Source organism: Orcinus orca, chromosome 3 (assembly GCF_937001465.1).
Source record: "Orcinus orca chromosome 3, mOrcOrc1.1, whole genome shotgun sequence".
Lineage (NCBI taxonomy): Eukaryota > Metazoa > Chordata > Mammalia > Artiodactyla > Delphinidae > Orcinus > Orcinus orca.
The window spans coordinates 128,838,500-129,126,857 of NC_064561.1; the positions used below are offsets into that span (position 1 = coordinate 128,838,500).

At 42.1% G+C, this 288,358-nt stretch overlaps 3 protein-coding genes and 1 long non-coding RNA gene across 9 annotated transcripts; 2 read left to right on the forward strand and 2 right to left on the reverse strand.

The window, feature by feature from the left end:
• Positions 1-6,927: 6,927 nt before the first annotated feature.
• PTCD2 (pentatricopeptide repeat domain 2) lies at positions 6,928-35,309 on the reverse strand. 2 transcript variants are annotated; one of them, XM_033429986.2, is made up of 10 exons: positions 35,152-35,309; positions 33,773-33,865; positions 30,010-30,139; positions 25,735-25,852; positions 22,992-23,058; positions 22,480-22,571; positions 19,898-20,011; positions 18,165-18,239; positions 11,458-11,571; positions 6,928-7,886 (listed from the first exon to the last, which is right to left on the reverse strand). In XM_033429986.2, exons 1-10 carry the CDS (start codon positions 35,264-35,266, stop codon positions 7,662-7,664), a joined length of 1,143 nt encoding a protein of 380 aa, XP_033285877.2. In that variant the 5' UTR covers positions 35,267-35,309; the 3' UTR covers positions 6,928-7,661. The 2 variants fall into 2 exon arrangements, with proteins under 2 accessions (XP_033285877.2, XP_033285878.2); XM_033429987.2 differs by lacking the exon at positions 18,165-18,239 and having other exon boundaries at positions 22,980-23,058.
• Positions 35,310-35,343: 34 nt separating this feature from the next.
• On the forward strand, positions 35,344-126,257 carry MRPS27 (mitochondrial ribosomal protein S27). Of its 4 annotated transcripts, none has more exons than XM_033429983.2 (11): positions 35,344-35,451; positions 41,915-41,992; positions 53,947-54,017; positions 56,052-56,110; positions 106,771-106,885; positions 110,586-110,664; positions 113,692-113,807; positions 117,501-117,603; positions 119,934-120,076; positions 122,087-122,260; positions 125,015-126,257. In XM_033429983.2, exons 1-11 carry the CDS (start codon positions 35,379-35,381, stop codon positions 125,252-125,254), a joined length of 1,251 nt encoding a protein of 416 aa, XP_033285874.1. In that variant the 5' UTR covers positions 35,344-35,378; the 3' UTR covers positions 125,255-126,257. The 4 variants fall into 4 exon arrangements, with proteins under 4 accessions (XP_033285874.1, XP_033285875.1, XP_004270842.1 ...); XM_033429984.2 differs by lacking the exon at positions 35,344-35,451 and adding an exon at positions 35,487-35,610; XM_004270794.4 differs by lacking the exon at positions 35,344-35,451 and adding an exon at positions 37,722-37,811.
• A 9,555-nt stretch (positions 126,258-135,812) lies between these two features.
• On the reverse strand, positions 135,813-229,261 carry MAP1B (microtubule associated protein 1B). 2 transcript variants are annotated; one of them, XM_004270793.3, is made up of 7 exons: positions 228,740-229,261; positions 219,945-220,046; positions 159,611-159,693; positions 157,078-157,218; positions 143,612-150,131; positions 140,460-140,698; positions 135,813-139,337 (listed from the first exon to the last, which is right to left on the reverse strand). In XM_004270793.3, exons 1-7 carry the CDS (start codon positions 228,921-228,923, stop codon positions 139,182-139,184), a joined length of 7,425 nt encoding a protein of 2,474 aa, XP_004270841.1. In that variant the 5' UTR covers positions 228,924-229,261; the 3' UTR covers positions 135,813-139,181. The 2 variants fall into 2 exon arrangements, with proteins under 2 accessions (XP_004270841.1, XP_033285873.1); XM_033429982.2 differs by lacking the exons at positions 219,945-220,046; positions 228,740-229,261 and adding an exon at positions 162,680-163,550.
• On the forward strand, positions 143,744-154,587 carry LOC125963919 (uncharacterized). The gene is made up of 2 exons (XR_007476363.1): positions 143,744-143,857; positions 150,218-154,587. It is a non-coding gene; the product is annotated as an uncharacterized LOC125963919 (long non-coding RNA).
• Positions 229,262-288,358: the final 59,097 nt, after the last annotated feature.

Consider the following 288,358-nt stretch of genomic DNA (forward strand, 5'->3'; position numbering starts at 1 on the left):
TCCTTTTCGCTTCTCTCTCATAACCATGTGATTTTAGTAAATAAAGCAAACAGTTCATTGTTTTTCTTCTTAATATAGGAGGAAACTTTCCCAAGTGAGGCAAGGACCATCTTTTTTCCTTCATAAGGAGCTGAGTTGTATATTTTCTCATGAAACATCTAGTTGATGCAACACACACTTGCATTGGTATATTATCTGCAGAGGATCATCCTCTCTGTTTTCTTTCTTCTAAAAACATCCTTTCTACACTGGATAATTCTCAATCTGAGTGAAGGCTGTATCTTCTCTGAAGTCTATCTACAGCTACCTTTCCTGTCTAGCCTGCAGTGTGGACCTCTGTTCTCTCTGAATTCCAGAAATGGAAGATGCTTCTAAAAACTTGCACCTTTAAAAATAGTGACTCTGGGCGCCCTCTGCTGGCTACTCTAAGTTCTTCAGCTGCGTCCTGGCGACAGAGCAAAGCTTGAAGCTGGCCGGGGATCAACTGAAAAAGACTCAGACATACACACACACATTTATGTACGCGTGTGTGTGTGTGTGTGTGTGTAATATACGCATATATAACATGCATATCTATGTATATGTGTGTAAGCATGTATATTTAACCTTTTTTGCTCAGAGGCCCCTTTGAGGTTTTGCCGAATCAACACTGCAAACCGCTTCGCCTGAAAAGGGCACATATGCGCATGTGCGAATACAGGCGCGCGCACGTGTACGTACAGCCGCCCTGAGAACTGGAGTACAGAGACGGAGTTGAAAACGTGAGGTCTGGTGCCAGACTACGTGAGCTCAACCACTCCCTACTCTTATATCCATGGGCAGGTACTTAACCCCTCTGAGCTTCCGTTTTCTCATCTGAGAAGTGGGGTAATAGTCCCACGTGGAGTTTTCCTGACGATTAAATAAGATACTGTATACAAAGTGCTTTAAACAGGATCTGACAAACGGTAAGTCTTACGTGTTAGAGTTTTTCTTTTATTTCTTGTATTTTATGAAGTTTAGCATACAAAGCATATGTTGTTGTTGTTGAATTCCCTGTCACCGGAGCAGCAAACTGTCAAAGAAGCGATTATGCTAATCTAAATTGGAAATGACATTTTCTCTGCTCTCTATTGTTTTATATGGGGGGGACAAACCCTATGGCCCAAAAGCCTCATGTTGAGTTGCCTGGTTCTCTCCTGGCTTCTCAGCGAGTGGCACTCGTGTTGAATTATCTTTGGATGTGCATGTGGCCATCCTGCCACCTGCTACAACCAGAACATACTCCTTAAACTACCTGATATTAATCCAGTAATTTTCAGCTATGAAAGTGAAGGTCACTTTAATCCTCCTGAACCCTAAGGGCTACATAATATGTCCCCCTGGGGGTGAGTAGGACACACCATGAGGTTCTGCTGCTTGGTGGCCAGGCATGTGACTTGCATTCGTGAACTCAAACCAGATCCAGTTGTAGAGCAGTCAGTTGGTGGGGGGTTGTGCCTTCCTTCTTTGTGATGTCACTTGTAATTTGACAGGATGATCTTGCTGCCTGGGAGTGAGGGAGGTTGGGGGATTAAGTGATGTGGTGATGCTGGGCTGTTGTGGGTGAGCAACTTGCCTGATTTGGGGTAGGAAAAAGGAATCAGCGAAGATGGTGGGTGTAAGCATCATTAGTCTGGGCAGGCATTGCCCAGGCAGGCCTGCAGGTGACACACAGGAAACCCTGATGCCTTCTAGGCCCACTCGGGCTACTGGTGCATTTTCCTCTCAGAGCCTAATTAAATGAGGCCTTCTCCCGTCCCAGTTCACCCAGCTTTGGAGGTTTCAGCTGCAGGGCAGTGATTAGCAGCCAAGCGTGGGCTTTTTTCCCTCTGAGCCTTCTTTCCCCAACCCCACCTTTGATCACGGTGCTAACAGTGCCTCTGAGGCCCTTGGAGGGCCCAACCCTCAGAAGAAGGGTCACCTGAGCGAGGCGGGCAGCTGGATGGATGCGTGGTCACTTCTGTCTCAGATTAGCTGAGGGCTGGGCAACAAGGCGGGGGAGGGGTGGGAATCCATGCGTCAGAGCCGGAAGGTAGAGGGGCTCGGCCAGTCTGTTAATGCACTGGTCGGCCCACGCGCCCTTCTCTGGGTCTGGGGTCTGTCATCAATAAAACTGGGATAGAAAGAGTGACCGGTTTGTGAGAAAGTCGCGAAATACTTAAAGCATATTGTGGCAGATGGTCCATATTAACTAAAACCTGCCATTAATTAGTTTATTCTTTCAAAAAACATTAAGGCCCCATTGTATGTACAGTATTATGCTACATAGGCACTTTGGGGTCATATAAGACAAATGTAGAATACTTCGTCCTTCAGGAGACACTTGATATATGATAAGGTTCTGTAACAATACACGGCAACATACCTTCTGTGTCAAAATGAATGCCATAGACAACTGGTGCTATGCAAGACCAGAAAAGGTCCTCCTCTTATGTGTGTGTGTGTGTGTGTGTGTGTGTGTGTGTGTGTGTGTACACACACCACTTACTCTCTACGCCCCCAGGCTAATCATTTATCCCAATTGTGATCATGGGGTCATTTGCACTGTCATCCGTTTAATGTCTGTTCCTCCTGTAGAATGCAAGCTCCATGAGAACAGAGGGCATTTTTAATCCCCTTGTTCTTAACCCCCTGTTAATGAATAAAAAATATTTCAATCAGAATTACACCAATATCATTCAGTTTTTGTTCAGAAGATATTTTTGAGGTAATGCCATTTAAGCCAACTTAATTCTGTGATCCATTTTCTATGCAGTAGAGTCAAACCATTTCCTTTGTAAAAATCTTTTGATTTTTACTTTTCTGAACTATTTCCACTGAGATCCATTCACAGTGATTTGGTTCACCACACACTTTTTATGCATAATGCATATCAAATTTTACTAATCATAGCTTCTTCCATTGTGATTTTTTAAATGGCTACTTTATCTACTGAGTTTAATTTCCCCAAGTCAAATTTGTAGATAGAAGTGTTATAATGTAACCTGAATCTTGGGTTAGTTTTGTCAAGCCCTGTACTATTTTGCCATCTGTTTATATGGATATGTGAATCTGAAAACACTAAATAGATACACTTTTCACTGATCTTAAATCATAGTGCCCTGGGACTCCTGATTCATTGAGTCCAGTGGAGGGGTTGGGGTTGGTTGACATCAGAGGGAGGGTCCTTATGAGTAGAGGCAAATGGCAGCGGCACAGAGCTCAGAAGTGGGTGCAAGCAGATACTGGCTCAGGAGTCCAGGGACAAGGCCATGCTTCCCTGCTCTTCCCTCCTCACAGCAGAGACCAGAGAGGACCCAGAGATTGCCTCTGAAGCCTGAGCTTCCCATGCACATGAAGAAGCACAGGCTTCCTCTCACACAGTGGTGAAAAGCACAGTCTCCAGACTAGCAACAGCAGCAGCTGAGAATGTACTAGAAATGCATTCTTGGGCCCTACCCCATATCTACGGATTCAGAAACTCTGGAGCTGGGGCCCAGCCTTCTGGGTTTGAACAAGCTCTCCAGCTGACTCTCGTGCTTGCTAAAGTTTGACAACCACAGCTTTATCCCCAGCTGTCCTCGTGGCTATGAAAATGGGTAAGAGGAAGATATCCAGAAAGATCAATCATTTATCTAAAACAAAGCTTAAAAATATCCTTCAAGCAAGATCAAGTCTCCCATGAATTCCTCTCTTGGGTTCTCAATATAACCAGAAAATGAATAAGAAATTTTTGTTCACTTGCAAAGAAATAGAGGAATCTACAGTTTTGCCTACCTGAATTGTAGCAGATAAATCTTTACCACCCCATTATAATTTCCCAGTGATATTCATTATGAATTAGTTCAAATTTGTATTAATTTCTTGGGTCATCATCAACAAAACTGTTAGCAAAAATGGCCCAGGGTTGGTCTATTTCACTACCGAGTCTATTTTTGGTAGGATTTTGATCAATCTGTAATGAGTACTATCTACAGAAGCTAAGAGCAAATGACTAGGCCAAAAGGTCCTTAAGTTCATGGCAGGATAGAAATATCCTGCTTTGGGAAAGGAATATGGTCAGTCTTTACCCTGTGGCAACTTAAGGGCCTTTCATAGCGCCTCGTCCTTTGTAGATGCTCAATATGGAGTTGGTAAATGAATGAATGGAGAATCCATATGGGTTCTACAGCTTGAGAAAGGCCTATGGAAGAGGTGACACGCGTTGGGTAGAAAAGGGTGGGCAGAGAAAGAGTGAGGGCATTTTAGGTGGGAGGAGACAAGGATACATAGTGGGCTGAGCAGAAGCGTGGAGTGGGGTCTAAATGAGAAGTGTCTGGGACTGAGCGGATGGCATTGGAGAAGAAACGCTATTCCCAGGGGGATCATGATGACAGCCATTGTCATTACATAATGTAAATGAGGTCGTAGTTAAATGAGTACTCATCCTCTGATACGTTCCCTACCGCGCTAGGTACAGGGCACACAGTGGAGAACAAGACAGAGGTGGCACCTGAATCTAGTAAAAAAGTGAAAACAGGCAACGACGGGAGTATGATAAGTGTGTTGATGAGTGAATTACAGGGAAGGCGGTAGCTCCCCTAACCTGGCTGGGATCCGGTGGATCCAGAAGTCTTCCCAGATGAAAAGATGTCTAAGTTACGACCCAAAAGACGTGTAGGAGGGAAGAAGAGGTGTGCAGTAGGATGGGGCTGGATGGGCAAACCGAGGGCCAGATTCGGAAAGGCCTTCTAAGCCATGGTAGAGTCTGAGCTCTACCCAGAGGGATGTGAGGAGGTTTTAAACAGGGCAGAGGACAAATTTCTTTTGGAAACCTCACTCTGGCTTCAGTAGAGAGAAGAGCTGAAAGACAGATGATTGATGGATGATGGTGACTTTAATTAGGGAAGTAACAATGAACGGGAAAGGACAAGTTTAAAGAGCTTGCTGGAAAAAATGATCTGTGGTGGCTTAAAACATGTCCATAAATTCTTTGACGTCACCACCACCAAGAGGTGGAATGTATGCTCCCTCCCTTGAATCTGGATGGGCCTGTGACTTGAGTGGAAGTGATGCTATGCAACTTCTGAGAATAGGTCATGAAAGGTGACAAAGCTTCTGCCTGTCTGGGGACACTCACTCCCTAGTACCAGGTACTGTGCTGTCAGGGAGCCACATGTGGATGTGCAGGCCCCAGCCTCAGCTGAGGTCCTAGAATCCAGTGCCAGAAGCATTAAGGGAAGAAGTCGTTGAGGTGACTGCCTGGCTGAGCCCAGTCTAATGAAATGATTGGTCTTGTTTTAAGCCACTAATTTCTGGAGTATTTTTGACACAGCAATAGATAACCAGACCACTACCCTTATATCACCCAATTAAGGAGATATCTTTTTGTCTGTTTTTCATACTGTGCTGTACTCACCATAATTTTTGGCTTCTGTAGCAACATTTACACTAAATGAAAACAATCTACAAAGGCACATAGAGTTGGGGAGTAAGATGTTCCGTCTGTCAAATATTCTCATTAACAGAGTAAGTACACGCTTTAGGCAAATTACCGTAGAGTACATAGATGCTTTAGGCAAATTATGGATCGCAGAGAAACACCATTTTTCAAAGAAACTGCCCAGTTTTAAAGAATGAAATGGTCACTATATACTGAGCATACTTTTTCTTTGATGGCTTTTTCTTTGCCTTTAGAATCGTCTGTTATTTTGAGGTGGACGTTATGCACATTCATTACCTCATGACTAAGTTGCCCCTCAGTAAGACTTCTGGGAACAGGTCAAAGAGCCCGGTTTTGCAGTCCGCAGAGAAGCACAGCCGGCAGCTGCTCGGAGCAGCAGGGCTTGGGAAGGTCATGGCTGCTATTTATTGCTCACGATCTTTTTTTTTTTGCTAATGAATAGTTGTTAGCTAACAACCAAGGCCACATTCACCCAGGGCATAATAGCTGTTTGAATGCTCTCTGTGAATGCTGGAGAAGATAAAAGATAAGTTGAGGGACAGGAAGCATGCCCTATTATTCCCTAAGACTTTGAAGGTAGAGAAATTTAAATCCTTTTTTTTTTTCTTTTGCAAAACACCAGACACACATAAGATGTAATTAAGATTCTATGAGGCAGAGAATTTTCTTTAAATGAAGCTTATGCTTCACAGAACATAGGCTAAAGAAATTCTTTTGATATTTCTGAACAGGAGGAAGAACTCATTTGTTTATGTAATTCTTCAACTAGGTGCGAACACTCTGAATGCTACTGACAGTAGTAACAAGAGTTAATGTTTATATAGCATTTTCTTTGTGCCAGGTAGTGTTCAGCTTGCTTTGCATTTATTACCTCATTCTGTCCACAGTAAGTCCACGAGGTGGTATTACTATTATCCCTGTTTAACAGATGAGGAGATTGAGGGGAGCCCATGGCCACACAGTAAGTCAAGGAGCTCTTAGTGCTCTATCTCTGAAGAGAATCTCCTGTTTCTTCTCTGAGGAGACATCGTGTGGTGCCGTGGGAAGGGAATGAGACTAGGAATCTGGATTTTAATCTCAGCTCCACCAATTTGGACAGGACATTTTCCCTGACCTGAGGAGGAGACTTAGAAGATTCCTCCTACTCTAGAACTTCTGGTTCTATGAATAACAGTAAAGTTAGCGTTATCTCCGGGTTTTGAAACAGCACTGGATAAGGAGTCTGCAGCACTGCAGGCAGACAGCTGGGAGGCTTCACCATCATGTGGGCCCTCAGAAAGAAAAGGCAAAACGAACCCCCCCAGGTGCTGGCCTTCAAACCATCAAGAGGCAGATCCTTACGAGGAAGCTCTGACCTGCTGTCATGACATATTTATTTATAAAAGATAAAACATCCAAAGAGAGAAAAGAGAAAATCATTAACAAACGAGACGAACTATAGGACCAAATATTTATGACCTATATAGAAAACTAAGGAATACAGAGAGCGTTATGTGGTTTTTATTGGCATTTACTTTGAAAAGCACGTGGGTTGCCCATGACCAAAGTGGTAACCATTTACATTTTGGTTTATTATCAGTTCTGAGAGTTAAATTCTGGTTTTGTTTGTTCTGCTGAGAAAACAACAAGTTTTCTCAGGAACCTTTTAATTTCTCTGATTTTTGAGAAAACTTGACCCTACTGAACGTTGAATGAAAATTTCAAATCAATATGGAGATTCACACAGGCACTATTATTTTACAGATGAAAAACTGAGGGCTCGAGTATCTTGTCTAGGGTCACAGGTAAATGATGACAGAAGCAGTGAGAAAATCCTGGGCTATTTCCCAGCATGGTAGAGTAGGGTTTCAGACCACGATTCCCCTGAAAATTAGCTGGAGGTGGCCACTTATAGTGAAATTCCCTCCTGTTAGTGCTTATTGGGTTCCCCTGGAGACCGTGACTGTGTTCCTTCAAGCATCCTCAGCCCTTCACAAGGGGAAGCCTCCTTCCCGCGGGAGCCCGAGCTTTCTGCTTGCCTGTATCTAGATCTTCCTGGTGGCACAACATATGAACGTCTCAAGGCAGCACGCCAGTGCTCAATGATTTTGGAAATTTAAGGAGACCAAGTGTTAGTATACTGTACACTGGAGTACGATGCCCGATTTCTTAGGAAGCCAATAATTCGCTAGAAGCAGGCCCCCTCCAACTCAGACCCACGGATGGTTTGAACTCAGGGTTACTCAGCCCACAGGGACTGGCTGAGCGGCTGGAAGGTCCGACGGCTGACTGTCCTCTTGTTTAATAGCACCGTGTGGGATTTCCTGTCACTGGGGGTGTGGCAGAGCAGAGCATCCAAAGTGTAAGTGGTGACCTGGCCATTTATGTGCAGTTTCCCATACAGCTCATCAAATGTGGCCAGAAGAGCGGGCACATCCTTCACTTTTTCCCTCACTTTGACCAGCTGAAAAAAAAGCAAGAAGAGTAGATTGTTATATCTCTGCAAGATTTCTTCCTTGTTCTTTTTATCCTCCAAGAAGCAGAGATATAAATGCAAAAAAAAAAAAAAGAGTGTGCACCTAAAGTGGTAAAAAGCAGGGTGCGGGGGCACACAGAGGTATAACTAACTATAAAGGATTCCATAAGCTATAAACAACATTCAGGATTAGTACTTAAAAATCACCCCTGGTATTTTATAAAAGGGGGGTTCAAGTGGCCCATACTATACGATGAAACATACCAGGGAAAGGAGATCAAACAGCATGGAATCAAGTGTGTCCAATTTAACGATCAGAGCAGGAGGCAGGGTCAAATGATGTAGGGCTTTCTAGCTCATGGTAAGTTTTCTGGAATTTATTCTAAAAGCCATCAGAAGGTCCAAACTGGGACATGATCTGATTTCGATTTAAAAAGCTGTGTGGAGAACTGGAGGGTACAAGAATGTGGAGACTAATCTAGGGGCCCCCATCATAGGCCAGATGAGAGCAGGTGATGGTTTAGACTGGGAAAGGTATAGAAAAGATGGAGAAGTAGATATATATGAAGTATATTTTGGAGATTAAACTGAAAGGATTTATTGTTGAAGGGGAGAGGAAAAGGGAGGCATCAAAGACATCTTCGCAATTTGGGCTTTAGTAACCTGGAGATGGGGGGTGTCATTAACTGAGATGGGGAAGATGGCAGGATGAGATTTGGAGAGGGAAAATCAAGAGTTCTGTTTTGGACAAGATTGAGATGTCTGTGAAACATCTAGGCAGACATGTCCAGAGATTATTGGCTACACAATTATGAGGCATGGGGGCGAGGTCTAGACCAGAGGTATAAATATTAGCATCACAAGTGTATGAATGGTATTTAATTCTACAAAAGTGAGTGAGCTCAAAATTAGAATGTGAATGTGAGTCTATCACATATACACAGGTTGTGTAATATAACACAAACCTGCACACCTTCTTTTCAAACAAGGGCTCCCCACTGAACCTTCAGGTAAAGTTTAAACACTTCTAACATTCTTAAAAAGAATAGCTTGTTTAGTCCTCATGTTCAGGGTGAGATACAGCAGCATATGGCTTTCAAAAGAAGCAAAGCAGGTGAGCCAAGCTGGAGGTAACCTTGCTCTCACTGCAGATACTACCTCAGTTCTTTTTTTTCTTTTTTCTTTCTTTCTTTTTTTTAACTACCTCAGTTCTCTTAAATCACTACAAAAATAAATATTAAATGGTATCACTAGGACCATCCTACAATTGAAGCAGAAAACAGTTGGTACGACATTGTTTGTTAATTAAGTTTTAAAAAAGAAGTCAATAAGGAAACAGTTCATGTTGGAGTGGTTTCCGTCACGGTGCTGCAGAAAAGTCCGCAATTCTTTTCACCATTCCTCTAGGGGCACAACAGCACCTTCTCACCACACATTAAACATGTCCAGTAACTGGTGGCATAAACACTAAATAGAGCATTTGTAAAATGCAGAGTTTTACAACATAAGACTCCACACTGCAATCTCACAAAGATATTCAGAACTAGCTCAAAAGCTGCTGGGGTTTTAGGGATCAGTTCACTTCTCAACAAGCAGTTCCCTGGGTAGCCTCACAGCAACCAGGGGATACACTGAACTAGAGGGTGAGCTTTCTAAGTAAATCAGCCTTATAGGCTTTGGCAGGGGGGAGAATCAGATAAAAACAATGAGTATTTCTCAGTGTGAAGTTTGGATGCTTTAGTCGCATAATTCAGGCAACACATTGATGGGCCAGGTCTAAGGAAGGATTAACATCAGTGCTAGTGAGAAAGCAGAAGTTGTGTCAGTGCTGCGCACACATGCACATGATCGTGTGCTTTCAAACCAGTTTACATTTCTAGTTCCCCTACTTTTCTGAACACACTCCCAAAAGGTTCAGGTCGGTCACAACCTACACAGAGCTAAGACCTCAAATAGAAAGAAGCTTTAAATTTAATCATAACCTGTTAGTTTCCCGACAAGTTCCCTTTACACAGGCTTCAGGTAGGAGCGAGGAGTGGGACTGGGCTGGGAAGGCCACAGTGCGGCAGAGGCGGGGAGCTGCCACCTGCCCTCTGCTGCCAACCTGCCATCTCAGGTGCTAGCCGGAACCCAGCTGGGACCGTGCTACCAAAGGCCAGGGAAGAGGGAGAAAAGCTGGGGGAGGACCGACAACCAGGCCCCTTGGTTAGTCAAAATGACTATACCAGTATCATTACTAACAATATGATCACTGCCAATAATTTATGATTTCCTCACAGTCTTTTTTCCCTGTAGGTTATATATGACTAGCGATGTACAAATTACTAAATTTCGAATGACTTACAATAATTCCTCTTTATGTGCTTAAGCCATCAGTATGGCACAAGGTTCATTTGTTTCATTTTACTTTCAAGTTTTAGAAATTGCTTCTTTCTCTTCATTTTTATTTAACTTTATTTTATAATTTTGCAAAGCATTTATATGGTTCCATTAGTTGGTCTATTCAGGAGCTAAAACCACAGTTCTAATTAGAAAAGCTTTAATGTGGTTTCATATCTGGCAGGTCTAGCACCTCTTCTTTCACAGAGTCTTCCCAGCTATTCTTGCTAGTTTGCTCTTTCTACTAAACCTTAACTACAGAAAAAAACCTAATGGTATTTTTATTGAAATGTTACATTATCACATTAACTTGGGCAGAACTGACTTTATGAGGTTGAGTCTTCCTCTCTAAACACCCAGTAGGTCTTTCTTTTTCACATCTTTATTGCAGTATAATTGCTTTACAATGATGTGTTAGTTTCTGCATTATAACAAAGTGAATCGGCTATACATATACATATGTCCCCATATCTCCTCCCTCTTGCGCCTCCCTCCCACCCTCCCTATCCCACCCCTCTAGGCCAGTATGTCTTTTTACTTGTTTAGGTAGGGGAGATTTTCTTTTTGTTAAGATGAGAGATACTATAGCCTACTGTTTGCCTATGGGGATGATCCACAGGGAAGGTGAGCAATAGTGATGATGTTCAAAAGAAGGTGACTGCAACTTCTGGGCTGATGCCCTGGGCTGGCTGGGGGTGGGGATGGGCTCCCAGGCTCTAGAGAGGTGCCTACAGTCACCACGGCTTCAGGAGGGAAGGCTGAGCAGAGAGAGAGGGGGGCAAGGAGGCTGTTGGTGCGGCAGCGGTCCTCCTCTAATCGCTTCTGTTTCCTCTGTGAAACAGGAAGCAAGGTCATCAACTGAGAGGAGTGGGGAGAAGGAATTGGATGCTTAAGGAGAAAGGAAAAAGGAAAAGAAGAGGGCCGACACCCATGAAGACAGTGTGGGGAAAAGAACCATGTAAAAGGAACAAGTTTTCCTAGAATTTCAGAGGAAATTCTCTTGTGTTAGAGGAACAAAGTCTGCACCCACACATAGAAATCTAGCCACAGGAACCACAGAGAGGTTGCCGGATCGGACAGTCTCTTTAAAGAGGTGGCCTACAGGATGAAGGTATCATGTGGACAGTTTCAAGGGTGTTCTTGCACCTTTACAGGATTTCTGTGGAAGCCGCCTACTCACCACTTCTTCTGAGAACACAGGTTTTTTCACAAATCTTGACAGATTCCCCTCTGTAGCATCCTTTAGTGTGTCTATTAGGCTTTTCAGCATGTTTGACTGGATGTGGAGCATAAGCTGAAGAAAAAGAAGAAACAAGAAAAACAAGATTGAGCTAGTGATCAACACTGAGACATGTACCCCGTGAGGTAAGCCTACATTTATAGGCATCGACCCTGCTTTCATGCCATTTCCTAATTCATTTGCTTGCTCAAGTTCAAAGGTGCTTTGAATGAATGGCCACCAACCAAAACTTGTTTTCCAATAGCTAATCAAAACACCACCACTTCAAAGCTTGCTAAAAGGCAGAAATGGAGAGAACATGGATTTTGGAGTCTGACATACTTGGGTCAGAGTCTTGGCACTGGCAATTACAGCCAAGTGACTCTGGCCAGGTATTTAATCTCTTTCAGTATCTTTATTTGTGAAATGAGGAAAATACCTTTACATCTCACATTTTGAATTACTGTGAACATTAAATGAAATATCAGCACGCAGGAGGTCCTCAACAAACATTACTATTAGATTCTTCCCTATTTCCTCTAGATTCAGAGGATATGACGATCAGACAATCTCATAAGACTGGCTCTGGGTCAAAAGATACCTTTATCTTTTAATTTTTTTGGTTAGGAAATTGCAGGCATACAGATTGTTCAAGTATAAAGTGGAAGCCGATTAAGGTCTTAATGAGGCACTCCTATCTATACTGTAGCTATCAAAACGGGGTGCTTGTACTTGGCTTTCAAAATGATACCACTAACTACCTTCCATCAGATACAATTAACATAAGGAAAAAAAGAACACATTTCCCCCGCACCCCAATTACCAATGTTCACTAGTCTCATTTGAAAAATACAGCAAAGTTTAAAGAAAATGAGAATAACTCAGAATTCACCAACTAATGTTAACCATTGTTTCCAATCTCATGTATTATCTTCCAAATATATGAATCCCCCCCACCCCCCAATTTGATTCTGCTTTTTGGTCAATTATTATAAAGTGAACATTTTCTCATAGCATCAAGAAGTTTTAGGAAAAAATAAAACCTCATTTTTAATGATGAATGCATAGCAATCCATCATATAAATCAAATAAAGCAATACCATACTTTATTCTATCAATAAATGTCATACATTTTAAAAAATTGTTACTTTCTTAGACTTGATTCCCAGAAGTGAAATTACAAAATCGAAGGGTGTAAACATTTTTAAGCCTCTTGATCTTTAGAAAGGATAGTTTTTCTGGGAGAGATATTCCTTTCTTATACCAAAGCAATTAAGTTCTCTTAATAGTCCATTTTATAACATTGTATGTTTGCTGAGCAGGTGATCGGGATGAGGGGTTATCTTTGGTCCTGAAGAACAGAATGAAATGGCCCCAAGTAGCCTAACTCCAAAAGCCCTGATCTAAGTTGAGTTCTAGAGCACAGGCAAAACCCTTTGTAGGGAGAGAACATTCCGTGGGTCTCTCACAGTCAGGCAGAAGCACTGACTGTCTTTAGTCCCGACTGTATTTTCAAGGATGTTTGTGCCGCCAGCAGCCTGGGAAGACAGACAGTGTCTCATCCAAAGCAGAAGGCAGGTATGCTTACTGTCCAATTTAAGAGATTTGGGTTCCCCAAGTTCACAGCTCCTCTCTTAAAATATAATCCCCTGTGTGTGCAAGAAGCATATAGCCCTCTTCATGTCGCTCTGTGGGAACTGGGCTCAAGAAACTGCTGCAAAAATGCTAATCCGCTGGCTACTGCTATTGCTGTGAGTAATAAACTGTCCTTCTTCTCTCGGTGTCTTGTGTTCTCCACCAGCATCCACAAAACTGTGGCAGGTTAACTCGTTAGCTCAGAAGTGGGGTAAAATCTCCAAGTCTTAATAGTTCTTAACAGTTTTGTTAGTAAAAACCAATCCCAATTTGGTCGGCAGTGGTCGGTCCTATCAAGGGCAAGGAGAAGTCTACCTTGTTGATGCCACATCTGCAGTGCCTGGCACCGCGTAGACCCTCAACAATGAGAAATGAGAAAGGGAGTGTAGGTCCCCTAGCAATTTACAGGGATAAACCTCCTGGACCTCATGCTAGAAACTATTAATGATGTGCTTCTGAAAGATTTCAACTTTTCTTCCTAATTTTTCCCAGTTTCTCTCCTGCCTCCAGCAACTAACCCTGATTCAGTGGGGATTTCAAGAGTAAGGTTCAATACCTGGAACTATACTGCTGAAGGGCAACATAGATGAGGCAGTTACCGATGAAAGGCAAAGAAAAAATTTAAAGCTAGGAGCTTGTCTCAAACTGAAGTCTCAGGGTACAATTAAGAAAGCTAAATCAGGGTACAGTGCATGGCTTCAATCTTACAGACTTCAAACAAAAGGCTAGGAAAATTGAATTAGCAAGGAGCAGGGGGACTTTTCGTTAAAAAAAACTAGTCAAAGAACACATACTTCCCACCCTTCTGATTTTCTGAGACCTCAAGAAATGTGTCACTGGACACCTTTGACCAAAAAAGGGAACAGAAGCCCTGAACATGCAGACATCTCTGCATTTCTTTTCTTTCCAAGTTTGCTATATTTGAAGTAGAATAGCACAGTGTGGTAGAGACTGCTAATTTTCTAACCAATATCCACATTTCCCTTCTTTGTTTTGATAACAGAGCTCCTAACTTTAACTGATGCTGTCATGTACGGAACTCAGAAACTGTATTTCTCAGGTCTGTCTGCAGCTAGATGTGGTCATGGGATTAAGCTCTCGCCATTAACGTGTAAGTACAAGTTGTTTGGGAAAGCATTCTTAAAAGGGACCAACTTCTTTGTCCTCCTGCATTCTCCTACTTCTTGCTGGAATAGATGTAATGGGTAGAAGTCACGTGCTTAGGATAGTGGTATGGAAATACAAGAGGCCAGGTCCCTGATGACATCACGGAATGTCATACCAGACTTAGACCGACCACCTCTGGTTTTCTACTTGGAAGAAAAAGAAATCCTCTAATTTGTATAGACTCTTATATTTTTACAGTCTGCATTGCTTCCAGCCAAATGCAATTCTTAAACATATAGGTGAGATGCTGCCACAAAGGGATTTATGAGAAATAATAAGTCCTGTCTCCTTTCCTACCGGTGTGGCCTAGGACTGCCCAGCATGAGCTAGAACTTTAGGGTGGCCTTAGTGAGTAGGAGAAACAAACATTAAAACATTTACCTGTGTTAACAAATAAATGATAAAAAAGCAGTGAAACTCACCACTTGTCAATTCCCCTGTAAGGTAATTCAATTCCAGAATGGGTCTAGATTTCTAGAGAAATGATTAGAATTCAATGAGATCATGTGCTCAACCAGTTCGGTGTGGAGCGAGCATGAGCTGGGAAATGGGGAGCCAGGCCCTCTGGGTCGTATCAGCAGCAGGAGCAATTTCAATGAAAAGAAAATTAAGTTGAGGGGAAAAATTAGGTAAGTTCATATTCCAACTGGCAGCAAGAAAAGATTTTAGTGTAAGGCATTAATTTTTAAAGCGGATCTGAAAAAAACTTCATTTATTTCTGCTGATACTGACTGAAGAGACTCTATTCAGGCTATTTGTTAGGTTTCCATTTCTGAATAATTAACAAATTGCCCTTAAGGATTCTAAGCAGATGACTCAGCCTTGGAGAAGCTAGGGCCCGGAATTAAATTATTTTTTAAAAACCTGCTCTAATAACAGAGACCCAGAATCTGAAAGATTATTAAACCTGAGAATGGCAACCAGCTCTTTTCCACCATTCCCAAGGAAGGAAGAAGAAACAGGCTTGTATTGAAATAGGAGAAGTTTAGATTGGAAATTTGCAAGAATTGCCTGAGTGAAAATTTTTAAACAATCTTTAAGTTTCTGGACAATGGATAATTCTGCGACCCAGTTCATGGAGGGAATGGTTCATATTCAAGATCAACTCAAGGATCCTTACAGAGCGCTTGCCAGAAACATGCCCATTCATTCGACCATGTTGATCGGCCGTCTCCCCGCCCCCCAACCCAGCTCTCCCAGGAGGAGCTGTTCCTGCTGCCACGACTGAATAGCCGAGGAATCTAAATTCAAGGACATGGAGTATGTGCACTAACAGCAGGTTCGTTTTTTGACATCCTGTGTTCCTTTCACCATTCCGGAGAAGCAGTTAGCTCCAGTCCTAGATAAAAGACGCACAACGCTAATCTCTGTAGGTCTGGAGTGGTGGGGAAACCCTAGGCTTTGTATGTAGTCAAACAGAGTTGATTGTGTTAAAACTTTGACTCTGCTATTTAATTAGCTGTGAGAACCTGGGTAGTTTACTTACCCTTTGAATCTTCATTTTCCACATGTATAATATGGAGAAATACTGTTCTGACAGTGTTGTATAAAATAAACCGACAAATGTAAGTATCTAGCGTGGAACCTTAGCTAAAATAAACCGAAACCCTGCCGATCTCACTCTCTTCCGTTTCTTATCAACCCTTATTGATCCCCCCATGCCCATTGCAACTCTAGGAAAAGCGACTAACGACCCACATAAAACTTCTCTCACACAGTCTCCTGTGTTTCTTTCCCCGCTGATGCTATGAACCGCCTGGAATCCTAGCAATTCTACTGCTATCCAATCATGAAATGAGTGCATCTGCAGGCCACTCTCTCAGAAGCAGATAAATATATTAATACTTGGAGATGCTGAGCCGTCCACATCCAGTAGGAAGCTGAGAAGAAGAAAAAATAACATATGCATCTGCTGGAAGACCAGGATTCCTAGTCTGTTTGGCTTACTGGCTCACATGACCTGGACTTCTGGACTCCGGACCTTTGCCACCTTGGCCTCCATCAGCTGAGAGCTTTTCAGGCTGACCTGTAGTTTCTGTTCAGGTGCCCAGTCTTGGGCCAGGGGCTGCCTGCAGGAGGCCATGGCACGTAGGGCTATCAGCTCTCTTGGGTTTCGATCCACTGGTGTGATTCCTCCCCTGTCTTTTTCTGTTGCTTCCTCTGCCTCACCATTAATGCCGTAAAAACTCATTTCTGGGACCTCTTACCTCCCTTTTTTGTGGCATTAATCAGTTTATAGCAGATCCATTACCAGGTTTTACAGATAAGTTCTTAACTGACAGCTCTGACACTCATCCCCACTCCAGGCTCCTGCCCTTTGCCAACTACAACATCTCTTTTTGCGTATTTTTCTTATATTTAGTCTCTTCCCTTCCAAACCCACCTCTTTCCCTTTTTTCCTCCCAGGTTCTCTACTATCACTGTCTCCATCTTTCTGGTTCCCTAGGCTCATCTTTCCCTCCTGTGTAGGCATTTTGAAAAGTAAATATGAGGTCAAATATAAGGTATTCTTATCTCAGACTTCTTGGTGGAACTTGTTGCCCAGAATTTACCATAAAGGCTTATCTAGTCCTTCTCTTGAAAGTCATCTGGGCACTGGTCTGGGGGTGACATTTGAGGATAATTATGGGCAGAACTGAAAACCACGGGAGCTTGCAGTTATGCGCAATTCCTGTTCACGGGTTCTAGGATTTGTTAGAAATAAATAATCCTTTTATTTAACATATTTCATTTTAAACAAATACTACTGGTATTAGCAAGCATCACTGAACACTGATTACATGCCAGGCACCAACTGTTTTGTGTTAACTAACTACTTTATATGCATTATTCTTTCAATTCTCCTAATGAAAGAATGGTACTATTACTACTGCTACTTCAGATAGAAGGAAAATGGGTGGTAGAGGTTAAGTAACTTTGCCTAAGGACTCAAAACTAGGAAGAGAACCAGCAAACTAACTGGCAAACTAGAACCCTCAGCAAAACGAATCTCCCAACAGAGAACGCCCTTTCACCTCCATGCCTCCAGTCCCACAGCCCTGTCCTCCTTCAGAACACTGCTCAACAATATTCTTCTCCCCAGTTCTCCTCCGTTAGCTCCTGCTGGCCAGCCCTTTGCTCCCCAGCCTGGAATACCGCACTGGCTATGACCCGCTATCCCAGTTCATGTCATGCTGGTGTTTACCCATTTCGGTTCATCTTGACCCCTTGATGTTTCAGGAGACTGTAAGTTCCTGGACGCTAGGGGCTTTCTTTTCAACTCCCCACAACACACGTACTCAGCATACAAGCAGGGCCTCAGCAGGGCCTAGCTGACTGGGGGCTGTGATGTCGTTAATGACAGGAGAGTCTCTTAGTCTTTTCATTGCCCCAAGGAGGCGCAGACGACTCACTGCTCACTGAAAAGGTGGCAACGAAGTAAGAATGAAAATGGCTCGCATTTATTGAGCGCTTACCAGGTTAGATGCCACCTTATGCCGTAGGCGTACTGACTCCGTGAGTCAGGTACCATGGATAGGATGTAATCAGCATGCAGGCTCTTCCTAAGTCTCAGTGGAGAGACTGCAGAGTCCATCTCCCTTCTCTCTAAATTGACAGCCTTTCTGTAGTCATGTGTTACACCTGCAGCATTTAGCCACCTCTTATATCTGAGCATATCTGCGTTTCCCACCTATTTATACACTCCTGGAAGAACGTATTGACTCCTCTCATAGGGCTCCATTATAACTTTCACACAGTGATCAATAAATGAACATGATGGATGACCTTGGGAGATCAAAAGTCATTTGTTGTACACAGACAAAAAAATCTAGACTTCGTTTTATTACACTTCAAGCCTTACTTTAAACCATAAAGAAGTCACTTACATTTAAATTAGTGCAGATTATGCTTTCTGGCTTCATGATTTGAGAAAAAATTGATATAGCTTTTGCCAGCTGGTTCTAGAAGGAAGAAAAACAAGTCATACCCCCAAGGCATATAAACATTACTCTGCTATCATAAAGATCATTTAAGATGTCAGGATAGTCCTATTCATGGTGCCCCAGGGTTTTGAAGTACACAAAGAAAAAAAGTTTTCTGGTAATCAAAAATGGACATTCTATAAAGTGTTTCCTACAGTGGCATATTACTGAATGTTTTTTTTTTGTTTTTTTTTACTGAATGTTTTAACAACCTGCCTGAGTTCCACGTTCTAAGATGGGGGCATAAAGTTGGCATTTCCCCTTCTCTCACTGGAATGAGCTTTCAAAAAAAAACAAGGTTGAGAAATAGAAATGCACACCCATCTTTGACATAATTAGAACATAGCAGAAACCTCAAACCACAGAAGAAATCTGCATTGCCAAAAACACTGGAGATGGAGCATACGCGAGTTCCAGACAAAGCAGTAAGAGGAGGACATTGCTGCATATCTCGGAAGGAGTGCACAAAGTAGTTCTCAAAGGTGAGGGCACAGCCTGAAGTACTAAATTCCTGTTTACAACGATGATAATAGAGTTTAGAACTAGTAATGAGGTCTTTGGATCCTTTTGGTGGCAGAGGTGAGGCTAATCAAGAATTTGCACAGATCAGCCATACTTGCAGGAAACAATATGTCACTTATAGCAGCGTCAGAGAAGAGACTTTTCATTGAAAATCACCTACGTGCCTACTCCCATTGGCCAGGAAGAAATAGAGCCAATGCATATTTGTAGACAAAACTCAGATATAAAGAAAATTCCTGCTAGCCTAGAACGTGGCAACACGGCGCTATTCTCTTCTGACATGAATCTTCTGCAAGTGGCTGGTCTAAGCATCTTTCAATGATGAATAACCAAAAAAGAACCAGCATGTAAACTATATAAAGACATTATGAGGAAAAAAGAAAAAAAGGATTACAGCAAGGAAAAAAAAAAAAAAAAGAAAAGAAAAGAACTGGCTGATGAAGAACTCCCAAAGGAAAAATGTTTCCATGGATATAAGGGACAGAAAAGAGAAAAACTAACAAGATCAAGTCACTCAGAAGTGGGAAAAAAAAAAAAAATTCAGGCAGGCCTCAGATTTCACCATAGCAACATTCCATACTAGAAGACAGAAAAACGATGCCAAAGAAAACCTCAAGTAAAGCAAATATCACCTCACAATTTTATATCTGGCCAAACTGTAGTTTAGAAAAAAAAAAAAGGGCAAATAATTTTAAATACCAAGAACTCAAGGAGTACTGTTCCCCTGAGGAATTTACTAGAACACACTTTGGAGAGCCTTAAATTAAAACCATTCCCTGAGCACGTTACTTGGTAAACGAATCATTTGAAATTTCCACTTTTATTATTTGAGAAATTTCTCTGAGTACAGCCTCCCTCATTGATTTTCCATAGGATCCTGGCCAGCCCCGTGTAAACAGCAGTGCATGTTAGGCCCTCAACTGTAAATGAAAACATTCTTTGGAGGCAGAGGTATAGATGTAGGTTGCCATGGCACCAAAGGCATTGGTCTCTTTATGGGGACTTTTTCTTTATGACAGAGTCAGAGGAAAAAAGATAAAATAAAAGCAAGAACAAATGAAAGTAGTAAAGTCTTGCCTACTCCTAATTCACTTATGTGCACCCCAAAGCCTTACCTGGTTCAGAGCTAATGCCACTGCAAAACAGGATGCTCTCCTGCAGAGGATTTCTCCCTTGATGAGGGCTTCTTCCCTTAACGTGGTACAGATTGTAAAAGATTCAGGGCTATTCTGGGGGAAGACAGGATTGCTCAATAAATAAATGTCACAAACCTTTAGGTTAATAAGATGATTAATGGTGCCCAGTGTTTCAGATTTCCTTTTGGAAGAATTTCCTGGAGCCTATCTCAAGCCGCTTAAAAGATTAAGTTCCATATAGAGACTATTTGCAAATAGACTCAGTTATCTATATATTAGCAGCTCAAATCTTAAATGAACATTATTTTTAGCTCTTTGTCGGTTTTCTGACCTGGGGCAGCTTTACCCACAAACATACAGGTCTCTTTTCATCCAGGCAGGCTGGTTTCAAGACATAGGTACCATAACATACACGTGTGAAGAGTCAGTGTGCTACTACCGTGTATTAAATGATAAGAGTAAAGCTTAGCAACACCACAGAACTTTTCCTTAGGGGGTTTCCAATCTGAAAATATCTGTGTTAAGTCAAATGTTTGAAAACATGAAAACATACCTGAATGGAAATCATGAAAGAATCCCATAAAACCAGATACCTTAAAACAAAAACCAACAAAAAACCACACACACCAGGAAGATGAGTGATATACAAAGTAGCAGACAGCAGCGGTAAGACAGAATTCTCTTCCTTTATCTATGTTGTAGGTGGGTTAGGTTTACGAGAGCAGCATTAGTTCTGTATCTGTCTGTCACAGCGTGATTCGTTACTCAAATCCTAAAGGAAAATCTGAATTTAATGAGAGGGGATGGTTCCCAGAATTGGCTTGCAATTTGTAACAGCTGACCAGTTCAATTTTTCAACTCCAGTCTCCACTGAGTGAAACAAATTATTCTTGAACACAATATAGGGCAGCGGTCCCCACCCTTTTTGGCACCAGGGACAGGTTTCGTGGAATACAGCTGTTCCACGGAGCTGGGGTTGGGGGTGGGGATGGGTCAGGAGGTAATGCGAGCAATGGGGAGCGGCAGGTGAAGCTTTGCTTGTTTGCCCACCGCTCACCTCCTGCTGTGCGGCCCGGTTCCTAACAGGCTGCGGACTGCCACCAGTCCGCAGCCTGGGGGTTGGGGACCCCTGATATAGGGGAGAAAAGTCCTCTGGCCCTTTGTAAGTAGTAGAGTTAAATTCTCTCCACTTCAGTATACGCTCAGGGAGACATCTCTAAGAAGGCCAGGAAACTGTGTATCACAGTGCTGAAGAACCAATGCTCAAGCGTGTGTCATGTTGGCTTCTGTTCACAGAATCATAAAGTGGCAGGATTGGAAAGGATCATCTAGTAATCCAGCCGTCAGCAAACTACGACCCTGGGGCCAAAGCCAGCCTCTGGCTAAAAATGGTTCTTAGATTTTTAAAGATTTGTAAAAAGAAAGAAGATGTGCCTAGGACCGTAAGTGACCCCCAAAGCCTAAAATATTAACTATCTGGCCTTTTATAGAGAAAGCTTGCTGGCTCCTGAATCCAAATGCTTCATTTCACAAATGAGGTAAGTGACCACTTCAAAGCCAGTTCATGTTAAAGTTGAGACTAGACTCCACATTTCTCAATTTCCAAGTTGGTTTCTTCCCCCTGTAACCCAACTGCCCCTCTTGTTTTGGAAAATTGGTATCGCTATGCTTTTCAGGGAAATTTTTCAATAGCCACGTTCTACCTTACTTAGTGTTCCTTCATTTTCAGTATAAAAAGGTTTTGTTAAGTTTCCGGTGTTAAAACGGCATGAATGTGTACAGTAATGCATGGAATCTTGGTCACTGTACTATTTCAGTTAACATTTATGCATTCAATAAGTAATAAAGGAACAGTCTATGTGCAAGAAACAATCCTGATAGAGTAATAAGACAGGGATTTATAAGTCATGCTCTCTATTCTCAAAGAACTCATTTTAATGTCACATACATTTATTAAAGATCGCTTGTGAACCAGGCACTGTTAGGTGCTGGCAAATAAAGAGGCCTCAAGGAGTTTACCCTCTAGTGGGGAGGATGGAATGTGCATCCACTTAGCAGATCAGGCAGTGCTATAAGTGCCATGTCTGTGAACACAAATAGATCACAATCAAGGGATACTGAAGGACACAGGGAACACTTCCAACTTAGGTGATCACAGAAAAATTCACAGATGAGGACAGAGTAGCCCTTGAGTTCACCAGTGAAGGATGCTAAGACTTTCATGGGAGAGGGCCACAGAGAAGACTGGTCTGGTGAGGTCCAGCAAGAGAAAGAGGCCTCTGAAGCAGAGTTTGAACCCAGCATGCTGTTTCTTGTTCTCATTATCTACACAAATGCCAGAAAAGATGGAAAGATGATAAAATTGCTTTTCCCATGATAAAACTGTCTGACATGGCTAACTTGGGTTTTCTAAAAATGAACATATTTAAAATGGAAATATCTGCACCAGATGGAAAACAGACTTCAGGGGAACTGAACTTTATTTGTAGAGAAAAAAAATAATAAATCCTCTCTCAAACATTACCCAAAATGCTCTAAAAGTTTAGGGAAGACAGTCTTACCAGTTTGTAGCAAACTGCAAAAGCAAGGATGTAAGTATCTTTGTTGAACTTCACATCTTGGTTTTTCATCTCAATCAGTACTTCCAATGCACCTGTCAAAAGCCAGGAGTGGGTCGGCAGTGTTAAATGCATTCAAGTGAGTTCAGAGTCCTCTACTATTGATTCCCAGAGTTCAATCTGTTTAGCTCCATCTACTGAAAAGTACACTTCAGCACAATAAAAACTTTTGAAGTCATTTATCAATTAACTAAATTTCAAAATAAACTAGCAGGTCATACAGGAAGAACTAGTATTTTAAAACCTCTTATAACTGCAGCATAAGTAAAATCTGGGGTGTTTAAGTCATGATGTGATGCAATAATGTTTTCACACTTCAAGAATGGGGTCTCCATAATTCAGCCACTCATCAGGAATATAAAGATCATTTTTACATAGTCCATTGTTTTTCCTAATTTTACATAGTCCATTGTTTTTCAGCAAACATAAATTGTGATACTTACTTTCATATTTACCTTTGATAAACAACATATCCATCAAAATATTGAATGATGTGGAGTCTGAGAAGAAACCTCGTAAATGCTAATGAAGAAAAACAATATAGTTTGGTTAAAAGGTAAAACTATTAAGGGAGTACTTATACTGCATCTTCTCTGTCTAGGACTGTCTACATATTTTATTCATTTAGCAAAAAACTTTAAATGGTGCCCACTCTTTTGGGGTCATGCCTTTAGCAACGGGCACAGTGAACAAGAGGCAAAAGATACGGCAAGAGATCTCTACGTTTCAGAAATCCAGTGAAGGACGTCTTTATGCAATGGGCTCTGCTAAGCTTAGAAGAAAGAAGCAAGCCGGTTAGCCCTCCTGGGGGTTGTCTTGGAACCTGGGTGCAGAATATTAACACGAAGTGGCAGCTATAAGTATGCTTGAGGGCTAAGGTGGGAGAGGCTTACACAACTATGATCCTCTTTTGGCAAACGAATAATAGTTGATTATTCACTTTTTGAAATAACTCACTACAACAGTGGTTCTCATCATTTTTAATGGGATGATAATGTGACACATGCTATTCAAATACACCATTAAATGTCTTGTGCAAGTCTGTTATTATTTTTGAGACCCTATTAGGCAGACCCTATTCTAGGTGTTAAGAATAAAGAAATGATGAACAAGGCAATGGCCCTGCCCTAAACTCTAGTAGGGCTTATAATCTAGGGGAGCTTAAATTCTAGCAGAGGAGACAATGAACAAGTGAATAAAACAAGCAGAAAAAATAAAAATATAATTTCAAGTATCAATCAGGGCTATGAAGAACAGTGAAACAGGATAAAGGGAACAGAGAAGATGATGGAAGGTGGTCAGGGAAGGCTCTCTGAGAAGAGGAGACCTCAATGAAGTGATGCAGATGTAGAGCACTGAGGCCACGGGCCTGGCTGTCTGAGAGAAAACCAGAAGGTCCAGAGTGGAGTAAGTGAGAGAGAGAGTGGCAGGACATGAAGTACCTCAACGGGACCTTGAGGGCATGGTCAGGGGTCTGAGTTCTATGCGAAGTGGGACGGGAAGCCACCAGAGCAGCCCCGTCCATAGGGAGAGATTGCAAGCCTCAAGTGTGAGCCACGTATGTGACTCTAAATTTTCAAGTAGTTTAATTTAAAAAAGTAAAAAGAAAGATGTGAAATCAGTTTTAATAATATGTTACTTAACCCACGAAATCCAAAATTTCAACATGTAATCAATATAAAACATTATTAATAAGATACTTTACATTCTCCTTTTTATGCCAGGTATTTAAAATCCATCATGTATTTTACACTACAGCCCATGTAAATCTGAACTAGCCGCAGTCCAAGGCCTCCAAGGGTACGTGGGGGTAGTGGCTACCATACTGGCAGCACTGAATTCAGGGTTCTGGGCAGGGGACACGACAAGGTAAGGTGGAAGCAGGATTAGGCTTTATGGTATTTGACTCTAATTCAGTTTATTCTACAACTCCAGGAAACATATACATACATGAATGCTTCATGCTTAGGTAGGTTAAGAAAAACCAAAAAACGAAAACCTTTACCCTCATTTTCTTTCTTTTTGTTTATCATTATACTCATGGCTATGATTTATTACAATGAAACATTTGTTTTCTTTTAATTACAACATTAACATATGCTTATTACAAAATAGTCAAACAATACTCAAACAATACAAAAGTATATACAGTAAAAAGTGAGGATTTCCTCTAATTCTACCCCCTGAAGATAAGCAGTAGTTTAGTGTATATCCTTCTAGATTTTTAAAACATATATGCTATAATGTAAATATGTATGTATATTTCTTCTTTTAGGGAAAAATAGGCTCAAACTAATCCATACTGTTCTGAAACCACCTTTTCTCTGCTTACTAATATATTATGGTCATCTTTCTAATACCCAGGGTCCTTAAAAGAGGGGCAAGGTGAGAGTTAACAGTTCCTCCATGGATACAACACTTTATATGAAAAAAAGTAAGAGGCAAAAGGACAACTTAGTTACGGAGATTCTTAAAAATATTAAAATGTCCCAGGGGGCCAGCCCTGGCCCCCAAATTTAATAAATGTTTCTGACCATGGATGAATTTATAATGTCTCTGAGTCCCCGTTTCCTCATCTGTAAAATGGAAATAATAATAGTACCTACCTCGCCAGGGCTATTGTGGGAAACAAATGAAATGAAACATGTATAATGCTTAAGCATGATGCTGCAAACTTGGTAAATATTCAATGAATAATTACAAAACTAATTATTGTTACTTTTGCTTTTAGGAAAATAAAATCAGAATATGTGAAAAGCAGAGATTCTGAAAACAGAAAAGCACTTTACAACATAGCCTTCAACCAGAAGTAAAAATACGAAAACTGGAGAGAGGCACAGGTGAAGAATAGGAAAGGCAGCCTGCCTCAAACTAGCCCCCACTAAAAGCTCCTCAAAAGAGAAGATGTCAGTCCCAGATGGACACACATCCAAGGTAGGTAGATACCTTGTAATCTGTACTTACACCTCTTCCACACCTCTGTATAAAGAGGCCTACGCCTCTTCATAGGCAGTGACTCCAAGGAAACCTTAAAAATCCAGGGAAGAGCTCATTCCCTCAACCCAGCAGCCTTTCTCTGAAAATCGAACCCAGGAATAATGTGTATAGAAGAGCTGCCCTTCCTAACATCACTGAAAACATCCCGTCCTCAGCGCAAGGAAGTCACCATGGCAGGGAAGGCAATTGGGAGACAGTAACCTGGTCTTTGATGAGCTCCACTGCAGATTCCTCGAGATCCAACTCGTAGCACAACCTCATGAAAAGTGGTCCAAACTTGTACTCCCCCAAAGTGATATTCCTGTTCTCTGCATGGTACCTGGTAAGCAAAATAATTCAATGAGCCAAACAGTGGGACCTGAGGAAAGACAGACCGTGGCATGCACTCTACTAGGTGCTGGGGACACAGCAAAGAATGAGGTCCTCTCATAGTCTGGAGGGGAAAGTGCAGAATTAAAGATGACCAGAAGAACCCTGGCAAGCAGAAGTATGCTAGGCATTTAAATAAACAAACAAGGTCGTTAGAGGCCCACATACTCTGTAATAAAAGAAAGTAAAAACGCAGATTGTAATCATCTCAATTTACCAACAACCTGCTAGGACTGAATATGAGCATATGTCAGGGAATAGCAGGGGTCTTGTATCTGTAAGCCCAGCAGAATTGACTGTCTCCTTCCATGCTCCTGGAGAAGAGCAAGGAAAGGAGTGGGGTGATGCTGTGTCCCCCTCAAGTCTGGCTGTATCCCCATATGGGATGGCAAACGACCAATAGGTGCATTTTACAATTAAACCAATTTCTCTGTTTTTCTTGGCTAAGGGAAAAGTATATGTGAACTACAATCACCTAGCCGAACAAATTAAATGCAGCTTTGAAATGTTAGTTCTAGAAAAAGGCTAGTTTCAAAGACAGCGATGTTTTATATGTATGTGGCTTGGGATTTCTACAAGCAGCCAGTCTGCCAGTTAGAACTGCAGAACTGAAAACTGTGCCCATAAATTTCCTTTCAACAACCAACTCCTCCTGCTTTAGACACCAAGAAGACAATCTGGTGACAAAACAAGTACCTCATGACTGCGTGTAAATCAGATTTTAGGAAGCTCTGATTTTAAAGAACAGAATATTCTTTTACCTTCTGCTAAAATCAGTGAGGAAAGTCATAATAGCATATGGATAGTCTATTTTAAACATATGTACTGCCAAAAAGAATGAGTGTACTTTTAAAGATACATTTCATAATCCAGTTATAAAAGTTACAAAAAATATTCATTGCTTCATTTACAACAGTTATGAATTAACTTATTATATCAAAATATCAAGTTGTATACCTTAAAGATATACAACTTTGATTTGTTAATTATACCTCAATAAAGCTGGAGGAAAGAAAAATAATTAAGTTATTAAAAGGCAAATATAGTGTCGTGATTAAGGATTTTTAGACTCTGATTCCAAAATGACAGTTCAAATCCCAGCTGTTTTACTTACTAACTGTGTAACCATGAGCAAATTAATGACTCTGTACCTCAGTTTCCTCATCTGTAAAATGGAGATAAGAAAAGAACTCAACTCAGAGTTTTTGTGAGGATCAAATGAGATGATATGCCTGGCACACAGTAAGCCTTAGACATAGGCTCCCTCTTATACAATGTAAGGCAAGTTGAGGAGAACATCTTTAAAAATCAAAGTATTTCAGGGCTTCCCTGGTGGCGCAGTGGTTGAGAGTCCGCCTGCCGATGCAGGGGACACGGGTTCATGCCCCGGTCCGGGACAATCCCGCATGCCATAGAGCAGCTGGGCCCGTGCGCCATGGCTGCTGAGCCTGCGCATCCGGAGCCTGTGCTCCACAACGGGAGAGGCCACAACAGTGAGAGGGCTGCATACTGCAAAAAAAAAAAAAAAAAAAAAAAAAAAAAAAAAAATCAAAGTATTTCAGTAAATAATCTCAAGAGAAATGTGTGCCAGATTAAAAACAAAAATGAAAATTTTCCTAACTTAAATGACACACTAATAAAAGTGCTAGAAAGTCACAGAGATAGTTAATATCACCTCTTCTTGACAAGAAACATTCAAGTTAGAGGATCTAAAACCCTTCTATAAACCAAACAACAGCATGTGGTCCAGACTATGAGGAGATTCAGTTGTTCCCCATTTTTGGCTCAATAAAGAGCTTATGTTCTGGCTCGTTGCTCTTTTTCCCCAACAGGGGGTCGCCTGTCTCAGGAAGAGAGAGAATAGGTTGGTTAGGCCGAGGATCGACCGCCCCCCGCAGCTTGTCCAGCTGTCCACAAGTAGAGGGAAAGGACAGCAACCAGGCAGAAAGTATTAGCATCAATAAACGGATTATGAGTCATACTTTGAATGTTTATGACAAAAATAAGAGTGGAAGGAGCATTTAGAATGTTATCCTGTTTTGTTACTCTTGTAAACATCTGATAGCTTTGGGTAGTAAAAAGAAAACTGAGAGTAAAACGAGCCAGAGGGTCTCAAATGATTCAACTGTATGAAACTGAAATAGCAGGTTTAGGTTTGCAGATATAGTGTGACTGTGAACTAGCATAATCCCTTTTGGAAAATAATCTGGCAGTCTGTATTGACAAGCTTTAAAAGGTGCATGCCCTCCGATCCCCAAAAGGAAATAAAGAATAAATTTTATGCATAGAGTTTGCTCATCATGGCATTATTTATCCTGGTGAAAAATTAGAAATAATTTAGATGTTCAACAATAGGGGCACAGTTAATTAAAATACCTAACCTATAATCAAACAGTGTATAGCCATTAAAATGTGATTCCTAGAGTATTAACAGGCAAAAACATTTATGCTACAATGCTAATAGGAAAACAAGAAAATATCATTTTATATACACAGTAATAAATACAACTATGTAAAATAAACCCTACCTAAACCTCAAAATCTTTGCATGAAAAAGAATCAGTGAGAAAATGTATCAAAATATTAACAGTGGTTTCTTGGATGTGGTAGACAGGCCCCAAAGTTGGCCGCCATCATTCCTCCCTGTATGTGTATGCAGCTCCGTCCTTCCAGAGGTGGAATCCTTTCCCCTCCCCATGGATCGGGGCTGGCCGCTAACTTGCCCTGACCAAGAGAATGGGACGGGAGTGAAGACGTGCCAATCCTCGGCAGCTCCACAAGGCCTGCAGCTTCCACGTGTACTGTGCGCTAGTGCAGCTCAGGCTGGACTCGTGAGCAGTGAGACTCTACCAGCGGGGGGAGGGGCTGCATGCAGGGGCACTGAGGCTTCAGAAACGCAAGCGAAGCCTTCTCGGACCTCCCGGCTCAGCCTACCAAGCTGACTGCAGGTGTGCAGGTGACTTCAGCTGATAACGATAAGAACTGCCCAGCTGAGACCGGCCTCAGTTCCTGACCAACAGAGTTATGAGAAATAATAATCAGTCGTCATTTTAAGTCATTAAGTTCTGGTGTGGTTTGTTATGCAGCAAGAGACAATCGAAACAGCAAACTGTGTGATGTATGCAGTATTTCTTCTTTCTACTTTTTCGTGTTTTTCAAAGTTTCAATGAAATTTGCATAATTCTGTTTTTCTTTTCCTTTTTAAAAATAACATTAATTTTTTCACATTATAAAATTAATAATGTCCCTTATAGACAAGTTTGAGAAATCAAAAAAGTACACATTTAGACGAACAAAAAATATAATGTTTCAAAGAACCATGGTTAACTTACGGTATGTATTCTTCCAGTATTCCATATATGAATACCTTGTATTTTTCTTGTAAATGTACAGTATAAATGCAGCTTCATGTATAGAAATGTATCTTTAAAGAATGGTGAAAGGAAGCTGTTGATTTGGTGCCATCCTGCTCCCAAGTGACACCTTTGCTCGGTTTCCTAACAGCAGACTGTGATTACATATGAGTTCCTGCTGGCATGGGGAAGTCTGATAAGGGATCAGAGACAGTGAACGTAACAGGCATAAGCCTGTAGGGGGGAGGCTAGTTCGGAGTCCACTGAAGTGATCCAAGTGAGAGGCGTGAGGCCTGAGCTAAGACACTGGTAATGGGGACAGAGAGAGGAAGGCTAGGGATGAGAAACACCGCGGAGCAGACGCAGGAGGAGGGCAAATGAGATCGGGGGAAAGAATGACTGACTGGTCAGTGTGACAGCAAACACAGCAAGAGGAAGAAATCTGTGTAGGTTGAATGTGAAGACCGTGGGAACATGTAAGTGGACTTGGTGAAGAGGCTGGTGATCTCCTGGGGCATGAATTATCTGTTTTGCTATCTTCGGCACCTGGCATGTAGTAGGAACCCAATAAGTGTTCGCTGAATGAATGAATGAATATAAATGGTGGCGCTCAGGGCAGGCATCTGGACAAGAGATTGGGAAGTCACCAGTTTAGAGGTGAGAGCTGAAATCTTGGAGGTAGATGAGATTGCTCAGGAAAAAGGAGAGAGTAGGAAAAGACAAAGGCTGGCAGGATTTTAAGGAAATGCCTCACCTGTAAATGACATTTTTAGCCAGCTCCACATCGTCCCAGGACTCACACAAATGAAGTAAGGTTCTCAACTCCTCTTTCAAGATGAGCTTATTCTGGGTCAGTTTCTCTTCCAAGTTTCTCAAATAGGTTTCTGGAAGAAAGCACAGTGTGGTGGCCATCACTTAGGCTGTCTCAGACCGTCAGGAGGCTGACCTCAAGGAGAAGGGGAGGCTAGAACCTGGCACAATGCAAAGAGCCACTGAGGGGGGCTCACGGCCATGCAGCTCCCGTCACTGGCTGGTCTCGAGAGCAGAGTGTCAGACGTGGTGTATGAAGCAGCGAATCTGTCACAGGGCGCAGGTCCAGACCTCACTCCAGACTTCCCAACACAGAATCTCTGGGAGGAGGAGCACAAGAATGTGCATTTTTGATTACCTGGGTGATGCTTATGCACCGTAAAGTTGGAGAACTAACGTCCCAGAGGCTTAGCCCAAAGAACCGTATCTACAGGTGACGCATGAGAAAAAAAAACTAACCAAGATATCCAAACCATCAGTTGGCAGGGCACCTAGCAGGAAAACTGAAAGGAAAATGTCGTCAACCCACAACGGATGACTCACATGATCCAGGAATACTTCAAGTCTTTTTCACTTGATTCAGTTTTACCACTTTTTCATTCCTCCTGGTCCCTCTCTACTCAGTTGTTAGAAAGCATGCCACAGTACTGCATAAGGCACAGGGGGTAAAAGAGTCCTCCCAACAGCAGCAAACCCGCTTTTAGTAATAGAATCATTTCAAGGTGATCACGCTCTATGTCCCTTGTCTTGTATCTGATCAACTGTGGAGACAATCAAACACCAACAGGAAACACTGCTTCTTGGCATTAGGAAGGGACTGTATTTTTGGCAGAATGTAGGGTGAGATGCAAGGCAGCCACCAAGCAAACATCTGCTTTCCAGAAGACAGGGCTGTTCTCAGTATCAGAAGCTGCGAAAGTCTACAGGATTTGTTCCAAGGCCCAGAGCTCCGAAGGAATGCTGCTTAAAGGGATGGCACAATATACATTAAAAACACAAGATCGGGAAGCTGAGGCAGACACTGCTCTTGATTTACAAGAAAAGAAGGTCCATTAGGTTTGAATTAATGCAACGGACCCTCCAATCTCTATTTGCAGAATCGTGTAATGGTTAAAGGTTTTAGAGTTGGGAAGACATGAGCTGAAATCTGGGCTCTGCCACTTGAATGCTATGGGGAGATCTGGGGAGGCCTGTCTCTGAGACAAGATTCATGTGTGAAGTGAGGGCCATGATACCTACCTCGTGGGGTCATCCTGAGATAATGTACGTAAAGCACTTAGCACAGGGCCCAGCATGTAGTAACTGCTAGGAGATCACAGACATATTGTTCTTATTTTCATTCCTCTGTCACGAGGATTTATTCTATTAAATATTTCTAAACAATTTCCAAGCTAAAAGACTTTAATGGGACGTCTTTACATCTTGTACTTCTTAATACTTAATAAGTCCAAAATTTCAACAGATGTAATTTGTATTTTAAAACAAATCCATCAAAATTAAGTGCTTATCGTATATTATAGTCAGAGGTATCCTTCTTTGTGTGAGAGACACAAGGAAGGATAAGGTATGGTTCCTACCCTGAAAGAGCTTAGAGTCTATTTGAGAAGACAAGATATATCTATATAAAACTACCTGAAAATAATGACAGAGTAGGTGACATGTGACAGTATAAACATAACAGGAGAGAAGAGAGAAATCAGGGCAGCAGAAACAGACCAGGTCTGGTGGAAGTGGAGAGGTACCAGAGAGGAAGGAAGGGGCTGAGTAGGGTTGGCAAAGCTGAGGGGGTGGGGAACTGTCGGTATGGGAATCAGCATGAGAAAAAGCACAGAACTGGGGGAAAAGGTGGTGAGGGGAGACCGTGACTAGATTAACAGGAAATCACACTGGTTCTAGAAAGGGTGAGATCCACTGTGGAAGAGCTAGGAAGCTGGAGGGAAGGGGCAAGTTTGTACATGATGTGGTATATAACAGAGTACCATTGTGGGTTCTTATAATGATGAAATGTGGACAGGATTTTATAAATACCTGACAGTGGAGTAGATTGGCACTCATTATATTAATTGCCTTTTAGAACACATGCACGACTGTCACAGCCTTAGAAAGACTATGACAACTGGAATAACAACTAGATAGTGACACGAAGCCCTAACTGCAAACTTTACAGAGCTCCAGACGACCTGGGGTAAGAAGAAAAGACTGAAGTAAAATCTAGATTGAGTCTACAAAAGTGAAGATTAATCTATTTTCCGTCACTCTTATCTTCTTGTTCTGTAGGTGGTTTTGTACAACAGCATGATAGCGGACCAGTGAAGGAAGACTGCTTTCTGGAGAGATGAGAAGCAAGGAGTGTTCATTAGGTGCTCACAAACATCTGACAGTGAGAAGGAGGAAAGCTGGAAAAGTAAGTAGGACAAACAAAAGAGTTGTTATTAAAAAAGAGGAGAGGGCTTCCCTGGTGGTGCAGTGGTTGAGAGTCCACCTGCCGATGCAGGGGACACGGGTTCGTGCCCCGGTCCGGGAGGATCCCACATGCCGCAGAGCGGCTGGGCCTGTGAGCCATGGCCGCTGAGCCTGCGCGTCCGGAGCCTGTGCTCCGCAACGGGAGAGGCCACGACAGTGAGAGGCCCGCGTACCGCAAAAAAAACAAAACAAACAAACAAAAAAAAACAAAAAAAGAGGAGAGACTTGCTGTGTTTATAAAGGAATCTGAAGTACTGGGAAAAACTCAACGTGCAGGAGAAGTGGGAATGAATGCAACAAGATTTCTCAGATGCTGAAAGGGAATAGGACGTAGGGTGGTGGTGACGTGTTTTTAGCTTTTTACAATAAAAATTTTCAAACATACCTAAAATTAGAGATGGGCACCTCCCATGTGCCCATCACCCAGCCTCAACAGTTATCAATGTTTTGCTGGTTTTTTAAAGAAACCTTTGTTTTAGTCTACTGATTCTTCCAGCACACAGTAGAAAATATGAAAATGCATCATCATACATTTTTTGTTTCATTTTATCTCATTTATCTATAGACATATATATGTATACTGGAGATGCAATGCAAATTGTATTTTTTACTGAGGGTGGCATCAAGAAGTCTGAAAGCCAGTCATGTGGAGCAGTTCTTCTCAGACTTTATTTTTTATTATTATTTTTTTTTGCGGTACGCGGGCCTCTCACTGTTGTGGCCTCTCCCGTTGCGGAGCACAGGCTCCGGACGCGCAGGCTCAGCAGCCATGGCTCATGGGCCCAGCCACTCCGCGGCATGTGGGATCTTCCCGGAACGGGGCACGAACCCGTGTCCCCTGCATCAGCAGGCGGACTCTCAACCACTGCGCCACCAGGGAACCCTCAGACTTTATTTTGCAGACAAATTGTCTGGGGCCCGAGATTTGGCATTTCTATCCACCTCTCACCTGCTGCTAATCCTTGAACCTCACTTTGAGTGGCACTGATCTAGAGAACTGGTTGCAGCACTAGTTTTAGTATTTCTCTGGGGTCCTGGGAGAAGGGACAAGAGAAGAGCGGTAGACTCTGCAATAACAGAGTGAGGTGAAAGGGGCATGCAAGGTCAGACTAAGAAACTAAGAATAAATCATCTCAGTTTCTTCTGTGAGATAAGGTCATTGAAGAAGAGACTGAACAGGGATAAAGACAGAGGGAAGTTTAACGACAGGTCAATGAAAGAAGTAATGAAATAGATTTGATTACCTTTGGTGCCAGGAAGATTACATGCAACAGCCACCTTCTTATGCTGAAAGTCCTTTAATTTCACAATATTATCTGTAAGTAGATATCTTTTAGCTAAAAATCAGAGAAAAGAAAGTAAAATCATTTTGACTGTTTTATACTTAGCAAATAACGTGTAGAGCTTGACTGTCTCTTTCTAATAACTGATCTTATCTTCAGTTAGTATAAATAACCCACCTAGACAGGTACAAATAGAATAGTCACCCTGGTGGGGAAAAAAATGTCCAAAGTACGAAAGAATGCAAATCCTCCACAAGACAAGTTTTGTCTGTGTGTGTGTGTGAAAGGAGCTAGTGATTAACTGGGTATGGGGATGGGTAGACAGGAATTTGGGATCTGAAAGACAGACAGCAAAACAGGTCTATCTAGATTTGGTTTAAACAGGTAGAAGCATATAGGGTAGGGGAAAAAGCTATAGTGTGACCATTGGAATTTCCAGGACTGTCGACAGTTTGTGAAATGAGGTGTTATGGCCTCTCAGATTTGGACTCTTGGTATCCTCTAGATACATCAGGAATCACTGACGACAACTTAGCAGAAATGATCAGTTGAGGAAACATCATTTCTTTAGGATGCTCGGCTGTGCATGAACTGGAGCTTGGCCAAAGAACCGTCCACTACAAGAGCTCTGTGTACTACAGTAACAATGTAACAACAAAAATTGCTGATTTCTAGAGAGGCAGTCCAGAGAAGGGGTTACAGTAGGACTGCCTGTGTTCAAACCCTTCCTCTACCAGTTCCCTCTGACCTTGGGCAAATTACTTAGCTTTGCGGTTTCCTCCTCTGTAAATGAAGAATAGTACCTCTCTCACTGGGTGATGTGAGGAGAAAAGGAATGAATGTATGTAAAATGTATTACAGGAAAGCCTGACACGAAGTGTTAAATATTATCACTCACCAGCATCTTCAAATTTAATCATTTTCAAAAAGATATTAAGGGATAATTTTACAAATAAAGAAACCTGCTCAGAGTCTTTCAGACTGTTCGCTACAGAGCTGGACTCCAAACTCATAGTCTTTGACCTCCCCTCCCAAACTCTGCAGGACAGTACACCCAAGCGGGAGGAGGTGTTCCCGGGGCGCAGCACAGCTCCATCCGAGGGAATACTACAGTCCCCAGGTCAAGAGCCCAGCCCATCTGTCCTTTAATTCCCAGGCACACGGGCGTCCACGACATCCAGAGGCCACCACTGTACCCACGTGCAGAGAGCAAGTGCATGCTCGATTGCTCTAGGCCCCTGAGTGAGGCGCCGTTATTTCTCCAAAGAGATGCCCGCTGAGGTGTAAAGCTCCCTTCTGTCCCATCCCTCCCCTCCTTCACGGCCCGAGGCCTAGGATACCTCCGAGAGGGCAGCGGCTGCAGGTGGAGCCCAAGCCTCCCAACCCTGGATGCACCAAACTCCGCAGCGCCTGCAGCGGTAAGACTTGCTTCGGAGGCAGAAAGGCGGCCGCCATACTGTCCCGGGCTGTACCAACTGCGGGAGCCGGGGGGGGGAGCGTGGACTGTTGGCTAGCCCTTCCTCCGCCCGCAGTCCCCCTACCGGTCATTCCTTTGGTATGCTCCAAGATGGCGTTCCACGTGGTGCGGCGCGGGATCCTCTGGGCGCGGAAAGTGTCGCTGCCTCAGCTCTCCCTGACAGGTTGGTGGCTGCTACCTTCGTGGGGCTGCTTCATTAGGCCCCTGAGAACTCTGTTCCTTGAGTAGAGGGAGCAGTGGGCTTTTAAGGGGAGAGGAAATGCTTCTGGGATCTAGTTGCTGGAGAAACCCATGGAGGTGTTTGGTAGCACAGAGAGGGGAGGTAAGGCCTATGACCCATCTCCTTCCCTAAAATAATAGTGTCTGCCTATCCAAAGGTGTGAAAAGCAGAGGAAGTCCGGGCATGAGAGCTTTTGCGTATGATTTGCCGGGTTTGTGTGTGAGGGTGGTCATCTCTTTGCTGCCCGTGAAAAGCCCAAATGTGTCCCCCCTGGGGCTATGAAATTTCTCTCCCTGTTGAATTTCCTTAGAGGGGCGTCATAAACGTTCTCCTCAACACCTGACGTGTGGCCAGACCCTTGGTTTTCACTTGGTGAAGGAATTTCTTACTAATCTCAGTTTACCTGATGACCTTGGGCGCAACTTTTGATTGACTTTTCTTTGCCCAAGTTTTCCGTTCAGACAATAAATGCTAATAGTTACTTTTAAAGTACTTTGATATCCGAATGAATGACGGCTCACTCAAAGCCTGTTTACAGGACCTGCTGATGAAGACATTGGGAAAAACTTTTTTAATTCACAGAAGCTAAATCCTGACAGATGTATCTGATTATATGATTAAAATACAGTAATCACAATTGATTTTTCCAATGCCTATTATCTCCTCTTTCCAACATACCTCCTCTAGCCCCTGTTAAAAAGCAACACATACAGTTTTGCCCACACGCCTTTAAATATCAACGTGAAACCTTATAGCTGGCCACCAGAAGTTTTCTGAGAATTAACTGATTGACCTAGCTAATGAAAATGTTTCATGCCACACATTAGGTAAAGTGGTCTGCACAGTACTTGGCACCTCTGTAAGAATTAACTGTTGTAGCTATTTACTAGCTTGTTTACTTACGTTGTTAGTAAATGCTTTTCAATTTAAACAAGACCTTGGATTGTCTATCAGGGAAAGTATCATAGTTGCTTAGGATATTCGGGGGCAGTCATACTAACAGGGGAATGGAAATTAGATAAAGGTGAATTGAGAGAATTTCCAGTGAGCATTTTGATGGTAGTTTGAAATGGTGTGCTCATGATAGGTTACACCTGTGCTGTTCCATTGACTTAGCCGGGAGCTACACATGGCTATTTAAATTAGTTTAAATTTAAAAATTCTGTTCTTTAGTCACATTAGCTACATTTTAAGTGCTCAGTAGACACCTGTGGCTAGTGGCTGCTGTATTGAATAGTTCAGAATTGAACATCTCCTTCATTACAGAAAGTTATATTGCACAAGCAGGGGGTTAGACCACAGATGAAAGGAGTCTTGAAATCAGGAACTGAAGTGTATAAGGCGAGTGATATAAGTATGTAGGATAGTACATTATGGACCACTGGGGGTTTGATAAGGAGCTTTAAGTCATCAAAACATCTTGAACCATTACCAGATAAAAGAAGAAAAAATTTGTACAAACTGAGGACCAATCAGTATTTGGAATACTTCAGTGCTTCCACTGATTCTCCCTACAACATAATGGATAAGGGCAACTAAAGTGATCAAGAGGATGAGAGAAAGGTTTATTGAGATGAACTGAAAAAGTGACTTCAGTATATGAAGAGGCTAGAGAGGGAAACTTTTTGGGCACTTACTACATAGTGGACATTAGGCTAGGTACTTAATATATGCCCTTATTTAAATTATGATACAGTATTTCCCTGTTTTACATATGAAGAAAGAGGCTCAGAGACCTGGTGTAACTTGCCCACATTTTTATAAAATTTTTTATAGCAAAGCTAGGATTTACACTTAGACTTTGTGACTCTAAAGCCTATCTGTGTTCACAATCACACTGCTTCCCTTTGGATGGAGAACATGTTTGGAGACATTTTACCAAAGGCCAAATTAACTATAAAATAAGTAAGTTTTTAATAAATAAGTATTTACTAAACTTTGAAATTCTGGTCCATGGAGGTATCTTTTCAGAATTAAGCAGGGGAGATATTTGCTTTTTAGTGGAGAGTTATCTTAGAATATTGTTGCTCTTAAAGTTGACTGGCTGAAGGGTTAGCAGGTTCAAGAAGGGTATATATATGCTCTTGGGTGGCATATACAGAGTGGGATTAAACGGACTCAGAGATCTAAACTTGTGAGGCTGATAACATCCTATTCCCTCGTTATTTCAATGTTATCTGAGGGTCAACATCGTCATCATTACCTGGGAACTTTTAGAAATGCAGAATCTCTGTTCCCACCCCAGACCTACTGATCAGAATCTGCATTTTATCAAGATTCATATGGACATTAGGTTTGAGAAGGTGATCTAGATTTTCCATTTTGCCATTGTCCACTTAATGTCCTGTCTGGCTTCATAGAAATTCTTTGGTTTTAACGTTAATATACAAACCCCTCAACTACCATACAGAGATGGGAAAAACTTTAAATGATGTCATTTAAAAGTATCTCAGCAAGATGAATACCCTACTTTAAAAGGTTTACAGATAATGAAATGTCTGTCTATCTGAAGGTGTAGTAATTTCCTGTTGCTGCTGTAACAAACTACCAGAAATTTGGTGGCTTAAAGCAACGTAGATTTATTACCTTACTATTCTGTAGGTCAGAAGTCTGATAGAGTCTTTTTGTGCTAAAATCAAGGTGTTGAAAGGGGTGTATTCCCTTTAGGAATCTCTAGGGGTGAATCTGTTTCCCTAGTCTTTTCCATCTTCTGGAGACCACCTGCATTCTTTGGCTCATCGTCCCTTTCTCAGACATCTTCAAAGCGAGCAGTGGCAAGTCAGGTGCTTCTTATATACCTCTGTCTTTCATGCCTCACACTAACAACCTGTCTCCCTCTTCCACTTTTTAAGGACCTGTGATTACATTGAGCCCACCTGGACTTCCCTGGCAGTCCAGTCATTAAGACTCTGCGCTTCCAGTGCAGGGGGCTCGGGTTTGATCCCTGGTTTGATCCCTGGTTTGATCCCACATGCTGTGCAGTGTGGCCAAACAAACAAACCCTGAGCCCACCTGGACAACCCAGGACAGTCTTCTCATTTTAAGGTCAGCTGATGTGCTAATCTTAGTTCCATCTGTCACCTTAATCCCCCTTTCTCATGTACCCTAATATTCACAGGTTCTGGGGACTAGGACATGGACATCTTTTGGGGGGGGACATTATTCTGCCTACCCCACTTGGTAACTCATTCCTATGTTTGTCATTGGTTTCTATTAGGAAGATTTTCCACTTGCCAAATTTAAATTCTTTATCCTTATACCTATTTCCTTTCACTGTATCCTCAATGGAGGTGGAAAATGATTACTGGTTACTTTTTTTTTTTTTTTCCCCGGTACGCGGGCCTCTCACTGTTGTGGCCTCTCCCGTTGCGGAGCACAGGCTCCGGACGCGCAGGCTCAGCGGCCATGGCTCACGGGCCCAGCCTCTCCGCGGCATGTGGGATCCTCCCGGACCGGGACACAAACCCGTGTCCCCTGCATCGGCAGGTGGACTCTCAACCACTGCGCCACCAGGGAAACCCTGGTTACTTTCTTATAAAGCAAACATTTAAAAGTTCATATATATATGAAAGTTACTGGGCTTATCTTTTGTAAATTTACTAGTTCTAATTTTGTTTTCGGTCATGTGATCTCCTTGAACAACTGCACACAGCATTCTGGCACTCCTGTCTTTCCCCACCATCACCTCCTCTGCTTTTTGTCTCCCAGTTCAAAACTCATGAACATAATTCTAGATAATTGTCTTTTCTGACTTTAGAACAAGGAGGGCTGATTTCTTATGCTAGAATAAAACATATGCTAGGAGAAGAAATAGAGAATAAGTAAGAGAATGTAATAACAACGAATAGAGAATATTTAAGTCACTGGTATCCTGGAGTATATAGGTTAACAGCCCTCTCCTGAGCTCATGCTCACGTAGAAAAGGGCTGCCCTTGTTTCCCACAGAAAGGAGAGATCTACCTGGTTTTAGAAATTGGAATTCAGTTTGCATAGAAATGCTACAGTAAATTATGAATGGGTTATCTGAACTGATTGTTTTGGTTCTATGTCAGACTGTTGGAGCATGCAGAGACCTTAAATATCACCCGGCCAGTTCCTTCACTTACAACTGCACGGTCTGAAGTTTTCTACCAGCTGGTAAAACTCAAACTAAATCTCAGGTCTGCTCACTCCTGACCTAGTGTGCAGCTACACACCTAATGTCATGCCATCAATGCCGTTACATTTTGTTCATCCTTCTTGACAGATCTAGGAATGTAACTGACAATTTATAACATCATTTGTATGAAAAATGTATTCTAAGTTCCAAACATCTAATCATTAAAAAAAAAATCCATTTGAAATGTAGGCACTTTTTAATAGTTACTATTTTTAAGAAATATCTTAGTTCCCCTTTGAGGCAGTCTTTGACAGCTTTTAATATTATTGCTTCATTGCTTAAACTTTAGACTTCAAATTTAGACATACTATTCTAGTAAAGGTCTGACCCAACCTCTGCTGAAGGCAAGGGAGGGACTGGTCTTGTGTATAAACACACAGACGTGTTTATATTTGTTTTAGTTGGGAGACGGATAGAGAATAACAATAGCATGCAAATACTGTGCTTAATCGGCTCCCATGCCTTCTAGTTGTGTTTGGTTTATGGTCTGCTATGACCTTCAGGTAATAGTCTGCCATTCATTCCTTTTCAGTTTTTTTAAACAGCTTTATTTAGATTTAGTTCACATACAATTCACCCATTTAAAGTAGTCAATTTAATGTTGAATGTATTTTTGTATATACACAGGGTTGTACAGCAGCCATCACCACAATCAATTTAGGACATTTTCATCACTTCAAAAAAAATCCATACTCATTAGCAGTCACTCCCCATTTCCACCTAGGTTTTTCTGCCTGTCTACCCTCCAGATCTAGGCAACCAATAAGCTGCTTTCTGTCTCTAGATTTGCCGATTGTGGACATTTCATATAAATGGAATGACATAATACGTAGTCTTTTGTGACTGGCTTCTTTTTCCTTAGCGTAATATTTTCAAGGTTCATCCATGTTGTAGCATGTATCAGTACTTAATTTCTTTTTATTGCTGAATAATATTCCTTTATAAGAATATACTATTTTGTTTAGCCATTCATAAATTGATGGATATTTGCATTTTTCCTTTTTGGCCATTATGAATAATATTGCTACAAACATTTATGTACAGTTTTTTAGGTGGACATGATTTCATTTCTCTTGGGTATATACCTAGGAGTGGAATTGCTGGGTTACCTGGTAACTCCATGTTAACATTTTGCAGAACTGCTGAACTTTTCCAATGTGGCTGCACCATTTTACATTCTCACCAGCAATACATGAGGTTTCTAGTTTCTCTACATCCTTATCAACAGCTGTTATTATCTGCCTTTTTGATTATACCCATCCTAAGTGGGTGTGAAGTTGTATTTAAATATATTTTGCATCTCCTTAATGGGAAATGATATTAAACATCTTTCCATGCACTTGTTGGCCGTGTGTGTGTGTGTGTGTGTGTGTGTGTGTGTGTGTGTGTATTTATGTGTATGTATGTATCTGTGTGTTTTCTTTTTTTTTAGAAATGTCTGTTAAATCCTTTGCCCATTTTTCTGCTGGGTTGTCTTTTTAAATTTTGAGTTGTAAGAGTTATTTATATATTCTGGGTACAAGTCCCTGATCAGATAAATGGTTTGGAAATATTTCCTCCCATTCTGAGTTATTCTTTCACTTTCTTGATGGTGTCTTTGAAGCTCAAAAGGTTTTAATTTTAGGTTGCCATTCATTCTTTCTCATTAATTCCTTGAGCTCATGTTTATTGAGCATTGCTGTATGCCAGTCATTGTGACAGGTGTCATCTTGTGGGTTACACCAGATTTGGCTTATTAGGTTTCTGTTATTTACCACTAGGGTGCTGTGTTACCGGGTAAGATATTACTCTTTGCTTTATGTGAAATAAGGGTAAATATGCTGATCCAAGTCAGATGGAAATTTTTTAGGACTAATAATGATAAAGCAGTCTTTTAATGAGTTAAACAGCTGTTCAGCAAATATTTTAGGTTCTAAGAAGGAGTTTTAAGGCTCATCTAGGCTCTGCATTAGTGGAAACAAATGGCTACTAGTCCTAAAGTAATAGGAACAGAATTAGCAACATTTTTGCTCATAACGTTATGGTAGAAATTTTAACAGGCTTTCTGCATCTTCTGCTTGTTAGAGGTTGAATGCATGTTGTCATGAACTGAATTGTAAACTGTGTAATGTTGGTTACAGTTTCATAATAGATCTTTAAATAATCTAGTAAATGGAAAATATGGCAAAGATATGTTTAATAAAACAGGTATATAAACTGAACCTGTTGTGAAACTATGCCTGTTGAAAAAATTGTCTTTTTCCTCAGGTAAAAGATGCCTACTTTCTGCAGCATATGTGGACAGCCACAAATGGGAAGCAAGAGAAAAAGAAGATTGTCACCTTGGTAGGTACTTATCGGGCTATTATGTGGGTCATTTCTAGTCACTCCATGTTTGTCATCATATATTCGTATGAGATATATGTGAAATGATGCTTTTATGATAATCCAATTCAGATAAGCACATTTTTAAGCCTTAAAAAGAATTAGACTGTTGTTTCACATGTGGCAAAATCATTTTTTCTTTCCTGCAAATTTCTATTTCATTTTGCCTTCACAGTCTCCCTGAATTATGTAAACAATTATTTTCTTTCTTGTTTTTTGTTCATTTTTATCATATAGTTAGTTACCATGCAGCCTGTTTTATCTGCAAAATCAATCTTTACTATGATGGTTGCAAAATGATGGTTTTCCAAATTCGTTAATACCTCCACATTTACTAATTATTACTCAGTATTTACTGTAAGCAAGAACCCTTTTTCTCCCATTTCTTTCTCTATTTATTATCAATATGATCTTATGGATTCCTCTTTTTTTTTCCCTTTAATGATTCATTACCATCCTTAGTTATTTTGGTAGTCCAGTTCTCTGAAATTTGGCTAGTAGAAGCATTTCAAGCTGTCTCCCAGTGTTCCATCTTGTACCTTTCTTGCTCTAGCCCTGAAATCAATTACAGTTAGCCCTTAAACAATGGGGGTTAAAGGAGCCCACCCTCAATGCAGTCAAAAATCCACATATAATGTAAAGTTGGTCCTCCGTATATGTGGTTTCTTCCTAGCCAAGTTTCTGCCCACGGATTCAACCAGCTGCAGATCATGCATGTAATCCTGTAGTACGCATTTAGTGAAAGAAATTCATGTGTAAATAGACCTGCACAGTTCAAGCCTGTTTTGTTCAAGGGTCAGCTGTATTTCTCCAAGGAGCACTGGTTCCTTTTACTAGGGAGTGGTATTAGAAACCAAGATCTGTGCACTAGGTGTCCCCCTTGCTACTATGGAATTTTTGCTTCTTTGCCCATTCAGTGGACAGAGCTAGGAAAAACATGTATACATGTACACATAAACATACATATGTGCACATACATGCATATAAGCTTATATGTACATAGTTTACAAATTATGAAAAAATCATTCTGAAACCTGCAATTCCAGTTCATCTCTACAGAGTTCTTCGTTGCCTTCCTCTAGTCCATGTTTGTATCTCCCTTCCATACTGAAAACACTGGCTCCCAACAGGGACAGTGTTTTGATGTGTCCATCAGTCTAGGGATTGCAAGTTATGTAATTTTCCTGTCTTCTACCCAGTAAGTGCCAGTAATGGCCTGCAGTCATTTAGACAGTCAAAAAGATACCCCTATATATTCTAAAATGCCCTTGAGGGCCTTTTGGTACTTCTTTTGGGAACCACTGTTCTAGTGATGAAAGCACAATGGGCTCAGTTAATTATATTGCAGAGCTCGTTCTGATGTGCCATATGTGAATTATAAGAAAAGTGCTATGGAAGTGCAGAAACGAGAATGAAGAATTTCATATAAGCTATTGTTAACACTTTCCTGGGTATGAAGGGAAAATTAGGAAACAAGACCATTATATTTGGTGCCTTGGTATGGGTCATCTCTGTTATTCGGAGACAAACCTAGGGAAAACTGTCATGGATTCCTGAGTGAGCAGATGCTTTTTGCCAAAGAATGAGCATAATCTGCAATGAATAAGTATCACATGGAGGTAACTGTCTCCTCTCTGTTAAGATTAATGTACTTAGAAAAGCAGTATGTACCAGCTACCATTTACTGAATACCACCCTGCTAATAATCCTCTCTGTACATCCTGAGTCCCTGTCGAGTCAGTTGATTTTTTCCTCATCCTATATTCTTACAGCACTTTGTACCTTCATTATGCAGTGTGATGTGGTGAAGAGTCTGCACTTGGAGGGGAAGACGGCTGGCTGTGAACCCCAGCTCTGCCAGCTTTCAGAAACTGTCCCTTAACTCGGTTCCTATATCTATAAATTAGGGATGATAATGCCCGCCCCAGGTAATACCCTGACATATAGTAGGTGCTCCAGAAATATGTGAAAGGAACAAGTCCCTAGGCCCCTTGATTTTACTCATATATAAAACATTAGATTGTGAGGTGAGATGAGGTTTTGAAATTCAAACTGCTTGGAAGAAAAAGAGGCTGTTAGAGACAATATTTTTTTTCTTCTGTGTAAGAGAATGTAATTAAAACGCGTTCATACGTGATATTACTGATGTTTTCCCTAATTCTTATTTGAGCCTTTGGGCTGGGGTATGGGCCCAGAGAATCAGGTAGTACGCCTGGGGCTACATACGGATGATCGGGCAGTAGATGGCAGTGTGGCCTCTGCGGAGACGCGCGCAGCCGGTGGAGCCCGGCGTTTGGGCGCTGGCCTTGGGAAGCCTCTCCATGCGCGCTTGCGCGGAGGGCTGCCCTCAGCATGTGGAGCAATGTGATTGGGCGCTGTGATCTGGTGCGGGCTTGCTGATTGGGGGAGGGAGGAGGGGGCGATATGAGGCTTTTATTCCGCGCGTCCCCATTGGAGGGCGTGGAGTGGGGTGGAGTGGATCGCGGCTCGGGAGGGACTGTGCCTGGATGTGGGTGAGGGCGTGGGCGTGGGCTTCCCTGGTCTGAAGCGGTTTTTGCCTCCATGCAGAATACAGCGGAGGAGACCTGCTGGGTTCTCTCGGATGGTCGTGCTGCTGTGGTGCCTCCTCTGTTCAGTCTCATTAGTGGTTTTCTGTTAGAGCCTTGGCGGAGGGCTGATGGGTATCTACCCAGCTCCCCGTCTGAGAGTAATTTATTACTGCGGAGGTCTAGATTAATACCACGAGTGCCGTATACGTATGCTGCAGTCTAGAGGGCAAGCAGGCCATGAATGCAGGCTGGGTCCTCTGACATAAAAGTCAAAAGGCAGATTTTGTTCACTGCTAGATGTGTGCCCCGGGTCTGTGCTAAGCACTTTCACACACACTGTTACGTTTAATGCTCCACAACAGCGGCCGAGGCAGCTCCTATTTCCCTTAAGAGATGGGAAAAATGAGACCAGATCCAGCATTTGCTTAGGGCCATACTGTATCCTCTTGCCTTTCTGCTCACTAAACTTTCTTAGTGATTGCTGTAGTACCTGTAATTCTACCTTAGTGTCTTCTCTTGCATTGAAGTAGTGGATCTCTTGCTTTTAAAAAATATTTTTTGATTGAAGTATAATATACTGAAAAGTGCACAAATCATAATGTGCAGATTGATGAATTATCACAAAGTAAACAAGCCTGTGTAATAGAAGGTTCCTACCACTCCAGAAGCCCTTATTGTGGCTCCCATTACCCTCTTCAAAGGTAACCATTATTCTGACTTCTAGCACTGTAGTGTTTTTTTAAAATGTTTTATAATGGAAAATGTACAACATACAAAAGTAGAGTGAATGGTATAAGGAATCTTCTTTACCCATCACCTGGCTTCAACAGTTATCAGCTCCTGGCCAATTTTCATTTCTACTTCTACCTATTTCCCCATCCTGATCCTTTGGATGATTTTGAGGCAGATCACAGACAGTATATCATTTTACCCATAAATATTTCAGTATATACCTCTAAAAGATAAGGATATTTTTAATACCATTTCACATCTAAAATATTAATAATCATTTAAATATGAAATATCAAGTCAGTGTTCAAATTTCCCTGATACTCTGGTAAATTTTTTTTAATGGTTATGCACATAAGGTCCATACAGTGCAGTTGGTTATGTTCCCTTCTTATCTTGCCTCTTTTTAAATCTTTTTTTATGGAAACATACAAAGGTAGAGAGAATAGTATAATGAACCCCCATGGTCTGTCACCCAGCTTCAATGGTTATCAATTCTGTGCCAGTGTTGTTTCATCAAACCCTACCAGGTTACATTTTAACAAATTCTTGTTATCTGATCATTTTATATATATTTTGATACGTATCTCTATAGATAAGGATTTTTTTAAAAACATAACTACAATACCATTCTCATATCTAAAAATTAGTAATTCCTTAACATCATTAAATATTTCCTCAATGTTCACATTTCCTCAGATGTCTTATAAATTTCTTTTTAATTTACAGTTTGTTGAAATGGGATCCAGATAAAGTCCATACATTGTAATATGTTGAGATGACTTTAATCTATAGGTTTCTCTTTCTGTCTTGGCAGTCTATTTGTTGAAGAAAACAGGTCTCTTTTGTAGTTTCCCACATTCTAGATTTGCTGTTTTCATCCTTATGGTGGTGTTTAACATGTTCCTCTACCTTCCATATGTCCTATAAAACTGGCAGTTAGAGAGGAAGCCTTGATCAGATTCAGCGGGGTATTTTGTTTTTTCTTTTGGCATGAGTACTTCATAGGAAGTGTTGTTTACGGTTGTCAAGAGGCACAGAGCATTTGGTTGTCACTGTGATGTTAAAGGCCATTCGTGATCATTGCTTAGATCCATTTTTTCATTAGGAGCTGCAAAATGTTGCTATCTTAATTATATCATTTCTCTCATTAATTACCCAGAAAATTTTTGTGAAAGAATTTCCTTTCATCAGCGGTTCAGTTATCCTGAGTTATAGTTTGTATGGAAGAGGCAGCTTCGAAAATAATAAATTGACCTCCTACCATCCTCCAAAGGTTATCAGTGAGGGTTTTAATTTTTTTTTCTAATATTATGAACTCATGGACTTAACTATTCCAGACATTTTAATTCATTGCAGTTGATATTTTATTGAAAGAGCCGTAGTTCTCCAGCTAGGCTTTGTAGAGCCCTGGGAATTCTTGAGCTTTCCAACTCAAATCAGAAGCTTTCAATTTTAGACTGTTTCTGTACTGGGCTTCCCTTTGGTTAAAATAAACACTGAATTAAAGCATTGTCTCTGAAATTCCTGCATTAGCCATGCAGATCTACTGGAGAGATACAGGGTGAAAGTTCGCAGCATTAGCCAGTTAGCAGCTGTTACAGATTAGGGCCCACAGTGAATAGGATTCAGGAGAAAACCATTCTGGGGAACTGGGTAGGGTGCTGGTAGGAAGGCAGGCCTCATGGGGGAAGTTCCCTGTGTTCCATGAGAAGTTTGCTTGGGTTACCCTGCCAGGGGCAAGGGACTAGGTGACTTGAACTAAATTAGTTCCTGAGCCCTACTGAATTAAATATTCTATTTCTGATTTTTCATTTTATAAATAATCATAAAGTAAGAGATACCTTTCAGTTTTAGTTACTGCTTTTTTGTTTCTTTTTTTGCATTGAGGTTGAAGCTGAGCACTGTGGTCATCTTTCATTAGCTGGACACTTATTAGCTGAGGTTTAGTTTTACTGTGTCATTTCAGCTGTGGAGGCCTTTGGCTTGTTGCAGTAGTTTTTCAAATCCTGCTCTTGAAGCTTGATGGAGATTTTCTGAGGCCTGCTTTCCTATTTGCATGTCTGTGACATGTATTCATTCACTAGGCTTCGTATTTACTGTCTGCTGGCAGTTCTAGAGATGGGTCTGGCCTGTGCACATCATCCTTCTTTAATCTTAGTATATATGTATATGAAGCTTGCCTTCACATTTTTTTATTATTTTAAAGCTTCTGGTGACAGAAAGGCAAATAGAAGGAAAGCTAAATATCTATATTCAAATGGTTCTTAGGTTAATTTTTCCTAATTCCTTCTATTATTTCCATACATGTTATAGGTCATCTATCCCTGAAACAAAAACAGAGTTTTAGCCTGTGTTTTCCAGATCACTTCTTCTAGGAAGTACAGTAATAACTTGTATCTAGTCCTTAAAGAATTACATAAATTAGGTGAGGTACGCACATGCCCAGAAAGAACTTAGTGTTGACTGAATGGGTAACAGTGATGTACAGTTACATAGAAATCATGAAAAACTGAAACCATCTAATAATTTCTCACCTAAAGCTCCCAGGGTTCAACAGAGGATCCATCGTTCCTTCAGAGAACTTCCTCATCATAACTTTGACCCAGAGACCACCCTACTTTATAAGAGGCTTCTTTCCTAGCACATCTCTACTATAGATTTTGTGATCATTGAGGGGATTATCATTTTCTTTCTCAGAATTTTATATACTTTGAAGCTGTGTTACTTTGGTGCACACCAATTATCTTCCTGGGAAAATGAATTTTTGGTCATTATGTAATGACCCACCTAATCTGAAAAATGAATTCTTTTTGCTTTAAATCTATTGTGTCTGATATTAATATAGCTATACCAGCTTTCTTTAGGCTACTTTTTGCTTAGTACATTTTTCATACAGTTATTTTCAACTCTTCATGTGTTCATATGATTTATATAGCTGGATTATGTATTTTTAAAACCAATCTGGCAGTCTTTGTCTTTGTAACTGGAAAGTTTATTTAGTGTCATATTATGATTGTTGATTTATTTGGATTTGTTTCTACCATAGTTAGTGATTTGTCCCATCTTTCTTTATTCTTTCTTTTGTATCTTCTTTTGGATGGTTGTGGTGTTTTTGTTTTTTTACATTTCTTCCCCCTCTAGAAATTGTATCCTCTATTTCTACTCTTTCAGAATGGTGGGTTTTACCATTCTAAATCTACATCTTTTAGATGGTTGCTGCATAACTTCTAGCCTGCATATTTACCTTAAATTCTAGTGTTATTCACACTCTGCTGTCCTTTAGTCCAGTCACATAACCCCCAACCATGTGTTATTGTCTAACATTAAAGTTTTATCCTTTAAAACACACGTACACACATAAGACATTATTAGTTTAAACAACTTCCCCCCAAATTAAATTAATTTTATTTACTTACCATTCTTTCTAGCATTTCAAGTCTTCTTTAAAGGATCATCTTCCTTCTTCCAAAAACACGTCTTCTAAAAAACACAACTTGTAAAAAGTTCCTTTAGTGAGTATTTGTTGCTAATAAATTCTTTCAGTTTTTAAGTGTCTTTATTTTTCCGTTAATCTTAAAAGATAATTTTGCTAGATACGTAATTCTATTTTGATTGTATTTACTCCCAACATGTTATTCTACTGTTTTCTGTTGTTTCTAGTGAGAAAACACCTGTTGGTATAGTTGTTTTTCCTTTGTAAGTAATCTGTACTTTCTGGCTACTTTTAAAGTCCTCTTATTCTTCAGTTTAAGTGTAATGTATCATGGTGTGGGCTTAATTTTACTTAATTGACGAGATTTTTTGTGTTTCCTGAATCTGAAAATGGATATTTTTTATCAGTTCTAAAAAATGCTTAGCAATTAGCTCATCATCTATTACCTCTCCCCATTCTCTTTATTAACTTCTTTGGGAGATTCAATTAAATGTATTTTAGACCTTACTATTCTATTTTCTATATCTCTTAACTCCTTTTTTATACTTTCATTTTTATCTATCTTTGCTGCAGAGTCTTCTAGTTTCTTGTAATTTCCTTTAGATCTTTCAGGTTGCTAATTCTCACCTCACCTGTGTCTTACCTGCTCTTTAACTTACTCATCGAATTTCTTTTTTTACAGCTTTCTTGATGTATTATTTACATAGAATATACTGCACATATTTAAAGTGTACAATTTGACAAGTCTTGACATATGTACCTGTGTATATGTCCATGAAATCATTACTACAATCAAGATAATAAGCATATCTGTCACCCACCCCCCACATGTTCTCCTACTTCTTTGTAGTCCTTTCCTCTTCTTCCTGCCCACCTTCCACATTCCCAGGAAACCTCTGATATTTTCTGTCATCATAGATTAGTATGTATTTTCTACAATTTTATATAGTAAAATCAACTCTTTAAACCACTTAAAACATAGTTCTCAAGTTGGTGTATCTTGTATGACATAGGAAGTATAATTAGGGCCTCAGAGGTGTGAAGGCTGACTTTGTGGTTTAGAATCCTCAGGGGACGATGTCCTTGCTGTTTTCCCTTTGCAGGGTGCATTACTTTCTAGTTCACCTTCACTGCAGGTGTAGCCTTAGGCAGCTCTGGCTTTACCTAGGATCTCTGAAACAGCTTCCTATCTTACAGAGGCCTTGGTTCTATCCTCCGTTCCCTGTAAGTCATTAAAACCACAGCTCTGTTTCCCTGCGGACCTGCGGATGCTCTCAGGTGACTGCTACCCTTAGTAGTCCCTTAAAACACTTAAGGTTTGTGCTCCCACCCTGCCTTTAGCCGCTGACAATTACATCTATCTTCTTGAAAGCTCAGTCATATATTTGAAATTTTTTTTTAACATTTTATTTAGGTGTTTTGTTTTTATAGTAGGGGGAATTTTTTAAAGGCTATTTAGTCCACCTTATTGCTGAGGTGGAATTCAGTTTAATATCATCTTCGAACTTAGGAGCAACATCCTTTTTGTGTTCCCTCTGGTAGTTCTCAAACTAACTCACTCGAGTGCTTGCCAGGCTACATCACAATCTCCTGGGGCTTTTGTTTAAAAATTTGTGTTTCTGTGGTCTCACTTCAAACCTATGGAATTAGAATCGCCCTCTGGGTGTGAAGCCTAGGAATCTGACGTTTTAAAGTCTTAAAGCCTCTTAGGGGTTCAGATCCTTAACCAGGATTACACTCCTATACTTCGAATAGTGCAGAGTCCTCAGGAAAATCCTTTATGTCCTTAGATTATCAATGGTATTGTTTTCTTCAAACAAAAACATTTTTATACTAGTATACATTTCATTTTCTGGACATACTTCCACATTGTCTATACAGCTTTAAGTTTTGTTAATGAAGAATTCAATGAGGAATTCAAATTTCAGACCCATTTTCCTTTATAGTCTTTGTTGACCACAACCATCCGCTGCAATGTATATTCCTGAGGAGCTGAGTGACAGGCAAGAAAGCATCTTCTTTGGCACATCCCTTTGAATAAAACCTGGGCATCTGCCTGCCCCTCACTGAAACACGAAGAGTGATTTTGACTGTTGAAACCATGGTCCAGAAGCCTGTGGCACTGGCCCTCTGCAGGCTGCAGCTGCCCCAGCTTTCACGGCCATCCCTGCTCCGTGCAGTTTTCTGCCTCATTCATCACACTAGTGCTGTCATGTGAGGTGATTGGTTGCATATTATATTTAGCAGCAAACCTTTCTCTGACTTATAATATGCAAATATTATTCATCAGATGCTGGCTGTGCAGCTGTTGCCTTTTTTGAGGCCCCAGCCGATTTTACTTGACTGAGGATATCTTGGTGTAGAAGATTAAAATGGAATCTTGACTTATCACACTACAGAAGCCCGCTCAATCCATTGTTTTGTTATATGCTGTGTACTATATGAAACCCATGAGGAAATGGAGGTCATTTTAATTAGGCCAGTAGATCCTGATCCTGCATTTTTTAGTTAAAATTTAAATTTTGAGTAAAGAGTTAGTTGATTCTTTATATTGCCTGTCATCTCAACACAAGAGCCTCTATTATGAAGAGATCATAAAGATTTGGTATCATGGGAATGCTGTTTAATATCATTCTGTGAGCAGTTAGATTTAACAATATTAATTTGCCTTAGTATAAAGAGGTTTTAGGGACTTCTTTGTATATGTGTATTTGTGTTTTAAAATTTTTAACTCACATGGTACCAACCCCTTTAAGGGGTTGTCATAAGAAAAGATAGTCATAAGATAGTCATAAGAAAAGTAATTACTTTTACATCATATCAGGTTTTAGTGGTTTTGCAAAGTTCCTTTCCGCTGGTAGCTACTGAGTCATTGAGAGCATTATCCCAGGGAAAGAAAAGAGAAAAATATCGGTTAAGTGCACAGCAATAGGTCTTTAACAAATACTTGTCAATTGATTACCTGTTGCCGTTTTGCTTAATACTAATTTCTTCCACCAGGGAGTAAAAAAAAACTTGGAACTGCAGTTAGAGTTGACCCATGAACAATATGGATTTGAACTTTGCGGGTCTACTTATATGTGGATTGTTTTCCACACAGCACTACATGATGCAGTTGGTTGAATCCGCAGATGCGGAGAGCCAGCTATGGAACTTGAGCATCTGTGGATTTTGGTATCCACAGTGGGTCCTGGAACCAATCCCATGTGGACACCAAGAGATAACTGCATTTCTTTTTCCTTCCTCCCTCTCTTTCTCCCCTCTCTCTCTCCCTCCCTTGCTTTATTCCTTTTATTTATTTCTTTAGATATTTATTGAGTGCCTTTTATAGAACTTTTCTAGGAACTGAGAATATATCAGTGAATTAAGTCCTTGCCTTCATGGTTTTTACTTCTAAGTGTAAAAGAGAAAAAACAAAAAACCAAACACAGACCAGCGTATATAGGCAATTATAGATCATAGAAAATATTTTGGATTTTATTCCAAGTGTGATAGGTAGCTATTGGCTGGTTGAGAAAAGAAAATGACAGGATCTGATTTATTTATATATATATATTTTCAGATCTAGAGTGTATATGATTTGCTGACATATGGTTACAGAGAGTGAGAAAGAATGGGATCAGGGATGACACCTTAGTTTTTGGCCTGAGTAAGCCAGTTAACGTAGGGGCCATTTACTGAGCTGGGAAAGGTTTGGAGAAAAGCAGGTTTGGAGTGGAAGGTTGGAGAATTAAGAGGACATGTAACGTTATGTTAAGAGACCTATTAGACACCCACATAGAGATGTCACCCATGTAGTTGGAAATACAAGTTTGGAGTCACAAGAAGTCAGGGTAGGCATATATGTGTGGAGTCAGTAGTCTGTAGATGATGATTAAAGCTATGGGAGGGAGAGAATGAGACACCCAGAGACCGAGCAGATGGTGAAGAGTCTGCTCCTCAGACTTAGGGCACGTCAACATCAAGAAGTCAAGAAGAGGAGATCCTACAAAGGAACCCAAGAAAGAGAGAAAAGAGCATTTCATGAAGAACGGAATGCTCAACTATATTAATTGTTAGTGACAGGTGAGGTAAGATGAGGATGAAGAATTAACTACTGGATTTAACAAAGTAGAGGTGGTCTTTGGTGTCAGTAGAGTGATGGAAACCAAAATGTGATTTGAGTCAGTTCAAGGGAGGATGGAACTAAAGAAGTGGTGACAGTTGTATTGGGGATGACTCTGTTGTGGCGTCTCGCTGCTGACGGGAGCAGAGCAAAGGAGAAGTAGCTGGAGAGCGATAGGAGGTCAAAGGAAATTTTTGTCATTTTTGTTTTTTGTTTGTTTAATAAAGTTCATCCTTTGTTTAAAAAAAATAGGAGGCAGGGTATATGGATACAGATGCTGGTAGCCTGGTAGACCTGATGGTAGGAGGATAAAGTTCCCATGATTGCTTCTGTTTTATGCTTAGGGAGATAAGACACAAAATCATGAGCTGAGAGTGAGAGTGAGCGGAGAAGGGGAAAGACACACATTTTAAGTTCTAGAAGCAATGAGAAGGTATGAAATAATTATTTTGAAGAGTATGTTGCCTGTTATTCCAGGTCTTTTTAGACTCTGAGATGGCAGTGTAATCTCAGGAATACCAAGTATTTGTATGGATGTTCTGGTAAAAGGAATCAGAATAGGAATATTTCAGGCTGAAAATCATTAATTATAAGCAGAATGCCTGGCCCCTGTGATTCGTTCAGGGAATGTATAAAAGTAATTTAATAAGTTCCAACTTAAAACATTTTTGAACAGCTAATATATTTACCTGGTTCAAAATGCAGAAGGAGTAAATGTGTAAGCAATGAAGAGTTTCCTTTTCTTGCCCCCCTACCATCTTGGCCCTCCTTTGCCTGGAGTCTGTCAATAATAACACTTTCTTGTATCTCCTTCCAGAGATATTTTACTGATCCATTTTTTTAAAGCTAAATCTATGCTAGGACTTTAAAAATAATTCTTTCTTCAATCAAGTAAATACTTAAAAAATTATACTAATATTTCTCTATCCTCTTTAATTTATATAAAAATAATTTCAAAAAAGAGCAAGAAAGAGCATCTGTTTTAATACTGACTTCATAATGTTGACAGCCATCTGGCAGGAGTTGTATCTGTTAGATTTTTCTTAAGAAATAACATATATTTAACAAGGTTCTTTTTTCTTCTTTGTCTTCACAGCTAATCTGGCATCTTTAATGGATAAAACATATGAGAGAAAGCTGCCTGTTAGTTCTTTAACAATATCACGGGTAAGAAAACTTAAATATAAAGAAAGAGAAAGAAGGCAAGAAAGCCACTTTATATACATGAGGCTCTGTAAATAAAGTCTATCTTTCATAGGATATATTTTCCCAGAGTATGGTATGTTTTTGTAGTTGCTAATAGATATTTTATGATGAAGTAGCAAATTTCTTTGACTAAAATAAAAGGTAATAAATTTATCAGACTCCAGTGTCAGTGATTACTGTTGTGTATCTGGTTTATTTTAATTTTTCCAGGATTTGGTATCATGATTTTTTTTTAAGTTGATATACCCTTCAAAGTGATAGTATTTACTTGTTAATATTGGAAGTAATTTTGGTAGTTGAGAAAGTCTATAAAAGAATGGATATTAATGTTAAACTGCTACAGAGCAATGGATGGGAGAATAATATTAGGCTAGGAGTCAGGAATTGGACTTGAGAGTAACCATTACTGATCACCTTCTATGCCAGCTGTTGTACTAGTTTCTTAACTTACATTATCTTGCTCTTCTCATAGCGGCCGTATGAGGTAAGCATTGTTATCTCCATTTTGCATGTAAGACTCAGAAAGCTTGATGACTTTTCCAAGTTCACACAGTTCATAGGTGGAAAAATTGGGCTTCAAACCCAGATCTCTGTGACATTGAAGTTCTTTTCTGTTGCCTCCCTTAAATAGATCTTATCTTGTCTTAATGAATTTGCTTTATGACATTGGGCAAGTGGACCCCTCTCAATTTCCTCATATTCAGTATGGGGACAGTAGTATTTTCCTCATAGGGCTGATGTGACACTAAATTGAGATCTTAGATGTGAAAACTCTTTGTAGAAATTAATGGCACCATAAAATTCAAGAGACTTAAATCTAGGAGAAGAAAAGTAGAGAAACCATCATCCTTTTTAGTCTTGAGTCCTTTCTTTCTGCTCCTTGATATTTTCCTTTTAGTAGGGGAACCGTTTAGCTAGGTTATAACCTAAATTTTATAGACTTATCATTTTCATATTGGAGGGGAACTGAAAGACCACTGGTTCATCCCTTACATGATGTATAAAATCTCTGTATGCCATAATGCCTGGTGTTTGTTTAGGCAGCGCTTCAGAGTTTAAAGAGCTTTCATGTGCACTTTCTTGTTGGAGCCTCGTCCTCTTCAGTGCAGGTGCCTTTATTCTGTTTATGCAGATGGAGCAACTAAGTTCCAGAGGGGCTGTGCCGTCTGTTTATGCCACACAGCATGCAGTCAGGAGAGCTAGTTCTCAACTTCAGGTCCTGTGTTGGAACCATATTTTATCTGCCCCTTAATGAGATTTCTAAATCAAGTCCGTAAGTCCTAAAAAGGGGGAGATCCATTAAGTCTCCCCCTCTTTACTTTTCTCTCCTCCTTCCCGAGGTTTTACTACATCCATTATCTCCTACTTCACCCTTTTTCCTCTGAGTCTTTACTTTAGAGTAGAATTCCTCCTTAGAAGAGTCTTTTCTGTTTGTTTCTCTGGTTTAGAGTTGAGCACACTGAAGGAGTTTGTGGTTCGAGGGGAGACTTTGCTGGTAGAAGAATCACAGGTTGACTGGTCTGTAGCAGAACCAAATCAGATAGGAAAAATGGTTATAAGACTGAGTTCTCTAAATTTAGACTTTTCCTCTCTTGGGCCATGTTTTTTCAGCCATTAGAGTCTTCATCCTTTCAACTATGTGTTCCCATGTATTTGGAGTTTGGAACATAGAGAAAATATCAGGGTTTAAAGTTAATGGGAAATACCAGTGACTAATTATAAATACACTAAGAGGAGCTCTCTCTTGTTCTGAGCAAGGTTAACGTTTAGTTTTTAAACAGTTTTTCTAACCAAGGTTGTTCTACATATAGAAAAAGAGAGACCGTTGTAGATTATTTGTTGGCATTAACATAGAGTGGTTTTGAGGATGGAGCCACACTACATGAACACTGTTCTAATAAAATGTGTGTTTTATTTTTAAGGTCAGTGTGTGACTTAGGCTCAATATATGGCATAATTTATATTCAACCAAAGGTTTCTTTTTTTGTCTTTTAGTTTGTGGACAACATTTCATCTCGAGAAGAGATAGACCATGCAGAGTATTACCTGTACAAGTAAGTTTTCCATTTCATTTGACTATATATTCTCGTTTCACATCCTTTTTTAACACAAAAGGTGGTAAGTACTGTATATAATGTTCAGCTCCTTGCTTTTTTTTTTTTTTGCGGTACGCGGGCCTCTCACTGTTGTGGCCTCTCCCGTTGCGGAGCACAGGCTCCGGACGCGCAGGCTCAGCGGCCATGGCTCACAGGCCCAGCCGCTCCGCGGCATGTGGGATCTTCCTGGACTGGGGCATGAGCCCGTGCCCCTGCATCGGCAGGCGGACTCTCAACCACTGCACCACCAGGGAAGCCCCCAACTCCTTGCTTTTTAACTTTGTGCTTTGGAGATCTTTCCATATCAGTGTATAGAGAGATTAGACATTTTTTATAACTGTCACATTCCATACTATGAATATATTATTTAAACCAGTTCCCTATTGTAGGGCCTTTAGGTTGTTTGTGCTCTCTTTTTGTATGATGCACAATGCAATAATTAATAACCTTTTACATAGGTAATTTTGCACATAGTTCTCATAAGTATGTATATTTAATACATATGTAAATGTAATAATACACATGTGTATATATATATATACATATTTAATTTCAATAGCTGTTGCCAAATCGCTTTCCATTGGGGTCTTACCAATTTACATTCCCACCAGCAGTGTATGAAAGAGGTCTGTTTCTACAGCTTGGCCAACAGGTATTTTCACACTTCTGGATTTTTGTTAGTCTGATAGGAGAAAAAAATATATGTCTGTTTATCTTTTTCCTCCCTTTTTTATTTAGGTGGAAATGCACTCTTTAAGTACTATTCAGCTCCTATTTTCAATTAACACTTTTTCTACATTACTACCTTTACTTCATTCTTTCTCACAACTGGGAACAATCCCACTGACCTACAGCTACACTCTCCCCTGTGTACAAAGAAGTATGTTCAGTACAGCACCGTCTATAGCAGTAAAAACTGGAATAACCTAAAGTTCATTAAATAAAGGATTGATCAAATAAATTATGATTTATTGTTATAGTTGACCTGTCAAAATGATACCTTACAACTAACTTTTTTTTTTACAACTAACTTTTTATTGTGATTTTAAAAATCAGATTTATGATTTGTTCCAATTTCTAGGCTGCAAAAAAAGACTCAGGCTGAAATTTAAAATGTTTCCAGTAAACATTGTATTAGAATTTCCCATTCGATCTTTGGTTTTTTAAAAAATATTTATTTATTTAGTTAGTTGCGGCAGGTGAGCTCCTTAGTTGTGGCTGGTGGACTCCTTAATTGCGGCTTGCCAGCTCCTTAGCTGCTGCAGGCAGGCTCTTTAGTTGTGACTCACCAGCTCCTTAGTTGTGCACGTGAGCTCCTTAGTTGCGGCATGCGAACTCTTAGTTGCGGCATGCATGTGGGATCTAGTTCCCTGACCAGGGATCGAACCTGGGCCCCCTGCCCTGGGAGCGTGGAGTCTTATCCACTGCGCCACTAGGGAAGTCCCTTAACTTTGTTTTGATCAAGAGAGTTTTCAGTTATTTACATCTGGGTATATTTTTTTTTTTAAAGCTTTCTTTATATTAGGGAAAACATATCCAATTTTCTTGCATGTGATATTGCAAGCTAGTAATAAGGCTTCTTTTTTTTCTTCCTGAATTGGGTAGATTCTACCACCGTTTTGGTGTTTTCTGTTTAAATACAAATCTCAAGTAGATAAGATTCCAAACCTTAAAAAAAAAAAAATTTTAAATCTAAGATTGTCTTTAACAGTGTCTGAAGTTTAAATTCTAGGTGCTGAAATCATAATTGCAAGTGCCCTCCTACCCTTCATTAAGATAAACATAAACGGATTCCTTGATGGGAGCAAGCCCTGCCTTCCTTTAGTGGTTCTTCGACACTGTAAGGCTCCTTTGGTAGTTATTTTTGCCAGTGGAGAAAGGTGTATTTGGGCTGGCACCTTTGTTTGCTTTGTTCATGGGAAAATGCAGAAAATAGTTCCAGTTTATAAATAGGAACTATTTTTTAGAATTCCATCCTGTAGGACACAGTGCTATAGTCTTAGAAGAAATATGTCCCAAATTTACTTGTACCTCTGTAGCATATAATTGATTTCAGCAATTCAATATTCAGCATGTATTTACTGAGCACCCATTGTGTGCCCAGAATTTGTCCAAGGTGCTGGGCATATAGTGGTGAATAAGTTAGACACTCTCCCTGTCTTCACGCATTGAAGTTTAACTGAGAAATTTTAAGTCCTACAGAAAGACATTCTGTGATTAATTCTTCATATCATGTCCAGTTTTGTGAGGCCTGGAGTCTTATTGAAAGCTTCATAAAATCTCCCTGTTTTTATATACGTCATATAGAAGACTCTTGTCCATCTTAAATCTGAGGCGTTGTTTAATTTGACATTCCCCATCGTTTGCTTAATCAAAACTAGTGTTCTAACCGTGACTTATCACTGTTTTATTTCCGTTCTTTCTCCTCCCATTGCCAAGAAAATTAGCTCTCTTTTTCTGAGATTTTTTTTTTTTTTAAGAAAGAAATGTTTTTATGACTTCATGAGATTACTGTTGTATGTGTGTGAGACCAAATACAGCACAGTAAAGCTGCATCAGGTGTAGATGATGGAGGCTGGCCAGTATTCGTGCATCAGCTAAGCATCAACTCCTGCTTTCCAGCCTTAGAGGATATACAAAACATAGTAATGCCTCAGCAGAATTGCAGGTTAAGTTATGAACTCTTGGGGTTTCCCTGCTTTAATTGAAATCAAGAATGTTAATCCTGAGGACACCGAGGGCCTCTGGGATTTCCACCAGTTAGGTCTTCAGCGTTCATGGTTGCCATGCCTAACATTTCCACATGGGATGACTTTAGATATCTCAGGGTAAACTTAACAATCACAGGTGTAAGATACGGAAATATAGGAGCAATTCATTAATCCTGCAACTAATAGCTTCTTCCTGGCCTGCCTGGAGAATTTCTCATTCCCCAGGCAGTACTGTTTTTGAGGGGAAGGCCCACAACAGGACTTTGGCTGCCACCTCTGTCAGTGGCACAGATCTTTCCCTGCCTCAGTCTGTAGAGACCAGGCTCTGCAAGCAGAATGTAATCACTGCATCCTCTCATCTTCTAGTGATCAGATCTCCCCAGTGATTATGTAAAGGCTGTTAGAGCCAAAGAAGTTTGGAAACCTGGGGTGATCAGTGGAGAGCTAATTGAGCACCTGCCGTTGAGTCAGGTGAACAAGTAAGCAGTTCAGGGTGCTTCTGGCACGTGCCAGTGTGTTATCCTCCTCTCATTCCAGGAAAGACTCTCAGCCTTTGAATCTCCTGAAGTACACAGGTTTAAAAGTTTGCGGGCATCAACATTAAAGAGTCCCAGGGATGTTTTAAGGAGAGTTAAAGAGAGGCTGCCATTTAGATAGCAGGAGGGAGAAAAAATGCTCAACCATGCCTCTTTGGGCTCTGGGCTCCTCTCTGGGGGCCCACAACCTTTTGATCAACTTCTGCCCTGCCACTTACAAATAAAAAATGGAAACACCAAGGAAAGGGAAATGATGCTTTAAACAAAAGAATAATGTGAACTAAAGATGATTAAGTCAGTTAATACCAGGAACGATATAGGTTGACAATAAAGAAATGTTTTTAAAAAACCTGATAATACTCTACAACAAACCAAGAGTAAAAGTGATTACAACAGTAAAAAGGCTAAATTGAAGTAAAATAAACAAAATATGAAAGCTAAGAAATAAGAGAGCAAAGCCTGCTAAGAACTGTTGGGCTGTAACAAAATAAAACATTAAAATAAGAGAATAAAAGAAACAAATAAAAAATAAGTAAAGCAAGATAAGAAGGACGTGAGCCAGGGACTTCATAAACTGTGTATAGATATGGCTGGGAGGTTAGGAAAATAGGCACAGGCATGCTCTTGCAGGGATACTCTCAGCAGGCTGACTAATAAATCGCTTTATGAGTGGTTTGCAAACTGTCTTCCAAGAAGCCCTCGAGCTGGTTCCTCACAGGGGCCTCCGCTGCGTGGCTTGGGGAGGAATACGATGTGAGGGAGAGGCCAGACAGTCCTGCCACCAGCCCCCTGCTTCTGCTTCAGCCAGAAAAGCTGTGCCTCCAGCTTCTTTATATATCGGGGTGGTGGAGAGAATTCAGGGGGTTCTGGGAACTTAGATGAGAATAAAATTACATTTTTATTTTCACTCACCTCTCAGTATTTAGCATTGCCTTCAATTGTGAATATAGGCAACAGATCACAGTACTGTTAGCAGCATCTGTGTCTTTCTCACCAATAAAAATCATTGATTTTTTTAATATATCATTACATTTGTTGCAGCTATCTTGACAAATTATGCTCATCACTGCTTAGAAATTACATTTATAATTAAACTACTGCTGGCTAGTTTTGTTTCGTACGTTAATGGAGAAGCACATGTGACCATATCGCAAGGATTTTTTGATGTTTGCATTTAAAACATTATTCGAGAAGGTGCCATTAGACTGCCCACGAGTTCATGCCACAAAAAAATGTGATAAACCTCACTGTGAAGGCCTTTTGCTTAGGCTTATTCCTGCTTCTTACCCCAGGCTTTTTTGAAGTTTTCTAGTTCTTTGTTTTTCTTCTTACAAAGAAGGCTTTCTTTTATTTTAGGTTAGACCTTATAGAGTAAGACAGGCATATGGTTGATATGTGTTCTGTTATCCAAATGAGAACTTAGATACAGCCAGTCTCTTGTCTCCCTACTGGAGCAGGAAGAGGTTTGGTGAAAAGTGAGATTTGGACAGGCCCTGAGATGCTGTGCATCAGGAGACTAGCGCTGGGAGGGTGTTGGGTGGGAACACCGCTGCTCGATTTTGGTATCATCACCCCCCTCCGCACTCCAGCCCCGGGTTGGCAAGGGGAGAAGCCACGGTGTTCCCCCTGCAGTAGCAGCAGAGGTTTGGTGGCACAGAAGATAAAGGTAAGAGCACAGCACAGCTAATGGCAGCTAAGAGGAAGAGGCTGCTCAGTGACTGGTGAGCATGAGAAGTTGACTGCTGATTCATGCTTAACATTTGTTAAAAAGAGTTTTATACATCCCACTTTAGTTTTAAAAGGAATTGAGCAACCAATTTTTTTTTCCTTGCCAAAGGATTGATTTCTGCTTCTTACCCACATGCCCTCTCATTGGCTTTTGAAGAAAAAAGATTTCTTACCTTTGCCTTACTATCAATTTATAGTGTTGCTAAGAATCCAGTTTGCATCTTGATCTTACTGACACAGAGACTAAGGCGTGGAGATTAACTGAGCAGACCCAACATGGAGTGTGTGTGTGTAAGCCACTGCCTGTCCTGCGCTGAGAAAGGAAGTCATGAGGGTGAATGTGAACAGTGGAACAGTACTAGAAAGACCAAGAGAGTGCTTTCCCAGTGCAAGGTAATGCCGATAAGGATTTCAGATGGGGCTACAATTTATTTTTAAGAAAATTGAGGCAGAAGGAATTCCATGGAAAGTACAGTCTAGAGTGTGGTAAAGCAGGAGGAAATTAAAATTAAGGGATAATGGGGCTTCCCTGGTGGCGCAATGAGAGTCCGCCTGCCGATGCAGGGGATGCGGGTTCGTGCCCCGGTCTGGGAAGATCCCACATGCCGCGGAGTGGCTGGGCCCGTGAGCCATGGCCGCTGGGCCTGCGCGTCCGGAGCTGGTGCTCCGCAACGGGAGAGGCCGCGACAGTGAGAGGCCCGCGTACCGCAAAAAAAAAAAAAAAAATGAAAAAAATAATAAATTAAATTAAGGGATAAGAGGAAATCCCTTATATTTCTCATAGTCTGTGGGTTGTTGTTGTTTGTATCCTAAGAACCATGATCTTAGCTTTTTCTCCATAATAGATCTCTTTTTGTGATCTGTCCACTTGAGGTCAATGTTATTGTATAGTGAGTTTATCTAGAATTTTCATTTTTTATTTTTTGGAGAGCGTGTCTTTTCTGGACCACCTAGTCAGTAGTTCTGAGCTCAGGACTCTGCAGATTGATGTGTGCTGCCCACGTGCAGACACATGAGCCCTGAGGCAGGCTCTGTGTCTCCCTTTGAGATAAAACTGCATGTCATCAGTGAAATTGTGGCATCAGTAAAAGCTGTTATTTTCATGGTTTATAACAAGCTTTAACAGTGGCTGTATTAGTATTTGATTACTGCATTAATAGAATGCAAACCCAAGCCATAAAAATTCCTTCTTCACTGAGGATGTTTGCAAATTGCATTTTTAAAGGCTTATTTAGACTTTCAAATAACTTTGGGACCGTGGCAGTTAAGAGATGCATGAAATTAAACTTTCCTTTTACTGTTAGAGCGTCAATAATTTGAACTGATAATTTAATCTGCAACCTAAATGGTCATTCCTAAGGATAAGTGATAGACATTTCTAATGTCTATATAACATATTCTCTCTATTTTAAGAATGTACATTCTTTAAAAGGTAGCCTTTTGGTTGTTAACAAAAATGTGGGGAATGCTGAATTACTTGTCACACAATAAGAAAAAATTGTTGCAGAGCTCCATGAGAAGGTCTGTTTTTCTTGGAATACAGCTCTCTGTGTTGCCATGGAGAGTGGCGTGCCACCCACTAATGAGAGGAAGTTAAGGATGTGTGGCAGGCTGTGTGTTGCCAACAGAGTCATCCACACTGTACCTTGGCCTCAGGCATCTTTCATCCGTGGTTTAACCGACCTGGCAGATCCCAAGTGTCCCTGGTTGGAGACGGATGGCGGGTCAGGAACAGCTGGGGCGAGGCAGATGGCAGCCTGCACGTCTCCAGGTCCCGGGTTGGCAGCCAGCCTTAAAAAGGAAGGACCAAAATAGCTTCATTTTTCAATAAGCAAAAATAACCACATGGTTCCTTAGAAGGTGAGTGCATTACCCCAGGCCTATGTTATAAGAATCCATTTCTGCCTGTAGGAAGAGGGGCAAGTGGGAGTTTACTAGGAGGGAACACTATTCATGAGTTTAAGCAGTGATCATTTTTCTTTGAGGGCATAGAGATTGTGTTTTACAGCACTAAAATGAAATTAAAAATTTTTCTGTTAGCATACTGCCAAGTCTCATTATGTTTGAACTTTATTAAGGAAAGAGCAAAGAGCCCAAGAGGGGCGGTAAATGAGTCTTAAAGCATTTTTTAGAAAAACACTTTCATACTTTAATATTGCCAAGTGCTTTATTTAGTTCTTATTTGCTAATCCTTACCACAGGCCTGGGAGAGGGGTACTGTTAATGGCTCTGCATGAGAGGATAGCAGATTGTCACGAACATCGTCCACGCCTTGCCAAAGACCCATGGAGCCTCCACTCCTTCTGACTTTGCACTTCTCTCCCGCTGGTCTTGTTATTTCAACCTGGAGCCTGGTCATAGGAGGAGTGTAGGGGTAACATTCAAGGGTGTTTTCTTGGCTATGGTTCTAACATTCCACCCAACTTGCCCAGAGTGATCTCACACCTTAGATACTCTCGTATTCCTCTGGCATAATGAATGGGTCCCTGAAGGCCCTTATCCTCGGAGGCCAAAGCAGTTCATGCTGCTACAGACATCTATTTATAAGTCTTCGTAGAGGCGTAAGCTTTCATTTCTTCGGGGTAAATATCTAGCAGTGGAATGGCTGGAACATATAGTAGGTATACATTCCAGAGTGGTTATACTCACTGTGTTTTTAATTTGTATTTGCCTAATAATTAATGATGTTGAGCAACTTTTCATGTGCTTATTTTCCAGCCATATAACTCCTTGGTAAAGTATCTGCTTAAATCTTCTGCCCTTTTTTCTTTTATTGAGTTGCTTGTTTTCTTATTATTGAGTTTTGAGAACTTTTTCTCTCATAATCTTTATTTTTATTCACTTAACAGTGTTTTTCAAAGAGCAGTTTTTATTTTTGATGGAAGTCCAGTTTGTTAATTTTTTCTTTTATGAATCATGCCTTTGGTGTCAACTGAGAAATCTTTGCTTAACCCGACACCACAAAGATTTTTCTCCTATGTTTTGTTTCAGAAGTTTTATAGTTTTAGGTTTCACAGTTAGGTCTATGATCCATTTTAAGTTATTTTTTTTAATATGGTATGAGGTAAGGGTCCAAGTTAAATTTCTGGTGTTAAGAATACCTAGTCGTGTCAGCACCATTTGTTGAAAAGACTTTTCTTTCTGCACTGAATTACCTTTGAATCTTTGTTGGAAACCAGTTGTTTATAGACAAGTGAGTCTCTTTCTGAACTGTTTTGTTCCATTGATCTCTGTTCCATTGCCTCTCTTGATGCCAGTACTACACTATCTTTATGGCTGTAGTTTTATAATAAATCTTAAAATTAGGTAGTGTGAGTCTTCCAACTTTGTTGTTCTTTTCCAAAGTCGTTTTACCTAGTCTGGGTCCTTTGCGTTCCATATCAATTTTAGAATCACTTTGTGTGTATGTACACACATACATGCATACATATATTATTAATAATAGAGAAAGTAGGAGCAAGATCAATTCCAGAAATATGTATTGAGTATCTAGTATATATTTAGAAATAAGATGGTAAGAAGGATCTTATAGGATATGAAGGGATATTGATTATTTGAAAGTCAGTAATCATTCTTTTTCCATTGAAGACAAATTTAAACTGTCCTGACAGAATTTCAGATTTCAAGTCTGTAAGACAAATGATTCTCAGTTCTGTGTAAAAGGGAATTTCCAAAGCCAATAGCTGGTTTAAGAGAAGTATTTTTTAATTTACCAGAACTGTGGTGTGTTCAAAGGAAGGATATGAATCACTACAATCAAAAAGATTATAGGGCTTCCCTGGTGGCGCAGTGGTTGAGAGTCCGCCTGCCGATGCAGGGGACACGGATTCATGCCCCGGTCCGGGAAGATCCCACATGCCGCGGAGCGGCTGGGCCCGTGAGCCATGGCCGCTGAGCCTGCGCGTCCGGAGCCTGTGCTCCGCAACGGGAGAGGCCGCAACAGTGAGAGGCCCGCGTACCGCAAAAAAAAAAAAAAAAAAAAAAAGATTGTAAATTGGCTGGGGATAACTAGATATGTGAAACAATTCAACATCAACAGAAATCTTCGATATAATAAATAGATAAATTGATGATATGTAACAAAATGTGTGTGTCTGAGAAAACATGCTTTGGGCAGGCTGGAAGAGGGGTTGATGTCATGATCAGCAAACATTCATAAAAGAGGCAGAACTTGAGACAGCCTTGAAGATTGGATGAGTAGAAGAAATGGGAGTGAGTGTTCAAGATGCAGCAAGCAGTATAGGGGGGGTTAATAGAGTGAGGTGAGATCTGACCTTATGGGGATTGACGGGCCTACCAGGGAGTCGTGGGAAATAAGGTGGGCAGATTATAGAGGGAATAGAAAGCTGGCCGCATCATGCGTTGCTAGTAGATATATATATATATATAGTGGTACAACTTCTGTAGAGAGAACTTTGGCAACATCTATCAAAATTATGAATGCATATACCCTTTGACCCAATAATTTCACCTCTAGGAACTTCTGACGCACAGCATACATATGAAATAATATCCATTACAAAAAGATTATGTCCGTCAAGGCCTGCAGATATTAGTTATTAAAAAAATATTTTTAAAGATCCTTAAGATTGTTAGTCATCAGTAGATTCTTGAGAAAGGTATATCATAAACCTATTACAGGAAGGTTAATAGAGTAAGTTTTGGATTGAAAGAGGTAAGTGTGGGAGGGAAATTTATTATCTGTACTTAAGGTGATAAAAGGCCCGTCCTGTGGTGGAAATGAAGAAAGGAATATTTTGCACATAGGAAGGAAAAATCAATCAACAGGATTAGTGACAGGTTGAATATAAAGCTAGAAAACAAGGAAGGTCAAAAATGAACTGAAAATTGAACCTCAGTTAATGAGGCTGGTCTACTTTAATAGAAGTATTGAATTGGAAGCAGATTTAGAAGACAGCAAGGCAGTGTGTTTTTCTTGCCTTTTCATTGTACGTATACATATTTCTAAGTTTGCTGCATCACGTCTTATGCCTACAGACCACATTTGGATTGTTTGAGAGGAACTGGCCACAGAGCTTTGGAGAAAGAACAACTGCCAAAACATACTTACATTAGGGTCTACCCGGTATCCTGGTACAAGTTGGGAACTTTTAAACTAGGTGATCTCTGAAGCCCTGAAGTCCTGCTAACTTTCAGAATCTGAAATTAAGACCTAGGAAGACTAAGCAATTTCCATGTGACAAGTCCAAGCTCTAGTTGTGGATGAAGGCCTGACTTGAAGTTCAGAGGGTCATCAGCTAGACCAGTGTGTCTCTTTGTGCCAGTTCTTTTTTCTGAGGCAGTCTAGGTAGTAAACCAGCATACTCAGTGAATATTTAAATACCTCCTAACAAAGTGACATCAAATTAATTAAACCTAGAAAAACCTAGCATATACAGAGGTTCACCAGTTAAAAATACATAGTCATGGGGGAAAAAAAAAGAGCCGAAAAGACTCTGAAGGAATCAGGATGGGAGGAAAGAGTCAGGTGACCTGTGTTTTCAGGACCGGTTTAGTTCCCACTTTGATCTGTAAATTGGAACCAGTTAATGAACTATCTGGACATCAGCTTCCTAGACAAGCAGCTGATCTTGGATGCCTCTCAAGGCACCTTACATATCTGAAATCTGTTTCTCAGTCTCACTGATACAGAAGCTAGACTTTATCACCAGGAGCTTCAGACTTTGAAAGCATGAGGTTCTGGTCTTTGTTTAGTTTCTCACTCAGAGCCTTATTTATTTAAATAGTAGAATTGAAGTTCAGCCACCTTAACCATGAATATCAAAAGAACAACTAGCAGATGTAAAATTAAACAACAGAAAGAATAGGGGATCACTCATTCTCTTCTGGATTTGAGGGGCAGGCTTCTTCATTTACTGTCTTACTTATAAGTACCTTTAGCAAATTTCTTGGTATGAGAGTAGGGTATTCACTCTTGTTTTCCAGAGAACTAATTTCTGTACCATATATATTTGACGTTTACCTATGATCTTTATCTGAAAGGCCCACAAAACATATATTTTTGATGCCTTGCATGTACATGGGATTTAGAAGGAGAGGGCCAAAGTTGATCTATTCTAATAGCTGCAGAACCCTTTGTGGATTAAACCTAAAAACTCCAATAGTTCCTATAAAAAGATATATCCCAAGTTGTTTTTTCCACAGTATAGAGTCCTTTGATCCAAAACTCTTTTTACTGGTTATTTTCATAACTGTGAAGTCATAACCATGGTACAAGGAATTATAGCTATAGGGCAGAGAGAAAGTATAACTGAATATATTATATTTATTAAAGAGACTTTGGTAGGGTTTTGTATTGAGGAGGTTTGATTTGAAGGTAATTAAGAGATCTTTTCAGGAGCTGGTACAATATTTAAGGGAGAGATGAGTAGATAAACAAAAGCTTCAGGAAGAGATTTGTGGGAACAGAGGTTTCAGTTGATTGCATCATGACTTTTGAGGCCAGTGGCAAATAAATTCCTGAGTATTTCCAGATGTCATGGGTCTAGGCAAGAGGACATTTGAGGAGCTAGAAGTATTTGATGTGAATTCTCTTTAGTGGTCTTGGCTGCTGTCATTTCCATGCCAGATTTCCTGTTATGTTTGTTTGTTGTTGTTTTTTTGAACCAGGCAAGAGTTTGTATTTTGAAATCTGTTCTGTTCTTCTTTTTAATATCAGTGCTGATACTAAGACAAATGTTATCACCAGTTTCATAGCTAATGATGGGCAAGGCTGGGACTTAAAACCAGGTGTTCCAACTCTAGGCCATTACAGTACATGAACACTGTATTTATTACACACGGACTGTTTCATGGCTCAGTGATGGATGCTACCAGGAGGGGAACTCAAATCGGTCATTAGTCCGTATTGATAAAAGCCCAGGCAGAGTTTTGATAGGAAGGACACTGAAATTATTCATTAAAACGAGAACTTTGTGTATCTTGTACGTATAGATTATTATAATCCTCCATTTACTGACTTAATAGCAGGTGGAAACAGTTAACGTGTATGGGACATTTACACAGTGCTTTTAGACTCCAGCCAAAATGGACTGTTGCTCTCTGAATGTGCCCTGTACTGTACTGTCTTTGCCTCTGTTCTTCCCTCCATTCCCCATCTCCTTCTATAATAAGAGTACAACCCGTCTTTTAAGGCCTGTCCCAAATTCTATTACATCCATAAACTTGCTCTGATTTTCATGATTTGATTGCGATTTCTCTGACCCCTTGTATAGATTTTTCTTTTATCTAGTCAGGGGTGCTTATTTAGTTTGTTTTGTCTTTTGACTAATCAAAAATATGTGCTTCTTATTTTTCTTTACTTGAGAAACAGTATAATGTATTAGATAAGAGCATGGCCTCTGGAGCCAATCTGTCTAGATTTGAATACAGCTATCTATTAACTGCATGATTTAGTTACTTATATTCTCTGTCCCTCAGTTTCCTCATCCACAAAATGGGGATTAAAATAGTGCCTGTGATTTAGAATAGGTATATGAGACTTAAAGAAATGAATATATTATAATAAGGTCCTTAGAACAATCTTAGGACAGAGAAGGTTAGTGTTCAGTAAATTTGGCCTTAGTGTTGGTTTTGCTAGATTGTAACATCTTGAAGGACAGGGACTGTTTCTTCACCATACTTCTCTCCTTAGGAAAAATGTATTTTGACTCCAGTTTACCTTTCTAAGACTAATAGTTCCCATACATCTTCACCACTCCCACCCCAAGGGCATCAAGGTGCAAAGATTATCATGGCTCAGAGATAGGGAGAAATAGATGCTTATGAACACTAGTAGTTAAACACCCAGATGGAAAGGACATCACATTTTTTGGAAAGCTGTCTGACATTAAAAAGGAAGGGCTCAATGTATATACCCTTTTTTTTTTTTAACATCTTTATTGGAGTATAATTGCTTTACAATGGTGCGTTAGTTTCTGCTTTATAACAAAGTGAATCAGCTATACATATACATGTATCCCCATATCTCTTCCCTCTTGCGTCTCCCTCCCTCTCACCCTCCCTATCCCACCCCTCTAGGTGGTCACAAAGCACCGAGCTGATCTCTCTGAGCTGATCTCCCTGTGCTATGCGGCTGCTTCCCACTAGCTATCGATTTTACGTTTGGTAGTGTATATATGTGCATGCCACTCTCTCACTTTTTCCCAGCTCACCCTTCCCCCTCCCCATGTCCTCAAGTCCATTTTCTGGTAGGTCTGCGTCTTTATTCCCGTCCTGCCTCTAGTTTCTTCATAACCTTTTTTTTTTTTTTTAGATTCCATATGTATGTGTTAGCATACGGTATTTGTTTTTCTCTTTCTTACTTCATTCTGTATGACAGACTCTGTGTCCATCCACCTCACTACAAATAACTCAGTTTCGTTTCTTTTTATGGCTGAGTAATATTCCATTGTATATATGTGCCACATCTTCTTTATCCATTCATCTGTCGATGGACACTTAGGTTGCCTCCATGTCCTGGCTATTGTAAATAGAGCTGCAGTGAACATTGTGGTACATGACTTTTTGAATTATGGTTTTCTCAGGGTATATGCCCAGTAGTGGGATTGCTAGTATGGTAGTTCTAGTTTTAGTTTTTTAAGGAACCTCCATACTGTTCTCCATAGTGGCTGTATCAATTTACATTCCCAGCAACAGTGCAACAGGGTTCCCTTTTCTCCACACCCTCTCCAGCATTTATTGTTTGTAGATTTTTTACTTTTTTTTTTTTTTTCTCCCGTTGCGGAGCACAGGCTCTGGACGCGCAGGCTTAGCGGCCATGGCTCACAGGCCCAGCCGCTCCACGGCATGTGGGATCTTCCCAGACCAGGGCACGAACCTGCGTCCCCTGCATCAGCAGGCGGACTCTCAACCACTGTGCCACCAGGGAAGCCCTGTTTGTAGATTTTTTGATGATGGCCATTCTGGCTGGTGTGAGGTGATACCTCATTGTAGTTTTGATTTGCATTTCTCTAATGATTAGTGATGTTGAGCATCCTTTCATGTGTTTGTTGGCAATCTGTATATCTTCTTTGGAGAAATGTCTGTTTAGGTCTTCTGCCCATTTTTGGATTGGGTTGTTTGTTTTTTTGATATTGAGCTGCATGAGCTGCTTGTAAATTTTGGAGATTAATCCTTTGTCAGTTGATTCATTTGCAAATATTTTCTCCCATTCTGAGGGTTGTATATACCCATATTGCTTAAGCTTTACCGCAGTCAGAAACCAGAAGGGGGCAGCAGAAAGTTACCTGCTTCCCATCTGTGGAGACAGGGAGAAGCCTAAAGAAGGTGATTTCCCATTAGGAACAACCTGCACCAAAACTGATCTCCGATAAGATGTTATTGAATAACCAATCAAAATGCAGATTAGACACAAAAAGAGAAGTCTGTTCTGAGGGCTGGGAGCATGACAGGAAAACATTTAAACAGTTGAAATAGAAACTGAGCGACTGCTTCCAGTGATTTTTAGCTCTGATACCTGTAGTGCACAAGAGCAGCTCAGAATAGATAAGGATGCTTAATGTTGTCAGCATTCCCCATTCTTTATTTTATTTTATTGGGTTTTTTCCCCCTGCTATAGAAACTTAGTAAGAGTTTCTATTTGTGTAGCCTATTGTTATATGGAAAACCAGGCTGACTGCTGTGGCCCTGCAGGATAGGTTAGAACATATAAATTTTTCCATATTTTTAAACTTACGTTTTGCTTATGAAAAAACATAGTGACATACTTCTTTTCCAATTTGTACAGGAGAAATCAGTCGCTTATTATTGTTTCCTGCCAGGCTTTTTACTACACCTTTGCATTTTATTTGTTTTAAACTATTTAACTCTCAGATTTCATCTATAAATTCAGTGTAATTCCATTCAAAGTCTCAGCAAAATTTTTTGTGGAACCTGAGATCATGACCCTAAAATTGAATGAAAGAGTAAAGGGCCAAAAATACTAAGACACTTTTAAGAAGACTAAGATAAAATGATTGATCTACAAGATAGATAACAAGAATTAGTAAGAAACTACAATAAATAAAAATAAGATATTGCATTAGACTTAGGCAAACATACTAGTGCAACAGAATAGAGAGAGCCCAGAAATTTATTTGTACTCATGGAAACTTGAGATGTTTTATATATCACAGGAGTAAGAATGGACTAGTTGATAAATGGTGTTTGGACAATTGATTATATGGGAAAAAAATTCCTACCTCAGAATGCAAGTGCACACACATTTTTTTAAGTTAGATTAAAACTTAAATGGAAAAAGCAAAGTATAAAATTTTATAAAGAAATATAGGAGCATATTAATATTTGTGTGACTTTCTGAAAGATTTTTGAATAAGACAAAACTGATAAAAGATTGATAAATTTTGATGAATTAAAATTTTAAAGTTCTATATCACAAGAGATATCATTAGCAAATTAAAAGACAAGTCAAAGACAAGGGAAAGATTTGCAATGCATGTAACTGGCAAACATTAGACTACATCTATAGATCAATAAGATAAGAAGATGATTCAATAGAGAACGGGGTAGAGGATATGAACCAGCAATTCACAGAATAAAAAATCAGAGTGGTTATAAATATATGAAAAGATGCTCACTCATTAGTAACATTTAAGTTGCAGATTAAAATGCTATATACTTTCACAATCATCAGATGTGAAAACAAAGAGTTATAACAGTAATAATTGTGGCAAAGTAGAGGAGGTACAGGAACTGATGCTAGTGAGAGTTGAAAGTTGTATAGCATCTTAAAGAGCAGTTTGGCAATATGAGGTAAAAGTGAGGATGGGCATGGTCTTCTACTCAGCATTTTACTCCTAGGTATATACTTCAAAGAAACTCTGGCATGCACAAGGATTAACTTCTAAGATTATTCATTGTAGCATTGTCCCTAATAGTAAAAATCTGGAAGCAACTTCAATGTTCATCAACAGGAAAGTAGACAAAGTGGAATAGCATATAGCAGTTAGAAAGAAGGAGCTAAAGCATGGTTCTTTTTTTTTTTTTAAAGCATGGTTCTCTTAAAAACATAATGAGTTAAAAATAGCATGGTGAAGAATCATACATACAATATGATACCAGTTATGTCGTTTGAAAACATGTAAAGCAATGCCATAGCTTATGTGTGTATATGGATACCTATATGAAGTGTAAGAGTGTAAAAAAGTGCCCAAGAATGATAAACAAAAAATTCAGGATGTTATTTACCTGTGAAGAAGGACAGTGGGGTAGAAATAAGATCAGGAGATGTATATAGGGGAGCTTCCACTGTATTTATAATACTCTGTTTTGTAAAAAAGAAAAAAGTCTGAAGTAAGTGTGACAAGATTTTAGAATTTGATGAAGGTAGGTAGTCAGGTACATGAATGTTATATGCTCTATACTTTTCTGAATGTTTAAAATACTTCATAATGTTTTAATATCTTCTCCCACCACACAGAAAAAAAAATCTTTTCACATTTGTTAGAATACACATTTGAACAGATTTGAGGCTAATTCCTTCTCAGAAAAATCTTGAGGTAGGGCTGGCCCCACTTGGGTCAGAGTTCACTTTGGCAGGACGGGGTAATAATATGTTTGGGCCAGCTTGGGCCAGATAACTACCCTCTTTCTAAGAATAACAGTCTCAGGCCTGATATGGCTCTTTTCTATATACAACCACTTTAAAATATAAAAACTAATTTTAGTTCATGCGTGTACAGCAACAGGCTGAGGGTTGGATGTGGCCCATAGGCCCTAGTTTGCCAACCCTTGATCTCCACTCTCACCTACTTCCCTGTCCTTAAGATTTTCAGAGGGAAACATCCTGTTGTATCATTTCATCCATTCTTACTGTTTTGTTTTGTTTTGTTTTGAGGGGAAAAAGTAGAGACTATAGCTGAAACTAACTCCTAAGCTGTCTGATTTTGCAATGGAGCGCGAGGAGAAGCAATCAGTTGGGTGGCTGTTTTGTATCCAGGGTGAGCACAGATATAATTATCATCAGTCCTGTGACAAATGCTGGATAACAGCAGGTGGCTGGCATGTGCTCCTTTTTCACACAGGTTCCAGAAGAAGAAAGATGACCTTGTTAACTGATAGATACCAACTCACATGAATATTGATATTGATTACTTGACCTTTTATTTAAGCATTTCTCTTCCATAACCACTATACAATGATTGAAATCAGAACATTTAACAGTAATACAATAGTATGATCTGATATACAGTCCATATTCAGATTTTGTCAGTTGCCTCCTTAATGTTGTGTATGGATATATATTTTTTTCCTTATCCAGGATCCAAACCAGGATCATACAGTATATTTAGTTGCCATATCTCTTTAGTCTCCTTTAATTTGAAACAGTTCCTCAGCCTTTGGAGGGGTGTGTGTATGTGTGTGTGCGTGTACATGTGTTTCTTGACCTTGACATTTTTTAAGAGCATAGGCCTGTTATTCTGTAGAATGTCCTTCAGTTCTACCAAAAATTTCTGGTATTTCCATGGAAGGGAGGAGTTTGTGAATGGGAGTACCACGGAAGTGATGTTGTGTTCTTCTCAGTGCATCTTTATGAGGAGATGCATATTGATGGTTCATTCCTATACTGGTGATGTTAATTTTGATCACTTTATTAAGGCGGTATCTGCCAGATATGGCCACTATAAATTCATTGTTTTTCCCTTTGTAATTAGTAAGTAATGTGTGGGGAGATACTTGAGATTATGAAATATCCTGTTCCTCATTAAACTTTCACCCACTAATATTGATTTTCTAGTTGCATCATTCTGTCTAAATTTTAATTAGCATTCTATTGTAGGAAAGAACTTGTCCTTTCCCTTCATTTATTTATTCATCTATTTCTGTTATAAGGACTCTTGATTTTATTTTATTCAGTTAGTTCTGATCTACTACTTGTTTTGATGCTCAGCGTATGCCAGATTCTTTCAGTAGGAGACCATCTCTCTTGCATTGTTCTATCTCCATCATTCTTTGAGCATTTTCTTATTTACTAGTATAAGAAGATATTTTAGTTTTATTTTATACTTTCCCTGCCCTAGTCCTGGAATTAGCCAATTTGCCGAAGAGCCCTGGTTCTTTTTAGAGGAGAAAGGTATTCTGAAGTCAAAATCTGGATGTCAGGTGTGCTCATTGCTACTGGAGTGTCATTGTTCCCAGGCTTTCTTAGTGGTCAGAGCTAGAAAATCAATCTATCCATTCATCTGCCTGTCATCTGTATATGTATATTTAAACCATCTTCTTGGTGGTGCCTGCAATTCCAGTCTAACACTTCAGGTTTCATTTTAATCTTACCCTTTACCTTATTTTGTAATTCCCTTCTGACAGTAAGAAATCCTGTTCTCATTATTCTTTGTCATAGATGTTTTGCAGATATTTTCTCCTAATGTAAGCTTTTCTCTTTAGTTTCTTAAAGGCGTGTTTTGATGAGCAGAAGTTTTTAATTTTGATGAAATCTAATTTAGCAATCTTTTATGGTTATTGTTTTCTGTGTCCTAAGTAGTTATTGCCTATCCCTTGGTCATAGATATTCTTCTGTTTTCTTCTTTAAAACATTATAATTTTAAATTGTAGTTTCAATTTAATTTTAGATCTCTAATTCTTTGTATGGTGTAAGATAAGTGTTAACATTCATTTCTTCAGTATGAATGTTTCTGTTTTCTGTCTTCTTTTCCATTGATCTGTCTATCCAGATGCTAATGCCACACTCTTAATTAACTGTGTTCTAAAGCCAGATGCTGGAGTCTTTCAGCTTTGTTCTTTTTCAATATTATTATGGTTATTTAGGTTCTTTACCTTTCCATATACTAGAACTAGATTGTCAGTTTCTGTTACACAGGCCCGCTGGGATTCTGTTTGGGATTTTGTTAAATCTATAGATCATTTTAAGAAGAATTGACCTCTTAATTAGGTCTTAATATGATGTCATAAAATACTGAGTTCCATTCTAAAAATGTGGTTTCTCCCACTGCCCGCCCCTCCTGCCCTTTTTAGGTCGTTTTTTGCTTTTAGCAGTGTTTTATAAATTTCATTGTAGGTATCTTGTAAATCTTGTGTTAAATTTATTTCAAAGTGCTTTATGGGTTTTGATGTTATTTTTCTAAATTTTATTTTCCAGTTGTTTGCTACTGTATATAAATGCAATTGATTTTTGTATCTTGACCCTTGTATCTCAAGAACTTGATAAATTCACTTATTAGCTCTAGTAGTTGTTTGGATATGTAGAAAACACTAAGGAATCTACAGTCATGTTGTCTGTGAATAGAAATACATTTATGTCTTTCTTTCCAAATTATAGACCTTTTAATTTTTTTCTTGCCTTACTGCACTAAGACCTCCAATACAATGTTGAATAAAAGTAGTGGAAGCAGATATCCTTGCTTTTGTTTCAAATCTTGGCAGAAAGTGTTTAATATTTCACCATTAAGACTGATGTTAACTGTAGATTTTTCATAAGTGCCCTTTTATCCAGGGGAATTCACTTTTATTCCTAGTTTCTTGACTTTTTTATCATGAATGGATGCTAAATTGTGTTAAACACTTTTTCTACAAATATAGAGGCTATCATATGGGTTTTCTCCTCCATTCTGTTATGATACTGAATTACTTTGATTGGTTTTCAAATGTTAATCCAGCCTCGCATTCTTGGGGTAAACTCCCAAGAATGTACTGTCTGGATATATTCTTAGTTTGTTAATATTTATTAGACATATTTGTGTCTGTGTTGTTAGTAATACTGGTCTCTAAATTTCTTTGCTTGTAACATCCTTGTGTGGTTTTGGCGTCAGGATTATATGATGTCATAAAGTGTATTGGAAAGTGTTCTTTCCTTTTATTATCTGAAATTTTTGTATAAGATTTATATTATTTCTTCCATATTTGATAGCATTCACCAGTGAAGTCATGTGGGCCTGGAGTTTTCTTCTTAAGATTTTAAATTTCAAATTGATATTTTGAACAGATATATGGCTTCTCAATGTAGTTTTATTTTGCATCTTTTTTTTATTATTGGTGAAGTTGACATGTTCTTACATGCTGAAGTGTCTTTCATATTTCTGTGAACTTTCTTATCTTTTATCCTTTCTGCGGAGTTGTTAGTCTTTCATTGATTTGTACGACCTCTCACTGTTAGGGAATAACCTTGGATTGATGAATATTTTTCTTATTCCTTTTTGGTTTTGTTTTTTAATTACTTTTATGATAGTTTTTGCTATGTAAACGTTTAAATTTTTTATGTAATTGAATTTATTTCTTCTATGGCTTTTGCATCAGACTAAGAGTGACACTCTATTCCAAGAAATTTTTCCATATTTTCCATCAGTGAATGTGTGCTTTTGTTTTTAATGTGTAAATATACAATTTGTCTGGAGTTTATTTTGGTTTACTTATGTGAGGTACAGAGTCATACATACACATACCCCCACCCATGCCTAAAGCAAATGGCTAACCAGTTATCCTAATGCCATTTATTGAATAACCCATGTTTTGCCTACTGATATAAAATGCTGCCTTATCATGTACTAATTTCTTGTTTAAGTTAGGGCCTGTTTCTAAACCTTCTTTGTTGTTCCACTGATCTGCCTTTTCATCCATTAGAGTCACGTTTGCTTTAATTATTGTGGCTTCTTACTCTGTTTTAATATCTGAGGAAAAAGTCCACAGTTTTGTCCACCTCTTTGCTCAGCCTCCATTATTCCCCTTTCTCCTGTGTTTAACAACCTTATTAATGGAAATATTTTCCAAGTACCTTATTGAATATACATTCCATCTTTCCTCTCCCTAGTGGGGAGACTCAAGTGATGGTTGAAAGTCTCAGGTATGTGACCAGAACCTCAAAGAGCATTTAGGGCATCTTTGTGCAAATAAGAAAAAGATTACTTCTTCTAGACAGATAGATTAGAGAAAAAGCACCTTTTTCTGAAAGAGGCAACCTTGTACTTGATTACGTAGTTGCTAGGACTGATTTTAGCCCCTGTTCCTAACTTTGGGCCACTTTACAAAGCAAACCTGTACATAACAGTCTTGAATTGCACTGCACCATACAAATAATGTAGTCAATGAAAGAATTAGCAAGAAAGCCAGATGCATATTCCTTCCCTTGCCTTCTCCTTCCCATCTGAGCTGCTGGCTCCAGAGCTGGCTAGTTACATCATTCAGTAATGTGCTTCCTTAAGTGGGAGTACAAGTGACTGATCACACTGACTCCCTGCCTTTGGGAATGCTCAGTCAGATTGGGATGAGAGTGAACAAACCTCTCAAAAGTCCATTTAGCCTCCTGTCAATTGGAGTGACATTGTGGATCATCAAAATAAAGGTCAAATAGTAATTACTTTTATCTCTACAAAAGTACATTGTCATCTCATTTTTGTTTATCATCCTAATATAAGAGCCTGCAAAACAGAAAGGGCAGATATTGTTTTTGCCCTTCTTTTGTAGATAAAGGATGTAAACCAGGGGAGAAACTTTTCCGAAGTCAAACGGCTAGTGAGTGACAGCAGAGGACCTTGATCCTAGATCTTTTGAAGTTCTGGTTCTTCCTCTAAGCCTGAAAGAACACTTATTTCCCATATCACCTAATCTCATAAAAACATTATTTGTCAGCTCCGCAAACATCCAGACAAGTTAAATTTAAATTATCGTGAAATCGTGGTGGTATGTTTCATCCTCCTGAAAGTACACTCTCATATTTCTGGCTAGGTGTTCATATCACCTTCCCTAGTGGTGCCAAAACACTCTTCTTCCTACTCAGAAACACTCATGGGGTAAAGAGAATAATAAAATCTTTTTAAGGACAAAGGCAAAAGTTGCCTGGTATTTGTTTTGATTCGCTAGTAGATGTGTCTGTAAGCCGCTGGGCTTTTAGAAGATTGAAAGAAAGAATGATTTTAAGAGTAAGGTTATATTCTGATACAGTCCAATGATAAATTGTCATGTTTATGATTCCAAAATTTTATTACATTTTAAGGAGCTGACTTTAAGATCTTTTTTAGGAAGATCTTTCCCCACCGTAGAAGGAACTTTTAACTCTGAATAGAATACAGGTTTGAAACCAAGTCGGGAGACTCCTGAGGCTAGTTTTGGTGTCCATGTTTGTTGAGGTTGGAGTCAGTGTGAAAGTAGTTATAAATGCCTTTATGTAATTTTTTTCCTTCTCTCTTTTTTCATTTCTAAGTATTTTCTTTGTAGAGTGTAATCATTTGGGCTCTGCTGTTAGAATTTTTTGGCCAAGTGCTTGGTAGTGATTCACATAGTTCATTTCATCTGGATATGTATTTGGAAAGCAGTATCTGAGCACACATTTTTTTTTTTTTTAAGATCCTGATATCTTATTACAGCAAGGTAGTACGGATTCTTTTTGTTTTGATATCTGCATCTTTGGCAGCAGTAAATTTGATTTTGACTGCTGACATTTTTGACTTTAGACAAAATGTGCTTCTGGAGAACAACCAATCTAAGGTGAACTTTTTAAGGATAATGATTCTATCTTATTTGATTTTGTATTCCCAGCAGTTACATGTGCCTGGAACATAGTTGAGCCTCAATAAATATTTGTTGAATGAAGTCCAAAAGCAAATTAATGTCATTTAAAACCCTGACCACGTACACTTTCTCTTCCTCTGTTTGAACCCATTGTTTGAGCAAGTAAGGACAAATATTTAGGCAATTTCAAATAAGTTTCACCGTGAAACAGAATATCAGTCTAGGGACGTGGTGTGGGCTGACAGTAAGCCCTGGACTGCGAGTTCCATGTAGTTCCACCAAAATGGTTTTTATAGTCTGATCCTTGTCAGGTCACTTAGCCTTGCTGACCTCAGTCTTCTCATCTTTAAAATAAAGATAGAAGGTCATGTAGGAATGCTTTGGAAACGTTACGTATTCTATAGGGGCTCCAGTGTCTAGATGGCTTTCCCTAGAGCTCTGTGACCCACGTTGGGAAGGTTTGGGGACTCTTTGCCTTAAACTTCAGCATGTTTTCTAACGTGAGGAAAGGTTCATGAACCTAAAGGTAACACATAGCACATTTCTGGCTCCTTCTGTATTGCTGTAGGAGTTCCTTCTCCTGCAGTTCAATAACATTTTGTCATTTCTCTTCCTATAGCTAGGAACTGAGTCGGCAGCAGATACATAGAACATGAAAAAGCACATGGTGCCACTTTGGGAACTTGACTTTTGTTCAAATTCAGGCCACGGGAAGTTGCTGTTCAACTTCTTTACCTGGGTTAGGAGTTGGGGCAGTCGTGTATACTACATCTAGCGATTCTCGAGGGAAGCTGATATAGATAGATACACACATCTTATCACATTAGGAGTTGGTCAGAAAAGGAAGAAGTGGGTCTTAGAAGTAGGAGGAGGAGGCAAAGTGGATATCTAATTTCCTAGCCTCAATGTCTTTTCAGCTCCATGATAATAATATCCTAGCATCTGTGGTTCACTTTTTATCATCTTCACTGAGGCCTCTGACTTCTCCCTTCACGTTCTTGTGTCTTCCCTTCTCTGTTCTATGGAATATCATCCTAGGTCAAGCTCTAACCTGTTTTCTATTTTTATTTCAAGTGTCTATATTCAAATTTTGTTCATAGCAAACCTTCAAAGAAGAGAAAATATCATTAACGAATTTCAAATCAGAATCCTGCTTTCACTTTAGTAGTCTGATCTTTAGTTTCAAATAAGATATTTGACTTTAGTTAATGTCATAGTCTACTTGAAGTCATATTCTTGGTTTTTATAACAGAATCAGCCTCCTTTTTCAATTAAGACACTAGATATTGCTGTGTTTTACAAGTTATATTCGTGGCTCCTTAGATTTACAATTCCCATTTGTAAAATAGAGATGTGAACATCATCATTCACTTATTTTATGACTCTATGAGGCATCTGTCCAAGTAAACTATTGTAAGGTGATAAAACTTTGTGACTCATATGTTCTCACTATCATCAGTAGGTCCACTATCATATACTAGATTCAAAGTTAGAAGAATAAAATGATTACCCAAGCCTTTCCATCCCCTAAGGGTCATTCCTGATCCTGATGCCACATATTTCAAATATAGCCCAGACTGTTTATAGAATTTGGTGCCAGCCTAATTTTCCAGCCAGATATCACTAATCCCTAACATAAACCCTACATTTATGGAATTATCTTTCCTGTCATTCAGTTTTGCTTAATGAGTATTAATTGTATTTGATCTGTAAATTGGTCCCTGCTCTTGCCCTGGGGATTAATTCCTTTCCTTTTAAAAGTCTGCCAGATCTTAAGTGGCCAGACTCCATGATGCCATTTCAGATCACTCCAGCCAGCAGTAACCCCTGACTTGCCCACTGGTAGAACTTAGCTTGCATTACTCAGGTTACACTGATCACATGTGACCCAGCTTTGTGAGATTGTCTGCATTTTGAGTAAACCTTATCTAATAAAACTTGATAATTAGCAAAGGGCCTTAAAAATTATTCTGCATGCAATAAATGTTCAGTAATTGCCTGTTAAATAAATAAATGAGTATCTGCAACTCTTCTTTCTTGAAATTGTACCACCATCTTAAGCTGCAAGATCAGAATCATTTTTTTCCAGTTCTCCCCATAGAAGTACCCTGAACCTCATGTCTGAGCTCTCCTCACAGTCTAGTTGCTATTCCATCTTATAATTATTTCCTTCTCGAAGCCTACCACCTACCTTGTTTTTTCCTTTATAACTAGTTTCATAGGGCTGCTGTAACAAATTACAACAAACTAGGTGGCTTAAAACAATGGAAATCGATTCTCTCACAATTCTTGTTGGAAATGCGAAATCAAGGTGTCAGTAGGTATCATACTCTCTCTAAAGGTTCTAAGAGAGAATCTGTTCCATACCCTCCTCTTGGCTTCTGGTGTTGCGAGCAATCTTTGGTGTTTCTTGGCTTGTAGATATATTGCTCTAGTCTCTGCCTTTGTCATCACATGGCATTCTCCTTTGTGTGTGTGTGTGTGTGTGTGTGTGTGTGTGTGTGTGTCTTGTCCTCTTCTTCTAAGGACACCAGTTGTCCTTAGAAGGGCCTCCCCTAATGACCTCATCTTAACTTGATTACATCTGCAAAGACCTTTTTCCAAATAAGGTCACATTCACAGGTACTGGAGGTTAGGACTTCAACATATCTTTTGCGGGGAGGGGACACAATTCAACCCATCATACTCATTCTCTCTTTCTCTCTTTTTTTTTTTAATGAAATTCACATAAAAGAAAATATACCATTTTCACTGTAAAGTGAACAGTTCAGTGGCATTGAGTTTGTTCACAGTGTTGTACAGTAACCACCTTTATCTGGTTCCAGAACATTTTTGTCACCCCAAAAGGGTTAAGCTATTATTCCTCATTACACCCTCCCTCTAGCCCATGGCAACCATACTCTACTTTCTGTTTCTATGGATTTATCTGTTCTGGACTATTCATGTAAATAGAATCATACAATATGTGACCTTTTGTGTCTGGTTTCTTTTGCTTAGAATAATGTTTTCAAAGTTCATCCATTTGTATCATGTATCAATACTTCATTCCTTTTTATGGCTGAAAATACTCCACTATATGTACTTCATACAGTGAAGTGAAAAAAAAAGGATTTCAACAGATTGAATGAGACCCATGTACATTGGAGAAGCAATTTGTTTTTCTCAGTCTACTGATTCAAGTGTTAATCGCATCCAGAAACACTCTTTTACACACCAGAATAATATTTAACCAAATATCTGGGTATCCTGTGGCCTCATCAAGTTGACATATAAAATTCACCATCACACAGGCATAAAGAACTGTCACTTTGTTTCTTGGAGAATTCCTATGAAATGGAATTCCATCATTCTCCCTTCCATCAAGAAGATGGAACTCTCTTCTCCTTTTCTTCCATCTACTTGCTTTTGTCACCCCATTCATTATGGAGAATTGGTTCAATACTGTTGTTCATGACTAGTATAGAGGTTTTCTTTTTATATATATGTAACTTTATCAGAGTATAAATTTACACTGATTTACAGTGTTGTATTAGCTTCAGGTGTACAGCAAAGTGATTCAATTATACATATACATATATTCATTCTTTTTTCAGTTTCTTTTCTCATGTAGGTTATTTCACAGAATACTGAGTAGAATTCCCTGTGCTATACGATAGGTCCTTGTTGGTTACCTATCTTATATATGGTAGTGTGTGTATGTTAGTCCCAGGCTCCTGACTTATCCCTCCCCTCCATGTTTCCCCTTTGGTAACCATAAGTTGGTTTTTGACATCTATAAGTCTGTTTCATAAATGAGTTTATTTTTATCATTTTTAAAAATCAGATTCCACATATGAGTGATATTATATGATACTTGTCTTTCTCTATCTGACTTACTTCACTTAATATAAGAATCTCTAGGTCCATCCATGTTGCTGCAAATGGCATTATTTCATTTTTTAATGGCTGAGTAATATTCCATTGTATATATGTACCACGTCTTCTTTATCCATTCCTGTCATTGGGCATTTAGGTTGCTTCCATGTCTTGGCTGTTGTAAATAGTGCTTCAGTGCACATTGGGGTGCATGTATCTTTTCGAATTATGGGTTTCTCCAGATATATGCCCAGGAGTGGGATTGCTGGATCATATGGTAGTTCTACTTTCAGTTTTTTAGGGAACCTCCATACTGTTCTCCATAGTGGCTGTACCAATTTACATTCCCACAACAGTGAAGGAGGGTTCCCTTTTCTTCACACCCTCTCCAGCATTTATTTTTTGTAGACTTTTTGATGATGGCCATTCTGACCATGTGTGAGGTGTGAGGTGATACCTCATTGTAGTTTTGATTTGCATTTCTCTGAAAATTGGTGATGTTGAGCATCTTTTCATGTGCTTTTTGGCCATCTGTCATCTTTGGAGAAAGGACTATTTGGACCTTCTGCCCATTTTTTGTTTGGGTTGTTTTTTTTTTTGTTATAGAGCTGCATGAGGTGTTTGTATATTTTGGAGATTAATCCCTTGTTGGTCACTTCGTTTGCAAAGATTTTCTCCCACTCTGTGGGTTGTCTTTTCGTTTTGTTGATGGTTTCCTTTGCTGTGCAGAAGCTTTTAAGTTTAATTAGGTCCCATTTGTTTATTTTTTATTTTCATTATTCTAGGAGGTGGATCAAAAAAGATAATACTGCGATTTAAATCAAAGATGTTTTCCTCTAAGAGTTTTATAGTGTCCAGCCTTACATTTAGGCCTTTGATCCACTTCGAGTTTATTTTGGTGTATCGTGTTAGAGAATGTTCTAAATTCATTCTTTTACATGTAGCTGTCCAGTTTCCCTTAGGCCTTTGATCCATTTCGAGTTTATTTTGGTGCATGGTGTTAGAGAATGTTCTAAATTCATTCTTTTACATGTAGCTGTCCAGTTTCCCCAGCACCACTTATTGTAGAGACTGTCTTTTCTCCATTGTATATTTTTGCTTCCTTTGTTGTAGATTCATTGACCATAGGTGTGTGGGTTTATTTCTGGGCTTTGTATCCTGTTCCATTGATCTGTATTTCTGTTTTTGTGTCAGTACCATACTGTTTTGATTACTGTAGCTTTGTAGTATAGTCTGAAGTCAGGGAGTCTGATTCCTCCAGCTCTGCTTTTCATTCTCCAGATTGCTTTGGCTATTTAGGGTATTTTGTGTTTCCATATAAATTTAAAAATTTTTTGCTCTAGTTCTGTGAAAAATGCCATTGGTAATTTGATAAGGATTACATTGAATCTGTAGATTGCCTTGGGTAGTATAGTCATTTTGACAATATTGATTCTTCCAGTCCAAGAACATGGTATATCCTTCCATCTGTTTGTGTTGTCTTTGATTTCTTTCATCAGTGTCTTTTAATTTTTAGAGTAAAGGTCTTTTGTCTCCTTAGGTAGGTTTATTCCTAGGTATTTTATTCTTTTTGATGTGATGGTAAATGGGATTGTTTCCTTAATTTCTCTTTCTGATCTTTCACAGTTAGTGTGTAGGAATGCAAGTGATATCTGTGTATTAATTTTGTATCCTGCAACTTTACCGAACTGATGAGCTCTAGTAGTTTTCTGGTAGCATCTACAGGATTTTCTATGTAGAGTATCATGTCATCTGCAAACAATGACAGTTTTACTTTTTCCAATTTGAATTTCTTTTCTTTTTATTCTTTGATTGCTATGACTATGACTTTCAAAACCATGTTGAATAAAAGTGGCAAGAGTGGACATCCTTGTCTTGTTTCTGATCTCAGAGGGAATGCTTTCAGCTTTTCACCATTGAGAATGATGTTTGCTGTGCGTTTGTCATAGATGGCCTTTCTTGTGTTGAGGTAGGTTCTCTGTCTTCCCACTTTCTGGAGAGCTTTTATCATAAATGGGTGTTGAATTTTGTCAAAAGCTTTTTCTGCATCTATTGAGATGATCCTATGGTTTTTATTGTTCAGTTTGTTAATGTGGTGTATCACATGATTGATTTGGGGATATTGAAGAATCCTTGCATTCCTGGGATAAACCCAACTTGATCATGGTGTATGATCCTTTTAATGTATTGTTGGAGTCAGTTTGCTGGTATTTTGTTGAGGATTTTTGCATCTATGTTCATCATTGATATTGGCCTGTAATTTTCTTTTTCTGTGGTATCTTTGTCTGGTTTTGGTATCAGGGTGATGGTGGCCTCATAGAATGAGCTTGGGAGTGTTCTTTCCTCTGCAATTGTTTGGAATAGTTTCAGAAGGATAGGTGTTAACTCTTCTCTAAATGTTTGAAAGAATTCGCCTGTGAAGCCATCTGGTCCTGGACTTTTGTTTGGAGTTTTTTAATCACTGTTTCAATTTTTGTGCTTGTGATTGGTCTGTTCATATTTTCTATTTCTTCCTGATTCAGTCTTGGGAGGTTGTATGTTTATAAGAATTTGTCCATTTCTTCTAGGTTGTACATTTTATTGGCATATAGTTGTTTGTAGTAGTATTTTATGATCCATCGTATTTCTGTGGTGTCAGTTGTAACTTCTCCTTTTTCATTTCTAATTTTATTGATTTGAGCCATCTCCCTCGTAGTGAGTCTGGCCAGTGGTTTATCAACTTTGTTTATCTTCTCAAAGAACCAGCTTTTAGTTTCATTGATCTTTTCTACTTTTTTTTTGTTTCTATTTCATTTATCTCTGCTCTGATCTTTATGATTTCTTTCCTTCTACTAACTTTGGGTTTGGTTTGTTCTTTAGTTGCTGTAGGTATAAGGTTAGGTTGTTTATCGGAGATTTTTTTTGTTTCCTTAGGTAAGCTTATATTGCTATGAATTTCCCTCTTAGAACTGCTTTTGCTGTGTCTCATAGGTTTTGGATTGTCATGCTTTCATTTTCAATTCTCTACAGGTATTTTTTGATTTCCTCTTTGATTTCTTCAGTGATCCATTGGTTGTTTAGTAGCATATTGTTTAGCCTTCACGTGTTTGTGTTTTTTACAGTGTTTTACTTGTAGTTGATTTCTAATCTCATAGCATTGTGGTCGGAAAAGATGCTTGATATGATTTCAGTTTTCTTAAATTTACTGACGCTTGCTTTGTGGCCCAGCATGTGATCAATCCCAGAGAATGTTCCATGTACACTTGAGAAGAATGTGTATTCTGCTGCTTTTGGATGGAATGCTCTATAAATATCAATTAAGTCCATTTCTCCCATTCTGTGGGTTGTCTTTTGGTTTTGTTTATGGTTTCCTTTGCTGTGCAAAAGCTTTTAAGTTTAATTATGTCCCATCTGTTTATTTTTGCTTTTATTTCCATTACTCTAGGAGACAGTTCCAAAAATATATTGCTGTGATTTATGTCAAAGAGTGTTCTGCCTATGTTTTCAGCTAAGCTTTTTTATTACCTACATACTCACCTGAGGTATTTAGTTGTTGAAATCATGATGACGAAATGGTTCATATTCAGCTGAGATCAAAGAAAGCATGAAATCTCTTGTTTCCTTTTGCTTTTTAAGCCTCTAAAAATGAGAAAACATGGTAGGCTTCTTTATATCACACAGTAGACATAAGTGCATTTCGGAACAGTAGCTCCATTCACTTAGATACATGGGCTTTCCTTGTAGCTTCTCTGGTCAGAGTTCTTTGGTTTTTTGGGAGAGGTTTGGGGTTTTTTTGGTTTTCTGTTGTTTTAAAATTTTATTTGAGTATAGTTGATTTACAGTGTTGTGTACTTTCTGCTGTACAGCAAAGTGAATCAGTTATACATACATCCACTCTTTTTTAGATTCTTTTCCCATATAGGTCATTACAGAGTATTGAGTAGAGTTCCCTGTGCTATACAGTATGTCCTTATTAGTTACCTATTTTATATATAGTAGGTCAGAGTTCTTTGATGTCATCTCCCTTTGTCGAGGACTTTTGATCTTCGAAGTGCTATGGTAACAGGGACTCTCCAAGTCTTTGACCTTCTTGTAGACCAACTCCTTGGGTGGATAAGCAGTACATGCTGCTACTCTAAATAATCACAAAATCCCATCTTAACTGAGACAGCCAATTCTAAAATGTCTTCTCTTTACCACCACCACGCCAATCCACACTGAATAAATAATAACAATGGTGAAACCCTACTACTGCTGTTTGGAGTGTCACAAAAATCCAATTCTTATTCTTCCCACCATAGCCTGGGATATGAAATTTTGGTCTTCTGAAACAGGCTACCCATAAAATGAATGCACATGAATCTACATGGGAGCAATGGAGCTATAATTCAGTTGACTCAGTGGATTCAATTGATTCAGGATTGTGGGTGAAAGTAGCAGGCATAGTGGTCAGCTCCTCCCTAGCAGCCCATAGTGACAGAAGAGAAAGACTTACTAGCCATGGGGGGAAAAGTCTATATTCATTTTAGTGTAGGGAGAATAGTCTAAGCGTTTGTGGACCTTCAAAGACAGTGTTATATTATAGATTCGTAGTCTATTTGGAATGTTCAAGATAATCTAATTTACAGAGCTAGAAACTATGTCAAAAGGAATAAAAGACTTTTCCAAAGGTATATAGCTATTTGTAATAGAGTATAGTTATATGAAAATTCCACCAAAAATCATTACAGTTATAAGTAGACTGGTGTGGGAGATAGAGAATCAAAGCTGAAGCTTTAGGAACGGCTTTGGATACCTTGTGGGTTACCTGTGGGTGAGTCTCCTTCCTGTCAATGGTATATAAATAACACATAATTGCACATATACTGTATTTATTCTTACATTTATATTTCTTTTGGAAATTATCTTAGGGACTGCCTTAAATCCTAAGCTTATCAAGGATGGCATGTCTGGTTGTTCTGTACAGGAACACACCATAGCATCTTATAAGAATAATAATGTCCTCTAATGCATTAGTCTTTAAGGAGTCTCATGTTTTCATTTTATTCTTGAGATCTGATAATACAGCATGAATCAGCATGGAGGCACTGAGTACAGAACTGGTAGAGGTTTTATGGGAAAATGAGCATTATAATAGACTCATTGTTTTGAAGATCACTTAGGCAAATGCCTAAAATCATAGCACATGGAATAATTTCCTCTCCTCTGAGAGGCTTCTTTCTGAACTGCTTCCACTCTGCCTCACCCTTATATTTCTGCAGTTCTACTCACTACAGTGCCAAATGACTTAGCATTGGGATTGCTGAGAGAAAAGAAAGAGGGCAGTACATTAAGGCTAGTTAATATAATTTACAAAATAAAATTGTCAAAGAGCTCTTGGCCAAGTTTACATGATCGTTCCAACCTCACTTTGTAGTGAAGAAAGTGAAAGGATTGACTGGCTACTTTGAAGAGTTCCTTTCCAGCTCTCCATTATTCTTATAATAGGATGCCTTGCCACTGAGTCAGCACGGGTCCTTTCTCCTACCTACCACCCTCCCAACTTAAGTTTCATTCTTTCATTTATTCTTTTAGGTATTTAAATTTTTGGAATGGCTGTAGCTCTGCTTCTTAGCTATAAAATGCGTATTATTCCATTTGATAGCATTTTCTTATGTGTGAATATATGGATAAACCTGTAAGGAAATAAAACATATAATTCCACTATACATGGACTATATCAGATACACACAGATACACGTGTCTGTGATATCATTAGATGCATATAGTCATTGGCAGGATATAATAGCAGATAGTGACACTTGATTGTCATTAGTGAATAACAGTGGAAATGCTAGGGTTGAGAGGTTGCTGAACATCTATATATAATGTTGTGTTCCAGGATCAGGAGAAAAATGAGAATGGCTTTCATTCAGTACAATTCAAACCAAATGATTTTATCTCTAACTTCTGAAATGGTAAGTCAGAGTTTTCTAGCCAAATCCTCCTCCTTCTAGAGGGAAATCTTAATTAGAATAGACCTCCTGTTCTGTTGCTGATACTCTGACTGGAGCATTAAGAAGCCCCAATTACTGGTAGAAAGTTAATAGAGACTTTACCCCTAAAATCACCTAATTATGGTACCAGGCAGTATGCTTAGTTGTCAAGAGCTCTGGAGTCAGACTCTCTGGGTTTAAATCCTCGTCTTGTTTCATATTAACTGTGCGACCTTGGAGAAGTTATTTAACCCTTTGGTGTTCAGGTTCTTCATCTGTAAAAAGGGGATAATAACATACTTACCTTATATAGAGTCATTCTAATACGTAAGTGAAATAATCTTTCGAAAGCGATTAGCAAGCACAGTGACTGGAACAACATAAGAGTTCAGAAAATGTTGGGTACTGATTTTATTTTATTTTTTATTGGCCGCACCACGAGGCTTGTAGGATTTTAGTTCCCCAACCAGGGATTGAACCCAGGCCCTCGGCAGTGAGAGCTCAGAGTCCTAACCACTGGACCGCCAGGGAATTCCCATGTCTGCTATTCTTATTTCAGATGTATATGTGTATATTGATGTATATCGACAAAAGTATTACATTTAGATGCGAAAGACAAGCTCTTCTCTGTACAGCTACTAAATCCTGCAGATTTCTTTGATTCAGTGAATAAAAGTGACATTCACATTTCTTGGCAGCAGGTTCTTTGCTGAAGAAAAGAATAGGGTAGCCAGAAAGCAGAAGATCATTAAGCATATCAAACAACAGTCCTGACTTTTGAATGACCTGAATTCACTAAAGTCGAATTTTTAACTGAACCCTTTGAGTCTTTGTTATCCCTTAAATTGGTAGAAAATAAAATGTACCTAAAGACATGGCTTGTGTGTAATGTCACATCCCATGTGGCATTTACAAGGAATGAAAAGTTTTGTCATATTTACTAGAGGAAGAGGTGGCATTATATGCGATATTGTGCTGTAATACAAATGGTTCTCCACAGTGTACAAAGGAAGAGATTCTTGTTCCCTGTTCTTATGTGGTGCTGAATTCACTAAATTCTGACATTTTTCTATCTCTGTTAGACTGTAGCTGTCTCTCCATGTAAAGCAATAGGGTCCGTGTATAGAGTTTCAGGAAGGGGGAAATGGTGTTAGCATTGTGTCAACCCTAAGAATAAGTGAGGGTGGATATTGTATTTCCCAGGAAGCAAGGTTGTGGTGTGATGTATGTTCTCAGTTTCCCAGGCTTTGTGCAAACCTGCTACAGGACGTCGCCACATAAGTACCTTGATGCTCTGCTGGGCTTCAACCTAGGTTAGATATTCCTGTTATATTGGTTTCATAATCTTGTGGGATCCGTTCCTCTAGCTTCTTGACCCTTAAGATGTAAATAAAGTGTTTCATTTTTTAAAAATCAGAGCAGACAAGGTACTATGAATATGGCTGAAGTTTTAGCATTTAAGAAATTATTGCAATATTACATAATGTCCTACTTTCTTAAGAAGGAACTAGCCAAGCTTGATTTACCTGTCTTTCATTGCTCAGAGTAATCCTGAATAATGTTGTTAACATGATTATCCTTTTTTTCCCTAGGAAAAAAAAAAAAGGAGGTAATATTTAGGGATTGTGTCTTAACAATGCTCTTTTTAAATTTTTATTTTTTTTTTTAATTTTTGGCTGCATTGGGTTTTCGTTGCTGTGCACAGGCTTTCTTTAGTTGTGGCGAGCGAGGGCTACTCTTCGTCACAGTGCACGAGCTTCTCATTGCGGTGGCTTCTCTTGTTGCGGAGCACGGGCTCTAGGTACATGGGCTTCAGTAGTTGTGGCTCGCGGGCTCTAGAGCACAGGCTCAGTAGTTGTGGTGCACGGGCTTAGTTGCTCTGCAGCATGTGGGATCTTCCCGGACCAGGGCTCGAACCTGTGTCCCCTGCATTGACAGGCGGATTCTTAACCACTGAGCCACCAGAGAAGCCCTGTCTTAACCGTACTCTTAACACTTAGCATACCATCCATGTACTAGGGTCTTAATATGTGTACACAAATGTTTTCAGTAAAATGGTTTAGATTGAACAAATAATTCAAAATGTAGTACTGTGATTTCTTTTTGACCTTCGTTGAAGGGTATTAGAGTTGAAAGGGTTATTGAGAGACTTTTTTAGCCTCTTGTTTCATAATTTATTAAAATTGAAATCCAGAGAGGTTAAGTGTCTTACTCAAGATGTTTCCTTCTTTTTTAACAGAGGATATTACTGCTGAAATAGTACATTTTCTTTATCATCATTACTTCTAACGTTATATATCCATTGACCAACCATAGAGAGATCAAAGAGCCTGTAGACGTCTTCTGATTAAATGTGACAGATTGAACATATGTGCTTAACCCCATTTCCTACCAAAATCTCCACAAATATGTCAATAGAGGGTAAAAAAGATAAAAACCTACAGAATAAAGAGAACAAGAGAGGAGGCAACAAAATTTTGGAAGCTAGAAGACAGATGGACAGGAGGTAACAAACTTCTTAGCAGAAAGAGAAAGCTGCAACTTAAACTGGCGGGAGAGGAAATCTGGAAGCAAGGTGGTTCATACCAGAGGACCCTAGAAAGGCTCATAAATAAAAAGCAGTAGGTAATTCCCAAAGAAGAGATGTGGGTGGAACTGAGGCAGATTAATTAGAGGTTTTCATAAGAAGTAATGAAATGCACAGATTGTTTCTCTCCAACCCTAGCAGAAGACTGGTAGTTTTCTTTCTGGAGAGTTGAGGCAGAAAGGCTCTGGACCTGAGGATACAAGCCTTATTATGCCTCTCAGGGAGGAGACTGGGGGAGTCCTCTCTGAGCAAACTGACCAATGCAAGAGAAAAGACCTATGCATTCCTTGGGAGCCCCCCAACAAAATAACGCTGCCAGGCTACCCTCGCAAAAGCATGAGATGGAAGATAAGAACGTGTTGTTTTCATTTCTGCATTCCTGCCACGCTGAATTCAAGTTTAGTGCTCAGAGTGACACATTTTTTATAAAGAAGCTGTCTAAATGCAAGCTAACTACGTCTGATGCTTAACAACAACCAGCAATCTGTTTCAAACACTATGGGGAAAACCACCTGTGTTGGATTCATTACAACCTCTTAGACGAGATATTTATCCTCTGCAGTTCCAATTTCCTACTCTGTAAAAAGGAAAAAGTGTATATAAAGTACTTAGGATAACGCCTAGTACATGATGAGTGTTCAGTACTTTTTAATTAATAATACTGTTATTCATTATCATCTTCTCATCATTAATCTCAGTAATAAAGATTTTGCACAAACTGATCCAGGAAGAGGAAGCTTTCTCTCAGTTTGATTTTTTTTTTTAAAAAAAAGATCTAAATACTCAAAACAAGCAAGTGCTTTAGTATGTTGTACTCTTTTATAAGCATTTATTTCTAGAAATATATTGGGTTGGCCAAAGGGTTCATTCTTTTTTTTTTCTGTAAGATGGCTCTAGTAGCACTTAGCTGTCTTTAACTTCATTCGAAACAATTTTGTTAGATTGTATGTGACAGCTGTCATATCAGCATGCATTTAAAAAAAGACATCAAAATTGGTGAATTTTTGTGTAGCCATTTTACATTGAAGATGGAAGGAAAAAAGCAACATTGTCAGCCCATTATGCTTTATTATTTCAAGAAAGGTAAAAATGCAACTGAAACACAAAGATTTGTGCAGTGTGTGGAGAAGGTGCTGTGATTGATCAGACACGTCAAAAGTGGTTTGCGAAGTTTCGTGCTGGAGATCTCTCGCTGGATGATGCTCCGTGGGCGGGTGGGCCAGTTGGAGTTGATAGCGATCAAATCGAGACATTAGGGCTTCCCTGGTGGCGCAGTGGTTGAGAGTCCACCTGCCGATGCAGGGTACACGGGTTCGTGCCCCGGTCCGGGAAGATCCCACATGCCTCGGAGCGGCTGGGTCCTTGAGCCATGGCCGCTGAGCCTGTGCGTCCGGAGCCTGCGCTCCACAACGGGAGAGGCCACAACAGTGAGAGGCCCGCGTATCGCAAAACAAAAACAAAAACAAAAACAAATCGAGACATTAATTGAGAACAGTCAACGTTATACCACTCGGAAGATAGCCGACATGCTCAAAATAAACAAATCAAGCGCGGAAAATCATTTGCACCAGCTTGGTTATGTGAATCGCTTTGATGTTCGGGTTCCACATAAGTTAAGTGGAAAAAAAACCTTCTTGACCATATTTCTGCATGCAATTCTGTACTTAAACATAATGAAAACATGTCAGTTTTAAAACAAATTGTGACGGGCGATGAAAAGTGGATGCTGTACAATAATGTGGAACGGAAGAGATGGTGGGGCAAGTGACATGAACCACCACCAATCACACCAAAGGCTGGTGGTCTTCATCCAAAGAAGGTGATGTTGTGTATATGGTGGGATTGGAAGGGAGTCCTCTATTATGAGCTCCTTCTGGAAAACGAAACGATTAATTCCGACAAGTACTGCTCCCAATTAGACCAGCTGAAAGCAGCACTCAACAAAAAGCGTCTACAGAAACAGAAAACAGAAAACGCGTAGTGAACAGAAAATGCATAATCTTCCATCTGGATACAAGACCACATGTTTCTTTGATGACCAGGCAGAAACTGTTACAGCTTGGCTGGGAAGTTCTGATTGATCCGCGGTATTCACCAGACATTGCACCTTCGAATTTCCATTTATTTTGGTCTTTACAAAATTCTCTTAATGGAAAAAATTTCAATTCCCTGGAAGACTGTGAAAGGCATCTGTTCTTAAAAAATTTGGGGAAGATGGAATTATGAAGTTGCCTGAAAAAATGGCAGAAGGTAGTGGAACAAAAGGGTCAATATGGTTGTTAAATAAAGTTCTTGGTGAAAATGAAAAATGTGTTTTTAATTATTACTTAAAAACTGAAGGCACTTTTTGGCCAACCAAATACTTCAGGTATTGCTAATAAATTAGACTTTCCTAAGGTTGCATGGGATTATGGAAAAATCCTAGAAATGATCAAATTCTGTGGTCACTATAGCAACAGCTTACCCTGTCTTTCTCTCCTTTTTGGAGCCTATCTTAACACAGACACAAGTTAATAGTGGTTAGTTGTACGTATCCACACTTTTTCTTTTCAACATGAGAAAAACTATTGTGTTTTTCGTAGATATCCCATTGACTCGGTGGCCCTTTACTGTCATGTGGCTGTCGTCAGCTGCCTTGTCCAAGTTGTCTGAAGGGGCTGATGGCACCATTGGGTTGGGGGCAGGAATGGGAGCTTTCAGCCTTACACTCTTTCTTGGGTGCCCGATGGTAGAAAAGTGATGGAAAAGAGGGTTCTTGGCCCCTTGTGGGGTGGGAGCAGGCAAAGGTTGCAGGTTGGGCAGTGGTTTGTTTAGTGGCAAATGGGTTGCCTTGTTGCTCTTTTCCTTATTTGGTAGGCTTAGATGGGTGGCATGTCCTATGTAGATACTCTTTCCTTCCTCTGAGATTCTACCCCACACGCAGATCTGAGCCATAAGCGTACTTGGCAGCTCTTTTCGGAGTGGTCTGGTGTATCTTCAGTAGGTGTCTGTACTCCTTAGTTGTTGGCTCCAGCCACAGGCTGCTGGACAGTGAGTGGACAGAGGACTCAAAGCATAAACTCTACTGTGCTGTAACCCTGCGTCACCAAGCTTGTGAAAACCAGTCCAAGGGCCCAAGAGCACTAATGGGTAAATTAACTCCTCGTTAGGTCACCTCCCAACTCCCTTCTTTGGGAGAAGGGAGCCTGAACCTTTTCCTCTGATAAATAAAATCAGAAACCCTGCTACCAGTCATCAGACTGACTGGCACACCCTGTACTGGCTGGCTTTGAGCCTTTGGGATTGTGAAAAGCCTCTCTGTTCTCTCCTCTGGTTCACCTTCCAGTGCCTCCTTTGAAACCGCCTCTAGAGGAGTGAGGGGTAGGGAACTCTTCGCTTTCTTACTGAGACCGTCCTTCCCCTTCTGTTCCATCCCTGTTGGCTAGTGGCAGTCAGGTGTTTGTTGCACAGGTGCCCAGCACCGTGCAAGTCACATCCTTTGTGGAGAAAAGTAGTCCTAAGAGCTCACATTTAACTCAGCGGCCCTCAGCATGTGGTGAGGCAGCATGTGGCAACCCTGTCCAGGTTGCCTGAAAGCGCCGTTGCAGCCATTGCACTGAGCACATCACATGTCTTCTCTCTCCAGCCTGAATTTCAATCCAGGGGTGTACAACACAAGTGGGAACAACTTTTACCCACATTCTACAAATTAGGATCCTGAGGTTTTAGAGTCGGTTTCCTGGGGATATAACACAGAAGTGAGGTCCATCTGCTGCCAGATCTTGTCTCTACTTCTCTACTACCAAAAGCAGTTCTGCCCCAGGCCTTAGCCTCAGGAAGGACACACTTGAGGCAGCGAGTAAGCAGTACCAGACAGAATGCCATCAAGTGCTATATCAAGTAGGCCATAACAATAATGTTTCTTGTTTGTGTGCACATTTCTACTCTGCTTGGTTCCAAAAAGGCTTAAAAGTTGTCAAAATACTTAACCCAATTCTCCTTTGATTTTCATAGTAACCCAGTGATAAAGGCATTATCACCTTTATTTTACAGGTGACAAAACTGATTCTCAGGTCGATTTAACCAGTCAGTAAGTGAGTCAGGGCTGGGCTCCAGTCAGATGCAGAGCAGCAATCACCTTGTCAGGGATGTTCATTGTCAGGGTGACAATGCTGATTAGTTTCCACAGGAAAAGTAGCATCCTAGCCTCCCTCATCTCTCAGGTAGCAGAAATTTTGTTGTTTCTGTCCCTACCCTTCTACCCCTGGAGAAGCACACATTACTATGGTTTGGCTCAGTTCTCTATCAGACAGGCCCTTGAATACAGAGTTAAAAGGCATATGTACCCTAAAGTACTCAACACAGGACACATCCCTAGGTAATAAAGGTATAAAAACATGCCTGAGAGTGATGGCCACCAACTTTCCTCCTCTGGAAAGTGAGAGGAGGAAGGTACAACTTTATATCTGTAATATTTTGTCTTTAAAATATATTCAAAGAAAACAAAAAAGATTATTGGGAAGAGGAGAGAAACATTGAATTTACTTTTCTACTGAGAGCTGATTTTTAGAAAATTGAGTACCAGAGTGTTATGAAATAATCAGTGTTGTATAAATGAGGAATTGTATTATAATCCTTTTGAATTACCCTTCTATGCTTGTTTTAGGTGCTCACAAAATACTTGGTTTTTGATAATCCCAATCGAACCTCATTGAAGGCAAGAAGTATATTTGCTTATCTTTGTCACTTAGTGTCCAGCAGAATATCCTGGTTCATAGTAGGCTGATGAATGATCACATGCAGAAGAGAGCAGCTTTGTCCTCACCACATGCTCCATTCTGTTGGAATAAGTGATTCCATATAGGTACAGTAGCAGAACTATTCTCTCTAGTTTAACATTCAACTTTTCCTTAATTGTTCTCTGTTTAAAAAAAAATTTTTTTTTTAACTAGCTCCCTTGCTTTTTTGCCTAAAGTTAGTGAAGGAAAAATTGTGCCTGTTCACTGAAGGCTGCATGCATTGTAGGAGCCGGGTACATGTGGATAGCCTACAGCTACTGCAGGTGAAATTGCACTTGATGTGTATTCATAAAGGACGGGCTCCCACTCCTTCCAGCTCACTGTAATTGTTCAGCAGATGAGCTAATGGCATTTAGGAAGCTAGGGAAGCAAAGGTATTTTCATAGCTTGTTTCTCTCTCCTCTCCCACAAAACATGGCCACGATCTGACACACGATCAAAGGGCGCAGCCCTTTTTAGGATGCAGGAGATGCTTCCCTGTGTCTGTGGCTCACAATGGCAAACAATAGAGACTTCTGCGATGATATTTTGCCTCCCTGGTGTTCAAACTTCTTCAGTTAAGCCTGTCTGGAATCTATTTAAATGTTATCCATCAAAGCTTTTCTTTTTTTTTTTTTTAATAAAAGGGGGAGTGAACGTGGAACCAGAGGAAAGACTGTATCTTTGCCAAGATGCTCTCTCCTCTCCTTGTGACTCATCCTTAGAAAAGCAGAGGGACTTTGGAAAGCTGCCTGCAGTCACACTGAGACAGCTCTCCTGGCACTTTCAGACATTTTAAAAATTTTCTTAAGCAATAAAAGATGTTTTTCAAATTGTTCATTCCCTCCTTCTGGGCCAGCCTAACAGCTTTTGTTTAGCTGTAGCATGGTGGTTGTATGGAAGTCTTGCCAGCTAGAACAGACGAACCCAGGCCTTTGTTTTTGGAGTATTACTAAGGAATCAGCTCTTCCCTGTTTAAAATTGGTAATCATTCTTTCTTAAATGATTGTTATCATGTTGCATTTGGTCATTCTTAAGAATTTTCTTAATATATTGTGATGTACAATTTCAAATATTCAGCTATTAAAAAGTTTGGTTTTAGGGCTTTCCTGGTGGCGCAGTGGTTGAGAGTCCGCCTGCTGATGCAGGGGACACGGGTTCATGCCCTGGTCCGGGAAGATCCCACGTGCCGCGGAGCGACTGGGCCCGTGAGCCATGGCCGCTGGGCCTGCGCATCCGGAGCCTGTGCTCTGCAACGGGAGAGGCCACAACAGTGAGAGGCCCGCGTACCGCAAAAAAAAAAAAAAAAAGTTTGGTTTTAGTATGGGGGTGCTAGCTTGAGCTAAATAGAGGAGCTGCTTATTAAATGTAGGCAGTCTGGTTTTTACCATTTGGCAGCACAGGAAAGAAAAGACATCTTAACTCTCTTACCTTCATATATAAATAAGGATGTTTTAGTAATTGGTAAATTAAAGCTTGCAGAAAACCAGTTAGACTAACAAATCTAATCGTCAGTTTTCAAATTTCTTTCCCTTTTAGCTACAAAAAATGATTATGTCCTTTTATGGTTCCAGAAACTGGCAAGTAATTTCTTAATATCCCTGTGGCCACTCCCATATCACTCCCCCAGTTTTGAAGGGTTCAACCATCTCTGCTCTAAGAATTGCCACTTAACAGGGGTTTGATACCAAAAATAAGTAAGTTATGGTGGTGAACTATTTGGATGTTTATGCCTGCTTAGCAATAATTTAAGGAGTAAAAGAAAGTAGCAACATACAGAAACAATTTGTGTTTTATAGGAAAGTTACTTTGGGTGGCTGACTCTTAGATATAAATTGAATACAATGAAGTATTCATTTGAGTAGAAAATCCTTTACTTAGGGAGGGATCAGTTGCTGAAATTTTTATTATCTTGCAAAACTTGATCTCCAATTAAAATCTACTTTTAAGGACCTTGAATTTAATTTAGTGATTGTATCATTTCATCTTGAAATTTTAGATGCCAGTTTGTGAGGTCTGCTGTCCCCATAATAGTCTATGTAGACTGCCCAAGCTGGGTGAAATGATATTCACCTGACTGGGGAATGAGGCTAGTGGAATAGAGTAGAATCAGATGTGGACTGAATGGTAGCTTTTGTCTTTGAGTCTCTGTTCTCTTATTTGTATCACTACCATTTTTCTAGTTCAACAGAGGTGTGTAAATGTATGATGTTTTAATGAATGGATTAGGCTTATTATTCTTCAGTCATTAAACATGGGAGCTGGAAGGCGTTTCAGGGGTCTGGTCTAGTTGAGTTCCAGTGTATTTTGTTTGACCCATACAATATGGTTTCAAAAACAGTATAACTAGGCAGCTACTTTGCTTGATAATAATACAAGTAGCTTTGTACCTATTGTCTTACATGATTCTTCATGCATTTTTTTTTTTTTTTTTTTTTTGCGGTACGCGGGCCTCTCACCGTTGTGGCCTCTCCCGTTGCGAAGCACAGGTTCCAGACGCGCAGGCCCAACGGCCATGGCTCACGGGCCCAGCCGCTCTGCGGCATGTGGGATCCTCCCGGACCGGGGCATGAACCCACGTCCCCTGCATCAGCAGGCGGACTCTCAACCACTGCGCCACCAGGGAAGCCCCCTCTTCGTGCATTTATATTAACTGACTGGCCCCTGCAGACATTTGAGTGTATGATCTAGATAATCCTACCTTTTCATTCTACAGTTGTAGGAACTGAAACCCCAAGGATCGAGTGACTACAATGTCAAACGGCTAATTCAGGGCAATTCTAAAACTGTTTTACTGCCTGAGTTTTTTTTTCTTTGTTTGTTTCTTTGTTTTTAGTAGGTTAGAGATCTTTGTCAAACTGCAGAGATGTTTCTTAAAGATGTCTTACAAATAAAAGAATTGAAAGGCAGTGGTGGAATAGTAAGAGTAAACAGTCTAGTTTATAGTTTAGGTCCTGGAGTTATCTTGCTTATCTTGGATAAATCATTTCATCTCATTGGACACCAAGATTCCTCATCCATAAAGTAAAGGAATTAGACTAGACGATTTCACATCACCCAGTACAGGGCTTGGTAAGTAGTGACTTCTCAATAAATAGTTTAATGAACAGTGGTTATTGAAGGCCCCTACCAGCACTAAACTATAGATTCTCTAATTCTATATGAACTTTTCTTCCTTCCCCATCCCCAATTTACTTGGCCTAGATGGCTTTCAGAGTCTCTTCCAACCTTGAGAGGAGTCTAAGATTTTTGATTTAGAACTTGTTAGGGGAGGTCTTTGAACCCATGTGCTCTATTGTCTATCCTCCTGTTTTTGGTTTCACTCTCCCATCAGCTTGTCTGTTCCCTGAACTCACTGCACTGCAGAATCCATGTATCCTTTTATGTATGATGGGAAGGAGGCAGCAGGGGGCAGAAGTGAGGAGTAGGTGGCTTTCCAGAATGACCACATATTATTTCACATTCTCTGCTGTCTCTGATCTCCTCCTGCCTTGCACAAAAAAGGTAGCATTTCCTCCTGGCTTCGTCTGTTTATAGGCAGGATAATACTTCAAAACCAGAAGTGGATTATCGTTTCAAATATAAATAATACTCATGAGTTTCAACATACATTATTGGTATTTATACAGTCTTAGCAGGCCTAGGCACTATTGCCAAATCATCAGACACCTACTGTTGTAGGTCACGAAAAGATAGAAAATTTGTCCCCTGCCTTTTAAGAGCTTAAAGCCTTAATAATGAAGTCAGTAGAGTTACAGAAATAGAAACTAGCTATGAACTTGGGTTGTATAACTGGAAGTAAATCCAATCTTACCTTTTGCTGTAAACAGAATCCTTTGAGGTTCAACTTTTCCATGTGTTAGAGAATCAAAATGTTTAAAACACTGTGATGCTTTTCTTCTTTATTTAAAAAAAAAGATCTGATTCTTAAGAAATCCAGATTAGTGCTGAGCTTCTCTTCCATCAAAAATACCCCAAAAGAGATCCATAATCTCACACACAAAAACACATATAAATCCGCTCAACACCAGCTTAACTCTTCCGTGCTTTTATGCTGGTGTGCTTCGTCCCCTGGGCCAGTCCTCTGCCTGCTCATTTCTTTTGTGGCAGACTTAATCCCGACAACTTCACTAAGGCTAGAATACTCCAGAAATCCGAAATGCTATTCCTTTGTCTTCCTCCTTTTTCTTTCACACCTCCCCCTTCCTCAGAACTCTTCAGATGTATAGTCTACCCCTGGTTAATTAATATATGTGATTTTCCTGCCTTAGTCATCGTATTATTTATGATTTTGCAGAAATTATGTCTGAATTTCCTAGCCAAAACTTTAGAAGACATCAGGAAATGTTGGCGTCTTTTTAAAACTGGCTCATTTATGGCTCATAGATTTCCTACTGAAAACCAAAAATATTTCCCTTATCTTTGCCCGACCCAAGCCAGTTCCCACAACTCTACGTGTTTTTATAAATAGGACTGGTTCCAAAATCCAGTTTTTCTCAGCTTCCAGCTGTCCTGAGCTGAAGGCCTCTTCCTTTAGCCTCACCTTGCCCTCCACCATCTCTCAGGCATGAAGCTAACCTGTGTATCCACCTTGCAAGTGGCTGGAGAAGCCCCACCAGGCACTTCTGGGTACAGTTTCACTGACAGATCGGTTGTTGACTACAAAGACAGACGTTATATGCTTTTAGGACCATCGCCAGGAGGGCACCTCAGCAATCACTGTAAATACTTTTTTCTTCTCCAGTTCTCCCCACAAATAATCCTTCCCTGTTATCCACATGCATCACCTTTTGGAGGCTGACAAAAATAGTAGGTTTCAGACAAAGAACAATTGGCTTCATCTGACTGGGGAGGAGCAGCAGAGCATAGAGTCAGTCTATAGGTTTTTTTCTTTCTGTATCTGAAGGGAGAGATGTCATCTTTAAGATTGTTTGAAACTAGAGGAAAGTGGGTAGACCAGCAGGGTTAGACTACAGACCATCTGGCACAGGGTAGCTACTTAGTAAGTATTTTCTTAGTGAATGAAAAATGTGTCCCCTATATTGAGAGATGTTGATCTGGCTAAACAATAGCCAGATCAGAGAGAAGACAGATACTTTGGGGATATATGTCCTACTTGTCCTTGCTTGTTTTCTAGTCCATGAATGGATATGGAAAATAGAGTATTTCTGCTAGAGTAGTTTCTTGGATGTGAAATGTTATTTCATTATACCAGGTGAAATGCTGGTGACCTCATTTTTAAGCCCAGGGTATGACAAATTTAGACTTTGACTTTGATATCTAGCAAGTCCCTCTGTTTTCCATCTTCACTTTAAAATGTGTTATTATGCTGCATTTATTTAGCACTTCATATTTGTAAAATTCTATGCCTGTGTTATTCTCTACCAAAAAATCCACTTACTTGTTACCCTTATTAGAAGGCAAACAGGGATACCAAATGTCTCATGGCTGTGTATAGAACTCAGAGAAAACTACTTGTAAACTGGATTTTAATTTTTTCAAGTTCTAATTTGGAAATTGGCAGAATGTAAATTACAATTGAACTGAAATTATAGTTTTATTACCTTATTTGCTTTTCCTCTTATAAAATTAATTAGGTTTAGAAAGAATCTCGAGGAGGTTATCTGTATAAAATTTGCTCAAATTAAGCAGCAAACCCTAGAGAGGTTGATTCTAAAGGAGGCATTAGGAATTTTTAGGGTTGATAGAACTGTTCTTTTAGCTTGACTGTGGTGGTTACACAACTGGATGCATTTGTCAAAATTCACAGACAGATTCACTGAAAAGTGTGAATTTTACTGTTTGTGTATCTTTGTAAACCTGTTTTTTAAAAAAGAAAAAAGCATTAGAACTTGAAAATAAAAAAAAAAAGACATTTTTATCTGCCTAAGAGGTAGATAATGAATTCATTGGAAATGTACAAGCCCAAACTTGGGCATTTGCGAGGGCAATGTTTTGAAAGGAGGGGGTTCTTGCTCTTGGTGCGTCACTTAGTGCACACGCAGGACATATTTGTTGAAAAGTTAAAATTACCTTGGGCTTCCCTGGTGGCGCAGTGGTTAAGAATCTGCCTGCCAACGCAGGGGACATGGGTTCTAGCCCTGGTCCGGGAAGATCCCACATGCCGCGGAGCAACTAAGCCCGTGCGCCGCAACTACTGAGCCTGTGCTCTAGAGCCCGTGCTCCAGCAACAAGAGAAGCCACCGCAATGAGAAGCCCACGCACCCCAATGAAGAGTAGCCCCAGCTCACCACAACTAGAGAAAGCCCGTGCACAGCAACGAAGACCCAACACAGCCAATCAATCAATAAAATAAATAAAATTTTTTAAAAGGTTAAAATGACCTGAAGTTCCCCTATAAAAGTAAGAATCTGGGATCTCAAGCAAGAAAGTGGTTTTAATCTAGAATACTGATGTCTTTATTATCAGTTCCTATATTAGACTCCTATATTAGCCCCCTTTTTCAAACACTTGACAAAGATATAATAGTCATTAGAAAATTATTGCATCAGAACTTGGTTTTATTTGTGGTAGTTGGGGGCAACTAATAATTGATGAAAGCAGAATTTCCAGCAGGATGCAAAAGAAAGTAATTATCCTTGTAGAATAAGAAAGTGCGTAGCCATGACTGAATCAGATTCTGGTTTGAATAATCACATGATACCCTCTTGCTCTTTGGGTTTAGTTCAGGGAAGCGCTCAAACCTTTCAATAAGTGCCCACTTTGCTTCATTGATAAGGCTCCCCGTCCACACTACAGACTCTGAAGCCAGCTGTGTTTTCTTCTTGGCACTCTTCCAGTCCTCCTTTTACCCCAGCCCCTCACCCATCTCCATGTCTACCCAGCTCGGGGCCTGAGGTTTCCATCTGTAAAGCCTGTTGCTACAGGATACAGAATTCACTCGGGAGGAGGGGAAAGCTGCGTGCGTGTGTGTGTTTAAGGATGGTGGCTCTCATAATCAGATAAATGTTGTGGAAAGCTTGCTCATTCATATGGAAGAGCCAGCGCTGCAGCTAAATGGTGGAGCCGCTGAGCTTCAGGCTCTGGCATCTGTGCATTAGCCCTGCTCAGTCAGGAGCGCTTTTATTTGTGATACAGAAATAGCTGAGGAGCATCACCACTTTTGCCTTCAACAATAACCTTTGGTTGAACCCATGGAAAAAAGGTTGTATCGCTTTTTTTTTTTAATGCAATGATGAAATTGGTCACAAATAGGAAATCTCATGTGACTTCTACACACAATGAGGTACCTCCTATGCAATCATAGTAAGTCTCTGGTGTTTTACTTTTCACTCTTGACTTCATTTATATAACTGCTCTTCCCTTCTAAGATATCTCGAAGGTATCAAAGACTTTTTCCCCATGTCATGCATCCTGTGATTCTGCTCTCCTTCCTTCCTGGTGACATCAGTCTTGAATGAACAGTAGTGCTGGTGAATGCCCTGAAAAGCCTGGAATGTAACCTGATTTTTGAGGAGAGGAAGCTTCTCAGTTCCCGCCATTTGACTTGCCTGGGCAAGTTCTGTCTTACACTATGGACAGAGTTATCTTCAGCCATAGGATACCAGCTTTGGGAACTAGTAAAGCCGGAGCTTAAGAACACACTTCATTCTCTCCTTCTCCTTCTTGTGCCCCTCCTTCCTTCCAAGAAAACACTCATATCCTTAGGATTGTTGTCAAGTTTGCTTCTGTTTTATAAGCAGGAAGCTCAGAATGTCTCTTGCCTTCATGAGCACAAGCATTGTTGGGGTTATTTGGGTTGCATTTGTTTATCTTTTCCACACTCACACGGTTTGCCTAGCTTGGCAGCCTGCTGGCCTGGACAATAATAAAGCTTCTGTCGAGGTGAGCAAACAGCTGATGGCATGGGGCACAGAGGGGACTCCTACAGTAGCTGCCTGTAATCTGCTGGGCTGGTGGTCAGAGTAGGCAAGAACAAAAGCCAGTCTGTTTGCAGGCAATTTGGAAAATCAATGTGTTAGTTGTGTTCTTGTCTCTTTGCTTTTCTCTTGGCTAAAAGGGAGAATGCTGGTCCAGCAGTTTGCAGAATCTTTCCAGGCAAGTACCCATTCCAGAGACTTACCTGCCTGTCATATTTCCACTGGCTGTTCTGAAAAGGGCCCGAGTTCTTCTGTCTGAACTGCTTAAAAAGCCACTGACAGAGAATTCTTAAACTCAACATCCAAAGTTGGACCCTACTATTCCAATGTTTTGAGTGGTTTATATTCTAGATAGTTACTCACATAAGTTGTGTGCTAATTTTTTTTAATGCTAATGAGGGCTTCAAAAGGAGTTTATTTGTTGCCTGGCTAGGAAATACAAGAATTGCACTTTGAGCAGCATATTTCATAATATATGTGTGTTTGCCTCTTATTCCTAAATGGATTTAATATTGTCACTTAGTTGAAAATGTCCTAGTCATGGTTGTGTATCTGGATTATTAGGTCTTACAGAGCAGAGATCACACCAAGTAGCCCTGTTCCAGGATGGGAGAGAGAGTGAACTTAGTAAAGACCCATGTGAGTCTGTTGACACATCATTCAAAGGACAGCCGTGCAGATGATTATATTAGTTGTGTGAAGTCTTGAGTTACTTTTCCCTTTAGGCTTCTAAGAAATAAAAGGTGATAAGGAAAGATTTGAGAAGAAAAGACTTTTCTGTTCATCCGTGTGTTAGCAAATGGCTTTAAACAAATTTTCATTTGTGCTTTGAAGGTCTATAACTAGATCCTATCCATCTTTGTTCCTCTTTTTCAAAGCCTAAAAATGGTCTGCTGATTGTGAATAAGAGAAAAGGGTGTTTGGTTGGATGTGGTCATGGTGCTCTTATTTTAAAGTCCATCAAAAAGAAAAGTAATAACTTTAATGGTCATTGGAGACATCCTAAAGCAGAAGATAAGATTTAAATAATCGTGGGTAAAGGAGATAATTGACATTTTTTTGTTTTGTTTTGTTTTGTTTGTTTGTTTTCAAAGGAAAAATAGACTAAACCTAAAAGCCACTACTACCAAAAATACCTCTAGCATCTAGTAGTGCCCTCTGCATTTTTAGTGTTTATCACGCCCCCCGCCCCCGTGTTATTGTTAAACTGGTTTATATACCTTATTTTTGTAATGAGATTATAAATACCCCAAACAGGGAATTTACAATTCTATAATATACCATAGAAGTTAACATAATGATCAATACATTATTGCATTCAATACGTGCTGATTTTTAAAGCTCTTTTTTTATTTGTCAACAACCTATTGTGGGCCACAAATTGTGTCAGGCACTGAGGAACCAGTGTGGAGCAAGGCAGTCACTGCCCCTACTTACTGCCCAGGGAGCCTACAGGCTAGCGAGAAAACATCACCATCTTTAGGCAGTACACCTGGTATTTCACTTGACTTTTTTTTTTTTTTAAATAGAATTAGCTGTTAATTGGCCATTACACTTCAAATCTCAGATTTTTCAGAGTAACAAGGAGTGACGCTCAGGTTGCTCAACTGTTGTCTTTAAAATGTGAGGGAAAGCATGAAATACTAAAAGATATAGTTTGTTTCATTTCTATGCAGAGGATCTCATTAGACCTACTATCTAGGGCACTTATACAATGGCTTTCTCTGGCTAGGTCACTCTCATCTTAAACATAATTTGACATATTTCTATCCTTCTGCTTTTATCAAAAGGGGTTAATTCTGTAAAGAAAGAGTGAGAGAGACATTTTCCAGCCAAATCTAAGGCAGTCAAAAAACTGGACAGAGCTAGATGACTTTAAATCCATAAAACATCTTCAGATCTTATTTTTATCAAATCTCTCACCAGATCACTAATAAATAGCCTAAATTAAATACTACTTCTCACTTGCTCTCTTTTTCTCAGCTTTTACTTTGGCAGAGAACCTGTTCAGCAGGAAACTATCCCAATGCCAGATGGCAGGAAATAGCAGGTGGCATAACCAGCCTTTGAAAAACACCAGTATTAGCCTCTAGCCCCAATTCTCAAATATGGCACAAAATTCTTTCACTTTAAGTTTTTGTCTTGCCTTTTGTTTTTAAGAAAACTGTTTGAATTTTGTGGGGTCCAGGGATTGACTTGCTTCCTCAATGGTCAAAGTGGGGACTTCAGCTGACACGAGATGATGTTTGAGGAACCGTCCCGATCAAAGCAGATAAACAGAGGCAGCCTCACACACTCACACCTCTCACCTGAGTGAGAGGTCTCCCCTCTCACTCAGCCTTGTGGCACAGACCCCCAAGAGCAAGGAGAAGCTGCTCCAACCAGTGTGTGCCAACTCAAGGCAAGAGCAGCATTTGAATTCCTTTCCAAGTTCCATTCTTTTGTCGGAATACTGGTACTATTATACACCTCAGCTTGGACTGCTTAGGCCTTTTAAAACCATGTGGAGAACAGTAGGAAGCAAGAGGAGATAGACCGAAGCACTGGAATAGGGCTGTGAGAAAGCGTGATCACGGATCCTGGAGGGCCTGAATGCTAAATTTTGCTCAAAAAAATTTTTTTTCTTTTTGTTTTCTTTCAGTTCACTGAAGAGTGTCCTAATGTCTCCTAAGTGCCACAAGAAATAGCAATATAACTCAAAGCTGATTTTCCTCTAGAATTGTTATGCTATCCTAGTTTTCATTTTTGCTTCATCTGTTTTATTTTAAACTTCTAAAGTATAAGCTTCCACATGTCTTCTAATGAAATGTGTACTTATGTAACACCATGGTTAGTAGAGCATATTCCTGAAATCATTTTTGTAAATCTTATGTTAAAACAACGTATTGAATTGGGGGTATAAATAAGGAATAAAATCTTTATACTCTTTTTGTTTATTATTATTTTGCCTTCTTTTTCCCATTTCAGACTTTATAGTGAATGAGTTTTACCCTCAAGCTTTTAGCAACTGTTGGTCTTTATGACTTTTATGATCACATTGACTGCACATCAGGACCTGCTGATGGAAGAGGGATTTTGGCATTGACATTTAAGAGTTAACCCCAGTTTTCTCTCTTCTTATACTTTATTTAGATTTCGACACAGCCCCAACTGCTGGTACCTGAGAGATTGGACTATCCACACCTGGATTAGACAGTGTCTAAAATATGGTGCACAAGACAAGGCCTTATATACCCTTGTAAATAAGGTGAGTGGTTTCCTGGCATTTGCAGCTTATTCTCCTGAGTTTAGGTGATTTGGTGTTTGTACCATTACAGAACAGCAGAGAATAGTACAAGAAGTAACTTTTTTTTTTTTTTTTTTTTTTTTTTTTGTGGCACGCGGGCCTCTCACCGTTGTGGCCTCTCCCGTTGCGGAGCACAGGCTCCGGGCGCGCAGGCCCAGCAGCCATGGCTCACGGGCCCAGCCGCTCCGCGGCATGTGGGATCCTCCCGGACCGGGGCACGAACCCGTGTCCCCTGCATCGGCAGGCGGACTCTCAACCACTGCGCCACCAGGGAAGCCCAGAAGTAACTTTTAAATTTATTTGCCCTCAGAAAATCTTTTTAGAATGGAGCTGGTATAAATTAACCAGCCCATTAACAATAAACATTCCGGTAGCTGTGGCTGTTCCAAGCACAGTGACTTAAAAACGGAGTGGTAAAAGCAAAAGGTAATCTAATCACAAGAACTTTGTCGGTGGTCATTTCATTCTTGATCCCGAAGTCTTGGATTTTTTGCCTAGTTCCCTTTGGTGAAGTTTAGAGAAAAAGACGTGACCGTTTTGCTGGAGTGTGATCTCCAGAGCATTCAGATCATCTTACACATTTTTAAGAAGACAGACTTCCTAGGTTATTCAAAACATGTCTTCCTAAGTCCCTGACTCCTCCCCTCAAGCCCCAGAGCCCCTATGATTAGGGTCTTTCTGCATGTTATACTCTACCCAAGGGTTGAGTCTTCATTCCCTTCATAGTATGAAATAAGTACAAAATAAGCAAAAGTTTAGAATGTTATTATTGTGAGTCTCAAGCTACAATCCTAGCTTGACCCTTAACAAGACTTTAACAGTATTTCTGTGGAAATGTATTATTTCTGTAGTGTCACTGGACCTTCTATGGCAGACCTCAAAAAGAAATACTAATTTTGGTTTTGGGAGTTCTTATTCCCATGACTTGGGCCTAATTTAACTTATACATTTCAGATCGTTTGTGTGTGAGATGTTGTATTGGGTATGGCATTGTCCCAAAAAAGGAGCAATGTCCTGTCCCTTCCCTTGGAAAGCTTATAATTTAATAAAGTAGATAAGCAGGTTCACTGATAAATCTAATATTAGGCCCCAGGGGAAGGAATGGATTAAATCTTGCTCTTCACTTCAGACTTTAATGACACAGATCATACTCAAAGAAGAAGATCCCTATGAAAACAAAACAAGAAGTTCTGGAAAGACAAAAAATGTCTGTCTCATTTTCTACTCTTACTAGTCTTTTAGTGGAAAGAACACCAGACAAGGAGTCAGAAGACCCAAGCTTAACCTCATAAATTCTACCAATTGCTCATAACTTCAGGCAAATAGTAATTTTATTCTTCTAGGTCTTAGTTTTTTCAACTCTTAAGTCAAGTGAGTTGTACTAAATCAGTGATTTCCAGCCCTGGCTGCCCGTTAGAATCACACAAGAAGCTTTTAAAAATTATAGATGCTTTTCTCCACCCCCAAGATTCTAATTTAATTTGATCTTTCTGGAGCCCAGCCATTGGTATTTTTTTAATTGTTTTTTTTAAAAATAGATTTTATTTTTTTGGAGCGGTTTTGGGTTCACAATAAAATTGAGCAGAAGGTACAGAGATTTCCCACATGTTCCCTGTCCCCACACGTGCACAGCCTCCCGAGTGAGCCATTTGTTACAACTGATGAACCTACATTGACACATAATCACCCAAAGTCCATAGTTTACATTAGGGTTCACTCTTGATGTTGTACATTCTGTGGGTTTAAACAATGTATAATGACATGTATCTACCATTGTAGTATCATACAGACTAGTTTCACTGCCCTTAAAATCCTCTGTGCTCTGCCTTTTCATACCTCATTGGTGTCTTTTTTAAGCTCCCAAGCTGATTCTCATTTGCAGTCAGTGTTGAGAATCACTGACCAGTTGATTTCTAAGGTTCCTTCTGGCTTTAATGATTTATCATTCTAAGATATTTTGCTTTTACCCTGCCTTAGGGATTAGTGCAGATTTGGTTGACTGCTTTGATGAATTTAAACACTGCTCATGAGCTACAACCTTTAAAGCAATGGATTCTAAACTTTTTTTCCATTTCGGCACATCTGAGGCATTCTGCACAGCGTGCTGGTAATAGTGACTCAGTTCAGCAGTGATTTGCAACTGGGGTTTAGGGTTATCAGAATTTCTAAGGGAATGGGTATAATTGGGAAAAAAAGAATTCCTCAGGTGTTTCTGGTGGTTGACGGGGGGTGGGGGGGATGAGCCTACTGAAGTAAGGATTTAAAACAGACACATGACCACAGCCTAGACCATTAGTAGTCAGACTTGATTGTGCGTGCAAGTCACATGGGAGCCATGGCAACTTCAGGCTTCTTGGGTCTTTAAAAACTAGTCTAAGAGACAAGAGATAACAGATGCTGACAAGAATGTGGCAAAAAGGGATCCCTTGTGCATTGTCGACAGGAATGTAAATTGGTACAGCCAGTATGGGAAACAGTATGAAGGTCCCTCAAGAAATTAAAAATAGAACTACAATTTGATCCAGCAATCCCACTTCTGGGTATAAATCCAAAGGAGATGAAATGACTATCTCAAAGAGATACCTGCACCCCCATGTTCATTGCAGCACTATTCACAATAGCCAAGCCGTGGAAACAACCTAAATGTCCATTTACAGATGAATGGATAAAGAAGATGTGGGGTGTGTGTATATGAACATATACATACAATGGAATAGTTAGCCATAAAAAAGAAGATCCTGCCATTTGAGACTACATGGACAAACCTTGAGGGCACTATGCTAAGTAAAATAAGTCACTCAAAGAAAGACAAATACATCATGATCTCACTTATATGTGAAATCTAAAAAAGCGGAACTCATAGAAACAGTGTAGAATAATGGATGCCAGGGACTGGGAGGACGGGAGAAATAGGGAGAGGTTGGTCAAAGGATACAAACTTCCAGTTGTAAGATGAGTAAGTTCTGAGGATCTAATGTACAACGCAGTGACTGTAGTTAACAGTACTGTATTGTATACTTGAAAGTTGCCAAGAAAATAGATCTTAAATGTTCTCACCACTGCCACCACCAAAAAAATGGTAATTATGTGAGGCAATGAATTTGTTAACTAGCCTTATTGTAATAATCGTTTTGCAATATATATGTGTGTTAAATTATCATGTTGTACACCTTAAAATTACACAATGTTATATGACAATTATATCTTAATAAAGTTGGAGAAAAAGCGCTCTAAGGACCAGAAAATGCTGCATAATGTGTTAATGTGTGCTTTCTCATGGGAGTCCATTTTTGCATTGATATTCATACCTTCTGAAAAGAATCACTGAACGAGTGGAGTATGGTGGTTTTTTATTGTCTTGGTTTGGTTTGGGGTTTTTTTTTTAGTTATGATGAAGTGTTAGAATTGAGCTTTATTTTTCAGACGTCAGTTGTCTTATATCAGACACCCACTCACAACTTTCTCACCCTGACCAACAGTTCCAGTTACCAAACGGCATGAGTCACAGCTTCTGTTTCACCGTCCCAGATGCTGTGAAATGATAGTCAGATATTTTACAGCTAACGGTGCCAAGGTTTTTCCTGAATAATACATAGGCATAAATTATAAACTGAATTAAATGAATATTTTTTCCCTTATCTTACTTTTATTTTCATTACAGGTCCAATATGGTATTTTTCCAGATAACTATACATTCAATTTACTGATGGATCATTTCATAAAGGAAGAAAATTACAAAGGTAAGAAACCAAACCCAGTTCCATGTATAATGGATCTTCAGCTCCCAAAGGGAAGTAAATGTAGGCACTTTTACTTTTTTTATTTCTTAATGACTCTCTACATCACTCTTTCAGTCAGAAATAGGTGCGTAGTTGATTTACCACACCAGTTGGCCAGATAGGAGAACCATATTCAGGTCTTTTTTCCTCTGAGTTTCTGAAGTTTATTTGTTCATGTCTCTTTGGGCAAAGGACAATGAATTTAGTGAAGCAATAAACCTTGCCTGAGCTTCCATGGCTAGTTAAGATTGTATTAATTCAGCTATTAGCTTGACTTTTTTTAGCACCATTTGCTAACTTTCTTTATTTAAATCACAGTTGTTACAGCATGTGAAGTGTGTAAGTATAAAATCTTATATACTGGAGAGAGTAGTACCCTCGCTATGAAGGAAAGTCATTTCACCTCCCTAGGCTTTTGTTCCCCCTTCTCTAAAGTAAGTGCATTGGTGAACTCTGAGATCTCTTTACCCCCAAAATCCTCTGACCCCATGGAATTAATTTAAAGTGGCTCTTACCTTCAGCTACAGTAAGGGAGGCCAAGGAAAGGTGGGGATGTGGCAGACCCTACAGAGCAGTCAGGTGGAGCCCTGCCAGTCTCCAGTGGACAGGGAAGGGTAGTACAGCACGCTTGTGCTTGCAGCTACGCAGACAGTGAAGAAGGAAAGAGGAGGCCATGCCGTTGTGTAAAGACACACACTGGCTTCCCCTTCCACCATTTCATCCTCAGGCTTGGTTCTGAGGAGCCATGCCTGTGTTAGGGTAGTCACTACCTCAGGAATGTGGATGTGGACTGGTGGTCACTTACGCTTTTATGACACCTGTGATTCCTGTCGTTGGGTTACATCCTCTTGTTCCTGCACACCAGCCCCCTCAGCCTTTTCCATTGCGTCACTGCCTGGACTCAGTGATGAGGCTGGGGACCTGGGGACCGAGGACCTCTCTCCTTTCTCTTCTCCGGGCCTCTGCTTTATCTTCTCTCTCATAAGCCTTGCAGTTGTTGACTGCCTAAAAATATTTGCTGTGCATTATTATTATTATTATTATTTTTTTTGCGGTATGCGGGCCTCTCACTGTTGTGGCGTCTCCCGTTGCGGAGCACAGACTCTGGACACGCAGGCTCAGTGGCCATGGCTCACGGGCCCAGCCGCTCTGTGGCACGTGGGATCCTCCCGGACCGGGGCACGAACCCGTGTCCCCTGCATCAGCAGGCGGACTCTCAACCACTGCATCACCAGGGAAGCCCTGTGCATTATTTTTTGAAATGCTCATTATCCCTTATCCATTTTAAACATGGGCTTCCTGAATTCAACTAAAAGATAATTAGCTTTTGCATGTTTCATCGTCTGTTCTCTGTGAACATCAGATTTAAGAATCCTTATTACTCTATCATTGGAAAATTATGTAGTAGCAGTTTTCTCCCCTCTCTCTTTAAAGGTAATGTTGGAAGGGTAAAAGGAGTTTTGGGTTTGGTTTTTTTCTTTTTTTTCCTTCTAAATTCAGAGTAAATAATATTGAGGATTTTTTAAAATAAAGTTTTGATGCAGATTATTATTATTTATGGCAAAAATTTAGAAAATGTTATACTTTTTATTGCTAAAATAGGAAATACCCAAGTATATAAATAATTATGGAGGAAAAGGAAATTACTTATACAGATCAACCTAATTTCACTTCCCAAGCTGACTGAAATGAATATAAATTAGAGATAAAATAAATTTGATTTATTTTTCATGTGTAATTTTGGATTCAGTATTGAACAGTTGGCAAAACAGATTTTTTTTAAACTGATTTGTAACTTTGTGTTCTTTTAAAATGTCGGTTTGTTGGTGAGATGGGAGTGTTGTTTGTTTAATCTCTTCCAGGTTCTTATTTTGCTACTGACTGACTGGGTGACTCCTCCCTGGTCTGCCTGTCTATCTCAGTTTCCCTGTTTGCAAAGAATATATAGAAATTCTTGGCTGTGGCCTCATGTAGAACCATGACAACACACACAAAACCAGCTGGCTAGCAACAGCTGCAAATCAGTGCTGACTCTTATGCAGCCCTATATGCAAAAATCGGTTAACAGAACAGCTCAGTCAGTTATTCAAAAACATTTGTTGTGCCTGTGTTATGTGCAGGCACCGTATTTTAAACCAATATTAACATTCTCTGATTTAACAACAAATACTAAGGGAAAGAAATTGTTTGAATTTGATTTTCTTGCCTTCTGCCTATGTTGTGAAATATTGAGGGACAATAAATTAGACCTTGCTCAAGGTCTGGTCTCCTGTGATCAGCATTCATGTGAAAACAAATATCTTCTATGTTACACTCACGGAATTATAACTTATGAATAAGCATTTCCTTTCCATTCTTTCAATTCTTTTGAATTGAGCCTGATTGTCCTTTTTGTAGTCATCAGTTTTCTGTCTTTGAAATAATACCTGAGATTTAGAATTGTCTCTAGCATTTGTTCTCTTTTGCCCAAACAGGGAGAAAATTCCAGAACATACAGTGGGGCAGTCAGCCAAGCCCCCTCTCTACTTGTCAGGGTGACCTGGAAAATATATTTGCCTCCTTTCTGTATGCCTTAGCTCTTCCAGCTGATGGACATGATGCTTTAAATTTGCTTCACAGTTTATGAGGCATTTTCACATGTATTATTTTGTTGGACTGTCAATAGTCTTGTGATGTATGTGGGACAAATGGTATTTTAACATCATGAAGATGATATTGAGAAATTGAGTGGTTTATTTGACATCCTTGAGGACAGTGATACAATAGCACCTGATTCAGTACACAGTAGTGTGTACAATAGAAGCTGAAAACTTGGGAAAGACCTAGTTTATGGAAGAACTAGGACCAGAGCCCACATTTCTTAACTTCTTAATTCTGTTTATTTTTCCATCATGCCCCACTTTTTAAGAGTGTTTATAGTTAAATACAGGTTTGATGATGTTACCTAAAACTAATTACCTCTCATTTTTACTTTGATCTTCTTTCCAGATGCTCTGTCTGTGGTTTTTGAGATCATGATGCAAGAAGCTTTTGAGGTTCCCTCCACCCAACTCCTTTCCCTCTACGTTTTATACTACTGCCTGGCAAAGAAGACAGACCTCAGTGTAAGTGATCTACCTTAAAGCAGCAGTGAGAGCTTTAGAAGAAGCAAGCAGTGGCTGCTCAGTAGTGATGTGGGCACCAGAGGAAACCTCTGCCCTCAGCATCTGGAAAAAGATGCCTGATGTATAGCGCTGTGGCCCCGTACAACCAGGAATGAGTGTTCATCCTGTACATTTTAGGTACTGGGCTCTAACAAAGTGGAATTGGACATTCTTCCACTCGGAAGAATCTCAAGGGAAAGTCCTTATGTGCATTCTGAGACTTGAGCTAGGCTAAGTGCACCTCACACGTGCAGAAGTAGGTAATCGATGATCAGTGAGAGCTGGACATGGCATACCAACGAAGCAGTGAGGCAGCCAGCTTCGACCACGACCTCAGGTATTAAATACTCACTGTTTAATTTATGTCAGTATTTTCCTAAGGTTGCTCTGGGTCAGTCCAGAAGACTAAGTTTGGTTTCATCTCTTAGGTTAGGATATTTAGTCATTGTTTATTGCTATCCTAAGAATAACAACAGTAACAACAACAATAGCTAATACTTAAATGGCACTTACTTTACACCAGGCTGTGTTCTTGGTGTTTTAGATTTATTAATTCATTTAATCCTCACAACTCCATGCAGATGAGAAGACTGGGGCACAGAGATGTTACATAGTAGCCACCCAGCTAGTAGGTGATGAAGCCACCTGGTGAAGCCAAGCAGCCTGGCCCTACAGTCTGCCCTTAACCTCACATGTAACACCAAAAACTACTACTTTGGGTAGGAACTGAAAAGATCATTTAGTCTAGCCCCCATTCTAAAAAAATTTATTGTGTGTTTTGTTTTTGTAAGATGAATGTCATAGCCTATGGCACACCTCACATTCATTAGTTCATTAAATATATATTGAGCAACTACTACATTCCATACATTTCAAGTGCTCCTTATACAGTGGTGAGCAAAAATTTCCTTCTTACAATCTAAGATGAATATAGGCATTTAAAACAAACGCATGAATATAAAATGATGACTATAATGATCACTACAAAGACGTCTTCTATGAAAAGCCTGTATGGTAGTGAGTTTTTGTTTGTATTTTAAACTTGTTAGGAAAGCCTTCTTCCTTAAGGAAATATTTCCTGAGTTAATATTTGAAGCATGAACAGGAATTAACAGACTGAAGAGAGGAAGAACAATCCGAAAAGAGAAAGTGACATGTGCAAAAGTCCTGTGGCAGAAAGAACATGCTGAGCAGAAAGGGGCTGGAAGAAGCTAGGAAGATAGTGTAGCTGCCACAGAGAGAATTGTAGGGTGAGATGAGATTGCAGAAGGTAGGTCATGCTAAGCTGTTTCATCTACATTCTAAAAATAGTGAGAAGCCACTGAAAAGCTTTAAGCAGAAGGGGTGGCATGATCAGATTTGTGTATCTGGGCTGTAACATGGGTAGGAGGTTGGATCAGGGCCAGGGTGGTTATGGTCAGAGCACGTAGGAGACTGTCGTGGTCGTCTGAGTAAGAGTAATGGTAATGTGGGGACCAGAATGTGGTGGAGTTACAAAGTAGCCGATGACCGTATCTAGGAGGCAAAGAGCATGATGAGGAAGGAAGTAGATGTGGAGGCAGGGAGGTGGGGGTGAAGTCTGACCTCCTCAGTTTCTGCCTGGGGTATCTGGACAAAAGGGTCACCATGTGTTTGCAAAGACTTCTTTTGATGAGGAAGATCGTTAATTTGGCTCTGAATATTGCATTTGAGATACCTTTGAGACAGTCAAGAGATTTCACAAGGGAAATTGGCATCTTAATGGAAAAATCTGGACTGGAGATGTAATTTACAAATCCACGTGTAAGTGTCTGCAGACGAGCCACAGGCCAAAAGGAGAGTCAGGAATGTGTTGGAACAAACACCGTGGGAGGAGGTGGTCTGCATGTAGAACGCTCCTCAGAGGGTAGGTGAGACGAGGACTTTTATGAAATGCATTGAACTTAGTGGTGTGAGGGCCATAGAGTAATGGAGCAGGAAACCAAATTGGAGTGGATTGTGGAGTGAGTCCGAGGTGCAGAAAGGAGACAGTGAGCATCAGCGGTGTTTTGAGATGTCTGGCTGTGAAGGGGAGTGGAGGGAGGAAGGAGAGAAGGAGGGTTTGCTTTGTATTAATGGGAGAAGCTGAAGCATAAAATGAGAAAACCTTGAGGACATTGGTAAAATAGCTCCTGATTTAGTCCATAATAGTACATAGAGTAGAAGGTAAAGGCTTGGAAGAGACCTGATATTTTCTGTTAACACATAACTAGCCTTTCATCTAAGCAGCAGTGGTTGTATTTTTCCCAGTCATCCAAAAAATCTCTAACACATCCATTTGCTTTCATTCATCTTTGTAAAAGTGCTTTTGGAAGAATCACCATTGCAGCACCATCACCACCCCTGCTCAGTTCTAGCACAGCAAGGATGCTGCTCATTTGGCTTTTAGCCCCTGTTGCACCCTGATACTATAGGTCATGTTTTTCCCTAAAGAAAAGAAAAAATGCTTCTAAGCCTCCTTATTAACTTTTCCCTGGGCCCCTTTTCATGCAGTTTTTGTGGGGGAAAATCAAACCTCCAAGGGATTTGCTTTCGCAAGTGAAATGACCTGGTCCTTCATTGCCAACTCTCTTGCTTATGTGTGCTGCAGAAGCCCCTGAGGAGGCTTTGCTTTCCTCCCAAGGTCTTTGCTTGTTTCAAAGGTTTAGAAAAACCTTAAGAAATTGCACTTGCATTGCACGAAGGTCATTCCCAATAAAGAGGTTTGGGTACCCCACTTATATACCTGGCTGCAATTGTAGCTTGCACACTTCGTTCATTCTCTGACCAGCGCAGGGCCACCTGAGCTTTGCGTTCTGTATTTCCAAGCTGGAACAAAGGCTCAGGCCGCTGTGTGCTCCTACTGCACCAGCACCGAGAAGATCACAGCCCTCGTCTGGGGAGTTGCCAACGCTCTCCTCAGGCCTGTCTTTACAGTGAGTCCCCCGTCCCTGCTGTTGCTAGTCTGCAGCAGCCTTAGCAATGCTTGTACTTTGCCCCTTCTTTTCCCGTGTCTCATAAGGCTTCAATTTTATTGAAGTGTAATTTTGCACCCTGGGTTGAAAGAAATGATTGCCAAGTGTTTCTGATTGCCTAATTGATTTTTGAGAGGCGTAAATCTATCTAAAGGCAGCCTAATAGTTATATTTATTTGAACACTGTGAAGTAGAAGGAGTCTTATTGCTGAATTGTTTAAAATTCAAAAAGCTTGCTCTGTCATTTCATAGCAGTGTGAGTACAGGGCTAACAGCATGGGTAATCTTTGTTGATTGTCTCGAGGCAGTGCTGGTCCAGAGTGTACGCTTTATTTTTATTTTGTTTTGCTTTTCTGATAGTAAAAGGAACTCTTACTCACTGCCCCAAATTTGGAAAGTAATGAAAAGTACAAAGAAGAAAACCAAAATTGCTTGTAATTTCACTGCCCAGAAATCTGTTAACATATTGGGCATTTCTGTTCTGTATTTTTCATTAAACATAAATATCTTTTCTTTCCAAAATTAGAATTATAATGTACCTTTAGTTTTGTTATTTTGCTCCTTTTACTTAATGTTATAACATGTTCTTTTTTCCTCTGTGTCATTAAAAATCACATTTTTGCGTACAAAATGCATTTATGCATTGCTTGGCTGCACCGTGATCTGGTGTATTCTGTTGCAGTGGGAAGAGGAGAGGAACTTTGGTGCATCCCTGTTACTCCCAGGCCTAAAGCAGAAGAATTCGGTGGGGTTGAGTTCCCAGTTGTACGGCTATGCGCTTCTTGGTAAGCTGGAGGTCCTTACAAACATTGTTCTTCATGGATAGAACTGATGCATTCTTTTACTTCATAATAAAATTATAATTTGATTTAAATTTGTGAGTGAAATTCCAATACAGCTTTCATTTTTAGACGTAAAACTAGACTTTGATGGCCTTACAGTTATGACCTAAGACAATAAAGCGGGTTCTAAAACCTCCCACCACTGGCAAGGTGAGAATTAGTTCTGATGGCTCTCGATTATATTTAGTGGTGATCAGTGTGAGGAAGGGATAAAGAAAGGAAAGTTCTGACCCTCTTTTGGGAGAACTGGCCAGTAGGATCTTTCCCATTATTAACAAAGATCTTTCTGTCTCTTAAATCTAAAGTCCAGGAGGAAAGAAATTAAGAGTTGGAGTTGAACACATATCCTTGGTATTGTTTTCAGGTGTGAGGGAAGAGAAACTCAGAGAGCACATCCAGCAGCACTTGGGAAAGCAGAGAGGGGCTCACTGGTGCAATGTGGCTGTGCCACACACAGGACAGCTAGCTCTGCTTTAGGCCCCGGATTGCATGAGAATCAGACAGGAGGGCAAAGCCTCCTGAGGAGCAGCCTCGGCACTTGGGTTGTGTGGAATCTGGGCAAATAACATTCACCCTAAATGTGCATAAAATGTGTCCCAATTTACACAGGTTTATTAAATGCATGTTATTTCATTATCCTTGCAGTCTCTCTCCTAAGTAGGTAGGCATTTGAGAAAGTCCCTTCTGATCATACATTGTGTCTGCTTACCTTTGTTTTCTGAAAATCATCTAAGTTATAGCAGTTTGACTGCTTTTGGAGTTGATCTTCACCAATAAAATGTAGTGTGGCATTCTCAGATGCTGATTCTGATAGAAACTGACTCAGAGAGAGGACTTCATCAGGCTGGTGATCAGACTAACAAAAGAGTTGACCACTCTTTTTAAAAATCATTTTCTCTTTACTTACCATCTACTTTTGATATTGATTTACACGTTTTTGGCCTTTGCCTTCAGATGAGCACTCAGGATTGTTACACTGCATGAATTGGCCGGGAAGTTGTCAAGGCTAAGAAAATATACTTTGTTGTTCCTGTTGCTAAGCAGAGGCCCGGGTGTTTTGGGTCTGGGAGCATCAGATCCAAAGCCCTTTGCTCTCACTGTGTCCTGTGCTGCGCAGCCTCATTCACCTCTGACAGAAGCAGCTTCCCAGAACGTGACTGCAGCCAACCCCAAGCATCTTACAGATCTAAAATTAGCTGTCACCTGATGAGCTTTGTCTATTTATGTTCCACTACAGCTTTCCCAAATCCTCCTTCCCGGGAAAGATAAGTGAAGGTAGATTTAAGACCTGGCAGCTCAAGGTGACTTGGGTCATTAGTGCAGAAGTTTCTGTTCCCCAGGAGTCCAGAGACAGCCCCTGTCCTCACTCGGGGACCTTGCTGCCAGCCATGTTTTAAGCTCCAGTTGTGATTGTTTGAGGTACCAAGAGAAACATTCATGTCCTGATACCCAAAAGGATGAATGAGGACTATACGATTTAAGTACTGATGAACCTCAAATAAAGGAAAGGAGAGCAAAGTGAGATTTTTTTTTTTTTCATAAAGAGTGTTTCATGGGGTGTTTTGGAGAATTTTGAAAAATGTCAAACATTTCCTGGCAGGGGAAGTTGTCAGATGTTGACAAGATTTCCACTGGGAAAAAGTTGTGGAATTTCTTTTTCAGAGGAAGATTTTGTTCTTGAAACAAAACTAGTATTTCAGTTGTTTGACTTGTTTTGTCAGGGTAGTTCCACTTAGAGGCAGATATAACAACCTATGTAGGGACTTCCCTGGTGGTCCAGTGGGTAAGACTCCACACTCCCAATGCAAGGGGCCTGGTTTCGATCCCTGGTCAGGGAACTAGATCCCACATGCGTGCCGCAACTAAGAAGTCCGCATGCCGCAACTAAAGATCCCACGTGCCACAACTAAGACCCGGCATAGCCAAATTAAAATAAATAAATAAAAAATAAATAGCAACGTCTGTAAATTTCCCTCAACCCTTTGATTCATATATCCTCATGATAATCTCCAGTAGTCCAAATGAAAAAGAGGAAAGATAAGTTCACATGACTTTATACTGAAAGGTGTATACATAGAATTTTACATTTTTCATCATACATCCAAAGTGTCCCCATTCACTGGGTGGGATGAGGCTCTTGGTATAGGTTTGAAACGATCCTTCTCTATTTCTAGAGCTGCCAGGTAAGTATTCGCTTGTGCCTTCAAGTCCTCCGTCTCAGACATAGTGGGAAGCCACAGCTGAGCCTTCTTCATTGTTCTTTTTGGCCACAGGGAAGGTGGAATTGCAGCAAGGGCTGCGGGCTGTGTACCATAACATGCCCCTGCTGTGGCAGCCAGGGTACCTCAACAGAGCCCTTCAAGTAATGGAGAAGGTGGCCTCCTCCCCAGAAGACGGAAAGCTGTGTAGAGAAGCGGTAAGTTCCCTGTCTAATTCAGTGGGATTTATCATCTCCTGTTACTCATAAGTCAGGCTTTGGATTTGTTTTCCTTGTCTCCCCCATGCCCCACTTTCTTTATCTCTATAGAATCATGTACTTATTCAGGTGAAAAGGAGTGAAAAACCACAAACATTCTCAATGTTACTGACAAAAAGCACTAGAAAATAAGATTGATGTTGATTTTATAGTTCAGTATCTGGGAGGAAGACCATTCCCCTTCCCTAAAATTCAAACTGAATTCTGTAAAATACTGTTTAATTCCGCCCGACCCCTAAAGTAAAACCTCAGTAGGAGCTTGAGAGGTTAAGATTTCATCTTTAATTTTTGGCATTTCTGTCTCCTCATTTAGTCCCTGGAGCCTAACTACCTGTCAGTTTTTTCCATCATACAAGCTCTCAAGAAATGAGTCTAGGAACTAGAGATGGCACTGTCTTTCTTTCCTTCCATTAAACTATTCTGTGGTGAATGCATGATGCTGAGGAGATCTGGACCAAATGTTCCTTTCATAGTTCTAAGGCGTTCACTTTGCCTGGACTAGGACACTGTCCTCCCACCAGCCTCAAAGCTCATCCCTCTTGGTCACCTTGGGCTCTTGACACTACGAAGTTACTAGAGTGAGCTCAGGCTACAGGAAAGCACGCGACGAGCTTACACCCGATAGGGAGCCAACAGTGTTCGCTCCTGCCCAAGCAGCTGTTGTAGCCAGAGTGAGGCATAGAAGGACATCAGTTGTTTCATTAACAGGGTGTAAAAGTTAACTTTGAGCAGCTGCTTATCTGTTTTGCCTTGATGCTGATCACTAGGACTCACCTCATGGCTTCTGCGCAGTCACAGGATGCACAAGTCTGGTCCCTATACTGGCTCCTTATACTGGTGTCTAGTGAGGCCTTATGTTCTCTGCCAGACATTTACCAAGTATACACATTTCTAAATACATTTTCATGTTTTAACCCTGCTGTAGTCAGTGCTGGTGATTGAAAACACAAAATTATACATAAATGCTTTGCCAGGGAAATACTCCTTCCAGTTGGAGACAGATTTGCGTTGTTTGTGTTCTGACTTCATAGGAATGTGATTCAGATGTCAGCAAGAGTGGGATATGTGTCACATATATGTATGTGTATATGTATATATATGTATATCCCACATACACATTTGGGTATAATATATTAGTGGCATTCAAAAGCCTTGGAGTATTTTCTGGATTTTTGTTCTGAAGTGACATGGACAGAATTAATCGTTATCCATGCAGGTGCTAATGCTGGCCTTGAGGTTGTTTCTGTCCCATCTCTGATGATTAGGCCCTTTGAGGGTCGAGGGAGGTTGCCCCAAAATGAAAGTGGTAGGGGAGAGGGGTCAAAACAAAAAGAAGCCTTCCGTTTTATAGTTTATTTACTTTGTAAGCCATAGAAATCACCTGTTACAATAAATTTCATGTATGCCTATCTGGTCTTTGTCAGCAGCTTATATAGATTGACTGATCCCTAATCTCTGGATACCCTATGAGCTAAAATTTTTCTCTGAAGAAGGTCCCTGCCTAGATTCAGAGGTTTTACTGTGCATTCAAAGTGGCCCATTTTGGTTCTGGTCTGTAGTGGTTTTTCTTTCCCTTTCTCCCAATTCCAAAGCAATTGAGGAAGAAAAACATGGAAGGGGTGGTACTTCAGTACCCATCAAGCATGATTCTTGGATTCTTACCTGGGTGATTAAAAGTGAAATCAAAAGCTGCTGTGTTGATTCACTTATACAGATAATTCTGAGCTTGCTTATTGTTCCATTTGTTTTGTACTAAGTGTTCATGCCATGGGACAGGGTGTTTCTAGTGTAAAATTATATAACCATTTCTGTTCCCTATAATTTGATAAGAGAACTCTTCTCGCAATATTTTAGATCCCAGGTTTCCCTTCCTTTCCCTTCTCCAGCCTCCCTCCCAGTGCTTTCAGGGCCACAGGATGTTTAATCTCTGCCCCCCTTTCTGCTCTGCAGCTCGATGTGCTGGACAGAGCGCTGAAGGTGGCTCTGACCGCTCCAGCCCAGGGGTCTTCAGAGGACCAGCCCCAAGAAGGTGAGAAGACCCAGAGGTCAGAAGAACTGGTGGAGCAGCTGGATGTGGAGGAAACTGAACAGTCCAAGCTTCCCCGTTACCTGGAACGATTTGAGGTGAGTTGTAGCAGAATTGAGTCCCTCTCAGCTGTGCATTAAGCATGCTTCTCTGCCATGGTGATAGACCAGCAGTCCTTTCATGCATCAATGTCACACACAAGGGCATTAAAAACTGACATCAAAAATCACATTGTTGGGCTTCCCTGGTGGCGCAGTGGTTGAGAGTCCGCCTGCCGATGCAGGGGACACTGGTTCGTTCCCCAGTCCAGGAAGATCCCACATGCCGTGGAGCGGCTGGGCCCATGAACCATGGCCGCTGAGCCTGTGGCGTCCGAAGCCTGTGCTCCGCAACGGGAGAGGCCACAACAATGAGAGGCCCGCATACAGGAAAAAAAAAAAAAAAAAAAAAATCACATTGTTATTGCTTCACACAGGAAGTGGTCTTAAAAGAAACAAATGGAATTTTTATGCTCCTTTTCATACTTGAGCGAATCGGTCACAGTTTTCCTAAGGCAGCATGTCATTATCCGCTACTCATCCCTGACGTCTGCCTGATGGATGGGTAACAGTTTGCCTTCTCATAGCAAGCACCTGACTTCAGCCCTGGGTGAAGAGGATCTGGTCATTTCTCCATATTACATTGAACCTTCTTGATCACCAGAAACCCAGGTAGAAATCACAAAGCCTCATCTGAATATGATGAAGATGAAAGGCAGGCATCTTCTCTTGCTCGGCTTTGTGGTGTGCACTAGGGCCATTGGAAATGCTCTCTGGACTACATGGATGGTGTAAACAGGTTTCTACAGGTTTCAGGACAGCCCTGAGCACTCAAACTGCCTTTGGTAGCTTTCAACTCTACGTCCCAAAATGCTCTGTGATCAGAGTCAGGGAGGAAGAGCCATGTTCAGATTTTAAGCCCTTGGCCTCTTCCTTGCTGTGTTTCTCATCTATTTAGCAAAAAGCGGGGGGAAAAAAAAATTGCTGCCTGAAGGAGAATTCATTGTGTGAAGCAGAAAACGTTCCCATCCCTCTCAGCTGACCCATTGTGTCCTTTTGGTGCAGAGGGATGTATACTTTGCCAGAGTATTACATTGAAATCTTTGCAGTAATTATATTGAACCAGCTGTGGGAAATCTATTTCCCCTTGTTCTAAGGAGGATCCTAATACCTTTAGTAGCTGTTTTTCCGGGTACTTCTATAAGGTAATTGCTCAACTTCCCCTTTTTATAATTTAGAAACTGAAAAAGGAAGGTTAATCGATGTTTTCAGGGTACACGGAGAATTAGCAGCTAGGTTAAGAATTTACATACCTGTTCTTTCCTCTTAACTTTGCAGATTTAGAAAAGCTAAAAAGCAAAAAATCTGCTTAGCCCCATAGATTATCATTTACCATGTTCTTATTGACCAAGGCTGCCCCACGACTCTTAAAAGTTACCACCTTTTTCTTATTGCTTATATATTTAATCTCGGAGAATAGAAATCTGTGCCAGCATTGAATTCTCAGCCCTCACTCTTCCACAGTGCATTTTTTTTTTTAATTCACACAAAAAAAGACCAATATTTCTTGACTGCTAGTTGTGTGTTAGGCACTACTGCGTTTCCTTTACCCTTACCTGGGTGGTAGATACTGCTCTTCCTGTGTTACATGACACTAAGGTTGAGGGAACCTAGTCCATAAGTGACTGACTTTGGATTTGAACACAAATTTGAACACTTTGGATTTGCTGACTCAGAGTTGAGTCCTTATTCTGGTGTCCCAAGCTGTCTCCTTGGCCTCAAACCAGGTGGGAAGTGATATCAGAAAGAAAGAATTCTCATTTTACGCTTCCTTTTCTTCCTGGTGCCTGATTTTTATTAGTCCCAGGTAATCTTTTGGGGGCTCATTTTTGTGGCTGACCTGTCACACCAGACGTGTGACCACTCCTTGAAGCCCGTGGATCCTTCCCACCTTCCAGCCCCTGCTGTTAGAGCAGGCCTCATCACCTATGCCAGTAGATTGCATTTGTTTTGTGGAACATGGGGTGTGTCATATATGCTAAGTCTGGGGCCATAAGTGGGTCTCTGATGATCTACATCTTGAAGCACTTAAGTAGATTAGTGTTTTTAGTACTTTACTTCTCCAGAAATACAATACTGACCAAATCGAGCTGCCGTTTCAGATGGAGCCATAAGTAGTCAGGATGTCAAGGCTGACCTGCAGTGAAGCACAGCACGTGCAGGCTTATAATAGCGCAGGCACTCATGGGAGCTGTTTAGCATGCCGTTAGTAAGAAAGCGTTGACATGAATTCCATCTGTTGAAAGGAATACTGGTTAGGCAAACATGTATCCCAGTAATTCTAAAGGAAAAGCTATGGATGAACTTGCTCCATTTTATCAGCTGCTTCTGCCATTTTGTTTCCATCTTAGGGTTCTTTGTTCTTGGAGTTTGCTGCTTGGTTTGGTGCAGGTCAGAATGGAAATGAAGGTTTCTTTTCTTGTGCAGTGTTTGTGGTCTAAAACAAGAAATTACACAGGGAGTCACAGCATATGGAGTTCCATTTACCGTTTGTGAGTGAAGGGGAAGAAATGACATGTGGTGCATCTTAGCAGAATTGCTGGGCTGAAATTAAAAAAAAAAGCAAAAGCTAACAGTGCCTGGATGAAAGGCAGCATGACAGGCTCCCAATAAAGTACCTTCTCCTGTGAGCAGAATGTGTGGAGATTTTGTAAGTGACTTAACCTCTTCTCTTTTCCTCTTTGTATTCTTTACCTACCTGCCCCTCCCACATCTTCTTTTTTTTTTTTTTTTTTTTTCCTTTGTTTCCAATAGGCCTTACATTCTAAGCTACACGCTCTGGGCAAAGTTGAGTCAGAAAGCCTTCTGACCCTGACCACCCAGCTTGTCAAGGAACAGCTCCCTACCTGTGAAGCAGAAGACATCGCTGCCTATGAGCAGAAGCTGCAGCAGTGGCATCTGGATTGGGTACATTTGATTCAGAGGGAAAAGGAGCAGAGGGAGAGGGCCAAGCAGGCGCAGGAGGCTCGAAGAGCAGCAGAGGCATCTGCCTAATTAGGCCCCTCAGGGGCCACGGGAACTTCACAAGAGCCCATCTCAGGATCCACAGTGACCATGAGGGCAGCCTCAGTGTCCTGCATCCACCTTCTCCTGTTCTTAAAGCAGACCCCCTAAGGTACAGAAGCCACGCTGTTCACATGTCAAGCCATGTGACCACCCACCCGGATGCCAAGAAGACTGTGGAACCATGAAAGTGGCAAATGGTCAGACTGAAGCCACTAGCTAAATACCTTAAATAAGGGCTCTCGACGCTTATAGTGGAGTTCTTGGGGGACAGGGATCAATTTTGAAGACTGAAAATCCCTGATACCTAGCGATGGTGGTGGGAGAAGCTGTGACTGAAGAATCTGGTCTCAAGCACAAGTTTTTGAATGGTCTCTGTGTCCCCAGCCGAGGCCACCTGCAGGTCCTGAGACCTTGTCCCCTAGTCCCCTCTTGCGTGCAAGCTCTCAGCCTGAGCTGGGTATGGGATGCCCGCACATCCCCACTTTCCCCTCCCAGACCTGAACTGGGAGAAGTTCAGTACAGGAGCAAACACAAGACCTACTGGCTCTCAAATTTCAGGGACCCCCGGTGGCATTTTTAGCATGTCAGGGCTTTTGAGGAGAGAGCTAGCCCTAGCTCTGAAGCTTCCGTGGCTTGACTCCCCATCATGTTGCGGTAACTTTCCTACAAAGCATTGTCTCAGCCCCTCATCAAGTAGGTAAAGTGAGCCTTCTGTGTACACACATGAACACACATACAATTTGTGAACACAAGTTTCAGTTAGCAATTGGAGAAAATGAGAGATGGGATGGGGCTTGCAGTGCGTAGAAGACATGACTGATTGTAAAACTGTCAGGAGGTGGAAATTTTCTCTCTGGGGTTTCTCTGTGGAAGGGGTCAGTGGCCGCTCTTGCTTGCTGTGTAATTTTGCCCTCATGTGTAGTGGTGTACTTTTATGCAGGATTGTGCTTTTGTATCAAGAACCTGTGGAAATAAATGTTCTAGGATCATTTTGGTGTATTCTTCATCTTTGGGGCAAGGGAGGGAGAAGTAGGGAGTTTCATCGTCATTATAGTCACTATGATTTTGAGCAGCATATTTTCAACCCTCCTTCTCCAGTAGACTGTGGCATTTGTAATAATAATAATAATCACCACAACCACTAACTTGTGTTCAGAACTCGCTGAGCTCCAGCAACCCTATGAGTGAGCTACTCTTACCCTATTTTTGAATAAGGAAACTGAAACTAAGTAACTTATGTGGGGTCAGGTTCCCACTGCTTCTCACCCTGCATGTTCCCTCCGTACATACCTGCAATCCGTATCCAACACAGGGCCTGAGTCTTACTTAAGAAGAGGGTTATGACCAAAAGTTGGTTCTGACATTTTGGTTTATCAAGGGCAGGACTTTTTCAGCCCTTATTATATCAAGAGGCAGGTTCAAGATACATCAAAAGACGCCTTTTGCTCAGTAAATTAACAACCATCACACATGAAGCATCTGGTTGATATTTCAGCTCATAGTTTTGCCTGCATTTTCCTCCTTGTCTGTGCCTGTGGCACTTTACTTCCAGGCTTCAAGAGACCACTTCACTGTGCTGCTGCCCAGCAGGAGTTTCCAAGCTCTCCACTCCCGGACTTCTTCCACACATGTGCCCGCATCTCTCTCAGGAACTCTCGAGAGTCTTTCCCCACCATCTACTCCCCTTTCCCCAGGCTCTCCTCCCCTGAGCTATAGGATACCCTACCACCCTCCTAGATGGTGAGAGCTGACCACAGTTGTCCTTGGTCTTTTCACCAATATCACCGTCTGTATTTCTTCCACGTGGATGGAGAAACTACTGTCAGTACCCTGGCCTCTGGGGATGACCTGAACTGTAACAGATGACCTTCCCTCTAGCTGACCTGCCATAGTCACAGTCAGACCTCCAGTCTCGTATCACTAATCCAAGCTCTTACAGCCTGAAGTCGCATTCTCCCAGTCTTCCCTTTCTCTCATCATGTGACTCCCGCTGAACCAGCTCTTCCCTGTACTTTCTGCCTGTAAACCCTTAGCCTTAACCCTGTCACTCAAACCCTCAATCTCCAGAATTCAGACCCTGCTTGCCTGCCTTCCAGTCTGGGCCCCATGGTTGGCCATCCCACTGATGCATCTCTAATTTCTTCTCATTCCCTTTATCCAGGCCCACTTGGCGTCCACAGACCTGTATCCTTGGAGCCACCTGTTATGGGTTGAATGGTGTCCACCCACCACCACCAAGGAAAAAATATGTTGAAGCCCTGACCCCAATGCCTTAGAATCTGACCTTAGCTGGAAATAAGGTCTTTACAAAGATAATCAAATTAAAATCAAATTATAAAAAGGAGAAATTTGGACAAAAGATAGATACGGAAGGAAGACAAGGTGAAGACACACGGGGAGAAGATGGCTACCTGAATGGAGTGGTGCATCCACAAGCCAAGGATTGCAAGCCAACAGCAGAAGCCAGAAGAGACAAGGAAGGATTGTCTCCTGGAGCCACCAAAGAGAGTGTGACCCTGCTGACAACTTGATTTTGAACTTCTAGCCTCCAGTTCTGCTTTTTTAAGCCACTCAGTTTTTGGTACTTTGTTACAGCAGCCCTAGGAGACAAACACACCACCACTTGTTCTCTGTCTCCTTGCTTCTGACCCACTAAGTTTGACATACAAAGTTGTAATGTCAGGCTGATTCCTCTACAGATTTACAGCTGTCCTCCTCAACTTAGTTCTTTCATTTCTCTTACTGACTCTCATTTTTACCTCAATAGCTTCTCTATTGGGTCTGCTTAAGCCCTGGACCCTTGCCCCACCAGAACTGTGAGCAGATGTTCCTGCCTCCTGCTTTATCAAGAAAATTTAGGCCACATAATACAACCTCAGTCTCCCTTGTTTCTGCCTTAACAGCTCTCTCCTTTCCTGTTCTCTCCATCATCCCTTCTACTTCAAAGTGATAGGTGTCCCCGCCCTCCTTTCCAAGGTTAGGCTCTTCACTTGTGACCTGATTCCTCACCTGCCTGCCTGTTCCAGGCCATCTTCTCTTTCCATCTTGCATCGTCTCTACAGATTTCTTCTTCCAAGCCTGCAATCTTATTCAAGACTTCCTTCCCTTTTAGAAACAAAAAAGCCTTTATCCTGCCATCAGTCAAGCTCCTACCCTGTCCCTCCTTCCTTTTGTCTCCAAACTTCTTAAAAGGGTATCTCCACTTACTGGTTCGTTGCTGGTTCATTAGACCCTGAGAATTTGGCTTTCACTCTGCTGCATACCAACTGCAGTGACTCTTTCCCCTCTGCTCTGTTCAGCAGCACTGATCACTCCCTTAGAAGCTTGGTGACTACAGCACACAGGCTGTCTCTGTTCTGGCGCTGCTTTCCTGCGCTCACAGGCCTCTGTGTGGCACATACTGTATGCTGGGCACTGTACTAGGAACTGTTGAGCTTACACAGATGAGTACACGATAGACCCTACCCTCAAATAACTTATATTCTAGGGAGAGAGAGGGGGCAGGCACATATGCACCTATCATGCTTCATGCATGATGGTTAATTTACTGAGCAAAAGGCGCCTTTTGATGTATCTTGAACCTTCCTCTTGATATAATAATGGAGTGGTTGAAAAAGCCCTGCCCTTGATAAACCAAAAAGTATCATTAGAGACACAAAGTGATATGGGTGTTCACAGCAAGAGCACTTCAAGCCCAGAGATGGGAAAGCTCTAATGAAGGGAAATCATCATCACCTGTTTTGTGCTTTAGTCAGTCACATAGGTCTGTCTCAGGCTGTCTTGGGGTAGAGATGGTCCTCTTCTTCCCCATGGAGTCGTGTAAAGTAGGTGTTCAAGAGAAATTAAGTGGCACTGGAATGAACCCACACCCACCCTGCGCGTCCCCCGCTCCCCCACCAAAAAAGGAAGAAGAAATAGAAGAAAAAGGCAGAGTAGTAGAAGAAGAAAAAACAATTATGAGGTACACATACCTTGCTCTCCTCTTCTTGGGGCTGTGTTGCCTTGGCACCAAACTTTGCCTTTTGTTTTCATACCTTCTAGCTGGCTGTGGACATCAGATATGTGTGTGGGAAATTTGTCCATTTTACAAATAGAGGCCTTGAAAACTGGTTTATCAAAGTCGTTTTTTCACTCAATGAAATAACATATTAGTGAGTCCAGGGATGCTGCTAAACCTCTTACAGTGCATAGGGCAGCCCTCATAACAAAGAACTATCTGGTCCAAAATGTCAGTGGTGCCAAGCTTACAAAACCTCGTCTAGGGTATACAAGCCAGGCAGCCACAGGAATTTTTGCAGTGATGTACATTAGTTGTTTCTTGTCTAACTGTATATGAGTATAAAATATGCAGTGATAGAGGGTGGGCCATTATCCTTCCTCAGAAAAGTCCATATGGAAAAGGGTAAATGGTGATTTATATGATTTTTTTCTTTTTTTAAATTGAAGTATAGTTAATTTACAATGTTGTGTTAGTTTCTGGTGTACAGCAAAGTGATGCAGATATCTATATATTTTCCCATTATAGTTTATTACAAGATATTGAATACCGTTCCCTGTACTATACAATGGGACTTTGTTTATCTGTTTTATATGTAGTAGTTTGTATCTGCTAATCCCGAACTCCTACTTTACCCTCCCCATCCCTTTTCCCCTTTGGTAACCGTTAGTTTGTTTCCTATGTCTGTGAGTCTGTTTCTGTTTTGTAAACAAGTCCATTTGTATCATATTTTAGACTCCACATATAAGTGATATCATATTTGTCTTTGTCTGACTTATTCTACTTAGTATGATAATCTCTAGGTCCATCCATGTTGCTGCAAATGGCATTATTTCATTCTTTTTTATGGCTGAGTAGTATTCCATTGTGTGTGTGTGTGTGTGTGTGTGTGTGTGTGTGTACATCACATCTTTATCCATTCATCTGTCAGTGGACACTTAGGTTGCTTCCATGTCTTGTCTGTTGTAAATAGTGCTGCTGTGAACACTGGGGTACATGTATCTTTTCGAATTTGAGTTTTTCCAGATATATGCCTAGGAGTGGGATTGCTGGATCATATGGTAACTCTACTTTTGTTTTTTAAGGGACCTCCATACTGTTCTCCATGGTGGCTGCACCAATTTACATTCCCACCAACAGTGCAAGAGTGTTCCCTTTTCTTCACACTCTCTCCAGCATTTATTGTTTGCAGACTTTTTGATGATGGCCATTCTGACTGGTGTGAGGTGATACCTCATTGCAGTTTTGATTTGCATTTCTATAATAATTAGCGATGTTGAGCATCTTTTCATGTGCTTCTTGGCCATCTGTATGTCTTGTTTGGGGAAATGTCTATTTAGATCTTCTGCCCATTTTTTGATTGGGTTGTTTGTTTTTTTGTTATTGAATTGTGTGAGCTGCTTGTATATTTTGGAAATTAATCCCTTGTCGGTCGCATCATTTGCAAATAGTTTCTCCCAGTCCGTAGGCTGTCTGTGATATATATGATTTGCTACCTGGGGGTATGTAGCTGGAACCAGGAGTCTTGAGTTCCACAATGAAGCTGCTTCCTCCCCTGAGTCAGCGGAACCCGACACCATTGCACCCAGTCGTGTGGCTGAGGAAGGGATGAAGTTTTGGCTTTAGTGAATCAGGGAAAGGAGTACTTTTTAACAAACATAGTTATGTCAGAAAGTTGCCTTTTATTCTAAATAACTTCTTCACTTGAAAATAACCTTTTCTTTCCTCATTGATTTGGCCTTTTCACTGACATTGCATGCTGCCATGAGGATGTTATTACCTGTATGGTAACAAGGAAGTCCAAACAAAGGATGGTGGCAACGCCTCTGAGAGTGTGGCAGTTACCACCAGGATCTTTGTTTAAAACAAAACAGTGAGTGACACTTAGGTTTTGTGTTTATTATACATGAATGTGATGATTCCAGATCTGAGCTGGACATGTTCAGAAAATGGTTTGTTCTTTAAAAAAGAAGTGTCTGAAAATAAATTCCATTATGGGCTTTAAATGCTAGATCAAGGACTTTGGGGAAGGTTTATAAAGGATTTATAAAAGGGACATTATATCCTCCGATATACCCAGTGGTAAGAGAATTTGCTTGCCCTTTTGGTTTCCATGATGCTTCATCTCTGCAGAGTTCAACATTTTAATTCTTAAAATGCCGAGGTTAATATGCCTAAGATAGTATCTGGAATAGACTCTGCAAGAATGCCCGCTAAGTTTCCTCCAGTGACAGTCTGCTGGGCCACTGTTGGGTGTCAGCGTTTTCCCGGATCTGGTTCACAAGCAATCATGTACCCATCTTGATTACACAAATTATATTTAACAACTGCTCTTTGTGAATGCCCATTCCTACGTAATTTAATCCTAATTAAATAAATCCTCTCTAATCCTTACCGCAACCCTTCAGGGCAGGGATTATTACCCTCATTTTGCAGAGGAGAAAACTGAGACTTATGTGAATTGCCTAGGGCCACACAATTAATAAGTGGCAAGGACAGTGCTTGAACCCATGCTTGTCTGATTCCAAAGCCCCTTTCAAACGACAAGCCCCTATAATCACTGTGCTAACCTGGGACTATGTACGTTCATTCATTCGTTCAGTCATTCAACAAATATTTATTGAACATCTAGTGTGTGTCAGGAATGGTTAAAATAGTCACTGAGGATACAGAAGGGAACAAAATAGACTAAGATCCCTTCCCTCGTGGTGTTTCTAGTCTACGGAAGGAGACACATAATAAGTATATAACATGTCACGTGGTGATATGTGATAGAGACAAAGCAAGGAAGAGGGAAAGAGAGTTCTGGTTAAGTGGTGGAGGTTGCAGCCTAACACAGGGCGGTGAGGGAAGGCCTTCCTGAGAAGATGACATTTGAGAAAAGACCCACGCGGATGAGGCTGAGGATCATGGGGTCGGTCGCCTGGGGAAAAGCGTGGCAGACAAAGACACCAGTGCTGAGGCCCTGGAGGGAACTGTGCCTAGCATGTATGAGGAAGGCCCATGTGGCTGGAGCGGACTGCACAAGGCGCAGAGCAGCAGGATTTGAGGCCAGGGAGACGAGGGGTAAAGGAAAGGACAGGTGGTGAAGACTGCCAGCCCATTAGTAAGGACGCTGGCTTTTACTGAGATGAGAACCCATTTGAAGGTTTTGAGCACCGGATGGCATGGTGTAACCTAACATTTTTAGAGGATTATTCTAGTCTAGCTGCTGTGTGCAGATATTTGGAGGGCGAGGACAGGAAACAGGAGACCAGTTAGGGGGCTACTGCAGTTATCCAGGGGAGAAATGACTGGCCTGCACAACAGTATTAACAGCGCACGTGAGGAGAAGGGGTTAGACTGGGTGTGTCTTGAAGGTGGAGCCAGCAGATTTGCTGATGGGCCAAGATTTTTGACCTGAGCAACTGGGATGATGTACCATTTACCGAGGTGGAAAAGCCTAAAAGGAGAAGCAGTCAGGGGAGACCAGGCATTTATTTGAGGGCATGTTAAATTTGATTTGGGATATTTTAAAGGTCCCCACTGCACACCCGAATGGAGCTTTTAATGGACAGCTGAATATATGAGTCTGGAGATCAGAGAAGAGGTACAGACTGGAGACACAAATTGTAAAAGTCATCAGTTGACACATAGCATTTAAATCCATGAGACTGCATTGAAGTAACATGCATTATTGGTTTGAGTCAAGGATAGTCAAATCCATGAACTAGAACTGTGCCTACTTTTTAGAGGTGATTACCCCATGAACGTGGCCTCATAATGATGTTCCATCATCTGTGAAAACATTGCCAGTAACCCCCAGAGAATTAGCCAGAACTGCTCATATTAAAGGAACTGACTGTGACCAAAACTCAATCTGCCTGTATGGCTCCAGTGAATTTCTAAGACGTACAGTATAAGATCAGAGAGGAAATGGTGGGATCCAGGATTATGCAAGAGACCCAAGAATTCATGAGTCAAGTGGGTGTTGAAAGGTCATTGAAGGGACACAGAGAAGCATCTAGAATGAGCAATACATTTATAAAGAGAAAGAAAATGTAGTCATAGTACCTTAACAGAACTTTGTTGATTTGCCTGCAAAATAGGAAAACAGAAACTGAAGAAAAGTTACCTTCAAAGTAGAAAAGGACCAGCTGGAAGGAGATGAACTCGTCACCATCTCCGCCGTGCTCGGTCCGGAGGGAGTGGGATAGAAACACACAGAGGGGTTCAGGTATGGTCAACTCTGGGGCTTCCCGGGGGCTGAGGGGGTCTCCTGGGACACAGGACTTCCCATGCTGAAACCAGGGCAGTCCTGGGCAAAGCAGGATGCGTGGTCACCCTGTGTCCAGTCCAGAAAGACTTCCTGGAACTGAGTAGTTTGGCAGTGGAATAGAAAACAACTTATTTAAATTTAATCTGACAGATGTAATCAAAATCTCTTGGTGATTATTTCCCACCCTGAGTGCTCACATGCTTAACCCTTTAATTTCTGGAGGGATTTCAGAATGCCTTCTGGTACACAGTGACTTCTGATGGGACCGGTCGACCAGCCCCATGGCTTGGAAGCACAGTGTAGGATTAAAAGGAGTGTTTGTGACAGAGGAACATCATTATGACTTCAGACAGGCTGCAGTGGCCTTTTGAGGCCAAAGGACCATCTCTGAGGACAGACAAGACCAGGTACTGGAGGTCTGTTGATCACTCTGTGGGCACGTCTTCTGTGGCGGGAATTGAGGCGCACACACACCACACACACACAGTCTCAGTTTAGACATCATTTCTGGTGCTTTTCCTATGGTCACCTTCACTCATCCTTGCATTTTGGGAGTCCCAGTCACCGCGTTCAGTTAGGGCAGGACTTATGTTTTGCTCACCTTTAAACCCCCATGGTCTTACCCACTGCTGGGTATAGAGTAGAGGTACAATAATCATTGAATGACTGAGGAGAATTCCTCCTTTTTTTCTTTTTTTTTATTATTTATCATCACTTTTCCTAAAAAACTTGTATTTCCTAGGTGTGAATCCAATCCACAGCATATTATGTTATATAGAGCTTACTCTGTAACTGAGCAAGAAACCAAAAAGGAGATAACGTACTGGATATAATGACCGAGTGCGATGACTTTGTAGAGCCCCAGAAAGTCAGCCCTAGGAGGGATCATCCAGTTTGACCATCTTGTCAAATCCTCTCATTTTACAGGTAAGAAAGGGAGTTCCGGATGGATTAAGTGACTGAGGTCACACAGCCAGGTGTGGCAGAGCTAAGATTAAAACCTGGTTTTTGGTTTATATTGTGATTTAGTAGGAAACCCTCCCAATATCCTCCTTCAGATACACTGCTCTGTTGACTTTTTCTTTTTAAGCAGTAATTTTAACTCTTTCTCTGATCTTCCGGTTTCTGTCCTTAGACCCCAAGGTCCTCTAGGGCTTGGCTATAAAGGATAATGAGACAACAGTTGTAGAAATAGTAGCAGGGCCCTCTCAGCGGTTTACCAAAAGCCAGGGAGCCCACTCTGAAAAGAACAAAATCCATCACCCCTTGTGAATGAACCCACCATACACGCCCCAGCCCCCCAACGCACCCAACTCAGTAACACACGACAAAAGACAGCACAGCACACACACCAACTTTTGCCACTTTTGTATTTTATTGTGGAACTGAGGTGTTTTTTTTTCTTTTACATCAAATATCCTCAATGGAAGAGGGGATATTGCACACAAATATCATAAAAGCACTACATATTACTTTCACTGGAAACTAATTTTCTACATTAGATATGACTGGATAGGATAGAAGTGATGCAGGATTATAAGACATAATACCATACACAGCTGCAGACTGACACAAACACCATTCAGAACAAGAGAGAGGAGTGGGAGGTGCTTCTCAGCCAGGCTCAAGACCATGTCCTTCCAGGGTGGAAGGAGAAGGGCTGCATGCAGCGCCATAAGCCTGACTCAGTGCCGCAGGGGCGTTCTGAAAAGGGCAGCCCCGGTCTTGATGCCCCATCTCGATGGCTCCTTTTTTGGGGAGCTCCAAATGAGTGCAGAGAAGCTATTTATTTCTTCCCTTCCTTTTCAGTTGTTGATGCTGCCTTTTAAATTAATAAAGTCACAGATTTTTTTTTTCATAGTAAATAGTTTTAATACCAGGTGAATAACCTAATTGCTTTCAAAGAAATGCTCACCCCCTAGGCTGCTTTTGGTGTGTTGTTCAGTTGGTTAAAAGATAAAAGCTTACAGTTCCTTTCAGATGGAAACAGGGTCTTTTCTTCTAAATCTGAAGCGCAAAAAAAAAGTTATTAATCTAACTCACAATGTCATTACTGAGCAAGAACCTCCTGTGACAGGTGACTAAAGAGGCAAGAAAAGCAATTTTAGAATTGTAGAGCAGCTCCTGAGAGCTGAAATTTGGTAACAGGGAAAATGGGAAGTGATAAAATTTCCATTAGCAAATGATTAAATCTTATTAAATAAGTACTGGAAAGCTCCTAAACTGTGTAAGCTATTGGAGACACTTAAAACATTCATATACACTGGGGAAACCATTCACTATGATATGTAAGGTTAAGAAAAAAAAAAACATTTTTTTTTGGAACACCATGGAAAATGGCATTTAAGGGTTGGGAAGGGAGGGGAGGGTCAGTCACTGTATCCAGCCCCACCACAAGACTGGGAAAGCATGCACAGGGATTGGGTTTTGAGAAAGGGGATAGAATTAGTTAAAATTGAAAATGGAGGATCATCTCTAACGTTTAGTCTCTGTAGAATTTTAAGAATACTACCAAAAAGTTCATGATCATGAGTGCTATCTCGATGGAATCCCATCATTTAAACAGAGTGTAAATTCCTTTCACTCAAATATTCAATCTATACAATTGGATTAAGTAATCAGTATGAATAAAGCTCCTAGAAGTCTGTGTCAATCTTTAGCTCTCACCATGAATGTACATGGTACATTGTGATGGCTGTTACTAAACTAATCGTGTATTTATGAAACTAGCAAAATTAGGTTAGTCACACAGGTAGGAAAGGTGTCTGGAAGGACAGGAGCAACCTGTAATGTAAATATTGGTGTTCCTGTTATATTCAGGCTCTGTGGTCATCACTGAGAACAATGGATGGAGAAAGGTACTGATCTGTTTCATAGGAAAAAGAGCCAGCTGACCAGTGACAGCTTTTGTATTTTTCCATTAAATTCCATAGCAAAAAAGAAAAGAAAAAAAAAAGGAGTGGGATAGAATGGTTATAATTGAAGAGTGGCTATAATTTTCCTAAAATGTTTGGTTTTTTTCTTAAAGCAAAATAATGTACATGTTAAATAAATTTAATTTGGGAAATTGGAAAATAATTCCATCTTCTATCAAAGAAAAATCAACCAGAGGTCTGGATTTGGCAAGAAGGCTGGAAATCTGTTTCTCTTCCAATGCATCATGTGAACCAACTTAACTAATTATTAAATAATCACCTTGAGAGTCTTAGGTTGTCTCTTAAAATACCTTTTAAGTAGGTGAGTTTATACTCACTGAAATCCTTTTTTGTCACAATGTGTTTTCCATCATGTGCTCGTTTTTTTGTACCCTAAATCAATGCGTTGTTCTTAAGGACTTCAAAGAAATAGGGTAATAAATAAAAGCTGCATTTCTAGAGAAGCCTAAAAAAAAATAGAATATTAATTTTTTTAAAAAATTAAACATTTGAAAAATGTAATTCACAGCATTAAGTAGACTGCATTAGGTCCTCGGTGAAGGGACCCGGAAGAAGCATTGTTTAAACCCTCATAGTAGTTAGCAGTGCAAAACACACACTTATCAGACAAAAATAAACTAAAATGTTAATTCTGAAATAAATAACTAACATAGAAAATAAAACGAGGTGATTGTTGACTACTCCATAGATCTTAGAGTCTGCAGGAGACGCAACTCAACAGAGCCCAGCACAGCTGTCACTGAAAAGTTTGCCACATCTGAACACTGGGTGCGCTGATCTGCAACTTGAAACTTAACGTCAGTTTTAATCATGATCTGGCTTCCCAGGTTCATAGTTCAATGATGACAATGATGGAAATGATCTCTGAACTCTACATGATGAACCGTAGGAGTTGGGAATTCATTTGTTTTCAACGTATTTTTCTTTGTTTTTTTTTTCCAAAAAAGAAAATCCCCAAGCAAATTTTTGCTAGGGTTCTTTGAACTTGTCTTGGCTCTTTTACCTCATGGTTGAAGATCTTGAAAGAAGTACGTAGGACACCACTGGGTGATGTACTCGTAAAGGCCTGGAAAAGTAGCCATTCTCCCCCACTCTAAGATAGCACATACTCAGATTTTTGTTATGGGACTCAAGGGGTGGGAGGTATCACTATTCCTGGTAGCGATGGGCTTTTAATAAATATTATTACTGCAATATCAGACTTCAATCTCACCAGAACTTCAAAAAACATTATTCATTTTTTTTGTCTTACGAAACACTAAAAAAAAAGACTGTCACTTGAAAATTTTCTTTGCATTTTCCTGTAAATGAAAACATTTGTTAAAAAGTTCATCTATGAAAAGTTCTCACATATCTAAAAAAAAAAAATTCTTCTGTACACTTGTTCCCATAATTATGCTGAACTTAATGGAAAATTAAAAAAAAAAAAAAACCAATGTAAGACGAGGGAAGCTAAATACTGTACACTTGCTGAGAACCTCTTCCACCATTAAGATTCACTGTTTTCCCAGTTCTGATCATAGAAGCCGTTTCAGTCTTGAACTTGCAGTAGTAAAGAAGCTGTGAAAGGCTCAACTTGCTTGGCTGAGGGGCCTGAGGTGGTATTCAACACGCAATGCTCAGCATCAGACTGTTGCACCAATCAGGTAAGCTCCTAGTACCCCTCCCACGCGCACACACATGCTCCTTTAACTGGAGTATCTATAATCCTACACGGATGTTTTATAAACTCGCTGTCTCACATTAAAAAATAAGTGCATCAAGTATCTTTGTACATTCAAGTCACTTCCTAAGGCAAATTGTCTACCGTATGTACTCCCAACTGCTTTGGTATTTGCTTGTTTATCGGGGTGGACTTGGGTGTCTCCACATGCAGGTTAATTGACTCAGAGTGGACTAACTGGGTGCACAGATGCTGGGAGCATGCCTTAGATCAATCTACTCGTGTGTTTGAAGAGTCTGAGAGTTCTGAATGGGGTTCAAACCACTTGCATGTCCAGTCTACACTCACTACGTTTTGTCAGTGTGCAGCCTTCAAGCTGAAGGAGCTTATTTAATTAAGGCGTGAAAAATCTCACATGCCCTCATTACAAGTTTTGTTCTTTTCCGTTTTCTTCCAGCCAACTTGTTTTAGGAAATTAAGACCGTTTTTGATGACTCAGACTGACACAAGTTGCAAACTTTGCCTGTGCAAACTACAGAATAGACAATGCAGACCTAACTAATGGTTATTTTCTCTTCTCTGCCCCACCCTGCTCTCTCTTTCTCTCTGGTATCTTACCAGCATTCTCTACCATTACATCTCCTCCTCTTGCATTCTTTTTTTCTTTCTCATTTTCTCTCTCTCTCTCTCTGTTCTGCGTTCCCTCTCTTTTGTGCGTGCGCGCTCTCTCTCTCTTTCTCTCTCTAAGACAGATGCCTCTACCTAGCAGAAATCAGTTGGGTTTGCTAGTGCATGGTTTCCAAATGTTCAGCAGAGATGAACTGGGGTAGGTAATTTTGCAGTAACTTGAACCCTAGTGTGGGAAGACTGCTACTTCCCTTAGCAATCAGCAAAAACTGAGAAATATTAGTGACTTGTATCACCATGACACAGTATAGCGTTTGGCAGGTAACAGTTCAGCGACTTATTTAGGTGAATTGACTTTTGTTAGAAAAGGTGGTTTCAAACTGAAGAATTTCTGGAAACAAAGTTCAAACCCTGTGGTGCGGCTGGTCTGGTTGTTACAGTTCAATCTTACATGCAGGGAAGGACTCGTCTTGCATAACCACGGTACTGCTGCTTGCTAAAACCATGATGTTGAGCTCCTGCTGTTTCTCATGGGTCTCCTGGTACCATTCCCTCATCACTTCCGAGTCATGCGTTGGGATCAGGGTCACCTGCAGGGAGAGAAAAAACAGCTGCTGAAGAGCAGAACCGGAAATCGGATGAAAAACAAACAGAACAGCGAGGTATTAGACCATTAGAAAAAGAAGGGCAAAGAGAAAAATCTTCTATTGTCCTTAGGAAATTCAAAGAATTTTTCAACTTAACGTTTTCTAGGAACCAGAATAAAGCTGCTAAAAAATCAGTTTTTCTGGGGGAGCTGAACACTGGAACCAAAAGCACGTCATGACTAGCTAATTAGTTTATCAATGAGTCTTCGGTTTTTCAGTTCTTTAGTGTTAAGAGAAGTGCTTCGGTTAAGGTGGAATTTCTTGTATTTCCTTTAACATAACTGATCCTAAGAACAAACGTTTGTATCTTTAATTTGTGTGTGTGCTTAGGGGCAGAGGAGCTGGGTGGGTAGGCGGGCACTGGCTTGAACAGTAAAAATTCCACCTCGTATTCAGTAAGAGGCCACTGGGTGTTTCTCATTAGATTTCATATGATGAAATAACCAGCATTTCTATTCAATGTTATGCAAGCACAGTTTACTGAATGACTACAAAACCATAAGGAAAACTTAGATAAGCAAAAACCATAGCTGACATAGTATTAAGAGTGGTTCGTGCCTAGTTATGATGCTTGGGAGCCGGGAGTATCCTGCTGGGGACCATTTCCAGCAGTGCCCCTCCTGCAGCATCTCACTGGACAGCCGATTTTCTAAACGGCCATATTCCAAGCTTTGGTCTACTTGTGAAGCACAAAGGAGTAAAGACAAGTCCTTATCCGCATCACATGGAAATATGACCACTTGGTTACACTGGTTAATATTCTTGGTATATTAGGGTGAAGGGCAAGTAATCTTGGTCCCATTTTGCAGATAAATGTATTATGCTTTAGGGTGGTAAAGTGGCTTTCCTCCAAGTCCCTGGTGGCTGGTGGTAACAAGAATACTTTTAGACCGCCTTCTGTGTGTTAAGTCCACTTTGTCCTCAGGACAGTTTATATGTGGCGGACGCCCCAGGGTACCTCAGGTGGATCCACAGTCATAATGGTGCCTCATTAAACATGGTCCCTTCCCTCTGCCTCTGGACACAGCTCCATGTGCAGTGCGGACACTGTCCTGGAGCTCTTACCTGCATGTTGCTGCCCCACTGGGCCTTCCCTTCCAACAAGGCGTCCAGGACAGCCCGGCTGGGCTCCTCAGCAGCGGGGTCATTCCCACTCACCACGTAGTAGGACGACCTCACTCTCTTGAAAAATTCAACATCGACGTTCTTACTATTGCTGTGGTTGGGAATATAGCACAGGTCCAAGTACACAGGGGGGCCTGGAGGCACAGCTGAGGGCTTGGATGTCTTGGTGTTTCCTGGCCCTTCGGTAAATGAACAAAAATAAAGAGAAAGCCGGGGTCACAGGAATGCGAAGAGACCCATCTGTCCAGTACACCTTCCCTACTCCTTCCCAAGAAGGTCCTCTAGGACGTGGGGAGGGGGTACTGGGCATTCCCCTCTCTCACAGAGGGCATTTAACACTGGCAGTTTGAGAAAATATGACCTGGTTGTTTACCATCTCAACAGGAGAACTGAAGAATGGAATGTTTCCCTTTGTGGACAACCCATTAGGAAGAAGAGTTCAGGCCTTCCTCAAAGATGGAACTAGGTAAGTAACACTCCTTCTGAAAGAGCTACTAATGTGCATTTTAATTTGAAAAGTGGTCTAAGAAACAGATTTCTAAAGGACAAAAGAAAATATCTGCATTTGGTAAAACACAGTTAAGCAATCTTTGTAATCCAGTTAAGATCTCATTTGAAAGCAGTTTTGCCCACAGCTGAATATTATACCCTTACATTCGACCTAGCCAGTGGTCAGATCTTAATTAACATCATATGATTTCCAAGACCCTCAGCACCTCAACCTCATTCATAAACTGATGAAACACTGTATTCTCTCCTTAGGACAGTACTCTAAAATGTGAGACGTCTCTCCTTAGACAAGATCGGATACCAAACTTTGGCAAGAGGAAGGGTCAGAAAGACTAGGCTTTCTCTAGCCAATCAGGACATACCAGACTGAGGTCAGGGGCACGTAGCAGCCAAAATTCCCAGTCTAAATCAGAAAGCCCGGGCAAAGTAAAGATTCAGACTAACCCCAAAGTTTCTGGGCACCTTGTCTGGTGAGCTGGCTTTCTGATTTGTTCTAATTAGAAGGTTTAAACTTTTTGAAACATTAATACAACTAGCATTCTAAGGCAGTGATTCTTTCCCTGGCCACATGATTAGAATCACTTAGCATGCTTAATACCAGGCCCCAGGCCCCAGAGTCTGGCTTAACTGGGCTGGGCACCACCATTTTTTAAAAGCACCCCAGCTGATGCTAGTGTGTATCTGGTTTGAGACCACTGCTGTAAAGCCATTTAAAATACTAGCTGGATCCTATATATTTAATCCTCTTGCCTTTCTCCATGGGATGTATAGAGGCTGTCATCCCAGAGTCGAAACCAGCAGTGAATTGGTCTAGTTTTATTTTCAGGGGGGGTAGGGACATGGTGAGAATCAACCAAACTGGTATTTGGATGAACCGACTCATTTTATGAATAGATTAGCCAGCCTCTATAATGAACCTAAGCTAAAAGCCCTCAACATATCCATGTGTAAGTCTCCCCGAGAATTCTGACTTGTAACAGAAGTTTGTGAGTTACATTTCTTCTAATATTTAAAAATGTCTGCGGTTTCCCCTTGCACACTAAATCACTCCCATCAACACCCCTGAACATTGCTCACAGCAGCCCAAGCCAGACGTCGACCCAGGTTTGTTTTAAAATTAATAGTGCAATTTTATCTTTTTAAAAAACTACTGGGGAAGCATCTTCAAAGTAAGTTCAAATTAACTCACTTTGCCTCAAAATTCTCTCTTTAAGTGACCAAAAAAAAAAAAAAAAGTTTAAAAAATAAATCAATTGTGAGGGCTAGAGTGTATGTTCAGCAAGTTTGGTAGCAGATTTCAGTTGGATTTTATCTGTTTGGATGGATTTCATGTTTTCTCCTAAGTGCAGGTCAAGTTGTCAAGTCCTTTAGATCAAGGAGTTAATTATCTGGTGGTTTTCCATTAAGTCTAAGCATGAACAAATTCAGTTTGTTTTCTACATGCAAGTAAAAAGAGGAAACCTGCTAAGACCTGAGTCTTGAAATTGATGCTCCATGCTGCTTAAAAGTAAAAATTTGTACCTGTAACTAATACTTCCTAAAATGTACTGAATTTGAGAGTCCCAAAGGTTCATCTCTCAGATTTTCCATAATAAATCAAGGAAGTGTTGCTTAAATTACTGTTTGATTTACACGTTTGTGTCAATTTATGTTACTTTGTGAACTGTGATCTAAAATCCCTGAATAACTGTGTAAAGCAAATAAAATATATGAATTCAAATCCCTGTAATTGGTTTGAAGCAACAAAATGAAGCTGGGCCATCAGAGACCTGTTCCATCAAAAACCCAGGTCATTGCTGAGACCTTGATAAGTCTAAGAATCTGAAGGCAGGGGTATCTGCTCCTGCCAAGTGGAATTTCAATCTGAAATAGAACGCTGAGTCTCTGTCAGTGAGGCCGTGTGGTCAGAATGGGCTAAGTAGAGCCTTGGATGCTTTTCTGTCTGTTTGTATTGGGTACCCAGTGGTCAACTGAATTCGCTGGTTGATCAAACAAAGCATTGCCTTTAATGGGGATGCATCTCCAGCCTGGTAATTTTTTTCTATTTAAAAACTATAACTTTTAATTTTTAAAATGTTATAACTTTATTTTAAATGTTTTTATTTTTTAAAAATGGGACCTAAATCTTGGACCTATGCTGCTTATTCCAGGCTTGGCTTGGAACTCTGGTTCTCCCTAGGCCTTTGAGAGCTCCTGGCCTGTGTCACCTCAGCTTGATTCTGGGGCCGGCGTGGCCGAAGCCAATGCCAACAGAATCTTCCCGAGGAGCGTGAAACACACATCCTTGGTTCTGAAGATTCAGAACAAGGTTGCGGTTGCTGTGTTGCAAAAGGGAGCAAACCCAGGGGTCGCATCTGGGAAATCAGAGCTGCCCTGGGCCATAGGCTGAGCTACCGCCAGGCCTACAGGCTACACTGGGCTGAGATCTATACCTTTTGGCAGAAGAAAACAGTGAAGGGAAGGGAGAGCACCAAGTTGTGTTCTCTCACCTCCCCAGTGCAAAGTCATATGGAAATGCAGAGGCTGCAGTTACAAGTAGAACTGTCGTGTCCTGTACCAGGATGCCAGCACCTTCCACCTACCTGCAGTCGCCGTCTTTACCGATTTGGATGTGGAGGCATTCGCGGCATTCTTGGTCTCCTTGTCTTTCTCTTCTCCACGTGCGGCTTTGACCTCAGGAGTGGTGGTGGTGGTTTTTGTTGCTTTTTCCACAGATTCCTTCTTCTTAGGAGAAGCCACTCGGGACACCTTATCTGAGGATTCCTTCAAGGCCCCTGGCTTGGGTGAAGCTGCAGAGGGCTTGGACTTCCCATCACCCTTCTTGACAGGTGAGGATGACTTGGTCTTTGTACCTGGCTTTTTGGTTTTGGTCTTCTCCTTCAGGTCCTTCTTCAGAGCTTTGCCCAGGTTCTGCTCGATGGCCAAGGCCTCCGGGTCCATCATGGACACATCAGGGTGGCGTGGAGAAGGGCTGCGGTCCTGCATGGGGGCCGGAGGTGGATCCATGTGTTTGTACGTGACGGTTTTGTCTGTGGGGATGGTTTCTGATTCATCTTCCGAGTCGATATTCGCATCAGCTGTGATGGAGGGGCACTCTTCTGTCTCCGGGGGGACATCAGAGTCAGTCTGGGACGGGGCTGACTCGCTGACTGAGGTGGGAGGGGTTTCATCACATTGTCGGCCCTGGGGCTTTCCTCCAGGAGGTGGTGGGGCTCCCCCTGATTGGGTGAGGGGCTTCTCCGATTCTTCCGTTGGCTCTTCACTGGCAAACCACTCGAGAGGATTGGGATTAATGAAGGAGGGTGAGAGCTCCGTCTTGGGATGCTTGTATTCACAGGAGGACACAAGGCATAAGTCGACATCCTGGCGCGCCTCGGAGGGGGACTTCTTTTCAGCAGTGTAGCGCTGCTCTGAAGTCTCAAAGGCATACGTAGACGCCTGGGGGGTTCTAGCGCTTTTATCGGGGGTCTCATAACAGTATGCGGAGGCAACAGGGGTTCGTGTAGTTGCTGTCGATGTCTCATAGGAGTAACTTTCAGACCCGGGGAAACTGGCAGTTTTCTCAGTGGTCTCATAAGAGTAGCTGGAATCCCCAAGTGTGTGGCCACCCTCTTCAGAGTCGTCATAGCCATTGCTGATGTCATCCAGGAGCCTTTGAGACCGCTCAGTCTTTTCATAGCTGTAAGCACTCACTTCAGGGGTCCTTATTGTCTTCTCACTTATCTCGTATGCGTACCCAGACTCTTCAGGGCTCCGTGTGGGCTTTTCAGTAATTTCATAGACATAGCCACCATCTTCGGGAGTCTTGGTGGTTTTCTCAATGGTCTCATAGGAGTAGCCTCTGTCACATGGGGATTTGGTGGTGCCCTCTGTTTTCTCGTAGTAATAGCCACTCACATCTGGGGTCCGGGTAGTTTTCTCGTAAGCCTCATAGTCGTAACCTTCTTCATCTGGGGACCTGGTTGTCTTCTCAGGTTTCTGATAGGCATAGCTGAAGTCTCCAGGTGTCTTCCCTCCACTGTCCTTCTCCAGGCTGGATGTGGTCAAATCTCTCTTCAAGGCTAGATGGTGTGGCATCGTATCAAATAACATGGAGGCACGGAAGCCATATGGCTCTGCAGATGCTGCACCCATTGGTGGGGGAGAGGCAGTGTGGCAAGCTGCTGTGCTCTCTTTGACTGCAGAGGTAGAGTCTGAAAAACTAGGGGAATACAAAGGAGAGGACTCTCCCGGGGTGAGTGGAGAGATATCAGATTTTGGTGAGAGCTTCTCGCCTTCCAGACTTTGCACTTTTTCAGTGGTGAGCGAGGCATATACGGCTATATCTCTGGGAGGAACAACATCGGATAGAGTATCTTCTTGGAGAGGAGAAGCGATCTGAGAAGGGGTATGTGCGGAGGAGGTGGATGGGGAGGCCTCCACCTGAGAGACTGAGATGAGCTCAGAAAGATCATTATCTTGGGTGTAGGACGGCTCCTCCGTTGGTGGGATCTTGTGTGATAAACTAGAGTCCTGCATGTCAGAAGGACTGTAGTCCACCTCAGTTGGCCCATTTTCAGTGATGTGAAGCATACTTGCACCCACTGTAGGGTGATCTGGAGACTGACGACTGAAGTCCATAGCAAGGGAATGCTCAGGGGATTCCTGGCCAAATTCAATAGACATCGAGGATTGTTCAGATCTGTGATCTTGAACTGGTGTCCTGGACTTGGCTGTTTTAGGGGAGAAGTCTGGTGGAGAAATTGACATTGGTCTTGGGCATTCTTCTTTAGACGGAGACATTTCTGTTTCCTGGAAGGTGGTAGGCGTTTGCACGACAGACACTGAAAGGGAGTCGTCTACTTCAGTGGAATGCGGGGAACCAACCTCAGCATGCAGCGAGGGAGACACGTCATCTGTTGTCGGCTCTGGAAATGAGCTTGTAGCCACAGAAGCTGTGGAGACCGAGGCCACACCCTCCATGTGAGAGTATGTGTCTTCTGCCACACCCTCATCAACAGGGGTAGCTGACTTGTCTGAGATAGTGCCTTCAGAAATGGACATCTTAGTGTCTTCTTTAAAAGATCCAAACTGACCGACATCTATTTGTGTAGGCGAAACATCTCCTCCTAACTTCCTTTCATCTAAAGCCAGTCCTGCTTGAGAACTCATGGCTTCAACATCCTCGGTTTTCTTTTCTTGACCAAAGTCTTCCTTTATCGGTATAAAGTCTGTGCTTTTCCCTTCCTGTTTGTCTGGGGAAAGACCAGTGGAAGTCATGTCAGAAACTGGACTTATTTGGTCTGGAAAGCCTTCTTTTCCATTCTTTCCTTCAAAGGGGCTTTCGGTACATCTCTCAGGAGCCTTGTCATCCGCACTTGGAAAACTTTCATATGCAGACTCAGAACCAATTAGGGGAGGGCTCCGTAAAGGAGACAAAACTTTTTCAATAGGAGACTCCGAGTCAGGCACAGGTTCATCCATGGGGCTTATGGAAGCCCTTTCACTCTCATCTTTGGCATCACTGAATTCAAAGCTCACTGGGACTGCCGCTGGTTTTTCAATGACCTCTGTGGGAAGGTGGCTAGATTTCTCATCAGTGGGAGATTGGTAGTACGGTGTGTGGCCAGCACTGCCAGTCACAGACTGAGATGGAGACACCACTTCCAGGGTCTTATCCTCAGGACTGGCACAGTGTTCTTCCACTACTTCTTGGGTCACCTCCAGAGATGCTGGGACTACTTCTGCCTCTGCTGAGACTTTAATCTCACTGGGCGTCAGAGAAAAGTTCACGCTACGTTCACCCACCGGGGTCTTTTCTATGGGTGATGGTGGAGATGGACTCAGGGACGGGCTCTTGGGTGGGCTAAGTTTTTCATCTGAAACTGCTGAGACGATGTCTTTGATCTCCAGCGTGGCACTAGCTCTCACGTCTTTCTCTTCAGAGCAGTAGGCGTCACGTAGAGCAGACCTGCTGAATTTGTCTTCCTCCATGGACGAGGGTGGTGAGATGGTGGAGGCTGAAGCACTGTAATCCTTGCCATCAGTGGCATCTGTTTTTGACCCTTCAGACAGTCCGTTGAGTGATGTCACAGCAGGTTTGGAGTATTCCTGAGGATACAGTGAAGGCTCGTATTTGGTGACGTTTACAAATTCTTGAGATGGGGACTCGGTCTCTTCATTGTTGGTCTCGTCGCTCATCACATCTCGAGGGGTAGACATCTCGTCCATGGGGGTGGGCTCGCTGGATATCTCAATGGTAGACTGGGTGTAGCCGGAGGTGGCAGTGAATTCTTCAGGCTGGTCTTCCCGGTTCTCCTCGTCGGAGGCAGTGGCCTCACTCTCCGAGCCTCCGGGTAAAGTCTCATCGTGAATTGAAGATGCAGGTTCTTGGACAGGAGACTGGGCTCCCGCTAGCTTGGTGGACGTGGTAAGGAATCCATACTGGTCCTCGGCACCGCTAGCCTCCGCAGCCTTGTCGACCACGGCCATCACGTAATCTTCAGCTTCAGCCTTTTCGGGCTCGTAGTCTTCCTCTCTGGCATCCTCGGCTCTGTCCTCCTCGTCGCCCTCCTCCTCAGATTGTTCAGCTTCTCCCTTCTCCAGTACCTCGTCCCTGTCTTCTTCTGCTCGGTCATCACCACTGGCCACCGACTCCCTCTTCTCCTTGACGTGCCCGTCGGCCTCAGCCTTGGCGCTCTCCTCCTCCGCCGCCAGGCTGTGCTTGGAGGCGCTCACACACACACTCTCCTCTGTGTCCTCTTCTGGCTCCTCGGCCTCCTCGGTTTCCGCCTTCTCTTCATAGTCTCCGGTCTCGGAGGACTCCTCAAAACCCGCTCCTTCGTCTTCAAACTTTTCAGTGTCCTCCACCCCCTGCTTCTCGACGGGCTCCAGCTCCTCGGGGGTTTGCTCGCACTCACCCTCCCCTTCAGTGGTGGTGATTCCCTCATCGGGGGACTCGGCAGGACCTCTGGTAACTTCTGTCTCTTTCTGGATGACATAGGCTTCGACGGGCTCGCTTTCCTTCAGTTTCTCTTCATCTTCGATCAGCTCCAGCTGAGGCTGGATGTCTTTTGCTACGTCGACCTCTTCAGCCTTCAGCTCTTCAAAGTCCTTGGTCAGATCCTCGGGGGATGACATAAGGGACCTCTCGGCTTCGAGTTCTTTGGCGGGGCCAGCGGTCACTATTCCAGCCGCTGCTGCCACAGCCGCCGCAGTGGCCATGGTGCCGGCAGCTGCGGCCACAGCCTCTGCGGCCTTGCCTTCCTTCTTAACGACTTTAATTTTCCCCTTCTCCTTCAGCTGCCCAGCAGCAACAGAATCTTTCTTGACAGTCTCTTCCTTCTTGGGTACTTTTGGTTTTAATGCAGCCGGTTTTTTTGCTTCAGATACGGGAGTAGGTGATTTCTTTGTGTCTTTAGGAAGTTTCTTAATTTCTTTTTTGGGTTCCTTTTCCTCCTTTTTAATTTCCTTCTTTTCCTCCTTCTTAACTTCCTTCTTGGCTTCCTTCAGTGGGGTTTCTTTCTTAACCTCTTTTTTGACTTCTTTTTTCTCTTCTTTCTTGATTTCTTTTTTGACTTCCTTTTTCACCTCTTCCTTTTTTGGTTTTTCCTCCTTCTTGACAGGTGTTTTGTCCTCCTTTTTAGCCACTTCTTTCTTTGGCTTCTCCTTTTCCTTCTCCTCTTTCTTCTCTTCGGGTTTTGCCTTTGTTTCCTTCTTCACAGTCTTCTCCTTGGTGACTTTGGGTTTGGCGTCTGTGCCTTGCTTTTCAGGCCCCTCGGCTTTGGCCGGAGGCAGCTCTTCTTTGCTGGGCGCCTCCTTTTCTGTCACTGGAGGTTTGGTTTCTGTTTTTACTGGTTTGTCTTTTTTCACCGTTACCTTGTCTTTGCTTTCAACTTTGGGTGCCTTCTCCACGTGATTAGCTTTTGTGACTTCAGGGGTTTCTTCTTTTGACTCCTTTCGCCCAGATTTGCTGGGGAGTGGCTTTGCAGCTGGCTTCAGGCTCTCCCGGCTGTCGGCCCTCTGCTTCAGTTTTACTTGTTTCAGAGCAGGGGTGGCCACCTGGCCAGTTAGATCCTTCTGGGTGGCCAGTGGCTGTTTCAGGAAGTCCAAATGTTTGAGCTTTTCCAGTCCTTCCAGGATATTGTATTGGGTGCTGTTGCCAGGAAATAAGACTCGGATGATTTTCTCTGCAGGGTTTGCTGGATGCCACACGATCAAAGACGAGACTGAAGTTAAGTAGGAAATTGGGATGTCTATTTCTTGACCGTTAGGCAGGATTAGTTCAGCCTTGTCTTTGTTGGTGCCAGTCCACTGCTGCATAAAATACTGCATTTCCTTGCTGCTCTTGACTGGGTTAAGCACATACATCTCTAGTTTACCAACTCCCATTTTTTGGAAAAGAATGACAGGCTCAATGGTATTGCCTACACTTCTGAACAGAGGTTCTGGCTTCATGGACAATTTGTTTAGGTACTGGAGAGTGAAGCAAGCTTCTTCTATGCTTCTCTTCATCTTGATGTTTGGCTCTGGGTTTTTCAGATTTTCAGGTACATTGAGAAACACAACTCCTAAGTCGGGGGAGATGAGGTTTTTCATCCAGTCACTATTTGTGGTGGAGCCCTGGGACTGTTCTTCCTCGAGCTCTGCGATTTTCCGCTGGAGCACGCTGTTTATTCCAGGCAAATTGTCATCCCCAATGTGGGTGAGCAGGATGGAGTCCACTCGGTCCAAGTGTCGGATGAGCTTCCAGAAGCAGGATTTTCTTTCTGATCCTCCGTTGATGAGCATATTGAATCCATTCACTGCAAACAATGCAGAATCGCCCCTCCCTCCTGGAAAAATGTAACAGCAAGGCTTGGATAGCTTCAGAAATCCACCTGATGTGGGAGGTTCTAGGATATCAAAGGGAGATGGGACTTCCACGGATTCTGAGAGATACTCGGTAAACTCGGAAAGTCCTTCCATCTCTGGCAATATAGAAGCGGAGTTGAGTTTAATATTGATGAAGTCTTGGAGATTATGTCTGTCAAGATTGGAGTTTTTCCAGTCCCCTTCTTCGGGACAGAAAAGGGTTAAGCTGGCTTTGTTGGCAGGATGGGTGGTACTCAGTAACTCCCCAATCTGGGATTTAAAAAATCATAAGAAACAAAGAAAGAAGAAGTTCAAGTGACTGTCATCACTGATCCATCCTCTCCATCTATTACTAGGTATTACAGGATCACTGGACGCACACAGGGCAAACGTCAGAGACGTTGGCTGGTAAATATTTCCATACTGGTAAGTGAACAGCCTCTGTCCTGACCACTCCTACCATTCCCTTCTCCCTCAACTCCCTACTCCGCTCCCCCCTGCCCCAAGCACCTCCCCCTCAGACCTCGCCACCATCTGTTCTTGCCCAGCAGGGGATCTTCAGAACTCTGCTCCACTTCTAAGACTAGTGACCATCTGGATGATCAGTGCCTGTGTGGTTATGAAATACTCTGGATACAACCCCTGGGTACTTGCCATGCAAAAATGCCCTTTAAAAAGTAACAAACTATCACAGGGGATGGCTCGGTGAGTCATTTCACCACTGATATGAAATGTTTTCTTTTATTCCACTGGGCTGGGCAAAAAGGACTGATGACACATTAAATGAATTTTGATATAGTGCACATGGGGTCAATTTTTAGAATTTGGTAGGTAGAGAAGAAAAAAGTTTGGTGGGGTTTTTTTTGCATCTTGGAGACAGAAAGTTCTAGACTGCACATTACTACAAAAAATTACTGGTTCTGGCATCAGTTCACACTATGTAAAGCATGAGTAGTTCATCCAGCAGATTCTCTGCAAATACAGACACTCTGAAACCAAGACGGTCAGAGCAGTTGGATAATTATGTGAGCAAGGAGCCAAAATTTGTCCCCCATTTGCTCTTGTTTGAATCCAGGGTGAGATCTTCTACTCTATTACAACTCCTGTTCTTTTCAGGGCAAGCTGGGCATGAGTGGCTAACATCAAATCTGGCTGAAAAGTTTTCAACACATTGTTTAGTACTGCAGGATGCGAAATGCAGAAGAGCTAATTGGGACCAAAACAGAGACTGTGACTTAATGAAAATGCTGTTTTCTTTCTCACTCCATATTATGGCCCTATGCCTAGTAGGTAGTGAGGGAGAATCATGCCATAAACTCCAGTCTTCTTCCTTCAGTTAACAGCAAAGCTCGTAAATCGGCTCAGCGTTGCCAGTGAAAAGAGCTCTGTGTCCTTAATGGTAAATGATGAGGGCAAAGCAAAGATTTCATTTGGGCCAGGCATCCCTGAGCCAGTGGGTCTAAACTCTTCCCTTCTAGTATTGGAGTGGTTTTCTCTGTCTCATACAACCTCCTGGATACCAGCGTTCTGAGGCTACTAGTATGAATGTTTAGAAGGGTTATAAAATCTGAATTTTCCAACGTTAGATTGCAGTAGAATAGCCATTTTTGTTTTGTTAGCCTATGTGTCCTACATTTTATGTGAAGGGTCACAAAACAACAAGTCTTTCTTTGACTTTGCTGTTTTCCTCTGACTTGATGATCTTCTATAAAAGGGATAAGAATCAACTATTTTGGAAGCTAAGAAAACTGATAAACAGCAAATGGTAGCCATCCATGGGGAGTCTTTGCTCAAATTATTTGCTGACCAAAGCAAACATCAGCACCAACTATGGTTTCCAATAATTAGCATAGACCCACATCACCATCACTATAGAACAGTTACAATTGTCTCAGTCCTAATTTTCACACAGAGCACATGCAAACTATTCATGTTTTATAACACATTTTTGAGGAGAAATCCAGGATAACTCAAACTGCTGAGGCTTTAGTAGTGAAATGCAAAAATTAAGTTTAGTTCATTTTAATTTTTGAAATTCTACCCTGAGGGGTGTGGCAGGTAAAGGTATGATCCAGCTGCGTGCAGGAGGTATTCAGTCACTAGCTCTTTTTATGTGACGTAGGTAATCATCAACATCAAGGAGAAGGTAAAAGGACTTGTGGAATACCTCCTTACTTTCCATCTTTTCACCTCTACCCAGAGAGTTTCTATGAAACGAAGGAAATGACCCCCTCAAAGGAAACAAAGCTGTGCAGAATTCTGAGGAAGTCAAGGGCCTTGAAAAACAGCAAAGAGGCTGGTGAATGGAAAGCTATGACGTACAAGAGAAAGCAGAAAACAAAAGTCAGCACTGCCAGACAGGTTTTTTTTTTCACAGAGGGAAAATCCGGTTCCTTTGGAGAAGCAACAACGCACTGTGCATGAGACAAGAACACAGTCTCAGGCGGGAGAGAACCCGTCATGAAAGAGACAGATGGAAAGGGTCCGGGAGGAGGAGGAAGAACAAGCGCTGCGGCCTTGGAGCAGCACAGCAGAAACAAAGCCCCGATATCCCCCCAGAACCGGCTTCCAGACCTGTGCCAGCACGTACACTGGAGAGACAGGGCCTCAAGGGCAAAGACCGGGTCTCACAAGTGCCCGCTCAACCAAGGGACAGGCGAGAGCAACAAGGAGGAGCCAACAATGTGAGCAGTGACAAGGGGACCTGTGAGTAGGTCCTAGATTCGGGACCTGAGGCTTCCTCTAAAAGGGTTGGCAAATCATCACCATGATAAATGCTAGCTAGTAGAGCCCGTTATACTAAAAGCTCCTGAATAGGCAGAAACACGTCTTCTCTATCTATCTCTGTTACCTTTGTTTCCCCAGCACATCATCAGGCTCAGTCGATGTTTGTTGAACCTCACTGAACTTGGCCAGTTAAATACGTGCTGTCCTCCTGAAGTGGACACTTGGGAAGTGACCAGAGCCCACTAATACTTCTCAAGCACACTGACTCTGCTACCCTCCCCTTGTTCTTACAAAGACGGGTGGGTGACATGACCAGAAGGAATATTGTTTGGGGCAAAGATAGTCCTTTTTGTTAATTACCTTTTCTAATTAGATGCAGGCATACTGGAAGAGGAAGGAAGATATAGGAAATAAATGACTTTACAGCAGATAATATTAATGAAATAAGATTGCAATTTCTAAACCACAGCCTACTAACTACATTTCCTTTTGTGGTTAGATTACTTGCTTGGCTAATGAGGAAATACAGCAGACAGCGTATCTGGGTTTTAGCAAGATGTTTAACAGGATCTCTGCACGGTGTGACAGTAGAACTGGGTGGTCCTAGCCAGCCATATAAATTCTGCTGCTCCATGTCAACCTGGAGGGAGGTCTGCGATGGGCTCGTTTATGTCCTGTTGGTATTGACGTGAATGAAAATGGTGAAGGCACGCTTATCAAATCTGCGGACAGCATGAAAACAGGAGACCTAGGCATTGTGGGGCGGCAGAATTAAGACATCTAGGAAAGCCATTGACATTGGGATGACGATGACTAAGTCACCTCTAACAGAGGTATGCTAAAGGGATAAATGTAAAGTCCAATAAACCAGCTGGGAAAGCAGGATTGGGAGATGGGGCTTCTCAACAATATCCGTGGAAAAGACTCAGGGATTTTAGTTGACAGTCAAGTGCATTTATCATAAAGCTAAAGAAGTTCAAATTTCCAGGCTCCTCAGTGGCCTGGTCCCCTCCCAAAGTCCTGTACTTAATTGTGTATTAATAACTTTGTTTTCTTTTTCTTAAAGGGAACCGCCCCCCCAAACTGTGTTAATTACAGAGCTTCTCAGAGCCTGCATCCCTTCTTCACTGACATTTAATTGTGGATGGTGATGGTCAAAAGTTAGTTTTAGACTTATTGAATAGAAAATTGTATTGAAAACTGTAGAAGTCACTGACCCTCACACTCCTAACCTGGTCAGTGACCCCTGGAGTATGGTGTCCAGTGTGAGTCATAGCATTTTAGAGAAACTGGACCAAAAACAAACTGAAATTGCTCGCTCCTCCTCCTTGGCCTTAACCTCTAAACGCTAGACCTGGGCCCCCTTCTCTTCTAACACATTCCTCCCTCTAGACTACTTCATCTATTTTCTAATGTACTGATGGCTTCCACATTAATGTCTCTAGCCCACTCTTAGTTCCCCGAGCTCTGGACTCCTAGATCTAATTGTCCGATAACGCCAAGGCACTGAAACATGGCCAAGAATGAGCTCCTGAGTTTCCCCCATCCCCACCCTACCCCCGTTTCCTGCCAATGGACAGTGACCAGAGAATGTAAGGAACTTTTAATATCTTGTTTCATGGAGAACACTGAGTAGATGAAAATGATTAATCTGGAGGGGAAAAAAATTGGCAGCACCGGTGAAGGGTGTTAAGACACTGTCAGGTGGAAAAGGGATCACATTCCTTCCATGAAGATACGATGAGACAAATGAGGAAAAACTTTCTAACAGAGAGAATGAAAAATGTCCCCAGGAGATGGTGATTTCACCATCCTCAGATTTCAGGGAGGGATGGGTTAGCCAGATGACTGTTCTATCTGTAGGCTCTGGTTTTGTCGTTGACCTCCAATGACTCACAAAAGCTGAAGCTCAAAATGCACTGATAATTCTATTTTTCAGTCCATTTATTTTTAGCTCTTCTTGTTAAAAAAAAAAAGTGTCATTTTTGGTTTTGCCAAATTGTGTTTCTGGTTTCTCTGGAGTGACTAGTATGTTTCAAGGACTAAATAAAAGGAGCAAGAGTAGACATCAAACGGCCTTTAAGATCCCTTAGTTACTGAGTCATTCTGTACGCAAAACCTTCTCCCAAGGCAACAGTAGGCAGTCACGGCTCTCAAAGCCTGCTAACCACTGGCCTGCTCCGGTGGTTTCCAACCCACTCTGGCTATGGCATCTTTTCTCCAAAGTCCAGAATGTAAAAGAGGTAAAGGCCCAGGTACTCTGGCTGGGACAAGGGGAAGTGAGTGAATTCTACCCTGTGTCTCCCCCTTTTCTTGTCTTCCCCCAGCACCCCTGACACCACTGATGTAGTCTGTAAGGGAAAGTTCTAGAGATCTTTTAACGTATGTTGAGCTCTACTTCCCCAAAGTATCAGGGTGGGAGTTACGGGGCCGGCAGAGGAGAATATGACAGAGCCTCTGGCCTTTAAAATGCCTGCCTGGTATAATGAAAATGTGTGCCCTTCCGAACACGCCTCAGTGATTAGAATTCAGCCCTTGCACGGAACTCCCATGTTCCAGTTAAAGCTGTTTCTTTTTCTTCTTTTTCCTCTGTAATTAGTGGTAAATTCTGATATATGCAGTCCCTTGTGCTAAAATTCTACTTCTGTGGGCTAGTAAAAATGATTTAAGCAGCAATATTCACAACACTACCTTATTGACACTGCCTCATTTAAAGACAGAGAGAGAGGTATTATTTGGGGTCCAGATGGGTGGATTGTGATACCTCCAGATTTAAAATTCTGGCAATGACAAACCCTTTTGTTTACATATGTCCTCTGTTCTATTTTACTGTTAAAAAAAAGACAAACCAATGACATGGGGGTAGAAACCAACCACTAGAAACTAACTGTGGAACTGCACAGGAATGTAGGCGAGGCACCTGTGTTCACGTAAATGAGCTGAGGGTTCAGGGCTGAACTGAACCTAGAGCAAGCCAGTTAACCGCCCACCCGGTACTGGGCCACGGGGCTGTTTCCAGGCCTCTGCAGCCCTCTCCCTTGCCCAGGCCAAGGTGCTGATAGTGGGTGTGACCTCTGAGCTACCAGACAGATGCCCAGCTGGCCCTGGGCAGAACACGAACCTGGGGACACAATCTTGTGTAAGATTCTGACAATACAGTGATCACACACCCATCTCAGGGCAGCAGGGAGAGTGAGAATTAGAGCTCTGGCTTGGGAATCTCAATGCAATCAAACAAGGTTGTGAGGGAGCCCTGGGCCCTTTCTCACTGTGGGGGGAGCCTGGGCTATCTGCCTCGGGACCCAGATGACATCATAACTTCTGAAAGCTGGAGAAAAATGTTCCTTTTTATTCCTCCCCAGTGAGTGGAGAAACAGTGATGTCATCCGACCAGTCTTTCTACACAAAGCCTCCAGGTGAACCTAATGAAGCTGGGCAGTTTATTTACAGCTCTTGCCAATGATGGAAAGTACACAGAGGCCTCTCTGTGACTCTCGGGGCCAAGGAAGATTAAATGCAGAAAGACAGATGGCCCTTCCCAACATCCACGGGACTAAGACGCCGCCATCTCAGGAAGTTCTCAGGAAGATGGTTTTAAATAGATGTGGCAACTCCTCCTGTCAGCACGTCCCTCAACCTCTCCATGTAGAAACCTGCTATCAGCTACGGGCAGCCCCAAGCTGCTATGGTGACAGCCCTGAATTGTCGCTCTAACTAGGAGACCAGAGGCGTGTTATTTTGCAAAGAGAAGTTTCCCAACCAGATAAATTCGCAAGCAGAAATAACCAAATTCAAATGTTCGATCTGATTTTACCAAATACCACTAGTATCCTATAATTTTCAAAACTTCACATGTATCATCCTTGAATAAGATATATTCGTTAGAAATATTAATGATCACGCTTCAGTCCAGCTATTTTAACCATCCTTCTCCTGGGGCATGGACATGTCCCATAGACACACCCCGTTTTCCTACATGCCTCCCTTTCTTGGGCTATTCAAGCAGCCCAAGTTCAAACACTGGGGCCAGGCATTAAAAGTAAGAGAAATCAGAAATGATTTGACCAGGATAAGTAAGTACATGCACTGAAAGAGATCAGGGCAGTTAAATCCTACCCAAAATCCAAGAGATCTTTGGAGTATTCTTTCAGAAAACAGGAAACCTGGGTTTTCTTTTGGACTCTGTCATTCCAAGTTTCTCCATCACCTCTGCCATCTGTAAAATGCTGACTGTACCAGCCCCCCTCCATCTGTATCTCGGGCACATTCAGAATGGTTCCAATTAATTATAGATGAGTGCTCTAAATTCCTCGGGAGATGAGCCACAGGACTGCAGGGCACTGCACCACGCGGTTTTGCTTATTTCAAAGGCATGCAACACCCCCTCCCCGCAGCCTCCTATCTCCCACCAGCCTTTCAAAGATCAGCCTAAGGCTACAACAATAACCGAGCAACTGTAAAGCTTGGATACTCCCAGACAGGAGCCTACCTCTTGATCGGTGAAAATCTCTATGAAGTTCTGGAAGGAGAAAGAGCCGGACTGGAGAATGAGCTCTCCGGTATTTTCAAAGCACTGCCCCGTCAACACGAGCAGCTTGTGTCGGGCGGCGTCCGTGATCATTAAGCGCACCTGAAACAAAGCACGGGGAGCATGAGCCATGGGGGGCGCTGGAATCCCACCTTCAGGATCAGGCTGGCCCTTGGAGCTCTTGGACAGAGCCAATGACTGTGGTCACCAGCTGCCCATGAATGCCATTTTCCAAATCTGGCCACCACCAAGACAGTAGTAGGAGTTAACTTTCTCCCCTTAGTTTCCTTGTCTTTTTCAAAGCAGTCTCCACAGCTGGCAATCATTTGTTGCACAGCTGTGCCTACTAGCAGCGTGCAGTCCGTGAGACATGAGTATCTCACAGGCTGACTCACCAAGTACAGTCCAGGTCTCCCAACTGCTGCCTCAGGAAACATAGGTTTCCAGCTAGGGTCCCAAGTCAGCCCCTCCCACCCAGGACCCCTTTCCTGCCAAGCCATACACCTACATACAAAGCAGTCTCCAATGGGATCAGCAAGGTGCCTAACGTTGAACTTGAACATAAACAAAAGGCTGCCCTGATTGGGAATCTTTTAAATAGAATTGTAAACGGTTTGCACGAAAGAACTCTCTGTTCTTTAAGTGGCAGGGAGCCAGCCTGTCCTTCAGCAGAAATACCACTCCAAGCACCAAGGTTATTCATTCTGAGCCCAACTCAGTTCAGCACAAAGTGACTGCCAGGCATCATGCTAGGCACTAAGGGAGGGATGCAAAGTAAACAGGACGTGACCCACTGTCCCCACGAACCCCAGGATCCAGGGAAATGCACATGTACCAAAGTAATTGTTCCAGCCCCATCTGCTCCACAGGCAAGCCTGGGTTCCTTAAAGAAATTCCTCATTTTTTCCTTCTTCATTTCTCACAGCTGTTCCAGGCAATCTGCCTGCACATATATTCAACCTCCAGCTTTTTTCAAGTTGTATCTACTTCCTGATCCTGATGGCCAAAGACAGATTGCTAGCCCATCACTTGCCTCACCTTGTACCTTCAGGGATTGTCAGAGAGGTCCTGCTCATCTGGAGCAGATGAAATGGGATCAAAACAGGCTATATAATGAGAGCCACAAAGTGGAAGCAAACCAAATGTCCATCAACTGATGAATGAATAAATAAAAGTGGTATACCCATACACTGGAATACTATTCTGTCATAAAAAGGAATGAGGTACTGATATGGGCTACGATGTGGATGACTCTGGAAAACACTACGTAAAGTGAAATAAGCCAGACACAAAAGGCCACATATCATATGGTTCCACTGTCTGAAATAACGTGCTCAGAACAGGAAAATCCATAGAGGCAGAAAGTAGATTAGTGGTTGCCGGTGGTTTGGGGAATGGGGGTGACTGCTAATGGGCTTGGGGTTTAGGGGGCTGATGGACACATTCAGGAATTAGATACCGATGATAGTTGCACAATACTGTGAATAGACTAAACCCCAATGAACTACATACTTTAAAAGGATGGATTTGATGGCGTGTGAATTATATCTCAATTTTGAAAAACAAGCTACAGTCACAGAGATGCTCAGCGTGGGAGAAGAGATGCTGTGGATGGTGCAGGCCCCTGGGCCTGTGGCTATTCTAACTAACATCCAAGAAGCAACTCAATCTCAAAGGTACCAAACTGCAGTCAAGACAGTGGGAAACGGAGGTGAAACAATTCTTCTACCCTGGGTGAGCAGGGATTCTTGGCATCAGCCTAGTTCCTACCTTACAGTAGGCTCTGAAATACCCACTCTCTCTGGCAACAATTTCATATGGTGGTAATAAAAATATTAATACTGAGAAAAGCCAACATATATGTTTCGGTTGTCATGTGCCATGCTCTGTTCTAAGCACTTGATACTTCTGGACACAAAACTAAATGTCAGTGCTATTATGATCTCCATTTTATAGAGGTGGAATGAGACAAAGAGATGGTCAATGACTTGCCCAAGGCCACCAGCTAATAAGTGGCAGAACCCAGGCAGTCCAGCAGCAGAGGCCGTGCCCCTGGCAGCTGTGCTGCCTGCCTTTCAACAGTGCTAAGGGGGTGGGCAGGATGCTCTGAAGGAGGCTTGCATCTGAGAAGCCATTATTCTCCAAATTTGGGTCATGAAGGTCTCAGCCCGAAGGCTTGCAGTCTACTTCCCCTGCTACCTCCCAGCCAGACTCCATCCCAGCAGCACACCCTCCAGGAATACCCCCACATTCCACACCCGCTTCACCTCTACAAAATACTCCAGTTCTGGCCAGCATCTTCCACTCCGTCCTTACTGAAAGGGGCAGTCTCGGGTGGTACTGATGCAGAGAACCAGCCACTGACTAGGGGTACGGAAGCATCCCTGGACCCAGAACCTGTCTCTCCCTTGTCCCCCTCTTGCCACCTGCCCAGCCCCTCTCATCAGCTGGGTCTCCGTCCACTGTGTGAGGCCCTGCGGAGCCAGATACTTACCTCAGTGCTGACTGCTTCATCTGAGGGGTTGATCAGGACCACTGTTTCTAAAACGTCACTTCTGTGATGAAGGATCTTTTGTCCTGCAGGCACAAAAACACAGACAAAAGAGGAGACCTATAGCTTTTCCGAATTAAAACCGCCCCGCCTGCTTCTGGGACAGCAGAGGCGCTGCCGCCCAGGGCCCCAGGATTCCCCACTGTCCTGGGAAACACAATTGGTGTCACCAAACAAGATGGTCCGGGGCTCCACGGGCTCTCACAACCCTCTAGTTGTCAGGGTTGATCGCCAGGCTGCCTCTGCGCGTTAAGGGCGGTTTTCATCTGAGACAAGGGGTGGATGCCAGTAAAACTCAACAGGGCTCTTGACATTTCCTTTCTCATGGTAATTGAGGATGTTTCTCCGTATCAGCCTTTCTTCTGGTGAGAACGGCGCTGAGATTAACTAGGAGCCTTACTATGAATGACATACCAGAAACCCCAGCTAACAATTAGCCCAACAACCAGAATGTCTGTCTGAGGCAGGCTTACAGTCTGTTGGGGGATTCATTCATTAATTCACTTGCTCATAGAAAAGTGCAGAAACTGTGAGCAAATAAAGATGGGAGAACAACTTTCCCTCTGGAGAGGGTGGCCAAAAAAAAAAAAGACAAGCAAAGTGGATGGAGACCATGAAAGCAAGGGGACGTGAGGATGAAGGAGCCTGTCTGAGGAGGGCTGAAATTCTTCGGGGCTTTTGGCTCCCCGCACCCGAAAGGATTTAGGAACTTCAGGTGGCCAGCATGGTCTACGGATGACCTTCTACAAGCGTCTCCCTCCTCAGACAATGAGATGAAAGTGATCAAGCGGATGTATGGCCAGAGTGGGTGATACATGCTCTGGCAGTGGGTGACGGACAGAGCTGCAGAGGGGTGTCCCTCAGACACACGGCTGGGAGATACGTGCTTGGGATGGTAGAAAAGGAAGGACAATGAAGCACTGGTGACAGGAGGAAATGGAATAGAATCTGAGGGAGACAGACACCAACGGAGAATATACAAGAGAGGATGGCCAGAAAGCAACTGCTTTCCAGGCAAACAGTTCTTCCAAAAGCTAAAACAGAATTTCTCTATGGCCTAGCAATTCCACTTTAGGTGAACTGAAAGTAGGAACTTGAAAAGAGACTTGTAGGTCCATGTTCACTGCAGCATTTTTCACAATAGCCAAAAGGTGGAGCCAACCCAAGTGTCCACCAATGGATGACTGGAAAACAAATTATGGTCTATCCATGCAGTGGAACATAATTCAGCCATAAGAAGGAATGAAGTTCTGATACATGCATCAATACGGACCTTGAAAACACGCCAAGTGAAATAGGCCAGACACTAAAGGACAAATAATTGTATGACTCCATTTACATGAACTATCTAGAGCAGGCTAATTCACAGAGTCAGAGAGCAGATGAGATTTACCAGAGGCTGCAGGGGGAGGGATTGGGGAAGTTACTGCTAAATGGGTACGAGTTTCTCTTTGGGGTGATGAAAAAGTTTTGGGAATAGCAGTGATGTTGCCTAACACTGTGAATGTAATTAATGCCACTGAATTGTACATCTAGTAATGGTTAAAATGGCAAATTTCGTTTTTTATATATATCTTACCAGAAATGAAAAAAAATTATTAACGCAGTGTATCAAAACCATTGAAAAGCACATTTTAAAGGGGCGAATTATATGGTGTGTGAATTGAATCTCAATAAAGAGGTTAAGAAAAAAAAGAAGGTGGCTTTAGCTAGGGCTTTTTTCCTTTATATCATCAAGGAGCAGAAGAACTACAGAAACAGAATATTTTGAAATACTTACCACCATCACATTGACAAGCCCATTTTCCTCCATTGTCTTATCTTTGCTAACAGCTAGTATTTACCAGTAAACCCCCACATTAGAAATGGAAAAAGCCCAAAGTAAATAATCGTTTCAGGCACTGTTCCAAGCCCCTCAAAGTACTAACGCATTTAGTCCGCAGAAGAGCTCTATGACAGAGGTACCATGATTATCCCCTTTTACTGTTGAGGACAGTGAAGCCTATAGAGGAGAACTAACGAGCCCCAAGTCACAGAAGTGGTCACGCTGGGACCTGCACCCAGGCTCCTGAGCCCTCCGCCTCACTGCTCTGTGGATGAGGGTTTGGAAAAACAGACATGGTGCAGACGTCGAATGCCAAAGGGAGAGCTTGGGAAAAATCCAAAGGAATAAAATCAGAGATGTGCTTAAAGAAGCAAGAATTCAGAAAGCATGAGGAGAAGAATATTGGCAAAAAGAAGAAAAAAAAAGCGAAGGTGACAGAACACCCACATAAAAGAGGGTAAAGTTAAGGGAAGGTACAAGATGTTTTACTACAAATGCCTGGAAATGAAGAAACTCCAAAACAGAACAATGTCACACAGTTTGAGCAGGTGAAGGACTAAAGCCTCAGGAAAAATAATCCAACTAAGCCATGGGAAAGAACATTTGTTTACTGTGGACGCTCAAGCCTGTAACTTATTAGACACGGCTTTTTGGCTTAGTTGTTTTTGCTTTTGACAAGCATGTGCATTTCAAGCTAAAGCGAAAGAACATCAAACTGAATTAAGCAAACGATAAAACGACAATCAGCAAAACATAGAAAACCGTCCCTTTTCTAGGTCCTTCCATCAGTGGCCTCCTCGAAACAAAGACTTCAGGAGCTTCAGAGGTGCTTAAGTTGAGATGAAATTACGCGAAAGCTTAAGACTAAGGAAAAGTGAGTGTTCATTTCCTCGATCGTACTTTGGATGTGCCTCCTTCGGGCACCCAAAGCCTCCGGAAGCATAATGCCAAGGTAGGGCTGTGGTCATGGCTATGCTCTGTAGGAACCCACAAAAGTAGATCCAGCGAGGTACATGGAAGCAGCTCCTTCCCCAGGGCTCCTTTCTTTCCTAAGTGATCTACACAATGCCCAGACCCTGCTAGCTGCACCCTCCCAAATGCAAGTCCAAGCACAAAAGCCCAGCACCCCCTCCCCGAGACACGCAGTGAGGACCCTCCTGCCAAGCCCCCTGGAAGGGGGTTCTTACCATCCTCAAGAAGTTCCTTTCCTCTTTGGCTTCATCACTTGCAAACAACACAAACGCCACGTGACAGCTGCCGTTTACCTCTACTCCTTCCAAGTCAGTTTTTGGACCTGTTGGCTCAGGAATTCAACCAAGGATGTTTTCTCTGCCCATCTTTGGAAATACGGACAGCAGTGACACAGACATGCACCAAGATGCCATGGCTGCTCCTTCAACAAAAGCCTTTTTACAGGATGGGATTTGAATGAAGAAGGGGATTTAAAGAGAGAGAGAGAGAAGCTTCAAGCTCTCATCACAGCCGACTGTTGGCCAGATTCTCGCCCCAGACGACCGACAACGTAAGCAGGGGCCGGGCCTTCCTGGCATCTGGCAGACCCAGGGCCTGCACGAGGGGCCCGGGCAAGCCATGCCCGCACTCCCACATCCCAGTGGGGTGCCAGCTCTCCTGGCCACAGGCGGCTCTGGGCTCGGGCTGCTGCGACGCTCACGAAGTTGCATATTTGGGGAATGTTTCACACTGGGAAACAGGCCAGGCATTCTGAAGGAGAGGCCACCACCCTCGCCTGCAGAGGTCTCATTCAGTTGCTTCAGAAAAGAAGTTCCCAGAAGAGAAAGACAACGCGGTTGCAGCCTCTCTCTTTGCCATTATCGCCTGCATTCTCCAGAAACAGCTCACAGGGAAACCATTAGGCAGCCCGGATGAATAGTCAGGTCTCCTCAGCACTGGTCTGGGGGCACCAAAAGCGGGGGCTTGGGATGGACTGACTGTGTCACTTATTGCTGTGATAAGAAAAAAAGGTCCTTGAGGGCTTCCCCACAAAACTCAGGGTCACTGTGAAGGCTCAATCCTGGGCGGCAGGGAGGGCGGGGGGGACTGTTATGTGACAAAAAGGGGTGTGCTGCACCTCGGAATCAAAAGAGGAAGGCCTGGGGACCCCCTGAAGCAGCAGGGCCTCACACACAATGAGACTTTTGTCTGTGGGCTCCCAAAGGCTATGCTTAAAACTCAAATAAGCCTGTATTTCTCAGCTATTATTGGACCCTTTTTTAATTACTGAAATTCTGACAGATTAACTCAATCTATGTGTCTTGTAAGGTTGGGCTGTTTTAGTGGTTTACGTTTTACTATATCCAGGTGACTTTGAAATCTCCGAAAGCAAAACGTCATTGTCTAGGTATTTGATTTTTAGGACGCTTCTAGGGTCTTATCTCCACAGAGTTAATATTCATCTAAAGACACGCAGACACGCACACACACAGGCTCTCTCCTGGTTTCAGAAGAGTCCGACCGTGGCTAAATTAAAAGACACACACTGTTGAGGAACAGCCATAACCCAGCCCCATAAAACTCAGAGCCTTCTCGCCGGCACACAGCTCCCCTTGTCTCCCACACACATCTCACACGTCGGCCCCAGAACACAGTGGCCTAGGAGGCTGTGGCGTCTCCGCTGCCAGGCCAACAGCAGCCACGGTCTCAGCCCAGGCAGGCAGCCGCTTAATGAAAAAGCTGAGCGCGAAGGAGAGAGTGCTGGGCCCAAGCTGCAGGAGCGCTAGGAGATGGGAGAAAATCCTTGATGAAAATAATAACCAGTAACGCTAAAACCTTTTAGATTGTCTTTAAGAGGAATGATAACTGCATATCTTGGGGATGACTATGTAATTTCCATTTCCATTAATGATCGCAATCCAGAACCTTATCCCTACAACTTGCTTTTCCTAAAAAATGAACTCTTGCGAGCATAATGAAGAAACGGATATGAAGAATAAAGATAGCTTCTGTATCCATTCAGTATCGGGGGGCGGTGAGGAGAAGGGTCCTGAACCACTGATAGGGACGGACCGGTAACTGGGACGGGAGAAGAAGAGCCCTCTGCCCGCCAGCCCTGCCCTTTCCTCCGCCAGCTCCCGCCGCTGCCCTGTCTTCACCCACAAGTCCTCCAGCCCCTGGCCCTGGTGAAAATCAGAGTGGACTCTTTTTGGAAAAGGAATTTGATATAATGATTTAGCACTACCAAAAGGTCCAATGTGCAGAAGCAGAAATCTTAGAGAGGGTTAAAGAAGATTCTAGAGTTAGAAAGGGAAATGCGTGGGGTAGAGAAGGGCTGTGATTATTTAACTAAAGGTAAGGTTTGGTAGATCAAGAAAAGCCCACAAGCACAGAAGGGCTTGAGGTTAAAGTCTGTTTTCCTCAGAGGGAAGGGAGGGAGGGAGGAAAGAAAGAGAAAATGACAGCAATGAGAGCTCTCCAACTCTACCTCTTCACCAAAGTGTATTCTCAAAGAGGAAACCTCTCACCTCCAACGTGTCAGTGCAGACCACAGGACACCAGCTGTCAGGGAGACGACACAGATCCCCTCCCCAGGGCAGTAAAACTCCTAATGCTGGAGGGAGTTTGATTCCCCAGGGGCTCTCACACATCAAAATCAACTCCTTATCTTTCTCATCTGTCTGTTCTTGCAGCTTGCAGCCTGGGGCTGGGAAGAGGACCCTTTCCAGGCAGGGTGTCCCAGAGGCAAGGGGGAACAAGGGGGGAAAGACAGCAGAAGCATGACCCAACCCTGCGAGCTGGTTTTCAGGTCACACAGGTGTGGGAGCACCTTCTGTGTGCTTCCCGCTATCCCACCTGGATCAAAAAACACATAAAGGGGCTTCCCTGGTGGTGCAGTGGTTGAGAGTCCGCCTGCCAATGCAGGGGACATGGGTTCGTGCCCCGGTCCGGAAAGATCCCACATGCCGCGGAGCGGCTGGGCCCATGAGCCATGGCCGCTGAGCCTGCGGCGTCCGGAGCCTGTGCTCCGCAATGGAAGAGGCCACAACAGTGAGAGGCCCGCATACTGCAAAAAAAAAAAAAAAAAAACACCTAAAATAGGAGGCAAATGAGTGGAAGTAAGAGCATCCAACTCTTTGCCAGAGAGCCCATCACAAGAACACAGCAGTAAACCCTTCTGCCTGTAGACGGCTTCAGAGTTTCCAAAGCACTTTGTCCTGTGGGTAGTGGTGCCCTGTTTAATCCTCATAACATTCCTGTGAAGTGGTGGGAGCAAATATTCTTTTCCCCTCTTCATGGACCAAATATCTGAGGTCTAATGACTTGCCCAAGGCCTCACAGACACTACGGAGAGCAGAACTAGGGCCCATGTCACACGCCATGCAGCCACTCGTGGCCAAGGCTGTGACGCTATCCTTTTCTCCCCCTTTTCCTGATCCACCTCGTCCAAAATAAAGGTTTTCAAGTTGTGATGCCAAGATTCTCCTTTGTAAGCAGTAAACACGCAGCCTGGGTCAGCCACTGGTCAGCCAATGCCTGCCCACTCACTCACTCACCCTTCCAGCGGGCACACTGGCCTCCCACACACCCCGAGGCCAATTCCCTCTTTGTTTCTGCTGCACAATCGGAGCCCAGTTCTCTCCCACCTTACCCCTGAAATTCCTGGAAATGGTGTTTCTTTTCTACTGGAAATACATTTTTTCTGTTTCTGCATTTGTTTCAACCCCGATGTATGTTCCTGAGTGTCATGTCACTCCCCAAATTTTCAGTGTTTGTTTTTTTTTTAAGAGAATAAGAACTCAAATTCCATTATAAACAAGTTCAGGAGACTTCACAAATAATTTTTTTTTTTTTTTTTTGCGGTACGCGGGCCTCTCACCGTTGCGGCCTCTCCCATTGCGAAGCACAGGCTCCAGACGCGCAGGCTCAGCGGCCATGGCTCACGGGCCCAGCCGCTCCGCGGCATGTGGGATCTTCCCGGACCGGGGCACAAACCCGTGTCCCCCACATCGGCAGGCGGACTCTCAACCACTGCGCCACCAGGGAAGCCCCTCACAAATAATTTTTTAAATTTAAATAAGTTGATCATTGCTTGGGAGGTTTTTTCCAAAAACTTAGAGATATCTTTTGCATTACAGAGAATTTAGTTATAATGGAATTTGAGTCTATACCTATTTTTCTTTACATTTTCTGGACCGAACTATCTTTCTTTTTTGTCATTTGGTTTGGTTTGGTTTTTCATGTACCTGCTGGTCCTTCCACCCCATCATTCTCTTGGGTTCTCTGCCATCTTCTGCTTTATGTTTCCCTGACCTTTAGATGCCCAGATAAGCAAACAACCCAAACTGCCCAGGCTTCCGAGGCTCCCTCATCCCAAGCACGTTCACCCCACAAAGGTGTAGGCACCCTTGTTCCTGGGGGCGGGCGGAGCCTCCTTTTGCATTTCCTTCCCATCCTGTTCCAGCTGCTCACACTAGGAGCACAGCTCGTGAGGAAATGGGATGCCAGGGACAAAAGGTCTATTCCTTTTGCAGGGTTCTCACAGTGCACCGTTTTTCTAAATCCTCCCTTCGGGGTTTTCTCCTACCCAATCCTGCTCTCCTAGGTAAACTTCTTCCCTTTCCCCACTCCCTTTTCTAAGGGTCTCAAGGCAGAGGGATGAGAATCCAGGCTATCAAGGGTTAGAAGTGGAAGAGAGTGGAAGAAAGCTGTTTGTTTCCTTTTTCTTTCCCCCTATTTTATGCTCTGGCTGAAAGAAGTAGAAATAAATCTCAGAGACGGTGTTGATGAAAGTCTGGCTCCCTGGAGAGCATCTACGGGGAAACAGTAGCACCCAACGTTGGCACCAGCTGAGGGTGATAAGATAACCTGAAGGTTGTTTCTTCAAAATGTACAGATGTTACAGATTTAAAAAAAAAAAAAGTGAAGGGCAATGTATTAACCTGTCAGGGCCGCCAACTCCAGAGATCAACATCTATCTAGCACTTTACCATTTGCAAAGCGCCTTCCTCTGTGCTCACCCATTTAAACCTTGATGAAGGTGTTCCACGTCTATGAACCCGGTCCCCTGGGCTACAGCGAGGTGGGAGGTTTGAGTGCCCTGTTCTCAGCAAAACCTGCTGCAGACAAAGAAAAATACACATATGCTCCTCAGGCATAAGACAGGAGTCCCTTCTGCCTCTGAGATGCAAGGAGTCGAGCAGGCCAAGGAGAGAACCTCCTACCCATGAGCCTTGAGAAGGACTTGCCAGCCCTGTGGAAGAAGAAACTAGAATTTCCTCATCCCATAGAATGGGGGGACCTGAAGGAGCCCTGGCGACATTGCACCCCACTCTTCTCCCTCTACAGGAGAGAAAGCCGAGCCTCAGAGGTACAGAGGCCCATGATAGGTGACTGTTGTATTTGTACAGCTGCCAAAGGCAATTCCTATGCATACTGTAGACAGTTCTGTCTGGGGGTAGGTGCTAAAATACTAACACTACCTTTCATTGTTATGCACTTGGTGGCTTATAAAATCTTTTCTACTTTGCATGTTATCTCAGAGCATCACAAAGTTCAACTGTTATGATTCCTTTTTTACGGATGGCGAAATTGAAGCTGATGAAGCAGGTTGTCTAATAAGAGTTAGCCGTCTTATCCAGCAACACAGGGATAAAATAAGCTGTTGAACTAGGTTTTAAATCTAGCTCGTCTGAATCCTGATCCCCATTCTTGTCACTGCCTCCCAATGCTTCTCAGATTGTTTTAGGAGTCTACAAGGTCTGAAACCTTATTTTTTAAAAATAAGGTTTATCTGAGATACATTTCTCTTAGTATATTATAGAATACTCCCAGAATTGGGGACCCAGGTTTGGAAATTCTTTTTGTATTGAGGGATACCTGCCATGTTCCAGGTACCCTACCAATTATGAGGTTAAACCATAAGATTGCCAATATTAGCTACTTTTTAACTCAAAAATGACACTTTCCTATGGTTCAACAATTAGACCTCACTTTCTTGAGATCAGAGTAGGTTTCAGAGAATGTTTTTTAATCCTACTGGTCTTTCCTTGCCTTTGTAAGAGATGTTATATCCCCTGTTTATTAAGACAATGTGAATTACTTAGAGAACACACCTTTCTAAAGTTTAATTTGGGCAAATTAGTGCTACCTTCATAAACTAGCATTGAGATTAAAGCACGAATGGGATGCTATACCTACCCTGAAGGGAAGAGAGTTTCACGGGGAGACTTGGAATTTTGAAAGTGTCTAATTTGGGAAACGTAAGTCAGAAGTAGTGTCTGACACACAGCAGAGAGCTCAATCAATATTTGATAAAGGAATGAATAATAAAAATGGCTAAGATATACTGAAACCTGCCCCGGGTCAGGCACTGACCTAAGTTATTTATGCGCGGTTATCGCATTTAATCTGCACATTAACCCTATGAGGAAGTCATTAATCCCATTTTACAGATGATAAAAATGAGGCACAGGGTAGTTAAGCAGTAGCCCAAGGGAATATTAATGAAGGATGGAAACCTGGGTGGTTAGTGTCCAGAGCCCAGGCTCTTAGCCACAAAAGTCATTTTAAACGGGAGGAGGGAAGACAGAAGACAGTGAGTTCGATTTGGGGCACGCTGAATTTGAGGTCTCTCCCATGGGAGAGCCAGGTGGCTCTGTCCAATAGGCAGGCAGAAACGTGGATCTGATGCTGAGGCCATAGGTTGGGCCATAAGCACAGATCAGGGAGGCATCAGCATATTTTAAGTGATGCTCTTGGAGAAAGAGCCTTTTGCTGAGAACAGTGTTGGGGAATGCCACTATTTAAAGGGTGGGCAAAAGCGGAAAGAGCTGGTGAAGGTGATGGAGAAAAACTCGAGAGAAGTGATGGTGCCACCGACTTCTCTGCTCACCTTCAGCCCCAGCCCCTGACGTGACCTATAACTGCAGTGCTGTCCTGATTTGCAAACTCAAACCACCTCCACACAGAGGAGAGTCGAGGCAGAATATTGCAAATACATTAAATCATCCAGTAATAACTGATACCTGCTTTACAAATTCAACCCAAAGCATACGCACTTTGATCTACATATCCACTGCCGTGATACTATGCTTAGCCCGTGGGCATGGCTTTAGTTTTTGTCTGGGAGACATCTGCCTGGTGGAGGGAAAAGACTCTAGGTTGGCAGTTCTCAGGGTGTAATATTCCCCGCAGTCACCTGAGAGACTTAATAAAATGCAGACTTGCATGGCCCACCCTCAGGCAGTCTGATTCAGGAGGCTTGGGTGGGGCCTGGGACTCTGCATTTCTGCAGTCTCAATTCTGGTTCTGTGGTCCCTTCTTTGAGAAACAAGACAGTGTAGATGCTGAATGTGCTACTGCTCAATAACAGCATAATAAGTGATCTTATTTTAAATCATCCTCACATTGATTTCACGCATTACTACCCTAAGGTCTGAACAGACTCTAGAATTATTTCCCTTGGGAGCCAGTGTGATCATTAAAGGCTCAAACGACTTTCCCCAGTCAGTATCGATTCTCAGAATCATCTGACAGTTTTATCTGGCATTTAATTTGCCATCAAACTTCTGCCATTGATCAAATCCAGGGAAATGGTTGACCTTTCACCCTCATCTGTTACTGTTCAGAACCAAATCATCACACGATTCAACCTCAAAGCCAGCTGCCTTAAAAACAAAAATTAAATCAGTCCTTTTGGTATTGGCTATTGAAAAGGAAACAGAAAAAGAAAAAAATAGCTGACATAACATATATCACACGTACTAACTAATAATTACTAATCCCCTGGTAGCTCTTAGCCATACACCAGGGAAAAACAGCAGGAGTTGAATTTTTCCTGGTAACGTCCCGAGGGGGCAATGCAACCCGCAGTAGTAGCGTCGGGCTGGGGCACAGCAAATAGCTTGGTGATCTGCCAGGAAGGGACTTCTTGAGGTCAAGATCCTGACCTGGAAGTATGAGGCTCAAGGGACCTGAGATCTGGCCTTAGCTGAAGTGATGCCTCCACTGCCACCATCTGTAGTAAGTAATGAGAAGGTGGATACACAGTCTTGTGTTCCAGCTGCTATGAGTAAACCTGGTCATATCTCTTAAAGTACCTGGCATAAAGCCTTAGCCCAACCCAAGGGAGCTGTCATTTTGTTGTTTGTGTTAGTTCTGTTTATGTATACACTGCCTCATTCAGAAAGGGGGGTGCGGAAATGGCTGCCCCGCCCAGCATCTGTATATTTCTCCTTTACATGTGCCTGTGTTGTCCCATCCTGGGTTGGTGCCTGGGCTGCCCGGAAAAGTACAGCCAATTCTGATTGACCTGGGTCTTCCCTCTCCTAGGGCTGAAGGGTGATGCTCAGCACACCGGGGGCAGAGCCGTGTTTCCTCTTTGCTTTCCTGTTCTTTGCCCTCAGTTATGTGCCCTGTCTGCTGACCCAGGATGTAAAGTTTCACTTAACAGCCTGGTCCTCAGCTTCTCTGACTCAGACGCTCTGCTCACATCTCATTGATTCCGGAGCGCACTCTTTCCATTTGTAAAGGACTTTTCTTTAGAAAACCCGTGGCTCCTAGCCAGTCTTTCATGATTTCTGCTCACCTCGATCCCTTGCCGTGCTCTGACAAATGGCCCCAGCAGACTGACATCTTTGCTCACATGTTTTCCTCCTTAGTTTGCTCCTTTTATTATTCTTTTTTTTATATTTATTTATTTGGTTGCACTGGGTCTTAGTTGCAGCAGGCGGGCTCCTTAGTTGTGGCTTGTGAACTCTTAGTTGCAGCATGCATGTGGGATCTAGTTCCCCGACCAGGGATCAAACCCAGGCCCCCTGCATTGCGAGTGTGTAGTCTTAACCACTGCGTCACCAGGGAAGTCCCCTCCTTTTCTTATTCTAAGTGAAGGAGAGGTAAGTGTCCTCCACCACCACCCCAGCTGCTCCCATGTTATCCTCTCTACTCTGTGTGTGTTGTTCCAACAGGCAGCAGCAGGAGAAGGATGTCAGGAGTTGTGTTCATATTTTTCACCAGTGCACTGAATTTTGCCTCTGGTCGTTCAGCCACCCTCTTATGATTCCTTAAAGAATTAACATAGGGCATCATTAGGAAGATTCCATCTTGATTTTCTATTCGTCTACAAGGTCTTCACAAGGTCACCATCAGTGGGGTACCACTCTATGTCGCCAAACCACACTTGACCTTCTGCGGGAGACTGTAGCTGAATGACTACATCTGCAGACTTAGGAAAATTTAATGTAGGAAACAAGGACTAAATTCAGGGCCATATAATTAATTAATATTTACTTAGCAGAGATTGGTTTTTGACATGATTCAATCAAATCTGGCTAAGGGGCATTTTCAAGGCAGTGTTAAGTGTACTCTGAACCAACAGAGGTAGCTCTCCTGAAAAAAAGTCCAAACCCTGTGATGCAAAGTGATTCTAACAGATAGTCAGTCAGTCAAGCAAATTCTACCCTGTTCAATCATCTTTTAAGAAAGACTGAAATTCCAGTTTAGAATAAGTTCAAAGAGGAAGGTAGGTAAATTGGGGACTTTGGGAAAACTTGCTTTTAAGAGAATCTCCAGGTTTTAATTTCGGTGAGAAGTAACAGGTTCTCATAAGAAAATTAGCATGCATAAAATCACTTTCTACATTCCTATCTTGTATTATTCGCGGACTCTCAACCACTGCGCCACCAGCGAAGCCCTCTTGTATTATTCTTTATTGGTTAATTTTTATGTATTTATACACATGGAATATATGCACTTTCCATGTGTATGCTAAGCAAAGTTCTTAGAATGCATTACTCTTTGTCCTTTCACAGATAAAAGAGTGTGAGTTGAGAGTATGTTTTGTCCCAAGTAGAAAATGTCGACAGGTAAGCTGGCTCTGGAGAACAGACAGAATCAGGTTCCCCAGAGCGTCCTCTGCTGGAGCCCTGGGGTATAACTGAAAGAAAGAAGATAAAATTCTGCTCCAGAAAACAACACTCTGAACACCTGCCCATTTATTTTGGAGTAGAGGCTGTCACTGGAGAAGCTAGAAAGGTCAGCTGGGTACACGAAGGTTGTAGCAGGTACCACTGACTCGATTTTGTGAGGTTGGAGCACAGGTCAGAGCCTGGAGTGTGCTGGTCACGACCAGGGGCTGCACAAGTGCACTAGAAGGTTCCTGGCTCTTCCCAATCCGGGTTTTGGAATCTTCAGTACGAGGTTCTCCTATACAGAGAACCAAATACCAGGGGCTTTACTGCAGCCCGGACAGTTATTCTGCAAATCACACTGAAGAAAAGGGACCACTGTTCATCCTGCCTCCAGGCAAATCCAATACCATCCTCCCTTTAAAGCCTTAACTTTTTTCCATGAAGAGGTTTCCAGGACCTGCTGGATGTCTTCCCTCTTTCAGAGAAACGCTTCTGGATCAGGGTCTGGATGTGGTTCTGGAGGCAACTTCCTAATTGAAATTGGGCCAGAATACCAGCTCCAGACAAAGAGGATGCTCTTTCTCTCACAACTTTAGGCTTCACAAAAGAAATCTGCCCTCAGACAACCAGAACTTGGGGGGAAACGGGCCAGAAGACGATTTCTGTATATAAAATAGGGGCCTCCCCACACAGGCACTTGACCATGTATCCAGTATCTTTTGTGCAGTGTGGCTAAAGGTTTAATCCTGGGACAAAAAGCCTACAGGAAGTTTAAAACATCTGAAAAAGATGCTTAAATTTATGCCACTTTTTCCTTACAACTCTTAAAGGATATAATCTGATGCTTTGATGTGTTTTCTATACTGTTCCGGAAAATATCTACATTGTCTTGCTATCAGACCAATCAAATTCATTATGAAATTTCCTAAATGTCTCATGTCTCCAAAACTGCTTTAAAAAAATAAATTACATTTTTTAATGCTAAAAAAATTAAGGGTTATTGGGGTAAAGACAAGACGTTCACTTATCAATACTACAACCCTTGGGATTTTGATGTCACTGATGAAGAAAATATATTTTTCTCTTCCCTAGCCCATTTTTTTCAATACAAAATGTCTGTGCACTCTGATAAGCTTCATTAGAAAAACCATTATTTTAATATGTTGGTCTGTTTTTACTTGATTTAAAGAATGACAGTCATTCAAGGGTATCTAATGGGACACTAGAGTCACATGGTTTGACATGTTAAAAACAAGGTACTGAGAGAGTCTTTCCTATTAATGGATAATTATTTAAGTGGGCTCAGTTGCGTGCCCTCCTCAGTTCTGCATTTCTGGCTTGGCCACAAGAGTCGCAGAGAGAGAACCAGCCCGTGCGTTCTTATTAACATTTACTGGAAGCTGTGAGAACTACTCTGGAGTTTCGTCTTGCTACCTCTATGTTCCCTCCATTGTTTAAAAAAATCCAACTAACAAAGTTCGGACTAGGAAACCAGACCCTTCTGCTTACTTATTCTCCATAAGGTTGCGTGGGAGAGGGAGGTGCTCACAGAGCAGAATGCGAAGCCATTCTGTAAACCCACATCCCCCGTTTCCCTTTGTTCCTCCTCCCTTTTTTGTAGCGTCTACATTTGGGCATTTCTGCGCCGCCTCTTTGGTTTCAAAGCTTTCCAACGGAGCGTTTCCAGTGGAAAAAATAAAGGAAATATAGCAATTAGCATACATTATGTGACTGTGCTAAACCAGCACACTCACAAACACGTCTGGGTGACAGGCAAGGCGGCCCTGTTTTGTCTTGTTTCCTGCCCGGCGCGCAGCCTGCCATTTGCCAACCAGAGACGCCCGCCCCGTCCCCTCCTCCGCTCCCAGCTTTCCCAGCCGCTGCACGGCCCAGCCAGCCTAACTGGCTCGAAGTATTTAATGAGTTTCTAATTCAGTTTTGGCTCTGGAAGCCGGCCAGCTGCTGGTGCCTGGGGCTTGTATTTCTCTTTCCACGTTATCAGAGGAGAGTCCCAGAGACAAATTGTGGCACTGTTGGACTTCCAAGGTCTCACGTTATCACAAGGGCTTGCTGGCTGCAGACAATAAAGGAGCTAAAGGTAGTCACCCACCCCAGAGAGCCGAGGGGAAGATGAGGGAGACACCTCTGGGTGCCTGGAAGCGATTTCTAGGGAGTGAATACTGCCCTGTTATCACTGGGCCCTATTCCAGCAGATGAAAGCAAAGAACCAGACCACACTGAACGCTCTTTGGGCCAAAACCACATGCTTTTTACACACAGGTGTCCATCATATAGCAGGACCCTGGAATACTCTCCACCACAATTCCAGCGGTCAGTTCTCTCCTCTCAGACGCGGGAAATGGGTCCCCGAGCTGCCCTTGCCCCCTGGACTCTCATGTGGATCACGAAACAGCAGCACTGCTCAGAGGCGAGGCTCTGTGTGAGCTCTGGGAGGAAACGTTGGGAAGACGTTCTGAGGCTCAAAGTGCTGGGACACACCTCATAAATTAGGCAGTTTTTACACCATAGTCACACAAACCGTAGCTAGGATGTTTCAACCTGTTCTACCCGGTCCTTCTGGGTTTTTACATATATTGCTCCCTTTGTCTAGAAGACTGATACCCTCCTGGCTGCTTCCTATGTTCCTTCAGGTCTTGGAGACACACCACCACCTCTGGGGAGTCTTCCCTGAAGGGCCCAGCCCCAGAGCAGCTGGGGCTCACTCCCACGATCATAAACATCACTCTCAGCTTTCCCACGTGGTCAGAAATCAGGTTTCAAGATGGAATCCGGTGCTTTCTTACAGGGGGGTGCTCGGCATTTATTTATTATTCGTCCGTGGGATGACAGTGTGAAGAAAAGGCCTCCTTAATGGAAATCGTAGTTCAAGGTTTTGAAAAGAGTATAGTACTATTAATTGAATAATGGATGCAGAATCATTAAAAAGAGACTTTGCAAATGAGGCAGACAGGGAAAGATATTGATTCAGACTATGAGCTATCCTCAGATATGTTTAAATAGCTGCATAAAGGTATCCCCCATAAGCTGATTCTACCTGTTCATAAATACCTGAGAAGAAGTTGTTAAACAGGTACCTGATTTAATCTAGTCATTAAATAAATGACTTTACCTACAAATATGGGTTTTAGATCCAGCTAATAATTTCAAGCACTGTAGAGTCAAGGCACGTTCCCAGAGGCTGGCTGAAAGGGGGCTGAGAGCACGTTCCCAGAGGCTGGCTGCCCGCACTGTAGAGGTGGTGTGAAACCAGGAGCTGAGGGTCCAGCTGTCAGCAGTTCTAGCCTGGGGGCTCCTGGTCCTGGCTGGCCACCGGGAGCACGGGAGGTGCTTGTGAAAATTACACATGGCTGCCCCCCGTCTAGACCTACTAAGTCAGAACCTTAGAGCCAGGGTTGAAAGCTGTGATTTAAAAGCACTGGGTGATGATTCTGATCACCAAGCAGATTTGGGAAGCTCCGTTCTACAGACTGTTCTAGTGCTGGGGGGAGGGCTGACCTCTCCAGAAGCTCCTCTAGGGGCCCCTTTAAATCCTAAATTCCAGTGATTTATAACCACATGTGACACTGTAAAAAGCAACTCCTCTGGGAAAGTTCTCCTCTTATCAATGTATCAAGATAGTCCTCTCTAGGATTTGAAACAGGAGATAATCTAAGGGGCTTTCACAGGTTAAGAAAACAGGAAAAGAAAGAGGTGGCACGCTCGAATGAAAGAAAAAGACCTCCGGCCAGGACGAAGCCAGGAGAGCGAAGAGTCAAAGAAGTCTGGAAGGAGCTAGAAGCCAATGTGAGAACAAGAACGAATGACTGGGCAGAGGCCGTGTTTTACTTCATGATCGGGTATAATTCGATTCACCAAATCCTGACAAAGTGCTGACCCTGGCATGACCCTAGAACTGTGGGGTAGTGGTCAGCAAAAAGAGCAGGATGGCCCCACTCTGACCCAGGAGAGAGAAGTGCTCATGGGAGTAACTGGAGGGCTTAGGAAGGCTTCCGTACCAAGATGGCATCTAGATGGGAGTTAGAAGATGGTGGGGAAATGAAGCAAGAAGGCGTACAGCAGGGAGCCCCAAGCCCTAGAAATAAGCCATCAGGGGTGAGGAGATCCAGTCCAACTAGACGGCCTACAGCCAGTAATCCAGGTTTGGAGAAATGTGAATTTGGATGGATCTATTCCAAACCCCTGTCTTACAGATATAGACATTAAGGTTCAGAAAGGCTAAGTGACTTGTCCAGGGTCACACAGCAAGAGAATGTGAGAGCCAGGAGTCAAGCGTGGGTATCCCGACACCCAAGCTTTTCCCTCTCCTGGAAGGACCACTGCAGAGGCTGAGGATGCTCCCACAGAGCTTCGTGACCCCACGGCTCTGGGATCCAGATGCCTCCCTCCTGCACCTGCACTCTATCCCACAGCAAACGGAAGCACCCTGTTAAGTGACATAAAAGGTATCTGATTCTCAGTCTAGATATTGCTCAGATTCCTTACTGGAAGCCAAAGTGGACTGAGAGAGAAGCAACTGAAGCTCTGTTCTTAGGTTACCTATTTGGATCAGTGATGGCAAAAACATCGCACCTCATCCACTTAGGCTAAAACTGTTGGTCACACATCCTCTCTTCTTTTAGAAAAATAACAAACTGGAAAACATAACTATCTTATTTACAAAACGATATAGTGTGGAGGCAGGGAACTCTATCACAGAATGTCCAGTAAGTCTCCTCTCCTCAGGCTCCTTTTTTCCTGTCTTCGGAGACCCCTCGTGGCAAACTCTGGAGGATGGACGAAATAAAAATCCTCATACCCTGGCACAGGAAGGCTTCAAGCTGGGTGGCGTAATCACCTCCGAGCAACACTCACTGTGCTGTAATTAGTATTTCTCCCCATGTGCATTCATAAAACGGAACGATCTCAGAATGAAGTAGGAAGTGTTTTTTAATGATAATGATTTTATATTTACGAAGTCCCCACTGTGTTGGGTCCCTCACGATGCACATAAACAAAATCTTTGGGCTCCACCGAAGCGACAACATCTAAGGAGGGAAAATCATGCGATCATCCTTATATTTCTTTAGAAATATTTCATTATCACGACCATAAGGTAACATAGGTAACCACAGTGGGTAAGGAAAGAGCTATCACCTTTTGTTTTTTATGAACTTTCTTTTTAAAAGAATGTTTTCCTTTTCCTTAGAGCCATTTTATTTTCATCTCTCCTCCAAGGAGTAAGATAAAAGTGGAGAAAAAGAAGATGCTTTCCCCATCATGTCCTGACCCTCACATCAAAGATTTTTCAAGGTAATCACTTTGAAAAGATCTCAGAGGAAATGAAAAGGTCTTTCAAATGGTCATATCGACAATGACTTTCATAGGAGAAAAAAAACTTCTGCCTCTATTCTCGGTTCTTCCCTTTCTTTCCAGCTCAGACACTCATCTTGTCCATCATACCAGTTTTATCACAACAGGCCACATCCCTGATCACAGAACGTTAGGTCTTAAGCACCACAGAAAGTCCATTGCCTTTCACCTTGGATGGAGTCATGCTGCCTACAGTGCTGTCTCAGACCTGAAGGCCCATAAGGTCTCTGAACTGCTGTCAGTTCTGGTTCTTGTAACACCTACCTTTTCACCACACCATCAACAGAGCCAAGTGTGACTTGAGGGTGCAGAAAACCCCAGAAGTAGGTAAGAAGGGCAGAGGAAGCCAGGAACATCACCAACTGCGGCCACTGCAACTTTCCCAGTCCGTCCATCTGCCGGACTACGGGCTGTTATGGGGCAAGAGGCCCTTTCAGTTGAAAAGCATCTCAGAGAGGGAAGCATTTCAGTTCATTCATCCCTTCACTGTAGCACCAGTGCTACCACTAATTAAGAGATTTCTTATAAGGCTTCCTGATATTGCCTATAGTACCTGTCTCCAGGAACAAGACTAGCCCTGTGCACTCTGCTTAAAATAATATATTCCAGAAGAAGATGATCGCATTATAAGGCTACTGAATTGATTTAAAAAAAAAAAAAAAAAAAGCACCATGGAACAACCAGCCACAGGGACATTTATGAACGCTTCTCACCAGAAGAGATTGCCAAAAAAGGAGTTTATTTCTAAACAGTGTGGTAATCAGCCAGTCTATTCCCAGCCCACATCCAATTCCTAGACAACAGTCATGGCTGCTGAAATAACGTCAGCTATTTCCAGCCAGGCAAAATAAATACAGGCTCGAAGAAAAGTATAACTTGTAGTAAAAGACCTAACACTACTGATCCTGATTCAAGATGTTATTCTCCTTTCAGAGTCTTTTCAAGTGGCTGCAGGAGGTCTTTTCGCTTAGGGTGGCTTTAGTTCCAACTCAGCCCCCTCTTCCTCTGTCCCTGATGCACAATAACATCATCTTCCTTTCCCCTGCCCCCCCCAACCTCCTCTGTGCTCAAAGTGAAAACGGAAATACGAGGAAGAGAAAAGAATGGGTTGAAATCTTCAAAAACATATTTTTGCCCTTCTCCACAAAAACTGAAATAGACCTCACATTTTGGCTCGAGAAGAAACCACAGAAAGATAAGGAAGCAGAAAAGAAGCAAGTTGGGCGTGACTCCGATGGAGCCCCGTCCTCTACCAGGTGAAAAGCATGATTTCCTGTGGACAGAGGCGGTGTGTGCGCCATTTCTCAAGTTAAACAACCATGAGGAAGGCCTGGATCTCACGCTATTCGTGAAACATTGTTCTCCTGAAAACTGGACTCAGACTCAGATGCGAATTTGGTACGAAACTCTAGTTCCTGTAGGGCCCCCGAAATCCCTGTTGAACCTTTATAAGTGTTCCTTTCTTCATTTCCGTCGTTCAATGGCTAGAGGGCACCCTCAAAAATCCACCGATGCCAACTTTTAATGAACATTAAGAGAGTCTAGGCACTTCCTCCTCCAGGGCCTAAACTAAATCACTGGTATAATGATGTTTATCAACGACACAATAGGTCAACTTAAACCACATAATTTCATGTACACAGCCAAGCTAGAAGATGGCCTATTGTTAATTACTTACCAGCCCTTAGGAAGTAAGCACCTAGCAATATTCTTCACTGTGTTAACAGCCTATCTGCCTGTTCAGGAGCTTCCAGACATTGGATATTTTTGCCCCTTCAAAAGACTCAGAGAGTTGTTGCTACTTTTAAGGATTCTTAAGAAATAAGTGCAAATGTAGGCATAATGGAGTAGTAATCTATCATTTTGACTAATTCCTAAACATCCTTCTTCAACGATGGATCACCTCTCTACAGCCTTTTATCAAAGACAGATTTTTATCCCCCGTCTTGATTGTATAAAGCTCCTTCTCTCAATAGAGGCAGTGAGAGAAGCTGTGGAGAAAGCAGACCTGAGTTCAAATCCCAGCGCCGCAACTGGCTAGCTACGACGTTGGGCAGATTCCTGAAACCCTCTGATCCTCAGGTTCCTCGTTCCCATCATTACATGGGAATAACAGGACCCACACCTCATAGGGCTGCAGTGAGGGTTCAATGAGGTCTTGTTCCTTAGGAGCCTGGCATGTGGGTACTCACTAAATGGGCGTAGCTATAATTACTATCATAATTAGAGTCGGATATATTGCCCAAATATCTAACTTCCTGCATAAATGAACCCTTTCAATACAAAAATAGAGACATTTATATATAACCCCCCCGGACCATCCCTGTGCTCCTCTCCAGGATGCCCCGACTGTCTCCATTCGGCGTCCTCCGCTCATCAGCTCTCACTCCTGAACTGCTCTGCCGTAAGAGTCCTAGAACAGGGACAGCACAGTGCTTTGTGCACCTCAATCTTACCTGCCACTTCCTTTATCATTGCCACTGAGCATGAGTTTTAGATCTCACCAAAATTCCAAGCTGTCATTGCTTTACCAATCGATACATCGGTGATCCTCTCTGAATTAGTCATCCTAAAAATCACACACCTATAAAACAACACTGAAAAGTTCCCCCATTCAGCCACGTGACATTTCCCTTGTGTATCCATCGCTGCTAGCGGGAAGGGAACCCGGTCACGCTTCCCAAACACCTCTCTTTCTTCTCTCCAATTGCTTTAGTCACCTCAATAGTTGTGCGAAATTAGGACAAGATTTAAAGTTCATTTCATTTTGCATCATTTTAGAGTTTCCCACTCTCTTACTAATACATCTGATTATGAGGACTATAATGTTATACAAATCAGATGAAAAAGTAATAATAGCTAGCATTTAGTAGGTGCTTTCTATGTGCAAGACATTTTTTAAATTAATTAATTAATTATTTATTTCTGGCTGCGTTAGGTCTTCGTTGCTGCGGGCCGGCTTTCTCTAGTTGCAGCGAGCGGGGGCTACTCTTCGTTGCGGTGCGTGGGCTTCTCACTGCGGTGGCTTCTCTTGTTGCAGAGCCCAGGCTCTAGGCGCGTGGGCTTCAGTAGTTGTGGCTCACGGGCTTCAGTAGTTGTGGCTCACGGGCTCGGTAGCTGTGGCTCGCGGGCTCTAGAGCGCAGGGTCAGTACTCGTGGCGCACAGACTTAGTTGCTCCGCGGCATGTGGGATCTTCCCGGACCCGGGCTAGAACCTGTGTCCCCTGCGTTGGCAGGCGGATTCTTAACCACTGCGCCACCAGGGATGCCCTGGGCAAGGCATTGTTGAAAGTGCTCTGCATGCATTATTTTCTTTACCACTGTCATTTCCCATAGTCCAGAGCAATTACTGGAAGGCTTGGACTTTGCTTCTCCAGCCATGATCCATTAGGGGATGGCCATGAATCTTATCAGGCAGGTATGGGCTCTCTAGTCATTTTTTCCACTTTGAGGGAATGAGATCAATGATTCCTTTTAGGTTTTGCTGCCCCCTTGCTCCTAGACCCGCCCCGCTTCCCCGTAATCGAAGCTGTCCTCCCTAGTCAGTCCCCGGGGAGGGCATGGGATCCCACATCCAGCTAGTCCCTTGCCTCCCACTGTCTTCAGCCCACAGCTGCAGCTGTTGACCTGTGTTTTGCTACTATCTGCATTTCAAATACGTTAAGAAAAAGCAAGAAATTAAATAACAAATTGGAGATTTGTGTTTAAAACAACGATAACAAAGGTCTTTGATTAACCCACAGTACCACAGAAAAGAGACTCATTATTACCACTGATGGTCCTTGATACACATATGGGGCCTCTCAGCTGATCGTCTCAGGATTTTTATAAACATCACCCTCTCAATCCAGAGTGAAAAATCAGACACAAAAGAAATTTACCATTTGCATACAGTTACAACTGAAGGCAGTCAATCATTCATACATCTGTTCAACGCACATTTACTAAGCACTGACCAAGCGCTGGTCACGGGCCCCCAGCCAGTTAGGGTGGATGTGGGAGCTTACAATCCGTTGCCCGGTACAAATAAGTCTACAGCAAAGTGATTAGGAGCCAGGAAGGCGGAAGGTCTGCTCTGTGAGAGGCCGCTGCTTCTCCGCTCTGACTCACAAGGTCTCCCTGGCCTCAGTTTCCTCATCTGTAAAGTGGGAACAGGTGGGGAGGGAGTTTGTACTGGCTTCTCTAGAGAGTCTCTTTCTGCTCTGACACTCCAGAGGAACTCAGGTACTTTGGTCTTGCTCTGTGTTCCTGTGTATGTCAGAAAAAACAGTTCCCCACATGGTGCGTGGAAAAGTACGGCAACAGGAGCTGAAACCAGAAGAACCATAAAGTCCCTAAATCTTACTAGGTCCTAGTTTCCTGGTATACAATATGGGAACAATGACAATTCTTATCTACAGGGTTGTTCCAAAATTTAAAAGAGGTAACATGAGAACTGCGTTGGAAGGCACTGTACAAATACGAGTTATCACTCACATCCCTGAAATGTAACAATCTTCAGGATCAGGAATCGATAGCTTATCTTTCTACTGTGCTTAAGCATTTCTGTCATATTTTACGCTTATACCATTCCATTAGCACACAGTGGCTCTTACTATGTGGCCATGCTATACTCCACGATCAGGTGGCCTTCTGTTTGTAAGATGAGATTTTTAAAAATTTCCTGCCCTCATCTACTGTCTCCTTGGTCCATAAAGTAAATGTTTGCTTAGCCAGACAGCTTTCTGTTTTGTGTCCTAAATTGAGTGCTTATCCCCAGAGGGGGCTTAAGAAACCCCAGACAGAAGAAAGTTAGGCTGAGGAGCAGAAAGGGGTGGGTTTTGTGGGCAAGGTCCCCACCTCCCCTGCTGTTTTCACGCAGCCTGGAGTAGCAAGCATGATGGCACGTGAATGCCATAAAGAAAATTCGGTGTTTCAGAAGCAGAGGAAGTGAAAATCGGGGGGCAGGGGTAGAGGGGTGAGCCTGAGGGGCTAGATGTGTGTTCAACATGAAAATCCTTCAACTACCTCTGCACCATTCTTATTGGATGTTCTACCAAAAGGCTACTCGAACGTGAGGGGGAAACTGTCAAGAAACAAAGTGATTTAGGAAATGTTTCAAAAGCGGCCATCATGGAAAAACAAACTTATAGTTACCAAAGGGGAAAGGGGTGGGGAGGGATAAACTAGGAATTTGGGATTAATAGATACACACTACTACATGTAAAATAGATAAACAACAAGGACCTACTGTATAGCACAGGGAACTATACTCAATGTCTTGTAATAACCTATAATGGAAAAGAATCTGAAAAAGAAAAAGAATATATATATATGTGTATATATATATATATGTGCATAACTGAATCACTTTGCTGTACACCTGAAACACTGTAAATCAACTCTACTTCAATAAGTAAATATATATACATATATGTGTGTATATATATATATATATGCTTTTAAAGAAAAGGCCACCATAGACCAGAGAACATTACTGGTCTTCCAAGTCTGCTGATGTTGGGAACACAGAACGGAGACCCTGAATGTGGCTGTGTGAGCCTGGAAATAATGGGATGGTTGTGCCATTCCTTGATGAGGGACATTACCCTTCACAGACTTAAACACTATTTTCATGGAATCCATAACATATTTTTGTTGTTGTTAGCACAACTACCAGAAACTTTCAAGGACAGGAATACACAAAACCACAACCTCTGTTTTCGAGCCATCACACTCTCACTAAATCACATTCTCAATCACTGCTTTTGTTGAGTTAGTCCACAGCTCAAGAACCACCAATGGCTCCCAGTGCCCTCAGGATTAGATCCAAGCTCCTCAGCCCAGAATTTAAGCCCTTTCCCAAGCTGGCTTTTTGCTGTACTCTGGGGGGAACAAGATGTACAAAACATGGAATTATCACTCTTGAGGAGTTTAACATTCTAGTCAGTGAGGCCAGATTTTTGTATAGAAAATATTTAGAAAATATATGCTAGTATATATTCAAGTGCCAGGCCAGGGAAGGGACACAGTGGGTAAGGACATGGATTCATCTCCAATTCACCACACTGCTCAGCCCTCTATTTCTGGAAAAACACCTCATCTGTTGTCCAACCTGGAGTGTGGTATAACCTAGGCTTCGGAGCTCGCTGATGACATTCAAAACTTTGCAGTGCGCCTGGATGTGTCAGGGCAAAATTTCCCCAGATAAAAGATTCCGCCCGTTTAGAAGACACTCTCAAGATGAGCAGAGATAGACAGCAGCTGTTAGGATGCCTGTTTACAGTGCAAGGAGGCATGCACGAAGGGAAGCAATGAGAAAGCCCAGTCCTGCTGGGATCCAGTGCACCTGGAGGACAGAGGCCCCCATGAACAAGCAGCAGCTCCTCAGTCTCCCAAGCCGGGGCTCAGAGAGTGGTACAATCGCTCGCCTGGAGGCCTGTGCTACATTCACCCTTCTGTCTGCTAGGGGCCCTGTGCTTATTTATTCAGGAAACCCTGGCTGGCAAAGCTCACGAGCTCCACCGGACAGGATGCTGGGCACAGCTGAAACCACAAGGCTCACTGCTCCCCCAGGTCCCTCTGACTCTCGCCTGCCCGTGGCCATCTGGATCGGCCAAATTAACTGTAAGTTGTCAAACCTCCCTTCGTGTTGTAGAGACACCACCTCTATGTCTGTTTACAAATAGATAAAGTTGTTAACAGCAACTGGAACGGGACCAAAAACATTCAACTGATCCAAAAATATGTCAGCCTCACATACACTTGGAAGAAAGTCACTCAGTCTGTGTGGCATTACACGTGGGCCCTAAACAGGGCCATCCCTGTTCCTTGGCCCAAAATCCTGTCCCCTCTGCTCATGAAAACACTCCATGTACATAACGTTTCCTAGAGAACCTGACGGCCTCATGCCCACTGCGACAGACACCACAGGGTGAGCGAGGAAGAAGAGACAAGTAATAAAGACAATCAATCCCCCAGTGGAAATATAAGCAAAATAATAATTCTATACCACTATACGTGTTTTGGTTTTGCTTTTGTTCAATATATGAGAAATTTCCAGGGTGTTTTAATCAGGAATTGGTCCCTAACTATAGCTCCAACCTGCAGGGTTTAGTCAGAATTTGTGTTTTGAACGTCATCTAAGGAAAAGAGATTTAAAAAAAAAAAAAAATACACAACGTAGAAGCCCCAGCACAGGCTTTGGGAGCGAGTCCGTGCAGCACGCTGCCCACAGGGTCACAGCTGAGAGCTGGAGATGTTCTGGGCATTCCCATTCTCATTTGCTCTTCAGAGTCAACCTGCGGTCTCTAAACCCGGGGTAAGGGATGCCCTCTCTCTCCTTGTTTCATGACCCACAGGAGGGAACCCAGGGAACGGAAAGGGGAAAGTAAACCAATTCCGACATCTTCAGGGTTTATGTTCCTAAATGCCTATCTTATTCATGCCCCACCGCCCAAAGCCACACACCACCCGCTATGTGTGGTCCCACCCGGATTCGATTCCAACCCACCCTTATAAATCACCACCACACCAGCTTTAAGGCCTCAGTTCTGCCTGTCTTCACTTCATTTTTGAGTGCGACTATAATGGAAGATTGGTACCCGCAGAAAAAAATGGCAGAATACTATTGCCTCTACCAAATATTTCCTGACTTGAGCCAATTAAAAGACCTCGTACCTTCACAAGATCAAGTGAGTGCTTCTCTTCAAGTCAACTGCGGCCCCTGCCTATTTGTGAGACAGCTTCCAGGGGGAATGATGTGCGGGCTCAGCACCTGCCCAGCACCCTCCCATGAGAACTCGGGCACTGAGAGCGCAGCCGGTTGCCATGCAACAAGGGTGACCTGTGGCCTCGCGTGTGCTGGTGGCACGCAAAGAAAGACAAACCTATGCGAAAAGATTCCGCAAATACAAGGTAACTCAGCGAACACCTGTCTATCATCTGGTCAGACTCTATAGAGCCGGACGCCAGACACAGCCACAGTGCGATTTCCCGACTGACTTTTGTTTTCTTATGCTCACTCCTGGGACCCTGGACAGGCTTTCTTCTCAGACTTCAGACGGCCTGGGTTTCCCTGTGGCTCTGCTGGGGGAACCATGTTGCTGCTTCCTGTTACAGCCAGACCGGCCAGCAGCCCGGGGGGCCACGCTGCAGCCACACTGCTTTCAGAGGCCTAGCTGTACACTGTCCTCCCTTGAAATGGCATTTCTCAACAAAAGCTGTATTTTTTTTTTTTTAACAGAACCTGATTTATTTATAAGAAATGCCATCAAAAATAATATGGGATTTTCCAAATGCTCTCTTTTGTTCTGCTATTTTTCTCCTGCGGTTGTTCAACATGATGCTCAGGGTGGGAAGGGGATAGAATAGGACTAGACCCCTGGGTTTTGGAGAAAAAATAATTTTCATTTTGAGAAGTTAGAGGCTGATTGCTTAACTGTGTTACTCCACCCCTAGAGGAAAACAAATCTGGTTTTTATGTACGTAAAACAGATACGATAATCTACAACAGCTAGAATAATCTACATACACACCTGCTAGAATGCTGTTCTGATCTGTACCTTTAAGAAGAACCACCTCTAAATGCACTGTGGAATTCTTCCTTGGATCCTTGAACAATAAAAGGACATTAATGGGAAAAACTGGGGAAATTCTAATAAAATTCTAATAAAATCTGTAGTTTCTTTACTAGCACTCTACCAATGTTAATTCCTTAGTTTTGATAAAGGTACCATGGTTATAGAACTCGTTAATATTAGGAGAAGCTGGGTAAAGGATCTAGAGGAACTCTCTGTACTACTTTTGCATAAATCCAGAATTATTCAAATGTCTGTATATCTAAAATTTTTCTGTAAACCTAAAATTATTCAAAAATAAAAGAAATGTCAAAAGGGATTAAAAATATGCTCAGTCCACACACAGGGGTTATTACCTACCCAAAAAACAAGGGAGGGAGCTGTGACAACCACGGAGGGATAGAACCAGGACCCTGGGGTCAGGCCAGCTCGGCGCCGCCACCTTGGGAGGCCACCTACACCAACAGCAAGACCACGCCCTTTTCAGTCTCACAGAGATGGATTTTCTAACACCTGTAACAAATCTTGAAAGTAAATGTAATGTCCCACTGTGGACAGTTTGGATGCCATAAATGAAGCAGCAGCTAACATTCACCTATACTCACCTTCCCCAGAAACAAATCATTCTTGTTCATCTTTCATTGTATTTCCTTTCATTTCTACACACACGCATTTTTTACATAGTTGAAGGCACGTTGGAAACACCGTTCTGCGGTCCTGCTTTCTTCACTTAATGTTCTTTCGTAATTGACTTCCCGACGTGAACCCAAAGCTTTGCAAACACAGGTTTAATGGCTGCCCACAAACTCCACTGGGCAACAGCTCTGCAGTTCACCCTAACCGGACACCCACTGCGTCAGGGTGCATCCAACTTGTGTCCACTCGGTTAATACACCACAGGGATGGCTTAAGGAAAAACACAGTCCTGTATCCAGTTCTCTCTGGGGTTAAGTTACTCCTCACTGGTAAATTAGGCACAACAGATCGTTCCAGAATGTTTGGGTCCATTTTGGCTTTGTGGTCAGTTAATGATGCTTAGAATAAAACGCCAGGGACCACCAGAGAAAATTTCAGCCCATAAGAAAAGAGAATGCAAGTGCCCTGGGTTACACAGGTATAAAATCTTAAATGGATTCTGAATCAGAAATTCGTGAATAAAATAAAAATAGCAGACATCAAGACCTAGAAAACCATGGTGGTGTTTTAAATGAGCCAGTCTGCTTGTGTTGCACACTACGTCATCACACTCATTTTTGTAAAAACCGAAATGGGAATAAATATCAACCCGATATTAAGAAATGAGTGAAAACCTACGTATGTAAAGATGCAGAAATGGCCTACGCCTAGCTCCTAGTGGAGAAAATGGGATCCCATGTGATATACCCACTCAGACACACACACACACACACACACACACAGCCAAATCCCAAAACAAGCTTAATCCTGCCAAGATTTCTCTCCCTATGGTACACTCAAGTGGCTACATGAATATTCAGGAAAAAACAAAAAACAAAAACCCGAACATACACAGAGAAGTTGGCTTTGAGGAATAAATTTCGATTCTTATTTTTGAATTTCATTTATCCCACTTTCTCCCTTCTGGCTATAGGGTATACGTAAGAGAAAACCTTCCTTTTGGTCCGCACCTCCTGCCCCTACCTCCCCCATTTTCTGTTCCAACCCACTTGCCTCCGTGGTTCTAAATAAAAGTTCAGAGGAGTGACAGAAGACAGAGGCATCCCCACTGAGCAAACAAACTCTATCCAGAGGGCGTCCTGGGAGACTTACAACAATCTGTTTAGAAAATCAAGTTCTCCAATCTTAGGAAGCTGGACCAGAGTCTTACTAATGAGCTAACAATCTTTTCAACAAAGGCAACAAATTACCAAACACTTCTTGACAAATATAATGTTCGTCAGATGTATGTTGAGAGTATACAGTGAAATAAATGTCTACTTTGAAAAAAAGGGAAATTAGATTTTGCTCACCACCTCCCCTAACATGCTTGGCTAGTACACTGCCCCAAGAGGGGATAAATCATTTGGTTAGAAATAGGAAATCTCTTCCTTGTTAGTTTGAAGCAACAGTGATGCTTAAGACCTCAACAGATCTTAAAATGCTTAAGAGCATGTCGCTTTCTAAACTCTAGAAAGAGCAGAAAACTGCTCTGATGAGCACTGGTGGTGAGCTTGTTCAAAATGCAGATTCCTGGATCCCACTCTCGGAGGCTCCAGTTCAGCAGCTCTGGGATGAGACTCAGGAATCTGTAGATTTGTCACATGCATGCCCCCGCCAAGGGAGTCTGATGAAAGCTTTAGCTAAGCTGGACTTTCTGCAATAAATCTGAAGACGAGAATATTGAAAAACCTAGCAGGGTAACATCGAGGACGGGTGGCCAGTTCCTTAGACGGTGCTAGCAAAGACCTCCCTGCATGAGTGCTCTTCTTTTGCACGCCTCCACTGGTCTCCAAGAACAGAGGGGCTGAGGGGGTGTCCTCTGAATCCCCAGGGGACTAGGAGGAAAGAGGACTTTAAGAAGCCCTGTGCTGCCTCAGGGTGAAATGAAAAATTCCACAGAAGAGAGTTTCAGAAGTGGCTTCACTAAGCTGGATACGTTCTTTGGTTCCAAGGAGCATTGCAAAAGAAGTGTTTCAGGAAATAAGTATTTTACAAAATAATTCCTATTTTTAAAGTCTTCATACCCCTCCTAACTACCAAAAACTTTATTTATAATTAATATGGATCATTTGCTATATAAACTAGGTACCATCTTTGTAAGAAATTGTTCTATTTAGGGAAACTTACCATTTCCTTAATTGGGGTGATTTTCTCTCCTCTGTACCCAAGAGATGTTTTGGAAACCACTGTCCTGAACACCACTTTGCAGAGACTCCTTTTCATTCTCACGTTAACTTCTCACTGGGGTCTGGTAAGAAAGCCTTGTTTTTCAGTCTATAAATCTGTCAGCGAAGACAGCAAACTGGCTCCTCCTCTGGTCCACTCTGTAGTCAGCAGGGTCTCCCAGACAATAGCCACCAACCCTGGTCCATTCAATAGTCACCGGTTTTCTCCCTTGACATCTCTCCCAAGTCCTCCCCTCCCAGCGGGCCGTCTGACTGCAGTGGGAGGAGAGGATGGGCAGAGTCCTAGGAGGACACGTGAACACTGACCAGTTCATCACTCAGCGGGGTGTCCTCTGTGGGCCTCACCCCAGGCTCTGGGTTTCCAGGGACTGAGCCTGCCTTTCCCTCCCAGACATCTCCCCCGTCTCTTTTTTAATCACTAAAAGGGATCCTTCCAGTAATTCCTCTAACGTGGACTATAAATAACTACAGAGCAAGTGATACGGCACAGGTGTCCTTCAGGATGTTGGCCCAGTGACAAAAGACAGGCCTTTCTGGTACAGCCTTACTGAGAAAGTGGCCAGCAGTGTTGATTCTAGGCTTTGCTCATTTTTTTTTTAAAAAAAGAGGATTTTGATAAAATATATTCTTCCATCAGCTGTGTATGAGAGTATCCTTTAGCATATCTCATTGCCAATCAGGGTCCGCTTATTTATTTATTTTTTTCGGTACACGGGCCTCTCACCGCTCTGGCCTCTCCCGTTGCGGAGCACAGGCTCCGGACGCACAGGCTCAGCGGCCATGGCTCACGCGCGCAGCCGCTCCGCGTCATATGGGATCTTCCCGGACCAGGGCACGAACCCGTGTCCCCTGCATCGGCAGGCGGACTCTCAACCACTGCGCCACCAGGGAAGCCCCAGGCTCCGCTTTCAGAAAAGGTTTTAGGTGTCCCAGAAAGGGGTCGATGCTGCATCTCAAATGCATGTACTACCTGTGCTTGGAATCCATTTGCCCCAGACCTATAAGGTGCTCAGAGGGTCTGCCTTGGAATGCAGGAGTTCTTTACCTAGAGAACGCTCTCCACTTGTATTCAGAGGTTTGGAGAATTGAGAAGTGAGCCCTGGTGCCAGACTGCTGAAGTCTGAGCCCCATCTCTCTACACTACTCACTGGCTATGTGACGTTGGGCAGGCTACGTAACTAATCTGTGCCTCAGTTTCTTCCTAGTTAAATGGGGATGATAATAGTACCTCCCTCTTGGGAGGTTGTGAGGATTACATTAGTTAATACATGTAAAGTGCTTAGAACAGTGCCTGGCACAAGGTGATCATTCAGCAAATGTTAGCTATTATTATTATTATTAACTCTCATCAAGAATGAGAAGCAGGGAGGGATATATTAGGAGTATGGGATTAACAGATACACACTACCATAAATAAAATAGATAAACAACAAGGATTTACTGTATAGCACAGGGAACTATATTCAATACCTTGTAATAACCTATAAAGGAAAAGAATAGAAAAAAGGAATATATATATTCTTTTTGATTATATATGTATGTCTATGTATGTATATATATGCACGTATATACATACATCTATATAAATGAATCACTTTGCTATACACCTGAAACTAACACCATATTGTAAATCAACTATACTTCAACTGAAAAAAAAAAAAGCTGGCTTCATGGAGAAAAGGGGAACAAACGCAGACTCAAAAGCCACTAGCTCTGTCTGAGAAAGGCGAGCATTCTTCCCTAGAATATGATTCACCACAGAAATCCCTAGAAAGGTGGCCTGCCTGAAATTATTTTTAGATTTAATGAAAAAAGCAATCTAGTCCAAGTCTGATGAAGCTGGATGACTGTGAGATCCAGCCCTGGGGCACTGTTCAGATTTTTGGTTCTGGTGTCACGCAGGGCTGAAATAAATTGATTTAAATGAGTTAATGAAAAATTCAGTCTCCCTCTTTGCAACTGGTATTGCAAGGGTTTCTGAAACAGCTCAACTGAGCAAGCTCCTTCCTTGTATAGATAAATGAGACCCTCTCCTTCAGAAAGGGAAGTATACATTTAACTTACGTAGCTTTTTCCAAATCACTCCCAATGAGTCTCTGACTTGACCTACGTCTTTATTCAGCTTCTGCCTTTCTGTCAGGATTCCCGACAAACTGCCCATATTTCTGGGTCTCACTTTACTCCTGAATGGAATTTAATGGATTTGGCTGGTCGTTCCTTACTGGACCCATGTGGGACAATGTATCATACTTCATGCATAATAAATAAAGGACATTTCTCAAACAATAGCGATGAATATATCTGAGATCTAGAGCAAGACCCTCTAGGTGCCCACTGGGCATTATCATAATTAGCCAGTGATTTAGGACAACTCAATTTCCCATCATCATTGCCTTGTGCCTTACAGAAATCCACCAACACTTCACTTCTTCTTGAAGGGGATGCTTGGAGTCTGAATGGAATATTGTAGGTGAAATGAGGCCACTTGTGAGTTGTGCAACATTCCCCTTCAAAATCTTGCTGATTATGCAAACACTGAATAATTACACCGATTCAGGCATTATACTCCATCAGAATGACAGAGCATTCGCACTGGCACCCCATTTCACTTTGTTAATGAAAAACACCAAGCTTTTAAGACCACCAACCATCAAGAGAGAAAAAGAACTCATTCAGTGTCATGACAGGTGCACGACAATGGAAACAGGACTTTTTTTTAAGTGTGTGGGCTGCTGCCAAAGATTAAAATCATTCTGCATTTCATATCATTCTCTTTCTTTGTGTTCCTCTGAGGTTTAGTATTTTCTTTCGGCAGAGAAATAGAAAGGTTGGTGGCAAGGGCTCCCAAGTTCCCAGGAAGATCTTTCCATAACTTCATACTGTGTGGATGACCATTTTCCACTAGGCTTGTTCTCATTTTCCTTAGAGGCCAGTGCCCTCCCCGTCCACAGTCTAGTGGGCAAATCTGCACAAGGGTAGTTCTTAAAAAATATTAATAAGTGGAACTGAGGAGGGAGTTTGTCCCAGACACTGTCCCCCACAGCTGTACAGAACATGATCTGCACCGACACAGAGAGTAATTCACAAGCAGCACTAGAGATAGGCAGGGATGGGCCCTCTTCTAAAATCACACACAAGCACCAACAGTTTCCAGCAACTCAGATGGGCAAGAAAAAAGAGGGGTCTGTGTTTCAGCTGTAAGAAGGAATGCATTCTAGGACCTCTCCCACACAGCCTCTTCTTGCCCATTTCTGGTAATGGCCTAGACTACCTCCGAGAAGCATTACTTGGCTCACTTTCCCGCAGTACCCTACAAAGCGCTGTCTGAAGGGTCCAACCATAACACATCATGTATTCAGAGGTTCTTTACTCAGCAATCTCCACTACAGGACATTCAGGCTAGAGTCCAGGAAGAAAAGAAAAGAGCTCCAAAACAGATACAACTCAGTCAAAGCACTAAAGCTCAAGGACTTTATCCCAGGGAAATCCCTCAAGGTTTAACACACGGGGTCAAGTCTCTCCTCTTTTGTTCTCCTTTGGATACGAGGTCTAATAGGCTTTGTGGCTGGATTTTTAATCTACTGCAGATTCAAAAGAACAAAATAGAAGGAAGAAAAATGTTCCCCCCAAATTCATGTCCACATGGAACCTCAGGATGTGACCTTATTTGGAAATAGGCTCTTTGCAGATCTAGTTAGTTATGAGGAGGTGATATCACATTACGGTGGGTGGGCCCTAATCCAATGACTGATGTCCTTATAAGAAGAGAAAACAGAGACAGAGATACAGGGAGAAAACACCATGTGATGACAGAGGCTCCATCTACGAGCCCAGGAATGTCAAGGATTGCCAGCAACCATAAGAAGCCAGGAGGGAGGCATGAAACATATTCTTCCTCAGAGCCTCCAGAAGAAACCAGCCTAGCTGACATCTTGATTTCAGACTTCCGGCCTCCAGAAGCGTGAAAGAATAAGTTTCTGTTGTTATAAGCCACCCAGTTTGTGATTCTTCCTTAGGACAGCCATAGAAAACTAACATGGAAGAGTACTTAGAAACAACTGAAGGTAAATTAGAAAGAAACAACCTACAGCATGATACCCATGGAGGAGATCAAGATGGATACGTTTTCTAAAAGACTATGAATTAAAAAATCATAGCTGAAGCTATATGGGAAAAGAATCTAAAAAAGAGTGGATATATGTATAACTGATTCACTTTACTGTATACCTGAAACTAACACAACACTGTAAGTCAACTATACTCCAATAAAAATTTTTTAAAAATAAAAAAACATAGATGAGACCATTTAGTGCGATGGAAAAACCAACAGGTCCCCTCTGCTAGGACACTAAACGCACAATGACATAATCTAATTGTGGACATTCATAATGATCACCTTGAATTGGTTTTTAAAAGGCTGGATTTTGTTCAGGATGTTCAAGCAAGGCCTCACTGCACTGCCTCCCCCCAGGGTCTTTGAAAGGAAACATATTTGCCCCTTGGACTGCACTGAACATTCTCTTTTATATAGCATCACAACAAGGCAGTGTATTCTTCTGTTACTAAATTCCCAGGACCAGTATTTCACATTTTCTTGTCTGGGAATCCTGGTCAAACTATACAGCTTATCTAAAGTAAATATAAAGATTTTCCACACTGAGTCAATAGTTGTGTGTTCCTGTAGAAACCACACACACACACACACACACACACCCCTTAAGAACACAACAGAAGAATCCTTTATTAGAACACCAACATGTTGGTACCTAGACAACCAAACTTTTCACTAAGGATTTCACACAAGAACCAGAAAATCTTATTTCTGAAGGGTCAACTATGCAGTTGGACCTAGAATGATTATATCTTTCCTTCAAATCACTTAAAAACTCTATGCCTCAATCCACCCACCCACCCCCAACCTATTAAGAATAGAAAATCAAAACTGGAAGTTTAAAATGTTTATAGATTACAGGCCATATAAAAATGACCCACAACGGTTCTGATTTAGTCTTTGATTCTTTGCTCAAACACCATGTGCTGAAGTCAGTTTGCCGGGGTGTTGTTTGCTTGTTTGTTTTCATTGAAACTTATGCTGGAAAATTTCACTTGTTCCACTTGGAGAGCAATTTTTTTCCCTGAGAAATCTCTTTTTCTTTATTTCAAGTCTCTTTGACTTGAAAAGTCTTGTCTTCTCAAATCATCTTTGAAAATTAGAAGTGCACAGCTTTATTTAACTACATTTTAAATAATCCATTTAAGATTGGACATTGAATTTGTTTCCACGTCATTATTTCTCAATTAGCTCCAATATCCTGGCTTAGAAACGCCTAGGTACAGTTCTCGGCTCTTGCTCACCCATCAGAGGTTCCAGGTCAACACTATGTTAAAGGACATTGAGAGGTTTCACAGAAAGCCTGCCCCTGCTCCTCCCGGATGAAAGGAGGTGGATGTGAAAAGGCAGGCCCCACCCACAGGAAGGCAGGCCCCGCCCACAGGCAGGCAAGTTTCTGGCAACACACTCTCATCTGCATCATAAGCAGCGCCCAGAGCCCCGTCCCACAGAGGTACCTTAATCAATTACTCCTCTTTACTGATTAGCCTGCGCCCCCAGTCAACTCAGGGTAGCTAGGAGGGCTGGGGGTCCACGGTGGGCACAGGGAGGGTGTCCCAGCCCCTAAGCCAGTCCCCCACTGCTGTCACTCACTCCTCTGGGCACAGAGCCAGGTTGGAGAGGGTCAGCAAATTGTAGCTGGTTAAGGCCCCACACATCTCCTTCGCTTTTGCCCTGTCAGCATTTTAAGATTTAGGGCTGGGGGCTGCGTTCCAGAAATAATAAAAACCTCCCATTTACAGAAACACGTGGCAGGACTTCCCGGCCTCGCAGCCTCTCTGCAGCCCGCGCTGGGAGACACGGGCAGACAGCGTCTCATCAGGGAAGGCTTCCTTGGTCCAAAGGGTTCAAGATGCAGAGGAAGGTCGGCCAGAACCAGTGCAAATGATGGATTTGCTGTCGCCCCGACAGTAATCCAGAATTAGGGTGGAACGGATTGGAAAGGGTATTTTTCTTTCTCTAACCAAGCCTCTTAGTAATATGATATCATTCCCTTGCCTTAGGCTTTCCTTTCTTTTCTTTCTTTTTTAAAGCTGTGATCCTCTTACAAACCAAACATAAAATAGAGTCTCAGAACCTCTCCATATAAGGAGTTTCAGACAGACTGATTTTACACAATGTTTCTTGGGCTCAACAGAGAAAGTCATCCTAGGGCACTTTCAAGCTTTCTGAGTCATGCAGTACCGGGGACGGAGTGGGTAGCTCACACAGGAAAGAGCTCAACCTTTCCAAGCTCCAGGCTGGCCACGAGTGGGAAAGGTCAGTCTGGCTACTGGTCCCCGCTCGACGCATTAATGATTTCAAGAGATCCATTCGGCCCACAGACAGGGCTGGCCTGCTGATAAAGTGCCCGGCACAAAGGTCTTTTCATCTATTTCTAACTGGGCATCCGAGGCCATTAAAAACCTGCTGAAGAAATTAAAGACTTGTGGCTACCAAGTCTTATTCAAGGACCTCCAACCACTTAAATCCTGGCACATTGGGTGACAAGTGTTCAGCCTTACCAGCCATATGGTCACCGGTGCCATTAGTAAAGCAAAGGCAGAAAAGAGGGGAAGAGAGGAAAGGATGGGAGGAAAGGAGGAGAAAAGCTCACGGGCAGGAGGAGGGCAATGTGCAGAAACGGAGTGCAGGGAGTTACATGGTGGGAGTGGAGTCCTGGGGTGCAGGGTACTCCTCCCTACGCTGGCCAAGGTGATGCTGCAGGAGACCCAGACACCAGAAAAAGCACATGATGTCGTGGGCATCCCCAGTAATCGAGTGGTCCAGAGGCAGGTGGAAATTGGACAGTGCACCACCCCCCCACCCTCAGGAGTTGCTGCCTAGAGCTGATTTATCGTGTGGTAATCCTTTCAGTCACAAGGACCCCTACACTGAGGTTGGTATTGAGACAAAAAGCAAAAAGAACTAGGTGGACACTAGAAACAGGCCCACTTAGATCTTGGCCCTTTTCTTTGCCTGAGGTGTCTAAAGTCCGTGGCCATTTCCTCCACCTGCAGAGGTTTAAAGTGGTTGCTTCCACAAGCACAATTTTACCTCTTTTCAGATGCATTCTTCTCACCTGAAAATTATTGGATACGTGCAAACCTCCTCTTTGACATGTGCTTCCTATGTTATTTGCGTTCTTGTTTCCTCACAAAGAACTTAATACAGAAAGGATCTATTTTCCTTTCCTATTTCTCTGCAAAGAAATGTGTAAGTGATATTTAATAGCTCTCAAGGTTAGTTAATAGTTTTTCTCTCCATTCTGTGCACCTCTTTAAAAAGCTCTATACCAGGGTTCTTCAAAATGAAGTTTGCAATATGGTGGTGTGGCAGGAAATCACATTAGTGAGTCGCAACCAGTATTTAATAGAATAGAATAAAATAGAAGAGAAAACAATCCTAACGCACTGAAAATAGGAAGGACAGGTATTGTCTTGTGAGAATTTTATTTCTATTTTATACGTATTCATGAGTCACCACATATTTTTTATACTGCAGTTATGGTAAAACAAGTCTATAAAACATTCCCATACATCTCTGAATATAAGTTCGTCTGGGTTAAACGATAAAATCTCCTGCACTGGGCCCTCCTTATGTGCCAGTGTACTTGCTGGATGCAGATCCACGGCCCCTAAAGTCTCAATTCTAAAACCACCTCTACCATTGATGGGATGAAAATTAACTTGATAATTGCAAACTTGAAATTTTTTCTTTTCCCTTATGGTTTATTACAGGATACTGAATATAGTTCCCTGTGCTATACACTACGATAGGATCTTGTTGTTTATCCATTCTATATGTAATAGTTCGCATCTGTTAGTCCCAAACTCCCAATCTATCCCTCCCCCTGCTCCCTCCCTCCCCCTCGGCAATCACAAGCCTGTTCTTTATGTCCGTGAGTCTGCAAACTTGAATTTTTATATAAGAAAAAAATATATTGTTAAAGTATACCAGGTCTGTTCACGTTCTGTGACATATCTCTGCTTTCATTTTGTGAGCTCCAAGAGAGAATGAAACTAACTGCCTTTTTTACCCTCGACTGCAGTCCTTCTCAAGGATTTATGTCAGAGTAACATATTATTCAAAAATGACAGGACCAGGATTACATCAGACGCATCTGATTCAAGGGTGTGACCCCAAAGGGGCCTCAATCTGCCTCAGCATTGGCCAGACACCACAAGAGACTCACCTTATAGGGCTCAAAACTGTATCAGAACGCCAAACTGCAAAAAAGAATAAACATCCAGCCCTGGAAGAAAACTCAGAGTTCAGAAAGCTTGGTGACTTGCCCAAGGTTAAGTACAAAATGTATCAGCACAGCAGCCAGAAGGAGAACACAGGCCTCCAGTACCCAGCCCCAGTGCAATGCACCTTGATACAGATTAAATATGGCGGCACAGACTGACCCTAGAGGTTACCAGAGCTGGAGAAAAGACACTAGTGAGTTTTCTCCTCTTTTGGCTGTATTATGTATTTACCCTAACCTCCTTAACTCAAACTGACATCTGTGGCTTTTAGTGCCATGTCATTATTCCACTTTATACTGGTTTGAGGTTTCTGAGGTTAGTGTTCGTAAGAGCTTCCCAACCTCCGACTCAAATGAGCTCTATTTTCCCCAGACATATAACTTACTACTGAATCTCATTTCCATGAGAATCACAAAAGCACTCGTGACTCATGTCTCCAATGCTAGGCTTCCCATTTTGGAAAAGTCTTATACTTTTCCCTCACTGTAACATAGCACGTGCCCGCTGTGTAAAATGTAAAAACTACAGAAAAAGATAAGGAAGACAATTAAAATAACTTGCTGACATATTAGTCAGTGATAACCCATATTAAAAATGTGGGTGTATTTTGTCTATGAATATACAAAAATTCTTTTGGTACAAAATTGTGATCAAACTGAAAAATACTTTCATATATCCTGCCCTTTTCACTCAACATTACACATCAGTAATGATTGTAAAGATTCATTAAATACATGAATCAGTAAAGATTCTTTAAATATATGCTTCATAAAACGGGCCAAATGTGGCATCCTGCTGATGAATCATTATCCATTACACCATTCACTATTACTGACAACTTCGGGGTTTTTTTTTCCCCTGTTTTTCACATATATAAATAATGTGGCAGTAAGCATCTTTTTACATAGGTGTGTGTGTGTGTGTGCATATCTCTGCTTATTTTCCATAGAACAAATTCTCTGTAGGGAATTACTGAGTAAAGGGTGTGAGTACTGTTAAGACTCCAGATATATATTAAAAAATTCCATTCCAGAAAGGTTATTTATATTCAAAGAACAAAATATGAAGCTGCCTATCTTGTCCTCTTTGCCAATCATTAGTATAGTTTTTTAAAGCCTTACAATTTATAGGTAAAAAATTGTACCTCATTGTGTTCATTTGTATTTCTTAATTGATAGAGAGGTTGAGTGTTTTTTATGTTATTGGCCATTTTTTATCCCTCACTTTTTCCTGACCCCCCCACCAACTCCCTGCTGTGTGTATCTGTGTACATATGTGTAAACTGAATGTTCCTATCTACCCATTTCTCTACTGAAATGTTAAGGATTTACTTTTAATTTATAAAATCTCTTTATATAATATGGATATTAAATTTTGACTGTTATATTTTGAGCAAATACTTTGGGAATCACTTTTAACTCTAAAACAATTTAAAGTTAACAAGATGCATTGGTTTTTACATTGTTACCAGCATAGCAATAACTCATGCCACCTGCTGGTAAAAAAACAAAACAAAACAAAACAAAACAAAACAAAACAGACGACAATTCTCCATGTTTCCAAGACAGGATGCAGAGTTAAGATAGGATGCAGAGTTAATACTTTTTCCACGCTGATTATATTAAAGTGTTGGAAACAAAAGACAAATGGTGGACTGGAGCGATTTATGACATTTCACGCACATGGATCTTATGACTAAAAATATCTGTTCACTAAATATTTTTAAGGTTACTTCACTTAAACAGACAAGCTTTGATTCATGTTAGATATCATTAAGAGAAAGCAAAGTTTAGTTCTGAAGCCATCTCTGGAACCAATTTTAGACACAGGTATGCGTGCCTTGATTTAAGGAATCGTGATAATTGAAAACCCAAGTTTAAATATCAGATGAATGGAGAGAGGTAGCCTTATTATTTTTTTTCAAAAGGCATTTTTAGAAAGAGGTATCTTCAAACCAGAGCTTCTCCTACACCATGATATGCACTAGTTACAGATCATTTAAAATTAATACAGGCTTGATTTGGCCAGGCCAATTAAGGGAAGATGCTGCCGCTTCATTTTGGATGAAGACGGGTCTTACCAGTTAAAGATCAGAAGGTTTTCATGTAATTCAAAGGAAAAATATGGTTTAATGTGTGGTTTTCACGAAACCACAATTATGGAACACCTCTGTTGCCTATACGTCTCGAGGAAACTGATCTGGGAAATACAATCCACTCCAAGGTTCTACAGAAACAGGCTGTCAAGATGATCAACCACTAAAGCAACAGGGCCAACCAGTCACTGATTTTACTCCTATCCATGGAGGTCAACAGCCAAGCTACAGGCTCTATCAGCAAATGGTCTGTCATCCCTAGGAAGATAAATGGAAAAGCTGCTTTGTAAAAAAGCATCCTAATGAACGAACTGAACTGACTTTGTGGAACTGTGAATTATCTATCATTCAACCCTTGAGACTGCTGCTGTAAACGAAAATGCCAATCACTCTAAGAACCCCACTGATTTGCTGTGCCACAAGCACAGCCTTCAGTAACAGTAAAGCACTCGGTTCTCTGGGTGGAAGAAGATGCAGAAATCTGAATCTTTCTACAACCTGTAATGACCGAAATGACTCAAAACTGAATTCAATACATTTTTAATAAAATAAATAAAATAAATTTTTATATTGTGTTTGCAAAACACAAATTTTATATTGTGTTTGCAAAAAAAAAAGATTCACATATTATTCACTCATCTTGGCAAACTCTACACAAGATTTTTCTTATAGGCTGACTTGGACTCAATAGACAAAATCTGTAAGTCTGCAGTTTATAATCAGGGGAGAATGCAAAACAACTCAAGAGGGCTTCCCTGGTGGCGCAGTGGTTGAGAGTCCGCCTGCCGATGCAGGGGACACGGGTTCGTGCCCCGGTCCGGGAGGATCCCACATGCCGCGGAGCGGCTGCGCCCGTGAGCCATGGCTACACAGCCTGCAGGCTCCGCAACGGGAGAGGCCACAACAGTGAGAGGCCCGCGTACCGCAAAAAAAAAAAACAAAAAACTCAAGAATACCCTCTAATTGGAAGGGAAGGGAGTGGCTGGCCAACAATTAAGTAGAGAGAACAAAGCATTAGACCAGGTATGATCTGGGGCATCTGAGAATGTTTCCCTTTTCCTACCATCTCAGCTCTCAGGTCTGGGGAGATGGGGGGGCAAGGGGGTGGAAAACAGATATTAATTATCCTAGCACCATGCTGAGAGCTTGGAGAGGACACAATGAGGCACTGGGAAGATGACCTAACTGCCCCACCAGCCGCCCAGGAAAGAGCATCTTGCCACCTACAGAGAGCAATTTCAACTTCCAAAAGCAACTGACAATTTCCTATTTGTAATATGTCTCCTAGGAATTCCATCTACATGCGGGTAACTTGTGGTAAGAGACCTGCCCTGTATTTCAGATAATCTAAGGAGTACTGGAGGTGGGGGTGAAGGAAACAATGGCAAAGTTCCATAAATTCAGTAGAGAAACTCAGGGGAAACTCAGAGAGAGCACATGTACCCAGGTACGTCCAGGGCAGTAACTGGTACTTCACGTCGCAGTTAAGTGCTCAGCACGAGTCAGTGCCTTCTCCCTTCTCCTCATTCCGTACGAGGGCAATGGGAGAGGTGATTCGGAGGGTCTAGTTCTTTCTAGAACACTCACACAGAGCTTGGCACATCTAGGTTCCCTTCCAGCACAACAGTCAAACACATTGACCTTTGGTCAAACCCAGCTGTGCTACACCTCAAAACCACGTGTGGTTCAGGATCTTACTTCTAAAATGTCATTCTAACAAGCAACAATCAGCTAGGTAATTGAACCTGAGAAGTCAGATGAGAAAAAAGAAACAGCGTACCAGCTACCTTTCAAAGCAAGACAAAAATGAAAATGGAAAGGTCCCAGGGCAGTGTGGATGGAAAATTATCACTCGGCAGGAGGGCCTGATTTGGACTGGATTCAGCCTTCTTCACAGGACGACTCTGTTCCAAAGAAACTGGATGCTAAGAAAATTCTGGTGTCCAAATATAGAGAACTGAGAAACATTAGAAGGGTTTGAAAATCTCCCAAGAAAAATCTGTGAGAACTTCTAAAAATTCTTCCAGTGCTGTGACAAAATTCAAAAAGACTGAAATTCCAGAGCCTGTCTAATCCAGGGACCCTCGATCTCCTCAATCTCACGGCTCCCAGCCCACGCTCCAGGGAGAGAATCTAGACTGACGAGAATCTAGGTCTGTGCCTGCAAGACGCTGAGGGAAATGGTGAGACAAAGGACAAGAGGAGGTTGCCTCCTTTACTCGCTCGAGTAATAAGGCCACTTCAGAACTATATTCTGAAAGGACATCATTTTGGGAGATGAAAACCAGCCGAAAGGTACCAGGCACAGCCCTGTGAGGTGCAGGCACTCCTGCTAGTTAACTCGACTGTACAGATGAACAAACTAAGGCTCAGAGCGATTTAGCTGGCCGAGGTCACAGAGCTAAGTAGAAGCCAGAGCTGGCGTTTGAGTCCAGCTTTCCTGATGCAGAATTATTGGTAGTTTGCTCCAAAGGAGGACAGGACTCCCTTTCCCAAGCCTGACCATGACTTTCTTCCTATGCTTATTTTTGTTGGAGGCACTGAAAATGATTGATATAAATTATGTTCTCCTATGGACTCAGCTCTGGGACCAAAGCATCCTTTGGCCATCAGGCCTCTCTCCCTGATTTATTTTTTCCACATGGGAAGGGAACTAAGCTTTCCCCTAAGATGTAAGGAATGAGACTTTAAGACATCCTCGATCAACGCCATCATGAGAAAGGGAAACATTTCAGAGGTGGGTGGGACCAGCCGCCTGCAAACCCTTTCAGCTGTAGCCACAGTCTTTGCTTTCCTTCTTTTCAGGAACATTTTCTGCAGCCAGGCCCAGGCCATTGTGGGCTTTGAGAAGAATGATATTCTGCTTTTGTAAGAAAGGGAGCAGATTTCCCAGGCATGCTTTGTGTCCCAGACTCTTTCACTAATTGATAGAGTAGCGCTACCGAGCACGTTCCCATTCATGCAGTCAGCGCATGTCTGTTTCTACGTTCTCAAGTTTTTCTTGTTTTTTTTTTCCTTTTTAAAAATTTATCCTATGAAGTAAGACAACAGTTCCTGTTAACAAAATGAAGTAAAACCAAATTCTTCTTAATGAAAACGAACATGTCAGTAGGATTTCGCTCTTCATGCTAATCCCCTGTTTGACGGGTGATGACATCATCCCACAGAAGCTGGGGACAAATGTAATGTCCGCTGTAATTACAGGCTTAATAATGCAGAGTGATGGAGGCGCTGGGAGGGGCAGGCAAGCCCTTCCCACTGGGCCCTCTCTGTGAATACAATGGGACCCACGAATGCAGTGGTGGAGTCTTGCTGGGACAATACCAAAAGAAGCAGAAATCAAAGCACTACCTGCGCCATGGGTTCAGGCTTGATTTTTCTGATGCAAACTTTACGTCCCCAAGATACCACTTAAATAAAACTGCATTTTTCTCATTCAACCAAGTAGAACTGTAGTGTCACAAAAGACAACATGTACACACATAAAACACTCACAAACATGCACAAACTGAAGGTAGAAAAGCTGTAATTCACAAGGTTTTCATATAGTGACATAAGAATGAATGTAGCACTTCATTTGGCAGAAACTAGAAGTTGCAGGAAGGAATTTTCTAAACTGTAAAGAAGAGAGGGATTTACATAAACTTTTGCAATGTGTAAAGCCTTGATTAGATAAGAGAAATAAAGATATTTAGCTCTAGGGAACTTCAAGTAAAGAGAACTGATAATGTTATAAAGAAACCATAAGCGCAAACAAATTATGCTTGAATAATACTGTAGATTTTATGAGTAGCAAATGTTACAGGTCATTTGAACATTACATCAAGATGAATCAGCTTTTCCTGCTAACATTTCTAATTCATTTCCTTGAACAGCAGGTTAAAAGCATTAATCATTCACAAAGTTTTCTTTTAAAGCACTTTTATCTAAAAATCCCTTTAGAAAATATAACATATTTGGTAAAGAAAACTATTGGTTTATAGTACAGAATTCTACACATTATTTAGAATAAGAATGGTATGCTGTTTACCATGAAACGAATCAAGTTTACCAGAGGATTTGTTTTGTACAAATGACATGTGTAATTCTCCCTTAAAAATATGATTTGGGGGCTTCCCTGGTGGCGCAGTGGTTGAGAGTCTGCCTGCCGATGCAGGGGACACGGGTTCGTGCCCCGGTCCAGGAAGATCCCACATGCCGCGGAGCAACTAAGCCTGTGCGCCACAACTACTGAGCCTGCGCTCTAGAGCCCGTGAGCCACAACTACTGAGCCCGAGTGCCACAACTACTGAAGCCCACACACCTAGAGCCCGTGCTTCACAAGAGAAGCCACCGCAATGAGAAGCCCGCGCACCGCAACAAGGAGTAGCCCCCGCTCGATGCAACTAAAGAAAGCTTGTGTGCAGCAACGAAGACCCAACGCAGCCAAAAAAAAAAAAAAGAAATAGTAAATAGATGGCCATATGCTGAAAGGTGGTGGGTAGAGGGGTTCAGCAGGGGGCGGAAGAATTGCACCAAAGGGAACTGAAATAAATACACATTTTTGGACACACTTGAACACACTCTCCACCCCAGAAAAACAGTACCTATATTAAAAATAGCTAATGTTTGTAGAGTACTTAGTATGTTCCATCCACCACTTCAATGCTTTACATGTCCTAATGCCACCAAATTTTCATAAATCCTCTGTAAGGTAGATTTATAGATGAAGAACATAAATCCCCTAAAGGTGGGGTTTATAGATGAGAAAACCATGACACAAAGAACTTAAGCATGAGGTGAAGCTTGTATTTGAACATGGGCACTCCAGCCCTTGAGTCCCTGCCCTTCACCATTTTGCTGGATTCAAGAAGGTTAAAAAGGTTTTGACTCACCCTTTCAATATCTGCCCCTAAGTCTAGGATGCAGAGACCAGAAAAAGAGGTCTTGGTCCCTTACTGCAGGGTAACTGATAACTCTGTTCCCACTGCTCCCTGCCCCCCTCCCCTCCAGCTACTCACCTTCAGAACCCAGCAGACACTGGGGGTAGAAAAATATTGCCATCCTGCATTACAACCTGAGCTGAATTGTTTCTCAGGAAAAGCACTTGCAAGTGGAAGCAGAGAGAGGAAGAACTCAGAGAGCAGCCCATACTGTACACGATCTTCCTAACATCTTATTTGTACAAAGCAGAACTGCAGCTTCCATCTAGTTCTCTATCAGAGGCAGAAGCTCTGACAGCAAAGACACACCATCGTTTCTCAGGCCTGCATCCCAAGCCACATGCTGGACCATGGACACGGGGTGGGGATACGCACCTGAACCTGACTTCCAGGCTCTACTTATGAAAGGGTGAAACTGTCAGCACCCAAGTGGGCAGTGGGGATCAGTAAGTAGTCTCCACAACCCACTGTTAGCCAGTGCTGTGCCTGGACAGACCTTTCTCTGTGTTATAAGAAGCAGAAAATAAATAGAAAAAAATGGGACCTTTGAAAAGAGTCTGCAGCACAAGAAAAAATGAGCACTGTTTTGAGGCTTGGTGGAAAACCCTATCTCTAAAAATGACTTTCCACAGGGAAAAAAATAAAATTTTAGAAAATGACACTCGATACAAAAGATGGCAGACATCATCTCTGTGAAATGACAGAGAACAATAAAAATAGAATGGGCTGAATTATAGGTAGAGATTGAAAAAGAAGACAGTTGGAATTAACAAAATAATTCTGGGAAAGACGAAATGCAGTAGCAGAAATTAAATTGGCAATAAAGGGCAGGACAAACCCTGTACAATACTGACCGTGACGTACAAGGCAAATGTGAGGTGTTCTAGAACATGTGGCAAAAGATCAAAGGAAAATGATGAGACAGAGGATGAGTATAAAAACAACTTATACTATTATAAGAATTATATACATATTCTTAAGGCTAAAATCAGAACGGGAACAGAGACAATGACAAGGATATATGGAAAGGAACTTTGCACCTGAAAAAAGACCAAAGTCTGCAGTCTGAAAGGGTTCAAGAGTATTTCAGAAAAAAATAATGAAAAATACTTCTATCTCAATATTTCTTTACAACATATTTTAATTTCAGATAGCGTCAGAAGAGTAGCCAAGATCTGGGAGTGAACAAATGACTGGGAAAGTTAATCTGAACGCAACTGAATTTTTAACACCTTCACATAAAATCCTATGTAGAACAAGAAAGCCTGTTCTATACCAGACTTAATGGGAAAGTCGGGTTTTCTTTTTCCCAATGAGGGACACTGGTTTCCAATAATACACAAATTGTTTGCTATGGTCATATCCTCCAGGTTAAAGCAAAAATATTTTTATACTTCATCAAGTAGGGCCAAGAGATATTAATTGCCATGCAAGAGGAGAAATGGACATTTAAACAAGAAGGTAAATGACAAATGATCAGAGAGGTGATGCGAGGAAGCTGCTTATAATTGGCCTGAAAAAAAAAAAAAACATCAGTAAGGGATGTCTGGCCTAACAGAGCCCTACAATGACGAGGTGAGTATCCCTGAAGGAGGCACAGGGAAGATGCTGGGAAGAAGGTACTGAACGAACCTCTAAGAACCATGTATATGAGGGATGTTCCAGAGGGACTCAGGGACCATAATTATTTTGCAACACAAACCTTCAAATTCTGATTCAGAAATTTTGGTTGCTTCACTTCCCTCTCGTTGGGATTTTTGCAGCCCAGCAAATTTGTAATTAAGCCCACGCTTTTAAGAGGCCAATGAATATTCAGATAGCTCTCTTTTACTTCCATTCTTAACTCAGAGCAAAGTAGTGGAATCCTTACAAGAATGTTAGTATCTTCACAGAAATATTTTAAAATCATGTCTATTTAATTGTTCCTATATCCTGAGAAATGTGCTATTGTAACCTCACATTGATCCCTGTGAAAGTCAAGAAATATCTGTATACTCTAGAACCTGTAAAACTAGGTTAAATTGCTAATGTTGCATTCAAAGGGAAAGATAAATACAGTGTCCAATGTTTTAATATAAAATAAAAAGCATTCATCACGCATCTCAGCTCTACAGTTCTCTCACTTTCCCCTTATAAGTCAGTTTCCTCTCTTATATCCTTATATAGCACCATCTTCTCTTCCCTAGTACTTAGCACAGGTTGTGATCCATATTTACATGACTATTTGATTAATATCTGCCTCCTTACCTTGACTGAGAGCTCCATGGGAGACCATGTAGGAGATACGGATTTATTTCTTTTGCTTATTATCGTTAACCTCAATATTTGACACAGGACCAGCCCCAACAGACAAGCAATATATATGTAAAAGGAATAGACTGAGTGTGTATGTTTTTATGCACTGTTTAGCCAAGCAAGTTATTGTATCCTAAGAACCCCAAAGCACTTTATACTAACAACACATCTTGCTTCTACACGTTGGCTATGCCTATCAACTTCCCAGGCAAACCATTTTTTTCTAACACGTAAATGGCTTTTTTCACTATGGGTTGGCATTATATCAGAGTACTGAACATAAAAGGAATCTTAGAGGTAATGAAACTGAAGTTAATAAATGCTAAGTAATATGTCCACAATAGCACAATCTACTTAGCAGTAAAACTGGGACTGGAACACATTTTCTATCCCTCACCTCCACCCTCCAAAGGTTCTATCCATTGCTTCTCAAGACACTGGCTCTTAACCAGAGCTTCTAGGTTACCAAGTCTCTGAAAGTAATCAATAGTTTGTAAATAAACATTTTGCCGCACCTCAATGTTTAAAGGAAATCTGCAATAAAGAAATTGTTTGCTATATAAGTAATCACTGCAAATTTTCAGATTTCTTACGCAGCTTATTTGTCAAGCCTGAGAGCTAATTATAGTTTCTCAAACCCATGACACCTCTTCTTCATTGTCATACACATACTAAGCCAGTATTACATGCCAGGCACTGTTCTACGGTTCTTTATTAAGGGACATTAGCCTAAGGCCTCCTTAGTTCTGTGGTTATGACCTAATTGCATTCCTTTTCTCTTATCTTTCAGTTGCGACTGGGAAAAAGCCATTTCTGAAAAGTTGGAATCCTGAAAGATTAAAAATCTAGCCCTACAATTACTTGACTCAAGGTCTTTGGTCTCCACTTTTTTCATTTGAAATAGGTTTTTGTTTGGTTAGTTGGTTTTTTTCTTTTCCTTCTTTTTAAGTTGTAAGTTAGAGCCTGGGTTTTTTTGTTTTGTTTTGTTTTTTAACAACTAGTTTCATATTTTTGATGAGTCTGCTAACCAAGCATAGAAAATCCATTTGCTGGCTAAAGGATCCCAACAACAGAAATTTCTATCTGATGATGGAATCATATTTCTAGATGACCCCAGGGTGAGTCAATTTGCCAAATGATTTCATTTATATTTATATGCTGGAATGTTATTCCAAAGGCTCTGCATAGTCCCTGTTCTACGTATAAAACAATAAAACGAAAATAAGACACAGTATAATAATATGTATAACGAATACATAATATAATGTTTCTTTAGAAAGCAGACAACGATCTTGTCAGATGTTTTAAAATAACCCAAACCGGCATTATTTGTAGAAAAGAAAACTGTGATTGGAGAGTGGAGAGGGGCATATTAGGAAAAAGGGTAAGAAAAAGAAAAGAGAAACGGGGGAAATAGATGACATTAGATTAGAAAAAAAAGGCTTGAGTGATTGATACAGATGACAAAACAATGGAAGTAAAGGAGGTAAACCCACATGAAATGTCACTTTTTCATCAACGGATATCTACTTGGCTCTTGGAATGCTTCTTTAAAGAGGAAGATGTTTTTGAAATAATGTAAAAGCAAAGTCATTCACGCACACACGTATAATTACATATGTGCATGGAAAAGTTTACACAATTTTAGCCACATAACCTGTCTATTCCCAGATCCAAAGCTATTCTAGACCATCTAAAAGCACAGGCCATAAGCCTTTAAAAATAATCTCACTTCTCATTTCCTTTACCACTTGGTTGGGTTTTTCTGTTTATTAGCTCATGAGGAGGGAGATGGTGTGATGGAGAAGACAGTTCTCTATTTAAAAAATCGTGTTTTCATGTGCAAGAGACATAGGAAGCAGAAAGGAAAAATGGCTAGGACTTAGGCGTGGGGTGTAGTAGTTGTATATATAACAGGACAATGTAAATGCAGTGGGCTAACACATATTTTGCAAAGTCACATTTTGTAAAGCTACCTAGAAGACTGCCGTCGTCTCTTTCTCCGCTCTCCCCTTCTTTCCCTACAGCAGTTCTGAGTTCCACTGCAATATTTAGATCCAATAACTCTTCTTCAAAAGCAGTATAACTACCGGGGATATCCGATGTCTTATATAGAAACATAATCATATTAGTATTGAGGTGGCCATTTGGCTAGCTCAACATAAATGGTTTGCTCACTAATATTTCAATAACAAGAACTTGCTTCTAATCAGCACACCCCTGTGTAGACAGTGTAGTTACCACTAGCGTTTGTAATGAGGACCCAAAGCACAGGGGAATTTCCTTCTGAATTATCTAAGGAAGACTCACTTAGATTGTTCTGAGCTTGGGTTCCAAGTAGGTGGCAAACAAAGTGTGTTCTCTTGTGTGAGTGCATCTCTCTTGGCCCATGCGTCAATAAAATGCCAATATTTGCCCCAAATGTACAATAGTTATTTATTAAAAACTCCCTTTGAAAATATCACCATAATCGGAAGGAAAAAGGAACAACAGATTTCTAAGGGCATGTTTTCTATACGTTGTTTAAATATATCCTGAGCTAAAGAAATAAATTTGGTTTAGGAATTCTAATTCTAGATAAATTTGAGGGTATATATAAAAGAAAGGGCTGTATAACTAGATTCTAAAACTTTCAAAGAATAATAATCCCACAAGGAATTACTGGCAACTCTCTATTACGTAGAATATTTGATTAACCAGCCCACCAGTCTTCTCATCCATAGAGATATTATCAGTAATGTCTTTGGTACAAAGATTATTTCATTTGGGTTTTAGAACACTCTGTAAGGTTTGCTGTAAAAATATTACACATAGGTCTTAGGGAGTGAACTAAACATTTTTTGCAAACATGATCAAATTAGGGAGAGGACAGATTGAAATCGTTACCTCAAAGGTTATTAGATACCAAGAGTCAATCACATGACACATTACCATAAAAATCACTTTCCCTTCTGGACAATCATGGCTTTCTGATAATGATTACCTGCATGCAAGCTGTACACTGTCAGTAATAATTTGATTTGAGCATTGCTTCCCAAAGGTGTTCATATCTGCATGTACTGACTTGTTAAATTGTGTTGTGCTAATTGATGGTTCACAGGACAAGATATGCATAGCTGATCATGCTTATTAAAACGCAGGCCATTCTCAATTATCCAGAACAAACGAGGTCCCTGGCACTTTTAATACACTCAACCTACAGATGATCCCCAGAACTCAGGAGGCTGAGTCTTCAGCCTCCTTCCAAAGATCTGTGAATAAGTAACTAATCTGAAGCTCAATGCAGCACCAAACATCAACGTGGAAATTCTAATTTTAATGGGAAAAAATGGAGCTATTTCCTATTTGGCATTATGTAGACCAAACACTCAAGAATTTGACATCTGAAATACTTTCCATGCAGGTGTTTGGCATCGTGCAAACACGATTAAGTTTTGTCTTGTTTGGTCTGTCTGCAAGGTAAAGACAGATGGGAAAAGCCAAGGGCCAAGAATTACCAAACTGGGAGATCAGCCTGAGTGTCAAAAAGCCGTGCATCTTCCCCTAAAATTAATAATCCTAGCAGATGCGACAGGCAGATTTTCTAAACTAAATTTGTTCACTGACATTTTAAAACTTGGATTAAAAGCCATTGTAAGCTAAACACAGAACAGGACAAATTCCCTTCTACATTTCACAGATGAGACAATTTAGTAAAAATCCATGAATCATGGAATACAAAAACTGGAAGGGACTCAGAGGTCATTTAGCCATCCTTTTCCAAATTGTGTTCTAGAGAAATTTAGATCCCTGGGAGACAGCAGCGGTGGAAGTGACAGGTCAAACAGGTTAAGGACATTTACGGTTATACAAAACTAAACAAGTTTATTTACACGCAGTTACATACCTTATGGCTCCTCAAAACACAAGATCTAGTATGCCATAGTTCCCAGATTTATTTCACCATGGCATTCCTCCCCACTGACTATCTATTAATATTTTAGAGAACTAACAGTTGGCAGAACAAAGCTTCGGATACCCCAATCTAGTCCAGCCCCTTTGTTTTGCAAGAAGGGGAAAGGCCTCATAGCAACTTTTCAGGGGGCTACGTGGGCAACAGTAATTTCAGGTGTGGCCCAGAGCTGCTGACTAGGTCAGGCTTCGAGGACTCTCTGGAAGGGGGCGGTCCTGGGAAGCAGCTCACAACAGACGTCCCCTCCCTGCTCTCTCCAAAGTGTCCCTTCTAGCCTCGGGGCAGTGAACCGATTACTTCAGATTTATTTCCATAAAACCTTTCACTGCCACAATCTCTCCCAAGTGTCTTCAGAGTCTGCCAATGGATAATTTTCCAGCACTCAAAGATGAAGACAATTTTGAAATCAAGTCTCTACATTCAGTTCGGCAGTTCTGTTCTCACATGCTCTTTTTTTTGGGAAGGGGAGGAGAGAGGGGGGAAGGAATCCTAAAACTTTCAATCTTTTCATAATTAAATTTAAGGGCTTACAATGTAGCTCCAAACTAGGGAATAATTAATTCAGTGTGAATCCAAATTTCTCGATCACAGAGGGAATCCAGTACATTAGATCTGTTGTATTTATGCCTCAATTTGTATAGATAATAAGATTTTAGTGCATATTTTTATGCCTGTATATTTTTTTAAATAGCTTGAACAAAAAAATTTACAGGATTCTCTCCTGCAAAATTCTCATTTGACACATTATTATACCCTGACTTGTTCTGTTAGTTATCTTATTTTCAGGCTCAATTGTAAACAGCTCCCAGGAACTGCCACGAAAATATTTAATGACTGGCTGATACTACGACACCTTCTCAAAAGACATAATATGAAAAGATTATCTCCTTTCCAAATATGATAAGGTATCTCTCCCTCCATCTCTCGCTCTCGCTCTCGCTCTCTCTCTCGCTCTCTCTCTGTCTTGGATGCACACAAACATTAAAGGGGAAGAGTTCCATCAATCAGTCTTCATGCCTATTTCACTGGTCTTTTTCTTTACACAGGTCTACACTTCCAGATGGGAATTTAGAATGCAGAAAACAACTGCCCCAAATGGCTGAGGAGCTCTGTACCAAGAGAGTGTCGTCAGCCTGAGATGCAGAATTTATGCCGTCTTTAGTTTTATGGCTATCAAGTTAGCTTGCCCAAATGTGACATTTCCACCGACTGACATTTCCGGAACCAAAAAGCAACGTCTATATGGAGCAGCATCCTAGGGACAAGGTGCACCAAAATGCGGTGCTCCCTCAGGGGAGCAGCTGTCCCTGCCCCAGACTCTCCATGGGAGATGCAAACAGGGAATCTATGAATTTCGTCCAAAATGCTCCACTGTGCCTCACTTACTCACAGCCTCCAATGAAAATCAGTTTGATCAGGAAAGAAAGGGCCAGCAAAGGGCAGGTTTAGAGGGCTTTCCAAATCAAGGCAATCCTAGGGATGTTCATATTTTATCTCAAACCCTCAGGTAATTAACTCCATAAGGCAATTTTTAGAGGCAATTCAGTTTGCGTCTTTAAAATGAGCGATGCTGTAACTGCGGAAAGGAGCCACATCTCATAGAACGCCACCTTCCCCAGGCTTTTAATGCTCATTTTTAATCAGATGATTTTATTTTTAAATCATATGTAGACTCTCATATTGCATTTTCTGCAAGCAGTCACCTCTCTAGTCCTGACTGTAGGCAAGTCTTCGACATGGGTTAGAAAAGTTTATTAAAACAACATTATTTTCGTCTTGTGTTTATGTTAATTTCTCCAGTCCCTGTGGCCCAATTTTAAGTGCACGTCCCCAGGGGCACTTCTTACTTTCTCACATTTCTCTAGGACCAAAGAAATCTGACTTCACATGCAATAGAAATTACCCTTAGACCGTGGCGGAGAAAACAAAAGGCGTAAGCCCTGGAGTATGATGTTTGCAGATACTTGATGGTTGCCTGGGTAGCGTTTAATTAGGCTTGGGTTGCAGCTGGGGTGGGGTGCTGGTACCTGGGTAACCTCTGTCACTGTGACTCAATCTGTGGTTGAACAATCAAAATGCAATGCTTGTTATGATGTCCATTTCTCACCCCTTGTCTTCTTTAGGAATTTGACTAAATCCACCCCCACACCCCTCCTCGTGTGTCTGTCTCTCTCACACACATGGTTTTTAAATTAAGGAAACACTCTTTGTTAGTGTCTTTTAAAGCTGTGAATGACATGTTTTCCCAACTAACTTATAAGCAGTGGGGATACCTAATTCTTCCATAGATCCCTTTACAAATTCCTTCCTTATTCCTAAACACTCAGAAATATTACTTGACTTTTTTTAAAAGAAATCTACTAGCTTATGCTTTATTCCTCATCTTCCACCATCATTTCCAGCATGTTTTCATAGATGCTGAACAAAACATCCTACAAAAAAAAAAAAAAAGCAGGCAGTAAAAAGTAAAGGGACTGTACTTGCTGGTTGCTGTGCGGTGTGCTTTAAAAACAAACAAATACACACCCACCCCAGCAACAAATCTAGCAAAAACCATGGGCTCTCTTTGGTCTCTGGAAATGAAGACAAAAGCACTGACATTCAGCGTAAGATGCCGTCCTTGGTGGGCGACGGTAGCAGCTGTTCTGGGATGCACCGAGTGAGATTTAATGGCGGGGTTACTGACAGTCCCCAAAATGGCTACTGGGCCCAGGCAGCCAATTTTCTGCTACCTTCTTGCCTATGCTTGCCCATGTTGAGTGGTCCCGCAGTGCCCATTAGGAACTGCTTGAGAGCCATTACAGCCGGCAGAGTAAAGCATCCTTCCGACTCTGAAAAAAAAGTGAGATGAATAGGTATTTCTAGGGTGGTCCGAATGAGCCATCATTAACAACCCTGGGGAATGAAGGCGTCTGCACAGGGCAATGAAACACCGTTTTATTCCTCTGGCCACACTTGCACCAGAAAAAGAAAAAAAAAAATCACGTGCGCTGTAAGGATCTATGGATATAAAGGATCGCCAAATTTCAAAGCTGAACAAACTGCAAACCTCACAGGAATTAACGCCTGTATTGCGTACACTACCAAATTCTGGATCTTCTCCTTGGAAAGTCTGGCCCTCTCACTGTTTCAAAGGAATGCGGACGGGGTGGGGGGTCGAGGGGCAAGCAGGCAGTTTGGGGCAGCGTGTGAATGGGAGCACTTGGGTGGAGCATGAAGCTGGAGGGGCCGGGAAGGCTGAGGGCAGGGGGCGAGTGGAGAAAGGCGAGTGATTTGCATTAAAATGCGAGTCCCCTTCCCAGGCGGGCGGCATTGACCTCAATGGATGTTAAGCAGAGGTCTGGTTACTTCAACAAAACTAAGGCTCTTTGCCATTTTCTTCTAAGACCAGGATTCCTGCCATAACCTCATATGATGATGCAGTGACAAAAGATGAGCCCGCTGGGCATGTGAGCAAGTGCCTGTACCTGTGCGTGTGCACGTGAGAGAGAGAACAGGGGATAATGCATCTGCTTTCCCTCGGAAATCACAGGATCCCTGAGGGTCGAGTCAGCCTCTCGAATGCAAGTGAACGTGTATTTGTGTGCTTTATCTTTTAAAGGTTGGGAGCAGGGCTGAAAACACATTCATTACTGGCTGTTATAGAGGGGTTGATGTATTCTAGGCACATACAATTAGGCTCTAATTCTGTGCAACGACAGACTAAACATACAAGTCTAGACAGAGAAAGAAGATGAGTACCAACATTCTTAGACCTTTTCTAAGAGCATTTTAGTATTTTCCTATCATTCTACCAGCAAATGTTGTAAATCCTTGACGCTTCAACGTGAAAGGGATTCTCATGACTTAAATTCAAAGGGCTTGATTTTAATTCTCCGTCAAAAACCAATCTTGAGGCAAGATATTTTGAGCAGTCACTCAGCACAAATCTGTGGTTTATTTACCTTCCAGAGAAAAGGCATGGATTCTAAAACGGAAGTACCCATATACACATTACAAAGTCAATCACACCACATGAAGGTTTTTTGTGAATGCGATCTAGGAGTTATAAAACGAGTGACGGAATGTGAATGTACCAAAGTCTTACTACTATTTATTCAGTTGACTAAGAAAATAAGCCATAAGAAATCTCAGTTTCTTAAAACTGGAAAAGTCTATAGTCACTTGTTGGTTGGAGAGAAAAGAAGAGAGAACCGAGGGGTAGGAGGGATCAGAAGACGTCGCCCATGGACAGATCATCACAGCGAGAGAGCAGGCTAGCAATCTCACCCACCTCAGCATCCTCAGAGGGGCAGCAACAGGACCACTTTTGCACATGGTCTTCAACCCTGCCCTACGGTCCTGCTGTGGCAGCACCTTAATGCATCACCTCCATTTCGCTCTCACACCCAAAGGACCTTCCTAAACTCAGCTAAAGCATGTTGCTGTCTCCTGCACATACCCAGCAACTATGTGCCTTCTGATAATGTCGATGGCAACTGCTCCTCCGAGAAACACCTTTCATACAAATTTTTTAATGACAAAAAGGAAGCCAGCCAATATCTAAAGCCACTCTTTCCCCTAGATAATAATAATCACCAAATATACAAATCTGATAGATTTTCAACAAGGGCCACAATTTTAATACTAGCTGATGTTTACTGTTTTCCCATGTGATGAGCACTGTTTCAAGATCTTTATACAAATTAATTCACTTGATCCTCATGAAAACTCTACGAGGTAGAAGTGATCATCTCTGTTTTACAAACAACAAAACTGAGGCTTAGAATGCTTAGGTAACCTGTCAAGAGATCCCACAGCAAATAACTTTTAGAGCTAGGATCCAGGATCTGCATCATGCTCTGTTGCTGGTGAGGATTTGGGTTAACAAAAATGTTGAATTATTTTTCTAGGCAGAAGTAGCAAAATGATGGAAAAAGGACTGAAATTAATTTTCATTCTGGTGTCCCTTGTCCTAGGAATGCTCTGTATTTGTTTGTTGTTTTGAAATGATGTTTGTCTAACACAGGCAATCATGGGACACTTTCTAGAACCCTAGGATATAGTCCTCTCTATTGTTAGGGGCAGACAGATCTAAAGTTAAGTTAGGGAAAGAAGCAAACAGGAATGGAGAGTGAAATAAATTCCATTCAGCATGGTAAACCTAGCTCTACTCTCATGGTAAGATTTATCAAAATGATTCTCATCCAACACAATTAAGGTACAAAAAACATACTGTAATATATAAACAAAAATTTACAATAGTATTTGAATTTGTACATATAAGGAAATATATGACTATTCCTCTATTTTGAAAAGACTCAACTGTTGAACTTTGACTTGAGTGAAAAGACTGGGGGGTGTTCATGAAAGAATACATAACCTTTTCTCTCAAGATAACTGGTCTCACTTGAACCCTGCTTAGATGTGGCCAGGAGTGGTGTTACACCAGGACTAATCAGCAGAGACCTGCCCTGGGAACAGAGACATCTGCTGAAGGATACTGAGGAAGTCAATGCTGCAACAGGTTTGAGTGAGTAAGATGACCCTAGATGACTGACTATTCCAAGAATTCGAGCATGCCAGACTTGGACGGCACTTGGTGATCCCAGAGCTCACATTCTGGGGAACTGGGGGACCCATCACCTCATTATTCATAGTAGATGACCTCCACCTCTGCAGAGAAAGCAACATATTCCAGCTTCCTGCTCAAAGGATATTTGTTCAAGATGACTAAGCCATTCAATCAGACCTGCAATCCTGAAGAAATAGGCCAACTCAATCTCAAAACCATGTTTAAAAGCTAGTACAAGACGTAAACTAGTACAAGGGAACTAATCTGACAAATCTGGTTGTGCTGTTCGCATGAGCTATTAGCTGCGTTTGAGGCTATCACCAGTCTTTTATAAGGACTCTCCAATTCTTAAAAATAGCAACAGGGGTATAGTGGCATGAATGCAAAACAGATATATGGGCAACCCTAGCTCCTCACCTACAGTTGGCCCTCCATAGCTGCGGGTCCCACATCTGCAGGTTCAACCAACCAAGGGTTGAAAATACTTTTAATTCCAGAAAGTTCCAAGAAGTAAAACTTGAATTTGCCACAGGCTGGCAACTATCTACATGGCTTTTAGGTATTGTACATTGTATTATAAGTAATCTAGAGATGATTTAAAGTATATGAGAGGATGTGCGTAGGTTATACGTAAACATCATGCCATTTCATATAAGGGACTTGAGAATTCATCGGATTTGGTACCCACAGGAGTCCTGGACCAAATCCCTACAGATTCTGAGTGCCCCTATACTTGTGTCATCAGGGAGGGCAATGAATATTTTATTAAAACTCTGCCAGCCTAAGCAAAACAAAAAAACTGTCTGGATTTGATGCAGGGTGCTAGAGTTGATGCTAGTCTGTATATGACTGTTAAACGCCTACTCTTCTCACAAGAAGACAAGAGTAAGCAAAGCAGTGACTGTGGTTTTTTTGTTCATCACTGTGTTCACCTTCCCCACCCCACACGGCCTGGCACACTGTAGGGGCTATTTAGGTATTTTTTAATTGGCTGAAGGGACAGCTTTATTTTTTTAGCGGATTCAACCTTCATCTCGTTCCTTGCCTCTAAGTTAACTCAGACTCTTGAAACTCTAAATGCAGAGGTTCAGCTGACTCCATTTTAGGGGCCTGAGGTACAGGCATTCGCTTCTACAGACTATCAGGGAGTGGGGAAGACACCCTAGATTTGGAGCCACTTAAAAAACAGATCTCAAATTTTCCCATAAAACCCTTCAGTTCGTCCAGGAAAAGCTAAAGACTTCTTTGGGTCCAATCCAGCGATCACCCTACGATCTCCGCTTACCCCAATCTGGCATCCTCATCCTCTAACGTAACATCTCTTCTCTCTAAAACACCCTTACTTACCTGAACTGAATCTGACGTGTGCTTTTAACCTCTGCTGTAGTCTTGGTTAGAAACCTTCACCCCGCTCTGAATGCTTCCCACACAGGGCCTCACCCCCATGCCTGCATTCTGGTTGCTCGGTTCTCAGAGCGCAGGCCCAGCACTGCACAGCTGCACTCTTAGGCTGGGGAAGGAAGCTCATAACCTCTTCCTGGACCTGGCAAGAATGGGAGGGTGCTGTGTGTCCAGGCGCCAATCTCTAGACACAGAGCCTAGCACAGCACTGCTACAGCTAGGTCGGTAACCAACCTTTACTGTGGGTGACAGCAGGAAAAGAAGGGAGAATGGGCTACATGAGCCCATGGTAGTGGTTTGTGGGGGGACCTGACCTTCCTTAGTCCACAAGAGTCATACTAGGTCCCTGGTTCAAAAATGGTTAATTCTTTAGCAATTCTTGCAGCCTTTCATTTCACAATATACTGTCATTCTATAAAGTCAAATACAAGGATGAAGGAACACAATGCAAATCACAGGATTCATTTACCAAAAAAAAAAAAAAAAAAAAGTCATAGCAAGAAAGCCAGAACAACCTACAGAGAAAGGATAAAAGCTTGAATTTTACATTTTGAAACATACTTGTTCGAAAAGGGTACTTCCCTTATTTTTCTTTTCGTGAGATGAATTCAAAAGTCACAGAAATGTGCAAGACATAAAAATGCAACATAACAACGAGAGAAACAACCATATACTGTACCTTTACTTCAGCAAATCATGCGCTGTCTGATAGTCTCTGGATCATTCTTTTTGCTCGACGCAAAGTTACAGAGCTGATTTTCACATGGCTTTACAGCAAGTTTAACTTTTAATGAACCAGTTCTTGCTAAGTTTTTCTGAACACATTTACTCAACTCCATGCTTGAAAGCTACAATTCATTTGATAACTGAAAAGTAAGGGATTTTATTCTAATAGCAAACTCAAAGAGAAGAACTATCCCAGTCTCATGGGCATACTGCTGAGTGTGATGCATGAAGGCACTGACAGTCTGTAAGTGATTTCCAATCTCAGTATGTACAAGGCTATGTACAAGTATGTACAATGATGTAATCAGTCAAAAAGGCTGAACCGGGCTTCCCTGGTGGCACAGTGGTTGAGAGTCCGCCTGCGATGTAGGGGACACGGGTTCGTGCCCCGGTCCGGGAAGATCCCACAGGCCGCGGAGCGGCTGGGCCTGTGAGCCATGGCCGCTGAGCCTGCACGTCCGGAGCCTGTGCTCCGCAACGAGAGAGGCCACAACAGTGAGAGGCCCGCATACCGCAAAAAAAAAAAATATATATATATATATATATATTAAAAAAAAAAAGGCTGAACCTCCTTGCTGGTTTTTTATCAACGCCAACAAAATTTGCAATCATACAACAAAATCATGTAAACAGAAAAGGGTGTTCTCTCTTTTACATAAAATTTAGGTGGTATTTAAGAAATAAAATGCAAAACAGTATGTGATAGATCAATGGCAGAGCTATTGAAAAACACACCCCAGGTTTAGAGTCTTTATGGGCAAGTAACTCTGTTCATAATCCTCAAATGTGACTAAGTGGGAGAAGTATGGGTCACAGCTCACATGAGGAAGACAAGGTGGGTGAGTCTGCCTACATCCCCAGGCCTAGAGGCACAGGTAGACTACATCCCCAGTGAAGCGGCTAGTTAGCGGCAGCATCTTCATAAATGACAAATGTTTGTGTCCTTACCTTTAATTATTCTGTAGTATTCTTTTCATCTCTGAAAGAAAGGCTATTTTAACAGTAGTTTGGAATTTCAGACTCTTTTACCCACACTAAGAAAAGTAGGTGATAATGCAATGACGAAAATGATAATGTGTATTTCATTCAGATAGAAAATGCAGTAAAGCAAATATTTCATTTTCTTGAGAGGGAAGGGCAGTTATGAAATTCTGGGAGCATCCAATTTGTATTCATAACTTCATGTGAGTAAAATTAACATTTAAATAGTTTACAAACCCTTAAGCTCAGAGTACAGTGAGATAAATACGAAAAAAATTTTTTAAATTTACCCTAGAACTTAAAAACTTTTAAGACTCCACAAAATGGAAACCCACACAGTGACAACTTAAGAGTTAGCTGACCTTCCTAAAATATGGCTTCTTGCTAACCTAGTTGATAATAACAAACACAAAGAATCCTTTAGCAATAAGAGGAAATCTTTTCCATGCCCCAGGCAAAGCTTTCCAGCCAATGGCCTGTTTCTCGTCCTTTCAAATTCTACCTTGACTAATACTTAACTAAGCCTCACCTGGAACTTCAGGAGAGAATCTTGCAGAGTGTCGGGATACAAAAAGTTTCAGTTCTTGATCCAGGTTGCATTCGATCAGGTTTGTGTCCCATGATCGGATTCCTAAGGAAGGAAAGGAAGACAGATGACAGATCTCTAGTTACTCATTTCGAAGTGGTTTGGAAAACATCACGGTAGCATTTCTCAAGCTTTAAGGAAGGATGTGGAAACTCCTTTCCTGAAGAGCGTGGTGACCAGCAGTGGATGCCCACAAAACGGGAGGGCCGGGGAAGTCTCTCCACCAGGCCACAGGGGAAGGATAACTAGCAGTGTGGACTGAACTCCTGCCCCTCATAAAATGTAAATGCAGCTCTTCTGGAAGAGTAAAGGAAAACAGTTATTAGGAAAATGACAGGCTTTACTCCAGGGTGGGAGTAGAAAGGACAGGAAGATGGTGAGCCTGTAGCAGTTAGGGGGCTACCAGACAATTGCTAGCTTTCCCATGGTCCGCTTGTACGTGGCTAGAAAATGTAGAATGAGGGTGGGGAAGCAGAGATATGGAGGCTGGCATTCAAGTCCAGGGCTCTGTTTTTAAAGGTTTTTGCAGTGTGCATATGCATTTTGTGTATCTGGTAACTTTTCTTTACCCCTCCCATTTTTGACCTTGATTTCTCAACCCCTAGATATCAATCAAAATTTGTGTGATCTTTGCTAAGAAAGCTGGATCTCAATCTTAAAAGACGTGGCCTCTCTGTCCTCCCAGGCATTTACCTGACTGGCTTGGCAGACAGCTCTTTCATTCACAATTGTTAGTTGTCCTGAATTTTCTTATCCAGAGGCAAAGAAATGTGGCAACTTTTTATACTGTATAAAACTTCTACAGAGTTGAGGGCCATGAACTGTCTATTCCCACAAAAGTTCAGGCTTCTGTTCACAAGACTGGAAGCTGGGGTGAGGGGAATACAAGGGTAAGGAGTGCTGACACCCTACCTCCCTCATCTCTTCCTCCTTCCTCTCTCCTGACCTTCCAAGAGAGATGGCTAAAGGGTACAGCAGAGGTGGGAGTCCTGGGAAGCAGGCCAGGCAAAATTGGGGAACCACAGAACTGGGAGCGTGTGTTTGTTTTTCATGTATTTTTATATCTTCCCAAATAGACGGCTCATGGTAGAGCCATTATGTAGGTAGTATCCTAGATTGTACCCCTGCATGGAGCATCCTCCATTGCCAGAAACAAACCTCTGGAACAACTATCATTATTGCCTATCTACTAAAGGCAGGGACTTGAACGTCTAGGGGTACCACACAGGTGAACTATCTCTAAATAAACACTTGGTCATTTAATCATTTTTGCTGGTCATTAGTCATGCATACAGACTTGCAAGTATAAATGGCAGTGTGTTATTTAAACACACCTCTCAAATCCTTAAGGCATACGTGCATTTACCCCCATTTAAATCTTGTTCAGTTTTCCTGTCTTGCAAAGAATGAAGGTAGATACACACACACACACACACACACACAACAAAGATTCTGGAAACTGAGTTGACTACACATCTAAAATATCTTCAGATGACACACCAAACATCTTTACGAATATGAGAAATATTTTCAAATAGATGTACATCTACTACATAGAGGGAGAAATTTCTCATACAATCTTTGGGAAGAATTCAGGTGTGCAAGAGTTAACATTCCTAAAGAGAGGCTAAATTACAAGGGAGAATTTTATGGGTCTCCCTGGAAACATTAACAGCCTCAGTTTGCATTTGTGCTAATGGAGTATTTAAATTTTAACAAGAAAGGCATGTTGTGATTTTGCAGATCTTTTCCGTGCAGAAATGATAAATGGGTTTTTGTTTGTTTCACAGAAAGCGTGACAGGTCGAGAGGCCTGAATTCATCAGAGTATTTTACTTCCACGTATATATACTATGTATTCGGCTAGCATGGAAAATCATCGAGCTCCTGTCTGAGCTGCTTAATTGGAAATTGGTGACTGGATTATCTGTGCTCCAGGTCTGAGCTCCACTTTGCCTTCAGGCTTGTCAAGTAGGGTCAATAAAGTTAATAATGAACACATGTATTAAAATTAAATTTGCATAATTTTTCTGCCTTTGTTCTAAGAAATGTCTAAATTGCTACATTATTTGAATGGCTTCATCTAGAGTTATACATAGACTTGTTCTTAGATTGTTGTTTGCCATTTTTCCCTTGGCTTCAATTAACTTCAATGTCATGACACATGCAGTTAAACATTTGCTTTTTATTTCATAAACTCCTGGTTGTATGATTTGTAATTCAGCAATGGAAAAAGTATGAAACAGTAGAAAAACCATTTAGTAATTTTTAAGTTACATTAGCAAACAGCTGATAATGTAACTTATACTCCCAGTGAAATTAAAAATTCAGGATTCTCTTTTCAAGGGAGCAATTTCCAGCCAAATTACATCTTAACGATGCATCATCACTACTACCACTTATAAAATAAAGGTTACAATGGATTTACTAGTAATTTTAGTTGGAAAGGAAAATTTTGGAACCAAGCCACTTTCTATACCAATTTTAGAAAGAAAAGACTGTGTAATTACCTTGTACCTTCTACTGGATAATGTTAGTAAAGGGAAATACTACTTCTCAATGAAGATTCATATTGCACTTAGTTTATATATCGCTCCTTTGTACCTAAGAGGAAGCCAGCAGTGGCCTCTCTAAAGCTCACAGGACCAAAAAATGTCTTCTTTGGCTCTTCTCACATAGTCCCCTCCCTGAGTTCATGGCTGGAGGGGATAGTGGGGTAAAGAAGGTCTGAAGAGGCTTTCAGAAGCAGGTCATCCTGGTTTCCAGTGGGCAGTAGAAAAGCCATGGAATTTCCTGGCCCTTTTTCTGACTATCCCCCAGTCCACGCCAGGTCAAGCTCTTCCCTGGGCCTCTGCTTCTCCAGCAAACTCTATCATGACTGTGCCCTTACAGGCTTACCCAGGTGGGGACAAAACAACCCCACCAGTTGGAGGAGATCAACCTCCACTTTTTAAACTGGGCCCAGAGAACATCTGTCACCCGTGGGCAGCTAGCCTATGGCTAGGCATCCTGAGAACACCCCTACCTAACCTGGCACTGTCTTCCAGCCCTGAAAGCAAGTACCATCACTGTCTATGTATAGCCTGATGACCAGGCGGGAACAGAGGATCATGGATTTCCATCTCGGTTCTCTGATTCCAGGGGTGGCAGTGCACGAAGGGGAGGCTAAAGTGCACATAAAGTTGACAGATGAAAAAAGGAGAAAAGAAAAGGTGTGTGTGTGTGTGTGTGTGTGTGTGTGTGTGTGTGTGTGTGTGTGTGTGTGTGTGTGTGTGTGTGTGTGTGTGTGTGTGTATTGTTGGGGGGTGGGTATCACAGGACAAGTCACGGTGAACAATAAGGAAGAACCAGGTCGCCTTATATTACATAGGTTAGATCTTGCCAGGTTTACTGATCATGCAAACATTTTGCAGGATTATTTAATAAAACCAACAATTTTTTAAAAACGCCTCTCATTTAAAGGCGAAAATCTATATCCTGAAATAAACAATAGATTGAAGAAAGCAGAAAGAAATGACCATGCATTGTGTGCTGAAATGGTACACGGATTCTATCTGACTGCTATTTGAGCAAGTTGGTTTTCTTCCATGAGCTTTAGTTGCTCCCTCTCAGAAACAGACTTTGAATATTTTTTGCCCAAGTTCCTAAATTATTACTAAACTATAACCATAAGATTCTATTTTCAAAACTATGCTAAAACGTGATCTGAAGTCAGATTTGAATCATAAAGAAACAATTAAAACAAAGGAAATGCTAAATTCCATAAGGTTTTCTTTCCTAGAGAAAATTTTCCTATTTTTTCCCTTGACCTAACCTTCAATTTGCTTTTTTCCTTTTGTTTTAAGCCAACAATTTGACGTTCATAATTTATATGTTATGTGTAATGCAGACAGTATCTTACAGAGTTCTTCGTTTCAAAGCATTGATGATAAATAAGTTAGGTCTTGGCTAGCACTTCACATTAGAAGCAAGCAAAAGAAGTGATTTATAATAATTTATTTATTGGCCTAAAAGTGAGAACTTATTTAAAAAGTAATCCTTTAGAGAAGGTTAATAATGACTCATCAATTTAATGACCTTAGTGTAGCGTCTGGCTTATATTTCAGCATGGATCAAAGAACCCTTAGTAGGTAATACCAATTAAGCAGTGCAAGCAGAAGGCATCTGCCTTTTGACTTTGAAACGTATGAAGATGAATATAATCAATTTAACAGTCCCCAACATTTCTTTTAATTCCCACCATGTTGTTGTTGTTTTCCTGTTGAAACAAAATGGAAATGAAACCCCAAATCTTTCCTGGGTTAATTCTCTTAACCATCTTAGACTAAAAACATTCAATAAATGACATCAGAAACACTGTAGTTAGCGAAACTTACATCTAAAAATCCAGGACATTAGATGTTACACACATCTATCTTATTATGAACAAATCCCGCTGATTCCCAATGTTAACTAGAGGAAAGTTAAACTCTTTAACAGTAATTGAAAACATTAAACGGACACTTAGTATTCTTTATATGTTTTAGTTTCTTTTAAAAAAATAAAGCAAAGAAAACTTTTCACAAGGCTATAGAATTAGTTTTGCAAGGCATGGATATATGTAGTCCATGTCCTAAAATAAACAGGAGGAGTGGAGGCTCTGCTAAAAATAGGGTTGACTGTTAAGTCCTTCTTGGGGACTAATTAGGAAGGGGGCAACAGAGGTGCCAAAGAGCAGTTGGTGGAGCAACAATGGTTTGGCATTGAGTCCTGCATAACTAACTAACTAAAGCTAGACCAGTCTGAGGAAAGTCTATTGTTTCAAATTTGAGAAGAAATGACCAGACCCTCCATTATGCATTTTGAATACAGCTGAAGAAATGAATGATGGTCTCTCTTCCTTGTATAACCAAGCAGGACCCTATGAGGCCTTCCTGGGACAGACCCCTCCCCTATATCTTCTGCTTTAGCTCCTCTCTGAAGTACCTAGATATTAGTTTCTGATGCATTACTTCCTGACTTGTTTTTCAGATGCTAAAACCACCACCAAATGGAAGGAATTAACTACTTGATGACCATGAGCACATAGTGCCCATTACCGCCTTGTTACCTCATCATCAGTCAACCAGAGAATCGTGCACGAGCTAATCACAAACCCCAGGATGCCCTCCCTCACCTTGCCTTTAAAAAGGCTTCGCTGAAACCCTTCGGGGAGTTCAGGGTTTTGAGCACAAACTACCCATTCTCCTTGTATTGGCACCTTACAATAAAGCTGCACTTTCCTCCACCACAACCTGGTGTCAGTAGATTGGCTTTACTGTGCGAGGGTGAGCAGACCTGAGTTTGGTTCAGTAATGCCTGGTTTCATGAAGAATTTACTAAGCATCCATGCTGGGGTGTTTCAGGCCTGTTGATTTACTGCATTACCACCATCTTCCTATAGACCCATTTGCTGGACTTCCCAAAGAGGCCTAAGTCATCAAATGGCAAAAATCCAAGTCACCAGGGTCTCCAAACCCACAGAGCCTTTGTTAAGGCAAGAGGGGAAATGGGAAGCAAGAGGAACAGATGATGAACGGCTTTCCCAGCCTGCAGCACACAATCAGAGCCGAACCCCCTGGAGCATCTCCATCTTGCTTCACACAACGGGGTCCATGGGCACCAGCAACTACAGCCGTGGTATCAGAGTGACCTCTGGAGGAGGTCCAGCTGGGACCTGAAAGCTGAGGCGGCAGCGAATCCGGCACAGGGAAACAGCCAGCCTGCCCTGTTGCTAAGTCATCTTAGACTGTCGGAAAAGCTACGGGAGCAGTATTTTCACTTAGCACTGGAAGGCCCTGCAGCTTGATCTGCATCGAGACCCCAGGACCCAAGAGAGTGATCTCCAGAGGAAAAGCAGCATCTGTTACTGTGCGTTAGGAAATGGCTCTGCTCACTCACTTGGTTGATTCTTAATGGGATCAATACTGCCATTTCAGAGGTACCTGCAAAAACCTGACTGAATCAGGGAATTCAAAATCAGGAAGACGGGCTTCCCTGGTGGCGCAGTGGTTGAGAGTCCACCTGCTGATGCAGGAGACACGGGTTCGTGCCCCGGTCCGGGAAGATCCCACATGCCGCGGAGCGGCTGGGCCTGTGAGCCATGGCCGCTGAGCCTGCGCGTCCGGAGCCTGTGCTCCGCAACGGGAGAGGCCACAACAGTGAGAGGCCCGTGTACCGCAAAAAAGGAAAAAAAAAAAAAAAATCAGGAAGGCATGCTGACTGAAAAGGAAACCTGAGGGGGCTTCTGGGATTCCAGTAATGTCTGCTTCTTGATCAGGATCATACAGGTATGTCGTTTTGTGAAAATTCACCAAGCTCCTCATTTATGATTTGTGCCTTTTCCTCTCTATATAATACATCAATAAAAATTTTTTTTTTAAAAGACAGGAAGACAAATCTGAATATTATCACTAAGGGCTAGCAGTGTAAAACACAGTAGAGAGCACTTCACAGCGATACTTGAATGCCTCTAGTTTATCCTCAAAGAGAAGCAGCTTGAATAAACCCCCTGAGAAACGGGGCACTAAAAGGATATCAGCAGAGTAACAAAGCAGGAATATAATTACATGGAAGGTGACTGCTGAACCACCTCCCTGCATGGGGCGCTGCCCACAAGTGGATGACTATTGCCTTTGTATAAAAGCAAGCTCTGAAAATTGCTGTTTGATCTCCCTGATGTTAGCTTGTCCTGCACTAACATCATGACAGGGCCAGAAAACCAGTGATGCTGCAGTGCTGGCACCTCTGTCACTTATGAGTGGTGTCACCTTGAGCTGGTCCCTTTATCCTTCCTGCCTCTCTGGGCCCCCCATCTCCAAAATGGGGATGGTGGTCCCTCTCCTCGCACTGCATCGGGTGGTTATGAACCTTTTATAGATAGAAAAACACTTCCTGATGTATTATTGCTTCCCAGCAAAGGTGCTGACAAATAATATTTTTTAAAAAATACAAAGTCATTGATTCATACAGTAGCCACACCCAAAATCAGTACGTGTGAAATCTTCCAAGGAGAAAATGTGCAAATAAACTAAATTAGTACAGATCAGATTAAAGGGCTGTAGTTTGAAAATGAAGCGTTATTGAGATGCTCAAATGAGGCATTTCACTATTGACATATCCTATTCTTAAATATTGTTTTCCGAAGAAAATAACAAGACTGCTTGTTGCTCACTTTTTCTTTTTTCTTTCTTTCTTTCTTTTTTTTAATCTGAAAGGGAACATCAGTGCTTTTAAAGTTAAACAAAAGAACCAGGTCTGCAACTCCAGCCCCCACCCTGCAGCCTTTTGTTCTGGGGACAGGCGACCGTTTCCAAATGCAGAGGCAGACTACTAGCGTTTTTTTTTTTTTTCATCTAAAACAAGGTTTTTCTCTCTTCTTAAATTTATGGGGTGGGGGCGGGCGCGGGGAACGAGGGCTGCGTGAACGCCCTTTGTCCGCCTCGGGCTGCCGTAGAGACCGCAGTGCGGACTGCACCACGCCCACCAGCCGGTGTCTCCGGGCAGAACCGCTTCAGCACCACCCCGAGAGAATAGAGCGCTGGCTGGGCCTGGGGAGGGAGTAGCGACCTCTGTCAGGGCGAGGGGAGGTCTGGGACGCCGGGGGTAAAGGGAAAGGCAGAGGACAGACTGCCTACCCAGGGACTTCGAGCGCAACAAAGCCGGGCTGGGGAGAGGTGGGGGCAGGTAGCACCCCCAAGCCCTGGCGGAGCGCACTCCCGGCCAGCCGCGCCCACTGGGGGCGCCGCAGTGCGGGGGGCAGGTGCGGCGGGCGGGGGCACTGCGGCAGCCCGGGTGGGGCTGCGGGGCGGGTCGGTCCGCTCGCCCGAGGCTGCGCCCGCCGGACCCTCACGGCCCCGCCCAGGGTTCCAGGCAAACCGCTATTCGGCCTCTGCAGGGCGCGCCAGTAGTGCGCGCACCGGGCGAGGCGCAGGCCCTACCCGCGGGCCTCCCGCCGTCCCCCTCCCTAAGCCATCACTCCCGAAGCCGAGACTTTTAAAAGAAGCCCCACCCCACAACTTGGGGGTCCCATTGTCCTTGCTAAAAGCTGCAACCAAGGCCCCAGGGGCGGTAGCGAGGCAGGCGCCTCCTGGGAAGGAGGCGCAGGCGGTTCTCCATCTCCGCATCCCGGGGGGTGGGGGGGAGCGGGCGTGGCCCTAGGACTAGCCTAGTCATTCCAAGGAAAGAAAAGATGGGGAGGTTTTAAGCCAGCAAAGGCACTTCTCGGGGGCTGAGGTGTTTGTGGTGGGAATGATTCCCACGAGAGCCCTGGCACATGGTACTTCAGCCTGGGGTCTGCCGGCGAGGGGCAATCCCAGCATTTTGCGGGGGTGAGAGGGGGGCTGAAAGGAGTGGCCGCATCAGCGCCCCCCCCCCCACCTTTGGTTTCCTGCGGTTGCGGCTTTATTGTGGCCTCTGCCCCTTTGACACCTGCATCTCATTTAGCGGGAGAGGCGGTAGCCAGCTGGGATCTGCCGACCCAGCCTGGTAACGGATCCGTCAAGATTAGGAGAGGCTCTCCCACTGCGTCTCAAATCTGATAATTCGAATTATTCTCCGAAATGAGCCCAGAAAAAGAGAGTCTGGACCGAGTGCGGGAAGTAGCGGGGAAAGACATGGGCGCGGGGTGTGCCGGAGGAGAAAGGTGGCCGTCGCGCCCTGGGTGGGGTCGCGTTTGCGCGTCTCCCCAAACGTGTCCCCTCGGGGCGCAGGGCCTCTTACCGAGTTCGATGTTGCCGATGGCGCGTCGCAGGTGCTCCTCGGTCACAATCTCGCCGACGACCACCAGCAGGTAGAACTTGCTGTCGAGGAAGCGATGCGACAGGCTGGGCGAGGTGGTCGCCGCCGGGCTGACGATGCTGCCGGACGGCTCAGGCTCGGTGGCTTCCACCACCACGGTCGCCATCCTGCCGGCTTGCTATGCCTCGGCGAAGTGCCGCGCTCCGGCCGCTCCTCTCCTCTGCGGCAGGAGAAAGGATTATCTCCGAAGGTGCAGTCTCCGCTCCGCCCCCTGCGTCTCCCCTCCTCCTGGCGCTGCGCGCCACCTCCCCCTCCGCCCTCTCCTAGAGCGCGCGGCGGAGAGGAGTGGGGAGTGAGAGAGGGCGGGGAGGCGGCGCCTCTTATATGGAGACTAGGCAGGGAACCGGGGAGGAGGAGGAAGAGGAGGAGGCAAGGACCACCCGGCACATCCTCACGGGGTGGCTGCCTCCGCTCTTCCAGCCGTTGGCCCAGAGCTGATGTCATCTGCAGCAAATCATCTCGCCCGCGGCCCGGAAGCTGGAGGGACGAGATGTGCGGACAATGGTCAGGGCAGGGCCGCGAGTCAAGTGGCAGGAGGACTCTAAGGGGGGAAAACACTCCCAACCTACACCCCACACCACACCCACCGCCCGCTGCAAACCCTCACCCCGCTGGTGCAGGAGAATGGGATGTGTTTCCGTTTTCAGAGTCGGGATATTTTACCTTGTCCGAGGTGCGCAAGTCAGGTCTCTGCCTTGTGTCCTGTCTGCGTTGAAGCCAGGTTCTCAGGAGCTGTGTTAGCACAGCGGACCTGGGGCTGAGGGTACCCCGCCCGGGAAGATGGAACCTGTCTCTTCTTTGATGTGAATTCAGGAAGACATATTTACCAGTATTCACCACCTTCACTGTAAAGAATACATCAAAAATGCAAAATCTAAGCTTACCATTGTTCAGGCTTTGGACCTTACTCTGCAGGAGCCACTGATGAAAAAGTACTGGCTTTGTGGTGCTCGTGGGAAATGAAAAGAATGCAGATGCATTATTCCAGATACAGATTTTTCTTAATAATATGCTGAACAGATATCAGGCATAACAAAGAATAAAGAGAAGATACTGTCTCTACCCAGCAGGATTATAGTGACTATAATATACTTTTCAGTTCCTTGGGGAACACACAAGAAAAATTATTTCATGTGACAATGATGTCTTTTAAAATACATGTAGCATTGGGAATTTTTATTGTCTTTGTCTATGTTTAGAATAACTCATAAAAATGTTGTTTAAAGGCAGCCCATCTACAACCATTTCTCACAAACACTGAATATAGCTTCTGTCCCAGGAAGGGGGTGGTGGTGGTGAAGAAGGAACAAAACGTGCAAACACAGTACTATCATAAAAGACTGGGGGATAAGAGGCTTAGGAAAGAGGAATGGATGGAAACTAGAGTAGTCAATATAGTTTTAATACTAGAATGCATATTTTAAAAAATCACCTGGATATACTAAGACTTCCAAAATAGCCCATGGTCTTAGCTGTTAACCACCCTGACTTATTGGTAATGTACTCTTTGCTCTTAGCTCCTTCCTGAAACCCTGACATGGTCCTAGCCCCATCCTAAATGCCAGTCTGGTCAATGGGGACTAAAGATACCATCTGGCCCACAGCACTTGGGGTCTGTGACAATCTTACTGGTGAGCTGCCCTCACCAGTGAGCAGTGACAAAGAGTTTCCAAGTGAGATGGTAACAGATCACATTTTGGTCAAGAGAAGGCATTCAATTGCTGTTAGAGAGATGAGGCCAGCACCAAAGCCCATAATGGGGGGAGGAGAAATGGCGAGGGCACTGTTTTCCAATTTCAGGCTTTGGAATTAGCGTCAGCTAGTGATTGTCTTCCATTTCTCTGAACCACCATTACTTCTATTTATGTAATAGTTTTCATTAGCTCTATTTCTTTCACTTAAATTTATTTTAAATGAAATTCTTTATTGCTGTAGAGATGGAAACACTAATATTACTATAATTAGGAGGTATCCTTAAGAATAAACATAATGAAAATAAGTAAATTATAAAATTCCTGCTATACACTGTTGTTATTTGCTGAAGACTCTGACCCTGAGGTGTACCCTAAGTTAAACACAGAGATAGCAAGTGTTAGAGAGGTATTGAAGACATACTAGCACCAGAGTCACTCTCCGTTGTCATAACAGAAGGCTGGATGAAAATAAACAACAGAAGAGCCTTTTTACTGTATGAGTTCGTGCAATTAAATGCCATGACCATGAACCACCTAAGTCATTACCCACACTGTGAGAAAGAGACAAAATGGAAGAACACAGAGCAGAGATGCTGACTGCCACTGTAAAACTCTGTAACTTTGGGAAAGTGACTTGTTCTTATCTTCAGTCTCTTCATCTATATACTGGGCAGAGTATATTTACAACTGCGTGAGTAACTACATAAGAGAAGAGTAAATGATATAAATGTAAATGCCTAATACAGTGATTGGAACATAGTAAGCACTCAAGACATGACTGATGACTAGACCTGTTTTGACCAAGTATCTCAGATAATGAAGTAAAAGCACCCTTACAAAATGTGTAGGTGACATCAAGTTGGGCACAACTACCAACACCTCTGAAACAAGAATTGAATGTTAAGTGACACTACAAACTAGAAAAGTAGTTGCTCCCATCCCCATCTCAGGAAAAAAAGATACAGTCCTAAGGAAGAAGGGGAAAACGAACATATAAGAGTACCTGTGTTACCTGCTGCCACTTGACATTCCCTGGGTGTCCCAAAGGCCCTCAGGCTCAACATGCTCCAAACCCAAATTGTCTTTGGCCTCCAAACCTGATCCTCTCTCACTTTTCCTATTTCAGTGAACGGTATCACCACCTATCCTGTGATCAAGCAAAAACCTCACAGACATCTTGGACTCCTTCCTCTCAGCCCCATGTACAATTTAGCACGGAGTCTGGTCAATTTTACCTCCTAAGTATCTTTTCAATCCTTCTACTTCTTTCCACTGTCCCCATCCTGGTCCAAGCTACCATCATCATGAGAGGCAGTAGTGTACAGGTTAGAAATTGGGTTCTGGAGTCAGACTGCCTGCTTTCAAGTCCCAGCACCATGGTTTATTAGCTGTGTGACCTTGGGCAAGATGCTTGACCACTCTATGCCTTGGTTTCCTCATTTGCATGGTAGAGATGAGTGCCCACCTCACAGATAGGGGGACAGTTTAAATACGTAAAGTGCTTAAAATAGTGCCTTATATATAATAAGCACTCAGTAAGGGTTAGTTGTTCCTGCTATTGTTAAACATTTTACTATGGAAAATTTCAAACGTATATAAAAGGAGAGAGAATAGTATAAGAAACCTCCATGTACCCATTATCCCCAATCAAATGATTTTTACAGTTTGCTTATTTAAATCAAGATCCAAATGAGATCCATATATTTCAATTGATTGATATGTTTTAAGTCTCTTTATGTGTTCCTACCCTTTTTTTTTTTTTCCTTTGAAACTTCTTGTTGAATAGTAGGAACATTTGTTCTGCAGAATTTCACAGTCTGAGTTTCGCTGATTGCATCTCTGTTGTGTTATTTAACATGTTCGTCCAACTCCTGAATTATCTGTATATTGATAGTTAAATCTAAAGGCTTGATCACATTCAGGTTTGATAGTTCTTGCAATTATACTTCTTGGGTGATACTGTGTTCTTCCATCAGGAAGCACATAAAGACTGGCTGACCTTGTCCTGAGGCCCTGGCAGCCACTGATGATCATTACCTAGATCCTTTATTTCATTAAAGGTTGGAATATAATAATATTCTAATTTTATTATTCTTTCTTCATTTGACAGCTGGGAGACTTCTGTTCGGAGAAATATCACCCTGTTACTTGGTTAGCCTGAGGTACACTTATGCAGGAAGGGAAAGATAAACACATGATTCTCTTTATTTACTAATTTTGAAAATAATGAATTCCATAACATCCCTCCAAAGGTGATTAATAATTTTTTGTATCATTAAGAATATAACTTAAGTCATTATTCATATTGATATTTTAATTTTTCAATCTTTGGGCAGTGACATGCTAAGATATTCCCAGCTCACCTTGAATATACCTGGCCTCAGAACATGGAATTAGCCATTTCTCTAAGGAACCCTAGTTCCTTAAGAGGGAAATTGTATTTAGAGACCATAGTCTGAATACTAGGAGTGACTTGTTGCTACTATCTTAGTCATTGTTTGTAGATATTTTCAGTGGACAGAAATAGAAAGTGAATTTTTTTTCAAGATAATATGAGTTCATTCTGAAATTGCCAATTCAGGATGAGGACTGCAGAGATTTTGCTTACCCCTCAATTTTACAACGTATTTCCTTTGTCTTATGCCAAGAATTCCAGTTCTCAAAGTCACCAAGGGTGAAAGAATTAGAAAAGCAGATAATTTCTCATTTTCTTTACCTGAAAACATATACAAATTATACTCACAGGGGCTTCCCTGGTGGCGCAGTGGTTGAGAGTCCGCCTGCTGATGCAGGGGACACGGGTTCGTGCCCCAGTCTGGGAAGATCCCACATGCCGCGGAGCGGCTGGGCCCGTGAGCCATGGCCGCTGAACCTGTGCGTCCGGAGCCTGTGCTCCGCAACAGGAAAGGCCACAGCAGTGAGAGGCCCACGTACCACAAAAAAAAAAAAAAAAAAAAATTATACTCACAGGAGTCTCAGGTCAAAATATTTTTGCCAACAATTACTAAAAGCAGTTTAAAATTTTTGCAATTACTTTTTTTCTTAGAATGTGTCACACTAGAGAACCAAAATAACCAGTTGCCAAAAACACCAAAATGGTCATTTTTCTTTTTGTTTTATTTTACAATTCGTATACAACCCTCTTAGAATAACAGAATAGCAATAAAAATGCTACTGATATCAATAGGATTACTGAAAGCAATTTAGGATTTTTTGTTTTTTGCAATTTTCTTTGTTATTAGATATATCCCACAGGGATGCAGTTTTAAAGTCACTTAACTCCTTTCTATATATTATGCCACTAACTCAATACATAAATAGGTTCCTTTGTTACATTTTGTTCTCAGTTTTTATGAATGGATTTAAAATTTTTTCTCTTATTATAAGTGAGCTGGACCATCTTTTCATACTTTTAAGGGTGATCTGCATTTCATCTTCTGTGAGCTGTCTGCTTATATCCTTTGCCCACTTTTTTATTGGATGGTTAGTGTTTTTCTTATTGATCCGTGTCTATTTTTTATACATTAGGAAACTTTACTTTTTTTCTGTAGTAAGATTTACAAATATTTTTTCTCATTTTGGCTTTTTTTTTTTTTTTTGACTCTATGTATTGTAGATTTTGCCATGGGGAATATTTTTTATGTAGTTAAATTTAACTATTTTTTCATTTATGGTTTATGAGTCCTATGTTATATTTAGAAAGGCCTTTGCCATTCTGAGATTATGTAAGAAAAATTCACCCAGGGGTTTTCTAGTACTTTTAAGACTTTATTCTTAATGATTTGGATTTATCCAGATGAAGACTGGGAGACATGAATCCACTCATTTTGCCTCAGCTCCACAGCACTTTGCTGAGAGAAGATTTTGCAATGACTTGGTAACCTATCTTTCTCCCCAGCCGATTTTGAATGTGTAAGAGCAGAAACTTTGATTTCATGTTTTTATTCCCTCACCTGCCCTGCCCTTTCATCCACTTCAACTCCAGCCCCAAGCTTCACCTAGTGTCTGGCAATTAAGCAGTTCTTACTTCTGCATTTCTTGATGGCTAGAGGTAAGATTCTGCCTGTGCTGAGGTAAGACCTGCCCAGGAAGTGGCTGAAACAGGTCTGGGAAGTTCTCGGCCAGCCTTCTCATTAAGCTCAGGCGCTTACCAAGTACAAGTGCCCAGTGAGTCACACAAACACATGTAGAGGATGGCATCCTGAGGGAAAGAGAATTATAGTGGAAATAGCCAAGGCTGCTTGGAGACGGAGCTCCTCGGCTGGCACTGCAGACAAACTGCCGGGGCCACAGCAAACAGCAGAGCAATAACAAGCCGGCTTGGTGGGAAGCTGCAGACGTAAGTGCAAACTCCCTTCCCGGGCCACAGGCAAACGGCCCCTGCCCCAGGCACAACTGTAGTCTAAACAGCAAGATCCAACCAGCTTACAGTCAGGGAAGCCATCCCTCGCGGGCAGAGGTGCTCCGGGGTTGGGGTGAGGGGTGCTGTCTGGGGACTCTTGGGGAAACCTCCGGATGGCCCCAGGCCCAGGGAGAAGTGGCTCACGTGTCCTCTGCTGAGCACTGGCAGCCACAGCTGAGCACCTGTCATCCGCCGCAGGGCTCTAGGCCCCAGGAGGGCACAGAGAGTTGGCTCTGGGCTCAGGTGAGTCAGGAAAGTAACACATGCACACACACATGTGGTGGGAGGCAGCAGAAAGGAATGCCCCGAGAGGGTCCGGCTTGCTCCAAGGAACGTGGAGAAAGAAGTAGGTGGCATCTGGATGGGAAGACCAGGAAAACGCAGAAGGAGGAAATGGCAGGAGGCCTCCAGCAGCCTGTGAGTGTGCTCAGCCTCGGGAGAGGGGAGGACCTGAGGCCACTTTGTGAGGCTGTTAGGAAGAAAGCAGGGGGGTGGGGTTATAGGCAGAATAATGCCCCCCACAAAACATTCATGTCTTAATCCCTGGAATGGGTGAATATGTTACTTTACCTGGCAAAAATGACTTTGCAGATGTAATTAAGCTCAGGATTTTGAGATGGGGAGATTACCCTGAATTATTTGGGTGGGCCCAGTATAATCACAAAGGTCTTTATAAGACGGAGACAGGAGTTTCTGAGTTAGAGAAGGAGATGTGATGATGGAAGAGAGATGTGATGAGCTGAGAAAGACAGAGACAGAGGGATTGAGATTTGAAGGTACTCCGCTGGTTTTGAAGATGGGGGAAGAAGGCCATGAGCCAAGGAGCGTGGGTGGCCTCTAGAAGCTGGAAAAGACACGCAAATGGATTCTCCCCTTGAAGTTCCAGAAGGAACGAACCTCTGCTTGACACCTTGATTTTAGGGCTTCCGACCCCTAAAACTGTAAACGAATCCATCTGTGTTGTTTTAAGCCACTAAACTTGTGGTAATTTGTTAACACAGGTAACACTTTGGGAACCTAATTCTTTGTGTCATGCCTTCTGGGAAGCTCTCATGTAGCCTGGCATCCTGGACGGCTATGTCCCAGTCCCACCCATTGTGGGCTGGGTCATGGGGAGAATGGGTCTGAGAATGAAGGATTGGGACTGTTTGTGAAGCTGCCTGATGCAGCGTCTCTCATCTTTGTGCTTCTCATAGAGCACATTCAGAGTACAAGGTATTCACCCTCTAAATAGGTTGGAGCTGAGCAAAAACATCTGAAAACCACTGGGATTTAAAATAGCGATACAATCAAAGTTGCCCTTTAGAAAACTGTGGGCCATCTATCTCGAATCCCATAGTCAGCAAGTATCCGATTTCCCATTAGATGGTATTCAAGTTTTGCCATTTCTGAAAAGAGTTTGGTTCTGTTTAGAATTCCATAGTTGCTTATGGATTAGTTACTTCAGAGATGGATTCCTTCTGTGTGTACGTGTGAGAAGTTTTTAAAAGTGATAGGAAAAAAAAGGGAAGTCATATACAGACAAGCAGAATAAAAGAAAGTTTTCCAAGATGTGATATCAGTGCACAAAGGGATAGTCCTTTATTAAGTCACTCATACATTTGTTCAGTCAGCATGTCTTTAATAACCACCTACCATGTACCAGATACTATTGTAGTTCCTCAAGATGCAATGATGAGAAAAACAAGCTTGGTCCCTACCCTCATAGAGCTTACTTTCCAGAAGGGAAGAAGTGCAGATAGAGAAAACCAGGGAAAGGGGAGAAACGGCATCTTAAACATTCTTTAGATGATAATAAAGGAAGGTTCACTGGACAAAATGTCTCTGAAAGAACTGTGAAGTGGCACAGATTCAGTGTGGAATGAGATGGCATCTTGAATGCCCTTGAACCACCGTTTCTCCATCCACACCAGGGAGTGAGAAGCTGGCCACTAGTGGACATGACAGAAGAAAGAGCCAACTGGCAGTGAGAAGTGTGGAGAATCTGCCAGAACTAAAGGGGCGTGGGATGATGACCAGACTCAGACCAGCCCCCGTGTAACTGGGCATTTGTACTGCCTTCACAGCTTGTAGCAGGGTTCAGAAACATTGTCTCTCTCAATTCCCATGCTTCCATTTTCCAGGACACAACACCGGCACAGGGAGGTCATTAGGACCATCACTAACAGGTATTATTATAACCTGGAGGCAACATGACTATATTGTCATTTCTCAGCCTTTTAAACCATATGCCCTCCTGTGGCAAATATAAAAATCGACTGCCTTTTAAGTATTTGAAACTCCAAAATGTATTAATCATCAGGATTACAAACAAAACAAACCAAATGGTAATTGTAAAAGAAGGTTCTGATTTGATCTGGAAAAGCATTTTACCTTAATCATGACAGCAGCATGAAGGAGGGGCACACAGCAGGGAAGCATGCAAGAGGGGGCTACTTAGGTCATGTGAATACGAAGGCCACTGTGCTAGTCTTTAAGCCACACGTGCCGTCCCCTGAGATTTTCATCCACCACCCCCCTCACTGTCACCAATGAGATGACCCCAATAAGTGATTACTGACAGCGAGGAAGTTAGACCTTTCACCCTAAAAAATAATTATTAAATATTAATAATGACTAAATATTCAATCATCATATTTGATGGAAAAATGTCACGTTACCTAAATATAAATGATCTCTGAAAACTTCACAAACATTACGTTCAAGCGTGGCATAGAGGTTTATCAAGTGAGTTTATAGTCAGGTTGCCTGACTTCCAAGCCCAGTCCCACCTTTTATTAGCCGTGTGTATTAGACAAGCTACCTCACCTCATTGTGTCTCAATCTCCTCATTTGAAAACTGTGCATAACTATCATTTCTATATCATAGAATTCAGTCATCCATTCATTTACTCATTCAGCGTTTACTACACACACACTGGGTGTCAGACACAGTGCTAGTTGCTGGGGATACAGTATGTTAACTGTCTAATGTCCTTTTAAATCTTTTAGGAGATACAGGTGGTGTCCACAGTTCCAAGGTTGACCTTATTTTTAAACTACTTAGTTTTACTGGTTTGACATATTTTTGGTGCTTTTTTGGTTTGTTTTTGATAATACCTTAAAGTACAGTAGACTATAAAAAATGTCACACTATAATCCACCCACGGTTGTATTATTTTGTCCTTTCAGAGTCTCAGGAACCACAAAAGATATAGACAAGCAAAACAACATGCAACATATAATGCAGAAGATATAATGATAAAGCAACATGCAGGCAGACTTACAAACAGAAGCTGACTAAATAATCTCTGGGGTGCCCTATAAGTGTTTATGAATAAATAGAGCCCTTCAGATGGTTTGTGAAGTGTAGCAATACAGCCTTGGCCACTGCATTTTCCTCACAGTGAATCCTAATTCTATAATATGTAACAGCAGCCTGCCATCCAAAGATTGCAGTCACGTGATTGCGGGTGGCTTTCTGTTCCAAGATACCAATTAAACAGAGCCCAACCTCTGAGCCAGAAATATTTGTTTCTGCTGCTTCTGAACTCCTACCAAAAAGAGAAAAAATCACTCTCAGAAGCTCTGTTCCAGCTCATGAATACCCATGGGATAGACCAGGGGCGTTGAGTATGAACATGCCTCTTAGAGTTGCTGGTTACCTGGTCTTCAGGACACATGCCTACCTTGGCCTCTGCCAACATCTCACTCCTGGTGGAGTTTTCCAGGGCATTTGATTGAAAGGTTTTCTTTAGTGTGATGTGAAGACTCTATTAAAGAGAATGGAAATGAGAAAACAGGAAACCATGACCATATGGCAAACATGACAAAGAAGCCACCAAGATGTGGAGAAGTTGACATTACAATCGATGACACTCTTAGAGGAAATCACTGTTGGATATAACCTGAATTCATGAGATAACTATCACTGATCGGGGTGAAAACAGTATCTATAAAGAATATAAGGCTTTAAACTTTAACATGTAATATTTCAAATTCAAATCAGACTTTAAATATCTCATTAGAATTCTTTTAAACATGAAAAAATCTTTTAAAGATAGTCTGAATTTTGGCTTAAGTTTAGAGATATTATGGAATGTAGACTACAACTTCTAATTAAATATTTGTGCCAACTTATTAAGGTGGTTCTTTTAAACTTTCCATAAATATTTACAGCATGCCAGAGACTATTTCCACCTTCTCCCCTTTATTAGTATTATGTATACTTGAGAGAGAGTCCATTTTTAACCCTTCACTGCACATATATGCTCGTTTTATTGAAATGATCATATAAGCAGAACAATCTAGGTTATCACGAACTAGTCTCTAGCTCTGCCAAGTAACTTTTATTTTCATAAATGAGCCGTACTCTCTTTTTCCTCTGGACCTTTGCATCAGCTCCTCCTTCTATCCTAAACATCTTACCCCTCTTACTATGCTAGCTTCTCATCCATCAAGTCCTAGCATAGAGATAACTTCCTCCAGGGAGCCTTCTCTGACTCTCCAAGACTGGGCTGGATCCCCTAGTCTCCCATGTTATCTTGTGCTGCTTCTTATCAAAGTCCATATAGAAATAGGTTAGAATTAGTGACTTATAGGTCTGTGTCTTCTTTCTAGACCAGTGGTTCTTAAAGTTTTTGGACTCAGGATATTTGGTACTCTTAAAAATTATTAAGGACCCTGAAGAGCTTTTGTAAATGTGGGTATCACTATCGATATTTATTGTATTAGAAATTAAAATTGGGAAATTCTTAAAATATTTTTATCAATTCATTTAAAAATAATGGTAATAAACTTATTACATGTTAACATCTAAGGACATGTTTTTATGAAAATTATATTTTTCAAAACAAAAATTTCAGAGAGAAAATGGCATTGTTATACATTTTTAAATGGCATTGTTATACATTTGTACATGGACTCTGCTGTCTGCCTTTGCATTCAATATGTTGCAATAAATTCTTTTGGGTTGAAGTATATGAGGAGAATCCAGTCTCACACAGATAGCTGGAAAAGGGAAAGATACTTTTATAACCTTTCAGGTAACTGGATATGCTTCTTTGATACTACACTAAAACTCAACAAGTGGTAGATTCTTAAAGTTTACGTTCGATGTGTAATGTGAAAGCGAATCAATGCACTTTTTGTATTTTGTTACATTAAAATCCATTTTGTCTATTCTTCACTTTGAGTGAAATTTTTTATCCATGCGTGATTTTGTAACATACATTTTGGCAATCTGGAAAAGATTGGTTCACTGCATTATACACATCATTCTAATTTGATGATTTCATTATATAATATTAAAAAATTCTTAGTATCATGCTCATCAAACATATCTTTCATTATTGGGAAGCTGCAAGCTCTAGTTTTCCAAAACTCAAAGTGTCATCTGAAAGCTCAAGTTATATTATTGGCAACCAATAATACAGGTTGTTTTCTTGAAGTGATTGGCTCACTTTTGACAAAACTTCTGCCAAATACCCGAGTTTGAACACAGTTTATATGTCAATCATCCTTTCAAGTGAAAACTGTGTTCCATTAAAAAAGTGGCTAGTACAGCTTGTAATTCAAGCAATCACACAAGTGTTTTTCCTCTAGACAACTATCATACTTCAACATGCAGCAAAAGTGATTCATGCATAACTCCCATTTCATTACATAGAATATTAAAAAGACATATATTTCAGGTTGAAATTTAATAAATTTATAAAATTAATTAATAAATTTAATAAAATTAATCAGTTTTCCTGCTATGTCAAGGACATTCTGCAGTGAAAGTGGCAGGAGTGTTTTGTTTGTTTGTTTTTGTTTTTTTCTGTGCATGGGGGGGTGAATGGTACAATGATTACTAGTATGTGTGGTGCCACTGTCTTGACTCATGCTAAGGAACCAGCCGTTTTACTCACCATTACTTTTGCACTATAAGTGAAAATGCCAAAACAGTGGGAAAAAAGCAAATGCCATCTTAGTATGTATTATTAATAAAAACAGCTTTCATCTTGAACATAGCCTGGAAGGATCTTGTGGACCCCTATGGGTTCCCTGACCATATTTTGAAAGCTCTGACTTAGAATGTGAGTTGTTTTCTTTTTTTATAAATTTATTTATTTTTATTTATTCATTTTTGGCTGCGTTCAGTCTTCGTTGCTGCGTGCGGGCTTTCTCTAGTTGCAGCGAGAAGGGGCTACTCTTCGTTGTGGTGCGCGGGCTTCTCATTGCAGTGGCTTCTCTTGTTGCAGGATCTAGGTGCGCAGGCTTCAACAGTTGTGGCTCGTGGGCTCAGTAGTTGTGGCTCGTGGGCTCTAGAGTGCAGGCTCAGTAGTTGTGGCACACGGACTTAGTTGCTCCGCAGCATGTGGGATCTTCCCAGACAAGGGCTCGAACCCGTGTCCCCTGCATTGGCAGGCCGATTCTTAACCACCAAGGAAGTCCCAGAATGTGAATTTCTTGAGAGCAGGAACTGCTGTCTCAGTATCTGTGTGTCCCCAAGACCTGCCTAGCACAGTACTTGGCACATAAATAAATATATTCAATAAAGATTTGCTGAATGAATGAATAACTCAGCTTAATTTTCTGTTTGGCTAAACATCTATCTCCATTTGTACACAGAATGTTCTGAACCTAACTTATCTTTCGTTGATGACTCAGGTTTATCACTGTGAACATTAGCTGAAACACAGTGACAGCTCTTGGGATTTTGTCCCTGTAATAAATTGTCAAATATCTACTTCATAGAGGTAATTTCACTGGCTGGTTCTTGGTTCGTTTACCTCCTTCATTGCTGATGAGATTTCAGCTATCACTGATGATGATAATGTTATAACCTTGAAGGAATATCTCTGACTCCCTCTTTTTTATGTAGTGTTTTTTTGGTTTTTGTTTTTTTTTTGCCGTACGCGGGCCTCTCACTGCTGTGGCCCCTCCCACCGCGGAGCACAGGCTCCGGACGCGCAGGCTCAGCGGCCATGGCTCACGGGCCCAGCGGCTCCGCGGCATGTAGGATCCTCCCTGTACGGGGCACGAACCCGCGTCCCCTGCATCGGCAGGCAGACTCTCAACCACTGCGCCACCAGGGAAGCCCCTATGTAGTGTTTAATCTGTAAGTTTACGATGGTAAATCAACTAGGCCAAAACAGATTCTGAGCTGCCACTTGAATCAAGTGCATGAGCTTTAAGTGCATAGATTTTCCAAAATGTATTTGGTTAACCAGAGGCCTCTTTTACTTATTTAATTTTTTTGTGGTCCTGAGCCAACCCCTGTCTCCCTGAGATTTCAGGATAGCTGAGTTTTGTATAGATAAAGTTTTGCTGTATGTGTGATTGAAAAAAATATCCAAAATACACCAACTTATAATTCAAGGTAAATAAAACCATATGTCTGTTGTTACTGAGATGAAGGTAGGTGTTATTTTGAGAACTCTTCAAATGCCATAATTTAAAAAAATTCAAATTATTGGAATAGGGGAAAAGGAGCTACAATGGGAGTACCAGAAGATCTGCTTAAACAGAATGTGAACTTCACTGCTTGCTTCATCTTTAAAAATTTCATTTCAAACTTGTGAACTCAGCTTGTACTGTATTGCTTTATATTTAGTCATATTGTTTTGTAAGGTGGTTACAACTTAATGGCACTTTAAACTCATTTTAAAATACCACTTTTTAAAGTGACATCAATGCTTTGTGCTAATTCCATTTTAAAAACTATTTTCAAAGAGGAGGTTGTTATATGAAATGTATCAGGCCTAAAAAATGTGCTCACAGAATACTGACTGTGACTTCTAAATGTACAGATAGCAAACTGCAAGACATTTTTTTAGATAAAATAATTTAACAACATTTTCATGGTCAGTGATTACATCACTTCTCACATCTATCTTAGTTAGTCTAGAAACAGAAAGCAACTTACCTGTCACACACCTTCCTTTGCAGTGGTAACTCCAAGATATTATGCAAGAAAAGGGAATTGTCCAGATTTCAGGTTTGAATGAGGAGAAAAGTTGTGAGTTAAGGCTGTAATTAGCTCGTCTAACAAAGAATGAAAGGCAGCTGGGCTCTAGCCTTTGCTTTTCCCAGGGGAGGGATCCCCCATCACTGGTGAGGGCTCGCCAATTTCCGTTTTTCTTGAGCTTTGAGGTCTCTGGGAGGGTGAAGAGAGTTGTGAAGGTCCAGCTCTTTACCTTGAGATCTGCAGTGAACCTGGGTCAACCTAGGGGTGGAGGAGCTGGTAGAGTGGGATGTGCAGCATCAGTCAATTTGGGGGTCCACGGGGTAAGGCTTCTAGACACATGCTGGTAGATTCCGTTCTTCTCCAGACATCTGCTATTGTAGGAACATGGCATTAAAAACAAAAATCTTGGTTGCCACCATACTTCCAAAGGTCTGGAGATGTAGCAGGTCTTGTTTTTAGGCAGCCAATTGCAAACCATTAGCCTGATCAGGAACTCACCCAGGTTCTCCTCTCCTTCCAAGGCTACACCTGTGAGATTAAGATTTGTCTAAAGACAATCAGTGAACCTCAGGTACGATACGCACCAAGTTCCCAGTGCTCTTAAAGTCAGAGCAAATACTTAAAATCAGCTGAAAGCTGGGTTCTCAAAGGCTTCCACGCCCACTTTCAAGCCTCAAATAGTGGGATTTACCAGGTCATCAAACTGTTAAATTCCTTTTGGGGGAGGATGTGCCTATTGTATCAGAAGAGTCCCCTAAATGTGGGACTGAAAGCTCAAACATGGCCTTCCATTCCTAAAAAAAAATACTCTTCATGGTGGAAACCCAGTGTATAGCAGGCCTGGGTCTGGGCTTCTCTCTTTTGAGAAAATGATACACTACTCTAAACTGCTGGCCTCTCTGCCAAACACCCCCTCTGCTTCAATGCAGTTCCACTGGGCACAGGAAAACACAGCCGTTCACTAAAAATCAAACAGCACGGGCTTCCCTGGTGGCGCAGTGGTTGGGAGTCCGCCTGCTGACGCAGGGGACGCGGGTTCGTGCCCCGGTCCGGGAGGATCCCACGTGCCGCGGAGCGGCTGGGCCCGTGAGCCATGGCCGCTGAGCCTGCGCGTTCGGAGCCTGTGCTCCGCAACGGGAGAGGCCACAGCAGTGAGTGGACGCATACCACAAAAAAAAAAAACAAAAAAAAAAAAGAAAGCACAAGAGTTTCTACAGGTTCAATACCAAAAGCTCAATTTTTAATAGTAATTGCATCTTAATTTTTACTGAACTCTTACAATGTGCATGGCACTTATGCCAAGTTTATGGGGATTATCTCCTTTGAACCTTCAGATATCCCTAGAAAATGGGTGCCACTCGTGAACTGAACATGTATTTCTTGGGTGCCCTTACGGAGTTGTTATGTGCAACAGTGAACAGGGTGATAAAGTGCCTGCTCGAGTAGTGCTTACTTTCCAGTGGAGAGGGACGGACTATGAACAAATGGATCCTTCCAACCAGTAAACATTACTGATGACCTACTGTGTGCCAAGTGTTCTGCTAAGCACTCAGGATACAGCAGTGACCCAAACAAACAAAAATGTCTGCCTTCACAGACCTATATTCTAGTGGAGAAAAGACAGACAGTAAACTAAAGGAGGAAGTAAATTAAATGCTATGCTGTAAGTGCCAAGAAGAAAAATAAAGCAGGGAAGGGAAATCGGGGAGACATAGGGTATAATTTTACATAAGGAGTAAGGTGAGTTCTTACTGAGTGAGTGCGAAATCAGTGTGTAAACAAGATAATTTCAAAGAGTAGCAAATTTTGTGAAGACCATAGATCAGAATAAAAAAACGAACTTGAGTCTGGGGGAGAAGCTACTTGAGATTGTCTGGCCAAGGAAGGTATGATTGTATGGCGAAGGGTGATAGTTGAGTGAAGCCTGCAGGGTGAAAAGGAACCAGCCGTGGGAAGAATGGTGGGGAGGGCCTTCCGGAAGGTCTGAGATGGGATTGAGTTCAGGGTGTGTGAGAAACAGAAGAAGGCAGCATAGCGTGTGAGTGATGAACACAGCGCAAGAGGCAGCACGGAGTGCATGCTCTCATTAGCCCATCTTCCAGATGAAGAAAACAAGGCTCAGAGAGGTACCGTCAAGGTCGACAGTGTTGGGATTCCACTGGCTCTGAGGCTCATGTTTATAACTGTCCACACGTGCTCACCCCATCCTGGCAGCAAACAGCTAGTAAACAGTTACGGGCTACAGAATAGGTGTGTAAGCAAACACTACGTGCCAGTCCAGTTGCCCCGTGGGGACGTTAGAACAGAAATACACCCAGGTTTGTGGTTTCCATACAGGCTTACCCAGGGGAGGACTGAGGGGTGGCCTGGGTGTCCAGTCTCTCACCTTGAACAGGGTCCTTCCTTGGTAGTCTGGCCTTCTCAGCACCTGGAACCCCAAGTGGGAGGAAAGACCACTGTGAATCTGGTTGTCTCCAGTCCTAGGCCAGGAGCCCTCCAGTTCTTCATTCAATGACTCGTGCACATGGTATTAACAGCAGGTACGAGCAGGACGCCCGGCAGCCCCCCTACCCTATCTGGTCTCCACAAGTGGGGTTGCCCTGGGGATGTATTGATATGTATATGCTAAGAAGAATGAGTCAAAGGAAGCTGGAGGAACCACCTTTTGTGTCCCTGTCTCCCTCTGGGCCCCTCCCTGCACTCTCAGACCTTTCCAAGGAAAAGGTTTTGCTATAGACACTGAGTAAACTAAAATCTTTTTTCTCAGAATGGGGGTTTCATCTCCTTCTGCCTCGTCTCCCTCTACCCACCGTGAAACACTCCGTGACTCCAAGCTTGTGCTTCGGGGGGATCTGGCTACTGCCAGCAATTCGGAGTCTTGACTAGAAGAGAGAATTTTCTGCCCTTTAACTCAAATCCCAGCTCCTCCTGGTGACACGAGTTATCTGCAGGGTCCCCACTCTCCCTGAATCAGGCGGTGGGATCGGCAAAAGTGCCAGTCCGTAGAAAGGCTGTCAGGTGCAGCTGCCCCAGGAAGGCTGGCTGCCTGCCTCCGTCCCGGCTGACGTATTTCTCTCGGGCACTGGTCATGCCACTCCTTTGACCTTTGTATCCAGGAGGAGTCCCTGACGTTCTTTTGTACCTCTTTCTTCCCAACTTTGAGCCCTTTCTGAAATGACCTCTTTTCTCAACAGTTCCCTGTGAATCTGTGATTCTGAAGTGAGCCCGTGTCACCCTCCCCTCTGAATCTCCCTTGGGCCCCAATGCACTGGGAATTAAGCCAACTGGCCATGCCAATCAAACATGGCTGCATTGTCAATTCCTGATCACCCCTTTTCTGAGGGATTCTGCCTCTGCCCATGTTTTTATCCTTATTTCTTTTGGCTTCTGATAAAACTCACCCTGACCCTACGCTTACCCAGCTCTAGCTCCATTTTGACTGAGAGAAATGATTCACTTTATTTTACATTGTCTTTCAAATACACTGACGACCTAATCACAGAAAAGTTCACACTGGTAGATTGAACAGCAGGGTAAATGTTGCAAGAAGTGTCTCTTTTATGCTGGTGGAAAATGTTGTCTTTGAAAGGGAGCAGGTCAGAGGTTACAAACAGAGGCTCTGAGTTCATTCTGGTTCTTGTACCCAACAGCAGAAATGGCCATGGGCAAGTTGCTTAACCTCTCTGTGCCTTAATTTTCTTATCTCTAAAATGGGGTGATGACAGTACTTATTTCAAATGAGCACTGAATGACATTAAAAAACAACCAAGTGCTTAGCACAGTATCAAGCACATATTAGGTACTCAACAGGTGTCAGCTATAGTTACAGGAACTGCTGAGAGCATCTCTTCTCTTATCACCTCAGCACCGCCTGCAAGCCTTAGGCAGTAGGGCTTATTTCTCTCACCTCTTTTTCACTGGACTGGGTACAGTGCCTGATGTGACTGAGTCCCCACTACGGCTTGATGATGGAGTCATCATGGAAGTATGAGTGTAGCTTTAGAGTTTCTCCATCACTTAGCCCAAAGTTGGAATTTATTTCTAGACTGTGTATCCCAGCCAGCTGAAGAAGGAGTAAGCAAAGTATACATTTCCAGGCTTCTGTGTTGGTCACAGAGCCTGACCTGTTTGATAAATTTCAAGCCACCTTAGGTTGTTCATGGGTTCTATGTTTGGATCCTTCGTTAAACCCAGCACACATGGTCATTGCTGACTTTCTCCCTGAAATAACCCTTACTTAACTGTGCTCCATTTTTCTATATCCCCATTTTTGACCTTTAGTGTTTGTTTTTACTTTCTTCACATGCTACTAAATAGTACATGAATTCAGTCCAAAGGATTTGCTATTTTTCAGGGACAGTTTGCACCCCAAAGGAAAGCAAAAAGTATCTTTTGTCTCAAGGGTTTATTTGCATTTTAAAAGAACTCGATTTTTTTAGAACATGTTTTTGGCTTGAGCCTATTTATTCCCTTACCTATTGCTAATTTTTCTATGCTCCTGAAAATAACCTAAAAAGCCATTTAAGGGCTTCCCTGGTGGCTCAGTGGTTAAGAATCCACCTGCCAATGCAGGGGACACGGGTTCGAGCCCTGGTCCGGGAAGATCCCACATGCCTCAGAGCAGCTATGCCTGTGTGCCACAACTACTGAGCCTGTGCTCCAGAGCCTGCGAGGCACAATTCCTGAAGCCCAGGCACCTAGAGCCTGTGCTCTGCAACAAGAGAAGCCACCGCAATGAGAAGCCCACGCACCGCAACAAAGACCCAACGCAGCCAAAAATAAATAAATTAATTAAACAAACAAAAAAACATCAGGACCAAAAAAAAAAACCTGAATCCACTGCTCCTATGCCCAACACAAACCTTCCTGAATTCATCATATGCAAAGTTGTAATAGACACATGCCTTAATTTATATAAAAAAAAAAAAAGCCATTTAAAAGCCTGTCTGCCCGGCGAGTGTATAAGCTTCAGGAGGCTGGGGCATCTGGGAACAGTACCTGGCTGGTTCAATTTGTATCCATGGAGCCTGGTGTATAGTATGACTCATAGGAAGCTCTCAAGTGTTTGTTGAATGAATGTGAGGCAATTTTAAAGACTGCTTCTTCTATTTAAAAGAATCCTATACTTGAATTTTTTTTTTTTTTTTTTTTTTGCGGTACGCGGACCTCTCACTGTTGTGGCCTCTCCCGTTGCGGAGCACAGGCTCCGGACGCGCAGGCTCAGTGGCCATGGCTCACGGGCCCAGCCGCTCCGCGGCATGTGGGATCCTCCCGGACCGGGGCACGAACCTGTGTCCCCTGCATCGGCAGGCGGACTCTCAACCACTGCGCCACCAGGGAAGCCCATATACTTGAATATTTTGCATTATTCAATCTTCCGACAACCCTGTGAACCGAGAGTCAATAGGAAGCTTTTTTAGAAGAAGTGGCTGTCCGAAGGTCCAGGATGGCCAGAGATAGTCAATGTTTCTGCTGAGGGCTTCATGCCTGTCGGATTTGTTGAATTCCATATGCGTGTTCACTGGGGAAATTATTCGGTGCAGAAGTGTTAGAAGCTATAAATATACAGACGCTAATCAAGTCCAGAGAAATTAAAAATCTAACACCGAATAGGTAAAGGCCCCACTGGAAAGCCGATAGGTCATTAGGATAAATTTATAAAATACAAGAAAAGATGATTAAATCTGAGCTAATAATACGTTTGACATTTTTTAGAAATAGTCTGTGTACATGGCAAAGGAGTTCACCAGTTTTATTAACCTCATTATTCAGTGTGTTGAGTTTACAAAAATCTGGAAAGTTGATAACAGTAATTAAGTGGGGAAACAAGACAAACCGGAGCATCTAGGTGAGCTGCAAGGCCTTGGGACGAGGGCTTTTAACCACATGGCAGAGATACTTGTTAGCAGAAAGAAGGAAGGAAGGAAGGAAAGGAGGGAGGGAGGGAGGGAGGGAGGAAATGAGAGGGAAAAATTTGATGTGCTTTCAGTAAATCTCTTTTCACCTATCTTATCTCCAACCTACGGCCTTAATGACTGGATTAGCTTTTCTTACATTGAAAGACATCCCAGACTGGCCATTTCCTTGGGCTCAGTCATCAGCCTGATGGGCTGCAGCGTGGCTGTAGCCTCCATCCTGCTGTGGCCACAAATTTTCTGCCTCACTCTCTAGGGGACCCCTAGTCTCCCTCCATCAGAAAGCAAAGCAGACCTGAGCAGTGGGGATGCAGAACAGCCCACCCTGGGATCAGGTTCCGGACCTTCCCATTGTGTTTGCTAAAGTGTATTCTACAGAACGCTCATCCCAAAAGATTCTCCAGACAAGGAAGGACTTCAGAGAGCTTACGACCTTGTGCTGGGAAACAGACTGGTGCAGAGCATCATAAAAGGACCTCAGAGGAGACACAAAGTGGGGCTTCAGAGATGGAAGGAGACACAACCCACTGGGAGGCTGAGAAAAGACTTCACAAACGAGGCAGACTTCAGAAGAGCTTTGAAAGGGGCAGAGATTTCAAGAGATTGAGAAGGGGGGCTTCCCTGGTGGCGCAGTTGTTAAGAATCCACCTGCCAACGCAGGGGACACGGGTTGGAGCCCTAGTCTGGGAAGATCCCACATGCCGCAGAGCAAGTAAGCCCGTGGACCACAACTACTGAGCCTGCGCTCTAGAGCCCACAAGCCATAACTACTGAGTCCACGTGCCACAACTACTGAAGCCCGCGTGCCTAGATCCCGTGCTCCACAATAAGAGAAGTCACGACAATGAGAAGCCCGCGCACCACAACAAAGAGTAGCCCCCGCTCGCTGCAACCAGAGAAAGCCTGTGTGCAACAACGAAGACCCAAAGCAGCCAAAAATAAGAACAAATAAATTAATTAATTAAAAAAAAAAGATTGAGAAGGGAGGATATTGATGGCAAGGGGGCATTTGGAAGCAAGAGGCCCCATGTGGCTGAATACAGAGGTCACACAGGGGATGGGAAAAGAGAACCCTGGACCGGTTAGCTGCAGCCCTAGCCCAGCAACGCTTGCATGCCATTGAGACAGTTGGCTGAACTCCACGGACAATGGGCAGCCACTGAAGGTTTTTAAGTTGGAGAGTGAGCCAAGGGGAGCCTTGTTTTAGGAATGATGGGAAACTATGACAGCTATGACCAGGATACGGTAAAATAGATAAACGGGACGCAGAGATGCCAAGTCATATTTCACTTGAGCAGAAGTCTAGGGGAATGGTAAGAAGAGCCTGACGTAGGGGAGGGGGAGGTGAAGGACACTAAAAACCCATCAGTGGCTCCCTAGGGCCATGGCTTGTCCCCTACCTGTCTCTCCAGCCCAATATCTCACCACACCTATGCTGATCACAAGTTCCTTTAAACTCCTTGACATATCATGCTGTCTCTCTTCCCTCCAAACCTGTGCATTTGCTGTCTCTTTTGTCTAAAATAATGATGATGATGATGATGATAGCTGACGCTTACATGGTGCTTACTATGTGCCTATCACTGTTCTAAGTGTTTTCTTTTCCAGAAGAACCCTCATTTCTTGGACTAGTGCTATGTCTTCTCTCATCTTCCATTGGGGGCTGGTACCACTATGGAATACTAAATTGAGACTGGGGTTTCCAGCCATGCTAATGTTTTTGAGGCATAGACTTCATTATAATTGAATTTCATTAGAAAGGTAGAAGATTGCTAGTCTGTATTTTTGGGTGTATGTTTCTGAGTCTGCCTATTTTTATAAAAGTTACAACTACACTAAAAATGACCAGGAAATGACCTCACCTTATTGTGAATCCCTAAATGCAATGTTATCATCTGTTTCATCCCCATTTGTTTGTATCCACAGCATATAAAACAGTTCCTGGCACATAGTAAGAATATAATATATGTTTGTTGAATGCTTGAAAAACTGGATGAGTGAGCAAATTAATAAATTAGTGAAATTCTACAGACATACGCTATGGTCCCCAAGTCAGCTCTGCCTCCTTCTCTCCTAGTCAAACCCACCAAGACCACAGCCACATACTCACAGTGTGGTCTTTTCCCCTGTGGTCTTCTTTAAGGGTCACAGAGAATACAGCAGGACAGGAGTAGTAACCTCAGGACAACGTTAATGTTACTGCCTCCTGCCCACTCCTGTTTGCTGGCCCAGGATGTAGGGACAGGTGAAAAACTTGGCAGGTTGGGCTCTGAGAGTGAGGGTATGGGAGACAGACAAAGAACAGTGCTTGACACGACTTGTCACCAGTTCTTGTTGATGAAGGTAATTCTCAGACATCTTAACAGAGACTTGAACTCAGGGGACGCAGCCTTTGCTGTCCTGGGTTTTGTGGACATAGACCTGAAGGCCAGCTGTCCCTTCTATAACCCCAGAGTTTCCGATTTCAAGTTCGTTACCAGGTGATGGTGAGGGACGTGAGTTAGCAGGGCTGAAGACGCTTGGTGTTGAAGCAAAGTATGCCCGTGTGGGTGAGGGGCTTAGAGACAGAACCAAGGCGGGTGGGAAATAGAAGCTCTTGACTCTTTTATCAACTTCCTGCAAAAACCTGCCAAATAGCGACGTGCATCCTTCCGTGAATATGAAGATTTTAACCCAGAGGGAGACAGTTTAGCTCATATATTTTCATTTCACTTCCCCAAGTTAGAGTTATGATTATGAGGAACCTAAAAATACAACTTCATTCCTAGTGCTGGATGAAGAGAAATATGATATTGATTGACTGGAAGTAAAAGTTTGGGAAAAGGTTAGTGAGTTCAAAGGAATACTTCTTTACATGGGAAAAAAATGTAAGTTTTAACATGGCACTAATTCACTTGATCATTCCAGTAAAATAGAAAATAGCAAATTAATAAATAAATAGTCACTTTCAGAGAAAACCGGTTTGAACATTTTTGATATATACCCTTCCTGTGGGTATGTTTGTGCGTATGTTGCATATAGATTTGTTATTCTGTTTTTGAACAGAATTTTCCATTAAGAATGAAAATTAGAATTTTTCATTTTGAAAATGGAATCGTGTTTATATGCTATTTTGTTCCAGAGAGGATATAGACTTCGTGGATCTGAAGCTTATGAAATTTGGGGTCTTCTCTAAGAAAACATATCAAAATGATGAATACAAATATATGTACAGGGCTTTGGAAGGGGCTGTGCACATCAGGGGTCCTGAAGTTTAAGCTCCATTAGCTTTTCAGTAAATCCCCCTCTTCATGCCCTATTTGGTCGGTTGTTTGGTTGTTTGGTTTTGTTCCCCACTTGACAATATGTGGTAAACATATAAACTCCTTCACTGTCTCATGCCCAGAGTGAGGCCACTGGGAACAGCTCAGTTCAGTAAGCACACATTGAGCACCAAGTGTGTGCCTGGCACGGGAACTACAATGAGAGGAAGTTGGGTGCCTGGCCTCAGCTCTCATCCATGAAGGAATCATGGCAACAAGGCCTCTTAGCTGAGTCTCCGAATGGCCCATGCACAATTCAGTTAATTCACAGGCTCCTAAGAGTGAGTCCTGGAAGGAGCACCACTCACCCTGTTCTCAGTTATAACTCACAGTTCATCCTGGTAATTTATTTCAAGTCAAGATCTCCAAACTGGATTTCAGGAAGATAGGTTCTCCCATCTGCTGTCAGTTCCTGCAGTCACATTGTCTTTTTTCCCCTCCAGCACCTGTTCCGAGGGCCTTTGTTCTCCCAGTATGGCTGATGAAGCTTGGTCCTGAGATCTATCAAAAATAGATGTTATGGGGCTTCTCTGGTGGCGCAGTGGTTAAGAATCTGCCTGCCAATGCAGAGGACACGGGTTTGAGCCCTGGTCTGGGAAGATCCCACATGCCGTGGAACAACTAAGCCCGCGTGCCACAACTACTGAAGCCTGTGCACCTAGAGCCTGTGCTCCGCAACAAGAGAAGCCACAGCAATGAGAAGCCCACGCATCTCAATGAAGAGTAGCCCCCGCTAGCCGCAACTAGAGAAAGCCCGCGCGCAGCAACGAAGACCCAACGCAGCCAAAAACAAATAAATAACATAAATAAATTTTTAAAAAATAGATGTTATTATGTCAGTGACATAAATAATGTAGCTCTAAAAGTGGGGAAAATGGATTTGAAGGCTATAATTAAATATAGTTCAAATGTTGTTTAAAGTTAATCACTATAGCTTCAGTTTGAATCTTTAAAGCTCCAAATTAGAAGGCAGTTAATCCTTTTCTGCTGTATTTGCAATGCACACCATAAGGCAAAGGGAGTGTTACCCCAGTTAAGTGCAATGGCAGAACAGAGCAGATGTCAAATATTTTCTATTTTAATATTTTAATTATAGCTGTTTAAAAGAAAATGTTAGAATAACCCTCATTTAAGTACACATGGACGTTTATGTAAGTTTTTATCAAAATTATTTATTAATGTTTCACTTTCATTTTTTAAAATGCTGTAAAAGTGGGTGAATCCTTCTTAGCAACCACCCAGTGCCTTATGGCGTGCTGTGGAAGATTCGGGAGTCCAAGTTCTCAGGAATCCTCAGCTGACACTATTCAAAAGGAACTGTCTCATGGGCATTATTCAAATTGCTGTGTGATAAGAACTTACCTCATTTTTTAAAAATTTATTTATTTATTATTTATTTGGCTCGGTTGGGTCTTAGTTGCGGCACGCAGGATCTTTGCTTCAGCATGAGGGATCTTTCACTGCAGCGCACGGGCTCTTCGTTGCAGTGCGCAGGCATCTCTCTAGTTGTGGTGCATGGTCTCCAGAGCGCGCAGGCTCAGTAGTTGCAGTGTGCAGGGTCTCTAGTTGTGGTGTATGGGCTCCAGAGTGCGCGGGCTCAGTAGTCGTGGCACGCAGGCTTACTTGCCCCGTGGCATGTGGGATCTTCGTTCCCTGACCAGGGCTTGAACCTGCATCCCCTGCATTGGAAGGAGGACTCTTAACCACTGGACCACCAGGGAAGTCTCGAACTTATTTTTAAATACCTCTAAGTAGGCAGATTTTCAATGCTCTCAGTGACTAGTCCAGATTTTAATGGCCAAAACACAGGAAATTATTGGTCAACATTAGGGGACAGTACAAAAAAAAAATAGTACATTAACTTCGTGGAATACTGTGTGGCCATGAAAAAGAGAAGGCTCTTGATGTACTGATATTGAAAGATCTTTAAAATACATTGTAAAATGAAAAAAAAATAAACCAAGGTGCTGAATATAACAGGTTATTATTATTTGGGGGGAAAAGTAGCTAGATATATACATGTCTTGCTCGTACAGTTGGCCCTCTGTATCCGTGGGTTCCACATACGTAGATTCAACTAACATCAGATGGAAAACACTTGAAAAAAAATTCCAGAAATTTTCGAAAAGCAAAATTTGAATTTGCCGTGCACGGGCAACTATTTACAAAGCGTTTACATTGTATTAGGTGTTATAAGCAATCTAAAGGTGATTTAAAGTATACAGGAGGATGTGCGTAGGTTATATGCAAATACTATGCCATTTTGTATAAGGTCCTTGAGCATCCATGGATTTTGGTATTCTTGGGGGTCCTGGAACCAGTCCCCCATGGATACCGAGGGATGTCTGTCTATGAAGAGAATACCTCTGGAAAGATACACAAGAGAGGAGAAAACCCAATGGCTAAGCCACAGAGGAGTGGGGAATTTTTGCTGGATACATTTTTGAGTTTTGACCCATGTGACTATATTACCTATTTGAAAGTTAAATCAATTAATCATCACCTACAGAACACCTACATTTCTTATGCTATAATTCATATCTGGTCTCTGGGCTTCAAAGTCAGATGCTTCTCCATGTTTTCTGTGCCTTCACTTAGACAAACAGACCATGGGGCAGTGTTCCATCTTGATTTCCCCTTACAAATACGATCTTTGAGAGGTTTCTCTCTGATAGCAAAATGATCAGGAAGAGAAATTAGGGCGTGGGGTGTCTTGATCCTTGAAAAGAGGACCTTTGTTTTCTGGATCATTCATTCAGTTTTCCCTGGAGAGGGGAAGAGGGTGACTGCAGGCTTCTCGGGCAGCTACTATAAGGTACTGGCAAGAGAAGTCCAGCCAGACCTCAAATCATCTTTGTGAACTGCTGTCATGATTGGCAGTGCCCCCACTGCCCCAGGGATGGCAGGGAGAAGAGCAGCCCTCAGGAAGTTGCTCTATGACTTCCTCCAGTAGGGGCTGAGGAGTTAATAGGACCTGAACCTGTGAATGTGGCTGGTCAACCCTTCTGGGCAGAAATCTTTGTCCTCTGGAGGAGACAGGACAGGAGGACACACAATTGCAGCAGCTCACATAGCCCTGATGCTAAGCAGAATAGTTCCAAGATGTAAACCTCTACACTGCAGATGCAAACCACAAACTCTTTTTGAAAAATCTGAGACCTTTAATATTGAAAAGTCCCACCAAAAGAATCAAAACAGGACTGCAACCATCTGTATTAGTTAAGAAAATGATCTCCTTGAGAATAAATCGAAGAGCTTTCTAATTGCTCCTATTCTGTTGAGTGGATGTGGTGGTGACGTTTTGTTCTCACAGAATCTTATCTACCTAAAATACATAGCAAAAGATGACAGTGTCGATGGAAAATAAAAGACATTTCTGTTCACCAAAAACTGGACAGTGATAAAAATAGGCACTTAGAAGCCACAGCTAAAATGTGTACTCAAAGTTCTATGCTTATGGGAGAAAATGGGTTCTCTGGCTGATGTCTGAAAACTCCTCAGAGGTAGTTGTTCTTTCAAGAGGCCCCCTCAGACCTCGGGCTCTTCTAAATGCCCCTTTCTTTCTGTGCATCTCAGCATGGCTCAGGAGTTCAAACACGATGCCTTTGTTGGGCAATAAACAAAAAGTCCTGCTCCCTCTTCCCAATACCCCAGCATCAGCTGCTAAGAAGACATCTGAGCCCCAGATGTTGACACAAACCTAGAAACTGAAGTTCAGGGCAATTAGTTGTTTGTCATTTCTTTCAGTAAGAGTTTAAGCACCAGCGCTAAAATGTTGAAGCTGAGAGGGTTGAAGAGCAAAGCAAGGGCCCTGGGGGAGGAAAAGAATGTTAAAGAAGAAAAAGAAAGAAAAGCTCCAATATTCTGCTTCCCGTGAGCATCAAACCTCCATTTGTATCCCAGCCACTTCTTGAGCAAATTATCTAATCTCGGCACCTCAGACCCCTCATTTGTAAAAGGGAGATAAAAATAACCCACATCACAGGGTAGTTCTGAGTAGGAGATAATCAATGCCTATAAAACACATAGATACTGCATGGCATGGAGAAAATGCTCAAAAATTGGGAGCTATTATTAACATGGGGAGGTTGGAGAAAAAGCAAGTGCAAAGTTTCAAGTAGCCTTGCCTTGGGAGCAGCCCAGTTAGACCAGGGACGGGATCACATTTTGTTTTCCCTAGTGCAGGCCTGGAAACCACATGGAAAAGTCGGCAAGAGTATGGCTGTGCTTCTCTCATCCCGTCCCACCGGTTCTTGGGAAGACTGTCCCCACATGCAGGCCATAACTCCTGTGCGAGTCCCCGTCATCCCCCATCTAATAACCGGAGCTTCCCTGTTTATCAGCAGCTCCCTGCCATGCTGTCATCCAGGTTATTCTAGACTTGATTTGTATCCAACGCAATGGTGATCAACACAGTTATCACACCGTAAAACCCAAGGTCACGTGGAGGTGAAGATGGGCTAAAAAATCTATTACATTCAATGAAAACAATATGAATAAATCATCTTGGTTTAGAAAAACACGGTTATAAGAAAACACATAAACTCAAACAACACATCACCTTTCCGTGTGATCTGATGACTTGCTTCCCTTCCTCGAGGCACAGTGGCCTTCACTTGTCTGAGGCAGGGATCCTCTTTTGTTGCCCCTCCATAACAACAGCAGAGAGAGCTGTTCCTGGAAAATATTTAGGGACCCATAACATGTATAATGAGAACACGGGTGGATTTCAGTTAAATAATTTCTTAAAGGGCACTTCAAGGCAGGAGATTGCTGCTCTCAGTTGTCTAGGCTGCAAGTTTCTTCCGCTGAGAAAAGTGAAGATGGAACGCAATGACACAGCAGAGGATGGGCTTCTTGTCCTTGTGCCCACAGGCACTAGACCAGAAAGGAGAAGGATATGTCTGGACTTTTAAAGGTCCTTAAGACAACTTGGTAGTAATTTTAAGTTCAGCAGCTCTTCCACAACTACTTCATGTTTTGAGCGCTCCGCCTCTCCTGGAGCTGGTGCGGGTGATGTCCTGCAGACAGTGCAGAACACAGAAACACAGCATGGGGTAAATATTACAGGGATCTGAGCTGCCTGGACTATAAAGGCAAGCTGTTCAGCTCCAACAGGGTTAACGTGCTTTGTGAGTTCCCTAGACTGTCTGAATTACCTCAAACACTCCAGATTAAGTCAGAGTCATCCAGGTGGAGGGCTTTCTTTACCTTTCTCTTGCCTAGGACGAGTGTATCTACTTCAGAATTCCTTCCAACCCCAATCTCTCTCACAAGATTGAGCCTAATAATCTCCCGTTATGTCACAGTCCCTTTCATTTGTAAACAGCAGCAATGTGGAGAATAATATCTTCTTATTATTCTTTCTTATTACATCTTTTAAGTTATATACATTGTACATTATTTATTTTATTATATCCTATATTAGTATATATATCTTATATGTTATTATTAGTCTTTCATTGTGTACCAAGCACTTTCACCTGTAGTTAGAAGCCTATTACTGCACTGTCTGCATTGTTATTGCCCCTAAACATTTATATGCAGAGCCGGTTTAAAGGGGCCTAAAGAGTCCTGTAGTCTATTTTACAAGCTGCTCTAAATTAATACAGCAGAAGGCCAATATAACAAAATAAACAGGCCCTAGTCCACCTCTGGTCAGCTATGCTCCAGAAAGATAACAGCTGCATAAATAAATATTTCACACTGGAGTGAGTTCTACCCGCTTGTTCCTGCCTCGCACAGGGCTGCTTCAGCACTGTGGCTTTATACAGCACTTTTTGTTGAATAGCTCAGCAAGGAATTCAGATCTGTGGGCTCCTTTTAAGGGCTAATATCTGTCCAATCCCCCTGACTGCAGCTTTCCAGCTTACTGGGGACTTTGGATAAAAGGTCTCTAGTACCGGGGGAGCCAGGTAGTTAGTTCCATCTTTCCAAATGGTTGGGGATACATCATTATTTGTTGGCTTAAAAGGATTTTCTTTTCTTTTCTTTTTTCTGGCATTGTGTTTCAGGGCCCAGGGATGCCTTTGGCAACAGGAACTTAAGATTCCTCTTTCCCTATTAGGGGTGTTAGTAAGAAAAATGACACATGGGGCAGTTTTATCTGTGTGGCCGGACATCTGACAAAATATCTCTCTGTGCATTTGCATTTATGCAGGAATTTTCTTGAAAATGCAATGTCCTTTAGGAGAGACAGAATCCATGGCCTATTATATATAGCTATTATTTTTGTATGAATGGCCTCAGTTAGCCAAATTCGGTGAAACATCCCTAATTTTGAGGAGAATCATTCCTGGAAATATTCTAGCAAGAAGGAAGAATGTAGCACTTCCTTCCTCCATTTTACTCAGCTTGTCTCCTGTTTTCTTCACAGCTCTTAAAGGGCTGCAGAACATGTGAAGCTTGACCAGAGAACCATGGCTCCCAACACAACTTAGAGAACGGATGCACCGTTTGGAGGGAAGCTGGCATTTGTGGAACAGACCTGCACCTCTGCTCGCCACCAGGAAGGGTCCTCCTGTATGGGGAGGTGGCAGCCACATCAGGAAAGGAATTCAAGTGTGTAAGTTATTATTCATTGCAATGGTGCCATGCCTTCATTTAAAAAAAAAGACGACCAAAAACACAAAAACAAGTGTTGCAAAACATGTAAGTACATTACCACTGTATTTTTCACTTTGCAAAAAAATCTGGCATCTGAGTACCTTACAGCACAGTGAAAACTGCATGCAATTTTTAAGAGTGAATGTGTGTGTGTTATACATGTATGTTTTATGTATGTATTGACAGATGGGATTTTTATTATTTATGCAAACACCACATACCGAGCATTATTACAAGTATTTAAACAGCACATAGTTTACCTTCTTTAAAGTTATGGGTGAGCGAGGCAGAAAAATGTTCCATGTTCCAGTGGGATGAACCTCCTGACATTAGACAAAGTCTACTTAACCTCTACATCGTGATGTATCCGTGACAAGCATTAGTACTCTGCTAAGAACATCCTTAAGCGCACGTGGTATTGATCTGCTTGGGTTCCACCTCACTAACCCCAGCTGCTCCCAACATGAGGGAGAAGATGCTGAATAAGCAAAGGAAAGTGGGGACAGGCGGAGGGGACCAGTCCTTTCCTGCCCCCACTTGGGACAGCTTATGTGACCCTCAATCGCAGCAACAACAAAAATTGCAATGCAACCTGCCTTTGTAGAGTACTGATCCTGCCTTGGAGGTCACATTGGGGGCCCACAGCATCAGAACATGACCCAGGCCCTGCATTTATCTCTGGCCCCTCCTCTTGCCCTGGAATCCTACAGAAAGTTCTCTTGCCTTTGTTCTCTTGCAGCCAGAAAGTGATGGAAGGTGGGCATTCTGGAGACCTCTATATGTTGTTCTACCACTTCTCTACTGGTGTCTCCATTTCCTCACCTGTAAAATGGATAGTACCCGCCTCACCGAGTGTGGTGATGATTAGAGTAGCTAATGCCTATAAAGCATGTAGCGTACTGCCCAGCACAGGGCTACCGTTCATAAAATGTGTGCTGCTACTGCTGCTACTATCTTTGCTCTCTGAGCTGATACTGTAGGGCTACATGCAGAGCTGATGGGGATCCCAAAGGATGGAGAAAATACGATCTCCTCAAACGGTCTTGCTGACTTGCCTCCGTTTCTCTGCACAGGAGCAGAAGAATGTGGGGATTCCTTCCAATTAGACTGGAAGCCTCCAAGGGCTGGAGTATCTATTGGTTTTTTCAAGGCCCTGCATTTGCAATCTGCCATGTTCAGCTTTATTGTTTTATGTCTCACAAAATTTTTTAAACAGTGTTTTTAGTTGAGGATTTGCTCTTTGAGCAGTTTTGTGTAGGACATCATTAAGGGGGAAAAAGGCATGCATATGTATTCCCAAGCAATTAACTTGTGAAAGTGGATATGAGCAAACCCTGAAACACAGTGCATTTTTCCACTTAAAATGAGAAACTGATTTCTTGATTTAACATTGCAAACACTGCATTGTTGTCCAGTATCCAGAAGGCTAGAGATGAGTGTCTAAAAATAGAACCGAGGCTTACTGGATGATTACTATCTATATCCTACATAAACATGAAAGTTTTCTTTCCCTCCAAATGGTTAAATATGGAGATATGCTGAGAGAGAGGAGTTTTGTGTCTTATTGTTGTGACAGGCTCTATCTCAAGAGGTGCTTAATGCTGTGATAGATTAAGAGCACATTTCTTTAAATGTTCACAGCAGATCCAACAACTGGCTGTCTTCATCCTCCTCCAAAAATGCGTGAAATCCAAAGCTAAAGTCCCGAAGGCCAAAGGACCCACATGGATGTCTTGTTTCATAACTGGTGGCACGAAGCAGGGTCTTTCCTGTGGCTCCCGCCTCTGCTCAGAGTAGGAGGCATTTAGCTCTCTCCCTCAGAGGATAGAGTGGAGGGTGTTTCCCCTCTACCAACTGTGCCTCTTGCTTTCATGCCTTTCTCCTACTTCTCTTGTTACTTAGAAACCCTCCAGTCTACCCCATTCTCTGTGGCCTGGACACAGTCATTTTGAAGCCACAGTTCAACTTCCCTGCAGCAGGAGAATGGGGGTGTTACAACCTCCTGCTGTGCCTTTAGTCAGTCATTGGATCCGGTGCTTCCTAAACAAGGGTGTGTACTGAGGCCACAGAGCCATTTGCATGTGCAGTGGTGTTTTCAGTCATCTCCTGACCACGGCACCTTTAGTGAAAGAAGGCTGGGGTGCCCCAACTCCCTGTAATGCATGGACAGTCCATACAATGAAGGGGTGTTCCAAAGCCCATAGAATCCTCATTATTGCTTCTAGGCTGTTCTAGACTCTAAGGCACTCTGGTGTCAACTGTAAGCCTCTCTTCCCTTATCTGTGACAGGACTGTAAGACCACTGACCCCTCCTTTTAGAAGCTCCCTCCACGCCCCACGTCTACCAGAGACCTAGGATAAGCTATCTGTGTGGTAGCGTTAACTCTGTGTGTAATCCCAGCTTCCAGTTTGGGCAAGACCCAACTGTAACGCCTGACCTCTTGCTGATGACATCATTTACAGGCACATAATGAAAACAGGACTGAGGATGAATGTCTGACTCTACTAGCAAGGCCTCCAAGTCCCTCTTGCCGGTGCAGTTCCCTCTAATCCCTGATCTGTGACCTTCCTCCTGACTTGGCCAACAATGGTTTTGTCTGCTCAGACCTTAGCTTGATTCTGGCCACTTGTCCCCAATCCTATTGGTGCAACATCCCTTTTCTCTACTAGTGGAGACTTTCTGCCTGGACTGCAAATGCACTGTTCTGGGCTTGGGCGAGAATTGCTCCCCTAGTGAGGTTATGTCTGAGTGGAAGAATTACGAATGGTTTTTCTTTTCTCTTTGTTCCATGAGTCTAATTTTATTTTTTAACAGTGGACGGATATAGTCTTACACTCTCTCCCCGTTGTCTTTATTTTTTTCTTTAGTTACAGAAGGAATATATGAATACATTTTTGCTACTAAAAAGAAATCTAACAACTTAGAGGTATTTAGAGTAAAAGGCAATCATTCCACGTCTCCCAACCCCCATTTCATTTTTTCCTCTCCAGAATTTATCAGTTGGGTGTGTATCATTCCAAAACTTTTCTATGCTTTTACCTATAAATATATTCATACATCAGTAATAAACTCAGAAAAAAAATGAAGGTTAACAAAGGGTCATTTCTTAGCAGCCACGTGGTCCACCATCTTGGTTAGTCTCCATCATAATCTGTTTATCCTGAGATTCCTTCTGTCTTGGTTCAAGTTCCTACACTGCCTTCTCAGGGCCTGATTGCCCTCCTCCAGATCCATTCTCCCGGCCACTCTCCATCCTTCAAAGCCACTGCTTCTCTCAACCTCACTCCTCTGCCATATCAGCACATTTGATGGCTCTTCCCTGTTCATGTTGCTACCAGATTCCTTTCTAAGGAGGGGGTCAGGAGTCAGACGTTCAAGTACTAGACAGAATGTGCAGGTAGGTAGCCACGATTCTCCTCTGGGTGTCTCAGAATTATACCTCATAACATACTTAAAACACTTTGCATTTCATCACATACTCCCTATAGGGTGATGCTTCAATCTTAACAAGTTTTAGGGAACATGAAAAACATTTTTACCAGAACCTTCCACAGTTTACAAATAATAAAACTCTATGGTCAGTTTTTCAGCCCCAAGGCAGGTACTGTCCCCTTAGACACATAGCTGAACATCTGATATGTGGAAAAATCCAACTGAGAAGCAATAGCTAAAAATAGAATTTAGAGAAGCAATGAGTCATGGCCTAAATGAACAAATACATTAAACAATATATTAAATAGAACAAACTTGCCAAAGGAACACTGAGGCCGCCTTAAGCTAATCTTCCGCATCTCAGAATGCAGACGTTAGAGGGGCTCAGGAATATTCAGGATCAACAACACTTTTCTGGTAACTTTATTATTTGCATGTGTTTTTTTTTCTTCTTAAAGATGTAATTTGTACCCTCCTCTCTTCGCCCCCCAACACACACTTATTTTAGTAAAGATAGGTTCAGACTGATTTTTTCTCCGTTAAATGACTATAAACATATCTTAGAAATAGATAAACAAACTAGCTCTGTGGGCTTAGCAGGACAGCAGCATCTATGCTAATCCCTGATCAGCCAGGTGCTTGCCCTCTGGGTGACCTTGAAGTAAGACCAGCTTCCCTGCTCTTCCTGTTCTCCAGTTACTTCCCCAGACAGTAACATTAGCATGCTCTTCTGCCCTCCCTGGCTACAGGGTAGGCTAACAAAAGCAAAAAGGAAGCCCTTAGTGACACAGGCATGATTAGAAGAGACAGGTCAGTTCAGATGGGAAGCTCTAAATCCTGAGTCTGGCTCCATCCTCATCCCCAAATCCAATCACCCCCAGCTGGGGTTCAGGCTCTGTGTTTGCAGTTGGGAGGGAAACAAAGATGAAACAGTCAATCTGGCTGGGCAGACCTGACTAAACCATCTGAATAATCAGACAATGGCACTAGAAAATAAGTAGTGCCATCACAAGTGTCACAGGATGTGATTTCTGTACTTGGAGTTTCAAGTATCTCCTCTGCAAGATTTCCCACCTTCCCAGGCTATGTGCCTTCTCAGGACTGCAGCTCTTAACTCTCAAAGTAGCATCTGATCCTGGCCCACCTGGCATTGCTTATTGTTTCATATATGCTTGTCTTCCCTATTGGTCTGATAACTCCTTGTGAGACAGAGTCACATTTGGATTATTTTCACTTTTTGGCTATTATGGGTAATGCTGCTATGAACATTTACATGCAAGTCTTTGTGTAGGCACATATTTTCACTTCTCTTGAGTATACAGCCAGGAGTGGAATTGCTTGTCAAATAGTAGCTCTATGTTTAACCTTTTGAGGAACTGTTAGACTATTTTCAAAGTGGCTACCCCATTTTACACTCCCACTAGCTGTGTATAAGAGTTCTGATTTCTCCATATCCTTGTCAACAATTGCTATTATCTGACTTTTCGATTCTACCATCCTAGTGAGTGTAAGAAGTACCTCACTGTGGTTTTTACGTTTTCCTGATGGCTAATGACGTTGAGCATCTTTTCGTGTGCTTGATGGCCATTTGTGTATTTTCTTTGGAGAAATGTCTGTTCAAATCCTTTGCCCATTTTTTAATTGGGTTATATATCTTTTTATTATTGAGTTGTAAGTGTTCTTTATACATTCTATATACAAATCCCTTGTCAGACATATGATTTGTGTTTTCCCCATTATGTGGGTTGTCTTTTCACTTTCTTGATAGTGTCCTTTGAAATACAAACATTTTAAATTTTGATGACACCCAATTAATCTATTTTTTCTTTTGTCATGTATACTTTTGATGTCACATTGTAAGATTCCATTGCCAAATTCAAGGTCATGAAGATTTACACTTATGTTTTCTCCTAGGAGTTTCCTAGTTTTAACTCTTACGTTTAGATCTCTGATACATTTTGAGTTAATTTTTGTATATGGTTATAATGTTCTCTTAACATGACTGTTAACTGTCCATTTATTGTATAATTGAACGAAAGTTCAAGCTGAGCTTTATCATTGATCAATCATTCAACAAGTATTAATTAAGGGCCTACTATGTACCAGGTACTTAGGATACAAGAGTGGGCAAAACAGTTGAACCTTGCTCTTACTCAGTTCTAAATGTAGTGGGAGAGACAGATAGTAGCAGTAAGGGCTCTGAAGGGAAAGTACAAGGTCATTGAAAAGAGTTCAGCCAGGGGACCTGATCCAGCCTGGAAGGCCAGGGATGGCAGTGATCTGAGGGCAGAGGAAAAGGGAGATCGGCAAGTGTGGCGTGAAGGATGGAAAGAATGTTCCTATCAGAAGAAGCATCACTGAGAGTGAGAGAGGGAGATGGGAAGAGACACGATTAGAGAGATGGGCGGGGGACAGAGCAGGCAAGACCACTTATTAAACACTTCCTATAGTAGTAAGCTCTTTCATATGCTGCATTCTTTCAAAGAGTTTTCATTCCCAAACTGGGAGATAAGGTCATTATGTATTCCTTGAATGAGGAAACCATAGCTCAGAAAGGTTAGGTGACTAGTAAGCTAACCCAGCTAGCAAGCGGCAGAGCTGGGACACAAACCCAGGGATGTATAAGTCTACACTCTGCTCTTATGGGTCTGCTACATTGCCTCTGCTCAGGACTGAAGTCACCCTAATTCACGCCTAACGTGGGGAACCTCTGAGGTTTAGGTTTGGGAAAGAACGGGCTTCACTGACATGTCTTAGTAAAGGATCTTGGAAAAGCTAGTCTGGGAGAAAGAGACTAGAGCACATGCGTATAGGGCCAGAATCTCCTGGCCTGTGAAAGTGGGAAAATACCAGCTGCCCTACAAGTCCTTAGGGAGAAGCCTAGTCACCCTCATTGGTAGTCACCTAAGCTTAGTTGTCACTCAGGCAGAGAAGACACATTCTAAGACAAAGCCCTCTGGGGTCTTAATGGCCTCAGCTTGGAGATCACAGTGTTTTTCTAGAGGTATTAGATGTGAGGTCATTCTCGGCTCACTCCAAGGACTTCAAAAGCTAGACCACAACATTGAACCACCTCATGATGCTTCTTGCCTTGACCAGTGTGGCTGATTCTCCTGGTTAAAGAAAACCAATAAATCGTTTAATTTTAATTATACCCTCCTCTCCAAAAGACACCTCAGCCTCTTAAAGGGTGGGATTGATGGTGTGGATACATGAGTCTGAACTCTGCAGGAGCCCGGGGAAGACTGATACAGCAGGAAATTCTAGACTCAGATGAAATTTCCCACCTGATTACCCAGAAGCAGGCAGGCTGGTGTGGCCATCCAGCTGTAATGGCAGCCAAATGCCCTCCTTCTCTGCAAGTTTGCAGGCTTTTAGCTTTCGGCTTCTGTCCAGCTGGAAGCTCACACAGGGATGATAAAGCAGAGCTACGGCAAAGCTTTATGAAAAGCAATCTGCTAAAAGCACACAAGGAAAGTTGCTTGTCTCAGACTACAGTGCTTCTTGAGATTTCTGTGCATCTCTCCCCCACCCTGAACCGGCTTTTCTCTGCTTATCTGTGAGCGTGAAAATGAGACTAGGGACCAACTGGCCTCAGTGATGAGCTTTTGCTCTCTGCGTGTGTGGCTGAGTGCAAGGATGCTTGCTCAGGTAATAGGGCCTCACCACCTCCTTCCTCTCTTCCAGCTCTTCCTCTTATCTGATGTTTTATTCTAGCCTGCATTATAGGAGACAGTGTCACAATCTCAAAATGCTAACAAGGGTCAGGCAAGTTCCATAAATGATTGAAATGGGCTAGGAGTTAGGTAAGAGGGAGCGGTGTAAACGAAAATAATATCTCCAGGGAAATTGGAGATTCCCTCTCTAAAAGGGGCAGCATTCACTCAGCCCCAATTCATTATTGCCGTGCAAAAAATTGGGCCATTGTTGGCAGATCTGATTATTTTTTGCAAGAAAATCAGAAATCCTGAATTTTATTAGACATTTCCATATTGTAAAGTAATGTCGGGACCAGACCCGTCGAAGAGCAGATCCAGCTTCATAGGCTACCAGCTTGCAGCCTCTACAAAATAGCATAGGCCCTGAAAGCACAAACTCAGGATCCAATGAACTGAATTTGCATTCTGTGCTAACTGTAGGCCTGGAATAAATTATTTAATCTTTTACCATCATCATCAATTTAAAATTCCCTCATTGAGATGTTTTGAGAATTAAATGTGCTTAGCACAATAGCTAACCTATAGTAAACTCTCGATAAAGACTATTTCTATTCTGCCTTGGTTTTCTTTGAAAAGACAGTCCTCCATCCTTGAAGAGCAGGTTTGCAAAGACTCCATGAGCTGAAAACTGCTCAGCAACAGGCCCTGCTGGGAGTGGTGGAGCGGCAAGTGCAGTGGAGCAGACACTCTCTTTCCTGCAGCTCATCCAAGGCCAGACATCCAGCCCCTCCCCCACCAGGCATGCCCAGAAACTGTAGATCCTGCCATAATTACCAGCAATAAGCCAGCTTCAGCCTGCAATGCAGGATCAGGTCTGGAACCCCGGCCTCCTGAGGCTCCTATAGGAATATGGCTCAGCCCTTCCCAAGCCTCGACCACCTACAACAATTTATTAAGTCCCCGGGCCCCTCCCCCAACCCCATGCAAACCTCCCTGCTGTCAGAAACACCCTGAGCCATGGAAATCTGAAGATCTGGACAGGGGTCCACCATTAGCTGCATTCTAACCCTCTGCATCCAGACAGTTCTCCAGGGCAAACCACAGCTCACAAGATCCTTTTCAGATTGCATAATGAAAGATGGAGCCCCCTGTCCTTGACAGGACATTTTCTTCATTTGCTAATTTTCTTACAAACAAGAAGGAAATAATATATTCAGTCAAGTAGAAAAGGAAATTGAGAAAAGAAAAATAAAAGATTTTCTACTATGGAAGAAAGGCAAGTAGCAAAGGTAAACGTGTTTCTTTAGAGGAAGACCCTTTTCACACAAGGTGAGTGAGTCGGTTTTGGGAGTGAGGGATGTAGGGAAAGACAAGCCATCCAGACAGTTCTTTAGACACACCCTCTCTTGTCTCAGCTGACGGCTGTGCAGACTTTAAATAGCATATTGGTGAGAACCTCGGGACTCAGGCTTGGAGACACACACTTTGGTAAAAGCACCTTCTGAATCTGAAGTGCTCTTGGACACAGGCAGGTAGGGGGTGCTTCGATAAGGCTGATTTTCCCCTCCCCTCTGAGCCCTGCTTTCTGGCTCAGGCAGAAACAGCTAGGAAAGCCCTCTTCCTGGCTTTTGTTTGCAGTGTGGTTCTCCGAGCCACTCTTCCTAGCCCCTGGGGAGACTAGGCAAGTGGCCCACACCTGCTCTTGGCTCTGGGGCCCTGAGGCCAGATGAAGTTGGTGCTCAGGGCAGCTGAGCCACCTCCATCTGCAACCCAAGGTTACAATGAGCCTCTGGGAGGGTGAAGCAGGAACTTCTATGCTCTCCACTGCCACAGATGGCTTTGTTCTATTTACAGATCAGGAGTCAATGGCATTTTGCAATTCACTAGTTCAGTAGTTATTAATGTCAGCCCAGTTAAAAAACACACACTTAATTAGAACTGAACAAAGTTTTAAAGTGAAGATTAAATGTAGCTTCCTCAGATATATAAATCTTTCAGGCATGTCTGTGTTTACCTAGATAATTCAGGCAAGGAAACTCCCACCAGCTTAATCAGTGTGATTACCCATCTCAGCAGACTCTAGTCCTTTCGCTTCTTTTGTAAAAATTAATAGATTATGGCAGGAGCTCTTACTGCAAGTCTGCATGACTGGTCACTGGGTGCTTTACCTCTCTGTTCTTTCCCCTATCCTTCAACCTTATTAATTTACTCAAATGGCAGATCTATAACCTCAATGAGCATAAAATCAGCCACACAGGACAAAAATAACATGAAAATGCATACCAAGCTCTTTGAATCTTTCAGAAATCAATTCAGACCAATCAGAAGCTTGGAAAATTAATAAAAAGTAGTGGTCATTTGCAAAAGCCCAGGAAATTGGGGTGACACCAGCCAGCAGCTCCTTTACACTTACAGATATAAAGTCCAGATTGGGGGTGCCAGATATAAACTCATTGCACAGGAAAATTCATTCACAAATTCACATTTCTGAGGATGCTTTTTCACTGGGATGGTGAATGGGGTCACATGATAAGAGAGAATTCAACTGGTAGAAATCTCCATCAGAATTGTTAAGAACAATCCACAGGACTAGCCCTCTCTTGTTGTATCCCATCCCAGATTACAGTGGGTCCTGGATCTCTGCTACTTAGGACCAATGGGCTTGCTCTCTATTTGTGTTTCCTCAGTTGCCAAATTAAGGTGTTGGACTAGATACTTCCTAAAATTCTTTCTTGCTGTTATATCCTGAATTCTAAGACACCTTCTTTTTATGTGTTCTCAAACCTCCCCAAACCACCCCATCTGTACCTCATGTGATGGCACAAGCCCAGTAGCCTCACCTCCATGGAGGATGAGACATCCAGTTGAGAGAACACTATCCCTTAACCTCAGTGTTTCAGCACCACGGAGAGCAACATGCTGTAAACTAACCCCACCCATTACCTTCAAACCCTTTGAGGTGAAATGCCTATGTCAAGTATGTATGTGTGTATATATGTGTGTATGTGCATGTATGTGTGTGTGTATATATATACACATATGTATATGTATATATGTATGTATGTATATGTTTATATATATACATACACACAATTATATTAAGCCCCCTACAGAAGTACTAATATACTATGTTATATATAATATTATATATTACATATATTATATCCAATATAAATATATAATATAATTTTATATATATATATATATATATATTTTTTTTTTTTTTTTTTTTGCGGTACGCGGGCCTCTCACTGCTGTAGCCTCTCTCGTTGCGGAGCACAGGCTCCAGACGCGCAGACTCAGCAGCCATGGCTCACGGGCCCAGCCGCTCCGCGGCATGTGGGATCCTCCCGGACTGGGGCACGAACCCGTGTCCCCCGCATCGGCAGGCGGACTCTCAACCACTGCACCACCAGGGAAGCCCTAATGTATATTTTATATGTATCATATGTCATATTATGTTACATTAATCTAAGAAAAACTATCAACAGAAATGAAGCCATTTAATAGATATATCCAACTCTATTTGTTCCCTTAGCCTTAAGTCAGTTGTCACATTAGAACAGAAACATTTTATTGTGTAACTAAGCCCCTATGCCATTGTAGAATATTAGAGGTCACTGGGTATAAGCTCCTCCCAGCATAGGAAACTCTTCTACAGTATCTCTGATGGGTAGCTATCATGTTTCTTCCTGATTATCTCCAGGCCCAGAAAGCTTGGTACTTCACAGGAGATTATACAATCTCTATTAGGAAGGTCCATCTGTATTAAGCTGAAAGCTGACTGCTAATAACAATTCTATCACATTCATTTCCAGAATATCAACCACTTCTTACTCCTCCACCACCAGCCCTCTAGTCCTAGTCACCGTCATGTTTCATCTGGATTGTTGCAATAGCCTCTTAATTGGTCTTTCTATACATGCCTTGACCCATATTGGCCCTTGGCAGTCTATCTCTACAAAGCATCCCTTTTAAAAGGAGTAAACCTGTAAAAATCTAAGTTATACTTATGTCACTTTACTGCTTTATATCCTCCAATGGCTCACCATTTTTCTCAAAGCAAAAGTGAAGTTCTTTATAATCATCTAAAAGGTCTTTCATGATTTGCCTCTCACGCCCTCATCCATCTCTGATCTCATCCCCTATGACTCTCTGCTTCACTCACTCTTCTCCAGCCACACTACCCTTTTTTGCTGCCCCTTGAACTCCAAGCACACTCCTGCATCAGGTGCTTTGTATTTGCTGTTTCCTGTGACAAGAATGCCCATGCCTCAGATATCTACATGATATATTTTTACACGCCTTTCTAGTCTTTTCCCAAATGCCACCATAACGTGGAAGTCTTCCCTGACCTCCTATTTAAAGCCTCAGACACTCTCTATCACTATTTCACTCTTAGGCAGTAATTAGTAAATGCTGGTAAATGTTTAACAACCCATGGTGTGTGGGGGGGTGTCCCTGATTTGTAACATTTGCTCATGTAATACTATGATGTAATACTCCACCATGGTCAGCTTCAAGCTATCAATATGAAGTTACTGAAGGCCAAGTTGGGAAAGGCTAACAGTCAACTCTCATCATCTGGTACAAGCCAGCTCAGCACACTATTGCAGGTAAAGGAAGGAAGGAGGATGCAGCATAGTCTTGGGGCTGAGTGCAATGGTGGCTTTGGGGTTGCTTCAGGAGAACCCCAAAGGAAGGAAAAACTTCTGGGGAAGGAATTTTGCTATAGTAACAGGAAGCCTTCAGCTTTATTTCTCTCTTTCCAGCTGCTTTTGGGACACCTGAACCTGGATGCTCTGTCCACTCCTCGAATGTCATATGTTGAAAGTCAAACCCTTGACTACCCTTCCAAACCAACATTTGATCATTTTTCTGCTTCTGTCCAAGTAACCACAATTCTCCTTGTCTTCGACCTCTTGTTCTTCTTTGCCTAACATGTGCTCCCAGTAGCGCTGACCCTTCAGGATGATAGGACCATCATGTTCTGGGATAATAAAGCCCAGGAGGACATGGGAATATTCACAGACAACTGAGTTTATCAGGAACAATCCGTTGCTCCTTTCTCTGGTCTGATTACACCTTGTAATCCTGCCTTTGAGGGTTCTGGGAGCCACTGAGTCCATGTCATCCTCAGGTAGGGCAACTGAACTGTTCTGCATCTCCAGGACCATCTAACAGTGTTGTCAAGGCCCCGGCATAATTGTTTTCATCCATCACTTCTACAGCACATTGATTTCTTGGCCTTTTGAGGTTATGGATTCTCACTCCAGAAAAATATGCTTATGTACCTTCCCATAACATTTTGCATGTAACTTAAAGGGTAGATACACCTACCTCCCATGAAGCCAACTCACTGATTCCCTAGGTATTCATGGCTTCTAGGTTAAGAGTCCTGGACCAGATCATCTCAAAGTCTTCTACCAGTTCTAATACAGTATGGTTATTTTAATTATTTTATGCTCCCCCAAGCTTGGTCAGCTTCTGTCTTTCTCTCTGAGAAAAAGAGAGAGAGAGAGTTAAATTCTTCTTATTTAATTGGTTCTCTCCAGCCAAATAACAGCTTGTAATTATCAAATTACTAAAGCAACTCTGTTATTCATAATGTGCTCACAAACAAATGGATACAACCTTGTAAACTGTGTTTCACTGAAGGTATGACTAATGAATTAATACACAAAAACTGAAAATGAATTATAATATTATTGCAACTTTTCTTCCATCATTCAGAATGTTTACCTGCAATATCTAAGGCAAATAAAAAACAGCCCCAAATAAGGTGCTCAGTTTCATTTTTAAAAAGAGAAATGAGCTGTTGCAGTTGTTTTTACACACTGATTTTGGATTTATTTTTCACATTGTGATCATTATGATGTAAATATATTACAAAATTCAGCAATTTTTTTGAGATTATTTTTACTTATCTTGACAACTCCTTCACAACCTTCATGTAGAGACTTCAATGTTATCTTCTGCTACTCAAAGACAATTCAGGATTTATTAAAAAAAAAAAAGAAGAAGAAGAAGAACCACACAAACTGTCATAGAGAGACTCAACGACAAGCAGCTATTGGTTATTTATTTCTCAGTTATGGGAAGCTGAAAGGTAAAAATACTTCATGCCCTCTGCTCCCTAGCCTTACCCACCCAACTTCCATAGGCTAGCAGGAAATATCACCCAGGACAAAAGAAAGGGCTGTGGGACGCAAGGGTTTGTTTATTTGGCAAATATTTATTGAGCCAGCAACTTGAAAAGAAATTGGGATATGGAAGCAGAGAAGAGAAATATAAATACAGGCCCTAAGCTCATGGAGCTTACATCGGACAGATGAATAAGCGAACATAGTTGAGACAGAGCAAGTGGGGAAACCTTTAAGTCTAGTAAAACGCACTCCTTTGCCTCTCTCTATGGACAGCTCCCAGCCCCTATGTATCTATGGCATCTTTGGAGAGTTGAGAGAATGTGCTACATTCCAGAGTAGGAAGGTTCCAGCATCAGATTTGGTGATGGTCTTTTTTTTTCCCTTTCAACATGCCAAATGGCTAATAAGTATATTAACTTATAATAGGGTATTATGTCCTTATCTTATAAACAAGTTATAGGAGACACAAATATTTTATGGTTAGCCAAAGAGGGCAAGATGGGGGACAGGGGGAAGAAGACACTCTCACTCCTGGCTTGTCTAAGGAATTAGAAATATATCTGGTCTTTCTTCTCAACCCGATCAAGAGAGCTAATCTCTACGTATGATTTGTTTTGTTTTTGGAGCAATAACAATGCTCAGTTGAATGGCCAAAGAAATGCTACATACATTAGTTTGGATCTGCCAAGGAACAGATGCCAAGATGGGATTAGATGTGCAAGAGATTTCCTGGAAGAAAGAGCCTGAAAGGCAAGGAGCACCTTCAGACCACAGTAGAGGTCTAACACCTGTAGAGGGAGAGGGGGAAGGAAGGAAGATTGGGTAAGAAGGGTCTCAGACTAAAGCAAAGTTTCAAGAAAGATTCAAGCCTATGGAGAGTCCTTAAGACAAAGTTATCCTTGAAGGAGTTCTGCATCTCACAGAAGGAGCCCACCTTAATGCCCTTGCTGTGGTGGCTAGGAGCAGCTGGGGGTAAGCATGGCCTTAACATGAGTGTCGTGGTAGGTCCAGAGGGGCAGCAGCTGGGAATATCAATCTCCCATAGCAGGAGATCTGAGTGGTACATTTCCATGGCCACTACAGTATGTCACTCTGTTGACCTTGAGGAAGTCTCCTGCCTGCTCCAACCTTCCATTTCCATTGCTTCAAGCTCTGTTCTGGGCTATAAGTTGTTTCTGGGAAGCAGTCTCCACTGGACGTTTCAGCAGCAGCCCTGGGTCACATTTGATGCCAAGAAGCACAAATTCCCCTCCCTTCTTCATACTCAGATTAAGCATCAAGAACATTTTTATTCTTTGTTTCTAACCACATTTCCTGATACTCTGAGTGGGATGGAAATGCCAACTGCAATGAATGGCTACCCTGGCCCCTTCCAGTCACTAATTTAAAGTCAGTTCTGCAACAAAGTCTGTGGGTGAAGAAGATATCTGGTGACTGCCTAAGCCAAAGAACCACATTCAGTCTAGCGGCATAAGTTCCCATTATCCACCCTCCCCTTGCCTCATGTTTGGTAAAGAATTTATTTTAAAAACACTTTCTCCAGAAGAATGAATACAGCCTTTATCTGATACCACCTGGACCACATCAGAGATGCTGGAGCCTGGAATTTAAAAAGCTAAAGCAACCCATTGTTCTAAGAGGGGCTTATACAAATGGCCTGCTCAGCCCCAGTTCGTTCCAAGGTAACTTTATTCATACCTGGTATTAGCCTTGCTTAGACTGCCTTATTGAAAGAATGTTGTTCTGCATTAGCCCTGGTTGTGGTTAGACAGGTTACATATGTCTGGATCTTCTAAGCATGATACTAGAAAGGAGGAGTCAGGCTGGAGAAATCTGAGATGGGCTCCACACAGTGATGGTGCCTTTCACATTGATCATGGGTGATTTTCTAGAAAATAGTTATTAAAAGACAGACATGGGAGCATGTAAAGAAAACAATTAGTCATCATTCAGAGTCAGGTGGGTTCAGTTTATCAGTCTGTCTGTGAGTTAACTGAAAATTATTTATTTTGTCTCTAGTATTGTGACAAAAACAGACATGCTTTCTATCATATCGGCTCTTACTGTCCAATAAGGCTGAGAGAAAATAGCACAAACAAGCATTCCAAGCTTACCTCAGTGCCTTTGCCAGACCACTAGTCTAGACAAATATGCTATGCATGGATTTAACAAAGTATTTGACAAAGTGTCTCTTGATAATCTTGAAGGCAAAATGGAATAATGTGAGCCAGCTGACAGAACGGTCCCATTTTATACTTGGGTCCAAAAATTCAGTTGCTCAACAACAAAGTTGAGGACATGTGGGACAAGAGAAGACTTCTTGGAAGAGACCTGGAGAGTGTGGGAAAGAAAAGCCAGCATGACTCAGCACTTCTCCATGATGCCCAAAGCTGCTGCATCTGGAGCCTACAGCACAGGACATGGAGGGTTAACAGCAGATCAGGGACGCTGTGGTCCAGGGGGATGGCTAGAGTCACCTAGGAAATACCAGCGACTCCATTAGGTGTGGTCCGATCCACTACTGTAGACTTTTTTTTTTTTTTTTTTTGTGGTACGCGGGCCTCTCACTGTTGTGGCCTCTCCCGTTGCGGAGCACAGGCTCCAGACAGGCAGGCTCAGCAGCCATGGCTCACGGGCCCAGCCGCTCCGCGGCATGTGGGATCTTCCCAGACCGGGCCACGAACCCGCGTCCCCTGCATCGGCAGGCGGACTCTCAACCGCTGCGCCACCAGGGAGGCCCTACTGTAGACTTTTTAAGTCCCGGTCCAATTAGAGGGTAGTTATCAAAACACACCACAGAATATTTTTTAAATTGTACTTTCTTTGCAGAACACCAGCAGGAAGAGGTCAAAGGTATAATGCATGCCTGGATTAAAGTAAACAATAACAAAAAGGAGCTCGCAAATAAATTATTTGTTATAATTAACAATTAATATTAGATCCGAAATTATTTTATTTTATGCAGGACAAAACCAACAAAAATATTGAGCTAGGTAAATTGAGGGTTTACTATGTGCCTGGTAATATGCTGTGTTTAATATGCACTGGCCCCTTTAAGACTCTCAGCAGTCTCTGAAGCCAATGTTGTTATTATCCCTAGTTTGCAGGGAGGACGCTGTGTTGACCAAGGCTAGAAAGTGCTAAGTCAGAATATGGATCCAGGTCTGCCTTGCTCCAGAGCTTACTCATTAAACAATATTGCCTCTTGCAAGTAAAATTTTTCCTTATAAATGATAACATGAACAACATCAACCTTTTCAAAATGAGAAATATGTTTCAATTGGATATTTGTATATTATAGGAAAAATATTGTCATACATTCCCATCAGGTAAAGCATCAAGTCTATCCTTTTTGTTTGTTGTTTTTAGCATAATAGGAGAAATTCTTTTTTCAAAGATTTATTACAGAAAAGTAATGACAAGTGGCACCTCTGTGTTTAGTGATATTCAATATAATTTTCTCTTAAAAATCATTAATTTCTTTATATTGTATACTTCAGTCTCAATTTTTTTAGAAATCTGAATCCACAGTTGTTTCCTTTTCCTTTTTAGAATTCTAGTTTTGTGTTGATCTGAATCAGAAACAGTTTAAAAGCTGACTTTTCATTTAAGATTTTTTTTTCTTAGAACCTGATCCATGGGAAGTGAGTTTTTGAGGTCCACACATTCAATATACAGCAGGTCATTGCACTCCATCACCGTTGTTCACCTAGGGGTCTCCATCCCTGCATCTTTTTGCCTGGGAGAGACAATATGCTTAGCTCGCCTCTATGGATCTCGATTTCTTTAAACCAGTTTTAATCATCCTGTTCCCTTTTGTCGGACACCCACTTTCCCAACCTTCCTTGCAGCCAGCCGTAGTCTTGGGATCCAATTTTTGCCAATGAGATATACGAGTGAAGTCTACTAGGGGATGTTTTAGGAAAGATTTTATTTTCAGATAAAAGGACAGACACAAGAGGAAAAGTTTACTCAACTTGCTTCCTATGTGAACATGTTGCCTGGAAAGGCAACCTCCTTTGTGACCATGAGGTAACATGCTGAAGATGCCTGAGTAGAAAACTAGAAAGGCCTGGATCTTTTGTCTGGTTACCGAGCAGCTGAAACAAGCCAGCCACTGCCTACCTCCCAACTACTCAGCAGGTAAGAATACAAAAGTTTTAATTGTATAAGCCACTGTTCACCAAGTTTCCTATTTCTTGGTATTAAAAACCTTTGTAGGGCTTCCCTGGTGGCGCAGTGGTTGAGAGTCCACCTGCCGATGCAGGGGACACGGGTTCGTGCCCCGGTCCGGGAGGATCCCACATGCCGCGGAGCGGCTGGGCCCGTAAGCCATGGCCGCTGAGCCTGCGCGTCCGGAGCCTGTGCTCCGCAACGGGAGAGGCCCCAACAGCGAGAGGCCCACGTACTGCAAAAAAAAAAAAAAAAAAAGGAAAACCTTTTAAACTATTATACATCACAAATACGTGTTAAATATATAAGACAAAGTACCCCAGTGACACAGGTCAATGCAGCGATGGCTTGGTCAGTGCTGTTGAGATTAAAAGGCACATGCTCTTGCATTGGTGATTTCTCCACATTCTTGGGTATGACAGGTCACTCCCAAAAGGCTTGCTACCACATTACAATAGGAACAACTATATAAATACACCTAGTATTTTTCATCTGTGTTCAATACGAAATACATTTTAGAAGAACACCTGCTGCTGGCATTGATCTTTCCTCCAAGGATCCACCTGTGAACATCTGCAGGCTCCTGAATTGGAAAAGGCTGACCCCGCAAGCCCCTCTCTTCCCACTTAGTCATCCCCATGGCTACAGCTCAGAGCCTTGGGTAAATATGCTGATCACAGAGTGTAGCTGTAGCGGGATGCTCATTAAAGGAGACCAAACATGCTCAGAAACACAATCCCTGAAGGTTGCACTTGGGGAGTAAACTTGAAGCAATCACAGATATAATGCCTGAGAGTTCTCAGCAGTTGGTTTAAAGCCGTCATGACACCTTAGACTAGCGCTCCACACCCAGAACTGCATGGCCCAGGAGGGAATGATTGGGTGATGCAGACCTAGGATGATGAAAGGACTAGGACACAGGCTGCCTCCTAGCTCACCCCTGGGGAAGGCTTTTGGCAACCCCCCAGTGAAGAAGGATTAGCTGTTATCATCAGAGCTGAACGACTAGTTCCTTACTATTAGACATAATCATGCTTAGTAACCTTTTGAGCAAAATGACATTCACTTCCTTTCTTATGGTAATTTACAATTAGTCATCTTTTCGCCTTTGTAAAGTGAAAGAGACCCTTCAGGGTGATGTCTGGAATGGATGGACCCGACTGGTGATTTTAGTCAAAATTCTCATCGCCAAAGTGAGCCCCAGTAGGGGAGCAGAAGCACCCCTCCTCCTCTACCCGCTTAATGGGCATAAAGGGCTAATGCTTATAAAAGAGTCTGCCCATGGCAAACACCCACAGATAATAGCTCTCTCTCCCTGCCCAGACAGAATTCTCTCTCATCACAGCTTATATTTCTTATGAATAATTGTCATTGTCACTAATGAGGAGGGTGATAGTCACACCATGTTCATCTCTAGTCAGATCTTAACTTAAAGTGGGCAGCACACTGTAAGAGAGACAATTCTTCCAGCCGAGACTGAAAATTCACATCTTTAGAGGAATGGCTGATGTACCAAGAATGCTCAGTCTGGACTAAAGAAGCCTTAGAAGAAAAGCGTTTGATAGATGTGTTCAACTCTATGAAGGGCTTGTCATGTTGAAGAAGGCTTTGACTTGTGCTGTCCCCAGAGGATGGAAATAGGATCAATGAGTAAGAGAAGTACAGACATTATTTTTTATGTCTACATCCTTTGGCAGTGTGGATCTTAGGAATCCTGGGCTAACATAAGGGAGTGTTGACATTGTTGGCTTGCAGATTCAAGTGACATGAACACCAGGCATACCCTTGTTCTAGCCCAAATCAGACCATGAAGATTTCACCAACATCTTGTAAGCTACCAATTGAACTCTGCTCACAATCCCACCCCCTTCCTCACTGTGACCTGTAACAGAAGGGACAGGAGACATCTCTAATCCTAGCTTGTCTGGGGCCCTATCTCTGAACGCTGACAACCAAAGATATACAACATCAGCATGAGCCTCAGTGTTATGCTTTGAAGAAGCAAAAAACCCAAATACTACATATGGTTGGACCAGTTCCTAGGGGAATGGGTTTTCTGGAAATATTGTTATTCTAAAGCAATTTGTTGGGGGTAATAGAAAAAAAAAAAAACCTAGGAAAACCATTATGTAAATATGAGGTTATTCATGGCAATTCAAAACCACCTGCATTGAAGAAATAATGTCAGTAGAGGGGATATGAAAGTTTTCCCCAGTCTGAGTTATTATCCCTCCTTGAGATTAACATCAGGCCTGTATGATTATTGAGGTTATCACTACACTGCGGCACATCTTCTCTCCTACTAGAAGGTACTCTTTCCTTGGCATCCTTTATCCTTGAAACACTGAAACCCCCGACATCTATCAGCCCACCAGTGCCCCTCTGGGCTTAGAGGAATGGTAATCGGCTCACAATGAGAGAAGAAGAGGCAGCACTTTTATGAGGATGAGGTAGTGATGGGGGACGCGATCCCTCTTCCTGACCTCTGGCCCAAGTGTCCTGAGATTACCAGGAGGCCACTTGTTCTTCTCTCTTAGCAATACCTGAGCACAACTCTCGCTGCCTAAAAAAATAAACCAGGTGAAACCACACCTCAAGGGAAACCCAAGAAATTTATTTAAAGCCAAAGAAAACATAGCCTCATACATAGAGTCCTTGAACACTTAATAATAATGATAAAACAATAACAATAAAGGAGGCTGTAGTCAGATAGCATGTTTTTTTCTTTTTCTTTTCTAGCAATTTTTAAAATTAACAGCCTCACTGAGGTATAATTTTAATACCGTATTGTGGAGAAAAAGGAGTCCTCCTACACTGTTGGTGGGAGTATAAACTGGTATAGCCACTATGGAGAATGGTATGGATGTTCCTTAAAAAACTAAAAATAGAGTTAACATATGATCCAGCAATCCCATTCCTGGGCATATATCCAGAGAAAACTATAATTCCAAGAGATACATGCACCCCAATGTTCACAGCAGCACTATTTACAGTAGCCAAGACATGGATGCTACCTAAATGTCCATCAACAGATTAATGGATAAAAGAAGATGTGGTATATAGACACACAATGGAATATCACTCAGTCATAAAAAAGAATGAAATAATGTCATTTGCAGCAAAACAGGTGGACCTAGAGATTATCATACTAAGTGAAGTAAGTCAGCCAGAGAAAGACAAATATCATCTGATACTTCTTATATGTGGAATCTAAAAAAAAAGATACAAATGAATCTATTTATAAAATAGAAATATACCCACAGACATAGAAAACAAATTTATGGTTACCAAAGGGGAAAGGGGGGGAGAGGGATAAATTAGGAGTTTGGGATTAACATATACACACTGTTACATATAAAATAGATAACTAATATAGTTACAGGAACTAGCATAGTTCCCTGTACTGTACAGCACAGGGAACTGTGCTCAATATTTTGTAATAACCTACAAGGGAAAAGAATATGAAAAAGAATATATGTATGTATAACTGAATCAGTTTGCTGTACACCTGAAACTAACACAACATTGTAAATCAGCCACACTTCAATAAAAAAAATACTATCTGAAAAAAATAATTTTCATACCATAAAGTCACCCATTTTAAATCTACAATTCTATGATTCTCAGTAAGGCTACAGAACTGTGCAACCATCTGCACAACCTAATTTTATATTATTTCCATCATCCCCCAAAGAAATCTCCTATCTCTTCATAGTTACTCCTCATTTCCACCCTCAGCCCTAGGCTACCTCTAATCTACCTCCTATGTCTGTGAGTTTGCCTATTTGGACATTTCATACAAATGGAATCATGCAATATGTGTTCTTTGATCTGACTGCTTTCACTGAGCATACACTTTTTGAGGTTCACCCATGTTGTAGCATATGTCATCACTTCATTCCTTTTAATTGCCAAATAATATCCCACTGTATGGATATACCGTATTTGTTTATCTGTTCATCAGTTGAGGGACACTTGGGCTGTTTCCACTTTTAGCCTATTGTGAATAAATGCTCCTATGAACATTCATGTACAATAATTTTGAATTTTAAGGATTTATGTAAAATCTCATCCTATCTCTACTTTTCAGTTGGCTAAAAATTGTTCTAAATATTCAGATTCTTCCATCTGAGTGCCACTATTTGAACCTGTTTCCTTCTCCACATCTTTCTTTATGTCTGCCCTTGCCCATTCTTTTGTAACAGCATCCAGTACCAAACTGCTTGCTCATTCTCCAGAAGGCTTTATAGATTCCACCAACATATCTATTTAAAATATCTTATTTCAGACTGCATTCCAACTATCAGAATGTTCTAATCAATTTCCTTTCATTCTATCCTAAGATCCCCAAACAACTCCCATCCATCCCGGTTTTGTGAGGCATGGTATAATGGATGCTTTCAGGACATGGTGACATAAATAAGGGCCTGGTTCTTGGTGATTTTTAGGTGCAAAAATTAGATTCCAGATAGGGTCAGGCATTAGGTAAAACCAACCACATCTTCTCTAACACTTTGCCTTTTAACTAAGTAAGTAACTTGAATTATCCCAGCACTGATTATTGGGAGCAGAAGATTTAATTCCACTTTAGAAAGGAAAAAACTCACTCATTTAAACTTGGAATAAGTTTAAAACAGAGCAATGCTTCTATTAAAATCGTGTAAAAATGTTACCCTTTTTATTCAGATCTCACAATATAGTACATAGTCATACCTGTATTTCCTACAAAGAAAGGTAAGATTTCCACTTATTCTAATGAACACTTAGTTTATGATATCCAGCTGGTAAACTTCATAACCTTGGCATTTTAGGAAATTGGACTCCAATAGCTAGAGGGATGGATTTTTAATTTCATGCCTTGGCATGAACACGTACACAAACCCAAAAACTATTAAAATTCCTCAAGATGCGTATAATTACTGACCTTTTTTCTTAGGGAAGGATTCCTTAAAGTTCTCTAACCCTAACAACCAATACAGCCTACAACCTCAAGGACAATTTTTCAGGTTTACCACCTACATATTAAAGGAAAAGTTTGGACACATTTGTAGACAGAGCTGCAAAACTTAAGGAATTAAAAGTCCATGTACAAGCCCCAAGCCTGGTCTGATCCCAGGACATTTTCTCCCAGGTCATCCTTGTCCCCTTTAGATTTCCGTTTCCAGTAGTCAGCAGGTATGTTCTGGAAGGTGAGTTTTCCAGCAACTCTCTAGAGCCCAGTCCCTCCCATCAAAAAATTGTGGTGTCCCAAAGCCCTTTTTTCTTTAATTAGTTCATTCAAGGAATGAGGCTGGTTAGTAACAGTCAGTTTCTCCTTTCCAACATTTCTAGGGGTAGAGACTTTCATAAGTACTGCCAACGGAGGGAACAAAGCCTAATTTTTCCATCTAATCCTGCTCCCCCTTTGTGGCAAGAGAGATTTATCCCTTTACTCATTTTCAAAAGATAGTTTACTAGAGGACTTTAACCTTCCTGTATTGCAACCCAGAGGATGCTGTGAAGGAGAGCAGGATATGCCATCCCAAAATATGCCATTTTGGTGTCAGGATTATTTTCAGCTGAAAGTGATGAAGAATCAACAGATGCAAGAAGAGTTCTTTGCCTTCCTCTTTTTTTGCCTAAAAGCAGGGCATAAATTTCCCCTTGTGAAGGTGTCTCCCACTTCCCAGGAAGAGGAAAGCCCTCATATCACTGGAGACAAAAGCTCAACACCAAAACAAGTTTGTGCAAACAGACCTTACTAAAATAACCCCTATCTTCCATTAATTCTCCCAAATATTTCCTAGTCACTTCCCCGTAATCTATTCTCCCTTAAATCCCAAATTCCCTTACCTTTGTTAAAATGATATATAAGCCCCCAAGTCTAGCCACTTCTTTGAGTTTCCCTTCTTTTCTGTGAACTCCCATGCATGTAAAATATTAATAAAAATGGTATGCCTTTTTTGTTGTTGTTAACCTGTCTCCTGTTAGTTTAATTCACAGGCGTCTAATTTCAGAACCTAAGAGGGTAGAGCAAAAGCTTTTCCTCCCAGAAAATCTCCAGTCTGGATTCTGAGCATTTGTTAGTCAAGCCAAATGTAGCACCTGCACAAAGATGTGTCTAACCTGTGTGTCTCTTAAAAGGTCTCACCCAGTAACTTTTTAATGATATGACCCATATAATGACCTGAACCCCTCCACAGAGCCCTGTGTGAATAAGTCCTTTAAAATTTACTTTTGAATGCCAAATACATGTCCAGGGTTTTCTGACTCAGTCTGAGGTGACCATGCCATAATTCAGTCCAAACTGAATGGTCCTCAGAACACACCGTAACTGTTTTGGTAGTCATGGCTCATTAGGGGTCCTATGAAGTAACTTAAAGGAATTCAGAAATTATTGTCCCTGTGACTTGGGAGTCAGAAAATTCCCTTCTAAAAATCTTTATAATGTGTTAAGTTATAATACTTTTCCAAGTCTTACATAATTTTTCCTTCATCCCATCACTGTTTAAAATAACAGTTACTTGACAGCAATTAGTCTGGACAATACAAAAACAAACAAAAAGAAAAAGGATGCCATGACACCAATGTGCGGCCAATTGTAATTGCTCAACATTTTCTTGCCACAAGAGACTAAAATCAGATAATGGGGGAGGATAGAGTATCTGAGAGTTTTTTGCTTGGCTGAGTTATTAAACCTCTTGGAGGATTATTTGTCTTCTTCATGATTATTAACACTATTCCTCAACAGTTTTGGGTCCAGAAAAGTATGAACCATGTAGCAATTAGAGCTGCCCTTTGAATAGAATTGGGACTTTGGGAACTAGTGAATTTCCCATCAGTAGTGTGTTGTTAATTGAGGGAATGAATGAACTGCTGGCACTGTCCACTTGAGGTGGTTATGGAGGTGTGGTCTGTGCCCATGCTCAGCAGACACAGCACAGGGGACTGTGGGGCTCGCTAATGTCAAAGGTTTTCTGAAACCCCACGCTTCCATGAGCCTCTGGTTAGCCTAAGGTGGCAAAAGAAAGACAGCTATAAGCCATCAGTATGTTTGATTTTATTTTCCACTCAATCTTTAAGTTCTTCAAGGAATTTAATGTGTTTTTCCTCAGTTTCATTGATTGTACAATTCTGGTTCCTTTAGGAATTCTCACAATATATCAGTGTCTCTTAGCAATTTCTTATAAATAAACTGCAATCCCAACAAAAAATATTGATGGAACAATTTCTGCCCAAACCCTCTGATCAGGCTCTGATATAAACCTTCTGTTTTATTCTAGCCTGCTTTTTATTGCCTAATGAATAGAATTTCCTTCAGGAAGACACAGACTGTCATCCTTTGATTTCATTTCAAGAATTCTGAGGCAGTTTCAGTTCTGGCCCAGGGAGTTGTACAATTCTCTGGCTGGCTGAATCATGCTTTGGAAAAGGAGCTCTGGGAATTTATTTTGTAAGGTGTTTTTTGTTTTTTTAATTTATTTATTTATTTTTGGCTGCGTTGGGTCTTCGTTGCTGCGCATGGGCTTTTCTCTAGTTGCGGCGAGCAGGGGCTGCTCTTCGTTGTGGTGCGCGGGCTTCTCATTGCAGTGGCTTCTCTTGTTGCGGAACACGGGCTCTAGGCGCATGGGCTTCAGTAGTTGTGGTGCATAGGCTCAGTAGTTGTGGCTCGCGGGCTCTAGAGCGCAGGCTCAGTAGTTGTGACGCACGGGCTTAGTTGCTCTGCAGCATGTGGGAACTTCCCAGACCAGGTCTCGAACCTATGTCCCCTGCATTCGCAGGCGGATTGTTAACCACTGCGCCACCAGGGAAGCCCTGTAAAGTGTTTTTAAAGCTTTCAGTCAATAGTCAATGAATAGCTGAAATTCAGAAGAATGCAAATTTATCTTTTATCTCATTCCATTGACCGAAGGCCTGTTTGAGGATTATCATCTGATTGACTGAAATGAAGACACATTAATTGTCCCAAAACTAAGATTGGGACAGCACTGTGGATCTGGCAGCCGCTTCTGGGAAGAGGGTGTGGAGAGCCCCTGCTTTGTGTCTTTCTCAGTCAGCATGTGCCACATTTCTAGGCAAAGGAGAAAAGTTGCCTGGAATGTGATCCTTTCCCTGGGGGCCATGCTCCTGTGGGTCTCTCGCACACATCCCCCGGCTGGCTCCAGCCCAGTCTCCAGCCCTCCCAAGCAAAGGCATTTCCAATGATCATACTGGCTTAGATGATAGGCCCGAAAGTCTGTTTATTTGGCCTGAAAGGACTCAGGACAGGGCACAGGGGCATCCTTAAGTCAAGTACTTACTTTTCTTGTTTTCCAAGATCTGACTAAAGAAGGCCTGTTAATCCTAAAACAGGAGCAATTTAGATGAAGTATAAGGAAGACCTTTCAGATATTAGATATTGAACTGCCCCCCCCCCCAGTAGAGTTTTCCTGGGAGGGAAGATGAACTACATCATCATTCAAGTTTGCTTCCGGCTTAGAGCTATGAAATTTCTTTCTGGATATGGTTTCTATTTTTGTTGCAGCAGAAAGATTTGATTTCAAAGACAGACAGGAAAACTGTGTGTGGGTGAACCTCTGGGGCAGGAATTCTTAACGTGAGGTCCCTGGCCTCTAACTGATGAGCAGCAAAGGCCTATGAACTCCCAAAATTGTATGTGAAATTGTGTTTCCGTGGATATTGGAGGGAGAACATTCATAGCTGCCATCAACTTCCCAAGGGAGTTCATGATGAAACAACAAAAACAAAAACAAAACCAGTGAAGAACCGTTGCTCTAAGAGAAGCGTTTGTTTAGTGAGGATGATTAACTCACTCGGATTCCGGCTGTTCCTTCGTGAGCCTTTGAATGCAGTGGGAAGATGAGGAAGACGGCTGGGGAGGCTGGGACAGAGGAGCCTGATGGAGGGCTGGGTTCAGGGTGCCTCACCCTTATTCATTCATTCATTCGCTCAACAAATATTTATTGAGCACCAACTATGTGCCAGGCGCTATTCCAGATACAGCAATGAACAAAAGAGATGAGGATTCCTGCCTTTATGAAGTGTACATTTGGGGAGGTGGCAGAGAATAAATCATAAACACAACGTGAGTATATTATATAGTGGAGCCAGATAAGGGGGACTAACTGTGAGGAGGGGAGGAGCAGGATGGTGGAGGGTGGGGCAATCTGTGCTCTTACACAGGGCAAACCTCCAAGAGAAGGTGTCATTCGATCAAAACCTTAGAGGTGAAGGAGTTTGCCTGGAAGATGTCTTATGTCTGGGGGAAGACCATTCTAGCAGAAGAAACAGGCAGTGTGTTCCTAAGATGGAAGGGAAGGGAATGTCTGATGGAAGGCCAGTAAGAAGTGATCCAGGTGAGACCATGACTTGGACCAGGGTGGCGGCAGTGCAAGCGGTGAGAAGAGGCAGGATTCTGGACGTGTTTTGAAGGGAGAGCCAGTAGCATTTCTGTATGGATCGGATATGGGTCGTGTATCAAGATTTGTCAGCTTCTCCTCCTCCATGCCCCCTCGTCACTGGGTGCTCCGCCCACCCTCTGTCCCAGGTTGGTCCATAGTCTACACGGGCACAGTCCCGTCCAGTAGCCACCAGCCACATGTAGCTGCTGAGCACTTAAATGTGGCTAGTCCAAACTGAGATGGGCTTTAAGTATAAAATACACACTCGAATTTGAAGATTTAGTCCAAAACAAAGGGTAAAGTATTACCTTGGTAATTTTTAAAATATTGATTGTATGTCGAAATGATGATATTTTGGATGTATTGGGTTAAATATTAAAATCAATTTCATATCCTTCTTCTTACTTTCTTCTTTTTTTTTTTTTTTTTTGCGGTACGCGGGCCTCTCACTGTTGTGGCCTGCCGCTATTGTGGCCTCTCGCGTTGTGGAGCACAGGCTCCGGACGCGCAGGCTCAGCGGCCATGGCCCACGGGCCCACGGGCCCAGCCGCTCCACGGCATGTGGGATCTTCTCAGACCGGGGCACGAACCCGTGTCCCCTGCATCGGCAGGCGGACTCTCAATCACTGCGCCACCAGGGAAGACCCTCTTCTTAATACAGCTAATAGAAAACTAAAATTACATATGTAGCTCACATTATTTTATTTTTTTAACATCTTTATTGGAATATAATTGCTTTACAGTGTTGTGTCAGTTTCTGCTGAATAACAAAGTGAATCAGCTATATGCATACGTATATCCCCATAGCCCCTCCCTCTTGGACAGCACTGGTCTAGAAGATATTTGAGAGACCAATGGTTATATTTGAATCAAGAGTCCTCTGGGCTCATTCTTTCAAGAATGGAGATGATTTGAAACTGCCTAAGAGTGATAAAGAGCAATAAATTTCCAAAATACCTAACATGCTGCTTTCTTTGAAAAAAATGAGCTGTTTACCCATGTGCAGAAACCCTGAGGTTGGCCCATCTAAACATCAACAACCACTGACTAGACCCAGCTTATAGGCATCCTTGAGAGCTCACTGCTCAGACAGCCTGAGATTGATGCCCCTCAAACATCTGCAGCAACACACCATGAAGCCCCGAGGTGGCAATTCTTTCAGTCCAAAACCATGACCTCCAACTGGAAGTATCACTTCCTATCGACCTAATAGCCTCATCTGAATGTCTAAACCTCTGGTGAGCTGGATGGTGTCTGGGCATCTCTGCTGTGGATGGGTGTGGCTGGAGCTATGCATTTCTGAATTCTTTTCCCCACTTATCTTGTTGCCTAGACTCTTCTCTATTTCATATACTCTATTTTATAGGGAGGGCAATGCTGAATGATCTGATTAGTAAACATGCTTTTACACCCATGGGTCAGAACCTCTGAGGGGAGGGACTGGGGATTCACATTTTTATCAAGCTTCACAGATTTTGATGCTCCCTTAAGTTAGAAAGCTGCTAGAGAGAAAGGGCAACACACACAGTATGTAAATACATGTGTGCGTGCATATGTGTGTGTGTGTGTGTGTGTGTGTGTGTGTATTATGAGAGAGACAGAGAGAGAGATCTAATAATAGAAGATCAACATGAGTGACCACAACAACAAAAACCTCAACCTATTTTCATTGCTTGGGAGGAAAATTCCACCCCAAGTCACAGGCAGGCAGTTCTGGGCGGCTCCCACCTCGCAAGCTCAGGCTCTTCAGCCTTCTCCTCCTCCTGCCCAGAGCTGCCTAGGGTGTGGGGAAGGAAAGGATCTGTTTGCCACTTGCTAGGGTGTCCTTTTAAAGCGCTGGTCTCCTTCTATATTCCTACCCTCCCCCCGAGTCCTGTCGATTTCTTTCGAATTCTTTGTCTCAGTAGCCCAAAACATCTTTAGGGGATAGCAGACTCTCCCCTCTCTGAGTGTGGGCACAGGAAATTTAACCCCAAACCCACTGTCCTCCTACTCTGCAGCTAGGGCTGTGGAGCACAGCCAATACCACACACAAAACGTCAAGGGCGTCCCCTCGGCCACGCACAAACAATGCTCTGCTGTTCCAACATCTCCCTGCTCTGCTTCCATCAGATTGTAGTCTTTGGGGGAGACATGACTTTACCTTTCTACGGTGGAATTGACCCACGGAGACACGCGCCTCAGATTGGGTTGTTTACGTGGACTGCATTTGTCAAGAAACCATGTGACATGCAGGAAGCCATGAATGTCTTTCTAACTCACAGTGGCCTGGAGTACTGTTCTAACTGCACTGTCTCAGTTCTGTCCACTGAAAATGGAGATGCTCCTAGGTGGTCTGAGTGTGACCTGAGAACAGGAACACATCTCCCTGTGCCCCAGGGGAGGGAAGGGTGTTCCCACTAGGGGTGGGGATCTGGGGAGGGCGTATGGGGAGGGCTCTGGCTTGGCAGAGAGGGGAGCCAAGAAAATTTCTCTTGAGTTCCAGTAACTCGATCATTCTCTCTACTACGGAAGAGGGGCTCATAGCCTGGGAGGATTCTCAATGGGGATCAAGGGACAGGGGAGAGGGCTTTTACTAGGAGCTTGAAATCATTCACAAGATGAGGGTTTGTAGGTGGGATACAGCCCACATTTTATTGATCTTCCACTGTAGTCTTTCCACCAAGTATCTCGAGACTGGTCCATGAAACATTTCACACTTTGTGAGATTATCCTGCTTTTGAATATTTCTGACAGGTGTCCTACGGGTCCTTCTGGAGTGGCAATCTGTCCCTTTCTTCTGTTATGCTAATGTGCTCACCCTGTTTCCACTGTCTGGGAGAGGATCAGAGATGAAAGATGGCCCTCCTCACCAAGCTTTTCTCTCACTGGCGTATTAAAAATACTGGAAGCATCCAA

Excerpts from the sequence above, each read along its gene's own strand:
- PTCD2 (XM_033429986.2), bottom strand. The coding sequence starts at position 35,266 with ATGGCGGCCGCCTTTCTGCCTCCGAAGCAAGTCTTACCGCTGCAGGCG. Across the intron at positions 25,853-30,009 it reads GCTAAAAATGTCATTTACAG|GTACCATGCAGAGAACAGGA; the intron begins GTGAGGCATTTC and ends TTTGCTTACCAG. Across the intron at positions 11,572-18,164 it reads TAATCTGCACTAATTTAAAT|CTTATGCTCCACATCCAGTC; the intron begins GTAAGTGACTTC and ends CTTTTTCTTCAG.
- MRPS27 (XM_033429983.2), top strand. The coding sequence starts at position 35,379 with ATGGCGTTCCACGTGGTGCGGCGCGGGATCCTCTGGGCGCGGAAAGTG. Across the intron at positions 41,993-53,946 it reads AAAAGAAGATTGTCACCTTG|CTAATCTGGCATCTTTAATG; the intron begins GTAGGTACTTAT and ends TTGTCTTCACAG. Across the intron at positions 110,665-113,691 it reads AAAGGAAGAAAATTACAAAG|ATGCTCTGTCTGTGGTTTTT; the intron begins GTAAGAAACCAA and ends TCTTCTTTCCAG.
- MAP1B (XM_004270793.3), bottom strand. The coding sequence starts at position 228,923 with ATGGCGACCGTGGTGGTGGAAGCCACCGAGCCTGAGCCGTCCGGCAGC. Across the intron at positions 150,132-157,077 it reads AGATTTTCACCGATCAAGAG|ATTGGGGAGTTACTGAGTAC; the intron begins GTAGGCTCCTGT and ends TTTAAATCCCAG. Across the intron at positions 140,699-143,611 it reads GGTAAAGACGGCGACTGCAG|GGCCAGGAAACACCAAGACA; the intron begins GTAGGTGGAAGG and ends CATTTACCGAAG.